Source organism: Aythya marila (genome assembly GCF_965140915.1).
Source record: "Aythya marila genome assembly, chromosome: 20".
Lineage (NCBI taxonomy): Eukaryota > Metazoa > Chordata > Aves > Anseriformes > Anatidae > Aythya > Aythya marila.
This window is the reverse complement of record NC_139061.1, coordinates 9,989,442-10,210,289: the sequence shown is the minus strand read 5'-3', so window position 1 is coordinate 10,210,289 and position 220,848 is coordinate 9,989,442. Positions and strand designations below refer to the sequence as shown.

At 47.6% G+C, this 220,848-nt stretch overlaps 4 protein-coding genes across 16 annotated transcripts; 1 reads left to right on the top strand and 3 right to left on the bottom strand.

Moving 5' to 3' along the window:
• Positions 1–4,464: 4,464 nt before the first annotated feature.
• TADA2A (transcriptional adaptor 2A) lies at positions 4,465–28,384 on the bottom strand. Of its 2 annotated transcripts, none has more exons than XM_082776224.1 (16): positions 28,322–28,384; positions 27,407–27,601; positions 26,625–26,731; positions 25,648–25,707; positions 24,915–25,006; positions 23,303–23,460; positions 21,972–22,060; positions 21,146–21,218; positions 16,570–16,633; positions 14,539–14,582; positions 13,458–13,568; positions 11,987–12,058; positions 11,268–11,400; positions 10,535–10,578; positions 7,991–8,064; positions 4,465–6,077 (listed from the first exon to the last, which is right to left on the bottom strand). In XM_082776224.1, exons 2-16 carry the CDS (start codon positions 27,429–27,431, stop codon positions 5,892–5,894), a joined length of 1,332 nt encoding a protein of 443 aa, XP_082632350.1. In that variant the 5' UTR covers positions 27,432–27,601; positions 28,322–28,384; the 3' UTR covers positions 4,465–5,891. The 2 variants fall into 2 exon arrangements, with proteins under 2 accessions (XP_082632350.1, XP_082632349.1); XM_082776223.1 differs by having other exon boundaries at positions 27,407–27,541; positions 28,322–28,359.
• Positions 28,385–29,787: 1,403 nt separating this feature from the next.
• On the top strand, positions 29,788–154,255 carry ACACA (acetyl-CoA carboxylase alpha). 11 transcript variants are annotated; one of them, XM_082776218.1, is made up of 57 exons: positions 29,788–29,906; positions 35,874–36,004; positions 41,439–41,485; positions 42,419–42,671; positions 53,507–53,639; positions 54,281–54,419; positions 55,071–55,180; positions 55,631–55,712; positions 56,475–56,573; positions 57,139–57,245; positions 57,558–57,668; positions 58,275–58,484; positions 58,999–59,169; positions 61,673–61,834; positions 62,418–62,581; positions 63,370–63,520; positions 63,872–63,975; positions 64,827–64,908; positions 65,043–65,188; positions 66,418–66,568; positions 67,836–67,970; positions 68,438–68,584; positions 68,710–68,898; positions 69,504–69,604; positions 70,223–70,311; positions 71,563–71,687; positions 75,041–75,154; positions 76,707–76,820; positions 77,541–77,630; positions 78,202–78,320; positions 85,587–85,610; positions 88,205–88,348; positions 88,983–89,079; positions 90,410–90,517; positions 92,544–92,600; positions 92,926–92,970; positions 95,685–95,726; positions 96,248–96,463; positions 96,985–97,140; positions 98,703–98,906; positions 100,887–101,042; positions 101,659–101,805; positions 112,860–113,129; positions 113,469–113,566; positions 114,306–114,426; positions 114,870–114,980; positions 126,647–126,790; positions 127,530–127,650; positions 130,242–130,338; positions 132,109–132,205; positions 132,869–133,004; positions 137,863–138,040; positions 139,132–139,244; positions 145,838–145,992; positions 146,271–146,441; positions 149,668–149,804; positions 150,759–154,255. In XM_082776218.1, exons 4-57 carry the CDS (start codon positions 42,445–42,447, stop codon positions 150,883–150,885), a joined length of 7,044 nt encoding a protein of 2,347 aa, XP_082632344.1. In that variant the 5' UTR covers positions 29,788–29,906; positions 35,874–36,004; positions 41,439–41,485; positions 42,419–42,444; the 3' UTR covers positions 150,886–154,255. The 11 variants fall into 11 exon arrangements, with proteins under 11 accessions (XP_082632344.1, XP_082632348.1, XP_082632339.1 ...); XM_082776222.1 differs by lacking the exon at positions 42,419–42,671; XM_082776214.1 differs by lacking the exons at positions 29,788–29,906; positions 35,874–36,004 and adding an exon at positions 37,675–37,762.
• Positions 154,256–157,160: 2,905 nt separating this feature from the next.
• AATF (apoptosis antagonizing transcription factor) lies at positions 157,161–206,969 on the bottom strand. Its single transcript, XM_082776343.1, has 12 exons — positions 206,872–206,969; positions 204,672–204,860; positions 203,793–204,209; positions 203,144–203,281; positions 189,849–189,963; positions 189,369–189,573; positions 188,774–188,938; positions 186,919–187,002; positions 176,923–176,990; positions 175,045–175,125; positions 171,679–171,750; positions 157,161–158,291 (listed from the first exon to the last, which is right to left on the bottom strand). The coding sequence occupies exons 1-12, from the start codon at positions 206,954–206,956 to the stop codon at positions 158,228–158,230; spliced, it is 1,683 nt and encodes a 560-aa protein (XP_082632469.1). The 5' UTR covers positions 206,957–206,969; the 3' UTR covers positions 157,161–158,227.
• A 2,415-nt stretch (positions 206,970–209,384) lies between these two features.
• Positions 209,385–220,145, bottom strand: LHX1 (LIM homeobox 1). Of its 2 annotated transcripts, XR_014318893.1 has the most exons (8): positions 219,016–220,145; positions 217,953–218,179; positions 217,518–217,795; positions 217,212–217,377; positions 216,121–217,038; positions 211,191–211,366; positions 210,271–210,380; positions 209,385–209,506 (listed from the first exon to the last, which is right to left on the bottom strand). XR_014318893.1 is itself a non-coding variant. In XM_082776633.1 (5 exons), exons 1-5 carry the CDS (start codon positions 219,183–219,185, stop codon positions 216,659–216,661), a joined length of 1,221 nt encoding a protein of 406 aa, XP_082632759.1. In that variant the 5' UTR covers positions 219,186–220,145; the 3' UTR covers positions 213,776–216,658. The 2 variants fall into 2 exon arrangements, 1 of the variants encoding a protein (XP_082632759.1); XM_082776633.1 differs by lacking the exons at positions 209,385–209,506; positions 210,271–210,380; positions 211,191–211,366 and having other exon boundaries at positions 213,776–217,038.
• Positions 220,146–220,848: the final 703 nt, after the last annotated feature.

The following is a 220,848-nucleotide window of genomic DNA, read 5'->3' as shown; positions in this document are numbered from 1 at the left end:
GGTTGTGCGTTATGAGTGGTTGGGCCAGGTGATCTTGGAGATCTTTTCCAACCTTAAAGATTCTGATTCTCTTCCCTTGGAAGAGAAACAAAAATGGTGCTGGGGCAAGAGAGGTGCAGCAGGACCAGGCCCCCTCCACGAGGCCCCGTGTTTGGGGTCAGTGGTGCCTCAAAGAGGATCCTCGAGCCCAGGAAGGGCTCAGTCATCCCCGGGGTGAGCGTGGCGCAGCGCAGTCCTGGGTGCATTCCCGAAGGGTGCGTCTGGCCCACAGTTCATCAGCCGGTCATTAGGGTCATTAGCTTAATCACCGGGGTGTTTTCCTGCCCTGCTCTGTGATCAGCGGTGGCCACGCGGCCGCCCAAGTGGGGAGCAGATCGCCGGTTTCCGCAGCGGCCCCAGCGCCGCGCGCAGGAATCCAGCGCCCGCCGCCAGCCATCCTCTCCAGTTTCCATGGTTACACGAGAGTTTACCCAGCCCTGGAAGGGCGCAGGGACCCCGCCTGATGTGAGAGGCCTGGGGCCGCGGGACCTCCTGCCTTATTGACAGCAGGGCAGGGCGGTCAAACCGCTCAGCACGGGCATTCGCTGTCCTTGCGGCGTGCGTGCCCCTGCTGAGCGGCACCCTCGGGGCACCCAGGGGGCTGTGGTGTGGTTTTGGGGTGCTGCCTTCCCCTCCTTGCTCCCCAGCCCGCCAGTGACAGCCTCGGGGACCCATGGGGATGCAGGGAGTGATCTCCTGCAGAAAAATCCAGCTGAGGAGCCGTCGGCTGCCTCTCGTTAGATGCGAGGTGACAGCGCGGAGCAGAGGGAACCCTGAGCAGGCGTTCAGGCTACGGCTTGTTAATGGGGGAAAACAGAACCTGAGCTTTAGGTCACCGCTGATGATTTAAGTGGCCAAATGTAGGTCACCAGAGGCCTCTCTGGGGAGGCAGGAGAATGTCAAAACACAGCAGGATTTTTGCTCGCTTTCAAGCGATGAAGGAAGCAGAGAGGTTGTGTATCCAACCCATGGGGTGAGTCCTCGGTGCTCCCTGACCCCTGGCAGGGGACAGCTCAGCTCCCCTGCCCACGGAGCCCAGGAGGTGGCCGCGGTGCCACCTCGGCAGTCAGCTGCGAAGGCACGTGAATGCTGCGGAGCCCGCACGGTGCTCTGATTCATGAGGCCGATGCTGGAAGGGCTTCCGCAGCCCAGGCGTGGTGCACCCGGCCGCGGGGAGCCGCGTGTGCCAAGGCTGAGTCACCACGGGTACAGCCTTGTGCCTCGCCCTGGCAGCCCGGGCATCCCTGCACGGGAAAGCACCACGCGCTGGGGCCAATTCTCCCTCTGCTCTTCCTCCTGTGGGGGACGGCGGGGTCTGTGGGGTCATAGGAAGCAGCTCTGCCACGGCTGGTGGCTGGAGGAGTGCCCTTGTTGCACTGCTGGCTGCTCAGATGGGCGAGCGGAGATGGGAATCTTGCAGGGCCCCCTAACGCGGGATGTTTTGGCAGCTCCCTCAGCAAGAAGCTGGGTGCAGAGGGGTGCCGGGGTGCCGGGAGGGTGGGGTGAGCTTCATCCGGGTGCTGGCCCACTGAGTCACGGGGCTGAGCAGCCACGCGAGCCGCAGCGTGTGTGCATGGCCTGGCTGGGGGTGGTGGTGCCTCGTGCCGTGGGGAGGTGAGGGCTGAGGGGCTGACGTGGCCGGCAGCTCAGCCTCCCGAGGCGCTCATCCCTCCTTGCACCTCTCCCACCACGGCTCCCTCCTGTCCCAGCCTGCTCACCACCCACCTCCGGGGCAGCCAAGCTGGGGTCTCTGCCTCTCTGCAGGGGCCTCAAACATCTCCTGGATCTCCAGCCTCGCTCATGCTTTTGCCTGCACGTGGTGATGCTCTCAAACCCCGCTTGGTGTTTAGCAAACAGCACCCATGCAGCCGACGCAGTCCTGCTCGCCCCTGTTGGGGACACGGTGGAGACTGTCCCCAGAGCACTGCCCCGCTGTGCTGCGAGGACACGACCTGTGCAGACCAGGCAGTTCCTGAGATTTCCCAAGCCACAAATCGCTGGGCCACCCTGAGTGCTCCCCCGTATTCGGGTTTCCCCTGCTCTTTCCTACCCCCTCTGATGCTTGTTGGGTTCCCGTGCTGCTCCGACCCGGCACCGCTGCGGTGTGCTGACGTGCTTGGGGCGTGTGGCTTGGCCCGTGGTGGTTTAGGTTTCACCGGCCCCACCTGAGAGAACTTGAGCAGGCACGAGAACTGGGGCTTTTTGTGACTCTGTTATCAGTGTTATCTGCTCCGCCACAGCCTGCCGCGTCCGTCGGGAGCTGGGGAGCCCGGGGTTGTGCTGGGGGCTGCACGAGCCCCCGGGACCCGGTCCGGGCAGCCCAAAGCTCCCGGCTCTGAGCCACTGAAGGGCTGAGGGTGTTTGCTGCTGCTGTGGCTGCAGCTGTCAGAGGAAAAAAAGGACTGATGCTTTTAATGACAGGCAAATAACAGCGCCAAAGATTCGTGCATGCACCCCGTGTGACGGCTGCTAGAGGTGCCCAAGAAGGTGCAGGGACCGAACAGCTCCAGCCTCTCCCTATCGCCGGAGCTCCGCTGTAATTAATGCTGCCGGTATCCAGATAGGCACGTGAACCCGAACTGGCCGCCTTCCCATCCTTCCCCAGCCTTGTTCCATATTTAATCTTTCATGTTCACCTGAGTCTCTAATTAAACCAACTGTAATCCTTAGCAGAGAGCCCGCAGCGTGCCAACGAGCTCTGGCATTCCCGAGCGCCGTGCGGGAGAGCCCCGCGCACAGAACAAACCCACGGGCAGGCTCTTTTTTATTTTCCTCCTCTGAAGTAACACTGACCCCAAAGCAGGGTCTGGAACGAGGGCCTGCCAGCAGCAAAGCTCTCAAGTGGTGCGTGGGGACCGTCTTTTGTTATTATTATTTACAAAAAACCATTGTGACTGGTTAGTTTGGGGTGGCTGACAATATTTTGCTGGGTTTCTCCGTGCCGTTGGCAGCTGCCCAGGGGTCTCGGTGAGGAGGGGCAGCGCTGGAGCCCCGCGTGCTGCTCCCCATGCTGCGGCCCTGCTGCAGAGCTCCAGTTAAAAATAAAAAGCACGCGGCGGGGCTGTGAATGGGCTCCTGATTTCCTGGGGCTGCTGCGCGGGTCCGGGTGCTGGGCGAGATGCGCGTTGTAAATAGAACACCATATCCATGGCAACCCCAACTTTTCATTATTGTTAATTACTCGTACGGTGCCAGCGCCACACATGGCGCTTCCCAGCGCGGATAAAGATAGATCCCCCCCGCCTCAAAGCCTCTCCCAGCCACACCGCCGCGCCAGCCAGCTCCGGGGAGCCTGGAGCCGGGTCTGGCAGGCAGCGGCGGAGACATTTTGTGAGGAGCTGGGGCTTGAAGCAGGAGGGACTGGCATGGCAGCGAGGCAGCCGGGAGCTCGGGGGTGGCTTTGTCCCCAAGGCCGCCTTTCCTGCGTGTTGGGAAAGGGCTCGGGGGGCGGCAGCAGCTCGGAGGAGGTGGGCAGCAAGAAGGGGAAGGGGCCTCCCCGCTGCCTGCCCTCCTCTCTGCACAGCGGTGCCGGGGAGGGCACAGAGGGGGGAACGCGCAGCGTTTGACACCAAAGGGATTCTTGGTGCTGGCTTGAGCGATCGTGCCCTGGAGAAACTTGCCCCAGGAAGCCCAACCTGCTGCGAAATCCGTCCAGCTGAGCTTAGTGCCCAGCTGGGGAGCTCAGCCCGGCGCAGCGAGGAGGTGCTGAGCCTGGCACAGGCGCGCTGGAAGCCTGCTGCCTTCCCTGCTTTGGAGATGCCCTGTGAAAGGAGAAAAACCTGTTGTTTCTCTGCTTTGATGCTCTGCGAGGGAAACATCCCAGCCCTGCTTCCCCAGGAAAAGAAAACTTTTCTGGTTCCCCTCCTGTCCAGCTGAAGGAACGCAGCGCTCCCCTCTCTGAGATCCTTTCTCCCTGACACTTTCCAGATGGCCGAATTATTTAGCGCTACCCAAAGCACAGAGCTCGGCAGCGTTTGGTCAAAGCAGGGCATGTTTGCAGTCCTGTTCCTGTTACTCACGTGTGCCGGGTGGGGATGCAGCCAATTTTGGGGTGTTTGGAGCAGGTACAGAGCCAGTGACTTTGTCTCACGCACTCCTTTGTTGTAGAAGTCATCGCATAGGAGGCTGGGCAGGAGCAAAGGCAGTTTTTTTTTTTTTTTTTTTTTTTTTGGTTTAGTGTAAAAAGACAACAGGGGAAAGCATTTACAGCTTTGTCCCTTCCCTTGGCCCTTCTGGTCTATGCAATCTCAATTTCTGCAGGCTTCGTGTCAGTCACCAGTAGGTCGTTTATTGCTGCTGCTTTCCTTTAAATAGGAGCACTTACTAGGTAGCTTGGTGCCGCGTCCACGCAGCCACTGTTGTGCATTTATCTCCTCTCTCCTGGTGAGAAGCTGATGGGTACAGACGCAGGCAGTTGCGTGACCTTCACAGTCTCACAGTCCAGGAATGTAGACTTGAGCATTTTGGATCGTTTTGATTTTATTACAAACCAAAATACTTCACATTCAGTGGCACCTCAGGTACACAGGGTAGTTACTCTTGGGGAAGGGGGGCAGAAACAAACAAACAAACAAAATCTAAAGCCAAACTTCTTCAATAGGCATTGGTATAGTTACAGGCTGGGCTTTTCAACACGATCCCCAACTGGAGAGCAGGCAGCACCCTGCCTGCTTTGGCCATTAGGTTGCTCACGGAATGTTGTTTCAGTCAGAGCCCGCTAACGAATTGCACCGTGCATTAGCAGTGGAAGCTGATAAACGATTTACTGTCTGGTAAACCTTGCCAAGCGGCATCTGGAAAGGACCATCCTCATCACCCAACTGCATTTTCAAACACACATGGTTCGTACTGAGGTCTCAAGGAGGATGCTCTGATGCAGCCGGGTGCTCTGTGGCTGCGCAGCGACTCGCTGCACCTTGCCCTGGCTTTGTCGGCCAGCTGGGCACACGCTCAGGCTGGCAGCAAGGGCTGAAAGCGCACGCCCTGGGCGGTTTGTGGTTTTCTTCACTTTTTATCTTTTGTGAGAGAGTACGTCAGGGTATGGAGTGGCTTTTTATTTATGTTCTGAAGGCTGCTCCGCTCCGCTTGTAACATCCAGCCTTTCCAATGAGCTGGGGCAACCAAATCAGAAGACTGAAAGCGAAGGATTATATAGGACGTGGCAATCGCAGATCAAGTAGGGAGCAGATGAAGCTTATTGGTTTGTACAGCACTCTCATGCTGTGATATGTGCTAGTATCACATAAAAGTAATAACTGCTGAGGAGCTTCCCTGGAATGTCCTCTCCCATCCTTTATCATAATTAAGTTAAAAAGACCGGACTATTGCAAGCTCTATTTTTACAGCCTCCAGCATGTGCTATCTCCTTTGGAAGCTGAGGCTGTTTTAAGAAGGAGTACAAGAAGGGAGGGGACCCATTTCTATGCCCTGTACTCACACAAAGTAAAAGCGTGACTCCTTACGTGCTGCCCTTCTGTCCTTATTCCGTGTCACTGTCAGAGTAAAAGTACCGTGATTCCCTTTTTAGTTACACGAGGTGTTAGAAGTGAATGCCCATTCACATTTAAGATTAACTTATTTGACATACGATCCTTTCCAGTGCTACTTGGTGTTGTAATTCTGACAACAGCAGTGTTAAACAGCAGAATTAAAAGGAAACCAGACAAGGAAATGTCAGTATTCACACAACTCAACAAAGCTTCCTACTTCTTTTTACAAAAAGAAGCTCCTAAATATTTCAGACAATGGGAAATGTCCTTCATTCAACTCTGTTAAAATGTTTCAGCGCTGTCCAAGTGACTTCAAACCTTCTTCACATCTGTCTGCTCCAGCCAAAGCTCTTCTGCCTGTCCTCAGGCTTTCGTGATGTACCCTTCTCTGATAAGGAAGTCATAGATTTTCCTGGTCTTGTTCACATCGATCTTGATGAGCGCTCTAGCTTGTGCAAGTCTCAGGCCTCCTTGTTTGTTACACTCGTTCACTAAAGCAGCTTTATATTCTAAATAGGCTCCAGGGACCAGCCTCACCATCTGACAGAGCTGGAAGACAAAAGGCGAAGTTAATAAACACAAACGCTTGTCACGCTTTGCCATTCTGTGATCTCTGCTGGGGGAGTAACATTGTGAATATTTTTCTGAAAACATTCCCAGTGTATTTTTTTGTGTGGGGGAGGCACAGGGTAATTGCCTTACGAGCTGTTTCGATCCACAGGTAGGGAGAGGAGGAGCTTGCTGGCTGCTACATTCAAAAACATTCCTGACTGAAAAATAAACTAGGAGGATGAAAGCAGGCTCTCAGCTCACAGGAGCGTAACTATGAGTGTGTCCTGTGTGGGCGTTGTTCTTTGCAGACCAAGGGAAGTACGCATGCCAAAGAGACTTGCAACCGGCAATTCAGCTCTCTGGACAGGAGCCAGGGAGGGCATCTGTCTATTAATCCCCTGCAGACTAAGTCTTTAATATCTTTCTACAAAAGCAGCAACGCACACAACGCTTGCCCCCTCCAGAAATCCAGGAGGGAAACCATGCAGGGGAAACTGTGCAGGGAAACTGCACTTTGTGTTTGGAAGTTTGGCAAAAAGCACCACGAGGCGCTCCTGCAGGCTTCAGAGAGCTGCTTTCAGGGGCTCCTGTGCTCCCATTTAGCTTCCAAATACCAGCTGCCTTCTAGATGGTGAGCTGTATTGCTCCCAGTGGAGAAACCGGCTGTCTCCTCCTTTTAATAAGGAAATGCTTAATGATTGCTCCTCATTGATAGGAAATTGTGGAATTCAGAGGAACTCAGACTCTATGTCTCAGCTGACAAGGAAATCAGATTCCCCATACACGCTAATGTCCTAGTCACAATTATTTATGCACTTAATGGAGCCAGAAATGCCATGGTCCATGGTCAACCTGTGATCTGATTTTCAGTGCCTCCATCCCCACTGAAGGGGAAACCGTTTGCACACAGAGGGAGATCTCTGAAATGTTTCGCAAACACTGAAACCTGCCTTGTGGACAAACTAAGATTATGACTTCTATTTAAAAACAAACAAACCAACTAACCGAGCAAACAAGAAGAATAACAAACAACCCCAAACCTTTTATTTCAGTAGCTTTTCAGAGCTGTCTTTCACCAAACAGCTGTATTGAAGGATAGGCCTGGAATGGGCTGCAAAAGAAACCGAGCCACAAACGCACGGCAGGCCCCTTGCTGCTTCATTTCCCTCTCCTGGGGGCTGTGGTCCCGTTTCTGGATGTTTTGTTCATCTTCCCCCTGCCTCTGAGTACTTGAAGTGACTACAAGAGTGCTCTGTGTGGCTCTGCAAGCTCCAACACCAGGCCAAGCTTAATAAGTCGTAGCTTAAAGAAAGCCAAATTCCCCGCTCTGCCGTGGGTATACAAAGAGCTTGATATACACATTAAAGGGCAGAAATATGGAAAAAACAAGAACGCACTTATCACCTCTGTGATTCACAGCAGTGCTAAATAAAAACAAAGCAAAACAAACAACCACAACTGGTTGAGGTTTGGCTTTGAGACACCTGGAGCACAAGAGGAGCTGCATTATTCAGGCTCCGTGATCTGTCCAGTGAAGGCCTTAATGAAATCCTCTACCACTTTTAAATAGATGTTCATTAAGAAAATATAACCCTTCTGCTCACCCTGGAGCATAATGGAGGAAGACAGTGTCATTTCTGGACGTTATAATGGCATGTAATGACACCTTGGCTCTCTCCACCTTTCTTTGCTAAATAAGGTAATTTGCTGCAGCCGTGTTGTACATATTCACTAACTGCAATTAAGCTGACTGGAAGGAATGAGTGGCTATTGTGAGCAGGAAAAAGTTGTCAGGGCCTACAGCTGCTGTGATGTTCACAGCACCTGGCACAGATGGTGCGAGTACACCTGCGCCGTGGGGATAATGTTTGATATAAATTACCTTTTCCTTTTTTCCTTCCCTTCCTTACCTCCTTCTCCTTCTCGTTGAGCTTCTCTGTGCCTGGCAGACCCGTGAGGTTCAGTGGTGGGGCGCTCCGTCTACCTGCGGAGACAAGAACCAGGAACCTTGACAAACTCTGGCAGCAGTTTGGACGTGTCAGGGTTAGGCGTGTTTTCAGAGGCAATTAAATCCCCATGATGTTAACCTGCTGTGATCCACGGGTTTATACAGAGACTTATTTAGGGCTTAACATAAAAACGACACTGTTTTGATAAGGCATGGTTTTGCAACTGATGTAATTAAGCACTGTGAATGCTTGTGTGAGGGCTCCCGTGCTGCTAACGATGCCTCAGCGGCTTTTGGGAGGAACAGGAGGACAATGGCTTTCTGTCAGAGGGGAACTGGCCGTGTGTGAGCTGGGCTGAACCTTCTGACGAAACTCCTTCAGCCGGGGTCGGGGAGTTCAGGGCTGCGTGGAGGTGCTGGAGCGAGGGTGTGCCCTGGGTGTGCTCAGCGTGCAGGGCTGGCCCCCAGCAGCTGTGCACCACGTACCTGGTGAGGATGGGAGACTGCTTATTGCTGAGGATAGCAGGTGATTTCTCTGGCTACACTGGTGACTTCCTGAAGCAGAGTTCTCTTTAAATGCCTTTAAACATGATGTGGATATTGCAAAAGCCAAATGCAGTTAATGGATTTATTTTTGTCTGTGATGATAAGCAGCCCTGAAAGAAGTATCTGTCACAAGGTGGTCTGATAGTTCTCCATTTCACAACTGTTTATAACTTTGCGGAACTTTAACTGTGTAGCTTAAAATGTCACAAGGGCTACCTGCAGGTTTTTGTTGTTGTTTTTTTTTTTTTTTTTCCTCTCCCCTGCCAAGTTCCAGAGCTCAGAACAAATCTGGGGGTATTTACTGGCATTTTTAGAAACTCTGCTGACCCTGTGCGGTGGGCTGCAGAGCTGGCACCGTCAGAGAGAGCCCTCTGACCCAGGACAGACGTCCCAAATTTGGCAAAGTGTGAGATCTTGGAGAATCTGCAGCTCCGTTTTCCCAGGGCCTGTTGGTTGCTGCTCCCAACCCTGTCTCTGGGGCTGAAGTCTCTCTCCCCGTGCCCCCACAGGAAAGGCTGGGTGAGGAATCTGGTCAGGGAAAGAAGCCCTTAAGAACTAAGAACTGGAGCAGTGAGGCTCTGCAGGTGCAGAGGAAGCAATTTCCCAGCAGTGCTCCCTTCCTACAAGGCCTGTACCTCGCATGCAGCGATGAGACAGTGCAGAATTTGGTTTTGCTTTTTTAAGGACCTAGGAAATGACACACACATACAAACTGCACTAAACAAAATATATTAAGGCTGCAAATCTGAGATCTCAAAATCTAGAATTAAAGTTAAGCAACGTTAATTTGCCCTCTTGTATATTCAGTATGATGCAGCCTTTAATTATACAGACACGTGGCAGTTTTTCCACGGTATCCCTGCCTTATTCAGTATGCAGGATGTTCACTTAATTAGCAACTATTTGGTATTTTGTTTGGGTTTTGTTCAACATGTGATATTGGTTGTAAATACTGCGTGCTATCTGAGTTCCATAAGCAAAACAATTCATTTTCTCTGGGGCTCTTCTCCCTTACTGGCCACAAAATTAATAGTTCACAACCGATCGGTTTCGTTCGTACTGGCCCTTCAGCTGAGGGGAGGCTATCTCTACTTCACGGTACCCAGTCTGAGCTGCACAATGCTACATTCTCCTCAAAACAGCAGATTTCAGCTATCATTGAATAGGTTTAAAACAATGTGTATACTGATTTCTGCAGTGACTAATTGCTTGGTATTTTGACCCAAATTTCCAGGGCTTCTGTGGCAGAAATGAGGTAGAACATGTAGGCTTAGTGGCCACCTAGAAGTTTGGTTCAAGTGGTTTATGAACATCCACATAAAAACTATAGAGGCAGAACTAGAAGCTGGTTTTCCCCAGCAACACTGGATAGCCTTGTACTAAAACTTTATCCTCGTCTCACTGCGTGCCATCTGGTGACCTCGACAAATGAGGCTACGAGCGTACAGAGGTCTTGTTCACAAGGGCCTCGACTGATCCCTGAATCTGTCCTTACTGGGCACTGAAAGAAGCAGGGCTCCTCTTGCTGCTTTATTGCCTGCTTCTTTGGTAACTCTTTTTTGACATCCTTTCCTCCTAAATCTAAGTTCTGTTGGGTTCATATTGCTATGATGTGTCGTATATAGCTCTATTAAAAACTGGATTAGCTTTATCTTTTAAAGGTACAATTTTGTTCCCATGTGAAAAATGTGGTCTATTCTGCCTTGTTAATGTAGCTTTACGATGGGTTTTCAGTCTGTAAATAGAAAAATCCAGAAATTCAGAAAAAAAATATAGGCTTTGCACGTGGAATGAGTTGCAGGTTGAGGCAACATTGACTAAATCAGTGCTTAACCGTAAGACTTGAGGACTGACACTTCTGTACTCAAGAAAAGGAGTCACTCTTCAGCTGGTTGTCCGAACAGTATTACTGATGTATGGCTGGCTGGCTTTTTATCACACACCATCATCTAACAGTTACCTGAATTCGAAGGAACCGGTGCTGCGGGAGTCAGGCCAGAATCACTGAAAAGAAAGGAAAATTTCAATTTGTCGTCATGTGTCGTAAGAATAACTGTGTGTGTTGGCTCTGAGACTACTTTTTTCCAACTTCTGATTCAACTTGCATAACCCAGGCCCTGATCTGAAGTCAACAGGATTTCTAAATATTTACCACTCCCAGACTGAAGACCATGTCTGAAACCTGTTATTATTATTTTTTTGTTTTTTAAAGAATGAAAGATCCAGTGGAGACTGACTGGGGAAATTACAAATCATCTTCTCGGATCACGTAGCACACAGGACGCACTTCCTTTGCATCGCAGCTTGTTCCCTCAATCAAAGCGCTTGTGCAGGGTGACTAGACATTAATAATGCTGCTACATCTAAAATCATCTGAAACATTTTTAAGTGTCATCTCTGCTCTCATTACTATCCTAAAAGACCTCATTTCCCTCCATGACTTTATTAACAGCAGGTAAGTTCCTGAAGCATAATATGCAGAAAGCAGAGACTTTGAGCCCACAGTAGTCACTTCCTTGCCTGAACTTCAGCAAGTGTTATTGCTCCTACCCAGTTTCTCGCCCTCCTGAATTTTGCAGACTGTTCCTACTGGAATAAATTGGGAATGCATTCATTATTACCAGACAGAGAAGTGTTTCTGTACCTCTCTGACTACAGCTCGTGTGTGAAAGGCAGTCTTACTGTAACCGTACATATCGGCTTGTCGACTGAGCCACTGCTGGCAGGCGCTGCTGTCCTGGATGTACTGCAGGACTTCCGACAGCATCGTGCGCTTCAGGCGTTCCTCGTCTCTTGTCTTCTTCAGGTGATCGTACGTTCTCGCACCTGGGGGTAACAGATAGCACATTCTCTCCAGCTGCTTTGGTCAGAACTGCTGTTTTTTTCTGCTTTACGCAATTAGGGAGAAACTGTTCTCTAGCTCTGGACCAGACTCTGCTATTCTCCCTCATGACAACTACTTGGCATAAGGAGGTATTGGACTGAACCCCACACCCCTCCCTGCCGTCAGTTTCAGGCCAAAAACAAACAAAAAGGAATTCCAGGACAGAACAGGCCATTTTTTTAATTTAGAGGTATTAGCCTTCTCTCCAGATATCACACTTATTGACAGTCAAAATGCCCAGAGGTGCAGCACTAGCACTGTGCAATGCTGTACGTTTCTTCTGGAACTTTTGTGGAAGGGTCACTAAAGCAGAGCTTGGCTAGGCAGCGCGTTCTCCTAGCTGATGGCTCAAAGCAACTCGAAAAAGCACAGCTGAACAGATAGATTACTGCTAAAGCCTTGCTCACTTAGAGCTAGGTAAACACATTTTTAAAGTATCTTTGATTCCAACGCTTCCTAAATGCTGCAAATTCATCCTTCCACACCGTGATGAATGGGAACGGGCTGAATAACCCCTCAGGTACTTACTACAGAAATTGGTGATTCCTGCTGCTCTGTATTCCTGCAGTCGTTTTATTTCCCTTCGCAGCTCAAATTCCACTGGTTTACCCCAACAGGAAGCAGAAGGAAAATCCAAAAAAAACAATATACCAAATGTGGGTCAGTGGGGATGGCAGTGAATGGTGGTGTACTGGGAATATTCCAATTTCTTATTTGTCTAGGCAGCTGAGGTATGAAGTGTACAGAACCACAGACAGGGTTAACCCCTCTGCACAAGCCCATATCAGATCTCAAACTCATTGTCTGTGTCATAACACACTTTGATCACAGATTTAAGCTGTTTTCTAGCATTTGAGTGCTCAGAAAAGTTATTTTATCTTCATGCTTTGACAGTTTCTTTGCCATACCCTGGACAAAGCAAGTAGCAATAATGTAGGATTTCTGGAAGGCACTTCAGTAGGGCTGAAAAACTACTCATCCAGGCTCCCTTATGGCATCCAGTGCTGTCTTTGAACTATGATTTTTGTAACTGGACCTTCTAAAATTTTTCCTTGTAGACAATTTTTTCTGCAGTTGGTAAGATTAAATACCCATGTTTCTTTTGCTCAGAGTTATTTACTGCGTGTAGCTGTTATTAGCTGGCTTCAATGCTTTGCTTGGCTTCACAGTGAGCGACACAGATTGTCTCAAATTTGTTTAGTCATAGTACTCAGGAGACCTGTGTAATGTGCGTGTGCACTTGACTCTCAGGTTAACGTGAGGACTTTGCTGTCACTACCACAACAAAACTAAGCTCAGGACTAGCGCTCACATGTTGGACTCATGATTTGCAGGATCATGCGTTTGGTATTCAACACAGTGTCCTGAAAACACAGTCACAACTGTTGAAATGCTTTGTTCTTTCTAATGAGCAATGATTTTCCCAGTTTAAGTCACAGAATTAAGCAGGATGTAATGACTTGTATTGGAATTTGACTAAATGCATGCTGTGATTATGCATAAAGACTCGAGATGATTTGGTGATGGAACAATGCCTCTTCCTTTAAGGTAAGGAACGTAATGACAGCCGCACTATATAATTATGTACACACATAATAGTTTAACGCATATCTTTCAAAGAATTCACAGTTTGCTGCCAGCTCCCTATCTCAATCCAGGCATCAGTTTTAGGGACTTTGTGCTTTCATTGATGCGCAGTGCCAGTAAAGGAACAATAGCGTTTTGATAAGAAAATACTACTTCTAACATGTGACTGGAAGGTTTCCCAACTGGGAAATGAAACACAGAACCGGGACACAGTTTAGTGGAAAGAAACACTTGCTACATGTGTAATGTATCAACCCACAAACACATTTGTTTTTCTGAGGCAGGCAGACCAGGGAGGAGAAGAAAACAACCTCCTTCCAGGAGTGGTATATATTTAGGAAAGGCTGTAGATGATGCAACCCCTTATTATACCCGTTGAAGAATGTATATGCTAAAATCTTCAAATACCCACATGCATGGCTTTCAATGAACTTATCATGCTCTACTGGTCCAAGAATTCGTGCAAATCGTCGCATTGTTTCGTAAAGGTCTTGAACCTCCTTCGGGTATCGTCTTTCCAAAACTACAGGGGGGAAAAGTGATAACTTTGTCAGCAGTGTCTTTGGACTTGTGAGATTATGTTGAAAAGACAGGGGTACTTTCATGGTAACTACTAATAGTTCCCTACACTTGGGTGTGATTTGCACCAAAATGGTAAAACAAACAAGCAAAAAACAGTGGCTAAGTTCACAGATATGCCCAAATTCCATTAGTTGCAACAGATACTGAGATACTGACGGGCAAAGTACTTAGGAAAAATGCCTCTACCATTAGTACTAGTAAACTAAATTAGTGGTTGTATTCTTTTCCTTTATGCTGGTAAGGCCTGGATTCATAAACAGTAGCTTGAATAGTGGAGCCAGAGTGGACTGACGTCCCAAGAAATTGTTGGAATGTTACCAAATTTTCCACAAATTGCTTTCAGCTATTATAATAAAACATCAACCAAAAAAAAAAAAAAACAAAACACGTAAAATTATACATAAATTATTTGTATCCTATATTACTCCTACTATAAAAACATAAATTGAGGGGAACTTGAAAGGACTATACCAGCCCCCAATGAACTGCCCAAATATCAAGATTTGGTACATCTCTTTGCCATTTTGGTATCACAACTACAAATTTATTAGTAAGAAGCAACAAAATTATACAGCCCTCACAATTAGAGCCAAAAAGGACGATATTTAAATAACGTTTGATAATTTCTTAGACTAGTGAGATGCACTTGAAAGACCTAGATTTCACCTCCAGCCCTCTCCCTACTCAGTGAGGAGACTGAAATGCTCTTGAAGAGCAATTCAGAAGCACTAACTATACCACTGAGCTGGGAGCAGTCAGAGCCAGCCAGCTGGAAATGGCTGAGCAGGAGGAAATCTGGTGGAATTCAGAACATCTGAGTATGGCCCAGTATGTATAAACCACACTGGTGAACATACAAAGTTTTGTCTCCCGAGCAGAGGCCACTTTAAACAGTTACACTTGGTACTCACTCTGAAATTTTCTGAGGTTGATTAGGCCGTGATCTCTTATAATTCTGTAATTAAGAGCAAAATGGTATTAACAAAAGGCATTTATTCACGTGTTACCTCGTAGATGCAAAGTCTTCAGTTTGATTTAAACATTTTGATTTAAACTATCACAGGGGCCTAAAACTAATCACACATTAACGTTCTATAACTCTGGCCAGCTGAGGAACATGACGCAGTGATGCAGCGAAGTTTTAATCAGGGTAGGCTTTGGATAGTGGTGTGCATTAGTCCAGCTCTGGCAGCACTAAGCACAGAGGGAGCTACAGTTGCTTTAAAGGGTTTGAAAATTCTTTTTTAGACACAGATTTCGTATCTGCAGTGTCTCATAACTTGTCTTTCCAAAATTGGAAGCACAGCGAATGTCTCCTGAAGCATGATTTCCAGCTTCAGCAAGACACAAATGTCCTTCCACTAGAGCAAGGGTGAGAGATGGAGGGTAAATGTTGTCATGGGGAGCAGGATGGAGGAGATTTCCGTGACAGCTTGGATTTTAAAAAGAAAATGCTTTAGATAACTCATGAGTTTGAAATGTTCATGACAGGATTGGGGAAATGAGCAGTGTAATAAGGCAGGTAAGATATTTACAAGGGGATGACAAATACATTTGTCACAGGTTTCTGGAAATGTCATGTGGCCATTGCTATGTGGCAACTCGCTCAACACCCAACTTGATTCTTGCAAATGACACGAGATACCGCACAGCTAGGCTCATCAGGGTCAGCTTGGACTTTGCTCTATAAAACCCATTCCATTTTCTTCACTATGTATAAAAGAATGTTCCTGTCCCATGTAGAGACGACTTTCTGTGAGTGACATCAGCATTTTTACATCCTCTTCCAGATTTTTGTCCCGTCCAGCTGGAGAAACCTTACAAAAACTGACACTGGTATGAGTTATACCACTTTCTTTTATTAAGACATGATGCACCAAACTGAAAATTATACCACATAAATATTTTTAATTTATGAATTATAAAGAACCGCGTCAATAGATATGAGCTCCTAACCTGTCCTTCACTAGAATTATGATGTATTATAGGAAGGAGTGGAGGAGTCTTACTACAAATTACTAATTCTTCCAGCAGGCAATAATACACGAAGATATAATTTTAAATATTGAACAAAGTATTTGAAAGTTATAATAAAATTGAATTTGATGAATAGATTGAGTCATTTGAAAAAGCTGTCAAATGAACTGAATAAATTATTCAAACTCATGCCAGCAGTATAGTTATCGTCATTATACATTGTGAAAAAAACTAACTTCTGGACCACTAACAGTCAAAAAATAAATGATGCAAGCATTTCTATGGAGAAAGTATGTTGAGGGGGGGGGCTAGCAATTAGTCACAGACTGACAGCTTTTTTTCCCCTTAAGTAGCAAATAAATTATAGGCAGTCCATCGATATTACATAGGGAACAAAAAGAACAGAGATTTGTCTTATTTTCTGGTTCCTACCTCTGGATCTGCCACCATTTTCCCAGATATTATTTCAGTTCTCACTCTGCAGAATGACCATGCCATCTCATAAGGTGTCCTAGAAACTTTTTTTTTTTTTTAAATATAACTGGATTGGGGATAGTAATGTGAAGAGCACTGTGACTGTGATTTTCCTGCAATAAGGAGCATTGGAAAATAGGCTTTTCAAAATTAATGACTTGTTTTGAGTGTTCAAAGGAGAATTAAGGTGTGTAGAGGTCCTTTGTTACCCACGTGTACAAAAAAGGGATCAAGGCCTGTTAATCTGTGTTTTCTGGCTTGGTACCATAGCTAAAGCCATGTGCTTGATCTGAATCTATGCAGAGAAGAACTACACATCCAGAATGAAGCCTGTCACGCAGATCTCATAGCAGAAGGTCTCCATACCTGGCAATTGTCTGGAAGGGTGCTACAGGAAATTAATTATCCTTAGTATTAGGACAGCACTGGGGGATAAAACATGGTAACGAAGCAAAGGAACGTAGTTATTGCTTTATTGCTTGAAAACTTACTTTTTTCTTCTCTGTCTTTCCTTTAACCTGGAATGATAGATATCTACAACTGCGATCTTCAGAGCTGCAAAATAGAAAAACACAGATTAGAAAATATGTAATGAATCACTGTGTTAACGCTAAGTTTCAAGCCCTTATGATCATGGCAGGCTGAAGTTGTCACTTTGATGTTTGAAAAATCCCATGGCAATTTTATAGGGGCATAAAACCACCAGAAATTAATATTCTTCAGACTGTATATGTTATATGTAGGACGTTTCTTTTGCTGCTTGCAAACACGTTACTGCCTGTATATAGGAACTTGGGTAGATTCTGAGAACTCTTTTCCTTTATATGATCTTGGACTGTTTTACCATTAGCACGTATTTGTTCCTTCATATGTTGCCATTGTTAAATATTCTTTCTCCTGAAAAGTAAGTTTATCAGATTTAAGGATCTGAGGTACCGCTTTTGGACAAAGGCTTCTTTGCACATAATGAGGAACTCCAAAAAATAGAAAGGCAAAGTTCTGAACTGAGAAGATTCAAAGTAGCCTTTGCTACCGTTCTTGAAAACATCTACAAGATTTTAGCTCGTTAACGTCTAAACTTATCTATCTGCTAGAAGAACAAAGAGAATAGTTCACGGCAATGTGGAAAAGTACAGGAAAAAGCCATGCTCATTAGAAATCATATCCTTTTCAAAATGAAATCTGTCTGCAGCCCTGGCTGATCCACTCAGAGATCCTTCAGCTTCTTTTTCCTGTGACCATCAGGTTAATAAACTTCTTTGGTAAATTCTCAGCAGAAAAGATAAGGAGACACCTATCACCTTCCCTTCCCTCATTTTGTTAAATAATACACAAATTCTAGGTCATTAAATGAGCGTAGAGTTGGTTGGATTTTTTTTCCTTTACTTTAAGCATTTCAGTATGCTCCCTGAAGGAGCAGTCTTAAGACTTGCCTTTGGGTTTACAGTCTGAAAAGACAACATGCAACTGCTTGAAACTAGGCAAGAACATGTCCCCTTTCAGCCCCCGCTGCTGCATAAGCAAAGGTGGACAGAATGTGTCAGAATCCAGAATCCACCCCTGCTCCTGTAGTTACAAGAAAAGAGCAAAACCGATACTGGCTGTTTATTGATTGGACTCTCCAATAAATAATGAATAAGGCAATTAAGAAAGAAGTGTGGTTATGCGGTTACGTGTCTATTCTAAAATATGTGTTCATGTGTAAACACCAAGAAGCCCTTAGCCTCTAGGCAATTCATCTGAGCAGTCTGCTGGGTAGAATTTCTTATAACCAGGGCGAAAGCCCAAGGGCTGTGCACATCAGCTCAGGTGCCATTGCTTTTGAGTTACACTTGCTGATCCTATATTAACAAAAAAGTCTTGAATTTATGCAAAACTGATTTGATGTTAACCTAGGAGAAAAAATATGTACGAAGGCAGGAGGGGTAGTACAAACGTTCTCACTTCTTTTTGGAAGTCTCTTTCAAAAGCAGTGTTCAAGAACCACCGTGTATTTTCATAAAGGGGTATTTAAGTTTCCTAATTTAAGAGCAGGCAAGGGTAGTGAATTCTCCTTCTTGCTTAAATGTGGGGATAAAAGAACGGGAAATGCAGTAAGTTAAACATGAATGAAATATATTACTAAGTGTTGGAATCAGTGCCAATTTATGGAAAATATTTTTGTATTTTTAAACCCTGTGCAAGCTAAGCTAGCATGTTATTTTCTGGGGTTTGTGTGGGCAGAATTTAATGAGTACATGCACAAATTGCACTGGAGAGCCTCTATAAATATCACAAGCAATTGTGCACCAATAACCATTGCATTTTGATGCTTTCACCTAAGTGCACAATATTCTAAAAGAAATTACGATCAACTGGGGAGGGGAAGGAACATTCATGAGAATAAATTAAGGGAAAAAGGGAACTTCTATGTACAGAAAAAAACAGTATTTACTGCCACATGTACTTTTGGAGGGCCTTTTGTTTTTGATAAACATATTCACAAAGAGACAACTGATTATAAGCTCTGGAATACAGGAATAACTCTGACTATTATACTGTTACCTGCTGCACTGAAATGAGAAAAGAGACGCTGTACGAATGAAAATTATTTGATTGCTCTTTCCCCCATGAATTATACTAGGGAGTTACTTGTTTGTACTGGTAACTGAAGATAAGTTGCCATTCTGTGAGATGGTCAGAGTGGCTTTGCAGGCTCCAGCGATAGGCAGGAATTCAAGGCTTCTTTCTCCGTTCCAAAAAATCAAAATATTTTGGTTTCTTAAGACAGTGTCCAAAACAGTTTCTTTGCTTTTCATTCCTCTTCAGCCTCATTTGGTCTGCAAAAACTTTTGAATGCTAATGAGTGAGAGCTTTGTTTTGTGCTAACTAACCTCTGCTTGGCATGCAAGGCCCAAATAATGGGAAGAATGCAAACTAATCAAAGCAAACAGGCTGCGTATCCAGTGTGTGCCTGGCTGGGACAAACTTAATGGCTACAACCCAAATTTACTCCCCCTGGAGGAAAGCAGGACCCTAAGCAAACATGGTATCTACTTGCAGAGTGTGTCAGAACCTTACATAAAAGAATAAATACCATGGAGTATTTCGGCCATTGTCTTGTATCTTATGGAAGGAAAAAAGTTTGCTATTTGGCCAGCAAAGAATTTGTCTCAAGCAGGTGTAGTGGAAGGCAGCCACAGGGCTGCTTTTCAAGGACACTTCTGCGAGATGCAGTGTAAGAAGTTTGCCAGTGGGCAGGGCTGGGGTAGTGAGGCACGTGAGAGACAGGACAGGCATCCTTGGGAGCGACTGCCAGAACTTGTGCCTCCAGGGCTGCCTTGCAACCTCCTCTGCCTGCAACTAGAAAGTGCAAAGATTTCCTAAGCAGTCCGAGCGCTCGCCCCTTCCTTCAAATCTAAATGGTGAACCATTTTGTAGGGTATTATTCATGCAATTAAGTTGCAAAATATTCCCAGTGAATCAAGCAAAGTCAGCATCTGAGATCTTTAAAACTGCAGGACAGGAAGAGATGTGGCTCCCTCCTTTTTTCTTCTAGCTTGGAGAAAGCAAAGATCTAATCCCAAAGTTTCTTTTAGAAAAGCATTCTTTCCTTCCCTGAGATGCCTCATATAAGAGAAAAACAGCTGGCTAGACCCTGCGACTTCATTCTTGTAGAGGCATTCTCTCTCACGTAGGCAGATCCAGAACAGCTGTGGGAAGGAAGCTGCCAAAGTCCCTGAGCTAAGGGATCGAAAATGTAGTTGGTCACGCTGCCTAACCTCTGCCAAATGGAGTTTTCACATGGCAAAAGCCTGATGTTCTGTACTAAATATGCAAGACAACTAAAGAATGGACTAAAGAACACCCAATGTAATTATCAGGCAAAATATTTGACAGACAGAAGGAAGTATTTTTTCACACACTATGTAATTAAATTACCGAACTCCTAACTCAATTGTGCAACTCAGGGCTACAGGATGTTATGGGGGCAAAAATACAAATATAGATATAGTTCCAACAGTAGTTAGCTAAGTTCATGCAGGACAGATTCTTTGGCCAAAATGGTCTGAACACAACCTGTGGCTCAAGAATTTGCTAAATTTATGACTGCAGGAAACTTGGAAGACACACCAGGAAAAGTATCAGCTTGTACTTGTCTTTTCTTACATTCTTCTGTGTGTCTGCTATGAGATACTAGCAGGTTACTGACCTAGAGAGACCTTTGGTCTGGCCCTGCATAGCTTTATGGTATTCTGAACAGAAAAGGAAAGCTGATTTTTGCAGTCAGATTTACAACTTAAACCAGGAGGCTGGTGGGAGATAACTTAATTGGCTGAATTGTGCAGGGGGAGGAAGAAATGTGTGAGGGGTATGGAAGAAGGTGCTGATAAACCAGCTTGAATGAACATTAAACTAACAATTAATGAATAGACCTAGGAAAGTATTTTGCTTTTCCAGTTTACTAGGGCTCCCTATAGGACATGGAAGCAATAAAATATGTTTTAATAATAATAAAACAGTGGAGAGATGGCACGATGCATCTGTGACAAGTCCAAAAGCCAGCTCCCCTTTCAATAAAAGTTAAAAGGGATGAGAGGCTGATGTATGATTCTCATAACCTTTTTTGTGCCAAGGGAGTTTGCATTCCTTAAAACTATGTGTACGCTGCTAAATTTCAAACTGATTTTGTAAGTTTGGAAGGACTGTCTGTACATAACAGGATTTGTCTGTCTCCAAAGGGTGGTAAGACTTTAGCTGAGAACAGCCTGACATAGATGGAAGAATTCTGAAGCATAAGCACGGTACTTTTAAACATTATGTGTACTTATAAACGTGGGAAAAAAAGTACGATCTTTACTTCTCTATGGATTAAAACCTAATTTTAATACTTTCCGTTATTTGGTACCACAGAAACTCAGCAGAAGTAAGCGAACTCACACAACAACCCTCGTCAGGTACAACTAATGCTGCTCTAACTGTAGAGGAAAATGCTGCTCTAATGTAGAGGAAAAAAGACCCAATGAAACACTGTGTATGCACCGTGAAACATTGCTTTCAAACAATGTATGAAAACAGGGGACTTACCATGCAGAATGTCTGAATCATCTTCTACAAAATCAATATCTCTTAAATCCCACTCAGCATAGTTGTCAAACTCCTGTTCAGAAGTGATTAATAAACTGTCACTAGCTAGCACTAAAAAACTGGTATCAAGTTTCAGTACACATATAAGTACTGAAAACACAGATATGTACACGTGCATGGCTGTACAAGGCTCCATCCTTGGGCAATGTACATCACAGGGGAACTTAAATGATTTCCGGCAGTAACCAGAACAGGATATGGTGATAGGATAATGAGAATTAATCAGGTTCTCCCCATAGCTCCCACACTGTGGTAAAAATTCTGCTCAAACATATAAAAACAACACACCCCTCTATGGTGGAATTCATCCCTCTATGTATAGGAGCTTGTTTTGCAACAGGAATCGGGGCCCTGGGCCCACAGCTAAAAACACTGAAAACAATGCAGCCTTTCAAGAGACCTTTGGATCAGGCTCCTGTCTGCTTCTCCAAGGCAAATGAAATAGAAGCATACTGAATCTGACCCCTTCTGCCAAGCATCCGATTCATGACATCGAGTCTGTTTGAGTAAGAGCCGTTCACAGTGGACATCTGGTGGCAGCAGCAGCCTTACAGCCCGGGGACACTCGGGTTGCCTGCTCGCTGCTTTGCAGGCCTGCAGCGCCACCTCTGCAATTAAATCCATGGTTTAATCAGTCTGCCCTGTCATTCTGCCAAAGACTTCTTAATGAAGAATAAAGACCTATGGGCAGAGGCATGCAAGCACGTGTTTGCTGATCTCACATTCAGTAGCAAATATAAAATTACGAGAGAAGGAAGAGTCTTACCTCAACAAAGTCAGCTCTTGCTGGCATATACCCAGCCATGTCTCTGGAGAGCAAGGAATCGAAAGTAGGCCGTGGGGGGTCATCAGCAGCTGAAAAAATAAAGGTTTTCAGTTGTTGTGTAGGGCTTGGGGTCTTTTCTAACGCAAAAAGATTGTAAATAAGTGTTTCTTTTGAACAAAAGTGGGGATAATTAGTTGAAGAAAAACACCCTGATTGGGGTTTTATGCAGGGTTACGTTCAGAAATCTATTGGGAGAAAAATACTGTAATCTCAGATCTTTGCAGTATTCTTGAAAGTCAAACACAGAAATTCAAGGTAATAAACAGGCTATAAAACATAAACTCTGCATTTCAGAACTCAGCATCCCCCTGGTAAACCTCTGCCGAGACTTGCTCTCAGCGTGCAGGTTCTTTTAGTTAATAGCAACAGGGGTGTTAAATCTGCCACCTTCTGGGTGCCATTTACAGAGAGCTGCAATTAAAGCTCTACAGCTCTGAAGTTTTACAGCGCTTCCCAGCTGAGGATCTCAGTGTTTTACAGACAATAATGGACCAAGGCTCACAACACACTTGTGAAGGAGCTGAGCGTTATAAGTCCCATGCTACAGATAAAGAAAGCTGAGGCACGGAGAATTTCTCTTGGCCCATGTCACATAAAAAAATCAATGACAGCCAGGAATAGAACCAAAATTGTCCAGTTCCTACTGCTTTAGCTCTAAACACTTTATAATGAAATTTAAACCTCCAGATATCAGGCAATCTTTTCACCCAGCTATTCTGGGGAGCCTTACACTGGAACAGCTGACAGACTGGGGGAATTGTAAAGATGTTCAATTTAAACAAACCTGATCATTTGTTAAATTGCTGAAATTCAACACATACTTTTTAAAGGCAGTTCTGAAGAGAGAGGTATGAAATCAGCATTGCTTAAAGGGAGTGACTTTATGACAAATTTCACCAGCTAGGCCTGTAGAAAATAGATAATCAGATGAAATATTTTAGAGGTAGAAACACCTTTTCAGTTAAAATTGCTACACAGGGTCTGGAAAAGATAAGCAATCACCTCAACATTGGGGTGAGAACTCACACTGGTAATTACAAGAAGCACATGCTGTTATTTTGAGCCAAATGTGAGGTAGCTTTGAGGTAGCTTGTCTTTTGAATTAATGTGTATATCCAGACTTTTGCTATGGTGATTTCTGCAAACGACCATTTCTACTGGTTTGGCAGAAACCAGTAGAAACCAGTCTTTCTCCAAAGGTTGTTCACTCCAATTCTGAGGAGTGGAGACCTTGCAAGGAAGCTCCCTGTCAGCAGGCAGGTGGTACTCACGGTGGAATGGGATGGCCGTTTCGCTGTGCTGTGCCTCTTCCACCTGCTTCAGGTTCAGTAATGTAGATGCAAACAAGGGGTTGTTGATAAAGTGTTTCATATAATGTTTCTCACACTCCTCCTTGGATTTTGTACACATCTGGTTGGCTACGTCCTGCCTGAAGTGGGGAGAGGGGGAGGCTTAATAGGAATTACACAGAAATATTGAGTTCTTTTCAAAATATTGGTCTCAGATCTGTATTGAATGTGCTGTGCGATCTAGTCAAAAGGGTCTAGATACTTCCAGGAGATTCCCTCTTTCCATCATACTAACACCAAGCCAATACTTAGATGTTTGATTGAAGTTACTGGGCTTGGGAGCACTTCTTTGGTGATGTCATGGGCAATACAGCTGACTGTTTCCATATGAGAAACTCCCTGGCAGGCAGAACATCAAATCTTTTACAGGTTTGAAAACTTAGTATTGTTATTTGAGGGCTTTTTATACATTTTACTAACTAATGGTAAATCCTAAGTCAGCAATTGTATTCTGCTTCTCAAATTGCTCTTGTGATTTTAACTGGACAGTGGTTTTCCTTTTTGCATAGGGATGTTCAAGTTTTTTCAAACACTGACGTGGTTGTACAAAAGACATTCTAGAAACCCTTGCTGAACTTTCCTGGAAAAGTGGTTGAGTAGAAATATGACGTATTTTATCTTAATAGAATGGCTGTACGGATGTGTGAGTTGAGGACTTAAAATATCAGAACACCAGCAGCAATTGTTTTAATTTGTTAAACTACACTGAATGCGAGGGATTTCAGGAAGAAATGTCAGTTTTCTCCTTTATTTGGAAAAGGCTGAAAAAAGCCAAGTGTTTAAGGAAAATATTACTTGTATTGCAAAGTATGGCAAAATATACTGGACGGCAAACTTGCCGAACATAACCAGAAACAGTTTTCAGCCTTAATTATGACCGTACACATAATTAGCACTGTACACATAAGAACTCACAGTTCTCTTTCTATATATTTTGGAGTTCTGTACTTTTAATATAGCAATCTTTCCATGAAGGAGAAGAGGGATAACTCATGACTACAGATCTTCTTTCCTTATAGATGCATAAAAATCCTGTAGCAACTACAGAAATTAACAGAACATAATCTAAAAATATTAAATATTTCCAATGGTCTGTTCTAAATGTGACAGAAAAGCAGGATACAAACAAACAAACAAACAATACCTGGCTAGCCAACTGTAAGCAAACTGAAATCACACGGGATAAGAAACTTTGCAGTTGCTTTTTACACAGGTGTAAAATGAAGCACAGAAAATCTTATGCAATAGTTGAGTTTCTTCAAAAACGGGTTACTTTACTGTGAATGGAGGGAGCTTTGTACTTTGCTGGAGGTGCCCTGCGTCACACAAGAGGCCTTTAGCAATTTCTTTGTGTATCTAATAGATGAAAACTGAATCTGCTACCCCAGTCTTCTGCTCTAGCTGCTAAATTAGTGTCTCACCCATGATGAGTCACTGAACATTCATCGTGCACTGATGCATTCAACAGTACAATCCAGTGAAATGAAACTCTACCCATCATTCGCTGAAATTGGCTGAGCCACGAAATTCTCACCAGTTTCCAAATCCACAGTCCATCACAGCTTCTAGCAGTGCCATTTCCTCTTGAGCTGTCCAGTTAGGATCCAAGACAGGGAAATCTGAAGTCTGGAGGAAAAAAGAAGACAAATCAAACTGCTGTGATTCTCTGTTATAATCCATCAGATGAAAAGCAAAAAAGCTCTAGACTACAGGGCAACACAGTGTATAGTACTGGCAGTTTTTTACCATCTCATGAATCTTGATAACTGTTGAATTATTTAGGCTATTGAGTCATCACCTACGGTAAGAATTTGTTTGTTCTTACTAGTTTATTCTCCTGAATACACTGTTACATGTTCTACCTACCAGCTGTAATTTGACAGTTATGTGATGAAACACAGTAAAAATTACCAAAGACTTTTAAAGCGATTCATTTTTGGGGGAGAAAAAAAAAACAACAAACAAGAATAAAGAAACAGAAGTTGATTCATCACGGTTAAAGAACTGGAAAGTCTAGTGAGATGCATTGTGCTATCTAGGCAGAATAAAAAATGTACCTTTAAATGTCTCCACTATTCCATTACGTTCCGGGGGGACGTTTTTCTTTACTCTCAAGGAAGACTTTCGTTTTTAAATAGTTCTAAACCTCTGAATCAAATAACTGTATTAGTTAACATTTTCACATAATATTATTAAGCAAGATTCTAACTCCTGGGAAGTTAGGAGAGTTCAAGATTGAGTAGGTATAACCTTAAGGGAGTATTTACCATTATCTCGTAAGTATGATCACTTTGATGTTTCTTGTATTCAAATCCTCGCGTGAAACACTGTGGAACAAAAGATTAGCATTATTGTTACTCTCTCACTTCTGTCCTGAAAACATTTTAACCAGCTTCTTTTTTCCTTTTATTCTCTGACCACTGCGCATACAAAATATCAAACATATCCAACCCGATATGCTAAAAATGTTATTTAATTTTTCTGATTTCACTTTAGAAAAAAATTATAATGGTAGAACAATATGTGTTAAAATAATTTTGAAGCTTTGTAGTGTTCCTGTCTCCTGCACCAGCACAGTTTGGAGGTATTTTCACCACTTACATTTCTGTTTTTTTTTAAGGACAGGTAAAAGAAAAAAATACATCCAGTGTACAAAATATGGTTTTGTTGTACATACTTGAGCATAAGGCTAAGCTCCTTTTTCAGTATTAGAGGTTATTTCCATTTTTTAATCATAAATAATGCAAACTTATTTAATAAATAAAACCAGTAGTACCTTCTGTGGTTATCTGATCACACACAAAATTTTTAAATAACAATATCTGGCCACAGTTATTGTAAATATTGCGAATTTCCCCCTAATTTCCTTTTCCATTTGAAAGGAAAAAAAAAGTTGTGAGGACAGGGAATGGGTGTTGATGGGTTTTCTTTTCTATGCCATAAAAAATGTCAGCAACAATACCTCTCTAGACATGCAGCAGCATGCTCTGTTACAGTCAGGCTGACTGCGTGTATTTAGGTAGCTTTGGCTGCCTCCACAAACATCTCCTCTGGCTGCTCATGCCTCAGTTCTTCAGCCTCCCATATTTTCTTTGTCATTTCCCTGTCCCTGAGCAAATAAGTGTGTTGATACAAGTTTACAGAGACCAGTTATTAATGTGCTTATGGAACAGCCTGGCACCGGGCAGGCCTTTGATGACTTTCTCAAAGAAATGAAGGTCTTTGCTTTTATCCTTGCGCTCACCTGCAAGCAGAGGAGGAAGGGAGGAGGCCCGCACTCCGCACACTTCACGTAGGGCTCTGTGAGGTACGAAGAGCAGCCTCGGCACGGAGGCTTATCAAAGGGGTCATCTGCGAAGCCAAAAGTAAATCTCATGGGACAAACATGGCACTGGTTTTGCAATCGCACACACTCACTCGTGTCCAGCAATTTAAAATGAATCTCTTTCCTCCTGCAGCTTCTCCAAAGATCTGTAAGACGGATTTTGGCACTTTCACCTCTGCTATAGACCCGGTGCACTGAGGGCCAAACCCAAACTTGTGCAATTGAGTTGGAATCAAAGAATTTCTCCACAGCAGCCTCCTGGTACAAGCCAGCAGCTGCTGAGCAGACTCACGGCCCTGTGCATGGAGCACAGTGCACAGAGAGCTGCCGTCCGTCTGCCTCGCAAAGCACAGTGCTGCGGTTGGGAGGGCATCGCCTCAACGGTCCTGTCACCCGTCCAAGCCTCAGACTCTGCTCAGATTGCTGAGCAAGGAGGGAAATGCTGCCCTGCCAGTTCCTATTCTGCCCGTTGCAAAGCAGTCAAAACACCGTCATGAGCAATATTTTTCCCTCAAAGAAAATGGATTTCAACTAGCCCAACTACGAAAAGTAGAGAGAAACAAAGACCCGACTCATTCATGTAGTCACGCTGCCGGGGATGTGATCAAAGCAGTGACCCCGTGGATCACACATTGCTCCTTTTCTGCCAACAGCTTCAAACCACTCCAGACGCTTTCTGGACGCCACCTCGGGGCACTTACTGCTGAAGGAGGCCAGGCGCTCCATCCCTCTCCCCGGCTGCTATCCTTGCTCCTGAGTCCAGCTGTTTCACCCCAAAACCCGCAGCGTACGTCCCACAGGGCTGTCCCCTGCCTGCAGGAGTCTTGGGGGAAGTCCTGAAGAGAAAAGCAGGGGGCTGTCAGCAGCCTGCTGGGCACGGCTGTTGTGTTTTCTGCCTGTGAGGAGAAACCAGAGGCGGAGGGACGGGGTGTGTGGCGAGAAGGGACGCGGGGCGCTGGGGATGGTGACAGAAGTGACGGCAGTGCCACGGCTCTGGCCTGCACCACACCACCAGGGATGGTGTGGGTTTATAGCCGGGTTTGGAGCTTCCCTGCTGTGTGTGTGCCAGGGACCGACGTGGGGGTCTGTGGAGCCCAATTTCGGGACCGCAGGAGCTCTGAGCGTTCCCTAGGAGCAGGGCGGCGGTGGCTGAGCCGTGTGTGAGGGCTCCCCAAGCACCCGGCCAGCCCCACGCAGGGGCCGTGAGGGGCTGAGGTGTCCTGCCCGAGCTGTGTGCGTGCCCCCTCCCCTTGGTGTTAATGACAGGAGTAACTCATTAAATGCTTTGCACAATTAGCGGCCCCCCCCGGGCGCTCGGCCCCGCTGAGGGGAGCGGGATGGGCGCGGGGACCCACAGCGCGGCCACACCCTCCGAGGCCCCTCCCCCTCCATGAGGCCCCTCCCCCTCTCCAACAGACCACGCCCCCTCCTCAGGCCACGCCCCTCCCGCCGAGGCCCCGCCCCCAGGCCCACGAGGTACGTCACGTTGCGGCGGTGCCGCCGCGCGCCCCGCGTTCCCCCCCCCCCTCCCCGCCCGTTCCCGCTCCCCCCTCCCCGCTCCCCCCCCCCCCCCGCTCCGGGCCCCGCCGCCCCCTCTCCCCCCCCCCCCCCCTCACCTCGCGCCCGCCGGGCCCCGCGCGCCGCGGCCTCCCGCGGCCCCGCCACGGCCGTGCGCGTGCGCGGGGCGGGCGGGCGGCCGTGCGTGCGCGCCCCCGCCCCGCCCCGCCCCCGCCCGCCTCGGGCTGAGGGAGCGCGGCGCGGGCACGGCCGTGAGGGGAGCTCGGGGCTGAGGGGGCGCCTGCCGCTGGGGGCCGGTGTCTGTACAGGAGATAGGTGTACAGAGCGCCCCGTAGGGATGTGCAGTCCTGTCATGTGTGCGCATATCGCCCCGTATTTACATTTATTTCTGTTATATGTGCATATATTGCCCCATATTTATATATATTTCTGTTATATGTGCGCATATTGCTCTGCATTTATATACATTTCTGTTATATGTACATGCATTGCCTCATATTTTTATATATTTCCGTTATATGTACATATATTGCCTCATATTTATATATATTTCTGTTATATGTACATATATTGCCTCATATTTTTATATATTTCCGTTATATGTACATATACTGCCTCATATTTATATATATTTCTGTAATACGTGCGTATATTGCCTCATATTTATATACATTCCTGTTATATGTGCACATATTGCCCTGTATTTATGTACATTTCTGTTATATGCACATATATCGCCCTATATTTATACACACTTCTGTTATATGAGCGCATATCGCTTCATATTTATGTACATTTCTGTTATATTTACATATATTGCCCCATATTTATATACATTTCTGTTATATGCGCGTATATCGCCCTGTATTTATGTACATTTCTGTTATATGTATATATACATATACATGTAAGTACTTACATGTATATATTGCCCCGTATTTATACATATATGATATCTATATGTATTTTGCCCTGTATTTTGATATATCTAATCTATATATCGTCCCATATTTATTTATATATGATATCTATATGTATTTTGCCCTGTATTTAAATATATATATGTATATCACCCTGTATTTATATATATACATAGAAGTTATATATATGTAAATGCTACAGACACATCAAGGTGTGTGTCAGGGGCTGTCCCCGCCTGTTGCTGCAGGGTTTGCAGCGTTCAGCGCCTCGCGGGGAGCTCAGGAGCTGCTCTTGCAGAGCTACAGGGCAGCCCTTGGCAGCTCATACCTGAGGGTCAGAGCCTCGTTTCGTGTTGCTCAGGGGGCCGTTTCATGTCAAAATGCCAACAGCTCAGGCTAGAGCCCGGCAGTCGGTGTGGGCACCGCTCCCCCGAGGCTGCAGGAGGAGGCCGGGTGCTCCCCAGGAGTCTGCCACGTGTGTGCTCCGTGTCGGAGCTGTGTAATGGCACAACTGGAAGCACTGGAAATTATTTTTTCCCTTTGTCTAGGCCCTAAATGCCTTCCCTAAATTATGGGAAAAATAAAGTAGTTGAGGGAGGCAGAGTTTGGAACGTCGGTGAAATTTTTATTGCTTATGCTGACAGGTTTTTCCAGTATCTGGGAATTAAAATAGGAATCCGGGCACTTAATGGAAGGGATCAGCATATGGGTGTCTTCGCAGCAGCTCTTTTCCCAGTGAATTGGTGTGACTGCCCCTAACCAGGTAAGTGTTTCCTCTGATGTTAAGTCTGGTTTCAGTCTGCAGCGGTTGGGTTGTGGTTGTTTAAGCTGCTGGTGTTCAATCTGCTGCTTCCAGGAGGTGGTGAGGAGAAAGGTGAGGTGGCTGAGGGAAAAGGGTGTTCCAGTAAGGCCTGTGGCATTTCTCGGGTGGGTTTCATGGACAACAGGGATTTGGGATCTCTTCATTTAAGGGTCTTGCTATTATGCTTCTGTCTGGCAAGGGAAGAAAAAAAATACCATGAGGAATAGTAAAGAACCGTATTGCTGGAATGTTACCCCAGTGCTCCGCTCTGGTGGTTTTCAAACCAGTAATTACCAGTGCGACATCTCCTGGCTGAACTGAGCTCAAGAAGTTATGGCAAGCCTGATATCTCCTGGAGCTAGCAGTGACATGAAGAGCCTTTTGCCTTAACTCTGTTCAAATGGAGAGGCCCAAAGGTGTTACCACCTGAGGGCTGGTCAATGGCTTGCGTGAAATGGCTCTTAGAGGTCTCAGTTTAATTTCCTCACCTCTCGCTGTAGCCCGTTTCTCACTGCACAGTTTCACTCCAGGAGGGTCAAAGTGGATAATTTGCAATGAGCAACGTGCTCACCTTCTGCCTTTTTCTACTCAGAAGTTTTAACAAATGGGGTAATTTTCATTTCTATTTGAAATTGTTTACTGATCGTTTCTGCAAGTTAAATGCCCTCAGGCGGTTTGTTCTGCATGTGCAATATCTGGAGGGTTTCTGGTGTGTTCCCCAGTCTCACCGCGGGGCAGTTAGAGCCTGGTGACAGACAAGCAGCTGGACAAACCAAATTGAAGTGACTTGACCCCCCGTCACGGTGCGAGGTGGGAGTAGAGCGTAACTGCTCTACCTCAGCAGCTCACTGAATGGGGTAGGAAGCACAAGATTAAATCATTTCTTCATGAAAGGGCACCTTAGCCATTCATCTTCAGGGCCACGGGGATATTTAATCTTTTGAAGTGGAAGGTCTATCTATTTCCCTTGGAGGCTTGCTCACAGTGGGGCCCGCTATCCCTCGCTCAACATTCGGCTGCCGCTGCCTGGTCATACCTGGGGAAGGGAGCCTGAGAGTCAGGCAAAAGATTGCAGCGATTTCTCCTTCGTGTCCGTAAGTAGCTGGGTTAGAAGCGTGCCCGTTTGGTGACCCACGGGCTCGGAGGCTGTGTACACGCTTCTGCTGCTGCTCTGCCTGCCGGCCATCCAGTCCAAGCACAAGCACTTGGGAAAGAAGCAGAAGCGGTCAGGGTGGGGAATACCAGCTGCCCAAAGGCTGTTTGTTTCTGGAGGGACAGTGGTGGGTGTCTGGGCACCAAAGCGATGTGATTTCACAGAGGTAACTCGGTGTATCGCAGCCCCTGGGGTGTTTGGTTCCCAGCACTGGCCCCTTGCATTGGTGTGTTCTCACCCGCCTGCTAAAATGCTGCATCCTGCAGCCTGCAAGGCGAGAGAGGGGCACTTCTCCTGAGTCAGGGCCTTTTCTTTTCCACCCCTAAACCATTCTTCCTCTGGCATCAGGAGGATGCCATCTCTGCTAGGAGGAGCAGCGTCCCAGCACAGCGGGAGGTTTGTGACGGGTCAGCACAGGGCAGTGCCTGCAGAGCTCAGCACGTGCCCTTCCCTGGGCCCTCCAGACTGAGCACCCAGGCTCTGCCCATGCCTGGGAAGACAATTCTCCCTTCCCGAGAACTCTGTGAGTGTGCTTTAACTCGCCAGTCGTGCTCACAGGGCTGGCCTGGCTGAGCGTGGGGAAGGAGGTGGGAAGCTGTCCTGGTCTGGAACTCACCGAGCAGGGAAATTCGCATATGACGGTCACGATGCAGCATATGGCAGAGACTAACAGGACGCAAACGATGAGCAGTTTAATGACGATGCTTATTTTTTTTCTGATCATAAAACCTCTATCATTTCTGGGTGTAATTCCCTCTGAAATGAGATACATAAGAATATTTCAGGTGTCCTTACAAGTCTTTGACAGTTCAAGATTTGCTTCATTTTTGTTAAGTTGGGCTAAGTGAGGCGGGCAGAGGAACAATTTGGAGGCTCCTGAAGGCTTTCACTGGAAGCTGTAAATCTCTGGAACCTCAGGATATTTTTATGTTAAAATACTTCAGATATCTTACAGTTCCTGCCTGCTCCCAAGAAGAAACAGGTGGGTAAGCCCCAGCACAGCAGTGTGGTAAGGCTTGGAACTTCCCAGTGAAGTCCTGTGAGGTTTTTAAAGGAAGCTGGGAGCTGTTAGGGGAGCTCAGGGCATGCATGAGCACTGGTAACTTCCTTTGAAAGCCAGCACTTAAATGCTGCTTTCTCCTTACGGCCGTGGGTTCACAAACTACCTGGGCCAACGTATTTATTGGTAAATCCAACACCATTGTTCAGAGAAATTACTGCCTGGGAGAACTTGGGCCAAGAGGTGTGTGAAAGCCGGTATCCTTCCCATCCCTACATCTACTGCTCTGCTACCCTGTGGCTCAGCAGGGAGAGCTGGAACCTACCCTGCGAAGTCTGGTTTCTTTGGTACACAGGTGGCATAGTCGGAGCCTCAGAAAAAACTTTCCGCTTGAGCAGCATTGCTTTTACAGCATGGCTGGATACCCCTGGCAGAAACACTGGAAGGGACAGGTTTTACATCTGGTTATTTGTTTCTGTTTGGATTGAAGAGCCAGAAGCATTTTCTAGAATAACTTGCACGCTGAAACAGTTGACCAGAAATGGTAGAGTACTGGCAGTTTGCAGCACAGTTCCAGGACAGGTAGTTGTTTCTGCTTGTGTGCAGTTTTCCAACGTACAGAATTATCCGTCAGTATTAATACTGGAAACTGCCAAAACCTCATGATCCTCCCAAAAGAAGGGAAAGCAACAGCATGGAATTGTTCCAAAACTTGAACATTTCCATAGCTTCAACTCTGTTACTCCCTCCTAATTTTGTTTTGTTTTCTTTTTTCTTTTTTTTTTTTTTCTTACAGAAAGGCACAAGGCCGCTGTGCTTTCATATACTTAAAGAGCTATTTGCTACATCGAACTCCTTACCTTTTCCTCTCAGAACTAATTTTCTATGAAACTTCCTTCTCTTGGGTGTCAGTAGAACACAGCTGTGGTTGCGAGCGGGTGCTCGGACCGCAGTGGTGATGACTTCGATGCTCTGCAGGGTGCACTTCTCTACAGCCCGCTCTGCCAAATCTCCGTGCAGCTTCTCCAAGTGCAGCAGATTGACTTGCACGGAGCTTCGATGACTAAAGCATTCCAGCGTGCTGACTTTTTGGCGTCTGCTTAACTTCCCTTCGGTGGCTGCTATCCCAGGGGCTGGAAAAGGATAAGGACCTCATGCTAGGAATGGCTTCTCTTAAATTATTCCTGTGGGAGGTTCGAGGCAGCAGTTAGCTGTGAGGGATGCACTGCTGCAAGGAAACTTCAGGGGCAGCTTGGGGTTAATGTTACAATGAGGAAAACTCAAGCGAGTTCTCTGTGCATCATCCCTTTGTTGTCCCTTTTTGTCAAACTAGCTTTACTCAATGCTCGAGCACCGCAAGCTGTTGCCCTCTCCAGGGCAGCAGTCACACCACCTCAGTTCATAGCCACCTAACCATGCTGGGCAGCTGCCCAGGAGCCTCTCTTTGGGGTCCCTGTTGCCCTCGGGGACCCTGAAAGCCATGTGGGACCCGAGGCCCTTAACAGAGGCACTTGGATGCCAAAAGCTGGCGGGTGCAGATCCCGGGGGGACGAGGAAGGGGCAGTTCTACCAAGTGCAACTCTGCCGTTAGTCCTGGGGGAAGTCTGCTTCCCTTGCCGCAGCAGTTGGCTGAAAGTTTCAGATTTTGTGTGTAATTATCGATGGCAAATGACAGCAGCCATCAGGGGTTACAGGAACAGTCTCTTGGGTTTCCAGCAAAATGGAAAAAAACTCTGTGGGACCTTTTGTGTCCTTTTTGGCTGAGGCATAGCTGAGACCACTGAAAATGCCAGGCATGCCGTGAGCAGCCCTGGCAGCTTCCCTCTTCCAGCAGCTCCTTACCTTGCAGAAAGACGTTCAGGCTTCTTATGTGGCCAGCTGTTTCTGAGGCATTTTCCACGTGGCATTTGTAGTCTCCAAAGTCTGAGGGGAACGGAGTGAAGGCTGAGCAACTTTTAATTGCAATGTGCAGTTAAGTCAGCACTACCTGCTTTTTGGTAACTAATTTTAAATGCCAGTGTTTTGCTGACAGCAAAGGTGTGAGGATTTGGGGTGAGGGCGTATGGATTAGAGACTTACGTCAGTGTATGGGAAAGAGACAGTTAACACATAAACGGATTTATTACTAACATTTTTTAAGTTAGTCTCCTACAAAATCTTCATTCAGTTAGAGCTTGCAGCTATGTGAGCAACTCACCTCTTCTGATGAGCCTGGTGTGTGCAAACACTAAGCTAAATATTAATATCGTGACCATGATTGCATCTGCTCCTCACAGTCTCGAAGCCCTTTTTTATCTTTACTGCTTCCTCCGAGTGTCGCCGCAGAGGTGTTCAGGCAGATACCGTGCTGATTAGAAGAGCTCCCGGAACAGCTCTGGGATCGTAGGCTCCTGCTGAAAGCTCCTGCACCTGCACGATGGTCAGTGTATGGAGAGGTTAAAGTCAGTGTCAACTCACTGCAGGCCGTGCTACTTCCCAGCTCTGCTCCAAGCAGCAGAGGTGTGCAGTTTGGTAAGAAACGGGCCTGGAGAAAGCCTTATCTGCCAGCTGAATGTCCTTCTGATAGGCGTGTCCCAAACAAAGCCTGGTCCCAGCGGTGAGTCCCAGAGCCGAGAGGGCTCAGGGTGCTTGGGGCTGCTGAGCGCTGGGCGCTCGGCTGCTTCTAGAACCGGACGCGCCCTGCCCGGGGCAACCAGAACCCCCCGGGGCTCTTCAGGTCAATTCTGGAGCCCCAAAGTGCCAAGGACAGGGCAAGGATGGCAGGAGGAGGGCTGCCCCCGGAGCTAGGGGTGCTGCTGGGTGACACGGTCCGGTGTGTGGGTTGGTTTGGGGAGCTGGCGTTTTCTGAGTTAGACGCAAGGTGGCGATGGAAATCATTTTTTCCTCCAGAGCCTCTGACTTTGAAATGCTGAGTAGCCACAGGTTAACGTCCCGCTCACAGAAGGAAGGATAGAATATTTTTGTTGAATCTTAAGCAACGCCCTGAGTTTTCAAACGGCTCGTAGTCCAGAGGTTCAACACAACCTGCCTCTAAGCGCTACAGAGTCACAGAATCAGTAAGGTTGGAGAAGACCAGTCATAAAGAATCAATATAGAAGGATGCAATTCACCATTTTCCAGTGTAAAAGTAACACTTTGAATCTTCCTGGGAAGTATAAACCCGCTGCCTCCCCTCCAAGTGCAGTGTGAAGAATAACCACGTAGCTGCAAATCAGGATTGAAATGATTTCCCAGTTGAACGAATCTGTTATTATTCTTGAGATAGAAACCATCAGGAATCCCAAATTTGCCAGCCTGGTAAATAAAAACTCAAAAATACTAAAGAGAGAACTAGATTTTAAGCAATTTCAAACAACTAAATGTTCATTTTGAATGTGTTTGACCAGTACCATCATTCTCTGTTCACCTCCCAGCCCCAGCACTCGCTTTCGCTGTGTGACCCGGTCTGCTGCTTCTCTTTTGGGCTGGGAATGCCAAGAGAAGCCGAACTTTGCAGTCTGACGAGATGAGTTAGGGCACTGTCTGAAGCTGTAAGAAAGCTTAGGACTAACAGCAGCACATCTTGCGGACGGAGTTAGCAGTGGCTGTTCACCTGCTGACTGGAGAGAAGGAGATTTATTTTGTGATTATCCTGGTAAACAGGCAGCTGTTGTCAGCGTTGCGAGCGTTACCATTTCTTTTCCGATGTTTCAAATCTTCCGTGATGTTTCCTAAATGAAAGATGATTTTGGGTTTAAAAGCCATCTGACCCTTCTCTCTTTTTCTTGCCTGCCAGGACAGGAGTCGTGCCAGGACGCATGGTGTCACTAACCCCCCTAACCTAGGATGATCTGTCCCGTGTTTGCACTAGTGACGTTATCAGAGCCTGGGGAAGAGACATGGAGCCCAGACTTGGCGTCATAAAAGGTAATAACATTTCCCCTGCTTTTTTCTGATATGACTGGTTTGCGTTATTGAGGCTGTGCTTGCTTTTTTGAGAAACCGTGTGTGTGGGGAGGGGTTCCACATGTAAACAGCGTGTGTGCTGTAAGTCGCGTGACAGTAAGTAACGTATTGTGTCCAGTTCCCAAACGCAGTGGGAAGGGGACATGGATTTAAGCAACATCCCCTGCCCCTCAAGAAGCAGAATCGTGGTTACAGTTGTAAATCTCCTGCCATTGCAAAGTAGTCTGAGCTTTGTGAAGCAGGATGCTCAGATTGAAGCACACATTCCTGCTGTCCACAATTTGAAGCTCGAGCACTGTCCTTTTTAACTACTTCAGTCTGGAACTGAAAGAAATGAGAACCCGTTTCTGTTCCCATGTAAGTCACAGCAACATTCAGCAGCTGTCCCAAGTGCAGGATTTGAGTCAGCATGGCTAATAATGGTTGTTGGGGGCACCTTACCCTGCAGTATACCACGTCTAAATCCCTTTCTGTAATTCCTCCCAAACTGCACTTCCTTGTAAAACATCGCCCACCGATGCCCATTCACAACGAAGGGATTTTGTTGCTGGTTCGGTAGGGAAGCGCAGCTGCGAAACGCACCAAATCCAAAGCTTTTATTTGCTTGTGTCAAACTCAGATAATGCTTTGGGAAGGGCTCTGTGCTGCGTGTCTGTGCATAAACTGCCCTCCTGTGTGCTGTGCGCTGGGACTCTGTGCAAAGGCCGCAGCGTTAGTGTTACGGGGATAACCGAGGTGCTGCTTTACGGCCCTCCGAGCTGCTGTTAGTGTTCCATTTCAAAAGCACCTTCCCAATCCGCCCGTAACGTTGATGGATTTCGTTTGCCGTCTCCTGGCATTCTTTCCCCCGGCCGCGTTGCTACACCCCGCGCCGTGTGGCAATCCCTCCCGCAACCCTGGCTGGTTGGATGGCCGCGGCGGGCAGGTTTGGGCATGATTTGGGGTGCCGAGAGCCCTGGGCACCAAGAACCTGTCGCAATCCCCGCTTTGCTAAGCTGTGTGTGGGGTTTGGGGCACGGCGCCTCAGCGGGGTTGGCGCTGCGTGTGGCGAGCTGCCCTTCACAGCCACCTTTTACAGCCCTCTGCCGCCTTCACATGCACCTTTTACAGCCCCTTGTGTAAAATGGGGGGTCCTGAGGCACAAATAAAGGCGTTTATGCCCCGAGCAGCCTTCCAGGGGCACAAATAAAGCCGTTTATGCCCTGGGAGGCAGCGGCGCTGAGGGCGCTGACCCCGCCGCCTCACAACCCCCCCCCCGCCTCAGGCCCGCTCCCGGCGCCCCCCGCGGCCGGCAGTGGTTGGCTCCGGGCCGCCCGCGGCTCCCCCCATCTCTCCCCCCCCCCCCTCCCCAAACAGTGGGCGCGCCCAGCCGGCCGCTCAGGCCATGGGCGTCTCCTCGTTAGCCCCGCCCCTCGGCGCCCCGCGCCGCTCTCATTGGTCACGCCCCCCCGCTGCGCGCCCGCGGCCAACCAATGAGAGCGGCGCGGGAGGGGAGGGGGGCTTCGAGGCGCTTGACCCCAGGTAACCCCCGGCGCATCACACCACCGCGCGGGCGGGGCGTGGCCGGTGGGCGTGGCCTCGCTAGGAGGGGGCGTGTCCGGGGGCGTGGCCTGGCCGGAGGTGGCGGGAGGGGGCTCCGCGCCGCGCCCCCAGCAGCGCCGCTGCCCAGCGCCAGGCCGGGGGGGGCCGCGGAGCCTCCGCGGGGGTCGGCACCCTGAGGTGAGCGGGGAGGGGGGCACCGGGACCGGCACCGAGACCCCCCTCCGGGACCAGCACCGCTGAACGGCGCCGGGGGCCGCGGCAGGGCCGGGGCTCGCTGGGCGCCGCCCCAGGGCCCGGCACGGAGCCCCTCTGCTGGGGCTGCACCGGGCTCGGAGCGGATCCGGAGTGGATCCGGAGCGGATCCGGAGCGGCCCAGGCTCCCCCTGAGGGTCAGCCGGGCTCGGGGCTGCTGGAAGCAGGGGCCCTGCGCTGTGCCTCCGGGGCAGGGCAGGTGAGGGCTGTGGCCTCAGCACGCCTGGGCAGCGTGTGTGCCCCTGGGCTGAGCGGCTCTGCCCGCGTTGGGGGGCGTGCGGTGGTTTAAAAGCAGGCGAGGAGGTCCCAGCCCAGGGGTGGATGCGTGCAGAGCCTGGCGGAGCGCCCCTGGGTGAAGGAGCGGTGAGAGAAGTTGAGCCGGGTGCTGTGGCTGCTGCTGCAGAGAGAAGATTTAGGCCAGGGAGCGGAGCAGCGCTGGGTTCGGAGCCAGGCGGCAGCTTCAGGTGGAGCAGCGGCCGTGCTGCCCGCAGGTACGGGCTGCTGGGGCTCGGGGCTGTCCGCAGGGCTGGCAGCGTGGCAGGAGGACACGCGGGCTCTGCAGTGAGTTGGGTGCTCGCTGCCCGTCCCGCTGCCAGGAGCCCTCCTTGTCCTGTGCATTCAGAGACTTCCAGCCGAGGTGATGTGTGTTCCTGAAGGCAACTGAGTCGGCAGGCTGGTAGATACGCGGTGAAAACAAAGTTAAAATAAAAGGTTTTGTTGTTTGGTGCTACCTGTGTTCCTTCAGTTAGGGCAGTGGAAGTGCACCTGGCTGTTGTTTGCTTGGTTAACTATGCAGACCCCTGGGTTTTGCATAGCGGGCCTTTAAATAAACCCATTTCTGTTTGAATTCCTTTTTCTATGGCTTATGACCATCATAGAGGTACTATTGTGTGCCTTTGAAGGAACCTACAACTAATTTTCATGGGAGTGATGCTGTTCTTTTCAGTAGTGTAGTCCCCTTTAAAACAGGGTCGTTTGGAAAAGAAAAATAAACTCAAAATTAAAACTAATTAAACTTAAAATTACACATAATTTTAATTAAAACTTAATTTCTCTCCTACGTTAAGTATGTTTTGTGTCCAGGTATGGTTTACAGTAATAAGAATGATCTTGAAGTGAGATTGCAGTAAGAACTCCTAAGGCCTGGTGTCTTCACACGTGCGTTTCGTCGGTGAGCCGAAAACGTTTCGTGTGGCAGTGGAGTGGTGGAGAAGTGAACTGAGATTTGTTCTACCTCAGGCAAAAACAGACGTGTTACTTCTTAAATTTGGATTGCAGAGTTTTCATTGCTCGTAGCACAAGGCGTACAAAGGCCGTGATTTGGGTTTTAAATAACCCCCCAGCTCCGCAGACATTAAGGTATGGAAATGCTGCGTGTCTTCTGACTTCCAATGTGAGCTGCCTTCTTTGGGAGGGAGGAGCGTGGCTGTGATTCCATAAAGATAAAACCCTGATTTAACATGTGTTTGTGGAACTGAGCAAGCTCCGGCTGCGTGATGTTACATGTCCTTCCCTCCCTGCGAGCTGCAGCTCTCGGGACGTGTCCCTCCGTAATTCACGGGGCTTCTTCAGCAGCTCCGCAGCCTGGGGTGTGTGTGTAGTGGAGGAGCCAGGCAATTTTGGTTTTGGGGCCTCGTTCAACGCTATTAAAGCAACGGTACGTGTGCTGGTGGTGGGTAGCTGACTTCCAGGTGCCGCCTTCCCGACCTGTGGCCGTTGTTTGCTGCAGCTTCGGCCCTCTGTTCGGGGCACAGGGGGGCAAAAGGCTTCCGCGAGGAGGTCTCTGAGAAATCATACCTTGTATTTGGCCCCAGAGAACGCTGAAATTAAATTAAATGTGAATAATGGATTTCAGCACACCGAGGACAAGCCGAGCTCATGTCTGATTCGGCGCCAGTTCGTTAGCAGCTGATCGCGGAGCTTCAGCAGAGCTCCTGACTTCGGGCCTGGGCTGCGCGGGGTCAGCAGTGCGCTGGTGAATGCACTTGAATGGGGCTTGGTGGATAGCTGCCTGCTTTTGGAAGGAGTTGTACAAACACGCCGTTCAGTCAAGTCGTCTGAGCCTGGCACTGGGATCGGGGCCCTGGCGCTGCTTCGGTGCTTTCTCAGGGAGCGTTTGTGTGAAATGCTGCGCCTCCGCTGCTCTTTTTCCTTTACCTAGAGGGGTTAAAAGAAAAGCCTCGATACTTAGTTACTAAAACATAAGTGTTTCAAATAAGAAAAGTATTCCAATTAAGAAAGGGTCGGGGTCCGTGTGGCTGTATCCCGTGTTCCTCAGTGCTGATGGTTTTGCCACCGGTAAATCCATCTGGATGAAATTCTCCAGGAGTGACCTGATGCCAGAATAAATAGACACATAAACATTGTCTTCGTGCTTATACGCACAAAGAGAACTTGATTAAACTCTGAGCAATGGGAAAAAATGCATAAAAAAATCCTCTTGCAGGGATTCATTCCTGCACTTCATGGGTAGGGGGGCAGGCTTTACAGTCCTGCTGCCCAGTCTTTTCCTCGTCCGCCCTCGAAAAGGGGCAGCCAGATCCACCATCTGAATGCCTTCACGGGACGGGTGTTTGTGGCTTTCCAGCCACGAAGTGGTTAAGTGCATCTCCCTGTAAAATGAACTGCCTGTGGCCCCAGTGAAACTGGAGGTTGTGGGAGTAGTGATGTCAACACCGGGTTTGATCTAAATAATTCAGTCAAGTACGGTCGCGGTAAAAGCGCAGGAGCCAGTTGGATCTGTTTTTAATTCTCAGTTACTGATGAAAAGAAAGAGCACGGTGTTTAAGGATTGCAGTGCCTATAAATTCCTCGTCTGTGCTCTAATTAAAGCTATGATCACGTCCTGTTTGTGTTATAACGTGGGCTAGTTTTGCTTGTGTACCAGATGAAGGCTGTCCTGTACGTACCGAGCCTATCACGCTGCTGGAGCTAGCAGGGCTGGCGAGGCTTTCTCCTGCGTTTGGGGTGGTGTTAAAGGTCCCAAACCACCCCTTCTGCGGGACAGTGAACGGCAGCAGTGGAGTGCCTATTGAGAGACTGGGGCCCTGAGGCCATGGTTCCTCATCTGTCTGGTCCGTATTGCTGTGTCACAGCTGCTAGAGTTTATTTCACAGGTAAATATTGGGTTTTCGCATGTAAAAATGCAGTGTGTCAGCTGCGTTTTCTAGCCCCTGATTTCTCATGAGGTCTCTGATTATCATTGGGTTTTGCTCTTGACCATCAAATTCAGCCGAAATCGGACACCAGATTCAGAAGCTCAGAGATGACAGGGGAAGAAATTTGAATCAAGCAGGCAGCACTGGCACAAAACAGCATTTCTTTTAAAAACAGTGCTAAACCACAAGATCAGGGGTCCGTATCTTGTGTGCACCAGCACAGAGCTCAGAAGTTGCCGGAGCGATGGGCTAGCAGGAGGTGCCACGGCTTGACTTGGGCATCGTGGGTCTGGCTCCTGGTCTAATGGGTGATCTGTCTGACCTGCGTGGGCCTCTTCCACCCTGTAACAGTTCTGTATTCACTGGCTCATACAGCCGAGTAAAAACATGCGGAGTATTCTTCATAACAGTGATATTTACTTGTTAATTCTTTTGTTTTCCAGTTCATTTTGGAAGTGGATAACTGCCCAGATTGCAAGAATAACAAGAGGTTAGTGCACAAGCATTTCTAATTTTTGTTTGATTTCCAGCTGTGTGTAGATAAGTGTACTGAAATTGGGCAGAGCACATCAAACGATAATTCACCATCCCACCTTTGTGCTCCAGAGTATTCCTTTGTTCTCTGTCTCTCACGTTCCTTTATTTCCAGTTATACTTTTTATTTTATTTAAATAAAAGACATTCATTCTTTGTGGAAACAACGCTGATTTTGTGATACTCACACTTCTCCATGTTAAGAGAGTCTTTTTACTATGTAATGGTTTTTAATGGTAAACGGAGACCTGAACTTTCATATTTTCCTATTGACAAGTGTAAAACGTGCCGCTAAGTTTCGGTGTATTACCATGAAGTAGGAGCTATCCCCTACCTGGCGTGGATGATCTGAGACTGGGTTAAAGTCCGTGTGATGTTGCAGGAGATGGCTGAGCCAGTCTGACAGCTTGCTGCTGCCAGGAAGGGGAGGTTTGCCTTCTCCATCGTTCCTTACCTGGATCCTCCTGTCCCCTCCCTCCGGCTTGTCAGACCCATTGCTGCTCTGATCCCGCTTGCTAACCTTGCAGGGAAGGATCCTATTTTACTGGTTCGTTATGGTGCTTTTATAGAATCGGGGCAGAAGGTGGGCTGGAAAGCACCTGAGCTGCTGCGAGCAGGTGGTGTGAGCCAGCAGGTTTTGAGCTAGCAGGTTTTGCAGTGGATCAGACACCCAGCTGCTTGCATCTCCTCGTCCTTGTAGAAGCAGAGAAGCCAGTGAGTGGAGCAGAGGTGACTCTCCTTGGTCCTGGCCGCCCGTCCAGGTTCAGCCTTGGTGTTTGAACGTTGCACTTCCAGCTGGAAGCGAGCTTTGCTTTGTCGTTGTCTTTGTTCTGCAAGAGCAGACATTAACCTCAGGTTTTGTTTTTGTTCTTTCTTCTGCCACATAAAGTGCTGAGAGCACAATTTGGAGCAGCCATGGAAGAGTCTTCCCAACCCGCTAAACCCCTGGAGATCAACCCTCACTCGCGCTTTATTATTGGTTCTGTGTCAGAGGATAACTCAGAGGATGAGACAAGCTCCTTGGTGAAACTTGACCTGCTAGAGGAGAAGGAGAGGTCTTTGTCGCCTGTGTCTGTCTGCTCGGATTCCCTTTCAGACCTGGGACTCTCTAGTACTCAGGATGGCCTGGCAAGCCATATGAGGTATGGATAAAATAATAATTGGTTTCAGCTGTCAGTCCTTTGATCCCATTCATTCCAAAGATAATCCAAAGCTACTCCTTGCAAACTGAGTACTAATTACTCTCACCTTTATATCCAGGTTCTGGTTTTGGCTTCAAATGTTTTTGCTGTGCCAAGAGATCTTCTGGCACTGTTTCAAAATGCCTTCTGTGTTTATCTGTAAGAATAACTTCAGTTTTCCGTTGCTTTTAACGAAACATCTGTGCCTGAATTCCGTAAGCACCTTTCGGAAATCTCAGCTGTTGAGTGTTAGGGAGGGCTTCCCTTATACTGTCTGCCTCTCGTCCCAGCTTTCAGAAAACTGAAATGTGTTGACTGAGATCTTTGAGGTTCTCATGTGTGGATGTCTTCTGGACGGGCCACCTTTGTCGAGAGCAAAGACAGTATTTGTGTATTTTGTCTTTGCGTGGAATTTGGTGCTTTCTGTGTAGCCAAAGCATTGGCAGTACCTCTGAGTAATGTCAGTGATGCCACGTTGATTGGAATGAATGCCTTTTGGTTTGGACAGAGGAAATTGTTTCTGCTTAAAGAAAAGATTGTCAGTGTGTGAAGAGGTGGTAACGTGGTAGGTGCCGCCTGCAGCTCGGGGAGGTGTTGGCCTCACATGGGAGAAGGGCTCTTCCACTCCTGCTCCTAATTCCTTGTGGCTCTGATAATCTATGAAGTTGGTCTTCTGAGGTCATGGTGTTAATATGGCCTCGTTAAGAGGCTCCTTTGTTTCACTGTGGTGCTGATTTGCATACTATTAGTGGGAGGCACCCACCATTCTGTTACAGGCACGGTATCTTGGCCTTCTCAGTGTGCTACAGCTCAGATTCCTGGCAGAACGAAGGAAGAGTCACCAGATACCAGGTCCCCTTTATCCCTTTCCTATATTCCAGCAGGGGCATGGGGAGCTGCGCTCACCGCACTGGCTGTGAGGTTGAGGTGCACTGGGTGTGATGTTCTGCACGTGTTGCTATGAAAATGCAATCCTGGACAGCGTCAAAAGCAGTCTTAACATCCAAATTTACTGGAGCAATTGATTGTCCCCTGTTTGCAAGTCTTTTCAGCACGTAAGGGAAGGAAATGTGGTTTTGCTTTGGGAAGGTTTATCCACAACATCTCGCAGTTGGATGTAACTTACCTTTTTGTCTGCCAGTTGCTTACAAATAGAGCTGTGGATGGTTGTTCTGGTGCTTTTCAGCCTCAGGTTCTCCCAACAATTCCTCCTGGTGGTCAGAACCAAACCTAGAAAAGCATCCCTGCTCTTGACCTGCTCTTTCTGCTGCCTTTTAGCTTGTTCTCCTGTTTTGTTGGTTTACTATTGCAGATTCAGGAGTTTCAATCTGTCCTCTTGTTGGTGGCATCCTTGCCACTCTGTGGAGACAGACTGAAACCAGATGGCCCCAGCGCAGAGCCTGTAACTAAAGGACAGCAGCCCAGAGTCTGCAGAGCTGTTACGGTCAAGCTGATGGATGGGTTTCACCAGCTGGCAGCAATATAACAGATACAAAACCTTAAAGCAAATTTAAAGGGGATTACTCTTCCAGTGCCTGTCACTTGTTGGCAGCACAGAAGGTAATTTTGAGGCAGGAGGAGCTCTGCTCCTGTAACTATATACGTTTTAGGAACAGGAGCGGGATGAAGACAACCACTGGTGTGGAAACAGACAATGGGAGAGCAAGAAAATCAAGCAGTGTCTGTGTAACTTCGAGGACACTGCCTGGCCTCAGAGGGCTCTAATGCAATAGGTGCGCAACCTTGAGCGCCTCTGTTGTAACCTGCTTACTTTGGCACCCTCTTTGAAGGGTGCTTGACTTTTAGTTAACTTGGAGAGAAAAGCCAAGGCAAATAACCAAGTTACAGCACCGGGCTGTTTTTCTAAGATAAAGTTAGGTGAATTGAAAGAGTTTTCCAGGATGGCACCTAGGCCCTTTCACCAAACGATTTCCAAATAATGTTTACACATGGGCAAACGGAGACAAAGACAAGTTAAACAGAATTCGCCCTGTGACGGTGAATTAATGGGACGTGGCAATTCCTACAGCTTCCTGTTGGACACCATGAAAGTGAGACTGCTTCTGGACTGGTAAAGGCAAATTCATGGGGAGTTGAGTGCAGCGTTGGTGAAACAAGGTGCAGGTCCAAGGGAGCGTGTCTTTTTGAAGAGATTGCCAAAAAAATCTTTGCTGGTTTGTCTCCCGGCTCCCCACAGGACACGTTGGTTAGCTAACCACGGACAGAGTGTGTATTCGAGGTGAGTGACTGCTGCAGAGGCGTTCTCAGGGAACATTATCTTTAAAATACAGGATTGAGATAGCTGAAGAAGGGTTGCATGAGCGTACCCACGCAGTCCTGCCTCTTCATAAAGCATGTCAGGCACTAAACCTGTTGCTCTGTTGGCTGAAGAGAAGAGATTTCTTCTTACAGCACAGGAGAGCTGGAAAGCAGGCTCCTCAGCCGTCTGATTGAGTTGGATTTCCCCTCTCATACCCCGTCAGTCCCAGAATGACTTTGCTAATGAGAAATGCTCTTCCTCCCTCATCAGCTCTCACGATCTGTCATTTTACAGCAAAGAAACTCATTCCAATACAGGTCAAGTGAACGATCTTTGTGGACGATGCTTGGTGCCGGGATGGAGGCTCGGGGTGGTGGTGCCTCCCGTCAGATCTGGTGAGCTGGGAGCCTCCCGTGCTGGAGCACCAGGCGCTGCTCCTCTTCCTCCTGCCCTTAGACCCCCCAAAAAAACAACATCACAGCGACTCCTCGTGAAGCATACGTGGTTCACCAGGCTGCTTGGCGTCTGCTTAGCACCTGAGACTTTGCAGGTCTCCTGTCTGAGCTGGAAAACATGGCCAAGAGCCCTATCAGCTGCCGGGGCTGTGGTGCTAATCAATAGCTCCTGGCCCAGCTCTGGGCAGCCTGTGCCAGCCCGTGTTTCTTCACTTGGGCATGCAGAGCGTGCGTGCTGATCCATCTAGCCCCTCATTGATCTGGCCAAGTGTTTGTGCTGTTGCTAAAGCCACTCTTGCCGGGACAGGCTGTACAACACTGGCTTCCGTGGCACTGCGTAGCTGTAAGACCTTTGGTTGTGCTGCTTGATGGCTGTGTTAGGGGATTGGGAAAGCCGTGGTCTGATGATGAACTCCAAATCAGTGCGTGTGTTGCAGCAGAGTTAGGAGAATTGTGGGTTGGGAGAGTAACTGCAGATTGAAATGTCCTGAGTCTTTCTTGCAGCTGTGCTGTATTTGAGGAGTATCAGTGATAGAAACTGTGTAAATTCCTTCCTGGCTGGGTTATGGCATTGAAGGTGGAAAAGATTCCTGAAAGAAAGTACTTGTAGATGGTTTACATTAACAACATTTACTCTGTTGCATTTTGCACCTGTAGCTAATTACACTAAACACACTTTTTATTTTTGTCTTTTGGATTCCAGGCATAACTGTGTTGTGTTTGAGCTCAGCAATGCCCCTCGGCTGGAGGCAGCAGTCCTGTTGGGACAGGGCACGGTGCCGTGCAGAGAGCCACTGGGCAGTCGTTAGGTTCCTTCTGAAGCTTTCAGTGGGGGATTAGGTAACTTCTCCGTAAATGCCACTGGGAAGATACTTTGGGTCTGTTTATTTTGTTTTGTAAATCGTTCTCACCTGTTGCTATATTTAATTCCTGTTTTTAAAGAGAGCATCCCCTATTGAATTCTTTTTAAGAATAGAACAAATCCTGCGTGTCTCCTGGTACTTGTACTGCAGGGCTCTCGTTTCATAACCAAACCTGGGTGTACAAAGTCACCTGGCAATCCCCTTGCAGCAACTGAAAGCCAAATTTTTGGAAGTAGCGCAGCTAACACCACCCCCACAGAGACTTAATGCCTTACGTTATTTGGACTTCTCAGTAAATAGTCTCAGTAAGTTACTGAGATGTGTAAGAAGAGCTAATCGGCTGTGAAAGTCATCTGGAAAGAAGGCCTCGATTTAGGGCTGGAGAGGAGCACATTGAGTGCGCCCAGCCTGGCACAGGGAGAGGGTGCCAGCTTCGAGACCGGGCTTAGAATAATTGCAGAGTACCGAGGGAAATAAAGGAGCCTTTTGAACTTGTTTTGAATTTAAAAAATGCCTTTGCAGTCCAAAGGTTTGTGGTTAGGACTTCGTAGAGCGCTGATCTTGTAGGGCCCTTGGTGTGGCTGTGTCTGTATGTCCAGATGTGCGTAAGTGCCCGTGTGCTGTGGGGTCTGCGAGGCTGCTGCTTTCACTGCTGCTTCCAAGACTGGCCTGGCTGCGTGGAGAAGGACTTCTGTGCTGAACGGGGACCTTTGGTGCCAGGTTTTCTGCAGACTCCTGGTGTGGCTCGCTGCTCGCCCAGCCCTCCTCTTTGCTGGGGATCGGTCACTGGAGGCTGTTGCTGGAGCCAGTTACTGCTTTAGGCTTCTCACCTGCCCTGACTGCTGGTCAGAATCTGCGTTGGTGTGAATGTGGGGTTATTAGCCAAGAGGCAGGGAGAGGGCTGTCGTGTTTCGGGCTGTATCCTTTATTGAAATTCCTGAAATCATTAGGCTCAGCCTTGTGTCAGAGCTGCGGTGAGTCTCGTGTTCAGATTTACAGGTCGAAGCACTGATTTCTGGCACCATCTGTATTCGAGTTCTGTCTCTTTAAGGCTGCAGGAAAAAATAAAATGGCTTTGAATCAGTGCAGATTGCTGCCTCCCAGTGTCTGTTGCCCAAGACGTAGCCAGCAGTTTACTGTGGCCGCGGAGGTCCGTGTTGCTTGCAGGATTACATGTACGCCTGCTTGTTCTCTGGGCTTTTTTGTGAAACAGGTTGCAAAGGCAGCCCTAAAAGCAGAGCAGATCTCGTGGACGCATCGAGAGCGTTAAAGTCCCACCACCCAGATCAGATGCAGGCACACATCAGCCCGCACGTATTTCCAAAACATAAAGCCTGCACTGCCGAGAGGAGCTGCCCTCCCTCCGAGCCCTTCGCAGGCCCGAGCAGGGGGAGAAGCAGAGCAATCCCGTCTCAGTGTGCGTGTGTGTGTGTGCTGCAGTCTCCTTAAGGCTGCCGTTCAAACCAGCCGGCTAATGCCTCACCGCCCGTGGAATAAACTGCTACGTCACCGGGAGCACTTGGCATGTTCCAGTGCTGGGATCAGTGCGGGCTCCTGGCTGCGATGTGCGTCAGGTATGTGTCCTTCCGAGCGCTGCTTTTCTAGGAGAGCAGGGGAGGGCCGCGCAGGCTCTCCTTTTGTCTGACAGCAGGCCCCGGCTCTCAAGAGGGGGAGACGTTTCCCGGCGTTATTTACCAGTTGGTGCTGATGGTTTTGGGTTAGGAAGGGAGCCCTGTGGTGTGTGGTTGGTGGTAAGTATGGGTGCAGGAGGGCACAGCCTCGTGCGGCGTGTTCCTGTAGGGGTGCTGCGGCAAATCACGTCCATTGGTGTCGTAGCAGGGAATTCAGCTGCTAGAAGGCAAAAGGAATATTTTTAACCACTGCTGGAGCTGTTTCTCTAGCGTGGAGCTGTGTGGAGCTGTAGGGTCTGTTTCCTTGCAGCTACAGTGGTCAGAAACTGTTTGGGCTGGGAGCTGTGGGCAGGCTTTTTTGGAGCACAGGCAGATATTGGGGAAGCAGTCATCACAAAAACTGAGAAATAAAATGTCAATGACAGTGACCGTAAATTTTATTCTCGAGTCAGAATCAGAACCAGGAAACTTAATGGAGCCATAGATCACGCAAGAATTTCCCTCAGAAAATGATGGAGCTGTGTTCTGCGTGCAGCATGTGGCCAGTGGGGTCACTGCCTGCCTGCTGGGCTTTGCTGGTCCTGTTCAGCGGTGTCTGTGAAGAGAAAGCGACACAGATCTTATGAAGCTGAGTCTGAAACTTAAGTCTCCACCACTGTGGTGGCTTGTTTGGAGCTGGGAAGGCGGTGAGTTTGTGGCAGCCACCCTGCAGGAGCCTGACAGCCTGGGGAAGGTGCCTGGCCAAGGCACTGCGCCGTGCTGCAGGGCCTGGGAGCAGGATCTGTGCGTGGTGTGCAGGAGGCCTGTCAGGATGGAAGCAGTGGGCAGTGCTGAAACAAGTTGCTTTTCTGGCTTGCTTCTGTTTTACGCTGGATTTAACAAGAGATTTCTGACACACTTCATAGCTGGGTGGCCTGAGCAGCTCCTCAAAGAGGGAACAAAGACTTGACGGGTGAGAGAGGCGTTTAGGAACCAGGCAGATACATCCTGTGTTCAAACACAGCCCCTTCTTTTTATCTGGGCACAAATAAAGTGTGCAGCTGGAAGGGATCCCACGAGTCATCTGGGCTGTGCTTTTGCCCCAAGGTAGGGTCACCTGCACGCTAAGCCAGTCTTGATCAGGTACTACTCAAACCTGTTGTGAAACCTTGCTTTTCCCACAGCACAGCCTGTGCAATCACTTCGCTCGCTGCTTTAATCCACAGTACTATTAGAAGGTTTTTGTAATACGTGTTCTCTTTGGTGTAAGGTAAGTTCGTTGTTTCCCATTGATGGGACACAAAGAAAATGCCAGTCCTGTCCCGGCAGTGGCAGGACCCGTGGTCTGCCTGGGTCCGGGGGTTTTTGGTTGTTCAAACTGTTCTTTGACCAGCCTCATTTCTATCTGCTGGCTGAGATTTGTTTCCACTGTGACTTCCTCCACTGCCACAGCGTGTCGCTGTCCTGCTGCGCCCTTCTGCTGACAATGCTTGGAGAAATTGGATCCGTGCAGAATTGTTTGTCTGCACTTTATCAGACACGTGGTGCTTGCCGTCGGTCATCGCTCATACCGCTGGCTATTCTTAGTGTCCCATCTCCTGCAGTGACCTCACCTTGCTCTTCAGGGCTCAGGGTTGCACGCTGTCTCATTAACGTGCCTTTTCCTCTGGGCACACACTCCTCTTTTTATTATTTTTATTTTTGAGGGATCCTGGATGATTGCATGGCTTCTGCTCAGACTCCTGGAATACGTGTGCATCAAGTAAGAGCTGAGCTCCCTGGGTATGGCCCCGCACTAGCACAGACACGAATGCTGTGAAATTTAAAAATGTCATCCAGTTGCTGCCAATCCAGGTTTGATCACCTGTGTGTTAGAGCTGCAGTCACTGCCCTTGCTCATCCCTCACCCACCCACCAAATTTACAGTTTGTTTCTGCATGTGCTCGATACTGAGTAAATGTTCCTCCTCTCTGGTGATGCTACAGACCTGGTGGTACTGCAGCACCTTTGCTTGTGAGGATGTTTAATCTTACAGCACTCAGAATAAGCTGGTCTCCATTTTATGGGTGGAGAAACTGAGGCACAACAAACCGGGGTGTCTTGTCCAAGCCCTCCCAGGCTGGTGTCCGTGTGCTCTTTGTCTCGTGTTCGGATCACCGACGTGCTCTGTGCCTCTGCAGACTGTGCGTCTGACTTTCCTCTCTGCTTTCCTCCTCCACTGTGAAAATCTGATTTTAAATCCTGTGCCTTGATTGAATTCTTCGGGCTAATTTCCCCCAGTGGCCGTTCCTCAGCAGCTACCTTTGTGACAGCACAGGAGGTGCTGGCTGGTCCGCGGCTCCCGTGGGTGCCGGCAGGGGAAGCTCTGCGGTCTCCTACCAGACTCCGGTGTGGGGAGCACGGACGGGGCCAGCCGTGGCTCTGGGAAGCAGCTTCTCAGCGTGTGCTGCGGCAGCGGGGCTGCGTGCTGAGCCCGGTTACGTAACCTGTGGATCGTTTTCTCTTTTCCTGATCAGCTGCTTTCCTCTGAACGCAGAGCAGGGGAGCTGCTACCCTCTGAATGTGCATGCTGCGTCACAGGAAGAAAGAGTGGCAGAGGGGTGGCAGAAGGCAGGGGACAAAGGTTAACAGGCTGGAGCAATCCGGGAAGTGCCACTGCTTCAAGGAGAACCGTATGAGTGGCAGAGGCTCTCGGCAGCTTTGCCCTGCTGGGTTTTGAGCTGCAACATTGAAGAGAATAAACCAGCAGCAGTTACACTAGAGGAGTCATTAGCAAGCTTGCAGTCTGTTCATTCCTTCACTGAGACAGCATGGAGGAGTCTGCAGATCAGAGTCAGGAAATGAGATATCACATGCTGCAGAGGTAAGAATTGCAGATATGATTGTCTCCTCATAGCAGCACCCATCTTGGATGGAAGCAGTTGGGCACTGTACTGGAATCTGTACTGCTATTTTTCTGTGTTAATTTTATCCCTCAGAAACACTCGCCATTTTCTGTAAGGTGTTTGTGCATGCAGTCTGTAGAAAGATGCTGACCTGCACTGTAGTTGGGGAATCAGGGCTTGTAAAGTTTGAGATTCTGCATAACTTCTGACCTCTATAAGCAGAAGGGTAGGTGAGCGTTTCGGAAGTTCTGATGTAGTAAAACACTGCAGCTGTGACCTGGTGAGTAGCAGGGATAACTATAACTAACTCACCATTTATTCTATTTTATTTAGAGCTCAGTCTTCTTTCTTCCTTACTGCCCAACTTCTCCACCACCTTACCCTGAAAAAGAAGAAAATCTTTCCTGTTTTGTTTATAATGTGCCACCTGTGATTATTAGTGAACAAACGTAATATTCTTGGCATGCATCCCATCACAAATTAAATGGAACCATACTTGTTTATAAACAAGTGTTTGTATTTTGTTTTGGATGACAAACTTCAGATTTAACTGTCATTTTATCTGTAATATCTATTTGTATAATAATTTGAATTTGGCAAGTTAGTCCACATTCATACACGTTCACAGATTCTGACCTCAAGATTTTTGTCTGTGGTTTTTTTTTTTTTGTTTGTTTTTGTTAAGACTGCTCTGAATAAACGTGCAATGGATACACCTGTGTGACTTATTCCATGGGCTGTGCTCCTTCCTTGCCATGCCAAAGATTCTGGTCTTCTTTAAAGACAAATTTAATGACAGTTCAGCCTTACCAACACTTTACTCTTTTTCTTGGCCATTGGCCTCTGTCCTTAAAGTCCCAGGCAGAGATTTGCACAGTGTGGTTAGTCAACTCCTGCTGATAGCAGCCGGTGGTAAGTGCAGAGACATAGCTTATCTCTGACACGCAGCTCGCTGGAAGAAGGGAAAGTTTTCTGGGGAAGTACCTCCGCGCACTTAACTTCGTCATACGCCCTTCTTCAGCTATCAGCTGTTTGGTCTGACCTGGTACAGCCCCTCGTATGGCCTAGAATGTCTCTGGGACATGGACATTTTTTATTTATATTTAAGCATCTGTTAAAATCATCCTATTGATCTCCTGTCTGTTACCTTTTATTTTTCCCCTTCTGTCTGTACTAGTACCAAAAGTATAGGAAAGGCTGCTAAGAGGAAAAATCTGGGTTCAGACTGGGTAATAGCTGTGGTTCGTTCAGGATTTCTTTCATCAGCAATTATTTTTAGTCAGAGTTCTGGCCTGGGGTGTTAGTGTGCTCCTGCAGAAGAGCTGAGGGGGGTCTGCCCTCCAGCAAGGTAGACCCCCATGGCACCTGCAGGCCATGGTGTGTTTCTGGGGGGGCTGTGCCTGCTCTGGGGCTAAACCCCAGCACCTCCAGCAGCCGCAGCTCACTCGAGCCCTGACCTTAGCACGGCCGCAAACCTCACAGCTCGCAGGCTGCTTCGCCTCCGGGGCTTGTCCTTGGCTTTGTTTTCCCTTCATGCTCTCCCCCAGTGATTCCGCTCGCTTTCTGCCCCGTCTCATCCTATTTCCTAGTGGGGTTGCTCAATGCATCAGTGCTTCAGCAGCTGATTAGGTCAGAGGCCCCTGATGGCTTCCACAGGCACAGGGCCTGTGGGGCCACCAGGCACCGAGCTGCATGGCTGCGCCCTGGGCCTGCAGCTTGGGCCTTCCCCGCACCTCGAGCAGCCCCTGAAATACCTCCCCTGTGCTCCTCTGTGCTCCCTACAGAAATGTTCTGCCGCCTACATTGTAGCTGGGGGGGGATTTTCTGTCAGGGTGTTCGTGGAGAAGGAAAGGAGCCTGTTAAAAGCACGCCAAATGTAGGACCAAAATTCTGGTAAACTGTGAAGGGCCCTGAAGGGGTGAAGCTCAGGTGCTTTAAAGTGAGAAGTAACTTGTTGCTGCCCGGTTCTGCTGCACTACAGTGAACTCACGAGGAGTTGAGTCTTCTCTCATGATTTCAGCTTTGTAAACTTTAGCAAAGAGTGATTTATCCATTTTTTTCCTGAGGAAGCTTAAGCATAAGAAAGGGACGCGACATTCCTCTTTCCACACCAAAAGAGCAGCAGAGCACAGGGTTGATCGGACACAGAACTGGCTTTGTCATGTTAGCAGTAACATAATGAATTTGTCCTCCAGAACTTTTCATAAAGATATGAAAGACTGGATAGTGGAAAATCCTTGGAAAAGGATTTTAAGTTACCAGTCACAGAGACGTCAGAGCCTCGCCTTTACACCTGGAGGGTTACTTGCGGTGGTTCTCAAATAGGGTTTCCTGATGGAGTCTGATTTACTACATTGTTTTACCAAAGCCAGAAAACAGTTGTCACTTGTCAGCTTTCCCAGAGGATTTGGAAGTGGTGGAGCATAGTTAACACAGCTCTTCTGTGATGGGCAGCTATGTTCAGCAAACACGTTTCTATGTGCTTGTAGATCAGCATAACCAGAATTTCTCAGGTAACCTGGCATTTGCAGAGGTACAACGGATGATTACAAAACAAATTAATCCTCGTAAAAGCTCAGAGCCAGGCCATGGTGGGCTGGAAGCAGGGAATAATTCTAGGGGAATATAGTCAAGGGGACCTTTAAAAATCATTGACATATATTCTATTCATGAGCATCTGCACTGCCAAGTTCCTTTTTTCTGTCCCCCTCACATTGCCTTAGGCCCAGCATGTCTGGCTTACACCTTGTAAAGCAAGGCCGGGACAGGAAGAAAGTTGACGTGCAGCGGGATTTCACTGTGGCTTCTCCAGCAGAATTTGTTACTCGTTTCGGAGGGAATAAAGTTATAGAGAAGGTAAGTTGCTGACCTTTCTGACTTCAGAATGTTGCGTTCTTGTTCCCTTCCCTTGAGCAGTGACTTCTCTACATAGAAGGCTGTACATTGCAGATATCAAAATATTTATATTCCTGCACTTGAAAATTGTATTTCTGCCTGTAATTATTCTGTTTCAGTTTTATTTTAAATGTGATAAGTAAACATCCCATTGTTTTTGTTTGGTGTGACAGGAAAAAAAAAAAAAAAAGAGTGAGCTAGAGCGCTTCTGCTGGTACAGGAGCATATTTTATAGATATGTAACAAGTGTTGACTGGATAAAACACTAAGAAATGTATTTAAAAATACATAGTCATTTAATGGATGAGGTCTTCTCCATTCAGGTATCAAAAATTTTAGGAACTCATTATGCCTGTTCTCACGTGTCCTCCTGCTCTTTAATCCAAACAAAACAAGACATTAAAATCTTTATTGTCAAGCAGGAGCTGATTTCTGGTTTGCTTGATGGGGCATTGAATGGTTTTGGTGAATTGAAAACTGTCTGAGGAAACTCAGAACCAAAAAATTGGATGAAAGATTGCAGAGAAAACGGCCAGATTCATTCTTGCTTAGTGCTTTGTGCTATTTAGACTCTATCTCATCCCTGCATCTGATATACCTAGGTCCTGATAGCCAATAATGGGATCGCAGCAGTGAAATGCATGAGATCGATCCGACGCTGGTCCTATGAGATGTTTCGAAATGAGCGGGCGATCAGATTTGTTGTCATGGTGACTCCTGAGGATCTGAAAGCAAATGCAGGTGAGTGAAGGTGCACAACCATCTCCACACAGACCTCTGTGCCCACAGGAGTGCAAGAAGTTGAATGTATTGTCTGCTGTAACACATGCTGTTCTGTAAAGTAACAGGCTTTTCTGGGAGGAGATTAAACATGTTTATTTGAAATTGGAAGGAACACAAACCACCAGGCAGGTAATCTTGTGTTACCTATTCATTCAAAACCATATCCAGATCTGACTGGAATATTAAACCTTAAACATGGTTTTAGGTTTATATTTTTAAGTTTGATTCCACATATTTACTGACAATCTGTAAGCATTTTTATACTTTAGCAAGTACCTGCTTCCTGGAGGCTTCTGGGATAACCTGAATTTACCTTAGATCCAGAGTGTTAGGCACTTATGCATACATCAAAACTTTTAAAGAGTTTTGAAGGCTTTTTTTTTTTTTTTTTTTTGTTAAATGCTTTCAGACAGAAAGTGTTTAATGTTTGCTATAGGTATTTTATTATGTAGAAAATACTCTTGGATCATTGTTATGAATTTCCAGAGTCAGTGAGAAAGAAAAGTGGATGAGATTTTAGGATTTGCTCATACTGTAGATTTAGGGAGTTTTAGACCAAACACCATTAATTAGATTTGCGGTCTAATGCAACCTTTGTTGTCTTTGCAGAGTATATTAAAATGGCAGATCACTATGTCCCAGTTCCAGGAGGACCAAACAACAACAACTATGCAAATGTGGAACTCATTCTTGATATTGCTAAACGGATTCCAGTGCAGGTGAGAAGTGTCACAGCTTTTAAATCATGAACTAACACTAAGGAATTTTCTCTTAAATAATGAGTTGTACCTGGTGAAAAAGATAGGTCAAAGAAGTAGAAATGACAACCTTGTACTAGCAGTAAAAGAATATTAGAAAGCAGTCAGATTCTCAGTATGAGTATCTGCAGGAGATAGAAGCTTCCCTTCACCCTTGCACTTCCCTAAGCTTACTTCATCTTCCACAACTTCTTTGCCTTCTTCGACTCAGCTGCAAGATGCAATATGCTGGTCCTTTAAACTAAACATACTGCGTACTTCAGGAGTCTTGTCTGGCTTATGAATCTTGTGAGGATCTTTTCTGTTCAGTGGAGAAAAGAAAGACTTGGAAGTATCTGCATGCTTTGTATTTCTGCTTACTTGCCAGTTTACTAAAACAAAGAGTGAATTATGTGTTATGTTCTTCTGCAGGCTGTATGGGCTGGCTGGGGCCATGCCTCCGAGAACCCTAAACTACCAGAACTTCTCCACAAAAATGGGATTGCTTTCATGGGTGAGGATGTGTACTTCTGACCAGAAACGTCATCTCCATATCTGAATATAGGATAAGTTTTTGGACATGCTGTGTTTAAATCCAAAAATGGACCTAATGTGATAGAAGTTACGGTCTGAACATAGCCTTTAGCTTGGGAGACAGTTGTGTTGTGTTCTGACTTCTAGCAGATCTTCAGTGACTTAAGCCATCACTGCAGAAATACTCTGAGCCTTTGAAGAGGAGTGAATTTAAAAGCTGCATTTTGATTCCAGTTTAAATCTGTTACCAGTCATTAGCTACAGTCCCACACAAGCCAAATTTCTAGTGAAATTGGAGCACTGAATTATTATTCCAATAGCATGTGATGTGCACACCTAGTACCAGCTATCTCTGAGAGCAGGCCTAGCTTGAAGAGAAACACATGGGCAGGTAGTGGTGCTTGCAGGTTGGGTGTTCCAAGACTTACTTAATGTGATGGCCACTTAACAAGCTATTGTGATATGGCTGTAGTGGCATTGCTGTGGTTACAATCACCTTTTCCTTTTTCTTAGTCAAAGGTACTTTAGTCTGATTGCTTTTAGATTCCTGGCTGATAGAGTTAATGCTCTTGGTTTCAGTTCAGAAATGTTGGTTTATACCAGTTGGGATGTGGCATGCGTCAGTCCTGCTAACAGCTGTTGTTTATTGCTCTTGCATGGAACCCAGATCAGACTTGTGGGCATTTCCCTAGTGTTTGATAGCTCCTGTGTCTCTCTCATGCATTGTTTTTGCTCTTTACAGGTCCTCCAAGCCAAGCAATGTGGGCTTTAGGAGATAAAATTGCTTCATCAATAGTGGCTCAGACTGCTGGCATCCCAACTCTTCCTTGGAGTGGCAGTGGTAAGAAAGAATTTCCCTGTGTATAAAGATCATTCTAATCTTTTCTTCAACAAACCTAATCTTTAATAAGTATCTGTGCACAAAAAGGTCTAGTGGATGTGTTCCATCTGTTTAGGAATTCAAATTTGTGCTGTCCAAGGCTTTTAGGCATAGTGACTATGTCATAAATAAATATGTCAGGCAAAATTTACACATTCCCTAATATGTTGTTAGTCTAACAGCACCACTGTAGTATCTGGTGTTTCTGCAGTCTCTACTTTTTTTAGCACATAGTTAGTAATTCTTGAGCACACAGCCAACACTGCTTCCATGGAAGCTCTATACAGTTTCAAATATGATAAATAACAACCTGTTTCTCAGAATTGTGCAAAGTAAGTGAAGGAGGATAAAACTGTTGTTGGCTTCCCAGATGAAAATCTTTGTTCTGCATGCTTTTATTTTGTAAATACTTCCAGATTGGTTCCATGAGGAACTGTGACTGCTATTTGTTTCACCAATGTCTAATATATGAATTCTCACTGAGCCTTGCAGCAGAATGAGCTAGAAGATCATGCTTTTATTTCAGGTCTTCGAGTAGACTGGCAGGAAAATGATCTTCAGAAACGTATCTTGAATGTTCCTCAGGAGCTTTATGAAAAAGGCTATGTGAAAGATGCAGACGATGGACTGCGGGTAGGTGGCTAGTTATTTGGAGTCCTGCAGCATGCACACCTGGCGAGAGCCTAGAGATTTGGTGATCACTTCAAGAAGCTGTAGTTCTCTGTAGTCATAAAATCACAGCCAGAGCAGCAGATGTTCCCCATTTTTCCACCTACATGAACCCTCTTGAACTGGAATATTTGGTTTCTATCTCATTCATGTGTAGCTTGCTAAATAGAGTCAGAAGATGTGGAGGCTTGGACACAAATCATAGAGAAATAATGATCTTTTCAACTTGATACTGTTAACTTTTTGTACTTACCCATGTTTTCCTGTTATAAACAGGCTGCTGAAGAGGTTGGCTACCCTGTCATGATCAAGGCCTCTGAAGGAGGAGGAGGAAAAGGAATTAGGAAAGTTAACAATGCAGATGACTTCCCCAACCTATTTAGACAGGTGATTATTTCCACTGATTTTTACTCTCTCATTCTAGATGTCCACCTTGGAGAAGAGAAGGCTCTGGGGAGACCTTACAGCAGCCTTCCAATACCTAAAGGGGGCTACAGAAAAGCTGGGGAGGGTCGCTGTCAGGAAGTGTAGTGATAGGACAAGGGGAATGGCTTTAAACTAAAAGGGGAAAGGTTTAGGTTAGATAAAAGGGGGAAATTCTTCACTGTGAGGGCGGTAAGACTGGCACAGGCTGCGTTCTTTCTTCTCTATGTTGGTAGGATTTCAATATATCTGCATAACCAGTACGGTTGTCAAATACTCAGCGTCCTGGTAGATGCTGAATAAATCCATGTAATAGAGAGTATTTGCAGTGTAAATGTAAAATGCTGAGGGGCACAAACCTTCTTTAGCTTATGGGTTATTTAGGAAAGCTGAGATGATGGAAAGAGCACTCCAATTGCATACAAGCAAACACAAGGTATTTTCAGCTATAAGTGGCCCATGGGAAATAGTATGGATACTTGCTGCTTAAAAATGAGCTTGGGTTGATTGTGATGAAGACAGTTGTTTACAAAAAATGGTTTGTCCATTTATATGCTGTCTCTGCTATAGGTTCAAGCTGAAGTCCCAGGCTCTCCAATCTTCGTAATGAGGCTAGCCAAGCAGTCCCGCCACTTGGAGGTGCAGATCCTGGCAGATCAGTACGGCAATGCCATCTCTCTCTTTGGTCGGGACTGCTCTGTGCAGCGCAGGCACCAGAAGATTATTGAAGAAGCACCTGCTTCTATTGCGACGTCGGTGGTATTTGAGCACATGGAGCAGGTGAGAGAGGCTCTGAAAATTCTCTTTCCTTATGACGCTCCAGAAACAGCCAGGATTTTTTTTTTTTTACATTGCCAGTAATTTTACATTGTTGAATCTTTTAAAAGAGCAAAGGGTTTTGTGTCTTATAGTGCTTTTTGTGGACAACCACTGACATTTCCAAGCATGAGTCCACCATGTGCTAACAAAAAGTTTAGAGCTCTCTTGAAAACTGCTTTCACCTCAAAAATGGGATGGCAGTGTATTTTAAATACGTGTTGTCACATTAAAAACAAGCTGCAGGGATTGGATGAATTTTCTAATCCTGACTGTTACAAATACTCACTTCAAACTCTGCCCTTTGTAAACAGTGCAAATGAAATAGCCTGGAAACCTAAACTCCCATGCCATGTGCTTTTCTTTGAGTAGTTCTTGGGCTGGGTACAAGCTTTCGGATGTTTTAGAATACCACCAAGAAGACTGAAGTGGATGGCATGGCTGAACAGAACAAACACTCTTCTTTCCTGTGTCCTAGTGTGCAGTGAAGCTTGCCAAAATGGTGGGATATGTGAGCGCAGGCACCGTGGAATACCTCTACAGCCAGGATGGCAGTTTCTACTTTCTGGAGTTGAATCCCCGTCTGCAAGTGGAGCACCCCTGCACGGAGATGGTAGCTGATGTTAATCTGCCGGCAGCACAGCTCCAGGTGAGTCAGGACCCAGGTCCCGAGCTTCTGGAGGCTTTCAGAGGTACTGGAATTGTGTGGTGAAGAGGCCTGACCATGAAAAACCTGTTCTGCTGAAGCCCTAGTAAAATTAGGGGGGCGGACTCCTGTTGAGTCACTGCCAGGTTTCTGTGTTAAAACTGGATCACACACTAATGTTATGCAGATGAGTAGATCTTGGTACTGATAGAGGAGAGAATGTACGGAAAATGTTAGAGAGCGTGACCAAATATGGCCTACATCCTCAAGTGCGGGTAGGTGTTACTTGTATCCCCCACTCTTCCTTCCCAACAAAAGCACCCAACAATTAATAGACCTGTTTGGGTACTTTACCAGCTTGGGATTTATCTTCTGTGGCTGGAGCAAAACTTCTGTGTTGCAAAATATTCTTCCCCTTCTGTTAGGACTGTTCAACTAAGTTACGGTTCTACCTTTTGGTTCTTTTGGATTTGGAAAGCAAAAAGAGGTTATTTTCTAGTTGTTCTGGACTGCTTAGGGAGACCTTCAGTTAAAAGCAGTGTGAAGCAGCAGGGGAATAAAATGTAAAGGTAGGAAAACTGATTTAAGGAAAGGTGTGTAAAAGGCCTGTCTCAACAGGCTTTAGACATGAGTAGTTCTTAAAGCTCTAAAATTATTTTGTCAAATGAGTTGGCTTCTGAGGTTAAGAGAGCAATCAACTGCTGTGCCAGTTCTGAGCAGTGCATCACCTACTCCGCTGCCTGCAAGGGAGAACAGTATTCCCAGAATTTCTAATGACAGAGGGGAAAAACAACAGACAACTGGGATTTTCATCTTTCAGCAAGTTCAGCAGTTGTTTGGAATTCAGAAAAGTGACTTTGATCTTTTAAATTTTGATTAGCAGTTCCTGACTTCCAGGACAATTGTTTCCACCTCTCCAAGCCCCTCACTCATAGCAGATGGTTCCTCTTCATAGCTGAGGCTCATAGATGAGCTAGTTGCAGGAGTGTTGGAAACCGGTAGCTCTGCTAGCCTAACTTTTACTTTCACCTTTATTATTTTGAATTCCTGCCTTTCCTGAAATTGCAAGGTATGTCTGTACGATGGAGAGGCCAAGGTAGATGCCATCAAATTGAGTCTAGTGCTCTGCACGCTCTGTGACAGACAATCCCTCTTCAGTGTCGTCAAAGCAGGGAGCTCACAGGAACCAGGTTGTATCAGTCTCCCTGACAAAAAGGAGACTGGCTGTTGCATGGGAGATGCAGCTACTCAGACTTGCATGATGCACTTTGTCAGCCATCGCCGTGCTTCATGCAGCTGTGGCTGGATTCACTGTGCTGACTTGGCCCAAATCTCATGAATGTGAAGTTCTCTTCTTGCTAAGCCTTTGGAGCAATTTGCTTTGGGTTTGGAAAGAAGTGACTCTCTCAGCTCTGTCACCCAAGGCACTGGCAAAAGATACTAGCCTTCAAGGGTGAGCAGCTTGTTTTGAATGCCTGCAGGCATGAAAGGGTGTGTGATCTGGTAGGAACTGGAAAGCTTGAACTGAGGTGCGTTTCCAGACCAGAAGTGCTTTGGCATATAGCTAGCTCCCTCTGCTTGGCAGACACATCATGACTTCTCCTATGCTAGAGACCTCCCATCCAATTCCTAGCAGTCAAGACCATCATCATTTTATTTCAGCAAGCAGGGGGAGCAGGATCATCTTCATTTTGTCAGGAGGCCACTTGGTTTTGGCCTGAGTGTTCTCTTGGCAGATAATTCCAGTAGCTCAATGTATGTATTTGCCAGGCATTGACAGTTTTGTACTGATCAGATGCTTTCCTCATTGTTTGGGCACTGTTCTTGCATATTGCTGATGCTAGATGCAGTTTCATAGAGGGGGGCATTGGTGCAGTAACCAGTTTGGTCTTTTCTTTTATCTGTTAGTGTCTGGTTAATAGACAGCTGAAAGAAATGGTTGAACTAAAGCTCAGCCTTTTTGAACTGTAGCTGAAAAAACAAAACCAAAAAACCCAGTACCAAAACCAACCAAAAAGCAACAACAAAAAGCAAAAAACCAAACAGTTCATGACTACTGGGACTTTAGTCCGTAAGGCTGCCAGTTCTGCAGGTTACCCTCTCTGCAATTCATGGTTGTGAAATTCCACAAAGGTCTCATGCAACCAGTTAGGGGCCAACTGTCTCACTGGCACCTTAGTGTATTTTTAACAGGCCTAATGTACGCCCATCCTCAGCTGACCTAGCACTGGCCAGCTTTCTTTGAAGCCCTTTAATCAGTCCATGGAAAATACTGTCTGAAAGGCTTAAGGTGGATATTACACTCAGCTCAGCTGTCCTGAGAACCAGGAATGTTCCAAGATGTGTCCATGGAGAAGGCTCACATAAGAAAACAGGCGTGTGTATTTGCCGTACCAGAACTGCAGCGTTAGCTTCTGCAGAGAATTTGTGGAATTCCTCCAGGAAGAAGGACTCTGTGAGGAAAGCAACTTGCTTAGTGGTGGTAAATACTGTTTCTCCCCCTTAGATTGCCATGGGGATTCCGCTCCACAGGATCAAGGATATCCGAGTGATGTATGGTGTTTCTCCATGGGGAGATGGAGCTATTGATTTTGAGAACTCAGCCCATGTTCCCTGTCCGCGTGGCCATGTTATTGCTGCACGTATCACCAGCGAGAATCCTGATGAGGTGAGTGTTTTAAATTCTGTAGTTCCTAATCACACTGATAACCCCAAGCTTTCCAGCTAGGTTCAGTCCTGCTGCTGTTCCTGGAAGGTTTGGCAGCAACTTAAAAAGATTCTTCCCTTATCTGCCTTAGCTGATAGCTCTGTAGGCTGTGGTTAGACACTAGAAGAACATGAATGGGCTGACACAGGTGTGTTGTACAGTATGTTTACCTTTGTCTCCTCATCTTCCTGGGGTATAATAGATTGTGTCTATGCCTTAGCATTATGACTTCTTCCTGTTGTGACTTTATTGTTCCCCAAGCACCCTGTCAATGTTAGCTGCTTAAGGTGGTGTTGACCTCACGAAAGCTAAGGTTTTCAGTTTCCCGTGTTCTCTGAATTGCAACAGTTCCTGCATTTCTGTATTCTTGAGAACCATCCTGGTGCTTTGGCACTGAACTCTTTACAGATTCAGCCAGAACTTACCTATGTGTGTATCACATTGAAGTGCAAAGAGATGCTCTTTATAACTCTGATTACTCCCCTAATTCTGGATTATTTACTTTTTCTTTAGTGTGTATAGCAATGTCTGTCTGTCTTTACAGGGATTTAAGCCTAGTTCTGGTACAGTCCAGGAACTGAATTTCCGCAGCAATAAGAACGTCTGGGGCTATTTCAGTGTTGCTGCTGCAGGAGGGCTTCATGAGTTTGCTGATTCTCAGTTTGGTCACTGCTTCTCCTGGGGAGAGAATCGTGAAGAAGCCATCTCGTAAGTAAAGAAATATCTTGTCTTGGTTCTTTTTAATCCAAAGGGCCATGGATAAAACTAGACTTCTTTATTTTAGGAATTTTAAGAGAAGTTTCCCTTTCTTAACTTGCTTTCCATGTCATGGTCAGGCTTTTCATCCCACATGCTTTGCAGTTCCACTGTGTTACACCTACATTTTTACACTTTTTGGTTACTTCTCTTTATTTTTTTCCTTTCTGTTTCATTCCTACTTTGCATGCCTGCTGCTGGGGTAAGATTAGCTACCATTCTGTTGAAGTCCCTCTTTGAAAGCATTCATGTTGAAGGCTTCTGACTGGAACACCATTGATAACTTACTATGCCAATGCGTTGTAAGCCACTGAGCATCCTCGTGATGTGGAACATAAAAGTCCTGTCATAAGACAGAACTGTCTGACCTGTCATCCAGGCCACTTTTTATCCAGAGTCTTTCCACTGTTCCGTTCTGGGTGGGATGGTGACAGCACCTGTCATTCTGTGTATACTCCGTGTGTGTTATAGGTACTTGGATGATGATGACAGCAGGAACTCCTGATCTCATCGCTGGTGCTGGCTGAGCTTTTCTGGTTCGCACCAGCAGCAGATTGAAGAAAATCAATATTCTTTAATTCCCAAGCATGCCACATAGAATCTTGCTCCAGTGCACGTGTTCTTCTGCTCTTATTTTCTGACTAGTTTTTCCAGGCAACTCACGGGGAACCATCTAGAGTTAGCAGCTTGCACATTACCGTTAATATGGGATGGGTAATGGGTACTCTTTTCTTTTTCAGAAACATGGTGGTGGCTTTGAAGGAGCTGTCCATCCGAGGGGATTTCCGAACCACTGTTGAGTACTTGATTAAACTGTTGGAAACAGAAAGCTTCCAGCAGAACCGCATTGACACTGGCTGGTTGGACCGGCTTATTGCCGAGAAAGTACAGGTGCAGATGTTTGCTTTACATCTTGGAGATGCTTTGCTTTACAAGTTGGAGAGAGGGAGAGGAAGGGGAGAAGGTGGGGCAGAGAGAGTGAGAAACAGAGAGTAGGAAAGCTTGGCGGATGATGGTTGCAAGAAGACAAGGATTTAGGAGTGCTTAATTTCCACTCCTAAATCCTTAATTTTCCACTTTACAAATTAACATTTTCATCAGGCTTTAGGTCACTATTTTGTCTGGGGAAAGTGGTTTTAGAGTTGACCATAAAAGCATCTTAGTGTAAGTGAGAATTGAGGCTAGTATTTTGGCTTTTAGGCTAAAGGAGGTGTAACTGTTTTATGTACTCTTTTTTTCTAGGCTGAAAGGCCTGATACCATGCTAGGAGTGGTGTGTGGAGCTCTTCATGTGGCTGATGTGAGCTTACGGAACAGTGTCTCAAACTTCCTGCACTCTCTAGAAAGGTAGGCTGCAGGCTGATTGGGTAGACAGCTGACAAGCAGATTGTAATTATTTTTGACTTGCAAGTTTTGTTCAAGTAGAGTACAAGCCAGAAATACCCAGAGCTTGTTATCTGCTCTCTGTTCTCTGGTAGCTGTTTGTCTACTGGCCTAAGAAAACTGGCACGTATCTATGCATCTCCCCAGATATCCCCTGCTGTTTGAACAGATTGGTTTGATTTCTGGCTGCTTTGGCAGAAGCTTCAAGAAATGGTGCAGAAATGTGGAGTTCTTTTTCCCTTTGTGCTGCCACGCCAACATTTTAGGGAGTCTTGAATCACCATATACTGTCCTTCTGTTTTGACATTTGATTTAATTTTCTAGATTTGACATAATTTTCAAAACTGAATGTTTCCCACCGGTACTTAGAAAATCCTGTCTGTTCCTGCTGGCTTTAAAGTACAACAGGCACTGCAGGGAACCCAGTCATAACGCTCCATCAGGCTAAACCTGGTATGACCCAGGCAAATCCATTTTTAATAGTTCTTCCCTTCAGTGTCCTGTTGGTGACTCCATACTGCAGACAGGGGGAAGAGCTGCTTTATCCCAATGCGAAGTCATGCTATGAGTTCTGTAACTTGGACTGTGATGCTTCTTTGACTCAAAGGCAAAAGTTGTTGAATGGAAAGGAAAGTAGAGGTGATATGTATGGGTAGAGAGAGATGGACTGGCTTTATCAAATGGTTGTGTACCTCTTGTAAGAAGAGATGGTGTAAGAGCCTAATTCTTGCATATGTCTTTGAACTACCTTGGGCCCCTGATAGCCATTTGATGGCTTCTGGAAAACATGTTTTGTTTTGTGCTTCTTTTTCAAGGGGCCAAGTTCTGCCTGCTCATACTCTGCTAAACACCGTGGATGTGGAACTCATCTACGAAGGACGGAAGTATGTGCTGAAGGTAAGTTGCACAGCGTGGAGAACCATCCTCTTGCCACCATTAGTTGGAAATGTCCATGTGCTGCTCTGGCTTAATCTTTGTAATACCTGCCATGTCTCCTGCATGTAAGACTTCTCGTTCTTGTGGATCTGCAGGTGACCCGACAGTCTCCCAACTCCTACGTGGTCATCATGAACAGCTCCTGTGTAGAAGTGGATGTGCACCGGCTGAGCGATGGAGGACTGCTCCTGTCCTATGATGGCAGCAGCTATACTACGTACATGAAGGAAGAAGTGGACAGGTAGCAACCTGGAAAGTTTGTTGTATAACATTTCCATACAAGCCAAGATTAGGTGTACTCCTAACCTTCTGCGTCCAAGTGATCAACTGGGAATGGGAGAGCTTGCTAGGTGTATTATTATTGAGGAGTTTGCAGGGAGAAGTTGCTTTCATCTGAAGAGCATATCTAGGATACTTTTACAAGAAAGATCTGAGTGTGTACTGATGTGGTGCATATTCTCCTGCTGGCTCTTTAAAAGTGCCCTTTTTGGATTATATCTGGTCACCTGGGAGAGGAGCTTAGTGCTCTGACCAACCAGTTGATTTTGTAGGTTGTTTAGGTGAACTAGGGCTTAGACCCCCCTTTCCCTTAGACGTAGTTTGTGATTGATTTGTGTTTTCTGTGAAAGTGTGAGAAGTTGTTCTTTCCATGACCCTAAGCTGGGTAATTTGAAAGATATTGATGGAGACCTTGGTCCTCACAGAGAAAGGTTTTGTTATTGCTCGTGGGATGCTGAATGCTTTAGTATCTGAGATGAAACACACGGAGGTGAGAACTAGAATCTCAGTAAATCTCCACCTTCTTGATTTGGAACCACTTTGCCCCCTCTGCTGGTTATTTTCTATGGCAAATGTAACAAAGTGCTCAGGAGTTCAGAGAAAGTTTTGATAACTTTCTGGGTTGGCAAATGCTATAAAATTTCAACCTTAGTTTAATGTATGGATACATCCTGCTCTTTTCAGCTTTGCTGCATTTACAAGAGGATTTTGTGTGGGATTTGTTGGATGTGTTGTGTGTTAAGTATGGAGAGTGCAATCTCCACTAATACCAGTTTTTGTTTATATGAAATCCTGAACTTCACTGGTTCTGGTTCTAACAGTGAGTGATACCCACTGGTAGAGGAGAAGCATGTGTGCAGTGTTGTGACGGGGGCTGCAGGGAGGTGGGTACTGGTCTCTTCTCTCAAGTGACAAGTGATAGGACACGAGGCAATGGCCTCAAGTTGTGCCAGGGGAGGTTTAGATTGGATATCAGAAAGGATTTCTTCACGGAAGGGGTGGTTAGGCATTGGAGTGAGCTGCCCAAGTGTTGGCATCCCTGGAATTATTTCAGAGACGTGTGGATGAGGCACTTAGGGACATGGGTTAGCAGAGGACGTGGAGTGTTAGGTGGATGGTTGGACTCATGGCCTTGAAGGGCTTTTCCAACCTAAATGGTTCTTTGATTCTATTTTTCCTGTTATTTCCTAGGTATCGCATCACCATAGGTAACAAGACCTGTGTGTTTGAAAAGGAAAACGATCCCTCCATCCTGCGCTCGCCGTCAGCTGGGAAGCTTATTCAGTACGTGGTGGAGGACGGCGGACACGTGTTTGCAGGCCAATGCTTTGCAGAAATTGAGGTAAAATCTCAAAGAACTGAGTTGGTTGCAGATGCTGAATCTGTCCATGCAAAAGCTGAGGAGGAAATAAATTGAATGTTCTGGAACTGGGAATTAAGAATGAGGAGTAACTCAGAGTATTTCCTCTCCAAATTTTGTCTGTGTTTTAACTTGGACTAATGTAGGAATCAGCAAGCAGAGTGGTGTGGTAGGGAAGAAATTAACAGCTGCAATTTGAGCATTAATGACTGCACCAAGTGATAAGCAAAATTTCTCAGCCGCAAGAGTTACTATCACGGTTACTGTCTTGCTGTGATATCAAAGGAGAGTAGGATCCACGTGTACCATGTCTTCTAACTACAGTGAAGAAGGCTTTCTGTTTGTAGGCCCCTGCTTAGCACTTAAAGACTCAGAAGCAGAGGTATATGCTGGGATTAAGTAATAAATTAAGACTTCTCTGATTGCCTGATTATTTATCAGGTTGCTCAGACAAGTTAAGCTGAAAATAAACATCACTTCTCCCTTGGAAGTTACTTAACGCTTAGAGTGGAGGAGGACTAACAATTTCTGCGTCATAGTGAGGAAAGCGTGAGGGGTTGTGTAGGAGTCCATGGCTCAAGACAGATTTGAGGGAGGGAAGGGTGTGTTCGGAGAGGGGCAATTAAAACAGTTGGAGAGATTGTGTAGGAGAACACTATCAAGCCATAGATCTAGATATTTTATGTAAACTCTTTTATACACTGCAACCGAGTGATGGCTAAGAAGGCACCACCTGCTTAATTCCTGTGTTCCCCGTTGTGGTGTGTGCTACAGCAGTGGTAAAACTAGACTGCCCTCCCCCAAACCCAACACTTCTGCTCCAAAGGCAAGAGCTCCCTTGGCTGAGCTGACAGCATCTCTATTTGTGAACAGAAGGCTGAGACCTGTGACCTCTAGAAAGTAATCCTAATTTCTAAGAGTCCAGCAGCTGCAGTAATAAATTATCTCTGCAGTAGTAAATTATATCTGCAGCTATCTGTGTTGAATGTGGGACCTACCTGAGTACCCATTGGTTCAAACAGCTTCCTGCTGCACTAATCCATGGCCTAGTAGTTTGTTCTACCATTGACTTAAATTCCTGGAGTTTCATTCACCATGTTTGTACTTTTAAGCCTTTGAGAAAAGCTGAATACAAAAGGTGGTCATGCAGGTTTGTTGGTCTGCGGTAGGATATTGGCTGCTAGCTCACAAAACCAGAGCCATCTGGGGAGAACAAAAGCTGCGTGTGTAACCTGTTTCCTTGCTACAGGTGATGAAAATGGTGATGACACTAACAGTAGGAGAATCGGGCTGCATCCATTACGTCAAACGCCCTGGGGCAGTGTTGGATCCAGGCTGTGTGATTGCCAAGCTCCAACTGGATGATCCCAGCAGGGTTCAGCAGGTGAGAAGTTGCAGGAAGCACAGAAGTTTGCTGTGGTTTTAATAGGGGAGTGATGCTGAAAGTACTACAAGATGGCCCAATATACTGAACCAGTTTCAGATTTGTGCATTGTACTGGAATTGTCACTGTAACATTTGTTACATGAGGACTAGGACTCAGATTACTGTCTCATCCTCTGATTCAAGCTAAGCTTTTGTACCAGTCTTGCCGTGCTCTTATCTCACTGCTGTTGGGGATACATGGCTGTCGATGATATTGGTGGTTGGCCAGATCTTTCTATCTGCTTTATTCCTCTGCATGCTTATTCTTTTTTATCATGGACTCCTCTTTGTGACCCTCTTCTGGAGGACAGGGATAGGTATCCCAGTTCCAAGGGTGTCAGACCCTGTGAGAGCAATTGGAGGGTTAGTTGCTGAGGAGCAGTTTTGGAGGGTTAGTGACACTGTGGTGCTTGCTTGTGTTTCCAGGCTGAACTGCACACGGGTACCTTGCCACAGATCCAGAGCACAGCACTTCGAGGCGAGAAACTCCATCGCATCTTCCATTATGTCCTAGATAACCTGGTCAATGTGATGAACGGATACTGCCTGCCAGAGCCCTACTTCAGCAGCAAGGTATTGTTTACTTTTGTTTCTGAGAGCAAGAGCTGAAGAAAATCTCACTGAACAGCCTTTCCTTTTCTCCCTTCTTACTGCTTATTTTTTTCCTTATGTTTGTCTTTACACTGCCTTGTCTCTAGGTGAAGGGCTGGGTTGAGCGACTAATGAAGACCCTGAGAGATCCATCTTTGCCTCTGCTGGAACTTCAGGACATCATGACCAGTGTTTCTGGACGGATCCCACCCAATGTGGAGAAGTCCATCAAGAAGGAGATGGCCCAGTATGCCAGCAACATCACATCAGTCCTTTGCCAGTTTCCCAGCCAACAGGTGATCAACCGCACTCATACAGAGGAAAAAAATTTGTCTTTTGTTGGGGGCAAAGAGAAGTATAAAATTCCTTTAAATTAGCTGGAGGTTAGATGGACCTGAAAGGTGCTTTTGAATCCAGGATCTTCGCGATGAAAGATACTTACAGTATTACTTAAGCTTACGGGTTTGCCTTCTTTACCCATGCTGAAGGCTGTGTGTTCTCTGCTCAGTATAGCTTTAAATAGGCTAGATTGGGAATTGGAAGCAATTTAATCATGTCAGTGGCCTTGTGGGCATTTATTTACTTGCTTTTTGGCTGATACGTATGCCACAGTGCACTTTCTGGTGTCAACATAACCTTAAAAAAGAATGGTTGCGACTAAGGAAAGCCTCATCAGGTAATGAGATGTTGGAAGGTGATTTCCGTAGTATATGATGTTGTGCATCAATTTTTCTGTCATTGTCAGGCCATTAACTTCCTTAGTAGTTTAAGGCTTTGGCCTTTGCTGAAGTCTGCTGGAGCTCTGGTCTGGTTTATCTGGCAGTGCTCAGTTTCTGCCCTAGTTGTTCAGCCAGATCTCCCCATCCAGGACTGGAACTGCCATGAGACTTCTCTCTTTCAGATTGCCAATATCCTGGATAGCCATGCAGCCACTTTGAACCGCAAATCAGAGCGTGAGGTCTTCTTCATGAACACACAGAGCATTGTGCAGCTCGTACAAAGGTGAGCTGTTTTCATAGAAGCGTTAAGGTTGGAAAAGACCTCCAAGATGATCTAGTCCCCTGCCACCAATATCACCCACTAAACCGTGTCCCTAAGTACAACATCCACGCTTTCCTTAAAACACCCCCTGGGACAGTGACTCCACCACCTCCCTTGGCAACTGGTTCCAATTCCCAACCACTTTCTGGGAAGAAATTTCTCCTAATTTCCAACCTGAAGAACAGTGAGGGGACCGTGTGGGTGTGGCTTCTGGCTTTTTCCCTTTTCCTTATGAAAGAAAGATTTAACTTCTGTCCCGATGCTGATCCCATCTTAGGTATTTCATCAAGCAGCTGGTGTGTCATGCCTTTTAGCTCCTAGAGTTGTGATATTCTCGGAAGAAAAAGGATGTTTTGATGCAAAGCATGAGCCATGCTAACCCGCAACAGTAATGGTAGAATTTTCACATTCATTCTGGTTGCAGAGGTTGTCCAGTGGTTTTTGGGAGCAGGTGTGCTTCTTTCCACATGCAAGCAGACTTACTCTGCCATCCGTGTTGAGTGTTACTCACCTGCAGCTTCAGACACAGCGCACTGACAGTCTCACTCAGTGCTAGGTTTGACCTCTTTGCTTCTGCAGGTACCGGAGTGGTATTCGGGGTCACATGAAGGCTGTGGTGATGGACCTGCTCCGTCAGTACCTGAAGGTGGAGACTCAGTTTCAGCATGGTGAGTTGCTGTGCACATCAAGCACTTGATTCCTGAAAAACTTTTTTTTTCTTTTTTTATAGAGAAGCTTATGTCCAGTTTGAGCTTTCCAAGTGCTCATAATGCTTATGTATCATCAGTTTGAACCAGCAAATGACAAACTCCACCCTAAAGTTGTCTGTTCTACTCATTTCCACTGTTGCTATGTCCATCATCTTTCACATCCTGTGCCACCTTACCCATAGTTTAGATGCCATAATACGACTGGCTTCTTTTCAGACTAGGAATGCTCCTTTTCCCTGTAAATCATCAAAAGAACAATCTCCACATGAGTTTATAATCCTCTAAGTGAGGACTTCCATATGATCTGGAGTAAAGAGACAGATTGACTGAGTTATGGGTTGTAGTTATTGAGCTTGCTAAGGCTCAGCCGCTCTGTGAACTTGTTCTAGAGTAGAGATAAAGCGGTTCTCCTTCGATTTCTCTTACTCTGACTCTGTCAGCAGTAGCCTCCAGCTAGAGACCTCCACACGTTGGGTGTTCCACATGCAGAAGCTTCATACTAGAAGCTGGATTTTTATTTTCTGATTTCTGAGCATCTGCAGAAAAATTAGAATCAGAAAAACTGTTTACATTCACCATGCTGTTTAGTTCCATCTTGCCTCCTTATTAAATTCTGCAGTAAGAAAATTAAGTGCAGTAAAAATATAAAAGTCTGAGCTATTTGCACCTGCTATAAAATACCATGAAGTTTCTCAGTGTTCATAAGAATAAGCCTCAAACACTGAGAACTGAAATACATTGCACTACTGTATCCAGGCACAAGATGGCAATGAAGGACTAGCTAATTAGGAGGCTCAAGTTCTTACAGGTAGTTCAGCTTCTGCTCTACTTTTCTTTTATACTGCCCCCATTCCTGCAGTAATGGTACTGAAGAGTCCTTTGCACTTCAGTTTGCTGGTGGCAGAGGATGGTGCAAGTCTTTTTTCTATTATTTCATTCTGAATGCTCACAAGGTATTTGGTATTTCAGCTGTTCTAAGAAGAGAAATTCAACTGCTTTAATTAAAACTTGCAGTTGAGGGGTGTGGGTGTGGGGAGGAATGCTTCCAGCCCGCAACTGATTGTGTGGATCACACAAAGTAGATTCTCAAAAAATAAATGTAAAAAACAAACAAACAAACAAAAAACAACAAACAAACCACATCTTGTCACATATATTCCATGACACAGAGGTTTGGAGGCTGGCAAAAATGTGCACTTCTGATTGCAGGTCACTATGACAAGTGTGTCTTTGCCCTTCGGGAAGAGAATAAAAGCGACATGAATGCTGTACTGAACTACATCTTCTCACATGCTCAGGTCACCAAGAAGAACCTGCTTGTTACAATGCTCATTGTAAGTTGTCTGATCTGGAAATTTGCTTCTCCTTGTAGCTGTGTGTTTGATGCTTTGAAAGGTACCGAATTGACAGCTCTTATTCTTATGGATGCCAACCTCCTAGCTACAGAAGCGACCGCAGCAATGTGGAATTTCTTCCTGCTTTCTTCTTAGTGAATGGCACCAGCCAGCCTGTACTGGTGTCCTCACATGGTTTCACACGTTATTCCTCGATGAGCCATGGTTTGGTCTCATATGCTTGCAGTTGCTGTCTTAGCTTCTTCCTGGCTGTAGGCTCAGAAAGTCTCCCTGCAGGTCTGCAGCAACGCTTTCTGACCAGCTGTGTGGTGGAACCAGGCTAGGACTCGATGTCTCAGCACAAAGCTGGGCACTCTGGATCAGGTCTCTGCCCCTGGGAATGGTGTGTAGCTGTCCAGGGGGCTTGCAAAGATTGGGGAATCTCTTGGATATGGATCCCACCCTAGAAACACATACAAATCCTTGCGCTGGGACCTGTCATCATCTTCCCATGTTCTTCTGTCTTGATACTGGCTGGTGAAAATCTCAGCTCTTATTAACCTCAGCTGCTCTCTAATGAGTAACATTCCCCCAGCAAATTGCATTCTCAGGAAAAATAAATAAAAACCCAGCAACTGAGTCCTGCCTTTTTCTTTTCCCTAAAAAGCCTCAGAAAATCTTCATTCCACATAAGGCTTTGAAGCAGAGTGAATACTCACGTTCCTCAAGGCAGGATGAATTTAGCTACAACGTGATTTTCAGCACAGGCTGGAGTTAGGTGTACAGCTTGTTAAGGGGCTAATTACAATAGTATCCTTCCCCCCCCTTCTGACTTTGTCCCTCCCTCCCCCTCTTTTTTCCTTTTCTATAGAAATATAATGTGGTCTGTTAACGGCCAAAAATATTTCCGAAGTAGCCATCCACAAAATAACTCTCAAAAGCAGAAAAAGGCTCATAATTGTCCCAGGCAGAGGCTGGGTTTCTTAAATTCTAATTTGTAGGATATAAGGGCCCTGGAATTCTTTCTTTCTGGCTCTCGTTTTTTCCTTTTTTTTTTTTTTCTTTTCTCTTTTTGGTGTGTGGTGTGATTGTAAGTAACGCTTGCCTTAAGAATCTCATTATTTGAACACGGAGCCATATTTCCTCTGAGAATTCTGGAGTAGCTTTGAGCCGGGGCTGTTCATTTCTCAAGTAATCATGCTGGCGTGATGGAGAGAGAAAATGGCAGCTGTTCGCAGCTCAGGCCTTCAATTTTCTTCAGAGTCCAGTCACTCAAGTGTGTAATTACACGGGGGTGCCGGGGAGGCGTTAAGGCCTTGTCAAAGAGCTGGTTTGAGGCTTTGCTCACTGCCTTTGCCAATCAGTGCAGGCAAAAGCCAGTGTAGCGCCAGCTACCTGCTTTATTTTGTTGTTGTCATCCTGATTATTTCTTGCTAAAATGGGACTGAAAGTTTTTGTCTAGATTTTCACCTCCATGCAAGCCGTGTCTTGGAGGTAAAGTCTCGCCGTGTCTTCACGTCGGGAGGTGAAACGTCTGGCTGAGGCAGCGAGGGGCGTGCTGGGAGCCAGGAAGAACAGAAAAAAACTAAAGACTCTGAGTTTTCCTTTGTCTTTTGTCTGTGCTCCTTCTTCCCACACTGTCAGCTGCTTCATCTCAAGTTAAGGCCACCCGCTTTGAGTCCCACTTCTGCTGGGACTCACAGCCTGCTGGAGAGGCCTTCCTGCAGAGGAACCGAGGAGGAGGCTGCCCAGGGAGGCAGGTTCTGCTCGTACATCCTCTGTGAGACCCTGGCAGGAGCTGTGGGGCAGGGGCTGCTTGGCTCAAGTGGGTACCAGGGCTTAGGAAGGGCGACGGACCTCAGGTCACCGTGATGTCTGTGGCAGAGCTAGGAGCCACAGGCTGCTGAATTACAGGTCACCCCATTAGCCAAAGGCCCATCATTCCTCTTCCTTCGGAGGCGCATTACTCTTCATGTCCGAGGGCCCCCCTGGCACATTTGGTAATCATGGTGAAGGCGGTGGCATTTTATGGGTTGCCAGGCTATTTATGTGGGATGGTTACGTTTGTCCTCCAAGGGCAAATGTCATGTCAAAACACCTTGATGCTTGTGTTGCTGTTATTGATGTATCCCTAGGAATCCATTATTAACAAAGGGCTCTGAGGATGGTTTTAGTAATAGCGTTATGCTGCCATCACTCACATTTTTAGCTAGCAGGCGTTTAAGGCAGGATGGGAACTACTCCATCTTTCATGTATTTGTTGAAATATAGTGTGATTTGAAGTTGTGTATTCATTTTATGTACTTAACTCACTGTTGTATGCGCATCCTCTCCTTAACTAGATAGAATTACTTGTGTTAGATGGCGTGGCATATGTCCCGTGTCCTGCTTACTGCTGAAAGTAACAAGAATTAATAGAACAGCACCAGGCATTTGTACTCCAAACACACCAAAGGCGGTTGTTGAATTATTCCCTGTGAATTCACACACTGATGTAGAGCGGTTAGATTTACAGAACTTTCTTTGGAGGTAGTTGTTGTAGTTGTTTGCTGGTCCTGGGCTGGCTAGTGGGAGGTGACAGTCTAACAGGAGCTTAGTTTGTTGGGTTTTTAAAACGATTTAGCTTTGGTCACTCTCACTGAGAGCTTTGCACCATCACTCCTAGAGATGACATTGCACTTGTGTGGGGTCAGAGAGAAAGGGGTCAAGAACAATGTGGGGGAAAAAGCTATTTAGCTTTGCAATTGTATGTGGTGTGAGCTGTTACTAGTTAATGGACGTGGGACTTCTGTTATTTTGATTTTTGTTTTTCGCTTTGATAAACCTGCCAGGGAAAACCAACACATTTAAAATCTCTTGAAACTTCAGGCAGTTAAACTCTTTGTTGGGTCAGCTTTCATAGTGAAGGTTTGCTAATTTTTGTGTGTTACACAAAGCATTCTGCTGCAATTAGGTGCTTTTTCAATTTTACATTGTTGGGGGAACTTCTGGTAAAAGACTGGAACTGGGTAATGGGATAACGTTATACCTGAGTGTCTTTGACAAGTCAGCATTTCTGATGTGTGTGGGTGCAAAAGCACGTGCTGCTAATAAGAAAATAGGTAGTGGTGCCAGGCATTTCCTTCTGTGTATTTTTTTAGCTTTTTTTTATATGTGTAAAATTATTGGACATCTAATATTTTTACCCTTGATGGCACAGAAGTGCAGAATGATTTAGACAGGGACCTCTAAAGGTTACGTGGTCCAGCATCTGAGAGCATCTGTGTAGATATTTCACATTTAGACCCCTTTGTAAGAGGAAGAGAGGATGTTTTCCCTCTCTTTTCAACATTTTCAATTCTTTTTGTTTTTAGGACCAGCTATGTGGCCGTGACCCCACCTTGACAGATGAGCTGATTAATATTCTGACAGAGCTGACCCAGCTCAGCAAGACAACCAACGCCAAAGTGGCTCTACGAGCACGGCAGGTAAGGGAGCTTTTTCAGCCATCCAAGCCCGTTAGAGACAGACTGTGCCGTCGCTGATCAGATCAATACAAGGGCTGCTCCCACTTGGGGCTTGCTCTCTTGGAAGGTCTGTATCTCATGATGTTTATTTGATAGCTATGCAAATGTGAAGAGTAGACTACTGTGAGCAGCCCAACAATGAAGGTAATTAACCAGTGATTAACCATTGTGACAGTCTGTGAAAGATTGCAGTGGATTCTGAATCACCGTGCGTTTTTATGTTAGGGTTACGTTCCCCTGTTCCTCCAAAATGTTGTCTGGCTTAAACAGGAATTACCTGAGAGTAGACTATGGTTTGTGTGATAAAGGAAGTCGAAATACATGCTCACTGTGCTTGCTTCTGGCTTCATAATCTGTGAACCTGACAAGCACAGGCTGCCTGGAACGCACAGGCAGCTGTACAGTAAACAGGACATGCTATCTGGGTTCATCAGCTACCCTACAACTGCAAATCAGTCTGTGCAGAGAACAGGGAGAGAAATTTACATGAGAATCAGATGTTCCTAAGGAATTATTGCAAAGAATACGCTGGTCTTTTTTTTTTTTTTTTAAACGTTTCTTCTAGCTTTTGACTTACTTTATTAAATCTCTTTTGAAGCTGAAAATAATTGGAAAAACTTCTGATACTGTCATTTCCAAGAGTCTCGTTCAGATAATAATTTGAATGCCAGACATCCGCCCTTATATTATTGCGGGCTTTCTCTTTAGTGGTTAGCGTGTAGCCAAGAAGGAGTGAGAGGGCATAATCGTTTCGCGATAGTGCTAACCCTGTAGTCTGATCACTCCTCTCACTCTGCAGTCCCTATCTCCATTCTAAAAGTCTGCAGCAGGGAAGCTGACACTTTGGGGATCTCTCCTTTTATTTCAGAGCTTGACTGTTGGAAATGAATGTGGTGTTTGAAGCTGCTCAGTGACCTTATGTTTCCTTCAGGATTGTATTTGTGTCCTTGAACCATTCAGAGTTATTGAACCTCTCAGCAGCATGCTGGGGATAGTGCTGCAGTCCTTGTGTATGTCTTTATGTTGCTCTTGCACTTCATTTTCCCCTGCAAGCTGCTTCCCCTTCCTATCTCCGTATCCTTCATGTTGGGCATTTAATACTTGGCACCAGTGGCTCCTGCTCGCTCTGCTCGGAAGCTGTGAAAGGCGGTCTCCGTTGCTGGCCTCCCCACAGCTGCTGCCTGCCAGATCTGCTTTCCAATTAACAGCCGGTCAGGCAATCCCCAGGACTAGCAGCTCTGCAGTGCTAAATCCCATGCACTGATGGAACTTGATTGAAGCTGTTCCTTTTCTCCATGGGGAATTGCCAATAATACAAACCGAGCAGATACACAAATGAGGCTGGGGAGGGGAGAGAGTTTGCAGCATCACCCAGGTGCCACAGAATTCACAGGAGAAGCCAGTCACCTCTTCTGGGATGGAGCGGGCTATTGCTGCCTTGGAGGTACAGCCTCCTGCCAATGGTGCAGCAGAGCTCCTTTTGCTGACACGCTTTGTGTTTGCTGTTTACCAGGTTCTCATTGCTTCCCACTTGCCGTCCTACGAGCTGCGTCACAACCAGGTGGAGTCCATCTTCCTGTCCGCTATTGACATGTACGGACACCAGTTCTGCATTGAGAACCTGCAGGTATCTGCCACACTCTTCCTGGTTCCCTGCTTCCTCCTCAGGGAGCTTACTGTTTCTGCAGTAAAATCCCACCTGTAGTCCCCAGGTCCTCGTGGCTTTACATTCTGTCAGTCTAGTTTCTAGCTTCCCCCTCATTTTTGTTTCCATTGCGACACTAAATCCCGTGAAGAGGATCAAACCCTGGCTACCAGAGCTCTCTGTGACCTGACGTGCCATGCCACGGCATTCGTGGGTTATGAGGATGTCCCCTGAAGAGTTACCAAACTCTTTTCCTGTCCCACATTTACCCTGCTTACTGCTAGTGCTGGTTTCTACAAGTGGTTTTATTTAAGGTTGTTAGTCAGGAGTTCGGGAGAGCTGGGGTCACAAGTTGTGTTTTTCTCTGGGTAACCAAAGACTTAATTGTGATGTATATTGAATTGGTGAATGTTTTGCAGCCAGTGAATAGGCTGACTTAAAGTAGTGGGACCACGTGAAGTAGCTTCTGTTGTAATAAACAAGCAGAGAGCTTGGACAGCAGGCTTTATGCTGCACCTAGCCAGGATTTCATGTTAAAAGGTCCTAATCCTTGCTGAGCAACAGGAAAAGCAAGGCGATCAGAACTAGACAGACTTCATCTTGTGTTTTTTTGTTTTTGCTTTTCCTTTTTGCTTTTTAGCCTGATGCTATTTGCAAGATGGGGAGCTGTCTTCTAACATTGCTTTATGTAATCTCTTCTAGAAACTCATTTTGTCAGAAACATCCATCTTCGATGTGCTACCCAACTTTTTCTACCACAGTAACCAGGTGGTAAGAATGGCAGCTTTAGAGGTGAGTTTTTTCCCACTGAAAAAATAAACATATTTTATTTTATTTTATTTTATTTTATTTTATTTTATTTTATTTTATTTTATTTTATTTTATTTTATTTTATTTTATTTTATTTTATTTTATTTTATTTTATTTTATTTTATTTTATTTTATTTTATGTATCGGTGTCACCTTGCAAGATTGGGAGCTGTAGGTTGTGTGGAATCTGGCATAGCTGGAGTTTGGCATTTAACAGCATTAACATTCATAATTGGCTGAAGTTTCAGATACAAATTATCTTCTCTGCTTGAAGAAGATTTACATGGTTGAAAGGATTGGAGGTGAAGCTGCTGTCAGAGAATATGGTCGGCCCACCCGGTGCCTTGTGGTGATGGTTGTATGCTGCCAGCCTGGCCTTTCTCAAATAACAATACTTGACTTATTCTGGCTGGATTAGATTTCTATCTAGATACTCATTTGGAGGTATCTGTATTGTTTGTAATATTTTCAAGAGCTTTCCTGGTGTGTCATTTGTCTTCTTCCTCTGTGCCTCCGTAGCACGGTTAAGCTGACTGGGTTTCTCCTTAACCAGGTGTATGTTCGAAGGGCATACATTGCCTATGAATTAAACAGCGTCCAGCACCGCCAGCTGAAGGATAATACTTGTGTGGTGGAGTTCCAGTTCATGCTACCTACCTCCCATCCAAACAGGTCAGATCACATATTCAGGTGCCTTTGGGATCAGAGGTTTATAAGGAACTACGTGCTATCTTGGTGGAGAAAACTTGGAATAGAAGTGGTAGAGAAATGGTTAGTTCCTGGTGCTTCAAATAAGCACAAATTGGTTAGGATAAAACCCTACATTACCCACCTCCTTCTCTTAAATTATTTAAAGCCACAGGAGCTGTGGGTAGTAGTTCCAGCAATTTGGATTCATTTAAATATAATGCAGTTCTCATGTGTTCCAGTTTTCAGTTAAGCTTGTGTAGTAACTTTACTCTGTAACTTCAGTTCTAGCTGAATCCCGAGCTTTCTGAACGATGAGATTCCACACAGAGTAATCAGTAGTAGGAATTTTAATAAAGAACAGTCAAACAATCTCTGTCCTCTTTCTGCAGTGCTCCCCTGCCAGCTCTTTGTAACTGTTTGTGATTGGCTCTACTTTCAAACCTGGCTTTACTGGATAATGTGAATTTTTTTCATAGTGTAATAAGGACTGGCAGCCTTTGTTCGTTTGACACAAGAAACTGAGATATACATGCAAATGTGTATTATACAGAGATGTAAGAGCTGGAATGCTTTGGTTTTCAGTCAGTATTTTTCAGAATGCATTTCTCATGATTACTGAATTTCAAAGTTGCAACCAAACCCATCAGCTGTTCCCTGCCCCCTTATAGATGGGTTGCATCTCCTAGCGTGTGCAAAGAGCATTTAAAAAACCCCTTGATTTTCAGAACTTTTTTAGCATCTGTCAGGTTAGTCGGTCCCGGTGGTTCTTCATTTCCAGTGGGACTCCAGGAGGATGTTTTGTTCCAGACGATTTTTGTCCCAGGCAGGGGACTGCTGGAGCCCGGCGGCGCAGCGAGTGGCCGTGGCCGCCAGGTGCCACTGTTGGTCTGTGCTGGGTTGGCAGCATGGTTCCGTGCTATTTTCCTCCTTTGTTTCCAAGCATCTTTTTCCTTATTTTATTTTTGGTGGGGCTGGGCAATGGGGTCCAGTCTCGCTTCATTGAGAATCCATCAGTACATTTTATGAAATGGTTTTCAGAATCTGGTTTGCTAGAAATGAATGACTGTCCTCAACAAGCAGCACAAAACACTCATGATACAAATGGGACATGCATTTGGTCTCATCTGTTTTCTGCATCTCTAGAATATTTGTAAATAATTGCATACTATTTTTAGTGCCCCTTTATAATAATCTCTCTCTCTCCTTCCCATTCTTTCTCCGTTTCCTCTCTTTGCTAGTCTCAGTCACCTCTGTTGCTTGCGGGTTGTTTGGCCTGCCAGTGCTGACCACTGCTCTGTTACTGTGCACAAGCTTAATTGGACAAGGTCAGCTGGAAGATGAGAACTGTTACCTGCTTGGGGAACAGCTTCTTTGTCCTGAAATCTCCTCTCCCCTTTATGCTGAATTTGCTGTAGTAACGTCCTGAAGCTCAGTTCTGCTTCTCAACCATCGGCGGTGCTGATGGTTGAATGAAAATGCATTGCAGTCCTTGTGCAAAGGCAAGCAGACATTGGGGACAAATTCGCTGCTTGCATAGGCAGGTTTGGTTCCTTGGAGTTGCACCTCGATCTGCTGGTGATGAATTTCACTCCTGTTGCTTAATGCAGCTGTTTGCAGTGTGTACCTCTTTGTGCAGCTATTGTGTGGCTGGGAGCTAAAGCACAACAGATAGCAGGATACCAAGGGAATCAAATTAGCACCGAGTGTGCAGATTTAAGCTCCCTGTGCAGGCAGTCCACATGTTAATCCCAGGACACAGAGCACTGAAACCTCAAAACTCTGACATTGTCTTGCTTGAGTCTTCTTTGTTGTTTTCGATGATGTTCTATCGAAAGTCCATCGTATGTTTTTCTGTATCTTCTGTAGCATGAACTCTTAGCCTGAAAAGCTAAAAACGCACTCTAAGGGCAAATCCCAAAGCCAAAATATCCCAGCTAACCATGTAAAATGTCCCTGGAGGTTCTGCAGGGCTGGATCCTGGTGAACCAGAAATGGGCACCGCAGAACCCAGAGAGAGCATCCTGTTTTGGAGCTGGCGTTGTGTGATGCAGCACGTTTCTCGGCACTTGATCAGATATTTTTGAGCCCGGTTCCCTTTTTTGTCTGATTTCTGTGAATGCTCGAGAGTCTGAATTTTACTGGAGCAAATATTCATGGAGAGATAATTGCAAACTGATAGGGTTTTTGTAATTGTGGGATATTTAAATTCGGTGTCATTGGTGTTTAACCCTGATGTGGCTTCACTTAATTGTAACGGAAACAGTCCCAGTCACTACTTCTGATCCGACTAGTCACACGAGGCACTCAGACTTTGTGGTTTTGACCACTGAATGATGGCCATCAACTACCCGCAGTAAAGCTTTACATGGAAGCAGAGAGGAAAGAAAAACTGCTAAATCTAAATAAAAAAATCATGGAAATGCAACCCGCTCCTGGTGGGATTTGTGGGCAGAAACCCATTTGGGAATTATTTGTTTAAATTAATAGAAAACACCCTGTTGTAAGAATCCCCACTGATCTTGATTGCAAGGGTAAGGCATAGGGAGAAGAACTTATAATTGAAACCACAGACAGCTTTATAGATCAAACCCATCAGCCCTTATTGCCCGGTGCAACCCGATGAGGAGCGCAGGGTAACCATCTGGTGCCTCTGGCAGTCAGTGGAGTTTCCCAGCCCTCTCCAAGCAGAGGCTGTCGCAGCAACCCGACCCAGAGGAGGTGACAGAGGGGTGTCTGCAGGATGCTGATCACCAGACGCTGCACTGAGAAGCTGCAGGTATCTGCCACGCTCTGCCAGCCCTGCTGCAAACAAATGCTGACGTGCGGAGCCCCTTGCAGTGGGATAACCTCGTTGGGATGGCCTCCTTCTGTTGCCTGGAGTCCTGGTGAGAAAAGATGGGAGAAAGAACCGAGCCCTGCTCTGAGATGTTCTTCTCCTCCCTCTTGTTCTGCCTGCCCTGCTGAGATGGGAAGCCGGGGGAATATTGACTGGTGTTTGGAGAGTTCAGCTCCCTTTGTGAGAATGGCAGGCCAGGTGATGGATGCTGAAAGGCCTTTTGGAGGTGTTGGGCACATGAAACAGCGCTCGCCTATTCTTAGCTTAAAATCTCCTGTTCAAAGAAACATTGTGTGTCTGCTCGAAGAAGAGGGAGAGGGAATTACAGAGCGTTTTCAACAGAAGTTTTTTTTTTTTCTAATAATCCTACTCTCCTGCTTTCAAACAGCCTTTCTTATGGCTGAGGCTGTAAGGTTTAAATTGAACTGGGACATTGTCCACTGTGGGTCGTTTTTGGAGCCTGCTGCAGCATTGTGCTGCTGCACTGCTCCTCCTGAAGCATCCCCTTTTCTCCAGCTCGCTGCCTTCCCCCGGCCAGGCTGCGCAGCTGCTCTCTTGATCTTCCCTTCCCTAGCAGCAGCTGTGCTGGGGGACCAGGAGGGAAGAGCTCAGGAAGATTTGTTCCAGCAAAGCACGCCGCTCTGTCACACGCTGAGGCAATTGCTGACAAGGGTGACATAAAAATGCTGGATGTGTCTATTTTGGGGGATGGCAACGATAACAGAGGGCTCTGCCTCCCGCCTGTGTTCAGCCCCAAATGGAACTGAAGAGCAGCCCAGGCTCTTTTGTTCACTCCGATGCCTTACCCTTGCCTTCCCGATCCCTCTGTGCACTGAGCCCGTGCCGTGCTTTGTCCCCTGCTGCCACATTTGGCCCTGGGATGTCCGGGGCACCTCAAACCAGGGCATATCCCTGGGAGGTGGAGGTGAAGGGAAGTTTTAGCAGTGCAGGTTCTCTCTGGATACGCTCCAAGCCACCAAAGCCTTTAAAATTTGATAATCGGCTTACTTAGCTTTAAAGCAAGTTTTACTTTCACAACTTGATAGACAGGTTGTCCAGTTACCCCGAATTTGGAGCCGGGAATGCAGACGGCTCAGCTAACAGGGGCATGTGGGCAAGTGCCTTAGGTTGGTCCGGGCTGAATTCCTTCTTGGGACTGCGTTCTGCTGTCCTTGATGCGTCCAAGGGTGGAATTTAGGTCTAGTCAGTAGCTGCCTGGTATTTCCAAGGGTCTCAGTTTAAATGTCTCAACTATCTCGTGCTTGTTTTTGCCCGATCCCTCCTCTTTCTGTGCTTGTGGATGTTTGTTGACACCCTACCTGGACTTTGCTGTTGCTGATTTCAAGGCTTAAGAGTGGTGCATGACTTCTCCCTGGCTGTCTCTTGATGTTTTATCATCTATGGAGTACTTTGGTTGTTCCTTTTTGTCAGCCTCTGCCTTAGCCTTCAGCTTGAAACCATTTTGAAGGCTGAAAGCCAAATTTCGTTCTGCTGTTTCCAAACAGTGCTTTTTACAGAATAACCAGAAACCAGAACTTGATTGCGCTTAGAGCAGTGCTTGTAGGTGCCTTCCTCGTTAGGTTGCTATAACGATAGAAAATTGGGATTTCTGACCAAATGAAATAATTTCCCGTGGACTAAGAGAGATGCTACGAGAGCTTCCTGCAGCACTCGTGGGCTTCCCAGCACCGAAGCAGCCGCCCTGCTTCGGGCTCTGGCTGCAGGAGCCCGGAGACCCGAGCACACAACTGGAAGCCTGTCAGTAGGTAGCCCCAGGTCCCCTCCTTGTTGCGGGAGGCTGATATCAGAGGGAGGAGGGGAAAATGATTCCAGGCCACCTGTAAATCCCCGCAGCTCGTGCTGAGGGTTTGATGTTAATTAGACAGCAGGCAGCAGTAATGTGCTGCAGCTCCCTTGGCTTGTCTGCTTCGGAAAGGGCAAAATCTTCCAGCAGAGCAAAGAAGGGGCTGTGGAAGGGGCAGCAAACTGAATGGAACGATGATAATTTTATGCAAATTGGACTTCAGGAGCGGATTCAGCTTGGCTGAATCACAGAGGGAGCAGAAGAATAAGGAAAGAAAGAGGGAGAGGAAAAACCCAATCAAAATGAATGGTTCGAGGCACGTTTCGCAGCCTTCTGTTTAGATTCTTCTGCAGAAATGAAGGAACATAAGAGGAACGCCACTGGTCACAGCCAGTGGAATTGCTCTTTCTCCTGTGGTACCGCTGGTAATAACTACAAGTGGGTTATTCAGCCGACCTCTGCTGGTTCTGCTTTGCTGCCTGATTTCAAAGCCCTGCCCTGCGCTGCGCTCGGCCACAGCTCGCTGCGCCCGCGGTGCTTTGCATGCGCTGCCACGTCCAGAGGGGAGCTCCCTTGGTTAAGGGGAAAAAAAGTGGGGGGTGGCCAGGGGAAACGGCTGTGGGTTCAAGCAGGAGGGGCGGGAAGGAGCCGAGGGGGCTTTTGTTTGTTTGCCTGGGCACAGTGGCTGCAACCTGGAGCATGCGGTGCGGAGCGCGTTCCCAGTGAGCTCAGCTTCCCTGCTGCACGAGGGCCTTTGTAAAGAAGAGAAGGGAGCAGGATTGGGGCTGGGGTGCTGGAAAGGCTTCTGGTCCTGCCATCAGCTGTGTGTGCTGGGGGTGGGAGCGCTGCTGGGGCTTCACCGTGGGCTGTGCTTGCATCAGCCCCTTGCCTCCTAGCACATCTCGGTGGCCGGAGACACCCAGCTCCGGGGGCCGAGGAGGCTGCGTGACCCAGCCAGGGCACTGCTCTGCATCCTGCCCACACCTCTGCCCCTGCCTCGCCTCTTTTCATCACTGCAATTCTCACCAGAACCTCTTCACCTCTATCCTGAGTGGCTCGAGAGCAGTTTCTCGAGCAAGGCTGCAGGGCATTCATTTTGAGACAAAAATGCTGTTTTTTTTTTTCTTTTTTTTTTTTTTTTAGCTTTTCTGAAAGCATTCCAGGGACTGCTGCACCAGGTGTAGGAGCTGCCAGTCCTCTCCAGACTATTTTTTCCAGCTGGAGTATATCACATGCAGCTTTCCCACCCTTTACCAGGATAATAAATAAATAAATCTCCTCCCCTGAGGCCCTGTCCCTTTCAGTCTTAACAATAGGCTCTTCAGCACAGTGTCTCTCCCCCCAGCTCCAAATGAAATTAAATAATTTTGTTATTTACCATCAAATAGGTAAGTTTTCAGCCCAGTTTGTGCTTTCTCCTGTATGGCTTAAGGAAATCACGGGAACTTGTTCCCCCGTGAGCAATGCACCAAACACACAACCCCACAGTGAACACGACTCTCCCGTGACAAAACCAGGTTGTGATACAGGCAGTGTATTCAGGACCGTGACCGTGGAAATACACTGGTCACTGCACACTAGGACTTCATGCCCAGTAACTTGAGGGTTCTGCCTTTTTTAGGGGTGTTCAGAAGGTGGGAGGTTTGTTCTCTCACAGGTTTCTGCAGGGCAGGACCCATGTCCAGTTCCACGCTCCCTGAAGCTTTGCTTTCAATCCCTTCGTGTTTGCTAAGCTCTGCACAAGCCTCCCGTGTGCATGTGTGTTTTTTTTTCAGTTTAATTTTTACTAATTTGAATGCCAGATCGCAGCAATTCCTGCATCTTGCATGGAGTGACGTGCTACCTCGTGCTGCTGTGAGTGTAGCCAGCATGGCCAGCCTGCGCCGTCCTCGTGCTGTTGTGCCCCTCACCTCCTTCCCTGTGTGCATCGCTCAGCCCCCGTCTTCATGCAATCATCTGAAGGGGTTTGGACTGACCTTAAAAAAAGGAACGTGAAAATTTTCCTAAAGTTAGCCTCAAGTTCTGCTTGTTCTTTCTGGTGCTCAAGGCCTCGGACGCTGAGAATGCCAAGCGCCACGTGGTGTGTCTGTGTGCGTTTGCTTTGGTACCGTGTTGTTGTGGGGGCCAGCGTGGGGGCTGCTGCTTGATGTGGTGGTTTGGCAATGAGGATTTGGCTTCGTTTTCTGGACCTGGTGTTCCCACGGACGGCTGTCACCTCTTGCATCTGCGCTGCTCTTCTGCCAGGGGGGCCACGCTCCCCGCCTGGTCCTGCTTGGGGAGCTCGCGTGGTGTACGCACAGGGCTGGAAGGTGGTGCAACCAAAGAGATGCTGTAGAGGTGCAGGTGCCTTGCAAACCCAGTTCCTGGTATGTATTATCTGCATGTCACCTGCATGGCCTGTGCTTCTCCCCGTGGCAGGCGAGGTCAGGTGGTGGGTGCCTTCTCAGGGTCAGTGACAGGGAGTCCTGCCGAATACCTGCTGGTTGATGACAAATTTGGGTTCAGTAAACTGTAAACTTGTTGCTGGGCTGTGTATCAGCTCGATGATAGTTCTTGATGATGGCTTTCACTAACCAATCTGTAACTAACTGTGGTTGTTTGATTACAGAGGGAACATCCCCACGCTAAACAGGTATGGTACTCGTCATCTTTTAAAATTTGAAAAGAAAGACTAGAACAAATAGCCTAATACTTACTGTTTTAACATGTGTTGTTTTAGTACCCTTCTCTTCACTTGGGAAGCTCTCAAACATAACTCCTTTTTCCTTCCCTTTTCCTCTCCCTTTGTTTAAAACATGTTTTCAGCTTTCCTTTACCCTTTAAAAGCAGCTTTGCATGCAGCAATCTTTCCAATTAAATTTGCCAGGTGACTCGGTTCACCTGCAGTACGATACACAGCTCTTTTTTGGGTCTCTCCTGTTTGGAAGTGGATTCCCAGCTGCTGACCCTCTGGTAGGGTGTCCCAGTGAAAGAGGGGTTTGCTTCTAGCTGGTAGCATACCTGTTGCTGCTCTGGTTTCTTGCAACTAGCTTAGAATTTGTCGAGGCTGTCTCACCTCTCTCATGCCATAGATGAATCTACATCTCAAACAGCTGACAGCATGTTTTGTTGTGTTTTGGATGCTAATTTTTCCTCCCATGTCTCAGTTGGAAAGTATTTCTTGTTTTAAATAATACATGAAAAATGTCTGCTGTCTTTCTGTTTAGTTACTGTTCTGTGATATTTTTTGTATTAGTTGTAAGAAATGTACACCAAGGCATGTCCTGAAAAATGTTTCTCTTTCAAAACATGAATACCTATTATTTATTACAGCTTACAAGCCTATTTAGGGTAAAATAGTAAAAATGGGCTTGAAAGTCTCATGGGTCTTAATCAGAGATAAATTACGAAAACACGGAGTGACTTTAACCACCGAGAGCCATTAATCACACCGGTGATACTTTAGACTGCTAACAGTATACTGAGGGCCATGTCACAATGCTTTGCTCTATATGAAAGGAAAAAAGACTTAATAAAGGCAGGAAAAGCAGTGTCAGCAGTCCAAACAGAAGTTTGGTGCTGGGTCTGGGCTGACCGCAGTGCCACAACCAGCACGAGCTCAGCACAGCAGATGAGCACCTTGTGTCTTCAGGAGCTGTAAATCAAGCAGGTGCTGTGCCGAATCAGTGCCCTGATGCCTTCCCGTTACCTTCTGCCTACTGTGGCACCAGCTGGGGAGGCTGAAGGCTGACTTTGGTGACATCTTCCTGCGCCCTGGGGAGAAGGCAGCAAGGGCAGGAGCAGCTCTGTGCCGCACAGTGCTGACGTGAGCCAGCTCGGCTCTCCTCTCACAGCAAGCCTGGAAGTCTCACCGTGCTGCAGGGAGCTTTTGAAGTAGGCCCCTCCGTGAATGCAGATGAGTCTGGAGAGCCCAGTTCAGAAATTAGAAATAATTATTGCCCCTTACTACAGAGAAGGCAAAACTCAGCTCCGGTAGGTAGAGGAAGGGAGCCCGGTTAGCTGCAGCACGCCTTGTGCAGGCTGCGTGAGGAGCTGCCTCTGCTCGTCTAGACCACGTTGTTGTGGGTCTGTAAGAAAACAAATAAAAATACCCGGAACAGCACAAACTATTTCACAGCAGGTGTTTACTGCCAGAGCCACTGAAGTGTAGGAGAGGTCGGCGATTCTTCAATCCGCCCAGGACCTTGCCCTCTCCCAGCTGACCGTGGCAGGGAGCTGTGCTCCTGCTGTAAAGAGCAGGAAGCCACTCTCACTTCGTGCCCTCCTCTGCCTTTGTGTAGGTTGTCCCAGTCCTCACTTAGCTAAGGAACAGGTCCTGTGCGAGCAGGGTGGTAGCTGTGGTGCATCGCAGTGCTTGGGTAGCAGCCCTACAGGCACGAGTACCAGAATAGGAAGAGACTTACCTGGAGGGCACTGGGTTTGGAGCTCTGCCTTGCTCCATAAAATAGATGTGTTCTGTGGCCAACTGCTGGTATTTAAAAGCTGCTACCTTTTAGCCATCAAAACTAAGCAAAATAAAAGGGTTGCAGTATTTTCAAAGTCTGTGTTAAACCAGATGGAAGAGCACGTTACTTTGGAAACTGGAAAACACCCTTATAGGACCTTATTTAGGGTAGGAGTACCAGGGTGAGACTAGAAAATCCTGCTTCAAGTATAGGATTTTAGAGAGGATTTTTAAAATTTTTTAAAATAGGATTTTAGTGCGCCACCCTGCATCTGAGGAGCATAAATTGTAGCATGGCTAGAAAAATTGTGGAAGGAATAAGCAAATATGGCTTAGTGCACTTCGACCTAATTTGTAAAGATGCACTAAAGCTTTGAAGTGTCAAAAATCTTTCTTGCTTAGTTCAGTATTCCACACGTAAAGCAAAATCTGCACATACAGGAGGAAAAATGCATTCAGCTTTGCAGTCGTAATTCACCTGTCATCAGTAAACTCCCTTAAGAAGCACTTGTTCCGAAGGTTTGTAACATTATTTCCCACCTTTTCCTGTTCCTGTACGTCTGGGAGGACGTCCAGGTAAGAGCATCCATGGCACCAGACACACGCCAGCACTGCAGGGCCGCAGGAGAAGGCAGCCCAGCAGGTCTGGCGTGCTGGCAATCTGACAAACCGTGCCACAGCTACACGGGATAAGCAGCCACAATTCAGTGGCCAAAGCAAACGAACGTGCTCAGATGTTTTTCCTCTGCCACTGACTGTCACCTTCTTGCATTGCCGTTTAGAATGTCCTTCTCTTCCAACCTCAACCACTACGGGATGGTCCACGTCGCCAGCGTGAGTGACGTGCTGCTGGACAACTCCTTCACCCCGCCGTGCCAGCGGATGGGTGGAATGGTCTCCTTCCGCACCTTCGAAGATTTTGTCAGGTACTTGGGGAAGGGGGACGGCTCTTTGTGTCACCAGCTTCCTAGGTGGGCCCAAAGGGAACCAAGCAAAACCTTTGCCACTGTCTAGAGTCGGGTTTGGAGTGGTCCCAAGCTCGTTTGTTAAGCTTTTGGAGTGTCGGGTGGTTGTTTGGATGCCCTTGTCTGTCTCCATGAGATAACTCAAAGTTTCAGGCTGCTGGGAGAGCACTTTGCAGCCGGAGGGATCAGCATCTTGAATTTCTGCTGACTGGAGATCATTTGCAAGCATGCTGATTTCCAGGGCTTTTGGTCATGCATATATATGTGGGAGGATGGTTCCTTTATGCTTTCAACTTCTTAGGGGTAGGCAAAAAAACAAAACCAACCGAACAGCAGAGCTCCTAGCAGTCAGGAGTGCCTGCAACCACACGATCTGTGGCGATGTGACGAGTGTTTGAAGATCTAGGCTCTGCTTTTGTTTGAGGGGTGGAGGAGGTACTGCCTCCTCATCTTTTGAGTTTCAGTCCTGCAAAGAGAAGGAGTACTTTTCCCTCCCTCCCCCCTTACCGGTGTGATTTGTGGATTTTAGTGCCGTATGCTTGCAGTGAGCCAGCAGCAGTGTGTTTGTGACTAATACTTCTCTGGTGTATTTCAGAATCTTTGATGAAGTGATGAGTTGTTTCTGCGACTCTCCTCCCCAGAGCCCAACCTTCCCTGAAGCTGGCCATGCTTCCTTGTATGATGAAGACAAGGTACTGTAATTTTTTTCTCTTGAGGTTGATCTCAGTTTGGAAATGGACGGCGTGCAGAATGCTGCAATGACTGCAGGCTAGATACTTTTCACTTGTTGGAGTGCTGGAAGCAGGAGTTAAGAGCTTTATGTATTTATGTATGTGATTTGTTTGCTTGTTCACAGCAGGTGAATAAAAGTAGGTGGCCATTTCCTGACTCTGTTCTAAAGCTACATCCACATTTCTTATTCTCCATGTAAATTCAGAGTGTTGCTTTTAACCTCAGCAGAATTCCTGGCTCTCTGGCAGCGTTACTGAGAGTTTAGGCCACGAGTAGGTCTCCAGGCCTTCTGTGTGCCTTGCTGTACTGAACTACGTGTGCTGCAGCCTTTACTTTAAGTCTGACTTGCTGTGTTTTCTGTCTTACACTCTTCCTAGTCACTTTACATTCGGATTCTTCCTACTCCTCTGCCTCTTAGAACTGTTTTTAGGAGGAAAAAGAGAGTGAACCCCCTACAATTTCTGCACTGATGCGGAGAGCAGGTGCAGAGGAAGCAGATGTTTTTAAATCCTTGGTGACAGAAGAAGTGCTGTCCTTAGTGACACAGGTAGCTGCTCCACTGCTCCGTCCTGCCTCCCAGCAGCTGCAAGCTCTGCTGGAATGCCGTCTGTGTTCAGAACAGGGCTCAGTTTAAAACTTACCCATTGCTCTTGATGTGTATAAATACTGTAGCCTTATTTGAGAATATTACCATCAGCTGCAATGTCTGTCTCTACCTCCCCCTCACCTCACCAAGGAAAATTTCCTGTTCGTATTCAGTTTTTCAGAGTTAACTGCAAGATCTTGAATACTGAATTTGTCATTTCTTGAAGCTTGAATGTAATTGATGCTTCCACATTATTTCATTTTATAGTAGATAGGAAAACACACAATGTTTTGCTCTTACACTTTGAATTTGCCTAATTTCATTACCTTTCGAGATGCCGAAGTCCTCTTATGCCCTGCCTGTACTGCATCTCATAAAGAGAGGCCCTGACCCTGCATTCTTTTTGCATCCAAATGAAGCACACTTGAGTTTGCCAAGTCAGATGTGACCATCAGAATTGGATCCTCTGAAGCTGCTGTTTGTGGACGTTAACACTTACTGCTGTGAAATTATAAATCCGTGAGGCTGCTTGGTCAAGGATGTTCCCTCGTATTTTTCCTGACTTTAGAGCAAGCTCTGCTGAAGTCGTTCCTTTCCTATGGGACCCATGTTTTAGAGTTGTGTTTAAGGAGCCTCTTTTGACAATGCCTACTTGTTATGCTGTTAACAATTTATTTATGGAGGGTATTTTCTTTAAATCGCAGGCCGCCCGTGAGGAGCCCATTCACATTCTTAATGTTGCTATTAAAACTGACAGCGATGTTGATGATGATGGGCTGGCAGCCATGTTCAGGGAGTTCACACAGAGCAAGGTAAGTCACCTCAATTCTCTCTCTCCTGAACACCTAACTGCACAGGACAGCTCGCTCTGCTTTGGGAAAAGTCAGCATTCTCCTCAGATACTTTTTTCCGAAGTAAATAAATAAATACAGCAGTTACTTTCTTAATTTATCCCATCTAAAATCTTACCACTTATTTGACTGGATGTACTTATTTGACCCATCTGAAGCCTCCAGGGTAGGCCATGAAAAAAAACACACAACAAGCTTTGTTTCTCCTTGCTGTTCTTAATGGTCCGTTCTAATCCGTCAGCTCAGGACTTTTTCCCTTTTAATTTGTGATAGGCTAAGAGACCTTAAAGGATTTAAATGCATCTGGTGGTGTTTCTGTCACAAGGTGGAGTTGATTTGTGTGTTTTGTTGCTCCTTCATAAAAGCATGGGGTTCCCTTCCGAGTACCAGGAGTTAGTCCTGTGGTCACTTGTGAGGAAGCCTGTGCTGGGGACAGCCTCTGTGTCCACTCTGCCCTCTAGTGCCTGCCTTCCCTTGCTTTTCCTCACTGGTACAAAGAACTCAGAGCTTGTTGGTATGAAGAGCACACCAGGCAGTGGGACCTGCTGCACCCACGGCACCTGAAACGGCTCTGGGAGCACTGAGAGGCTTTTTTCTAACTTCACTTCCCATTGTGGGATGGGGTAATACATCTGCAGGAAGGAGGGGTTCCAAAATGGGACTTGTTTCTACTCGGCTTCAGCAGCTTCCTGTCTCTTTAAGCAAAGAAAATAATCAAATATAAAAATTAAAACTAGTTCTGCTTTTCATCTGCTTGATCATGCTCCAGGCGTTTTATGGGAGGGGATAAAAGGAAAGGAATAAAAAAAAAAATCCAAAACACATTAAACTATCAAATAGGTTGATCCAAATTGTCCAAATAATCTTCTAGTCCCAGCATGTTGTGTGTGTTTTTTTTAATAGAAATTAGGATCATATACTTGTAAATGACTTGTGGAGGAGATTGAGGCAGTCAGTGTAAATGGAGTTTCTCCAGGTGCTGATGGCTAATCGCTCTGTAATAGCTGTGGACTTGCTGTGAGACCCACATTATTACGATGTAATCAGAATCCTGTTGCTATGCTGTTATTGTCTGCCACTTGTGGAATTTTAAAAGCAATAACAATTTTTGCTTTTTAAATCATGGCATTATTAAAGTTATTTTCTTCCTCTTGCCATGAATATCGGCACTGATGCTCATTTTCAAAGGGCTTAACCTTAGTAAAACATTTCAGTCTGTGCCGAAAGGGGTTGTTTTGTTCCTGGTCTGGCTGAGCTCTTGCTTCTTTTTTGTTCTTCTTCTTTTCTATTTCTTTTGGTTTTCAATTGCAAAAAGGAGGAGAAAGGAAAAAGTTTTACAAAGAGGGGCAAAACTACCATTTTTAACATTTAGAAAAGAGCAGTGATGTGGCAAATACTGATGGCACCATTCATGGCCGTATGGGATTTGTTCAAGAAGTAACCAGAATGGGCATTCTCTGGTAGATCTGTAAACTACATAAAACTTACAGTTCGTCACCTTTGTAATGCTGACACATCCGTCCTTTGGTCAGGGTTGTTGGTGTGTTGTTTGTGCCAAAGTCAAGTATGTGGTACGTGCTTTCTTGGGTCAGTTCCTATCATTTCCCATGGCCTTACCTTGTCTCTCTTCAGAAAGTAATCTTTGCAGAAAAAAAGCAACAGCTTTGGCAAATGAATGAAAGGATGTCCTGCAAGACTTGCAACTAACTCTTCTGCATAACTTGTTAGCAAGGATCAGCTGGAAGACTTTGTCCTTGTAATTTGGTTACTTAGCTCTTCAGCTTTGATATATTTACTTGTGTGTGCTGCCACGCAATCATCAGGTGAGGAATTGTAGCTATGAGTAGACCAAAATGGACTCAAAACTCAACAGCAGAGATGCAGAAGGATCTGTAGAGCTTCTGTAGTTTACAGAAAACTTTCATGTGTTTTTGCTATGTTCCTTTCTGTTGATCTCAGTCTCCCTTCCTTCTTTGCCCTTTTGCAGAAGTCGGTCCTGATTGAACACGGGATTCGGAGACTGACTTTCCTTGTAGCACAAAAGGTATTGTCGTATCCCTCATGCTGCTCAGCACTCTTTGGTTACTGGCTCATAATGGCACCAACGTTTGTTGTATTTTTCATAAATTAAATACTTTGTTAACTATACTTAGTTCTGACTTCACTGGTTTTGTTCTCTAAAATTTGAAATTGTTTTGATGAATTTGCTTAAGAAAATTAATTTACAATTGTAAACAATCTTGGCACCTCTTGTATTCTTGAATTAATTCATTTTTGATTTTCATTCTAATTGCTAGCTTTCTTCTGCTTTTTTTTTTTCTTTTTTTTTTTTTTTTTTTCTTCCTGTGTTTGTGTGTTTCGCTTGTAAGGACTTCAGGAAACAGGTCAACTGTGAGGTGGATCAGAGATTTCATGTAAGTAAAAAAAGGGTCTAGAACATGGTGGTATTCTTGATCTGAGGCCAAGAGACACGTAAGTGACTCTGGGCTTCTCGTTTGTTTCTTAGTCAGGCATTTGATGGCAACACTGGTGTCAGAGTTAAGTGAAGTGTTTAAATGCAGGAGTGGGCCTCTTGCATTCAGTGGGCCACTCACATGCTGGAGTGTCTCTCATTATCTGACTAACCCCATGACTGACACATTGGTAAAGATCTTCATTGTTTCAATATTGTTCTGTATTCGAAAATGTAATTAGAAAAATTTGTATTTCGTACCTAGCATGGTGATTTCCTTAGTCTTCTTACTGATTTTAAAATCGCTCAGAGGAGTGATTGAAGTGACTTGCTAAATTTTGCATAATGACTTGGTGCAGGGGAATACATCTGGTGCTTTTGCTGCTATGAATTACTTCTTTCCCCTGGGTTTGGCATCGATGGGGGTTAGTTTGGCCCTGTTTTCAAGGTGGCAGTGTAAAGCATAAACAGGGTTTTCATCCCCTCTGTATCTGTTTTACAACTCTGGAGGTTGTAAGGAGTCTTGAAAGTGCAAGAAATTTGTCCTGTACTTAACAAACCTGGTTTAGCCAGCATGTCACTGTGTGGGAGTCCCTGGCCATGGTGCAGATGCAGATGGGTATTGATGAGCAGCTTGGGTAGGAAACTGGCCTCCTTGGAGAAGTGGTGGGACCCTAAGCCAGAAATGCCAACCTGAGATGGGAAAAAAGGAAGTTTCAGAGAACTGAATTGATATGTGGGTAATACAAACCAAAAGCTTGTGAAGAAGCTCTGTAGCACGTATCAGCCATCAGACTTTACCCGACTCAGATCTCTTTGCCCTGAGCTGCTGCGTGGTGCCAGGCGCTGTCAGGATGCTCCTGGCTCCTCAGGCAGAGGACACGCCGTGGTGTGTCGGCTGTTTGCAAAGTTCCTGGAGTACCTCTGGGGTCCTTAGTGAGTGTCAGTCTTTATTACTATCTCCTATTCTATTCCACTTATTACTGGACCAACTATTAACTTAGCTAGGGCCTGGGCTAGGGTTTGTTTTTGTTTTAATTACAGTCTATATAATTAGTTCCCAGCATGTTGAGGTAATAGAGAGTTGCTCCAGCAAGCTTCCAATTTCCTCATCTCATTAGGTTTTTAACGTGATTATTAGTATAATAATCAACTATGATGATTTCTGTTGTAGCTTTTCACATTCTGCGATTTGCAGGGTGTCTTGATTGGCTAATTTAGGCAAATTATTTTGATTGTCTTGATGATGGTTGGTTGATTAGAACACAGCAGGGGTATAATTCTTCTGCCTAGGAAATGGAGCACTCTTTTGGATTTTGGTACCAGAGCACCGAGAATTTTTGTGTGTGTGTGCACATCTAATTATTATATTTGCCCACAACACCAGTCAAAAGCCTTGAAAGCAATTACATTAGGGATACAATGAGCATGGACGACGTTAGGAGAAATTGGCAGCATGCAGGGGGCGTACAGGTAGGAGGGATTTGGAAGAGAGAGGAGGAACATGAAGTGTCCTCTGCGTGCTGGTTCGGTCAGAGTACAGCCGATCCTCGCGGCCTCACCTCTGTGCCTGTTGCCTGAACTTTCAGGCAGGTTTTCCTGAACTGCTGGACAGTCTGAAAGGCACACTGCAGTCAAACACAGGTTGTTTTGTTCAGCTGAGAGCTATCAGGTGACTTTCTGGGGACTGCTTTTTATTGGAGGTAAAGATGATTTACTAGGTGGTCACTTCCAGCCTTAAAAGCTGTGTTGCTCAGTGGAGCCTTATATTCTGTCATTATTCACTGGTTGCACTGAGTCCAGCCGGGGTTGCTGTCCTTCATTGGCAGTGAAAATGTGACATCAGGTCAGATGCCTTCCTCTTCAGGTCAGATACCTTCTCAATAAGTTCTGGCCAGTTGTGTGCGCTCTCTCCTATCACCTTTAGCACAGATGGCTGGTATTCTTGTGTCGGTACAAAGCATTCGTAAAAGTTCCTCCACTCAGTGAAAGTTAATTCCACAGAACTGAGTGGCTTTGCTTGGATGGAACTGGAGGGGATAGGTAGAAGGATGCTGTGTAGTCTTGTTATCTTCTAAGACATGCAGTGCACCACAGAAGGATGTAAACCCTTTGCAATTTGGTAGGATTTTATCTGTGCAATAGAACGGCAGAGAAACCTAATCATATTTGTGGGGTTTTTGTAGATTGCTGTTTAATACACGAGTATAAAGTTATTTTATTACAATTCATTATTTTCCTTGGGAAGATAATATTTCTAGCAGTAAAGATATAAAGAGAGCTATTGAATACAGATCATTGTTTTGTGTACATCAGCTTACATTATAGGGTGTTAATACCGTTGTGCATCTCCCAAACATTTCCACAATAACTGTAATAATCACAGAACTAAAAGTTTCCCACTACTGTGTCTGGACAGCTCCATCTTACTGTCTGTTGGCAATTGACGAGAATAATCAAAAGCCAGTCAGGTAGCATCTATTGTACTGGCAGCAAAGACGGGTCTAAACTACCTCTGCTGCCTTGTTGAGGGTAACCTGATTTTCCACCACTCGGTGATGTTGAAAAAGTAGCTTGGAACAACTTCTGTTATCTCCTCTGCTGTGGTGCTACTGCAGATCTGATCAAGTGGCTTGCTTTGGGGGGACTAACATCATTATTTTTATTTTCAAACAGAGAGAATTTCCAAAGTTCTTCACGTTCCGTGCCCGGGATAAGGTAGGTTGGACATCCTAAAACTTTTTCTCTAAGCATTCGCTCTGTCCTTCCCTCCCGTGGCTGTTCAGTGCCAGTCTAAGAGGGGGCTACTTCAGCCCAGCCTCAGTGTGTGGTGTGGTATCATCTCCTTCCCACACACAGCAAGAGGTGTCGGTAACAATGAGGAGTCTCTGGTAATGTAGGATAAAAATTCACACATTTGGAAGCCTGACTTGAAGCTTCCGTTTTGTGGATTTTATTGGCAGCGTAACAAGGGAGGTTAAGAAGCTGGTTCAATACCAAAATTACTGCCTTCTGTGAGAAAGGAGTTCTTGGGAGAATGAGCTGGAGAATTTGCTGTCTTGCCGTTTGTGTTCTACTCCCAGCATTTCAACAATTTCTTTTGAATTTTTAGCCTTTTGGTTAAATATGAAATTTTATTATTGTTATTGTCTAGGTTTCCCCATCCTCAGCATTCCACCTTGTTAACCCACCCTCCTCTTTTACATCCTTTCTTTCCTGTATGTGCTGGGGGCCTCCAGTTTGAAGAAGATAGGATCTACCGGCATCTGGAGCCAGCTCTGGCTTTCCAGCTGGAGCTGAACAGGATGCGAAACTTCGACCTCACTGCCATCCCCTGTGCCAACCATAAGATGCACCTCTACCTGGGAGCAGCGAAAGTGGAAGTAGGAACAGAGGTGACAGACTACCGGTTCTTCGTGAGGGCTATCATAAGGCATTCCGACCTGGTTACCAAGGTGAGTTTTGTCACCCCACGCAATTTTTCTTTCCAAGACAGCCTATGAAACTCTGTAAATTGGTGCAGAAATCTGCCTGAAAACACGTTGTGTGCACAGAGCACTGCAGATGGGTGCCCTCTCTTTGCTCATGCTGGCTCTACAGGAGCATGTCTTCAGAGACCTGCTATTCCTGTGCCTCAGGGAGATATTTATTTGGCCCAAGTGGGCAGTCAGCAATCCTTGCGTTTTGAGGCAGTAGTTGTTTCCTTGTGTTCCTCCTGCCCTACTGCAGTAAGAATTTGCCCTGCCCTGGTTCGTATTGATGCTGACCTGAGCAGGTCGGCTGGGTCTGTGCATCCAGGGGGTGGGAGAGAGACCGGCTCTGCGCCTGCCATTGCTCTGATTGAGGGTTGCACATCCTGCTGAAACTGATGTCGCCTATTTTCTCAGTCAGGTCCTTCTGCAGTTTTTTAAATGTTGTTTACTTGGGCTGTGATTTTTGAGTAGAAAGTAAATTATTTGTTGACAATGTCTGGCAGGAAGCCTCCTTTGAGTATCTGCAAAATGAGGGAGAGCGATTGCTTTTGGAAGCCATGGATGAGCTGGAGGTGGCATTTAATAACACCAACGTGCGCACTGACTGCAATCACATCTTCTTAAATTTTGTGCCAACTGTCATCATGGACCCATCAAAGGTATGGCCTCTTCTCCAGCCCTGAAGTGTTTGTTCTTCTTGGGCTTAACTCACCAGAATGAAATGGCTGTTTGTTGTCTTCTTATGCTAGCCTCTGGGTAGAGCTAGTAGTTTGTGTTACTACTGGAAAGAAACAGAGTAATGCCACGGGTTAACCTTGAGTCTGTTGGGATAGTTTTGCAAGCCTTTTAGGTAAAAAGAGCTTTTAATACCTGTAGTGTTTGCAAGAACTACTTCTGTTGTTTTTTGTTTTTTGTTTTTCTTTTTTAGATGTGATGGATTGAAATAGATACCTTAGGTGGATTTATTTTTTTTTTTATAATGGAATTTAAATTAAAATTTAGAACGTTAGAAATATATTTTTGTAGTTCAGCATTTAATTGTAATACATACTGGTAACAAATACATTCCAGTGTATGATAGACTGAAGTTAAGTTTAAAAATCCATTTGCTGCTGAAAATATAAAGAAAGTAGAGTCACATAATTAATGGATGTCTCTAACTAAAAATAGTCTTGATGTTGAACTGCTAAACCAACTTTTTTCAAAAGCAGAGAGAATAGTTTTTGTTTTAGCTAGTTAAGGCAAACAATTAGCTTATTTCGAGTGAGAAACCTCTTTAAAAGTGAAGAAGCAGGAAAGCTTTTCTACCAATCTATGAATGACTATTAAGTGTGAGATTGTAGAACTAGCAGTAATATTCCTATAAAAAGGAATTGTCCTTTGGACAATGTAGCTCACTTCCTCTGTTTAAATTAAGAACCAGTTTATCAAAAACATTTTTTTTGTGTTTGAAACTATACTTATTTTTTCATAGCATTTTAAAAACTGCTCTGTCAGGGCATCCAGAGCCTTCAGTTCTCAGGCATTTCAGAGAAACCTGGGATATGCAGCCCCTGCAAGCCAGGAAGCCTGCAAATGTATACCGTGGCTTTTTCCTGAGCAGCTGTGGAAAAAGGACTTTTTTTGGAAAGAATGTTAAAAGCAGACTATAAATTGCCTTCTTTTAATATGCACTATTTGCCAACAGTACTATATTATGAAGTTTAATAGAACACCAGAAGGCCAAGCTCCAAGTAGTAATTACTTTGTTGATTTAAAGCACAGTACCGCATGTGCCATGAAACATGATTATTGTGCGTATAAGTGCTACATAACTGTTTGTCAGGGATTTCACTTTCTGCATTTTGTAGTTCTTAGCTGTGAGCTATACTTGCAGGAAGAAAGGTCAATGAAGGGGAAGCAGCGGGCATGCTGTGCTTGGCTGGGGTATGAGGTGCCAGGAGGCAGAAAGGATGGGAATCCAGTGCTGGCCCTGTACCTCGGTGGTCCCTGGAATTTGAGTTGAGCTCCTGTCTGTCTCAGGGGTTGTTAGGGTGAGAATGGACGGGCCACTGGGGTTCAGGAACAGCCCGGGACACGTGCTGTGGCTTGGAGCTTTGATCTCCTTTGCTCTGGTGCCCCTCCTGTGTGCTGCGTGCCCCGTGGAGCAGCAGGATGGAGGAGGGACAGAAGTGGTGGATGTGTCCTGAAAATGAGGGACGTTCTCCTTGTGTGTTTTAAGATTGAAGAATCTGTGCGGAGCATGGTGATGCGCTACGGGAGTCGCCTGTGGAAACTCCGCGTCCTCCAAGCCGAGCTGAAGATCAACATTCGGTTGACGCCGACCGGGAAGGCAATTCCCATTCGTCTCTTCCTGACCAACGAGTCAGGCTACTACTTGGACATCAGTCTGTACAAAGAAGTGACGGACTCCAGAACAGCACAGGTGTGCTTCCATATGGCTCCATTGTTTCGGGAACAAAGTATTTGGGGGGGGGCATGGTATACCTGAAAAAGCTCTTCTGTGATTTGCTGTTTCCAGGTAATAGAAAATTGCCATTCAACTTTGCCATAGAAAGGAGAATGTATCCTGAAGATAATCTTGCAAGAGGCATGTAGATGTGCAAAACGTACTAATTTTGTAAAAGTGCATGTCCTCTAATTGTTTTGCGTATACCTTGCGGTATTTGCATATCTGTTTCCCTCTGTGGCAGAGTGCTCAAAAAAGTAATAGAAAAGTAATCACCGTTGATGCTCATCGTGCAGGTCATAATCCAAAATACTATTTATTATATGTTTCCCTGAATAAGTAGAGAAAAACTGTGAACTTTATTCTAAATTCTGAAGGTATAGGAAATGGCTTGGGTAGGATGCTATAAAACCATTGAAGGTGCCTTTATGTCATTTCTATTAAGCATAATAGGCTCTTTTGTAACCGTTGTGGCTATTCAGGTCTTTGTGCTTTTCATGGCACAGGAATATTGTGGATAACTCAAATACTTGCATATGCTAAAATGCATGGACCATAGGATATGTGAAAAATATTTAAATACAGAAATGTTTACATCTCCCTCTCTAATAATCTCCCTGCCATGCAGTACTAGCAACAGAATAAATCACTTGGGCAGTGTTCGTGTGGAAAGCAGAGTGCTGAGTCACCTTTTCTCCCCCTCTTCTCCATTTAAATTTTGCCAGCAAGCTGCCTGGCTGCACAGCCTGTCCAGTTCTGGAGATCCTAGAACAGATAGTGTCCGTATGCTTTGCTTCATTTCTGCTTTTGAGTGGAGATGAGGAAAGAAAAGGACATTTTAATAATCTCTAGTAGCTGATCTTGACCCTCAAGTTCCATTAGTCACTTGTGAAGGTCACCTTTTCTCTTAAACTCTGCCTCTGATGAGCTCTCTGCTTTTTTAAGGGTAGAAGATTGTGCTTGTGTGTGTACAGCTTTTAGCAACTTTTCCAATATTTGATTTTTTGGGGGGGATATTAAACCACTTCTGTTTAAACATTCTACTGATAGGAATTACTTCAATTAACTGTTTGAGTAATTGAGAGGAAGGTTTGTCTTTAAAAAAAAAAAAAAAAAAGACACTTTCAAGCTTTCTGAGCAACTTTGACAGATTTCCCCTTTATGACTGAGGTTTATTAGGAGCAGTTTTTATCTGTATATATTTTCCTGTTTTTTCCTGATCACCATTCTGTTAAAAACAAAACAAGAACACAACCCCAGCAAACTAATCGTGTTGCCTCCATCAGACGTGTTTCAGTTAAGCAGCATTTGTACAGTGGTGTCCCAGTTAAGCAGTGCTCTTCGTGTTTATTTCTCAGTCGAAATAGATTTCCTTCTGAGTCCTGGCTGAGTGGAATATATAGTGCCATGAAGCATGGCAGCTGATAATTCATGTTGCTACTCTGGGAAAATCTTTTAAACTTATAATATCAAAACTTCAAGCCAAATGACATATGCAAGTCTTGACCTAGCTTCCATGATCAGTCAGTGGAGATACGGATGCAGTGCTGTTCGACTCCATAAATAACAGAGTTCTCCTCTCTGCTCCCAGCTATCACAATCCATCGGCACAGATATGGTGTCAGGGGAAATACTGGTGAATGTGAAGTCATCTAAGTCACAGGCTTGTTTCTGTGGGGATGTGGCTCTGCTCACTTTGCTTTCTGCTGTGATTCAGTAATAAGTCAGTGATGCTCAGATCCATGCCGTTATGGTCCAGCACTGTCTCCAAAGGGTAGTAATGCATGATGAAGCACGGCGTTTCAGGGTATGTGAGCATTAACATATTATATTTGTAGAGAACAGAAGCAAGCCTGATCAGTCTGGAATATCCAGATGATTTTTGTTAAAATACGGATGGGATAGGTCTAAGGAACCAGCGGGTTAAATCGTAACTGGTTGTGTTTTGTGCTGCAGATTATGTTCCAGGCCTATGGGGATAAACAGGGGCCACTTCATGGGATGCTGATCAATACCCCGTACGTGACCAAGGACCTGCTTCAGTCCAAGAGATTCCAAGCACAGTCTTTAGGGACATCCTACGTCTATGACATTCCTGAGATGTTTCGGCAGGTAAGTGCCCTTTGTTAAGGCCTCCTGGTTTGTGCTAAAGTTTTGAACCTGCAGAGTGCTTCTGTCTGTTGCCATCCTTGCTTGTCAGGGAAATGAGTGGCCTTGAATGGCTATCAGTGGTTCCCCAGGGTATGTGCAACCACGGATTGATTCTGCTTTGAAAAAAAATCAGGATTCCTTATATGCTGTTGCTGTAGATCCATTAATAAATCTAACAGCAGAAGTTGAAATGTAAACCATCTTGCATTTCTTGTTTGTTCCTTTGTTTTACTACCCTGTTATCCAGCCTTTGTAGGAGGTTGGACAGTGCAGGAGTGATAGTGCCTAGGATAGGAGTCATACATTATTAAATGAGTTAATGAGTTTCAGAATTGATTGTGTATCTGATTTGCTGGGTCCTGTCCTGAATCGCGTAATTTGAATTATGCTAATCTGTGTGAAACTGTGTTTCATAGTTTAAGTTCCAAAATAAGCGATGTCCGCTGAATACTGCCAGTCAAACTGGGTGATGGGGGATTCAGAGTGTTTTGTCCTGAATACTAATTCACAGTAGATTGAATAATAAAAATGTTTGCAGATGATACTCTCAACAAAAACTTATCTTTTCATCCTGTAGTCTTTGATTAAACTCTGGGATTCGATGAATGAACATGCATTCCTGCCAACACCACCGCTGCCGTCTGACATACTAACGTACACCGAGTTGGTGTTGGATGATCAGGGCCAGCTCGTGCACATGAACAGGCTGCCAGGAGGAAATGAGGCAAGTTGCACTTTCTTTATGACTACTTTTCTTTCCATGTCCTGCAGTATATTGTGTCTTGGGCTGGGTTTGACAATTGTAATGAAAATTTACCAGGCCAGCCACAAAATCTATTCATTCGGTCTTTCATAGATGAAGTCTCACTCTTGAAAATGGGATTTTTGTTTCATTAAAAATTAATACCTTCCATACAATGGGTATTTTAAACTCTGTAGTAAATGATGATTCCATTTCAAACCTGTTCCTATGCTATTTTTTCCTTCATAATTAAAAAGTGCTCGTTCAGCTATTCCAGGTAACTGGGGTTTATATTTGAACAAAATATGTTTTACAAAACTAAATGGAAATGTTTTCATTTGCTTAAAAAATGAAAAACCAATTTTATGCTTTCCATTTGAATACTCACCTTGCAGTATTTGTGTAGCACACTAGCAAGGTGTGTGCAACATCCCCCTCTAGTGAATGATTTCCTTGGGACTAACAAGCTGCTAATGCTGTCAGAGTAATAGAGTTACTCCTTCGGCTCAAGCTGGACGAGGCTGTACTGTGGTCGTGGGCTTTTCCTGGTGTGTCTTTACATTAGCAAGACAAAGATTGCAGCCTTAAAATGGCTGGAAAATAAAGAAAACTAGTAGAAGATATGTTTATTTTTTTGTGTCCAGGCTAGGTGGGATTCCATAAGTGAACGTTTCTACAGTAATCTAACTTGGAACAGTTCTAAGTGATGGAATTGTATTTTTCTTTTTCTTTTTCTTTTTCTTTTTTTTTTTTCCATTGTTGAACAGTACCTTTAACTAGATATATAAGACTTGCAAAGTTCTATTCTTACATCAAAAACATCAAGTTTAGTGATGAGAGGAAACAGGGTTTTTTATTTATATTTACTATATGTCTCTTGTCAGGGGAAGGTTTTGAAAATAATGTTTTCAGATTGAACCTAATCAGTAAATGGTGACTATGGGAACACTACTTCCTTGTCTTTTGCTGGCCTATAGAAAAAAATGTTTTAACTAGTATAATTATACATGAAATGAACGATTCCCTGCATTGTTAGTGAAAGCTGAGGCTGCGGTGCTGTGGAGGCTTATGCCATCATCTTTCTCTCTTTCTGTGCTCTCATTCAGCGTTTGAGTGGATGGTGGCTAGGGAAATAGCAAAGTCCCTCAGGGATGTAGCTCTGTTCTTGCTGAAATTACAAGCACAGAGCTGCCTGGGCATGAACATGTAGTGTTTACTCTGCCAGTATGAATACAAATAGTCTTATTATAAGAGATTCTGTACCCAAAGACCACCAAAAAAAAATTAGGAGTTTTTTTAACCCCTTGATAGACTTAGTTGTGCTCAATCCGAAAACAAATGACCTGTCTGTTGTGGTATGCATGGTGTTGCTATCTTGGGCACGGGTGCAGGCCCTTTGCAGGCCCTTCTGTGGCGGTTAGGCCGAGGGGTTGAGTGACTGGAAAGTAAGACAAAAGATTGTAAAACACAATGTTTTTTGGTCTGCTGAAGATCGTTTCTCGTGGAGGTATGTGGCAAATTGCAACCTGCTGTTGAATAACTTCCCAGAAACGAGGTGAGGGGCTGGCTGGGGGTGAAGTCCCAGCCCCGGGTTCTGTCACGGGGAAGCCCAGCAAGGTCGAACCGTCCCCGAGAGCCGCTAAAAGCTGCTCGTGCTCAGCTGTCAGCCTGGCCTGTCGGCACCTAGACGAGTTACTGTAGGACCATGTGCAGCTGGAATGAGGTTTGAGGCGTTAGTATTGAATTCTGTTACCAATAGCCACTGCACACAATAGCGCTCATTCACACATGAGAGTGGTCAATCTGAGGAAGAGGTTCCAGCAGCAGGCTGAAGGACAGGTGACATTCAAGGGGTGACGAGCTGCCGAACAGATTCATTCCTCCCTGCTGCACTTCCTTTATCAGGATGAGCCGACTCTAGGCTTTTATGGTTTAATTTCGTTTGGCTGAGGAAACAAATTTTCACAAACGTGCACTCGAGTTTCTCTTCCCCATGAAGATGGCTGCAGCGGTGGAGGAAGGGACAGGATGCTAGCTGAATGCAGGGCATGAGCCTGTCCTTTGTTAGGGCTGTAAGTGGATTCATTCTGCTTTTCTGTGATCAGTCTGCACGGCAGCAGGGCAGAGAAACACGGCATCTTATCCACCAGGGAGCGAGGATCCTCGCAGTAATCCATCTGTGTGGCAGTAGCTGGAGGTATTGCACAGGGAGAGGAGACATGCTGTGAGGAGCTGGAGAAACATTGTTGGTTCTGCACATCTTCCACGCAATACAATGGTGAACCATTCTCAACACATGGCACGTTTCGTTGGCTCTCTAAAATGGAATTAATTTGTTAGGGAGAGGTTTTGTCCTCAGGTAAATGTATTTGACTTGGAAATGCTAAAAGCCCCTACACACTGAGCTGGGGAGGTGATTCCCAGGGAAGGATGATCCCTACCGAGGGGAAGTTGAGGTGGCCAAGCTTTGCAGTGGCTTGCTTGGTAGCCTCAGTCGAAGTTTTCACTGCCTCAGCTTGGTCATACCCTAATACAACGGCAGTACTTTGGGGTGTTGTGAGGATAATTTAGACAAACATGTCTTAAGAGTCTTTGAATGTGTACTTGCTAAATAGGTGTTACTGTGTTACACAGCGTTTGTTCCCCCAGTTGTGGTTAGTAACACGTAATGAGCAGTGCCAATGGAGCCCATGGCCCGGAGCTCTCACCAGAGCAGGCCCCAGTGAGCTGCCAAGTGGGAGTCTTGTTAGGAACTTTCCAAGTAAATGTAATTTTTTTCGAGCAAAAGTTGCTGATTTTCTGAATCCAAAAACTTTTGAGAGGTACATTGTGTATTTCTTACTAAAGAGGAAATTTCTGACTGTCATAAATAGAGCTGCTGTTTAGTGCATTCGGGCTCCTATTACTGTTCTGCGTGGTTTAGATCAGAGACTCAAGCACATTCCCCCCACTCAGACTATTCCCCCGTGCAAGCGAGAGCCTTACCACTGCGGCATCAGCTGTGCTGAGGTAGGGCTTGTCTTTTCTGTTGGGGCTGTGCTACACGGTCTGAACAATTACATTTTCTCTATGTGAAAAGGGGTCAAGGCACTCTTCCTCTTAAAGCATTCAGCTCAGCTGAGTGCCCTAATTGTTTTAGCTAGCTGGCGAAATTGAGAAGCCGGCATAAAATCCCGGAGATTTGTGGTCAGCGTGTTCAGCTGGATGTCAACAACCGGAGTTGCAATCCCTGCTCTAATGCGGGGCGCAGAGCGAGAGCTCGAAGCTGGGATCTCCCATCCTCGCAGAGTTTGCAAGCAGTGCTCTGGGCTAACCTGGCTGACGCTGTTTGTCTGTGTTTTCAGGAAAATCTGTGAAATGGGAAGTACCAAGAACTTTCACAATACAAGAGGTTTTTCTCCGCTTAGCTTGTGACCACTTCATGTAACCCACCACCTCATTTGGCAGTAATTATCTCTTTGCTAGTAGTCTCAACAAAGAAGCCAAGGACTTAATGGACCATGAAAATACAACTTGCTATTTATTCCTAGACAGTGCTTGCTCCTGAGCAGAGGATCCCGTGTCTTGTCACGGCCACGCGGGGGAGCTTGCAGTGCTGCTGGCCGGGCCGGCTGCCCTCGTAGCCCAGAAGACATCGCTAATGTGGGGCCTTTTTCCAGCCCCTTGCCCACGCAGCGCAGCCAGAGTTCTTGCTGAAACGCATCTGCTGTGTCTTTGGACTGCAGACAGAATCCTGGATGTTGCCTGGAGCTTTCTGCTAGATGGTGTTGGTTCTGGATCCTTCACGCTAAGCTCATGAACTGTCTCCTGGTCTCTGGTTACCCTTTCTTGTGTGCCCTCTATTACTGTTCTGGCTGCTTTGGCACCTCTGCTTACATGTGAGATTGTTCCAATAAGCTCTGCCTGCTACCATAAAGCGTCAGTAAGCCAGCACGCTTGACAAGACTGAATTCGCAGCCCTAAAAAGTTAAGAACAGTTTGTAAATAATTTTCAGAGCTGGTGGGTGTAGAAGAGAGCTGAAGGAGACAGTATTTTATCAGCAAAATCAAACAGCAGTCAATAGCTCCCTTGTAATGCTCTGGAGTGCATTACTGAATAAAGACTGTGGGACAATCGGGCTGTAATTTAATGCACGACTGTGAGCACACCAAGAACTAAGCACCAGAGGATGCTCAGCCTGTCTCCAGTCTAGGACAGACTTGGACCATTGAAATATGCAGAGAAAACAAAATTGCGTAAGATTACAAACAACTACATTTACTCTAAAATGCTTTTAAGGGGAGAGTTTTACGTTCATACCATTGCCTGGATGCTTATCTAGATTACGCCACAAGACCTCTATCATTCCTGCTTAACCCAAATAAATAAATAATCTGGAAGCCTTTCTGTTTAGTGGCACAATCTTCCATGATTCTGGCTAAGATCTTTGTTGTAGGGGTGTGTGACTGGGGCTTTCTGCTCTGCTGTTGGGAGGGATGGGTTTGGAAGGATGCAGCACGGAGTCCTGTTGGCTCTGCCCTGTCTTCGACACCTCTGATGGTGCTGTGCAGCTACGTGGCTGTGCTAGAATAGGGAAAACTCGGAGAGTCTGAAATTGTGGGAATGCAGACAGGCACACAGCGCTAGATTTCAGGAGTGTGTAACTCACGTGGGATTTAAAACCCTGTCCCTTGCAGTAGTTCTGCTGCAGGCACAACCTGGAGCGTAGTGACCCCCTCCTCAAATGCCCCTTGAGGATGGCTTTGTGCAGAAGATGAAAAGAGCTGAAATCTTAGCGTAAGAAGGCAATTCCCTCAGCGTGATGGAGAACCCAGTACGTTAGTTGTCATTCCTGAGCTGGGCGTTGATGTTTTCCTGTAGCCCTCCATGTGTTTTGGTGACACTTTACGGTGATCCTTTGGCACCGGGACCACACCATCCACTGAGAAGACCCAACAAATCTTCAAGGACGAGGAGAAAGCGAGCGCCTGCAGCAACACCCCGCGTTACCCTTCATCGCCGGCTCACGCGGTGTCCCTGCACAGCGTGCCGTTTTCCCTGTTGGCACTAGATGTCACAGTTTTTCCTTCTCAGTAGCGTGAGGTTCAGAAATGGTCCTCAGTAGGAGCCGTGAGCTGGAGCAGCAGCAGGCACCCGGTCCTGTGAGCGGGGAAGATCTGGGATCTGGCCAAGGTGAAGCTCGGGGTGGCGGTGGGCAGAGGGCTGCTCAAACACCGCTTCGCCAGCTCCCCGCGCCGCCCGCGGCTGCCAGGTGGAGCTAATGAATTTTACACAAGCAGAGCTTAATAGTTGAACCGCATGTTCTGCTTTGTCACCCCGTGCTCCTGCGTTTTACGCCAGGCACAGGGTGTTAAAGCATCAGCCGGGCTGCCTCCAGCAGGTGGATCAGGTAGGAAAGGCGGGGAGTGCGTGGTGGCAAAGCCAGTGGATCCCCAGGAAGGGGGATGGAAACCAACCAGGCAGCTGCTTCCCCTACTCCCAGCCCACCGCTGCTTTCCCCAGAAATTCCCGTCAAAATAGTTGTTTCTCTTTGTATTTCCCAGCCCTTTTCTCGATGAGTTTTGGGAGCAGTCCTGACCCGAAGGCTCCGGTGGCGGTGGGAATGGGTTTAAACAGCAGGGACAGCTCTCCGTGGTGTCTCCTCCTCTCCAACGCTCGTGGTGTGATTTCAGACAGTGAATCCTCCTGGGGCAGAACCGTTTTAGCCCCTTTCAATGAGACGCTCGGGTGTCACAGGGAGACGTGGGGGTAGGGAGCAGAGCACGTCTTTGTTATTTTTGGTAAAGGAGGGAGTGTCTGGTGACAAGCGGAATGCAACACAAATTAACAGAGGGTCCCCCAGCATCACTGAGAGCTGTTTTTTCCCCACTTCTGTGCCGAGATCGTTTGATACAACCTTAAGAGTAGGAGGTGTGGGGGGAGGATGGGACTGGTGGGGGGTTATTTCAAGTCCTGTTAGGGTGGATGCGTGTCGTATCGGTCCGTGGAGCCTCTGGTAGTGAGCAGGAGCTGTGGAGCTAGGCACGGGTACTCTGTGCTGCCTCGAGTTGTTGAGGGGTCGATATTCCTGCAGGTTGGTACCCTCAGCGTGCTGCTTCTCACACTGCTGTAGACACAGAAAAAAGGACTGAGTTTTTGAAAAGCTCTGTGCATGTCGGAGCAATACTACAAGGCTGAGCTTTGAAAAGGCTTTTCTTAACAACTGGAGGTTGTGAGCCTCTGATACGCATCTCTGAGCTAGAATTTATAACTATTTAAATGATACATTTCTAGAAGTTTATAAGAACGTAACCCAATTTTCTCGAAGTGTTTTGAAATCCTCAAATACCTACAGTACCAGAGCACAGCTTTTGTATTTGGATGTAAATGTTTGAAGACCTGTGTGCAGAAAGCTCCTCATAAGGGTTTGCCATTGGTCTCTGTAACCCACAACTTCACGAGATGCAAACTATTCCAGCTCGAGTTGTCCAGCTTTACACCCTGCCTCAGGAGAAGTTATTTATTGCTTCATTTCGAGAATTTCATCAGAACTGCTTCTGTTTTGGTGCAGAAGCTGGCAGTGCTGCTCCCAATTAATTCTGAGGGCTTGGACGGGAACGTGAATTTGATGGGGAATTTGGTCGGGGTTCAACAAGATGCCCTTGGCTATCCCCAAGAGACGTGGTTCCAGCTTCAGACCTTGCAGCACACAAATGTATGCCGCAAAAACGAATTCTGCAGTCTTCAGTGGCTTTTTTGAGCTTTCCTTGTGGTGCTGTGCATGCCCGTCCTTTGTCACCGATCCTCAGCCAGCCCGTTGCTGTCACACCATCCTCAGCCTCCCAGGCAGGAGGAATTCCCGTCTCGTTCCTTTCCAGCAGCCTTTCAGAGCCGGTACCTCACAGCTCCCTTTACCGAGCGGGTCCCCTCTCTAGCAAGGCACCAAGTCTGAAGGCCTCCAGCAGCCCGTCGTGCCCTCCTTGTTGAAAACAAAATTTTGCAGCTTTTGGGCACGTGTAAGTGCAGAGAGGCTTTCTTCCAGGCCTGAAATTCTGAAAAAGGCAACGTGTTGCTGTGCCAGGGTCACGGTGTGGGTGCACGGCAGCAGAAATGGGGTTTTGGGCATCTTCAGCTACAGAACTCCCAGTGCTCACGGGCCAGCCCCTGCAGATGTTGTGTCTCTTCTCTTGTTGTAATTTAGCACATCACACATACTGGCACGCAGCTGTACTTCCACTGCATGTGTATTTCTAACAGGTAGAGCATAGGGCACAGCTGTGGCAGAACAGCAAGACCGCGTTTTGTGCTCTTTAGGTTCAGCTGTCCAACTCCGAGGCTCTTCGAGACCCACGTCCAGCTCTCTAGATCCGGAGGTGAACAAATAAAACCAAGCATGCCATGAAGTACCTCGGCTCAAACATTTTCCTAGCTGTGAGAGAGGAAAAAAAACAACACACCTGGCACGGCTCGAGCACAGATGCTGACACAGCCCGAGCTGTTCTGCTTTCCAGCGGGTTTTTTGTCCCCAGGAGGTCCAGGTCCTGCAGGGAGGAGGCTGGGGGGCTCCTGCTGCCTGCAGAGCAGCCCCGTGGCCCCGGCCTCCCTTTGCTCAGCACCAATCCTGCTCTGCACAGGGAGCCTGCAGCCGGTCTCTTCCCCATTCCCCTCGCTGCCTGCTGTCACCAGCCCCGGCTGCCACTGGCAGTCAATTTGTAACTGCATCAGCGTGTGTATTACCGGTCACATCGATAGCGCAATTAATGTTGAAGTCAATTTTGGTGTTAATTTTAGGCCATGATTAGTGTTGACACTGTGTGTCAAACTAACGGCGTTTATGAGCGCCATGAAAACGAACCTTCGTTAATATCATGTTTTTACTGTCCCTTAATGGCTGCATTAAGGCAAAGAGCTGGTGGGAGAAGGTGTGTGTAAAATTATATATATAAAACTTGGGCGTAATGTATGTGTGTCAGGCCGTCCTGCCTTGCCGGTGCTATTCAGGGAGCAAATGACATCTGAGCACTGAATCCTAATCACAGTTCGGGACATCAGAAATAATGATCACTTCTGATCGGGGGCTGTGAATAATTCATCCGCTTTGATTTCCACGTTCTGTCCAGTGATACTTTTCAAACCAAATGTGTTCCTACAGGAGAATAATGGGCCCACTTCTTATGGAAATACCGTGGCACAAATCATTTTGCCAACATAAAAACAGTTAAATAAGACGGGTCCTGCTTTTATTTTCTCCTCCCTCTCTTCTTCATTCCCGGGCGTGCTGGGAATCGAGCTGTGGCAGGAGGAGCACTTCCAAACTGTGCTGGCTCTTGAAAGCGCCCGGTTCGAAGCCCCCGCCGCTTACCCTCACCCTGTATTGTTCCGACCACGCTCTTAGGTGATTAGCTCAGCCTGTCTAATTAACCCGGGAACTCTCCAGTTTTCGGTGTGCTGCCGTTAACTTAAGAATCTCATATTATTATTTTTTTTCCTGCAATAGGAAGCTGTCCTTCGCTTCCCATAAATTGAAACAGAATCTAAACTGGTCGTACCAAAAACCCCGAGTTGTGCCCTGTGGTTTTAGTGACTGGGTAAAAATGGCACAAAGCAAGCTCTGGACAAAAAGACACGCGGGTTAATTGAGTGATGGGCTTTGAGTTTTACTTTTCTGAAGCAGGCTGAGGTTGTTCCATATTTATCAGTCATAAACTATTTTCAGGAGTTTGCGGTTGCCGTGCCCTGGATGGGTAGTTTTTCTTAGTCTGCTAATGAGAATTAACAAAAAGGATTTTATTTATGAGGGGACGCATAATCTCAGTCTAGGGAGCTATTGCAAAGCCTCCGCTATGATTTTTCCAAATAGGAAATGCTTTTAATTTGGCTGTTTTCTGTACTAATGTCAAAAATCACCAGGCTGGTGAAAGTGAAGAAAATCTCTTCCATCAGGACGGGCAGAGGCAGCGGTGAGGCCGGCCCTGGACACTCACTGAGCTTGGTCACGAGTCCCCTAGGAGCTGGGGCCGGCGTTAATTCAGCTGCCTCGTGTGAGCAGAGGACGCTGGCATTTCCCCCGCGCTACGCTGCGGTCATTGTGCAGGTTCCTGGCAATGTCTTTGTGCCTTCCTCTCTTCGCTGCACTAAGTATTTAGCGACTACAAAGCCCGAGCAGTTCCCTTGTTGCTCGTGGTTTGTGTTCGGCCCCTGGTGCTTGAAGCTTCCCGGCGTGCTCCTGGCTGGTGGCCTCGGCGTGGCCGTACGGAGGTGGCTGCGTGGACAAAATCCTGGAAATCAGCGCTCTGCGCGAGGTCACGGTGCGGTTTTCAAGAGGATATTGCCCCCGTGGGTTCCCGTCAATAACTAAAACTGTTTTCTGAGGAGCCATCAGAAAGATTTCATTAGTGCCCACTTTGGGGTTTTAGTTATGGTACGATGGCAGATTCAAAATCAACCTGCAAAGCGGCGATGAGACGAGCTGCGGTAGGCGGCAGGGGCTAGGTGGGCACCCTCTGTCTCTCCGAGGCTAATCCTGAAACCTTTGACTTGGGAGCTGCAGACTTCCCTAACCTGCTGTGTCTAATTGCGAGCTTGCCCCTAGTTGAGAGTCAGGTCAGAGACACGGCGTGCAGCCCCCAGCATCTCTTTTCCCGCAGCAGTTAGGTCGGAAGGACAAAGCTTCTGTTTCTTCTCCCTTTTTCACCTCTGGTCTTTCTTTTTCTGCTATGAAAGCCCAATAATAGAGGAGCAGAAGTCCAAGAAACCCCCCTGGCTATGTAAGGTTATTTGGGATGAATTGGGCTGCTCTCCCAGACTCTGGCCCAGTTGTCCGCATGCCCTTGGTCTCTGTACTGAGTAACTTCTGGTCTGTGTGCCTGACCACAGCTGCGTCCAGTTGTTTTACAACATTAAAACTTTTCCCTTTAATTTTGCAATGATCCTGGAATTTCAGCAAGGCATCCTCTGACCTGTGGGGATTTACGCTCTGCGTATCTCTCTCTTCCAAGCACTGCAGTTGGTTGCGAGGATGTAAGGGTAAATCTGCAAATATTCAGAAGCAAACAAACAAATTAATCCCATGTGACATCTCAGAATAGCAGGGGATGGAGCTGAGACCAAGGAGAAGGGAAGCACTGTCTTGCTGCTCACCGGCAATCTCAGCTCTCAAACGGGGAGGAGGAAGGGAGGGATCTGTCGGTAGCCGGCTGTGGTATTTTTGGATTGCTGCCTGCTTTACTTCCAATGACCCTTTGATTAATTCCCCCGTCTTTTTATTTTTTTTAATGAGCCTATTATGGCATATCTTATTGCAGATGCTGATTGGATCTCGACTGTGTATCGTGCCATTTTGATTTGGATTAAATGGCACATATCTGTCTGCTGCTTCTCCCCGCTCCCCCTCCCGATTTAGTTCATCATGTGCAGAATTCAGAGGCCCCGCAATGAGAGCTTCAGCCGTCCTGATTGCAGAGGCTGTGCAATCGGCTTGAGGAATGTGTACTCAGAGCTTATGATCCTTGGGCGAGCGGGGACTGGGTGATGCATGTGGCTTTCAGGGGACGCTGCGATTTCCATCCCTTAATGGCTTCCAGGGTGGCCAGCTCCCCAGCACGGCGACACGCGGCCGCTCGGAGATGGGGACGCGGGGTGCAGATGCTGCTCGTCGCCATAAGATGGGCCAGAAGAGATGATCCGGTGGTTTTAAAGAGAAAAAAAAAAAAAAGAAAAATGCAGCTAAAAGCATTGCTTACCCTGGCTGGTTTGGGAAGAAACTGCTGCAGAATCTGGGAGGGAAAAGGGAAAGAGGCAAAGGAACGAAAGAAAGACAAATAAATAAAGGGGGGTAGCTATGAAATAAAAGGGTTATTAACAGTGCCCCTGAGAGGCTCGAGCCCTGCCAGCTGTGCTCTGTGCGGGCAGCGCGTTGGAGCCGCTGGTAGCACAGCTCCCCAGGACAATTCAGAAACACAGCGTCCATGAGGGACATGGGCCTCGTGTCAGTCCCTGCTTCCACGTCCTGAACGTACGTAATGACTTCTTGTTGTCCTCTGCTCCTTGATTGCAGATTGGGATGGTAGCTTGGAAAATGACCCTCAAGACCCCCGAGTATCCAGAAGGCCGCGATATCATTGTCATTGGCAATGACATTACCTACCGGATCGGTTCGTTTGGGCCCCAAGAAGACATGCTGTTCCTGAGGGCTTCAGAGCTTGCCCGAAGCCATGGCATACCCCGTATCTACGTGGCTGCCAACAGCGGAGCCAGGATCGGCTTGGCCGAGGAGATTCGGCACATGTTCCACGTGGCGTGGGAAGACCCGGATGACCCATACAAAGTAAGGAGGCACAGGAGTAAGAGGATCAGCCCAGAACATAACCTTTCTTATACACAGCCTCTTCTAACAGAAGTGAGCTGCGTGCTTGCTGGGCTGTTAGCTCCAAAGTTGGTATGGGGTCTCTCAGGCAGCAGGGCTGGCATCCAGAATGAATTAGTGCTAAGTGTTGAAAGCAGCCCTGGCTTTCACTGACCTCAGCTGGAGCTCTGAGGTTGAGACAGGATGTCTCTATCACTCTCAGTATCTGTTCCCTTGAAACTCTCTTTTTGGGTGGGTTACTGGGGATTGGGAAGGGCCTACCATTGGGAATGAGATGAATGAGCTGTTTTTTCCCTACAGGGATACAAATACTTGTACCTGACGCCTCAGGACTACAAAAAAGTCAGTGCTCTGAACTCAGTTCACTGTGAACACGTGGAGGACAACGGAGAGTCCAGGTAGGCACAGACACGTCAGAATGAAAAGCTTTCTGCTCATCCTCGGGTGCATGAGAAGGCGATGCGTGTCCTGTCCTTGTCTTCAGCTGGAAAGCTGTGGCTCTGTGTTATCAGGACATGGAGCAGCAGAGTACAAAGTCGTGTCGTGCGCTGCCCTGCTGGAGGTAGCGCTGTGCTGGCACTGTGCTGGGGTCCAGGCTGTCCCCAAGGATCCTGCAGTGCTAAAAGCTCTAACAGCAGGATGATGATTCCTACCCAGGAATGAATTTTGAAAACTACTTTTCTGGTAGACCCCAGAGTAAGGACAGAAGGATCCGTGACTGAGGCCAAGGCCTCCATGCGTTCTGGAGGGGAAGAAAAAAAGTAAAGAAAAGAGACGCGTTGTAATCTCTTGTCCTATTTTTTTGTTCCTTTCGGCTACGTTCTCTTCCTTTCCTGCCCTTTTTTCTATAATCAGACTGCTCCTCACGTCCTGTGGGAATGACAGAGTGCTTTTCATGGGATTCCTCTCCCCTGGCATTTGTTCTTCGCAGCGCTGCTCTGACTGCGCATACATCGGGCTGTTCGTGGTGCTCAGCGAGGCTGCAGAATGAGCTCGTGTACTGGTCCTGGATGGGTTTTATGCACATTATTCTTCTGAGCCTTAATGATATTTAGTCACTTTTCATTTTCGTTGTAGCAAACCGGTTCAGCAAATCACTGGACCTTGTGACTCAAAGGCTGTATGTGTCTCCCTCAGGTATAAGATAACAGATATTATCGGGAAGGAAGACGGACTTGGAATAGAGAACCTCAGAGGATCTGGCATGATTGCTGGAGAATCATCTTTAGCCTATGACAGTATTATCACCATCAACTTGGTAATCCCCCACTGCTTTCTGTTCTTCAAACTGTATCATCTATTTCAGCTAAAAATCCTGTAGTGCTATCCAGAGATACATCTGGGATCAGACTTTTGGTTGATGTAAATTGGCTCCTGTAGGCTTTGAGCAACACTATTTGCACCATTGCGAGGCTGGATCCATCTCAAACTAAATGTAGAGCACTTCTAGAAACAGCCATTTGGCGTCATGTCTGCTCAGTCTCTAAGTTACTGCTTTTCCTTGTTTTTAAATAAAATACACACGTGTTCAGCTAATGTGTTTTTACAAAACAATAGGTCTGGAGTTTTGCAATGTAGATTTTATAACCTTGTAATACAAACACAACTAGTTTTATCTAGACATCTGAATCAATAGGTTTTGGCTGTGTGGTAGGACAGAAATCAATGTGATTTTTTTTCTTTCTTTTTTTTTTTTTTAAGGTTACATGTCGGGCCATTGGAATTGGAGCTTACCTTGTTCGGCTCGGGCAGAGGACTATCCAGGTTGAGAACTCTCATATAATCCTGACCGGCTGCGGAGCCCTGAACAAGGTAAGTTTTTTTACATTTCAGTCTTCAGAGCCATCTGAAGTGAGTGGCTGTTTCTCTGAGTTCTGCCTGAGACTTAAGGAGCTGCCAGCACTGTTGTTCTGGCGGGTTCCTTTTGCTGTTAGCTTCTGGAAGGGCTGTGAAGGGGAATCCCAGAGGCTGAACCTACCCTGGTTAGGCTCCTGATCAAAACGAGAGATGACACAGGGCAGATCTGGGAAACTTTAATGACTTTTTCCTTTATTTATTTATTTTTTTTCTGGTGAGAAAGCAGTCCTCTCATGCGCCAGTTTCTCTTGACAAGAGCCACTATTCCAGGCATCCTGGTAGGAGATTGGCAGGGGATGCAGGCAGGACTGCAGAATAAGGGCTTGAGCATGAACCAGGTGAAGGAGAAGGAGAAAAAGCTTTTAACATGGGCTGTGTGCAGTGACTGAATGACACAAGTAGAGAAGCCCACCGACCGGGCAGCGTCTTCTCCTACCCACTGTGTACTGTGATAGGGGAAACAGGGTTGTTGCCAGTGTCTGGAAGAACGTGTTTTGAAATACGTGGGCCAGAATCACCATGAACTTTGCGTTAACACTGAGGAAGCACCGGAGCCTGGGGAAGAGTGTGTGAACGGTGATTTTCAAGGGGTCAAACCTGCTGGAAATCTCAGCTGTGCAGGGCAGGGGGGAATAACTCAGGCTGGAAGCAAACTCACAGCTTTCCCTACTAAAGTGGCTCTTTTTTTTTTTTTTTCCTTTCTTCTTTTTTTTTTTCCCCCCACCAGAGGCGATTTTTCTCCCTTGCTGCCCCAAGCCTATTAATATCACAGCCCCTGGCTCCTTGTCTGTCGCAGACACGGCTCGCAGCCGACTCCGCTCTCGTCCCTCTCAGCGAGGGCTTTGTTTACGGGAGAGTTGGGATTGTGCGGGCGCGAGTGCCCTTCCCCATTGTGCAGCTTTGTTCTCAGGCACTCTCCAGCACCTGGGGTGGTTGTGCTTCATCGCAAGCTGCGTTTCAAGGAGTGCCTGCCCGACAATGGGAGATAAAAGGAAAATAGTCTCTCGTTGAATTATTCCCCTGAATAAAGGGGGCTCTGCAGAGAATGAAGCATTGATCCTATCAACTCCAGGATGCAGTACCCTCAGTTAGATCTCTTACACACATCACACACACCTGCATCAATGGAAGGAAAAGAGGCATTTGAAGATCCATCCTTTAAAAAGAGATTGAGTCAGTTTAGTGCTTGCTGAAGTGGAGTATGTTGCCTGATTCCAGCTGTCATTTGTTGGGGATCGGGGTCCTGCAGAGTTTCCCAGATGGCACAGGCAGTCTGTTCAGTCCTCCGCTCCCGCTCCCTTTCGAGGTTTAACTGCACTCTCTGCCCATGGAGAGAATGTTGGTTTCTCTAGGACTAGTGTAATCTCACTAAATTTTTGGCACTTAAAAATTAAGGATTTAGGCTAAATTAAGCACCTGACATCTGTCAGAAGGCAGAGGCAGAAGGAGAAGCTTTCTGGGGCTGACTTAGCCCATCCTATGCCGAGGACTCCAGCGGGCTGAATCGCTCCGTGTGCCCTTTTCTCTCCCTCCCTGCTCTGCTGGAAAGGCATGGACTGTTGTGTAGGCACTGAACCCCTTCCTGCTGAGAGGTCAGGCAAAGGAGGAACCTACTGCACCTTATCCAGCTCTCCCAGTGAGAGGACTAAAGCCCAGAGCCACCAGCAAGTTGACCTGTCCATGAACAGCAGGAGACTGGGAGCCCCCCTCAGGGCTGGGTGCTGTGGGGTGTCCTGGTGCACATGATCTCTGTTTTTAAATCCCTGCAGTTCTGGTGAGAGTTTCCTGAATGGATCCAGCTGTAACTGTGTCCCAGAGGTACGACAGAGCGAGGTGACCTGGTGCTAGCCTGAAATACCCAAGCTCGTCCCAGCTGAGATCTTACGCGGGGTGTGAAGCACACGGTGCACGCTAACAGCTTGCATCAGCCTGCGATGGAGGCACAATCCGCTTTGGATTGCACTCCCTCTCCCTGTCCTTATATCTAACCCGTTAAACGCTTTTCCTGTGGATATAGGAGGACATTGGTTTGAATTTTCTGTTGGCTGGAAGTCAGGTCTCTCTCAGGCAGGGGCCAATTAAGCCGTCCTCCCTTGGAGGGATGCAGAGGTCCTTCGGGCACGAGGCGTGATGCGTCTTGTTCTGTTCTGCCAGTGCATGAATAAGGCTCCAGAAGGGTCTCGTGCTGGAAAGCTGTTGTGGTTTTTCTCTGTGGAGCAGCTGAGCCTCGCTTCTTGCTCCCTTGGATGAGGTGCTGGGAAGGGCCCTGCGCAGGAAGGCAGCGCTCCTGGGTGGCAGTGGGAGGTCACCCACCCGAGGGGCAGGGTCTCAAGGAAAGATCGTGCCTGAGACAAAGATTTGGGCTTTTTCATCGCTGACTTTAATTACTGCCTTCAAAGGTGTTGTATAAAACTCATCCGTGGCCTCGTGCCTGCACACGTACCTTCAAAATGTCTTCTCTCTGTAAGAAGAGAGCGTGCCATGCCAAAATGTTTCTGCAGCAGTGGAGACAATAAGGCTTGCAGAAAGCAGTGAGGTGTTGTTTTATTTTTTCCGGAAAGTTGTTTGATTTTTTTTATTTTCCTGTGCAATATTGGGTTCTTTCCAGTTCACAAGGGGAGCAGAGGAGGACTGTGAGAAACATTCCGTGCCGGCAGATCCCTTGCCGGTCTCCTTCATTATGTAAAAACCAGCCTGAGGGTTTGGGTGCAGAGGGAAAGGTCCAGCTGCCAGCCCCAGCCTGCAGCCTGTAACTCAGCGATGAGCTCAAGGTCACGATGGTTTCCAGCCGGAGCTGGTGCCTGGCTCTGCAGCCCGGTGCTGCCGTGCGGGCTGCGTGCCGTGCCCGTGTCACCGCTGCGTCAGGAGAGAGGCACAGCCCCGCTGAGCTGCCTGCTGCCAGGTGGATTTAGGGATTCGCAGCCCCTCTGCCTGTCTGGGTGACGGGGGAACTCCGGGAGGTTCCCGGTGCTCTCGATTAAGCCGTCTTTGTTTGCAGTCCGGACCTAGGAGCAAGGGAGGGAGCGGAGGGAAAGGTGTGATGCCCCGCGGCGGGGCCGGCGCTCGGCGTGCGGGGCACTGGGGCTGCATTTCATCCGTACCCCTTTTGTCTTCCCCGTTGCATTTCAGCAGGGGGTGGAGAGGTGGAAATGACATTTCATTCCTCTCCTGCGAGCGTGTGCGCGCGCCTGTGCTGAGCCCGCTGACCCCCCTGAAAATTGAAATAATGATAATGCGCGTCTCCTGACTGCATCAAAGTATCAGCACATCAAAAGCCAGGAGGCATGAAATGCAAATGATAAAGTGAAAGCAGATGGATTGTGCATGATCGCCTGATGCCCAATGAATTTTAAAAGGTGCTGGTTCACATGGGGAGAGGGGCTGAAATAAACACGTTATCCCTGCAATTTTTTTTTGTTCTTGCCGCTCACTCCTGACAATATTTTTTCACACTTCAGCGAGCAGCCACTCCATCTCCCTCCCTCCCTCTCCCTCTCTTTCTCTCCCTCTCTCTCTCTCGCTGTCTACCTCACACACGTCTCGGGTCATGTCGCCGCAGCTCCGGTGGAAATAATAAGATATAAACCACGAGGTTGTTATTTGCATAGAAATAGCATGGAGCCCCAGGCAGCATGGGAGAAGGACACAGAGATCATTTGTCTAAAATTTTAATGAAAACTTTTGCTGAGGCAGAGATTTTTTTATTTTTTTTTTTAACTTTCACTGCCTCCCCCTTTTTCCACCCCCGTACCTGCCTCCACCTCCCTCGACTCCCGTTCCTCGTCACCAGCTCAGCGCGGTTTCCTGCGAGGCGGGTGACGTGGTGCCGCCGTGCCCTACCCACCAGCTAATTTCCAGATTTCCAGCAGTTTCCTTCCTAGCAGAAGCAGGCTGCAGAGCCCAGCGCTCCCCATTTATGCTCTGCTCCCACGGTTCAAGCTTCCAGGCCTGCCTTTCCTTTCCGCCCTCACTGGGATGTTCCCAAGGCTGTTGCTGACCTGCTTTTGATTGCTTTGCTCCTCCTCGTCTGTCGTGTTTGAAAGAAGTCCCATCTTTAAGGCTGTTTCCTTAATGCAAACAAAGAGTGGCTGTCGGTCACACCCATGCCCATCCCATAAAGTGTTTCATGCCCCAAATGTGTCCCCATGGCACCTGGGGGCTGTCAAGGGACAAGATCTACCTCTGGTTCAAGCCAAGATCTGTCACACTCTGCCTGCTGTCCCCAAAGATCTTCTGTACCTTTCTCAAGTTCTTCCCTTGCCGTGGTGTGCTCTGTACTCTGACCGTGCGGGTGAGTGAGAGCAGCAAAAGGACTTCTTTCCTAAAAAAACAAAGTTCTTCCTTTTATCGTAGTACATTTCCCCCTGAAGGAGGAGGCCGTGGATCATGGGAAGAGCGGTCAGAGATGTCAAGAGCGAGGAGCCCACGTAGCAGAGGGGTGGGAGATGCACGGGTGAAGTGGTCAAAGCTATGGACACCGACTGGCAAGGAGCCATCGCAGCCTCTTGGGCTGCTTGAGCCCTCCTGAGATGTTGGATCAGTTCATAGAGAAGAATTGATGAACTTGAAGTAAACTGTGATGCTGTAGGAGACATCCGAGGGAGCTGCCGAGCACCTCAGCTCCCTGGTGTTTGCAATGAGTTTGGGAAGGTGCCGGCCAGCAGCGGTGCGGTGTCTCCATCCTCAGGGCTGTGGGAAGTTTGTCCTCAAAATGCTCTTAATTTAAACCGTATTTCTGCTTGTATGACCAGTTGTAGACCTGACAGAGCTCAGGAGCCAATTGACCAGCTGAATGGTGCAGTTTCTGGCGATGCAAAGTGCGGGGTTTTGGAGGAGGAGGCATTGCTGGGGAACAGCTTTAGAAGGGACGTGTCGGTGAGGGGAACCGATCAGTGGAGCTGCGAGGTTTGGTTTGACAATCAGCATTGAAAACCCAGCACCCCAACAACCACTTCGAGAATCTCCTTGTCTAATCCTGCTGGCTTGGGTCTGAGGCTGGTGGTGTGAGGAGCAGGAAGCTCCCACAGCCCACTTGTCTCGGGCAAGCGATCAGTCCTCAGCATCGCAGGCAGCAATATTTACCCTTCGGTTTCACAATCTGGAAAAATAAATAAAAGCCCGGTGAGATTGATGCTGTTCGGGGGTTTTGCTGTAAAATACAGAACGTGAAAGGCTCTGGTTTTGAGATTCGAGGCAGGGACAGCTCAGTATCTGCTCAAGATGACTCCCAAGTCTTGGGATTAGATCAAAGCAATCATGTGAGAGCAATCATGTGAGTTAGAACAGCAAGTGCCATCCCTGTCATTCAAAGAGGCATTATAATTATTAATGCATGATATGAATCTTTCTGTAGTGGCACAGCAAGACTATTAGGAAGATACGTGTGGGCGCGGGGTGCTGGGGAATGCTAATCAAAGAGGGCCTAAGCAGTGCCAGCCAGGGACTGGTGCTGCAGCAGTGCTGGACGCCAGGTCCTTGCTCTTCCCCTTGCTCCGAGGCTGCTCTGCTCTCGGACTGAGCTCCTGGCAGGGGCAGGCTCAGCCCCGCGGTGAATTCGTCCCTGCTGCTGCCCCTGGGTGTCAGCGGGCACATGGCTCTGGCTGGGGGCAGTCCTGGGGACACGAAGGTCTTCGCTCCATGTGGAGAAGGTAATGCGAGCAGGGTGGATGCCCGGGCTTCAGACGAGTGCAAGGAAACAAACACCAGCCTCCATTTCTACATTTTATTTTTAATTGCCTTTCTTTAAGTGGTGATATTTGTGTATCGTTCCCATTAGAGACAATTTACGTTCCAGACATCGCATTATTGGTCCCTTTATGTTTGCTTAGGGAAGAAGGTCTAATAGATTTCTGTTGACTTTTTTTTTCTCCCTCCTTCTATCATTTTTAATACAGATCCTGATCAGTTTATCTACGTGGATGGGGCTTGTGCAGTGTGGGCGGGCTGTATTTATTCCCACTACATAGGAGCTTAGCGTATCGGCACGTATTCTGCTTGCACTTTCCAGAGAAACACCTGTGTATTTAAAACCTTATTTCTATTTCATGGAACAGAAATTATATCCCGGTTTCTGGTGATTCTGTAGGATGTGTTTTTACTGGTGTGCTGGGTCCAGACATCTCACTGGAGCTGAGTGGAAGAAGGCATCTTCCAAATGTGCCCCAGCACACCCGGTCCTGCCCTCCCCTCTCTCAGGCTGTCCCGAGGAGGTATCAGGATCTGCCTCTGGCTCTTTTCTACCGTGACTTGCAGATAAATTTTCTGCCATTCTGGATGCTTGGGTGGGAACTCTAGGAACTGCACTGGGAAATTGTCAGATATTTTATGATTAAGCCCCAAACCGTGCCGCAAAGTGAACAAAAAGTCTCGTTGTGCTGGTGAAAGAGGAGCCTGTGCTGGAGGCTGTCCCCTTGGCTGGGGTCTGACTGAAAGGCTGCTCTTGGGGCTCAGAAGGTGACCAAGGGAATGACCAAACCCAAAATCTTCAGCATCACGGAGACGATCATTAATGGCGTTTATAGGGCTGGTGCCTGGAGCAGGGAACCCCTAACTGAGACAGATGGGATTTACGAGCGGTCGGACCATGTAGAATAGGGGGCAGTAATTTGAGTTTGCAAAGTATATTGAGTCCTTTTGATTTACCACAGACTGATGGAGTGACCTTGAACAAAACATGCGGTCTCCCTACACCGTGAAAGGAGAGCTAGGCAGGAATTTTTCGACAAGACATTTTTCATTTGAGAATGCCAGTTCGCTGAAACGGGAACTCTTTGGGAAAAAAGTATCGGTTTTGATGAATTTCTCATTTGAATTTTTTCATTTTGTCAAATGAAAAGCTCTTTTTTCTTTCCAACTGATTTTTCATTCCGAATTAACTTTTATTTCTAATACCTACAATAAACACTTCAGAAGTCAGAAGCAAACGTCCTGGCCCTGCCTGATACTTGCTCAGATCTCGAGATCGCAAATTTTGATTTTCTGTTCCAGAAGAGGAAGCTTGCAAAAATCCCCGTAAATTCTTGCAAGATGGAACAAGCTGCTTCCTCCCACTCCCATTTCATGTTGCCAGCTGCCTTAGTAAGGGGCTTTGGGATCTTCAGGCACAAGGTGCCTCCGAAGGCAGCTGGATGTGCCTTCCCCTGCTGCCTCCGAGGTGCCGTGCAGGTGCTTCTTCCCCTTCCCCCTCCGTCCTCACCGAATTAAAGCAAGGAAAGGAGCCCACCGGCCAGACCTGCTTCTGGATTTGCAGTCAGTAGCCATCTCCAATAACCATCAGGCTGTCAGCTTCCCCCCCACCTCCCCCTACCTCCCACCTCCCCCATCACTCACCAAAGGAAAAAAAGAGCCGGAGCCACAGCTCGAAATATATCATGCAATAGTGTATCATGAATTTCTTGTGAATCACATTGGTGAAGCAGGTTTATTTATTTCTGAGACTTTAAATCAATACAAAGTAGGTCTCTTAGTTCTGAAGCTGGGATGGAGTGTGAAAAAATGAGCCCATTGTACTCTTAAAACTTTGGGGAAAGGAGATGACAGCTATATAATTCCATTTACCAGGCACTAGGGGCTTTAATGTGAAGGTGACAGGGAGCTCTTTGTGCATTTAGAGCACCATATCTTCTAAATAAAAGATCTGTAGACTTGATAGTGGAGTATAGCTCTGACTTTAATAATCTCCAAGCATTAGACCGAGCCAATATGTTCCCAAGTCAGAAGGGTCCCCCACCGAACGCTCGTAAATTAAAAGTGCAGGAGCTGCACACGGTCCTGGATTAGAAATGCAAGAACTGCAGCCCCTGCCTTCCCAGGCAGAGGAGGTGTCTGTGCTCACGCACCTTGTCTGCAGGATAAAGGCACAGCAGCAGCTCTGCCCCGGGCACGGCTCCGGCTGGCACCCGTCCTCGCTGGGCTCCCCTGCTCGCTGCTGCTGCTCCTCTGCCTCTGAGGACGTGATTCGGGGGGAGGACGGAGCCGAGAAATGAACGCCCGAAGATCTGTTGAGGCTTGGCTGCACATAACAGCAGTCAGGTTTTAAGTTCCTGCATTGTGTTTTCTGATGAGACATTCGTTCTGATCATTTCTGCCTGTTTATGAAAAATAGGCTATTTATAGTACGTGCGTGCGCCTTTTCTGCTTCAGGTTTCTGGCAGATAATATAAATTGTGGGCTGGGAATTGCAATTATTGAAATTATTTGGATAAAAATCTGGCACTTATATTCGATATAAACACATGATATGCTCTGAATAATAACGGCACTTATGTTACATAATGATTCCCATTCAAGCCCTCTGCTGTCATTTTTGCAGATCTTTCATCTCTGATGAAACGTGCCAGCCCAGCCAGCCCCGCAGTGGCTGTGTCCACTAACCAGCAGCTCGGTCGCTAAAAAGGAGCACCCCAAAAGCAGCTGCTCATCGCAGCCCAGAGTGCTCAGAGATGGTTAAGGTGCCTATGAGGTGCCTACAGACCTGTTGAGGATGGTCTTTAGCGGCTGAACGGGCTGCTGGAATGCTGGCTCCCCTTTGTACTCTCCAAAACATCCTCTAAAGTAAAACGGGGTGGCCCACTGCAGCGCTGAGAATGGCTTTTGGAGGACCTGCTGAAATAGATGTTGGCAGTGCTGCGTGTGGTTTGTAAGCACGTGGCATCAAAGGTTGTGTTACCTGCAAATGGTGTGTGTCCTACAGCCCGAGCTGAGCTCTGACACGTGCGGTGCTGCATCTAGCCTCTCCTCCTGCCCAATTCATTGCTGTCCTCATCCTTCTGCTGAGATGGAGGCACAGGGGAGGCGCTTTGTCTTGTGCACCTCTTAAATGCACGGCTTTCTGCTCTCCTGAGAGATTTGTCTTCGGGAGCACAGGAGGGGGAAGCAGAGTGGCTCACCTGAATCCCTCCTGGGGCTGGAGCGAGCCCACCCCTTCCGCACACGCGTTCGGTTGCTAAATCGAAGCCTTGGGTAAGCCTTGTGCTCACGCTGCTCCCAGCTCGGCACCTCCGTGGCTCCGCGTACCTCCCCGGCCAGCCCACGCTCAAGGGCTTGAAGTTTCCCCTTCGGACAGCTCAGATCCTGGTTGTAGCCGATGTAACCCTCTGCTGCCTTTCCTCCCGTGAGTTCACTTTAGCATTCCCTCTCTAACTGAGGTGGTGACGTTTCTAGAGCCACTCGTGGCTCCGCTGGCCACGTGTCTCACTGGGGGCGTCCGAATCCTCTGAGTGCAGCAGCAGCTCGGGGCCTCTCCGGCAGATGTGTTCTCTTTCACCCTTGGATATTTTCCTGCAGAAACATTTATACAGCAATATGCATTGCACCATTTAAAATTGTTAATTGGAGATTGAATTACTTGTCAGCCTTTAAAAATGTAGTCCTCGGAGGTCAGCGGGGAGGTGGTTAGCGGGGCTGGATGGATGAGCCATCGCGCTCATTTTTTTCTCAAGCCCAACCATCAGTGCCTGCAAGCTGCCTTAGCCCTTCGGTGCCTTTTAACCTCTGGCACCCGATTCGGGCTGAAGCTGGCGGGGCAAAACAAGCCGGCAGGGTCTCCGATCACCCCGGAGAGGAGAAGACACGGGGACAGCGCCAGCCGGTGGCATCCCTGGAAGAGCCCCGCTGTGCCTGGCCCGGCACCGGGATGGAAGCAGCTGGCTTGGCGTTGGGGCTGTGAGTAATCCGGCTCTGTTTTAGGGCTGTGCTCGTCCCTCCTGCTGCACACGGGAGCAGCACACACACGTCCAGATGCAGACGGAGGCGGCACAACTTCCCAGGGCGGCTCGGGAGCTCGCAGCCTCGGCTGCCGAGTAAATTCTCGCCCGCGCGGCGCTGCGGAGGGATTTCGTTCGCGCAGCCCCTCACAATGCTCTGCCACTTCACTGAAATGTCTGGAGCACTCGGGAAAAGGAGCTGCATATTTATCTTGATCTCCAAAAGGGGATTTAAGGGCGAGAGCAGGCGGTATATTAGGCTGTTTTCATTGCCTGTCAGCGGTGGTAAACCTGAGCTGTCTGCGGTGTCTCCAGATAAGCAGCGGCAGAGGCCCATTTTGCATGTACATACGTTTGCATTAGTTCATAGATGGGGAGTTTAAATCCTCTTTATTTTTATTTTCCTCTGTGGAAAGCATTTAGCTAGACTTGTGTCTGGCATCTGCTTTCCTTTTCTTTGAGCCTAGATCTGTGCTGCTGTCTTTCTGCCCTGCCTCTTCGTGGTGCTGACTGAGTTCGAGGAAGAGGAGGGTGTTGGAGCTTGGGAGGCAGCACCAGGGACTGCTCCGTGCAGGGCCACGGTGCTTGAATTGCCTTCCAAATCGCTGGGCGAGTGCCACAGCTTCTGTATCTAAGCCTCGGCTGCCATCTGTCTCGCAGGGACTGTTGTGAGGATCGCCCGGTGCCTGGGAAATGCTGAGTCCTGTGAAACGTCAGATCACGAGGCTTTTTTTCTTCCAAAGAGGAAAAAAATAGGGACTTGGCAAATGCTAGCATTAGGCGATGCTTTTGGAGGACACAGAGCCGTGACCCAAACCGCGATGACCTGGTGTGCAGGAAGGGAGCTCACGGGTCCAGCAGCGTTTTGCAGCCAGCTCAGCATCCTCATTTCCCATCCCGTTAGCACCTTCCTGCTTTCTGCCCCAAAAGCTGAGTCCTGAGAACTGTGGCCTTCCCCTGCTCCCGTGGGTGAGATCGGTCAGGTCCTGAGCACTCAGAGCAGGAACTCGCTCGGGCACCGCTCCTACGGGGTCGGGGCTGCCCCCATCTCGGGGCTGCTCCTCTCCCAGCCCCTTTTCCTAAAACGAGCTGCGCTGGTTGCTCGCTGGGGGAGGACAGGTTGTTTGCGTGTGTTTGAGGGGTTTTTAAGATCTAAATGAAGCAGGTATGTAATGCCCTCTGTCTGTTGGAAAGACTCAACCCATAAAAATAACAAACGGCATGTATTTGCTAGAATGTCAAAGTTATGAGTTTATTTTGTAATGATGTGCTCCTGCCTTCATGAGGTAAACTGGCCGTGGCAGAGGTGTTATTAGTAATATGGACTCAGTGGAGCAGAAAGCCGAGTGACCGAGAGATCAGTGTATCAGTCAGGGAGAGGGCAAATGGAAAGAGACAGCGGGAGAATGAGAAAAGAGCTGCGCTGCCTGGGCTCAGATTAGAGATGGAGCCGTGCGAGAGAATTGCAAGTCCAGCACTCGGCCTCATTCCTCCTGCTCTCTCCGAGGAGCCGGTGGGGCTTTGTCTCTGCCGTACCCATCCCCGTGCAGCACGGTGGTTTTCTCCCCGGGTGGAGGTTTGAGCGGGTCCCGTCCACCAGGCCCCATAGCGGGAACAATTTTGGATCAGAGAGCTGAGCTCGGGTCAGCCCTCAGGAGACTTGTTCATGTGTCAGCTCACTGCTGGCTGGGAAGGGTAAGAGATAGAGCTGCCTGCTGCCTTCCCACGTGTTGTTTCCCTTGGAAATCCAAACCTGAAGATCTTACCCACGTGCAGGGCTTGGGAACAGTTTGCTCTGCCCTTTGGTGTCAACGTGTTCGTGACGTGCTGCAGGGACGGGCTTGTGTGCCATCTCCTTACTCAACACCTCCTTGCCACGTCTCCTCCTCTGATGTTTTCCCATTTTTCTTTTGAAAGGTGCTTGGACGGGAAGTTTACACCTCCAACAACCAGCTGGGTGGCATCCAGATAATGCACAACAACGGGGTGACGCATGGCACCGTGTGCGACGACTTCGAAGGAGTCTACACCATTCTGCTGTGGCTTTCCTACATGCCAAAGGTAATTCCTGGCCCTGCAGGAGTGTGGTGGGGCACCACCTCTTTATTCCCTGTCTTCACAGGGTTTTGGGGGTAGGGGAGGGTCTCTGAATCTATGCTTTTTTTTTCTGTGCTTGTAGCAAAATGGCTTAGGGTCATGGTTGATGCTGTTGGGCATTATGGTACTGAAATCTACAAAGCCATTTTTGACCTACGGTGCTGCCAAAACCTGAATGAGGGGCAGCGTGGCACTGCCACATGTATCGTCACATCCCCCCCCCAGTGTGCTGTCTTTAGTGCTCTGGGTAGCGGGATTTGGTGTCAGCGGTGCATTGCCTCTTACTGAAAAGGCTCTAAAAGCTCCTCTCGGAGGCAGTAATTTGAGGGAGCTGATGGATGTTTTAGGCTGCTCTGCAGCCAGGAAGGAGCAACAAGAACACGCGGGTCACCTTCCTGCAGGACAGAGCGCACAGATTGAGTCAGGTGGCCTGGGTGCTTTTAAAAATTAAATCGCAACCCCTTGCTAATGCTGGCAATCCTGAGGTTCAAGAGCAAGGAAAGCACAACGCATGCAAGATGATGCTGAAGGAGGGGCTGTGAGAGGCTGTGGAGCACCCTGGACGTTCCTTCAGGCTCTTGCCAAGGCCGAGATCCCATGTGGCCAGGCTGTACCATGGGGGGGAAGGAGGACTGATGAGCTGCTTTACGGTCAGTGCTTGGTTGGAGAATGACTTCCTTCAATATTTTTCTTTTTCCCTTAGAGTGTATACAGCCCTGTTCCTATCCTCAAAGTCAAAGATCCTATAGACAGAACCATAGACTATATGCCTACCAAGACTCCCTACGATCCTCGCTGGTTGCTGGCTGGCCGCCCAAATCCAAGTGAGTGCAGCTGTGGTGGTGGGGACGTGTCGTGAAGTGACTTGTGTCAAGGCTTCGTGTCTCTTACTGCTTTGTCAGTGGTCCAATTTCGGCATTAAATCGTTGATATTACTCATGGTAGCCTATGGCATCATTGGAATTACAAAGCCTGGAGAATTAAAGTACATCAGCAAATGAGGCAGGAGGCCCCGAGTGCTAACCCTGCAGATCTGGGTTTTTCTTCGACTCAAGCCAAGTGCATTTTGAAGCTTGAACCTCTCTGCTGTGTCTTGAGATGCTCTAGATCTGCTTCCAGACTTGAAGTATTCCTTTCTTCTTCCTGTCAGCAGCCAGGTAGCCCATCCAGGGCAGCTAGTCCTAAAGGACAAAGCTGGCTGGGATGAGGCCTACAGACCGAATATATTTCAGAACTTATAAACTACTTAGTTCTGAGAGATTTAAATGTAATATATAAAAATAACATGTAAATAATGAGTGCTTGAGAACATTTACAGGTAGTAGTTAATTTTATAGACTTTCTTTTTTATGGTTCAGTGGAAAGTGCATGTAGGAAGGTCTTTCTGGTAGAGGAATCACAGAGCATTCCTGCAGAGCTCGGTGAGTAATTACATCGGGAACACTGCAAACCACTGAGCCCCCACACATGCTCTTGGGGTTGTGCAGCCTGTGTACGTACAAGCTGCAAACTGGATGACCATTATGCCTGCCATTATTAACGAGTTTGGGGGGCTAAAATGAGATTTGTGATAAACTAAGTTTTCTGGTTTTGGATAATATTTTTTCATCATCTCTCATGTAATTCATCCAGCTGTCTGAGTGCAGCAAACGCTGGCTTCCAAATCGAGTGACTTCAGATTTTAATTTAGTGGAAGCGTTAAGGAAAGCAGATGATTCCCTGTGATAAGTTAAAGCAGATATCTCCTAGGTGAAAAGTTAAAGCCATTTATTAGAGGAGATATTGCCGTGATATTCTTCAAACTGACGCCCGACACGAGGCCAGAATCTAAACGATCAGCTTTGGGCTCACGATAAAGAGATAATTTTGAAATGGATGGTCACATTTTACAGTGGGGCCACAGAGGCAAGGAATGTAGAACACAGTAATTACAAGTTTGGTCTTGATAAAACACTCTCCATCCTGTTTAAGTCAGCAGAGGTTAGCTTGCTTGGATCTCCACTTTTAATTGGTTTTGGACTTGGGTTTGCAGAAGCAGAGGTGCTTGTTCAGATTAAAGCATTCCTCAGAAGCTGCTTGCCAAGGGGGAAAGCTGGGAGATTTTTTTTTTTTATTTTTTGGCAGAATCTTCATGAAGTCCCAGAGAAAAGCAGGTGCCCAAAAGAAAGTTGTGATTTCTGTAGCTGTCTGGGTGGGCAGCACACCTCGGTGCCTCGTCTGTGGGATGTATGGCTCAGGCTGCCAGGAGGACTGCAGAGAGCTGCCTGCAGGTCCCCTTTTTATTCGTCATGCCCCAAATCAGCGTCAGCATCCAGTCCAGGTGGAAGAGAAGTACAGCGTAATCTGCCCTCCTGCTCCCTGGGGGGATCATTGTCACCCCAGAGTTTAATTTGAAGAAACGTGTGCGGATTGTTAGTCAACAGAGCTGGTGGCTGGGTGTCAGCGCCTCTGCTGGGGCAGGAGGAACCCCAAGGCTGACACCAGTGCTTTATAAAGGGCAAATAATGCTAGGTCGTAGTATGACCAGGGTGACCAGTTCATAGTTAGTATGATCAGGGTATATAATTCACAGTTTTTATGACCAGGGTAACCAAGCCGTCATGCTTCAGGAAGGAAGTCGATTGTCTGCAAGAGTCAGGAGAAGTTTATTCCCCTTTGGGCTGCCCAGCCACCTCGGTGAGTGCTGTTCAGGAGAGGTTTGCTCTCCTGGAAGTGCTGCGAAGTCGCTGCCTTCCTTGGGCAAGTGCAAGGTGTGAGAGCATGGCCTGAGCTGGCACCGTGATGCCTACAGCATCGGCTGGTGGCTTGCGCAGAGCAGGCTCCCAGTACCAACTGTTTCTGTTTAATTTTTGTCAGAGGCTGTGTGAAACCCTCTCAGAGGGGGGTGTCTAATTTTCAAGTGTCGCAGACTTTTTTACATTTAGGTCCTGATTTTCTTCTGCACTCTTTTGTTAAAAGAAATACGAGGCAGAATCGGGAGAAAAACGCGAGCCAAGTTTTAGGACAGAAATAGGCATTTTGCAAAACATCTTTAATGACTTTGCTGCCTTTTGACAAATGTTTGTTGCGTCTTGAAAAAAGCAGCTATTTATTTAAAAGCATGCGAAGTCCCTCTGCTATCCGAACCCCATCGTTTAACAATAAATGATGCTTTTGCTGATAAATGACTGTCTTTATGTAGACTAGCAAATGAAACAAGACATGATGGCTGAAGGCAGACAAATGCTCAGCTGTCTAATGTTCCCTTGTATTATAATCTGTTTAAAACTAACTAAATAAATAAAAAGACATTTCCATGTGCTCCAGTTGGCATTTTAAACAAGTTTTGGTTGGTCCTTTTATGTTCCCTCTTCTTCCTTCCTTCCTTCCTTCCTTCCTCCCTCTTCTGATATTGCCTTTTTTCCCTCCCTTTCAGGTCAAAAAGGACAGTGGCTGAGTGGTTTCTTTGACAATGGCTCCTTCCTGGAGATCATGCAGCCCTGGGCCCAGACAGTTGTGGTTGGCAGAGCAAGGTAAATGCTGAGACATTTTAGATGCTTGTAGGAAGCGTGTTTTCATCGTGCTTTGCATTTTTTTTAGAACCTCATTTCAAAACTGCTAGTAAAAATAAGTTGTTGGGTGAATCGGATGCCTTAGTTTTACTTCTTTGCCACGTGAAGCATAGACTGATCATTTCTTCTGTGTTGCTTGGAAGTGACAGCTCTAATGTGCACAAAAGCCAAAAAGAGAGAGATTGTTAAAAATTATTTAACTTTATTTTTTATTTAACTAACAGCACTGCTGGTCCCAGGGGCCTGAGAGCTGTTACCCCTGGAGATCCTTTCCTCTCAGAATATTGTCTGCCTTTATACATTGTCGAACGGAGCCTAAAATACCTGCTGGCTCCCCTCCTAATTACAGCGGGTAACCTTGGGTGTTCCTGTGCCCTTTTGATACACTTCAGTATTTTTATCTGCCATCTGTACCACACCAAGTGTTATCTCACAAGGTACTCCAACCATTTAAAGGCTTTTAGGTGAAGAAGTACACCGGGTAAAAAAATAATCAGTGATTTGGCAAAGCTAGAAGGTCTCTGCCCAGGCCTGTGCTCGGCTTCACTTGCAGTTCCTTTCTTCTGACAAATTCCAAGTTGCTCTGGACTCTCACACACAAGTACATAGAATACAAATGAAACTGACTTCTTTCAAAAGCAGTGGCACTTGGAAAAAACAAATATGAATGTATTCTTCTGGGATTGTTACTGTAAGTGCTGCCAAAACTCATCTTTTGTATGTATGTTTGGAATATGTGTGCTGTTGGCTGTAAATTGTCTTTTATTATTCTATGGCAACTTGTCCAGGGACACACTATAAAACAAGATGTAGCATCTTCATGTGCTAGCCTGATAAAATTTATATGAAGTATAATGGAAAACAGAAGTTGTTTTGAGCTGTTTTCAAGTTCAATAAATAACTGTAATACTTGGATAAAGATGTTCTTTATTAGGTCACATGGGCCCTAATACACAAGTTATAAGTTACCGATTTAAGACGGCTTCTGCAATTACGGGGTTCTGGGCAGACCCTTAATCATAGCGAATGGGAATATTTCCAAGCCCCTGGTGCACGCGGGCCGTGTCGTGCTGCCTGCCTGCAGCGTGTCACCAGCCCGGGGTGGCTGCTGAGAGCTCCTCAGCCCTGCTGGGACTGCCTGGGACAAGGGCTGTCACTGGGGCCGGGTGAAATCTGCTTGGGTTTTGTGGGAAGCGCTCCGGAGCTCCCCAGTGCTGACATCCCCTCCTCACCTCGTGGCATCCAGCAGCCGAGGGGCAGCAGGGAGGTGGACAGGCAAACCCAAAGCTTGTCCCTTTTCCCCATCCTTCAGCCAAGCCACCCGGGAGTTCTGTAAGGAGGAGAGAAATGCAGAGCTGAAACATCTGCAGGGCTTGGGAAGCCTTGGGGCTTCACTTCTGTCCTGGGTAAGACCACCAGCATCAACATCTGTGTGATGCTGGGGGAGGAGAGGTGCATTTGTAGCTGTTTCATTCAGAGCTTAGGCTTCGGTTTACTCTATTTAAGAGGTGTGTGTTAGTGTTCAGAGCTAGGTTTTGCTTTGAGAACTATACACTGAGCTCCGAAACCATCCAGCCACACGTCTAAACTGTTCAAAAAGGCCACAGTGCTTCTCCCTCCCCCGTTAGCATGCATTATTTGTCTCTTTTGGGTATTTTGATGCAAATTGGAAAAATGGCCTAGTTGTGTAACAGTAAAAGTATGAATTTTGATTTGTTTCGGTGCTGGCAGGCTGGGAGGAATACCTGTAGGAGTGGTTGCCGTAGAAACGAGGACAGTGGAGCTGAGCATCCCCGCCGACCCCGCAAACCTGGACTCGGAGGCCAAGGTAGGTTGAACGCCTGCTCACTTGGTTGTTTGTCCTCTGAAAACATGAGAAGAGCATTTGTTTTGGTGGGATTTTTTGGTCTTGGTGGTGGCACAAAAAATAAATGTGTTCCTCGCGTGGGTGCTGGTACCTGGCAGTGGCTGGAGGCTCTTGGCTCGGGGGGCGCCTTCCCCAGCAGTCCTGCCTCTGCTGTGAGCCTGCTGCGATGCAGGACGTAGGGCCTGGGAGATCTGGCAAGGAAAAATCATTTCCCTGTTCTCTTGCTGTGACCGGATTGTTTCATGCTCTTGCTGCTTTGACATTTTGCTTTTCTCCTGCCTGATTTCACAGCTGTGGCCCTACCTCCTACATCGTCTCTTCTGGGTCTTGTCCTGTGCATGTCCTTTTCTCTCTCTCCTCCCCATTCTTGCAGCAGTCACAGCGTCAGGCTTCCCGTATCATTTCTTCCTAGGTAAATCAGTGACAACACTCCTGTTAATGTTGGTGACAAAAGGATTGTCCCAGTTTTTCCTTGGGCAAGCAGATCCTAAGCATTTCACGTGCTGCACTCCCCATTGTTGATTCCACATTGCAGCCCTTTCTGCAACCATTTCTATATTTTTGTGCTAACTCTTATGCTAACAGAATTGTTTCAAGGCTTAACGATCCTTTTCGTCCCCACAGATAATCCAGCAGGCTGGCCAGGTGTGGTTCCCTGACTCAGCCTTTAAGACAGCCCAGGCTATCAACGACTTCAACAGAGAGGGGCTGCCTCTGATGGTCTTTGCCAACTGGAGAGGCTTCTCCGGTGGGATGAAAGGTAACAGCAGTTGGGGTACCCTCGTCCTGTACCGTGCCTTGTCTCCTGCTCCTCAGAGCACTGCTGCTCTTCCCAGCCATGGTTTAGCATCCCAAAATGCTTCTCTGGGCACTGACCAGCCTCCAGGAGGGCAGTGGTAGCACGCAGTGAGGGACAGAAGCAGGTGGAAATCCGGTCTTATTGGTAACACTGCGCCCTGTGATATTGGTGTATCACGGGCTGTCTCCCAGTTGATGCCTCTGGTGGTGGTAGAAGCTGTTCATCTGAACAGAACCGTTATAAAACTGCTCGGTTAATACACAGGCAGCTCGATTTTTGTACTGTATATTTCTGCTTTAAATGGTGTGAAGTGCCGAGAACGTGAGATTGATACTATAAAATTTAAATAAGTAAAAGATTACAGCCTTTTACCTGCATGTGGCTTAACAAACACAACGAGAAGTTATGGGTCCTCTAACACAATAAAAGTTCCTGCTCTGGGGAGGCTGGCTTTGTGATAAAGGCCAGATTGCTCTGCCTCATGAGCAGGGCAAGAAGAAACGCAGAATGCAGGGGCAGAAAGTGGCAAAAGATGGCAAAATTCTTTCCTCTGTTACCTGTCAGGGTGGTTTCTGCTCCATGTCCTGCTACTGTACTGTCTTCGTGACTTGCTTTCCATGCCACGCTTACTGGGAAAGTAGTTAATTAATGAATTCTTGGTGGTTACACAATTATTTTGCCTTACTGTGTAGCGAGATCTGTTGGCTTTGCCAGTGCCTTTGCTGGGAGCATTGCTCAAAAACTGAATTCAGCTTTGGAGTTGGAACTAGGATCCTGGCGTGGAAAAGAAGATGCAAAGATGCTAATTTTTGTGAAGATGCTAATAGCTGCGCTGCACATCCCACTTAACTCCACGCCAGCTCATGGCTGGAGGAGGAGGAGAGAGGCATCGCAGAGCAAGGAGAGAGCAGGGCACTGCAGGCTGTGTGCTGGCCGGGGCATTTTCTGCATCTTGGTTTCTGCTGAAGGGCCTCCAGAGCGAGCGTCGGTCTCTCCTGACACTCTCCACGTTCCTTGGGGAGTTGTTTGCAGTTTTGGTTTCAGTGCTGGCTGGGGATTATGCAGGGAGGGAAAATAAACAATTATGCCACCCCTCAGTGCACACAAACACACTGCCAGGAGCCGACTGCACTGTGGGTAAAATGACTCCAAAATTGTGTGTAATGAGTAGGAAAAGATTAGAGACAGCTCTTGCTATGCTGAAAATTGACATTAGCGGAGGGGGGAAAAAAAAAAAAGAAAGCAAAAAAAAAAACCACCCTCTTTACTAGTCGGCCTAGGAGGTCTAATTCAAGCGGTAAAATAAATAAATAACTAACATAAATAAAGGCGTATCACAATGGTGCTGGTGGTTTCCCCAATGAGCTCTATCTGGCCGGAAGGCTATTCAGCATAATGCAAAATTAAATTATAAAAACTGGCTTGAATATTTAGATGGAGGAGCCATTTGGAAGTGGTTTATTTAGGCGAACCGGCAGTGACCCACAACGGGGAGACATCAAGCGTGAAATTTACTGGAAATTAGCACCAGGGTCTTGGACTCGGCATGAATAGTTTGATAGCATGCAAATCCCCGCGACATTAAACTGCAGCGCTGCTTGTGCTACAGGGTCACTCGCAGTTGGTTTTTCATGTTTTACTTATTATTTTTTCCCGGGACAGGTTATAAATAACAATAAAAAAAAAAAATAAGCAGAATGAAAAAGGCTGTTTTAAATCTCTGATTACCTGGACGGTGAGTGACGGTATTGCTGGTCCGTAATGGGTTTACGAGGGCCATTATGTGTCTGCAGCCAGTGTGTGCCTGGTGTTTACCTTCAGGTCCTAGCTGATAATCCAGCCAAGCTGATGAGATCCGTTCCAGCTTCAGAGGTTCAGGGCACGCTGCCCGACGCGATGGAAATGCAGAAAGCTGTCTGCAGCCTTTCTAGCATGCTTGATGCATCTGACTGCCAATATTTACACACCCGGTGTAATGATAACAGCTTCCAGCAGCTTTCATGTCTCCGTGTAGCAGGCGCTGATGCACGCTGCAGCTGAGCAGGCAGACCCAGAGCAGGAACGTGTGCTGCAAACAGCAAGCACCGGCCTTCCTGGAGCATCTCGGCAGCATTTCTGTCTTACGAGCATTTCATTAGGCTCAGGTTTAAATTAGTACGGGACTGAAATTTGGCTCAGAAATACGGTAAATTTAAATTTTTCCAATCTCAACATCGGCAACTTCTTTGCAAGAAGAGCTGTGCAGCCAGCCTGCTCTTCAAACATGTGTAGTTCTCTGCTGCAAAAAAAAAGATGATGGAGAGGTTAGTTTTTGGTTTAAACACAGCAAGCGTGTTAGTTACAGCAAGAATACTTTGTAAAGCTGCACCTACCGAGGCAGCAGGCTGCCCAGGCACAGAGCACTGAGCTCCTCTGGCACCAGTCCCCACCTGCAGCAGTTGTGGTCACTGACCACACTGAAGAGGTCAGCGTGGGCAAACTGAGGAGCTGAGGTGGCAGGAGGGAAAAACCTGCAAGAGAGCAGCCTGGGGTTAATGCTAGAGACAGGTCATGGGCCCTGCTGTAGATGCTCTGCCGCTGCCCTCAGCTCGTCTCTGCAGCTCAGCACCTTCCGCTGCGTGGGGCTGTGCGAGGCACCACGGGGACCAGGGTGTGCTCTCCTCATCGTTTGGGCAAAAGGTGTTTTACCTTAAGGAAAGGGGAGATCCCCAAGGGGAGAGCAGTTCCCAGCCGTGCCCGAAACGAGGAAGGTGCCTCTGTAGCCCAGGAACGCCAGAGCAGGTCTGTTGGCCTCGGTGGAAACCTGAGCAAGTGAGCAAAGCCAGGCGGTGGTGTAAATCCACGTATCAAACACTAAGCACAGCCTGCTGGGACGGTCCCAACCCTGCTCATGCCAGGCCTGGTAAACCCGAAGGGGATTTGGAGCTGCGCACAGGAAGCATTCAGTTTCTCCCAGTTCCTCTGCTCCCCCACCTCTGCCTTGTTCAAACAAGTAACACTTCTTTTTTCGAGACTTAACCTGAGTAAAATATATACCCTTGGCAGGAGTGAAAAATGTATTGCTAATTACACAATTATTTTATTATGTAGCACTAGTAAAAAATGTCTAGTAAAGAATTAATTCAGTTAAAATAATTTGAATCAAGCAATTATTTTCTTAACACTAGAATTAGCTGAAAGTACTTCAAGTGGTTTATTACTAGCACTACATAATAAAATAATTGTGTAATTAGTAATAAATTTGTCACCCCTTTTGAGGTCTTTTTCTTTGCTCAGGACAAATGAAGAGGTTGGAGTTTTGTTTGGTGCTCAGCCCCCGCTGTCTCTGCCAGAATTTGCTTTTATTCACAAGGAGAGGAAGGAGGGTGCCCTTCTCATCAGCATTTGGCATTCCTTAAATAACCTGGGTTTCCTTTTCTTGGGTGCTTGGACAATGACCTTGCAAATGAACTGGAGAGAGCACAGCAGTGCCTGTGGTACTGATAGATAAATGTATATAATGTGTACAATGCACTTTACATATACCCCGTCCCCTTACTGCATGTGTAAGTGTGTTTGTGTATTTTCCCAAGAGTTCGGTGCTGAGCTATGTTCATGCTTAACGTTAAACTGGGGGTTAAATGATACGGGGACCTTGGTTGGAGTCCCTCTTTTCCCCAGCAGTGGCTTTCTCAGGAGGTGGAAGGGTTTTAGATGAATCAAAGTGTCCACCTTTCCAGGATGGTTACTGCAAGCCAGCTTCTGTGCATGGAGCGTGCATGCAATGTGCAACCCACGTAGTTTGCTCTGTGCGTGGCTGTTTCAATGAGTAGGAAACGTTAGACAAGTTGGGAAGTGCTAAGCAAGGGACATCAGGTGTGGCAAAGGGGTTAGAAGGTGCTGCACTGGGAGATGTGGGAGAAATGAATACCTACAGTGTGTCTAGGAAGGGAAAAAAAGAAAAAACAAAACAAAACAAACAAAACAAAACCAAAAACCATTAAAAAAAAAAAAAAAGAAAGAAAAAAAGAAAAACACACTAAAAGGCTACTGCTATTTATAGCAAGCCCAGAGGAGTGGAGAAATTATGTAGGGTGATGCAAGGAGTAACAATATGAAATGAAATGGGATGGGAAAGGGGGGGAAATTATCTGAACGCTGGGGAAAATGTCTTCTGTTTGGCTGTGCAAATGCCCCAGGAGTAGTAGGAAAGTTGGTCCTTTGGGATTTCTAAACCAAGGCCTTAAAAAGCACTGGAAAGGAACATAGGATGCAGTCCTGGGAGGACAAAGAGATAGACGAGATAATCCTAATAAGTATTTTTCATTTCTTATACATTTGATTCGATACTTCTAAATATAATTATGTGTAACAAAATATATGTATTGGAGGCTGCCTGTTTCCATTACAAACCACATCCATTACAAACTATATCATCTCATATAAATTCTCTTTGCCTTCATTTTTTTTCTCTTTTATGTAAATCACCTTTGGGGCTGGTATTTCCAACGTACTGTCTGTACGCGGTGGAGTTGTTCTTATTAATTTTGAGCAAAAAGCTTTAGATAAATTTTCGTGCCAGCAGAGGAGAGGAGCTCTGTCTCACACCCAAACCCTCCCCACGCTGGTTTTTCTGAAGGTGTGTGCAAGGTGTGCCGTGCCGTGCCGTGCTGCAGGTCCCACGGAAAAGCCAAGCTCGGGGAGTTACACATCCCTTAAGGCCAGCAGCAGCAGGAGGTGGTTAGGAGAGCTGAGCAGTTGCAGTTTTTCCCCCAGCCTGACCACGCCTGGCCTAAAGCAGCGCCGTGCCCTGACCCCTGTGCTGTCCCTCGTCCCGCAGACATGTACGACCAAGTGCTGAAGTTTGGTGCCTACATCGTGGACGGCCTGCGGGAGTATCGGCAGCCCGTGCTCATCTACATCCCGCCGCAGGGAGAGCTGAGAGGGGGATCCTGGGCTGTGATGGACCCCACCATCAACCCCCGACACATGGAGATGTACGCCGACCGGGAGAGCAGGTAGGGACACTTTGTCTGCAACCAGCTGCTTCGAGGCAGTTACCTGGCTGAGCAGGAGCACTCAGTGAAGGCTGCTCAGAAACGTGCTCTTCAGCACCCCTCAGCAGTGTCCTATCTAAGTGGCACTTTTTGAAGGAATAAAACTTCCCTGAGTGAAGTTCTCGGTACCAGTGGTTCGGGATGTGGAGCTGCAAGCAAACCCTGGGAAGGATGCTTTTAAAATACTTGAGAGAATCTCTAAAATACAGAGATACAGAACCATTTGGGGGAAAAAGCCAGCCCTGCCTGGTGTAGCTGTAGCAGCCAGGAGCAGGTTGAACCAGGATGGTGTGAATATTGCCAGTTCTACCTGGAGCAGTCCGGAGGAGGAGCAGGTGGGCATGGGCTTGTTGCAGAAGTGAGCAGTGAAGCACCACGAGTGCTACAGAAAACAGAAGCAATGTTAGATTTTTGCTTTAAATGAATTTAATTTGGGCAGCCATAGGATATGGAGATAACCAGGCAAATGGGAAATGAACTAACACCTGACAGTGCACTCTGCCATCCTGGCCCTACACGCCGTTGCATTTGCAGTAATTCCCATCGCGGATGCTGCTCCACAACCTCAACACTGACCTTCCTCCTCCTTGTCCCTCCTTGTCCTCCTCCCGTCCTCATGGTTGAAGGCTGAAGGGACTTTATTTACCAAACCCAAGTTTCAAATCATGTGCTCCTCTGTCTGTGACCCACGAGGCGGGCAGATCTCTGATGGAGGTGCTTGGTTCGTTGCTTTGTTTCTCAGAGCTCACCTACCTTTCCAAAGAGCTTCCGGGTCACAGCTTGAAAGAAACTGCCAAAAGCATTGCTTGTACTGGGCTGCAGGACGTGCTGATGGACAGCCACGGCTCTGTGAAGCCTCACATGCATCTGTGGCCCTGGATAAATACTAGCTAAGATGCTTTCTCTCTTCTTCTTTCTCTTTGTTTTGTCTCCCTCCTCCCTTTCTTTTCCCTGCATACCCTCTAGACAACATTGACCCATTCCGTTTTGTGTTTCCCCTTGTCTGATGACCTGAAAGTGCCTTTCTTTTCTCTTTTCCCGTCACTGACCAGAGGAGGAATCCTGGAACCGGAGGGGACGGTGGAAATCAAATTCCGCAGGAAAGACCTGGTGAAGACAATGAGGCGAGTGGACCCCGTCTACATCCACCTGGCCGAGCGCCTCGGTACGTCTGCGCGGGGCTGGGGGCTGATGGGTGTGTTTGTGGACCTTAAAAAGGGGCGCTGAGGCATTTTATCAAATTCATGATAATTTTTATTTACTGTCATCTAACTTGGGCAGAAAACCAGATGAGACAAGCTGCATGGATGGACGTGAGAGAGAGAGGGGGTTTGTGTGCGTATAGCATACCCAGGGCGTGTGCAATTACAGAGTGTCTTTGTCAACTGAATTTTATTTTATTTTTTTAATTGATTGGGTCTTACAACAGACGCGTAGTACAGTTGCTTGGCTCTAGTTTCCATCTCAGGAATTTTTGGCCAAACCCTCAGCTGGCGTCACTTGGCGCATTTAAGAATTTGGCCAAAGACATTTTTGGGCTGCTGGACTGTCACCGTGTGTCTGAGGTAGCTCTGGATAATAATGTGTGCTGCTTTTCGGTCTCAGGAAAAGAAATACAAATATTCTTCACCTCGTCAGTAAAACGGGGTGAATTGCAGTGCTCAGCAGCCAGCGTGTCGCTGCGTGTGTTGTGTTATTGCTCTGCCTTTCATTCCGAGCAATCCCAACACCCAGTATGGACCCAACAGCCCAAATACAGAGCGTTCAGCAAAACGCACTTAATATCAGATGTGTACTCTCCCAAGGGAATAGGCTCTTTAAATAGGTCTTTACTAGCTCTTACTATAAGAGTATCATCTTACAGAGCCTCTTTTTACTTCCAAAATTGACTACATTTTAGTGGTGGAGGAAGCACGCTACGTGGGTATGGTTTGAATTTATAAAGCCTTTTGGGATCCTTCAGGAGGAAAAGTGTTCTGCAAATGACTGATAAATCGTCTCTATTGCTGCAGTTACATTTTATTATTTGGCTTTTTTTAATTTATGGCAGTGCAACAATTTAGACACAAAACAAGCGTTCTGATATGCCTTGGGAGGAGAATGGTAATTGTGAAGGGTGCTTGGAGTGGCGAGGAGCAGCGTGCTGCTGAAAGCCAGGTTCTTCTTGATGCCTTTGATAGCATCAAAGACATTTTTTTTCTTTTTGGTGGTATTTTATAAATCTCTTTGTTTTCCCTCACCGTGCTGATGGCTTTCTGGGCAAGAAGCAGGCCGGCAGCTGTTTGGGTTTTGCAGAGCAGCACGGGGCAGTGGTTTTATCCGAGTTCAAATCTTGCTTGTGTGGGTTACGCGTTACGGCGCTGGGGAGAGGGGGCACAAGTCCCCAGGTGGCTGTGGTGGTCTTCCCGTGTCTGTCTGCTGGAATGGAAAAAAAACATTGTAGTGCTTGTAGTTGTAGCAAGGAAGTTGTTTTCCCAAAAACTCACTTTTGGCCCACTTGGCAGAGGCTGTTGGGAAGCAAACGGACGGTGCGGTGGCACCAGAGCATGGTGCAGGTCCCGGTGGGCGTGCTGCTGGGCACTTCCCTGCCGGGTCTGGGGCTGTCACCCAACTCCTCCACGTCAGGTTTCCCCTCTCCACCTCCTGGGGTGTCCTCCTGGACCTCGGCACCACGCAGAGGAGCTGCTGCTGAGGTGTGACGTCCTGGGGGGCAGGAGAAACCTGCCTCCAGCCACCCCGTGAGGGACCACAAAAAACAAGGATGGGGAGAAGGAAGGGAAACAGTTTTGTGCCAGGAGTCTCAAAAATGCAAAGCCGGGCGAGGTGAGGAGGCAGGAGCCTGTTCAAGGCTTTTTTCCTCTCCTCCTCTACAGAGTAATTACTCCCAGCAAACTCCATACACTTTAATTAAAATGACTGCAACACAAGAGCAAGTCACTTACAACTGTACATACAGAGAGCTCTAAAAGCTTCAGTCACTGATAAGCATCTCACTTAGATGGCTCGTAATTGCTCCCAACATCGGGCGATCATTGCTGTTGTTTTGCCACTAATTCCGTACCATAGCAGGAAAGCCAAGATTGCAGGACACAGTGAATTGCATAATTTTTTTTTTTTTTTTTTTTTTTTTGCTGGTTTTCTTTCTGGCCAATTTAAAATTTGTCAAAGTCGGTCTTCTTCTGGATCACTGCCCTTTGATATTTCGCGCACTCCATTTGCCACAAACAAGCCGCAGGGCCGCAGTTCATGCTGACTCCAGCAGAAGCAGAGAAAGCTCCATTTATCTTACACTGCCTGCTGAATTCTTACTCATTAGCTGGGGGTTCACTGCCTCTCTTTAACCCCTGAGTGGCTGTCATCCCTCCCCGGAGCTGCTGAATCGTGGGGAAGAGGGGGCCGCTCGCCAGCATGTGCCTGGTGCGGAGGGGTGGGGAAGCGGCGAGCGCTCATTCGAGGCGTCCTCAGCCACTGGCTTCCGACTCCAGCGGGGGAGTGGGAGAGCAGGGAAGGCTGGCAGATATCGAATCATTTGACATAAATCTGTTCATTATCAATTCCCTGGCACGAGCGCCGAAATGTTTATTAGCCCCGTGTTTTATTAAAATGTCACTCAGAGCCGGGCGAGGACGGCACAGCGAGCCGTGCCGAGCAAAGGGCAGGGGGAGAGGATGGCCCCGTCCTGCCCAGCACGCCGAGGAGGTGAGCGGCGATCCACGGGGACCACGTGAGCTGCAGGCCGTCGTTGAGAAATGGAGATTTGGCTTTATTTTGCTTATTTGTTACAATTAGAGCCAAGCAGGTAGGAGTGGAACAGGAGTTCAGTTATCTGCGGGTGTGTAACGGAGCAGTTGTGTGGTTGAAGAGGAATAAAAGGAATGGAAAAATGGATCCAGGCAGAGCAGGGCTGGATAGCACATCACCACGCTTCTCCTGTCAGGTATTTAGCGTGGTAAAAGGGAATTATTTGTTCACCTGGCCGACGGGATGCCAGTGTGCACATCCCCTGCAGCTGACGCCAGGAGAAGGTTGGCCGTGTGCTAGCACACAGCAATAATTTTATTTGAAATGCCCCTTTGGTGAGCACCCGGCTGCGTTGTACGGGGCGTGTGGAGGGAGCACGCAGCTCCACGCCAGCAGCAGCTCTCCCAGTTTTCCTGCACAAACACCAGTGCTGCAGGCAGCCCTCACCTTCCCCGCGAGGGCACAGGACCAGAGGTGAGCCTGCACGGCGAGGACGTGGCTGTCGGTGCCCTGGGCTCAGCCCCGATTCCCAAGGGGCTGAGAGCTTCCATCCCGTGGCCCGTTTGGCTCCCAGCTTTAGCTCGGCAAGGTAGATTACAGTTCAAAAGTCCAGTAATTATTTTCTGAGGGGTGGGTTGCTGGCTCGGTGTTGCAATTAATCAAAGCGCTGCTTGTTTTCTTGAGCAGCGACTAAGAAAAATGCTGCTGCTGCGGTGCCATCTCTCATGGAGCCCTGGACGAATGCAGTCAGCACGGCTGGAACTTTTTGTCTTTTAGGCGATGCTGATTTTCAGGAACTGCTTCTGTGTGCAAGTGCTGCTGCATTTAAATTGTTGTTAATTCACAGTCGTGAGTCTAGAAGAGCAAGCGCTGATCTCTGCCAGCTCCTCCATGACAATTGGCATCTTCAGCGTCCTCCCAGGAGGCTTGGCGATGATTCTCCCAAAATACAAATTTTTGGGAATTACTTACTGCCACACTTTGACCCTTTGCTCTGTTGCTAATTAGAGGCTTTAGGAGCAAAGGGCTGGGAGGGACCATGGCAGAACATCGCACGGTGCAGCTCAACGAGGATATTTCAAGCCCGTGCCACGAGCGTGTGTGACCTTCACTGCTCTTTCCTAGTGCACCTCCATAACATAAATCCTCCTGAATATTTAGTGAAGCAATTACAAGCAGCCTCATTTAAAGAAACAAGCCACAATCCAAAAATGCCCGTCTCTCTGGGACGTGAGTGGCTCTCGGTGACCTTCCCTCTCCCCTCGAGCGCTGCCCGGCTGGGAGCCGTGCTGGCCAGGCACCCTGGGGCCAGCACCTTCCTGCTGCCTTCGCTGATTTTGTCAGCAGGAGCTGTGTTAAGGGCGGAGGGAAGGAAGGTGAGATACCAGTGATATTTGTACCCCTGCACTAACCAGTCGCTGTTAATGCCCCTTTGTAGGCTGCAGAGCCAGCGGTGTTTATATTGCCCGGCTCTCGGCGTGAGGACCGCTGCGGATCGGCCGGGTCAGGGAGCTCAGTGCTGGGCCCAGATCCTCGAGGGTGTGTTCGAGGAAGAGGCAGGAAAAGGGCCGAGTAAATGCTTTGCCATGCTGAGGCTGCGTGCCGAGGGTGAGGGAGAAAATCCCACCTTCTAACGGCTTCGAAACCATAAACCATCAAATTGATTCAGAAGCCGCCTGGCTTTCTGCAATCAGAGGGAACCTACAATAACATTTCTTGAAGTCATTTTGTCTAACCTGTTAAACTGGTCATATTTAAAAAAAGCACTTTGCTGCTAAATGTTATGGGAAGCCGTGATTCATGGGGCTGCTGAGCCATTTCCCTCTGGCAGGGACTTTATTAAAGCCCCTCGCAGCGCTGCAGCCGCCGCCGTGCGCGGGGCGGGCAGGAGGGCGGTTACCCCGATGAGGTTTTTGGATTAATGGGGCACAAATCAAAATAGTTTAGGTGGTGCTTTCTCCGCCGCGATGCTTGCCCTTAACTTTTGGAGAGGAGCATAAATTGACTGGGGACGGTCACGGGCTGCAGGAGCGGGAGGAAAATGTTTGGGAGCCGGGAGGTTGGATCGCACCGGCTGGGGACGGGGACACCTCGGTGTCACGCCTGGCAGACAGCAGAGGCTGGCAGCTGGGGAAAGTTTGAGGTTAAATAATCCATACGGGTGGGTTTGCACCGGGTTTTGTTGGTTTACCCAGCTGTGTTTGAGCAGAGGGCATCAGCAAGGACGGATCCCTCACCTGTTGCTCATGAGGAGCTTGTGGAGGGTGAAGGGCATTTCGGCACGGCCCCTTTTCCCAGCAGGGTCCTGGCCTTGGCTCCTCAGACCTCAGAAGGGGCTCGAAAAGACACAGTAGAATGAAGAGGTCTTGGCGTGCTCCCCGTGGAGGTTGGGCTTTGCAGGTGCTCGGGACGAGGCCGTTCCCTGCCCCCTTCTGCCCATGCCGGTGGCTGCGATCCGCCCGGCGCCCTGCAGGCAACCTGGCGACTGCAGCGCAAAGCGCAACCCCAGACACATGGGATATTTTCTGGCACTCACAGAGCCGTCTTAGAAGCGTCCTGCGTTGCCTGCCAAGTTCGGAAGGTCACACGTGTCCTTCCTTGCTTTGGATTGCCGTCACGTCTCACCTGCTGGCCCCACCCGCGTGCCGGAGCCCGCGTCTGCGCTGCGCGGTGGTCGCTGCAGCGCGCTGCTCCCTTTGTCTCCCTATCGACCGGCGGCCGATCCATACCCGGAGGTCTATAATGTTCCTATGATTTAAACTTTAACAGTTTCATTAACTGTCCGGTACCTTTAGAGCAAAGGAATCCCATATTTTAACTGCCCTCATCTTGCCAGGGTAAGATTTGTGGAAGGAGACTTCTTTTCCCCAGAAATAAATAAATAAAGCCCGAGCTTTCTGAAAAACCCTGAGGCCTCAAGATCTGACTAGAAAAGAAAGAAAACCATTCCAAGATATTTAATTGTACAGGGGGCTTACAGGATTGATCGAGAGCTTAGCTTTTTACAATAGTCCAGTGAATAAGAAATGCTCCTGACAAACGATCGATGATGGGATAATCACTCTTTATCCCCCCTCCTCATTGTTACCTTCTTTCTTTCAGGAGAACAGGGTTCAGAAGTCAAAAATCTTTATAGACGCTGCTTTTAAATTAAGCAGAAAATAGACATTGACATATTTGTTAATCTCACCTAAATCATTACTGGGCCTGGCTGCTTTGCCTGTACACCGTGCGCGTGGCGGAGAGGCCACAACACACGAGCGGTGCTGGCTTGGAGTGGGGGGATGTAGGAACTCGTGGCTTTAACGGGGATAAATACCGATAATTCTTTATTCTGAAGGCTGTAAGAGTAGCTGCTCTTAATTAAAACCTTCTTACTAGCACCTGAAAGGTGAGGCAACATTTGTATTGGTAGGTTCGCAAAAGCATTGCTTGGCCTGGAAGCTGCGCTGTGCGGCTGGGCTGGGGCTTGGGAGTGTGTTGGTGTCTGTGTGTCCATGTGTCTGTCTGTGTGTCTGTCTGTGTGTCTGCCTGCTGTTCCCATCTCCTCTGACATGGAAGAGGAGCTCGGGGAGGACACGAGGTCCTGCTGTGTTTGTGGGCTGGGCAGTGAGCAGCCTGCTGGGCAGCGCTCCGCTGTGTGCGTGGCTTCACCGTGTCCGTGCTCAAACGAGCAGTGTGTGGGACATCATTCATTTTTAGGAGTGAGTCCAGCAAATCTGTCACTTAATTGATGGCTCAACTCATTGGCATTTAAATGGAGTGAGTTTCCACGGAGCTTTCCTTTGGAGCTCTTGCCTGAACGTTGCTGGCAGGGGAGCTGGGCTGGAGCACTTGGGTTTAACTCGAGGCTGCTTGGCACGGCTTCCAGCCGATGGGCTGGCGTTCGTCATGGCCAGAGCAGCCTGGGTTTGGCTTGAGAAACCTCCCTTCTCCCTCTGGACTGGCAGCAGCTGTTCGTACAGCCCTGGCTCTGACCTGCTGAAGGTTCCTGACATGTGGCTGTGCCTGTTGCAGGTACCCCTGAGCTGAGCCCTGCCGACCGAAAAGAGCTGGAGACGAAGCTGAAGGAGCGGGAGGAGTTCCTGATCCCCATTTACCACCAGGTGGCCATGCAGTTTGCCGACTTGCACGACACACCCGGCCGGATGCAAGAGAAGGGGGCCATCACTGTGAGTGCCACGGAGCTCGCCCCGGGTCAGGGCAAGCTGCTGGGGGAGGCAGGCTCAAAGGGTCTGGGTGTCCCGTGGGGCTGCAAACAAACCTCGGCCCCAGTGAGCTGGCTCAGACACAGGGGCTGTGTATTCCTTGTATATTCCTCCTGTGCGAGTGACATAACTGAACGTGTCCTGAGCGCACACCTTTCCCTCCTGTGGGGAGCAAGGCGTCTGTATTTCTCCGTGTAAATGTCCCTCGCTCATTTCTCCTTCTCCACCTGTGTCTCGGGCAGGACATTCTAGACTGGAAAACTTCCCGTACCTTCTTCTACTGGAGGCTGAGACGTCTTCTTCTGGAGGACGTGGTCAAAAAGAAGATCCACGCTGCCAACCCTGAGCTGACCGATGGGCAGATCCAGGCTATGCTGAGACGCTGGTTTGTGGAAGTCGAAGGGACAGTAAAGGTAAGAGAAAACGCAGCTTCACCACGGCAGCAGTCTGTCTTGGGTGTGAGTTCAGTGAAGTGCTCCCAGGTGGAGTTGGACTTCTGGTTTTTAAATGCAATGTCCAAAAACATTTTAGGTGATAAAAGAGAACCTGGAGAATGTTCCCAGTCACGAGCTGCTGTATGGGAACACTTCATATCAGGCCAGAAAAGCAACACGCTCAGTTCAGTCGGTTTTTCACAAGCACCACTGGTGTGAAAACCTGAGCATCCTGAAAAGACAAGCAGCTGTCTCAGCAAAGCCAGGAAGGAGGCCCTAGGAAGGAGGCTGCGCAGAGGTGCTGCTGCCTGGCAGAACTGGCAGCAGGAGTCCCAGCAGCCCCAGGACACGCTGTGCACCCCCCCTGAACGTCTCCAGCCCCCCGTGTCTGCGTGCCTGAAATACCGCTGCGGAGCTGCGAGCGCTCGCAGAGGCGGGGGGAAGGAGCTCCCCCAGCTGTGGGGACCAGTCCCTGTGTCCCTCCAATCCTCCGTGATGTGAAAGCAGGATTGTTGCTATTTTTTAATCATTCTTTTATACTGAATAATATCCTAAATCCTGCGCTACCCACTGATGCTGAAGGGAGGAGGGGTTCCTGTGCTGCAGTTCTGCCGGGCAGATGTTCCGTGCCTGCAGGGGGCATTTCGGTCAGGTCTGGGGGCAGCAGCAAGGAGCCAAACCACGGAGCCGTCCTGTCCTGCTGCTTGCTGAGCGGGCTGTGTCCCCGCTGTCCCCCTTCCTCGGGGCTGCCCTCCCCTTCCTCCCCTTTCCCTGGGCCCTGAACTCAGCTCACACATGCCCAGCAGTCGGTGCCCGTCCCCACGTCCCAGCCCACAGGAGCCCCTGAGTCCCCCGGGCTGCGCAGGGCTTTAAGGCCACGTGGAGCCGTGTGCCATCAAAGGCAGGGGCACAGATTCGCTGCCAGATGTAACTGCTGAGGTTTGGGGGGGTTTGGGGTTGCCTCGGCACCGTCCTCATCTGATGGTTGTGTGCAGGATTTCTTTTTTAATTGTGCTCCAACTCTGAAGCTGGCAATCTCTGAAGAGCAATCTCTGTCGTGGCTCTTAGGTTGTTTTTGTCACAATCCTCCAATCTGAGTTCTTTCTTTCATTTTATTTTATTTTATTTTTAAAGTCACAAACACTCAGGGGTTCCAGAAAAGGGGGGGAAGTGCTCTCTGGAGGGCAGCAGGCTTTCCAAGGTAGTGTCTGAGCGTCTTTAAAAGCGGGCATCTCGTTAGCTAATACATTACACCAATCAAGGAGAGTTATCTTAAGCCACAATTAATCTGCTCCCTGGCATATGTTGATAGGAAAGCATCATGCTGTTTCTTAATTAAAAGCAAACGGATTAAAAATGATTAATAAGAGTATTAAATATTCTCCTAAAGTAAAAGCTTTGGGATTCTTGGGTAAATCTAGCTTTACGCAGGTCTGCAACCGTAAGGCAGCTTCTTGGTGTTTTTTTTTTCCCTTCCCTGAAATCTTCCTAAGTGCCCTACTTTGTATGCAGGGAGCATTGCTGGCATGTCTGGGGGCAGAAGCAAGGAGGAAAAACTAAGGAGTTTAAAATAATAATAAGAAAAAAACAATGAAATAAGCAAAATCTCGAGCCTGACATGACATCACTGCTTTAAGACAGTCATACACATAATTTGTAAGGAAAAAAAAAGCCAAAACACCTGGTGGGAGCGCTGGGCTGCAGTCTGGTACCCGAGTAGCATCTTCCTGCTGAAAGGGATGCACCCTGCCCACGGGGGGCAGCCTGCGGGACCGCGGCATCTCCCTGCCGGGCCACGAGGCTGCTGCTGCTGCTGCTGCTGCATCGCTGCGAGCACCGGGCTCGGCCTCTGCTTCAGCCGGCACCTCTGCAGCACGTCGGGCAGGACCCGTGCTGGGTGTGCGCGAAGGGCCCTCGCCACGGCACAGCAGCTCCCCGCGGGTGGAGCAGCAGCTTTGTCAGCACGGGGCGAGCATTTCTTGTGAGAGTCCTAGGAAAGAGGGGAAAAAAGTTCCTCGACTTTGGGAACTGGTAATTAAGTACATAGATGAAAGGTCAGCAGTGAGGGGGTGATAATTAAATAATGGGTCGTTAGTGCCAGTGCCGTCTTTGCGCTCCTCTCCAGTATTGGCTGTGGGGTGCCAGGCGGGATGGCCGTGGGATTTCCTGCAGTGAAAGCGTTTTGCTGGCTTGCTGCTGCCGCCCCAAGGGTGCCCCAGGACTACACTGGTACCCTGGCCTCGTGTGCTGAGCCTTCAGCTCTGGGTGCAGACGTCCATCGCGTGCCCCCACCTCGGCAGGACCGAGCGCGGTGCGGGGCGGCTCAGCCAGGCCCAGAGCCACCTCCTGAATTACCGCCCCGAGCTCATTGTCATTCTGACTTTGACTTCGTTAGTGATAACAGAGAAGGATAGTGCACCTTTAAATGACGAGCTTTGTGTTTAATTACCCAAATAAAATGACATAAATATGAATGAGTGCTAATGGTGGTACTTGCTTTTCCGGAAACCATTAACAAAACGATTCTTAAATGATTTGTAAAGAAAATGAGAGGAGAAGAGAGGAGCGAGAAGGCTATTAGGCATCTAACACACTCCTGAATTATTATGTAGTCAGCTACCTAGCAAATACCAGGTGAAATGATCTTGCAAAATTAAAAATGGGTTTTGTTGCCAAGGCCTCTCGGGGCTGCAGACACAGCGACCTCCTTCAGCAAGGGCCGTGGGTGTCCGGGCTGGGTCCTGCCGTGCGCCGACACCGCCTCAGCCTCCCAGCAGCAGGGACGTGGGTCCTGGGAGGGCTCAGCACCAGAAGCCCCGCTCAGCTGTGCCCCCGGCCCACCCTGCCCTCCCCATGGGGCTGTGGCCTTTTGGGATCTGGCTTCTTGGCAGGGGCAGCTCAGGGGCATCCCTCGCGGCTCAGTGGTAGCCCCTGGAAGCTGTGCTGCCTCCGTGGCTTGTGTGTAACCACACCTACAGGAGGAGATATGGAAGAAATGAATCGTCTTGTGACCTGCTAGTTGTTGGTTGTGTTTATAAAAGCCAAGCACAGTGGAAAAACCACCGAGGGCTGCCCCAAGGCTGCCAGTAATTGGGTTAACTTCCAGGAGCGGCACATGGGGAGCGGGTGCCTGCAGTCAGCGGTGGGCCCATGGGACTTGGGGCGGGTGCTGGGACCCGCAGTGACACTTGTGGTTTGCTCACAGGCCTACCTGTGGGACAGCAACAAGGACCTGGTGGAGTGGCTGGAAAAGCAGCTAACGGAAGAGGAAGGCGTTCGCTCCGTTGTGGATGAAAACATCAAGTACATCTCCAGGGACTACATCCTCAAGCAGATCCGGAGGTAAGCCATCCGTGCGGCCCGGCACCGCTGCGGGAGCTAATGAGAAATAGGGAATTGTCCAAAATCTGCATCTTGTGGACTCTGCCTGGTCCGGAGAGCTCCTGTGAGGGGGGGTGCCTTGAGCAAAACGAGCAGAGCAAATGAACAAAAAGACACCAGGGCGGGGCTCTTCTCCAGCAGCATCCAAACCTCCCTGGCTATGCTCTGCCCTTCCCTAAAATGAGAGCCGTGAAGATCCAGGGCACAGAAATTCCATTGCTAATGTGTCTTTCTCCATTTGAGACAGATAATGGAAAATTATTAGTTGGTAGGAGGTCACGTATTTTGGAGGAGCGCATGCTGTGTGAAGCAAGGAGAGAGCAAATCTCTGAGCTGTGCTCCTGCCGTCAGTGGGGTGTTGACCACACACGGCCAGAGAACCCTCAGTTTTCATCCCTTTATTTCTTCCAGCCCTAGTCTTTGCAGACCAGCTAGCTGCTTCTGCGCTCAGTGTCATAAAATGCCCGGTTCCTTTTGATTATTGCTCAGAACTACAGCAAATAAACCCCCTGATACTAACACATCGGCAGACAATCCAACCCTCCTGCCTGTCTGAGGTACTGTTGGTGTTTGCAGACATCCTGCAGAACCCGTTCAGCCTCGTGAGCCAAACACTGTGAGACCAGTGGCACCAGGGCTCGCTCCTGCCCTCCCCACACCTCCCCTGCTGCCCTGGGTGGGCCCGGCCCAGCCCCGTGGGGATTTCAGCCTCCGCACGTCTGAGCTCTGCCACCATTGATCGGCGCGAAGGCCCTCGGAGCCCGCATGGCTCGCAGTCAGTTAACACAAGTGCCTGCTGCCGCGGCCGCTCTCTCTTAAAGACCCCATATTTCAGTCCTCCCTGACGGGGAGCTGTCGGACGCGCTCCGGTGCGAGGGCCGGGGCTGCCGTCACTTAACTCTCGCCTCTTTCCAGCCTGGTCCAGGCCAATCCGGAGGTTGCCATGGATTCGATCGTGCACATGACCCAGCATATATCACCCACCCAGCGAGCGGAGATCGTGCGGATCCTCTCCACAATGGACTCGCCTTCTTCAACGTAAGAGCATCGATTTCCCGTACTCCCCCCTGCCCGGTACAGTGGAGGAAAAAAAAAAAAAAGAAAAAAAAAAAAAGCTCAGAATTGCCCTTTGTCTGCTCGACTGCGACCACTGTACCGAGACGGGGAGGCTCAGGGAAATGCTGGAAGAGTGACATTTTTATTTTTTCAAATCAGACTGACCAGAGGAAGTGTGTTCTTTGGCCACAGACACGAGGAAAATGTATAAACACAAGCGCCTGCGGAATTGAGTTACAGCTGTCTAACTGTACCTTATTTATTTAACAAAGCGTGACTGGACCAACGCATCAGTTAGCTGTTCGACAAAACCACAGCCAGGCAATGACGGGTACGCTGGTACCGTGAGGTCTTGGCATAGCCCAGCGGGGGCTGAGTCCGCCCCTGCGCCCCTGCCCGCTCCTCTCCCCACGCCCGGCCCCGCAGCGGCCTCGCGGTGCTGCCACGTGCCAACGTTACAGCCCTGACACCCTGCGGGGGCGTCCGCTGCGGGCCGAGGCCGGGCAGGACCCTGGGGAGCGGGTGGGAGCCCCCCCTTGTCCCTGCAGCTGGGAAATCCTCCTGTGTGGGGTCGTGTGGGCGAGTGGCGTCCGCCACCGTGTCAGCCCTCTTGTCTCTGTCAGCCAGTGCGATTTTTATTCCAGATGTCTGTCTTGTTACTCGGTAGCAGAAGAAGATCAGCATTTACAGCCAGCGCCGTGCCCGTGCCCCAGCAGCCGGGGAGGCTCCCGGGCTTCCCGGGGCTGCTCCCTACCAGGGGGAGCGGCAGGGCAGGGCTTCACAGGCTCCAACCCTTTGCCTTTGTGCCCAGTTCCCTTAGAATGGGTCACTGAGGCGTGTGAGAAGCCCTTCTAGGAGGAGATAAAAGATGAGACCAAAATGCAGCTGTTCAGCCGTTTCTGCTCTGCCTTCCCTACTCATTGTGAGGGGTAACACACATGGGGCAGCCCCACTTCTGCATACACATCCTCTAAGTGCTAATTCCTTTCATGTGAGTAGGCAGCCAAAGCAAAAAGCAGATACGTAAGGGAGTGGAAGGGACAGAGTCGAACACACAGATGGGGTTAGAACTGCAAAATTGGGTTTAAGGCACCTGAGCAGCTTTTCTCCTGTGCCCCTCCCTGCCCCAGAGCTGGCTTGAGCGCCGCCCCCACCACCTGGGTCACCCTCATGGGCAGCTGGGGAAGGGACCCAGATGGTTCCCACAAGACAGAAATATTAAAAAGCAGTTACTTTTTGGTCATCACGTTCTTTAGCACCAGCTGGCACATTCACCTGCTCCAGTGGTTGCTGTGCAGCCAGGACGGTCCGCAGTGGGTCCGCAGTCAGCGCTGGGCAGGGGCCAGGCTGCCCGCAGCGCAGGCTGAGGCAGCTCCCTGCTGACACTGCCCCCGGGGCCTTTGCCAATCTCGACACTTTTTTTATTTTCAGGGGCCTCCTGACCATAATAAAAGATCAGGGTACGCAGGAAGTCTGTAAAATGTAATGTTGGAGAGCTTACACCAATGATTGTCTTAAAAGTATTTCAGATTTTACAAATCCGCTTTTAGTATTGCACGAATCAGAAGGGATGTTTTTATGAGTTAATTACAATGCCAGTGCCTCACACCTGTGCTCTTTCCTTCCGAGCTGCAGCGCACCCCTTCTGCGTGTGGGGTGCGAGAGCTCTTACAAAGCCAAGGTGCGGCACCGTGGGCAGCTGCTCTCCTCCCCAGGGAGCACAGCGCCACGGCCCACGGTGCCTGGAGTCATCCGAAGGACTAGCCTCGTCCTAATAGCTTAGAACCCTAATTTGATTTCAAAGACTCTTTTTTTTTTTCCACTAGAGCCCCCCGAACAAGCCCCTAAAGATGCTTTTACTTAGGCCACTCTGGGCTGCAGCAGGACACAAAGGACAGACAGAGAATGTCTCAGCCAGGCAGGACTGCTCGGGGTGGGCGAGCGCAGCGCACGGCCCGCTGGGCTCCTCTCCTGTCCCCAGCGTTTCCTTCGTGGTGGTGCCTCAGACCCGGCCATCACCGTGGTGCCTGCAGGTGTCAGCAGGAAATGTCCTGGTGCCCACAGCTCGGTTCCTGTGCTTGGGGGGAGCTGCAGCTGCCAAAGTCTGGGCAAGAGCAGAGCCCCTCTAGCTCAGCGTTACAGGCACCGGGGCAGGCTCGACTTAATTTTGGGGTAAAGTAGCTCCAAAAAAAACAAAACAGCCAGTAGTTAGCATTGGAGCTGGTTGGAGGTTGAAGCCTGGCTCTGGCCGTGGGAGCACTGCGGATGCCGTGGGTGCTGCAGGCGGGGGCAGTGCCCGAACCGAGCCAGGCGGGGGGCAGGCGCTGCGGGGAAACCACCCTCGGTACATACAGTTCTTGCTGGTGCTGAAGTATTTCACTTACCTCAATTTCTTTTAATAAAAAGAATGAATTACATCTCTCTCTGTTGCCAGGAGTGAAAAGTCTGTCACCCCTCATCCCGAGCACCTCCGGGGAGCTCTGCTTTGCCTCAGGGAAGGAGCTGAGGCACTGCGTGGTCTCGGCTGTGCCCCTGCCTGCACGAGCTCCTCATGAGACTGCCCGGCAGGCCCCTGTTGCCCCTTGTTCCCTCCCGTTGTCACCCCTCTGGAGGTGTTTGGAATAAACCTTTTGGGACATAAGAACACAGGTGCCAGCGGGAGGAGCAGCTCCTCTCCGAGGGCTCCGCTCTCTGCCCCGCGCTGGGCCTGGCTCCCAGCCCGCAGCTGCTGCCCCAGCGAGCTGTTAGCATCGTGCCCCTTCCCCAGCTTCATTTTCCCCTTTAATGTTCAGCTGAAACAAGCAAGCAGGGAAAGCCCAGCGGCAGCGAGCCTCTGAGGGTGTCACAGAAGAACCCTGAGACCTGAAGGTGTCACAGGGGCAGGGCCGTGCTCAGCAGGAGCCCCGTGGAAATTTCACCGCCAGGACCTGGGCTGTAGGGCTGTCCCCGGCTGACCCCGGAGCAGTGCACCAGCTCCTTTCCCAAGTTCCCTGCAGTGAAGGTTAGTTTTGGGGTGTGACGTGTGTCAAACCAGACGATGTTAGCCAGGAAAACCCCAGCATTGTTCTCAAAGCAGAGTCCTGATGAGCAAAAGCATAAATCACCTTAACAAACATCATACGGTTTGGATGGGGGGGACCCTAGTGAACTCTAGAAATGCATTTAAAACTCTTTAGCCTAAAATATCTACATATTAAAATGCCAAGAAAAGTACCAAAGCTGTAAGCTCTCAAAAGCCCGAGATCAAAGTGCCATCATCTTTTAATGTAAACCTTTTGTTGCATCAACAGTCTTAAGAGGGATGAGAGACATCAAAATAAAAACTGAGACAAACTGTGGCTTTGTAGCTGTTTTTTGTTTTAGTCTCTTCTCTCAATTTGGGCCATGAAATAGGTCAGCTCCATTACTGATCAGCCTTCCCACAAATATTTAAAACAAATTGAATTGCACACCCAATACCCATCACAATTACGCCAGGCACAATAACTAAATTAGCAATTCAACAAAATAATTGGAAATGCGATTCTCTCTATTCCACAGCCTCCCTCAGGGGTTTGGCCGATCTATGGGGGGAAAACTCTGCTTTACTAATTCTGCAGCTAATTAGAGACACACTTGTAAATGAAGTTGTTTGTCTGAAAGTTGAAATTCTTTGCTGTTGTGGGGTTTGGGGGAGGTGGGGGGGGTCACAGAGCCCCTCCATCCGTCCCCCCGCCGGTCACACGTGCAATTCCCACGTACAGCCCGTTGCTGTGCAATGTTTTGCAAAGGTGTAATGCCCGTTTGTGTAGGTACTAATTAGCAGATGTAGCATGAATTAATATAGAATTAATATTCTGCGGGGGGGGGCAGGTCTCGCCCGCTGTTAAATGGTGGCACTGAGCTTTAGGAAAACTTGGTGGAGAGCACCCCGGCCTTCTGCGCCCCCGCGACCCAGTGCACGAAGCTCTGGTCCATGCTGCAGCCCCGAGGTCCCATCAGGCGTGATCAGGACCAGCAGCACCTGCCCCAGTTCCGGGGTTACTGGGGTTACTGGGGGCAGAAGGCGCTGCTGCTCCGAGCCCTGCGCTGCTTTAGCGGCAAGGTCAGCGGGGAAGCGGGGCCCTGGCAGGCTGGAGCTGCCAGCCCAGGTTCTCCCCACGTCTCACACTGCCCAGGTTGGGGGGGAGCGGGGAGAAAAGCCTGCTTAAACACTGATAAGTGAATTCAAAAGCATGCTTAGCAGGGCTTTGACTCTTATCTCTTCAAACAATATGAATGGGAAGTTATCACATTTAAAGTGTTTCGTATTACCCTTTTACCATTACATCCAGCTCTCCAAAAATAAAAAATAATTAAAAAAAATATGAAGTGCCCTGGTGCTACAACGTTAAAGGACACAGAAGTCAAACTGGAAAGGTGTTACAGCCTGCAGAATGTGCAGTCAGCGCCCCAAGCCTAAGCCACAAATAGAGGCCAGACAAGTTGCCAGCACAGCAAACCCCAAAGTAGGGTAGGGGCACGGCGCTTTCTGTTAACCATCCTTAATGCTTGCTCTGACAGTGCGAGCAGCATGAAACCATTCCACCGACACAAACTTTGGAAGCAGCCAATTTACTCCCCTTGATGCCTTTCAGAATTGCGGTTATTAAACCATGAGATTTTAATGATGTTAGACGACCACACAGCTTTGCTGCTGCTCGGAAAATAAGTGCAGGTACCGTTAACGGGTGGGGAGACGGAGCCGTGTGCGGGTTGTGCCAGGCTGGGAAGGGGAAGCGGCGCACGCAGCCAGGCTGCTTTCCACCTTCTGCCAGGGAATTGATGGGGGGATGCTTCCAGGAATGGCCTTGGGGTGGTCACACCCCGAGGACGGTAACAGCTGGGAGCACCAACCCCATGATGGGCTTCGTGTGAAACTAAACGACCTTGCTCACTAACGAGCGTGGGACTGCTCAGCACAGGCTGAGCCAAATCTGCTGCTCCCTGCACCTTTGGGTGGCTCTCACGGCAGTAACTATGGGGAGTTGTGCTGCTGTGGGGCTCTTTGCTGGAGGTGAGGCCATCAGGGGCATCCCGAAATAGGAAGGGCAGCAGAAAGGAGCAAGTGGTGGCACTCAGTGAGCTGCTGCCTGGCACATTTTGAGCAGGGAGCTGCGAGATGGAGATGGGGGCTGGAGAAATCAATGAGCTTCCCTGAGAGCTGCACCTACTGCCTCGCTGCAAGTGAACATAAAGATTTATCCACCCGTGATACATATGTTTGCCACACCAAGTCAATACTCACCTTGCACTTATTTTCTAAATCCAAGAAAAATGGTACATTTACCGGGCGGGGAGCCCAGCCTCCGCCGCCTCCTCAGCCCCCATTGATCCGGGCCCAGGACTGGCAGTGGGGAGTGGAAAAGCAGCGCAAAGCCCCGGGGGCTTCCTGGAGCTGGGGGGCACAGGCACGAGGCCACACAGCGCCCTCGGAGCCTCCTTTTAGAGGAGGGGAGCTGGGTTTAACTCCGGCATGGCACTTTTTTGAAAAGGTCACAAAACCCTCAGCTTAACGCCCCCCTCCCAAAGGAAATGTTTCTGTTCCTGGTCACTCGCCTCTCGCAGCACCCCGCGTGGGGTTGGTCACGGGCTACTTTTCGTGCAGGGTGGTGGCATTTAGCCAAACTGCAGCCGTACAGACGTGCACCTTGCTCCTGCTTTTAGACAGTCCCACGGCGAGCACTGCTCAAGCCACGTCCCTGCAGGTGTTGGTTCTCCCCCGGTGCGGCAGGCGCTGCTCCGTCCAGCACGTAAGGGGTCAGGCAGCTGTTGACGGGAAACAGGTGAGTAGAAAGCAGACTTAAATCTGTAATGAAGAAGTGTAAAAGTGATTAATTAATTTCAGGTGTGCAGACAGCTCTAGGGACGCAATGAAGAGCAACAATGCAGCTACCGAGAAAGTGTTTCAATGGGGAAAAAAAAAGGGCTACAGGCACATTGCCACAGGCCTGGGTTCGAGCAAAGGCAGGCGCTGGGAGCAGAGGGAGCTCCCCTGGCCGGCCGGCACCACGGGGGGTGTTAAATTTTAATTTAAAAATTAATTTAGCCAGGGCAGCAGCTCAGCACCACAGTGACATGCCCACAGACACGAGGCCATGCGGCTTTCCTGTGTCACCACCGGGCCCTGGGGAGAGGCAGTGACACCAACGCCTCTGGGTAAATAACGCCCTGCTGCTGGGCCCAAGAGGACCCGCAGCTGCCGGTGCCTTTTCTGCACGGATCAGACGTGGACAATCAGTTTACAAAGCGTTTTAATTAGAGCACAGAAAACACCAAACAAAGACAGTAGAGTTCATGTGGTCACCAGCAGTGGCCAGCTCATTATACAGAGATATGCACAGATTATTTACGCAAGATAACCTCCATTGCAGATTGATCACAGCAGGCTAATAAATTCCCCTTACGGGGATTAATTTCCAGCTTCTGACCTTTGGATATAAAAACCCCACAAAAAGCCCCACGTGAGCGAGCTCCTCTGGCCAGCTTTACATTTGTGCTGGCATCTTTCAAAAGTGTGTCACGGCGATGGTGAGGACAGGAGGGCTCAGAGTCATGATCAGCAGAAATAATTAAGCGTACAGGATCAATGATGGACTGAAAAATCCACCAATATGTTCTAATGGCAGAAACATCCCCAGATGTGTCCCCATGTTGCACTCTGAGTCAGCCCATGTCCACGTCTGCAGCACGTTCGGTCAGGAATCGGCGTGTGGACGGGGAGCGCTGGCTGTCTGCAAGGAGAGCACCTTTTCTCTGTTTTAAGGCCACGTTAATTATGTAAATGACATTTAAATCCTCTTGACTCGGTGAAAATAAAGTCACACATTGCAGATAGGCAGCCAACGAACAGAACTGAACGCTTCAATAAAAAACCCACCAATCCCCAAAATAAAATCTCGGCGGATTTAATACGAACGTGGGTGACCTGATTGCAGGAGGGGCTGGCGAGCCCTGCTGGGCTGTGCAGTGTGTCCCTCCCCCCGGCAGAACAAGCTGCCTGTGCCGAGCAGATTGCAAAATCAAGGTCAGGAATTTAAAAGGAATAGTGGAAAACCGATCGTCTTTGGGAGGAGGCAGAGTTCCTTTTAAAGGTGGGGGGGAGGCATTTAGCCAAGCCAAACGTCTGCCCCGCACTCTTCTTTCTGAACCAGTGTGGTTCGGCAGTGACCATGTTTGGTGTTCCCTCGGTGAGGTTTTTAGGAACAAACCAGCAGCTGGAGACACCCCGCTCCGGGTGCTCTTGGGGCAGGGGGTGCGGAGCCTGGAGGTGTGCTTGGTCCTGATGCGAAGGCCGGGTGCTAATTCTGCTAATTCTGCTCGGGTTCTTCAGGACGCGTGATTTTTCCAAACAGCGACCGATAGAGCTCCGTCCTGGGGAAAGGAGGGAGGAGGAGGGGGAAAAATTACTTCCCAAGGTCAAACTGGAAGCAAGAGGCTGCCACCAAACCCACCTGCTCCTTAAAACGAAAAGGCCTCGTATAATTAAAAATGCATTCAACAATCGTTATTAATACATGCAAGCAAAGGGAAGAACTTGCCTGAGCCCAATCACACGCGGTACAGAAATATGTAAATATTTCAGTGTGGCTGGATACCGTATCTCTGGAGAATGAGGGCTTCTATAAGTTTGCCCTTTACAGACAGGCTCTTCAAGTAAGAAAACAAGATTGAATATTTTAATAGGATGTATGAGACCGCAGAGCCATAAGGAGGATTCAATCAGACAGTCTTCGTGGGACTATAATTTAGTTTTCATACATTTTCTTGGACTTGACGGTACTTGAAAAACAATGAAAATGACCCAGCAACAAGAGTCCAATTAATATCACACATGCAGCAATTGTGATAACAGGAGCAAGTTTAAAAAAATAAAAAATAAAATAAAATAAAGTGGGCTGGGGTTATTTATTTATTTTTAATTTAAAACCAAAGTAACCTGAGAAGAGAGCTGGGAAAAGGAGAGAGCGTTTTTATAACTCGCACATTTCAGGAAATCAAGGCAGACCCCAGGAGAGCACGATTTCCTACGGCGGCTCTGTCTGCAGGCACAGCCCCGTTGTGCGATGCCATGCAGTGCTGCGGGGGGGATTTCTTCCCTCCTGAGCTCTGCAATGACCACGGGGTTATTGCGGCCACAAGCCCAGCCATCCGCTCGCTGCGGGCCCCAGCTCTGTGGTTTGTCAGGGCCAGCACCCAGGAAAGCTGCTGCAAGAGGAGGCCGAGCTGCCAGCACTCCCCTGGGACAGGCAGAGCAGGGCGACGTCTCCTCTGCTCAGCAAGGATTGCGGCGTGGCCTCGAAGGATGAACCTCAGCCCTGCCAGAGACGCCGTGGTTTTGGCTGCCTCCTCAATTCAGATCACAACAGGGCTCACTGGCCTCAAGCTGGGAGCTGTTTTGCTGCCCGGCTCCTTCAGAAATCAAGGAGAGGTGGCAACTGGCTTGAAAAGTGCCTGCTTCTTGCGGACACTTCCACTGCAGAGAGCCCCCTGTGAAGGACGGAGCTCCTCCGTGGCAGTGAGAGGCCAGCCACTGATCCCAGGGGCATGGAGCAAAGTGCCAGGGCCAGCAGCAAAACCAGCCTAATTCACTGGGCCACATCTCTTAAATTAATTTTCATTTCGAACCTAATTAACCAATCAGCAGCTCTACCCCCAGACAATGATGTGGTGAGGGATGTGGTGAGGGATGAGGGCTCCTCACCTACCGATACGGGTGGCTCCGTGCTCTGTGTGCGGACCTCAGCCCCGACCAGGGAGCTGTAAGTGGAGTTTCTGTGCTAAATCGAGGGTGTGCAGGCCATTTTGGCAAGTTCAACTCGAAAGCAAAAGCAAACCCCTTCTAGAAAACAGAGCTGATGTTTGAAAAGCTGCTCTGAGCTCAGGAGAGGAAGGTGGTAGGGGTCAGGCGTTGTAAGTGGCAGCTGAATTGCACCGAGTGCCCCAAATTGAAGGCTCGGGGACAAACGATGTCCCCACCCTCTGGAGCTGCCAGAAACCGTGCTTAGGTGTGACAGCCCCGTGCTGCTGTGCGGTCCCTTGGAGGCTTCAGCTCCAAGATGTCCTGGGCTCTGTGTCCTCTGCTCCAAGCTCTCCTGGGACGCCCACGAGCCAGCAGGAAGGGGACACGCAGGCAGGGAGCAAACACCTTCCAGCTGCCCCCCGCCTGCAGAAAGCACTGCCCGCACCAGACAGGAAAGGGAGGGGGGAGAGGAAAGCCTTCCCCAAGCCTCCAACATTTTCTATCTTTCCTGACTATTAACTGATAAATGTGACTCGCTTTTGCTGTTTCAACTGAGAAATCAGATGGCAACCAGCAAGCAAGCGGCGCTCCTGATAAAAAAAAAAAAAAGATGTTGTGGCTTTAAGGCTCCGTCAAGTGATTGGAAGGAAAACACAGAGCGATGCCATTTGGTCCTCCGACAATCACAGCCCTCCCGCCCTGCTTTGCTGCCTCAGACCCCATCATTACCCCGAGCCAACGTTCCCACTTGTGCTGCAATCTCGGTGCAGTCCCTGGGCAGCTCCCGGCCGCAGCGGGGTTCCCGTGTCGGGAGCAGCGAGGGAACTGCTGGAACCGGCGGCTGGCAGAGCACTGCAGGTGGGCAAAGCCCACGAACACGCAGGGGATGCTCGTGTCAGAGGAGGCTGAGCAGCCTGGGGACCTCTGGGCAAACATCACCGGCTCAGTCCTTCTCCCCTCTCCCTGGCCTACAGCTCATTTTAATACTGAAGTTGAGTTAATTGCACGGAGGAAAACAGCCTAAGTGAGACAAATCTCAATACCAAAGGCACCCCTCCAGCTGGCTCCCCACCCCAGGCCCCCGGTAGGCTGACAGCCCCACGACTGGCTTCAGCCCCTTCGCTCTCCTGCCCAAAGCCTGCCCAAAAACGAGGAGCCCTTCCAGCAGCCAGCCCGAGACAGCAGCAGAGGAGCTGCTGCCTTTTCCCAGCGAGCCTGAGAAAGCCAGAGGTGGCATTTGTTCTCTGCAGCCTGCCTTTGCCTTCCCCCCCCGGTGGAGAAGCAGGCTCCCGAGGTTCCTGTCCACGTTTTTGGCTTTTGACGGGTGCAGGAGCTCAGGGAGGAACCAAACCTGGCAGAGCCCAGCCCAGCGCCCCGCACAGCCTCAGGGCACGGCCCCAGCAGCATCTCCTGAAGCCTGAATTGAGGTGGGACTGCCTGGAGAACAGCACAGACACCCTGGCCTGACACAAAACAAACGTCTCACCCTGCTAAAAAATAATAATAATAATAGCCCAACCTTATTTTTTTCCCCCCTCCTTTCATCGTCTCAGCTACCTTTCTTCTACAGCATCTCCCCTCAGCAGGATTTAACCATGCAGAGAGTAAAACTCATCAATCCTCCAGGTTTAACCTTGTCTCTGTTTCAATTCACCAGGGTAAGTGTGGATTTTAATACTTTCAGCCCCCTTAAGGCTATGCATAATGAACTTGGATTTTGGTTAAAAACATAAAATTCCTCTCCTCCACCCACATGTATTCAGCATCAGACTTGAGCCACTGAGTTGAAACAACCCAGCCCACCACCAGGAGCTGCCTTCAGACGGAGGAAAGGTGACTTTAGCACCGAGGGGCAGGGGTACGAACGGTGTGCCGAGGAGTAACCTGTGCGGAGTAATTAACAGCACTTACACCTCAGGTAGGGAGCGTGCAGGAGGCAGGTCGATACCGGGGTCTTCCTTGAATTAAAATTTAACTTACCCTTTATTGCAACCTACAAAAGCAAGTAATGAGCACTAACATTTTTATTTCTTTTAAACTGTCATTTAGGCTGTAGAGGGGATAATTACCTATTTCCACTGTAGTAAGGTTTTATCACCCTTAGTGAGGCATTTTCTAATTTAATATTTTTACTATATTATCATAAAACCTGTTTCTGGAAAAAATGATCACGAACCACACAGCCATTTGCCATAAAACATGTGTGTGTAAGTACCTTGGCTTATTATTTATGCATTTCTCCCGAGCTCTCTCCCAAGGCAGCGGCCAGCAGAGCTCAACGCCGGGCACCCACCGCTCCGGGTTTGCACTTTCTTTCCATGTGGCAGCAGGGCTGAGACAAAAGGGGGTGTGAGGGGGCTTCCCCTCTGCCCCTGGTGCCCCCAGGCAGTCAGGACCCCGGCTCTTGGCTGCAGTTTGGCCTCGTGGAGCAGCCAGGACGGGATGCTCCGTGCCGCTCACCGCCCCCAGCCACGTGGCATGGACCCAGCGAGGGCATTTCCCCCGCTAGCCCCAAGCTAGGAGCCCGACCACCTTCCCCTTCACGATTTAACACTTTTACAGCTCTCGGGGGGTCTCTGCAACCCCCCCGGCTGTGGGCAGCCCCCAGCACGTGCAGACACTGCAGACAGCGGGGTGCCAGGGCAGCAGGGCCGATGGTGAGGCTCCCCACCTTGTGCCTTGCTCCCGCCAGCGGTGCTGTTTCCATAACTAAATAAAAGCCCAACTCCTTCACGGTGCTAATTCAGCAGCGGACTTTATCACCCTCCAAATCCCACAGACCTACTTACTGCCGGGGTTTTGTAGGCAAAAGCCTTGCGACGGAGAGCAGGTAAACACACACAGAGGGCAGGACTGCCCTGAGTGAATATTAAGAGCAAAAGCACATTTTATAAATATATAAATCATTAAAATACCGATCGCAGAAACTGTTAGCAGTTCCCCAGGAAACTCCTTTGCACTAGGCCACCAAACATACAAAGGGGAAAGCGAACACACACCCTCACACGGGAGAGAGCAGCGAATGCGGTGCTGTTTGGTATAATTACATTCTCCTTATTTCTTTTTTTTTTAAAAAACACGGTCCTGTAGATTCGTAGAAGAGCAAAATTAAGGGGGAATATTCAGTTTCTGGTGTTGTTTTTTTTTTTTTTCAGAGTGCTATTAATACAGCAATGCTGCGTGAGTCACTGCTGCTCTGCCGTTATAAAAATACCCTCCAACAAATCTCCGTGCCTTTTCCCATGTACCTTTTCTTTCCTCTCTTCTTCCAGGACAGAAAAAAAAAAGAAAAAAAAAAAAAAGAAGATAATTTAGACTATGCCCCAAGCAGTACTGAAATAACTACAACCACCCCATTCCTGGTGACATCCTCCGCTGGGAACAATGCATTTCTAATTCACAAAAACCGGTGGAAGATGCAGCACGAACACCCATGAAGAAAAGCAGATGAAAACCACGCAGCTCCTGATGAAAACAGGCTGGCTGCGGAGCAGATGGCTCGCCGCTTTCTTGGGAAACTTTCTGCCTGCATCCTAAGAGATCTTTTGTCCAGCAGTGTGAAATTCAGATTACGAGGTGCCTAGCGAGCAGAGCAGGTACCTGGGGAGATAAAACAAGCTGGCGTCCTTCAGTTCTCTGTTCCTACTCCAACGCATTACCCAACACCAGCGTGTGGGGTTGGGGGGGGTTTGCTCTGCACTCGCACCCCCCGGGTGCATTTCGCACCCTGGGATTTCCGCAGGGACAAACCCACGCCACGGCTGGTGATGGGGAGCAGCGGAGAGCAGGCAAGCAGCATTAAAACCCCATGGCACCAGCAGCGAGGGGTGCTGTGGGGCAGGGGGGGCAGCTCTTGGGGCCGGCAGCCCCACGAGATGGCAGTCTCTCCTCTCCCTCGCTTCCCCGCCGCGGTGCCGAGCGCGGCGCGCACGACTCCGGCCATAAATCCCGCGGCCAGACGGCTCTCATCACCGTGCCCGGCGCTTGAAGGAGATTCAGAAAGGTTCTGCCGCAATTCCCTCTCGCTCCGGCGGGTCAGGATTGGGTCCTTCGAGTCCGTGCGAATGCTTTTAAGCCCCACGGCTTTAAATTATGAGAGGCGACGTGTGACCTCTGGCTCGTCTCAGGAGACCAGGCGCAAGATTTATAAGTATTTCAGGACGCCGGTTCCTGCCCTAAACAAAGGGACTCTGCACGTTGTGTGAGGCTGGAGGTGGCGATGGGGTGGGGAGCGGGCTGCCTCCCTGCAGACCCGGGGTTCAAACCTGCCCTCTCCATCACCGGTCCCCAACGTTTTGTCCTTACGCCAGCACAGCCCCCTGCCTCTTCTCCAGCCTTACAGGTGACAGAATCAGCAGAGGGACCTCTCGCACCCTTTTTGGCCCCACCGGTGCCCACGTTTTCCCAGGAGCTGTTCCAGCACCGAGATCAAAGACGCAGAAGCGGCTGGAGAAGGAGCAAAAACGCAGGGAGGTTCACAAACCTCCAGCATGCTCCGCTGGCGTGCTCTCTAGCAGCTTTAATTTCCCCCTGAAATTCATAAAACGTTGCCTTCTCGGGCTCTGTTTGAAGACGGGTATTTGAGCGGAGCAGCCGCTGTCATGCTGCCTGTGCAGCGCCCCGTGCAGGCACCCGCACGGAGGGGCCCATTCTTTGTGTACCTTAACATCCCATATTCCTAGGATGATTTCCCTCTTTCACAGCTTGACTGTTTTATAACAGATTTGATGCAGGAGAAGACAAATTGTCTCACAAAGGAAGGACGACAAATCATCGTGCAGCTCTTAACAGGTTATTTTTTTTCCCTTTAAAAAGGAAATTTCCATAGCGGAGGAGTCTGTCTTCTTACCAGGGATGTCAAACACCCAGCGCCAGGACACGATGATTTCAGCCCATTGGCACTAGCCGGGGTCACGTATTGCACCTCGCTGCTGCCAGCTAAGGACACACAAAGCTCCCTGCTCACACACCAAGCCCTGCACAACCTCAATCTGAAGCCACGCGGATGCCTTAAAGCATCAACGGGGGTCAAGTGCTGAGGGTGAGGCACAGGCTGGGGGTAAAACCCCACCAAACAGAGCGAAACACAAAGGGCAGAAGGACACCGAAGTCACAGTGCCTCGGGCCCAGGGGCCACGCCGGGTGGGTTTCATGTCACAGGACAGCTCATGCTGCGTGCTGTGTGCTTTTCGGATCCCAGCTCAGCTCAGCTGAGGCTCCCGGCTCCCAGGCTCGATGCTTGATGTCACAAGGCGGTGTGGGCCACGCTGTGGGACACGTCTCCTCCCCAGGGTGCACACCTCTTCACTGGGGGACCCTGGAGGGGCTCTGCCGGAGCAGGGGGCTCCTCCCAAAGCCACGCAGCCCTCCCAGCCCCACCCCAAAACTCCAGGTATCTCTGAAACGTCAGCACTGCATGCTCGAGAGACTGCCCCAGGTGTGAGAGCTACCCAATTTGTTTCACAAAGCAAAGCCAACACAAAGCCGGACAAACTTTTGTCCAGGCCGTGTCTATAAAAACCCAGAAGGGTTTTTCTCACACTGCCAGGCACCTGACGTTTGTGCCGCATGGCACAGAAGCAGGAAGAAGAGCTTTGCTTTCTGTGAGGGACTGGTGGCACGGTGGTGATCAGGACTGGATTGACAATCCCAGAGCCCAGATTCCTCCCCTAATCCAGTCTCATAGTGCTTTAATACCCAAAGTACAAAGTGAGCTAAGTGAAAGGCTGCTATCTCACCAACTTTTTCATTTTTTTAAAGTTTTTATATTAAACTCTTATGTCATATAAGTAAATTAATCTTTTAATACCAGGATTTCCTACCACGCACCCCCCTCCGCTTGCTGCAAGACCCACAGCAACAGAGCAACCGCACGAAGTGCAGGAGTCAGGCTGCTGATGGGGAAAACACAGCGTCCGGGCTGAATCTGAGGAAAATGCTCTAATCCAAACCCCGCTGGCAGAGGGATAAGCTGTGTCTTAACCCAGCACCCCAGCAGGCACTGTTGTGCTGTGCAACCAGAGCCGGGCTGTAAGGAGTGGGCTGGGGGCTCCGCTGCCAAGCACGAGGTGGGGCCAACACAGGCAGCCCCTGAGCCTGTGGCTCCTAAAAACCAGGGATGTGTCAACCAGGTTAACTCCCAGCACAGGCAGGCAGGTTGTCTGCCCAAAACAAGGCCCCGTGCCTCAGACTGCGTGGTTTGGCACAGTCCCATCATCGCCAGCTTCTTCCCGGTCATTTGGGAACAAGCTGCTGCGTTATCCCCCACCTTCAGGCAGGTAAAAACCCCTGCCCTGAATTTCAGCCTGCACTGGAGCACGTCTCTTTTGTCCTGCCTGACTTTACTGCAGAGAAGCCTTCTCCTGCCTCCCGTCCCTGCTCCGGGTGCCATCTTTAATGATGATGTATGGGCGTCCTTCTCCTCGGCGGTGCTGTGGGGAGGGGGTCACACATGCGACACCGCCAGCATGTGTATCAACAGCAAATTATAAACCGTGTCAATCCCAGTTAATGCAAAGCTGTAATCCTCTTTAACAAGAGATCAAATCAGTGCCATGAGTTATGTTCATTCTGTAATCTGATAAGAAATAGACTGAGACTCTAATAAAAGAGTAATGAGAGCCCTTAATGATGCTGTTAAAAGGTAGCGCCAGTTAAAATATTGCTGTTGTTCCAGCTGATTAGATCACTGGTGCATATTTGCACAATCTTGTTTTACCTGTCAGAATAACCTCAGTCGTCGTGGGAGATAAAGGTGCTTGGGCCAAACATCTGCTCCTTAAAGAACATCTCTCCTGCCAGTTACCCGTCCTCCAGAGGTGACACAGTGATGTTCCTCAAACTTGGCAGGAACTTGATACCAGACCTTTTCTGAAGTGTCTGTGTTTAGTCTCTGTGCCACACACATGTACAGTGCGAAGAGCTGAAGAGCTGTATATCAAAGCTGACAGCGAGCTATAACAAAACCAAAATCTGCACAGACATCTCCCCAGGAACACAGACTTTACCTGACCTTGCCACGACTAGGTGGTTTACAGGACCCACACCTGCAGATACGGCACCTCTGCACACAGTGAAAATACACACACGTGTTTATGGACAGGCGCACCTTTAGTGGGAACCTCCAGGCTCAGCTGGTCATTTTCTTGTGCCTCATTTCCCAAAGTATGGAACAGGGAAGGCAGGCATCTTCCCAGCTCTGTTGAACACGCTGGTACCAAAGGATGATTCATTAAAGTTTACACTGTGCTAGATCCTGGAGCGATGGGATCACTGCAGTGAGGATGGGCAAAGCATCCTGCAAGGGACGTCCAAGAAATGGCACCCCCATGATGCCACCCTCAAGCCCAGGCAAATCACAGCTTGAGACAGATCAATCCTGATCTAATCCTGGGAAATTCCTGCCTGAGTCTGCTACTCCCCTCTGAACACCTCAGCACACTCACATCAAGCTCTCGCCTTCAGCTTCCTTGTCACAGGGCCGGCCCATTTACATAGCGATGACCTTGGACCGATTAGAAAAACCTTGGCCCAAGAGTCCTATAAATGTATTTAAGTCTATAAACATATACCCCAAGACAACCATAAAAATCACTTTCCAGTGTATGTTTTAAAATACTACCAAAGAGGGGTTAAAACAGAGGAGGGCTCGAGGCCACCCGTGTCCCACACATTACAGCATAATATATGTGAGCACAAGGTTAAACAGCCATGCCCATGCGTAGGGTGCAGGAAAAACTGGCAAGTGGAAGATTAATTGCCTGCACGAATGCTATTACTCCAACTAGCAGCAAGAATAAGAAAGAACGTGGCAGTGATGTTGACAAAGGCAGTATTGTACTTGCGTGTTTCTTCTCTCAAATTCCGGCCGTAAAACAATTCTGGAGGGACCGTCCATCCCTTTCCCCACGCAGAGCTCAGACTCCTTCTCCTCACATGCATTTGCTCTTTATTTCTGCAGCCAGCAGCAGTGGCAGGTGATAAACTTGACGTGACGGATCCCCACAAGCCCTGGGCATCCCACAGCCACGCTACCAAATCACAGGAGCCTTCGAGTGAGTGCCAGCAGCCCCTGGCACTGTTTTAGGGGCTCTTTGCACAGCCAGAGCATTTAAGATGGCTTAAACGTACAGAAGAATCAGGCTCTGGATTTATTCCTAGGTTGCATTGGCTATTAAAATATACCAGAAGTGACCGGGCATTACAGTGCGACGTGCCTTCAAAGCACTTAGAACAAACAAAGCCAGGGAACAGTCACAGAGAACTCCGTCTGCTCCTGCTGAAGGGCTTGCCCAGCTCCTCCCGGGGAGTGAGGTCTTGGCACAGGCACAGGAGAGCCAGAACTTCCCCACCAGCCAGCCTCCAGCCTCTGCCCACCCACACCTGCCCATCCATATTTATTTCCTGGCATTTTCCACGCAGCTAGCTGACACCGTGGTCACCGGCAGAACTTGAGGAGGAATATTCAGGCAGCTCTGTCTCCACAACCCTTTGTTATATACAGCTCACTGACACTTTAAAATGTCTCGTACTACAATACCGAGCACCCTGTTGTTCAGATGTGTATTTACTTTGGGGTCATGCCTTTTAAGTGCCTGAGCAGGAAAAAAATGGCTCGGAGCATGATCACATCACTGTGAAGTGTATACTTGCATTTTCAATATAGTAATTCACACTTGCAAACAATAAAATTACCTTCTTCTGTCACAAAGGAAAGCTGTTATCATTACTGCTTCCCTCTCATGCGTACAGGCTTGGTCTCTTGTTTTTAATTCACCTGCAGTTTAACGCAGGCGTGGAATTCTTCTCGTCTTGTCCAGGATGGCTGTGTGCTGCTGGAGAGGTATGACAGCCCGTGGCAAGCGCAGGGACATTTTAAGCAGGGATGTGAAATGATCCCTAGGGGGTGGCCACGGTTTAAAAAATAAATAAAAAAGTCACAGACAGCAGCAGATGTCTTCATCTTGGGAGAGCTGAACCAGAGCATTGGGAGAGTTCTGATTTTCAGACACCGGCCACTCCGATACTTTCAGTGTTTTATGGTTGGATGCAAACACAAAAGGTGTGAGACCAGGGAGGAAAGGAAGGAAGCTGGGCTAAATAACTCCCAGGTTCGCAGAGCAGAAAGCAGGAATGCCCACCTCTGCTGTCCCAACGAAGAAGGCCTGCTGCAAAGAGGAAGCAAGAATCTGTTCCTAGTGAACAGGACAGGAAATAATAGGCCCACCTGCCAGCTAAATGAAATTTAGCTGTGGAGAAACTGCTTAAGAAAAACTGTAAGAAGGCCTGCAACAGTCTGCAATGCGTATTCGTTGTGTTGCAGGTAACTAGCAGTGATTTTGGTGAACGCTGAGGAAAAGTGAGGCTGCTATTTGTGTGTGTCTCATCTGAAACAAAAGCTTTGCTCTGCTTGTTAAAAAAGGAAATAACAATGCTATTACTAACCCACTGCTTTTTACACCTCCTCAAGAGCAGACCTCAAAGCCTGCCCGATTCTTTCCACCGCAGAGAAGGGGAATCAGCCAGGGAAGCACACGAACTGCTCAAGGTCATCCACGAAGCCATCTGCTGAACTCGGACCTGAGCCTGCCCAGCCTGAGCCCCGCAGCGCCCCATCCATCCGCAGGGTTTGCTCGCAAGCCTCATCTGGGCAGAGTGGGACGCAGCTGCCCGCGCGATGCAAGCCTCAGGCACGCTCGCTGGTGTGTGAACGCATCAGCCGACAGCTCCACGCTGGATGGCTGAGCCAACGTCGAGAGCTAAGCGACCGAAATGCCATTAACTGGAAGCATGGCGGGCCTCCAACGCCACTAATAAACCTCATGTAAGGAGCAAGTTCCCGCAGTCAGACAATAAGCAGCAGCAGCTGCTGCCACGCTGCTGCCACCGAAGAATCTGTAACGCATGCAAGCGGTGTAATAACCCACTCGGAGTGGAGAACGCCCCCAGGAGACATTTTCAGTAAACCAAATGTCAAACGCTATGTCCCTACCACGATGATAGCTATGCAGACGCAGCGTAACACCGAGAGCATCCTATTAGCTCTAACAGCTTCGGAGGGTCAGCCGGGCTCCTTGCAGCTTGTGGTGGACTCAAGGTGCCTGCTGAGAAGGGAGGGGAGCGAGGGTTATGACGGCGGCAGCCAGATGAAGGGTAGCTGAGGCCCAAGCAGGCTATTGGCAAAATGACTCGGCTGTCCCAGCTGCTTTGATGCACTTCATGCTTGCGCTGACTTGCTGGAGAATTTTGGCTTCCAGAAGGCATTTTCTGTGCAACTTTTGGAACGCAAGTGAGTGCAGTGGACTGCGAAGGAGGAGGCAATGTCACCTCTGGGGCCAGCAAGCATGATAACCCGTGGATTATTAGGGTCTCATTATTATTTTTCATCTCCCTCTCCCTCTCATACAGACCTTGCAAGCTGAGTTTCCCTTATTCTGGGGATGGAGCAGGGGGCTGTATGCCTGCCTAGCCTGTAGGACACTGCAATATGTATTATATGCAAAAGTGGCCTCTCCAACCTTATTTGATCTCCTCAAAGTATAAAAAATAATCAGTCAACTGGATAGGACAGAGAAATACGAGAGGCATGCACACTACTAATGGATATGGTATGAAGGGGTTCTTCCTGCACACACACGTGCCACTTGCTAATTACCCTCAGACAAAAAGCTGTGGGGAACGAGCAGCACATGCAGAACAATGCCTACAGGATGGTACAGCTCTGTTAGGAGTGCGTGTCCACCCCACCCCGTGTTTTATTTGGCACTACCCAAAACACAGAGCCTGGTTCCATACAGGTACAGGTTCCTTGCCAGCTGGGACGCACAAAGAGCAGCTAGCTCAGGCCCTGCACAGTAGAAACAAAAATGCACTTGATTATTTGCCAAATAGGCAAAAGTGTTCGCATCTAACCTCAAAAGGTCAAAGTCACTTCTGCCCCTCTCTTCCTACCCAGGGGGTGGAAGATCTGATCTCCTGACATGGCTGGAGGAATAGCTCCCACTTTGCCTATCCAACACATTTATTGTTGTGGTGAGAGGATCTAGACAATATTCAGTACTCAGAGCAGTTTTCTCATTTGAAAAAAAAAAAAGGGAAAAAAAGAAAAAAACATGAGAAAGATGCATGATGAAACAGCCCAAGTCTTATTATGCACGCAAAATGTCTTAGTGCCAGCTTTCTGAAGAGCTTTCATCCAGAAGTCTGTGCAATATCCCAAAAGGCAGCAGTCTGAGAACAGCAGGTATTTGGTTTCCATTTCCCAAACAGACAAATGACATCTCTCTCTCACAAAGCACAAACATGTTCCACAACCCAGGGGAAAGATGTTTCTCAAGCCTTCTACATCCATTCATTGGAAAAATTATACCACCTCCTTCCCACAAAAAGCCCAGCATTTCCAGACTTAGTTAAAAAATGTACTACGTAAGAAATACAGCTGTAGAACAGCTGCCTAGCAACTGTGTACAAAAATTAACTTGTATCTTCTTTTATAATTAGCAAGTTAAAACATTATAGTCTTCTAATAAAATCTGTCAGTCTTTAAATAGAAATACACACAAGCAGCATTTAGGTCTTGGCTGAATCTTGACTGAACTATTCCAGTTGTTACCTGAAGTAAGAAAATGCGTGCTGAGCAGAGTTTAAATCAGTTGTCATTTCTGCTGAAAGACAAATTCTTTGTAAGTTTTGATTACACCTGGAGATACTAGGTAACTTGGCTCACTATTTCTAGAATAACTATAAAACTAGAAGATTTCAAAATCGGAGCAATTTTAAAGCAGAAGTAAAAACGCAGGTACCGAGATTTATGAAAATTTCTTGTTTGGTGTCACAGTAATTACAGAGTGAAAGCTCAGCCAGACTGCCTGGACAGATGTGACCAAGACATCCAGGCTATGATGCCAGTGACAAATGGTTAACTGATAAGAAGAAATGGAGAGGGCGACAGGCTGAAGAACAGGTCAATATCACGCTGTCATGAAGCCATTTGAGAAACATAATTAATCTATTACTCACCTGGCATCATCATTCATTGTGCAGTGGTCAATAGGTGCCATGAAGCTCACCAGCTTGCTGTGGACATGATACCTGGATAGTGCAGGAAATGAGAGGCAGCACATTAGTAACTATTAATGAAAGGAAAATGTTGCTGCTTGAATAGAAATACACCAGTCCCTGAAAGGGAAAGTGCTGGCTTTCTTGGTGGCTGATACCTGATGAGTTACTAGTCATAGCATGAAATTCCCTTCCCTTTCCTCCTCCTCCTTTCTTATAACATGGAGAGAAGAATAATCAGATGATACAATGAACTGAATAGCTGACTAACAAGCAAATCCTTTTTTTTAACACAGCTAGAAAGAGAGCATATAGCTTCCCTTCATTGTGTGCAGTACCTAATCAGATTCCCAAACTGACAACCCTGAAAAGTCAGAGAAACAGGAACTAACTCTTGTTTTCGGCCTGCCTTTCAGCTGGCATCTCAATCACCTTCAGGAATCTGTGCCCAAAGAGTGCACTGCAGGCAGCAGCAGTGTCAGAGCATCAGACCTTCTCAAGCATCCATCTGCTATCACTTTTTCCTTGCTCTGTGGTAGCTAGGGCCCTAAAGGATCTCAAAATCCCACTCTGCTAGCCATACCCATAGCTGGAAAGTGCCATCCCAAATAACTTAGAAGTACAGCATGTAAAATGAGGCAGAGAAGACGGGAAAAAGACCTGCACAGAGAAGAGGCATGTCCAAGGTAATAAAATGCTGTATCTGTCCCTGCTTCTGATCCACCAAAATATTTCTGCACGCTGTGATGCACCTACAGATATGGGGTTGCCCTCCTGCCTTCCACCCTGAGCTCAGAACTTGCAGTGGCTTTTCATGACTTACAGCCCAGGATCTGACATACACAATTTCACAGCGTACTGAAAAACTGTGAATGTGAAGGTGCCTTTAAACGCGAGTGTGTAAGGGCAGGAGATTCCAAACCAGTAGCTTTGATGTGCACTACCATGCTGCCCACCCAAGTCTGAAATGTTTTATCCAAGTTGCTGCTATTTTTAGAGCTTGACAAATAGCAGGCAAAAGGATTCACAAGCATTTGCCCAGAATCACCTTTTCTCTCTGTCACCTCTGCACTCCCTTTTGTTTGCTTATGCAGGAACATTCCCTTGAGGGGATTTTTAGCTCACAAGAATATTTCAGAATGGCTCTTCAGGCGCAGCACACACTCACCCTTACACAAGGGCTTCTCTACACAATCAAGTCTTTGTCACTCGTAATGGAAGGAACTGCCCTGGTCTAACGCTGTAATGATCAAATCAGGGAACAGACACGGCACCGCGTGGCTAGCACTGCACCAAGCAGCAGGTCAACAGGCTGAGCTATGGAATAGTTCACTTGCATTAAAAACTGATGGATTCGTACAGATCAAAGCTTACACGGAGATGGACTGCTAAGTAGTAAGGGGACTTGGCAATTCTGATAAATCCTCTGATGCAAGTTGTTTGTCCAGAACTAATTACCGTCGTGCTTTTAAAATCAGGACCTTCAAAATCCCAGTCTAGCAGATATTGAGTATTTAACTTCGTTCACAGAAAGCTGCCCCCTGTTGCAGCACAGGCAGCACTGACGAGAACAGCAGGAGCGCACACATCGCTCCTCCACATCCGCCTCAAGACAAGGCCTGTCCTAGCAAGGGCTAGCAGAGGCCTGGGCACCTGGTTTCTTAAGCTCAACTCTACAGTTTTTGGAAGGGCTCACTGCTCCTCTTCATGCCTCAGCTTCTCCATCTGTGCAGGGAACAGGGCCTCATGTCAAGCACAAGGTCGACTGCTTCTGAAAGCACTTGGAGATCCTCAGCCCCTGTAAGGAACTAGCACATTTCACCCAAATACGCTGTCACACTGAAGGTGTGCTAAAGGATTGCTAAAAAGAATGAATTATTGAGACAGGTAAAATTAACATTTGATACTTTGCTCTCCTGGATGTCAAAGTTCTCCACGAAAACAAACCTAAGCACTGCTAATTTTAGGGGAAAAAAAGAACAGGGGACAGGCAAGTTGCTTGGGGTGACACACGATCTTTCAGTAGAAGAACCAACTATTTAAAAACACCAGTTTGGGCTCTTTTGGACGATTCTGAAAAGATCCCGGAGCTTAACTGCATGTTAATCCTAAAACCACACAATGGCACATTTTTTTCTTTTATTGATATTTTTTCCTGAGGGGTCAGTGCAACTTTTATTTAGCGAAGAAAAAAAAGGGCACCTAAGATCTAAGAGGCAATTGACTTGGCAAGATAGCTGATCTCTCAGGAATGCTGAAGCGCACAGATTGCACACAATGAGAGACTTCCCCATTATTCCTAGAGGTTTATGAGTCTGACTCAGTTGTGTGATGTTGTCAGTAGTTTTGACTGAATCATGAATATATCCAATTATGTGTGATGCTGACAGAAAAGAATATTGATAGTCAATAATTATAGGCTTTTCAGGCCAACAAAGTAGCTCTTCCCTCTTTTAATAAATTATCTTATGACATCTATCTTAAAAATTGCTATGCCAGGCCTGACCCAGACTGACTCCACTGACTTTCTATCAGATGCCATCTAAACTCACGATTTATAGTTTACTCACAAAAGGATGGTTAATGTTGCGGATTTTTTCAGGAAGCGGTGCAGCTTTTCAGCATGCCTCCCTGCCACAAACACCTCCCCCACTACAAATCATGCAGTCATGCTAAACTCAGGGAGGCTAATAGATCTGCTCTGCAAAGGGGGAAAAAAACCCACAACTATCTTCTCCAGACTGCTTCCTTTTGCACCTTACAGCGTGGACAGTTCTTCCACTGGAAAGACAGTCGGAGAGATCAACCCAAATTAGTAGCCCAGGAATCAGAATGTGAAATGCTGTGATGCTAAAGAAAGCTCTGATGTGTCTTAAAAACAGAGATTAGACACCAAATTGCAAATGACAATCCGTGGGAAAGAGGTATGTGCCTCACTTGGGCATTTCTACAAATCTTCCCCTGAAGCTTCTCTCTGTACTTCAGTCAGCCACACGTGTATTGCCCAGTTGGTGCTTACTGGCTTTCACCAGAAATCATGACCCCAAATCACTCAGGGGCATTTGCACACCAGTCTCCAGTGCCCGCTGAGACCACGGAACACTCTTGCTAAGACTGATCTGGGCAGCACTCAGAGGTTGCACCCAAGCGTCTCCTTATTCTAGGCTCCAGGAACATTAAGATTCCACAGTGGATGCCCCAGAGCGAGGCAGCTTGCCCTGAAGGGGACAAATAAGCCTGCCAATGCACCCTGGAGCCAAACCAAGGCAGTCCCATTTGATCTGGCAAAAGCACAACTTTTGGTTGCTTGCAGAAGCTGTCACCCACCGGATTTTCCTTCCTTTACTGGCTTTTCTGTCCACTTTCTTCTTTATTTTGCTTCGTAACTTCTGGATGGCCAGCCATTGCCTGAGGGATGCAAAATGACAGTTACAGCATTTTTAGAACCACAAGGCAAATAAGGGGTCTGAACCCCGTTCCAGCCCTTTTGCCTACTGCATATACAGAAGTGAAGGAGATCAGAACCTCAGGAAAAGAAATATGAGACTTCAAATGCCTGTGCTACGGCTTCACTCCAAGAACACAGATTTTAAACAAGAAGCATTTCTCCTCGTGCCAGCCACAAAAGGACTCACAGGCCAGACCTGATGATCCCAATGAGATGAGCACTGTTTGGTGAGAATTCTTCATCTGCAGGGAAATCCATGGAGACCATATGGCTGGCTCCATTTTTTATTCTTTCTTGATTACTGATTTTTTTTTAAGAATCTTTAGGATTTAAAAGAAAATCTTTACCAAATATAAATGTTAAAATCTGTGAAAATTACCTTTAAAAGTACTTTTTGGTTTTGGCATTGATTCTTAGAAAGATTTCTATTTTGCACATAGAAAGCCCAGAACAGTACAGACCGTCTGACACACTCTGAACTGATTCTTTAAGTGAGCCAGGCTATGCTACCTTCATGAACAGAAGTGCTACAGTGCAGTAGATGTTCTGAATTTATTTCTTCCCTCAGTTCTGCAAAGCATATAAAAAATTACAAGCATTCTCCCCACCATCTCTGCATATTAAACCTGGCAAATCTAGCAAGAAGTCCTCTATAATGCTCCACCTATGACTAAGCAGAACTACAGAAGAAAGGCAAACCCCACTTCCAGAACGCGCTGTCTGATCCCCAGCAGGATTTAGAAGGGAAGGCTCAAGTCCTCAAACAGAATCTCATCAAGTCCAAGAAGTTTTCAGCAGGGAAAAACTTCTACAAGTTATAAATATTTTTTTACGAAAACGAGCATCATCTCACCTAATTTATACAATGAAAACTTGACATCAGGGAAAAAAATCTAGCAAAATCCAATTACTGCAATCTTAATATAATCTTAATTACTGTAATCTATTTTATTGTAAAGTCAGATAAATGTACAATGTAATCACCACTTAAATGTAATTTTGTCTATATCATGTTAAATTATAGTGAATAGCTTTCCATAATATTCCAGACATACACAAAATATATTTGACATGTTGCACTAAAATTTGGATAGTATTTTACGCGGACAAAAGTTATTTTACTTACACAAAATTTCCTAATGAATTTTCTTCCCCTCCCCATACTCACACCCCCTTAACTCCTTTCTCAGCGGAGAGCCCTATTCCAGCATCTCCAACCTCCCTGTGCTTTTACATTACTTTCAGTGTTAGCCCAGGGCTATTTAAACGTAGACTGTTTACTAAGCACTATTTGAAATGTTCCCTGTTTTCTGAGCATAGAATTAAGCCGAAGAATACAAACTTCCTTGCACGGAATTATATTTTACTTCTGGCATGCAGGCAACATTCCCTGACACTGTTCTAATCACACGGTGTCTTTTCTTACAGCAGAATGCCCAACTTCAGCAGAGGACCGTTGCTTCATCTAGTTCCCTCTTGTCAGGCAGGACAGGACAAGACACTCCTCTACGCATGCTCTGTGCTATATATGTACGAACCACTGTGACAGAGGTATCCAAGGTCTGCTACTAGCCTTTTTTAGTGCAAAGTACCTTAGGGGCAATGCACTGTACTAAACCCAGGAGCTTTCTCCAGTCATTCACAATTTTGCCCTCTACAACGGGCAGGACTGGAAGCTCACAAGTAGTTCTGCACTCCTGGACTGTGCTGCAGCACTGGGGAGAAGGCAGTGATGCTGCAGACGGCTGCTCACTCACCTGCCCATCGCTACTTGATCGTTGGGGTCCAGCGAACTGGTTTTACGCTCTATAAGTTCTCGAAGAAGCTACAAGAAAGACAAAAATTCCATTTAAAAGCACAATAAAGACAAGTTAATGCAAACAGGTTCACACGTTTCTCGGAAAAATGAAGAAATTAGGCGCCAAGTTCCCAAGAGAATCCGCATGCCTCATTTCTTGAAACTGTCTAGAAGATGGCATGCCAAGAACTAAAGCCTTTCAACATTCCCTCTCCACAAAAGAGTTTTCCAAGGGCTAAAGCAGTTATCGTCCAAAACACTGGAGGAAAACAGAAGAGTTTCTGTATAAAGCTCATTTCAGATGGATCTAGGACTAGAAGAGTCTTCCTATCACCACATTATGGTTTATTTAGGTGGCGTTTAGCATCAGATCATTCATCTGAAGAGAATCTAAAAGGTTCTGCCAAGCCAGAGGGGCACAATTTAGGAGCAAGATGGCTAAGCACAAGGAGCCCCACGTGGCAAAGCACACTGATGTCCTAAAGGTCATCGAGCAAGGGCAAAGGACGGGAATACTTCCACGGGCTGCTGTGTACCCGACTCTTCTGACGACAAGTGTGGCACTGGCGGATCTGCAGGAAGAGCTCTGCCCCACGAGCCTCCCCAAAACAGACGCCAAGCAGTGCTAGGCAGTAATGCTGACTACGAGGAACAGCACAGAAATATGATTTTTACAACCAGAGCAGGAATGCTCAAGCAGGTTTTTCTATTTCTTTTCATGTCCTGAGGGTTAGGTTTTGTTCTTTGTGCTTCCTGCAGCCGAAGACCCTCGTGAACAGCCTGTCTGGCTACTTGACCAGGGCTGTGTATTTATCACCACTCCCTGGAGGTTGACCACGCCGTGCCGTGGGTATCACAGGTTACTGCAGGGAACAGCAACAAACCCTCCAAAACTGAGGGACACGGACTTCTTTCTGGATACCCTGACAAGTGAAGTTACTGCCTCGGCTCAGACCTGGAAACGAGGGAGTCCAGTCAACTCTACAAACGTGTTGGCCAAGAAAGGATGAACAAAGCTTTTCTTCTACCCTGTATTTTTGCTCAAGGAGGAGAGCTGGTGTGCAACCAGGGCACAGCAACGTGAGGCTGGGGGAGCAGCCGGCTCCAGGCTGTTGCCTTCACATGGCCGAAGAACACACAGCCAAGGCAAGAGGACAAGGAAGAAGCGAGCAGCAGGGGATGTGGAGGAGACACCCGCTCAGTGAGAGCAGCATTTCTGAGCAGAGCTCACCTCGGGGCAGCCTTCAGGTGGCCTCCAGGACACCGCTGGGTGGGCACAGCTGGTCCCTGGGCTGCCCCAGGCACTGCGCGGCCAGAGGAGCTCGCACACTGCTCTGGCTGCTGTACACTGCTGGACTGAGGGGGAAAGGCCAAAAAAATGGCCATTTAAAGGCAAACTGTGATTGTTTTATGACCTTTTTTTGTTTTTAAATGGAAGACAATCAAGCAACAGAGTAAATGTTTATTCCTGTCCACATCTTCCCCTGCCTTCAAGGCATACATTGTATTAAAAAAAAGAACAATTCAAGCACAATTAAAATCCTGCCACTACTTTTTTTCCCCCTCTATTTGCCTATTTTTGGAGATTATTACTACAGAAATTACATTTAAGAATTCCAGGAACAGAGGCCTCTGGTTTATTATCACTAGAAAACAGCAAGCTATTTCTCTGCCCTGTTTATCTGATTGATTCCCAACATCTTTCTGGCACACAATCTATCAGTTTATCTCTCCCACTTCATCACAGTCACTTCTGGCAGCTAAATACAAGATCCAAATCCAGTGTTACACAGACATACGACACAGTAAACCTATGTAACACTGCTACTCTGTAAACAGCTGCCCTTAAGGCTAAGCAGAAATGGGATCTTGGTTTCTAGTCAATATGCTGTCAAAAGCAAGGTGGGAGGGAGGGTTTTAACAGCAGCCAGCAATGGTGCTGCTACATTTTAGTGTTTCTTCCTGTACCAGCAGTAAGATGTGTTTACTGGTGTGTCCTGGTGGCCCACCAAGTCACGGGCTGGTGGCACCCGGGTCTTCCAGCTCTGCCCACAGCTCTGCGAGGTGCTGGGCTGAGTGCTGCTGGGCAGGGCAACAGCACAGCCCGTTACTTGCTAGGGGCACATCCCCTGAGCTCAGAGCATCCTCTCCCCAGAGCTAGCAGGGGAGAGCTTTGTGCAGCAGCAGGAGGCGAAGCCCTGCACACCGTTGTCTCCTTGGCACCAAGCAGGCCAGCAGCTCAGCAGCCACAGCCGGGGCAGACGCTGCCTCGTTGACCTTGGGGTGGCAGCGAAATGTTCGTTCGGTGCGGCGTCACCTGCGGGACTGGGGACACTGCTGGGGGGAGGGAAGGGAGAGAGGGATGAGGGGGAATTAAAAAAAGAGCAGGGACAAGAGGGAAATTAGGGAAGAGAAATAAAAGCTGCGAAGCATCTTACTACATCTAAATAGCGGACGTCTTAAAGCTAAAGTTATAAATCATGCTAACAATGGTTACTAAAATAAAAGTGGATGTAGCCAGAGGCTACCGCTGAAAAAGTCAGTCTAGACCTGCCTCGCTGCCTTTGGTCTTTAAGGATTTGATTAGTTTTTCCGCTTTCTAGCTCAGAGTCTTGCATTCAGCCCATGCTCCAGAGCCAGCCAGGGCTCGGGATACAGAATGAATGATAAATTCATTTACTGAATAAAGTAACACTGTTTTCACAGCACAAGACTTAAAACACTTCCAAAGCTGTAATATTTCATTAAGCTTGGCGATTCTGGCTTAAATTTATTAGTCAAAACAGAAAACTCTCATCAGACCCCATATATTCCATTAGGAGTGATATATGGTGTCTCCCAATGTCTAATTATTAACTAGGAAGTGTAAGTAAATCACTATCAGAATTAAGCCCTGATGTGTGAAGACAGAGTTTGGAGTTAGGCAATTTCAGCATCAAAAGGCTGTGATTTGAAACATATCCTTCTTTGCTTTCCCTCCTTCACCTCTTCACACCTCCCCTGACCTTCAGAAACCCCAGCTCACTCTCCCATGCAAACAAACACAACTGCCTACCTGCACACCCAGAGGTCTGCAGCTCCACTGCCGGCTCCAAACCGCTCCTACCAAAAGCAGGAACCAGGAGGATAAACGATGGGCAGAGTGGGCAAGGGGCAGCAGTAAGTGGAAGAAAGCAAAGACAGCTGCTGTGTGTTTTGTTTGGCACTGGGATGATGGAGCGATGCTTGCCATGAGTGCGTGCTTGTGTTTCTGAACTCAAGAAAGCTTCACATCAGAGAAAATTTCTATTCAGGTATCAGCAAGCACTCACAAATCCTATGAAACCCAATCAAATCAGACTCCCTGGTCAAAACCAGGGACCTGTCACGTAAAGAAAAGCACACACGTTGCATGGCTTGCCAAAGGCAGCGCTAGCTACTTCGCCCTCCTGTGTTCGGAGCACCCGAGAGGAATTAACTTCTGCAACCACTAACAAAGAGCAAAGCAAGGCACCCACAGGATGTGACCGAAGGCAAAAGCCTCCAAAGCAGCTTGTATTCACCTACCTGCACTGACACCAAAGCCATTGTTAAAATTTACACTGGAGTCACTGATGTGTGCTTGCTGAAGAATTCACCTTACAGGGACTCCCCTTCTCTGCTAGCTCAGAGATGCAGCACATCGTGCAAAATTAGAGGGATTTAGAAATGCCATGAGGGTGTTGTTCAAGGGTAATAGAGATTCATTTCTCATTTTAGAGGTCAATTTTCATTTTAGAGGTTAGGTCTCATTTTCATGCACTATCTATCAGTGTTTCTAACACTCCAGTTGCTGACCTTTCTGATTTGCAGACCCCTACGAATTTCCAGTTGAGACAAAGAGCTAAGTATAGCTGAAATAAGCCTCGTGACAAAAGAGACTTTTTTTTGCCCTCACAGACCAGTTCAAATTAATATTTTGCAGAAGCTGATCTATATTTCTAAGGTTTGTAAACTAAATATAACTGGAACAAAAGAAACACTTCTTCTCTGATGTTATTAAAGTCTTCAAAGAAGCCAGTAAAGGCACAGGTCATTTCTGCTACCGTGCATCAAAGTCACCTGCTGTGTCTCACGAGTGGCACCGCTGGCTTTGAATTCACCAAGTCAGGTATGAGGGGAGGTGAGACGTGGGCTCAGCCCGCTCGTTGTGCTTGCTGCTGTACGAGGCAGTCACAGCAGTCCTGCTGGGCTCCCCGCACCAGTAATGTCAAATAAGGGGCCAACAACGCTCATTTTAAAACAACTGTGCAGAGCAATGGGAAAGCAGAACCTTGTAAAGTTTCTGCCAGCTTAGTCGTTTGTTGAAAGCAACGGGAACAACAACAACAAAAAAAGATGCAGCTGTATGTGGATTTAGAAACAATGAGAAAAACGTGAGAAACCCAGCCTACAGGTTTACCAGCAGCTGCTCACCTTTATTACAGCACTGTCACTCCCCTGGCTAAAAAAAACACTCTGCTTATTAGTGAGGAACTCTAAAACATTTGCAAATTACCTCTGTGGGCTTTTCTAGCTAAGTGTGCATCTGTAACTGGAGACAATAAACAAACAATTATTGTGGCATGAAGGTCTACTCACAGCACCCTGACGTCTTAACACAAAATCCTTTCAAAAGCTCAAGCAAATTACCTTCAGCATGTCTCAGAGAGCTGTAACATTACATGTCACATTAAAAAAATGTGTTATCATTAAGTTATCTTCCGATCAGTTTTAAAAAGCAGTTGTTTTTTTGCTTTTTTTTTTTTTATAACAAAATCACTGTAGGAAATCAAAAGAGAGAAGCTGAGCACAGGTTGCCAAGTCCAAGTGAAGAAGTAAGACTACAAACACCAACTGCTTTTCCTCCTCAGTGGTAAAAGTGCAAAGTCACTCCACTTCTGAACAGAAAGTTGTCAGAGCTGCATTTTACCAACATAATTTCAATACTTTATATTTTTTCTCTTCTTTATTCTTTGGACAGACATGATAAATCACATCGTTTTTGCCTTCTTTTTCATATATGTACACTGTACAGTTATTGTAAACAGCATAAATAATAAAAAGGTTGCTTCTGTTTCACGTCTCTTTTTACATTTTACACTGTATTCTGCTTTGACACAGAAACAAGACATTTCTTTTCCTCTTTCGAGCTGCCACACATTAACAGCTTAGCACCATTTGGATTTCTTGCAGTGCCAGAGGAAATTTGTACTGCATCTCAAACTGCATTTTTAAATCCTCCCCAAAACACTTTTTGATATATAATTTCCTGTAATCGATTCATAATGTAAAAATCTAACCTGCGAGGTGAAATCTCTGGACAGTCACTTTTTAAAAAATATTGTATTGAAATTCAGTTTTGTATAAAATAGGCATTGACTTGCGTATTTTCTGATATCCCATTAAGAGACGTTTCAAATCAAGCTTTAAAACGTGTTATTAACCATCTACCCAGCCATTTGAAAGATACATGCCTGTGATAAGAGTATTGTATTGCCATTAACCTGTGGGATGGTTCGAGACATCTCTTACTCACACAAAACTCTAAATGCATCTAATTAAAGACACAAGATCAGCTGTCCATATTAATCACTCACCAGTTTAATTAAGGTAAACCAGCTTGTCAGAAAGCCAGTCTTCTCTCTATTCTTCACCAGGATCGACTTTTAATAGTTCACTAGATTAGTAATTACTTGTTTATGGCATTATCAAATACCTGAGAGAGGAAAACACACTATGTGCCCAGGAACTGCTTTAGGCCTACTCTTGGTTGGGACTCAAGGATGTAAAGAATGTTAAAAAGCTGTGACTTGGGAAGATGTACAGCCCAGCAGAGAAACAAATTGAGCTACAAGTATCTTAACAAGAGTCAGAAATGCATTTTGTGGTCACGCAGATGAAAGGAGGAATTCTGAAGGCTAAATTGGGAAAAAGAACATTAGCAAGATCTCCTCCTCACTTTGAAACACCCCATCTTTCACCCAGAGTGTGAGAAGAGGGCAGGCACATGCAGTGCCACCCTACAAGGAACAACAATGAAGTTACAAGGCCTCAAATCAGTTTTCTACAACATCAACTCTTTTCCTAAATAATTATGGTATAAACAAGGAGTGGAGCACGACTTCTCACTACATAAGCTCACCTAGCCTGGGAGCAAATCCCAGACAGAAGACTTGGAAGACTCCAATTCCCCATCCCCTGCAGCTCTGCTTAGCTTCTGGAAGTTGTGGTGATCACAAACATGACTGATGGCGTTATAAAAAGCAGGGACATACAACAAAACCAGGGGAGGAGGGAGCAGGAGAGTAAAGGGAGCAAGGATTATGCAGATTCCTAATTCTCTGCAGGCACACCTGCTGCCATCGGTGATGAACTTTTTTTCTGGGAAGAGCTGCGACCGGCGGAACGCTTAGCACATGAGCACTAACCTAATTCCTGTTGGAAATAAACCAATTTCCACTCTCCTTTACTAGAGTATTTCAAACTAATAATAAAATCTCCACTGTAGCATGGCAGACCAGCAGCTCTCGGGTAGCAGGCTGGAATTTTAAGTCTTAATGCTGCAATATCAGCTGTAATGAATTCTACATAAATGTGACTTCTGAAAATTTAGCCTTTTTTCTTCCTGAAGACCATGTATGCACGAGAGTTTAGAAGAAATGGGGTCTAGCCTCTCACTGCTGTCACTAATGAGGATGTTTTTGGAACAACTTAGCCACGCTCACCCAGTGCAACCTAAATAAAAACGCTGCACTTGCAGCATTCAGTTTGGCCATGTATTACCTTTCAACACGGGCCACCACAAGAACACTTGTAACTGCTTCTAAAACAAGTGAGGAACGTGGGGAAAGGTGAAGTGGGATGAGCAGTGAGAGCAGAGTTAAATCCTGGATCACTGTAAAATTCCACCAGCCCCACATGGTGAATTCCAGCAAATACCAGACCAAGTCAAGAAATTCGGCTTTCCTCTCATTATAGAGCTCTGGATTATAATCTATAACACAACAGCAGAGCTACTTTAATTAATTTGTGCACACTTATCAGAACTCGTTCATTTTTAATTACTTAATTTCACACTGAAATATACAGAAAGTTGGTATCTCATGTCCTTCTTATCCAAGTTTTTAATAAATCATACTATTTGATACTAAATAATAATCAAAATAAATGATCATAAAGCGTTTTTCAGAAAAATTAAAGCAATACTAAAAAAGTCTGTACCTAAATTTAAATACAAAGAAAAAAGCACCCACTGAAAGGGACACAGTCTTTGCAATAAGTGTTATGCAGAGGTCAGTTTCTGAGCACCTCAGCTCCAGCAATCAGAGCCGTTGCTGCTGATTGCTCCTGAAGACCGAGTTCCCTTTCTACATTTTATTTGTACGTGTACACACATGCATGCACACACAGCCGCGCACACAAAAGCACTGCACAGTTATGACCCATCTGAAAGAAAACACATTCTCCGTATTGTCAGCGCTCCATTGTAATGCACTCTACCCTCTCTGAATGCAATGTTCAGCTTCAGCTTACCACCCTGACAAATAAAGGAAAGCACTTTATGAAACCAATTTAATTGGGAGGTGACAGAAAACATACAGCCATTTTCTTTAGCCTTATCACTGAATTGGCTTCAGCTCCAATCTCTGCCAAATCCCACTCAACAGAAGAAATTAACCAGGTCAGTGGAACAGGTGCTGCGCGGTGTCTGTCAAGGGGCTGGCATCCCCACAATTACTTGCACACAATGAAGCAGTAATCTTTACAGATCATCTCTCCCAGGAAGCATATTGGGGACGGGAGGAGAGGAGAAGGGTGGAAGGGAGGGAGGGAGGGACGGGAAAAAAAAAAAAAAAAGGCAAGAAAGGAAAATGAATGTGTAGCTGCCTCGCAGCTCAGCAGATGTCTGTGCGTGATGTACGAGGCTAGGATAAGCTGTCGTAGCCCGCTGCCAAAGTGTAGTAAGTGATTAAAGCCTCCACCAGGCTAAGCACCATATTTAGAGTCTATGGGGTTTCGAAAGTTGCACCCATTCCTTGCTGTGCTGCCAGATGTTGTTGGCTGGTCCTGCTCCTATTCGGCGCGCGCGGGAGGCAGCAGTTGGTACAGCAAGGAATGCAATCTGGAATGTTTCCGGGGGTGCCGTACATTAAACCGGTGTCACCCATCCTTCACCTCTCCCGAATGCTGAAACAACTCCAATTTGCTGCCACTTCCCTCTTGGGAAATGGCCAAGACACAGTTGTGCCTGGCAGACCCATTTGTTTTACTCAGGTGATTCTCTTCCCTCAATGACCTCTATTAGTTTAAGTTTTAATTTAGATTAACCCCAGCACCCCAATTAACCAGTGAGGGGAAAAGCTAAGCTGTGACTAGTCATAATTCTGAAGTGAGGATTTATCGAAGTTAAAGTTATTAAAAAGGAAGATGGACCATTCATCTATTGCTATTTTCTTTAAAAAATTTAACATTGCGTGGCCAATAAGCACAGGTCCAAGGACCGCCAATCGCAGCTATTTCTCCTTGACCACTTCACTGTTTTATTACACTTCCTTAATGAGTTCTGTGTTCTTATGGTCCACTTGAACCTCAAAGCTGGGCTTCAGGTCCACTTGGCCCCCACATTCTAGGTCAGTGTTATCCCTCTGCATAACAAACTGGGGCTCTTCAACCCCTGCTGCCAACACCACACACTTGCCAATCTCCATTTTAAAGCTCATGCAGATGAAGCCAACATCTTCACTCACCTGTGAAACTCGACACTGGTGAGCGTGGAACACCCTCCTGGCCCTGAGGCAGTCTGCCCCGAGCAGGTCCCTCACAATCATGAAACACGCAACAGGTTTTTAGAATTGCCCTCATTCTAGGCTAGTTGAAGTCTAGTGCAAAATGTTCTCACACTTCAGCAACAGCAGTAGTTGGAAGCGTGCTGAAAACTTTCTTGGAGGGGGAAAAAAAGGCTGCATTGAATTTCCTTGTAATTCCTACCCATAAAACACAGACAAGAATCACCAACTTAACGTGTCATTTTGTCCTCTTTAGTCCTGGCTCTGAACATGAAATCCCAAATTTTGAAAGTATTTGCATGTTCCTGGGCAGATCAGTTATCAGAGCACAGCCACATGGCAACAGCTCTTTTCCACCGCCTGAACACTTTGCTAGCCACTTTAATAACTATTGAGATCAGAAATTTCTGCCTTTCTAATGATATAATTGTATTTGTTTAGTCCTGAAGTTAAAATGTTCTGTAGATCATCAGAGCAAAACTAGTTTTTCATGCACTGGAGTACGACTTACAGTGAATCATAGTCCTCAATATATGGCAGTTTCAGTACTTTATAAAGCTGGCACTGTCATTTATTAAATAAATTACAAACACAAGGTTTCCCTAAGCTTCAGCCTCCACACGCTTGGTGCAGATTGCTCATTTCTAAGAATTCTGCAAATAAAAAGAATAGCTGGCCCCAATCCAACCTGGCACAACTCCAAGAGAAGTGCTATAGAAGCCCCGCAGTTTTTTTCATCCTGTAGGTAGATGAGATGATTTAGGTCGAGATGAGAGTAACTGAGGTGCTTTTGAGAATCTACTCGAATCATTTTTCATAACTGGACTCTACCCACAGCAACACGGTCACCTTTGGAGAATTCAGTGATTTTTTTTCTTGCGTAGCAATGCTCACCAGTGAGAACTACAGACACAGGCCTTCTCCTGCAGCCCTGACTTGAGCACAGCAGTTCCAGTAATGGCAGTCAGTTTACGTCCACGACACCAGTTTGAGCTCCCACAGCCCTACACTGAAAGTGGAGAGTGAAATCCTTGGGGGAATCTCCAGAGACTTCAGATGTTACAATAGATGACTGATCAGAGAAATGCAGACCACAGAACTGACTGCCTCGGTTTGGTAAATGTTAAAAAGTGGAGCCATAACACCACCACGGATTTACTGCCACTTACCTGGTGGTAGAAGTCATCATCATCAAAGATTTCCTCATCTATGTCCTTCAGGTGCCTGTTGGAATCAGTCTGGGGAAGGACTTCCTAGAAGCACAAAGGAAATACTGAAGGCTCGCACGTGCATGTTTCTGTCCCCAACTCTGATGAGTTCATGTGTGGCAGCTTGTAAACACTTGAAGATCCGAAAAACTGGAGAAAAGCTCCCATCATAACAAGCTTTTAAGGACTAGGAATACATTTAAAGGCAAGGCAGAAACGCTGCCAATGTCAAAACAGATTTATGATACCTTTACTGGGAAATAAATAGGACTATACAAAGTCTTTCTGGCAAAATACTACAGATATTTTTAATGTAATGGCAAAAATATATCTTGCAAGTGCAGTAACTCTACATGATCTCTCGGAATTGAGTATTTATTCATTCTTAAATACTAAATTAATAACAGACTTACCACTACCATACTCCGTAGGTTACATGCAGTATGATTTTCTGGGTTAAAGACTCTAAACTCCAGAGTAAAAACAAAGTTTTGCAGTTGCTGCCTCAAGAAGCTGATCAAGAAGCAACTGAGTCCAGTTGGAGGCCAGTCACTAGTGGCGTCCCCCAGGGCTCGGTGCTGGGGCCGGTCCTCTTTAATATCTTCATCGATGATCTGGACGAGGGCATCGAGTGCACCCTCAGTAAGTTCGCAGATGACACCAAGTTAGGTGCGTGTGTCGATCTGCTTGAGGGTAGGAAAGCTCTGCAGGAGGATCTGGATAGGCTGCATCGATGGGCTGAGGTCAACTGCATGAAGTTTAACAAGGCCAAGTGCCGGGTCCTGCACCTGGGGCGCAATAACCCCAAGCAGAGCTACAGGCTGGGAGAGGAATGGTTGGAAAGCTGCCAGGCAGAGAAGGACCTGGGAGTGATGGTGGACAGTCGGCTGAATATGAGCCAGCAGTGTGCTCAGGTGGCCAAGAAGGCCAACGGCATCCTGGCTTGTATTAGGAACAGCGTGACCAGCAGGGCTAGGGAGGTGATCGTCCCCCTGTACTCAGCTCTGGTGAGGCCGCACCTCGAGTACTGTGTTCAGTTTTGGGCCCCTCGCTACAAGAAGGACATCGAGGTGCTTGAGCGGGTGCAGAGAAGGGCGACGAAGCTGGTGAGGGGCCTGGAGAACAAGTCCTACGAGGAGCGGCTGAGGGAGCTGGGCTTGTTCAGCCTGGAGAAGAGGAGGCTCAGGGGCGACCTTATCGCTCTTTTTAGGTACCTCAAGGGAGGCTGTAGCGAGGTGGGGGTTGGCCTGTTCTCCCACGTGCCTGGTGACAGGACGAGGGGGAATGGGTTTAAGTTGAGCCAGGGGAGTTTTAGGCTAGATGTTAGGAAGAACTTCTTCACTGAAAGGGTTGTGAGGCACTGGAACAGGCTGCCCAGGGAAGTGGTAGAGTCACCATCCTTGGAAGTCTTCAAAAGACGTTTAGATGTAGAGCTTAGGGATATGGTTTAGTGTAGGGCTGTTAGCGTTAGGTTGGAGGTTGGACTCGATGACCTTGAGGTCTCTTCCAACCTAGAAAATTCTGTGATTCTGTGATTCTGTGATTTAGTGACCATCAGTTCCTACAGCACAATCACAGCCCAAACATTGTTTTCCCCTGTCAGGAGCTGGCACAGGAGATAATGCAAACGCCATAAAAATGGAATTGAAATGTCTACATCTTTTTGTTAGCCATTACATTACACGAATCAACACTCAGATAGGTCCTCCATAAATCTCTCCCAAACAGGGATATTACCTGCTAAAGGCTCGAGCTAATTGTTTTGCAGAGTTTCACTGTTTCCACAGGATGGGTTACATAAACAAAACACCCTTACCGAATTTTCAGGCAGAGATTCAGGGACCGGAGGAGATTCCTGCTCCTTCTTTCCCAGCACTTTATACACTGATCGCTTGGTCTGTGTCCGCCGTAGCAATCTCTCTTTGTCCATCATAATATGATCAATCTGAGTCAAGATTGAACGCTCAAAGGCACCGAAACCCTGCAACAACATTAACTAGTGTCAGATAATGCAGAAAGCTTTTCCTCAAGGCAGCAGTGTTCCTCTATCTTTCCATGTCAGTGGATAAGCAGAGAGCATTCCAGGAGGAGGGGGTTTGGGCTTTGTTGCAGGATTTTTGCTAGGATTTTTTTTATTTGTTTCTCTCTCTCCTTCCCTTCCCAACCTGAGGCAATCCGAGGCCTGGCTTAATAAAATGCTTTTGCTGTTCTGGTTCAGATGAACTTCTCGATGATTAATACTAACTCACAGACGCTAGGAGACCCGGGACATTAGGGTGAAATAATTACCCATTGTATTAAAGTATACACTTTGTGGAGGAGGAGGGCCACAGAAACCCCTACCAGTTCCTTGACTGCTGTGCCACAGCCCTCTGCTAACAGCAAGCACGTCAGCACACACAGAGCCTTGCCTTGCCCATTTTGCCAGACGCCAGCTTGGTCTTCTCGTGCCACTTCTGCAGGACGCTGTTCCGGTACGTCCTGAAGTCAGCGTACCGCTTGGCGAGGAAGTCTGGGTAGTCCTCCATCGTCAGCTTTCGCTTGGGGAGGCGCCTCCTCTTCTCCTGAGCTTCCACCACTTGCTCTTCATCGCTACTGCTGGGAATTTCGTCATCGCTAGAAGAAAAATACAGACTAAACACCCGGCGTAAAGCAACGTGTGAATCCTTAACAGCCCCTCCACTACAACCCATGCTCATTCCACTCTGTGGTGATACTTGTGGGAAGGAAGCACGGTGTAACCCCTTCTCCACTGTCAGAGATTACAAAACAGGCTAGGGAATGTAAATGGTCATGTGTCCAGCGTGCCTGTCACCCAACAAAGTTGTGCATTTTCCTGCTTAGCTGGACAGCAAAGGATTCAGAAAGGTCTCATCTCGTTTTGTACTCACCTCTCATGTTTGGATTGTTTTCCATCTACCAGGTGCCTCGTGCCTGGGTACTGATAAAGGAGCTCATCCTGAATGTCCACCAGAACCCTCAGCAGCGCCTCCACAGCTTTACAACCTGCAGAGCAAGAGACACAAGCAAGGATTTTCCACAGATCCTTGCTTTTGGTGAAGACCTAGCTTCATCTCAAATCTGAATTTCTGCCGCAGCTATTGTGCATAAAACTGAATGTTTTTCTCTAAGTAGCTGTGAATTTGACTTTAAGCTGATTTATAACTGTTAATGTCAAACAACACCACACTAAGAAAGAGCACTTCTTTTCTGGAAAAGGAGGGAGGGAGGGAGGGAGAGAGGGAGGGAGGGAGGGGGGACTGCCTTCTGAACTTCTGCCTGGCTGCACAGCGGGAGTACACGGATCTAATGTTTCATTGACAAACATTCAGCCTGCAGAGCCTAAAGGATTAACACATTGAAGAAACACAGAAATGTGTGCAGAAGGGTTTCACGACACACACACGACAACCTTTTTGCTGACTAACTCTTTTCTGTCCTGTGTTTTGTGATAGATGCCAGCTCCGGTCAAATATTATGACGCAGCACAAGGGAAAATGTGTATACACACGTCCCATCTAGGCTTGACCTCTCCCCTTTCTTTCTTGTACGTAATGCGCATGGTATAGGGAGCAGAAGGAGGGAGAGCAAGAAGAAAAAATGAACTCCTGCAGGGCTGTGACTATTGCTGGTTTCTATGCCGCTGTGCTCGCCACGCAGGAGGTATAAAAATTAGATTGTAAGTAAAATTAAATGTAGCAAGATCTGATCTACGAGGCAAAATTAAACAATGGCCTGGCAAGTTTGATGAGAGGATTCTGATCAGAAAAGCAGAAACACAGGCCACAAATCCTGACGGCAGTTCTGATGTTGCCTACCCAACATATCTGGCAATTTTCCTGTGTCTGTGTAGGTGCAGAGCAAACAATCTCTGTTCAGTGATCTCATGTTCTCCGTGGACACGCAGCGAGCTGTCGGGAAGGGTTACCTGCACACCGCTGCAGCATCTGTTCTGCAAAAATAGATCTTTTGTGGCAACCAACAAGCCTCCCTGCAGAATGCTGATCTAAAACAAGTGTTTGTCCAGGCCTGCACCACCTCTCTGTACGTTGCCCAGGAGGAGCCCTGCAGGCTGGGGGGACGCACCCCGGAGCTTCCCAGCAGCTCCTCTGCCAGTTCCTACGCTGACGTGAAGCCAATGGGGCTGTTCTGCTCAGCTCCCAGAGCTGCTTCTTGCTTTGTAGCCGGCATAACGGGATGGAGGGAACTTTGCACCACTTGATTTTTGCTTTTTTTTTGGTTTTGTTTTCCCGGAGGACACAGAGATCATGGGCAGAACGAACAGCAAATCTTCATCAGCTACAAACACACGGTGCAAGAAGAAACCAGCGCAGACATTCGGAGGTCTCAATCTCCCTCGTGTTACCACTGTGATATTGCCTACTTGTCACTGTCCTCAGATAAATCACAGCCTGGCCTCCGTAACAGGACTGTCAAGGAGGAGACGCTCTCAGATTTTTGTTGCAGATCAGCAGCTGGACTCAGCCTCCCCCGGCCCGCGGTTCCTTACAGATACGTCCCGACAGCTCTTCCTGTAACCCATTAACAGATCGGGTTTGCTGTACTTGTACAACAGCCGCGTGCCAGCACCAAACAATTCCACGAGACAGACAAAAGCCCTTAAAGCTGCATTTGTTGTACGTGGCTGAGCTAAAGCAGCATTTGCAGAGAGAAGTGCCCCCACCCCACCCTGACTGCACAGCTTACAGCAGCAAAACCTTTCCGACCGCCTGCGCCACAGCTAAATGTCCCCAGAGCTTCCCAAACTGTTTATTTTCTACCCGCTGCCTACCCTCCAGCAGCAGTGCTAATGCACCCCAGGCGGCTTTGATCCTGTCAATTACAACTGGAGTAGCACTCCAGCTCTTCTGGGGTATATCAGGGCCACGGCGAGCAGGCAAGGAATAAAGACAGGCTCAAGCTCCCCCAGGCTCTGAGATACGGACCCCAAGAGAAGCGGGGATGGGAAGCAATTTTATTTGGAGTGAAGGGGATGGAGAGGGCAGGGAAGACAATGGCCATGTGTCTAACCAGGTGGGAGGGCTAATTATTGCAGACAGTGGCTTCATCATGAGCCTCTTACAGCTGGGTAATTTCCTGCTTTCAGTTCTTGGGTATTTAACAGCGTTACCGGATGGCGTTGCTGTTACTGTTGGGTGCTTAAGTGTGCTGGAAACCCAACGTCGAAGCCAAGTGTCGCCCTCCCTGCCTTCCTCCCCCCCAGCCCAGCCCTCCCCATCTCGCAGTTAATTCCTGGAGGGACTCTTTGCTTCCCCATCTCCTCGCCTTCGTTTCCCTCTAATGCCCTCGTCTGCTTTTACACCGCCTGCGCTGGGGAGAAGCCCGAACCCTCTTGTGAACGAAGGCAGCGTCAGAGCGAACCGTTCCATGGCTGCACGCTGTCATCTTGAAGGAAAGCCAGGCACTAACCCTCCTGCTCTCCTCCTCCCCCCAGCACATAATTTCTTTTAACGCTGCTCCTCATCTGAAACAGACAATTAAACAGAAAAGTCACAAACACGGAGCTGCCGAGCACACCGGCGCGTTACGGCAGCCACCAGGCCTCTGCCTCCTGCTCCGCTCACAGAACAAAGCCCACAGCGCCTCGGCACAACTCACACCTTCCCCACCCGTCCTTTTTTTTGGGCAAGGAGCAGGGATGCTGAGCGGATCCCCCTGCAGGCTGCTCCCCCAGCACAGCACGCGGGGCTTGGCTGCAACTTCCAGAGCCGCTGCGGCAAGACGCTCACTTGGAGGAGTCACTTTGAAGAGTCCACGGGAGCCCCTTCGTTTTGTGTAGAGGAGTGAAAAAGTTGTTCCAGACCCAGCAGACAGCATATCAATCCAGCACAAAAGCTGGGAGCCGGTATCAGTAAATCAAAGTGTGCCTTTCTCTTAATACTCCCTCATACGTTCTCATTTTATACATCCCCTCACCCAGCCAGAGAGTAGCCCTGGAGTATTTCGCTCCGTTCAGGGATAGCGGTGCCATGTATCAAAGTGTCAGGAGACCCACCAGAGATGAAATCTGTCCTGCTGCTCTCAACCCACAAAAATCAATTCTGTCAATGCCAGTGCTTACAGACAACCCCGCTCTGCTGCTGGCACCCCCCTGGTACGGGGCTGGCTGCAGGGACCCGGCCCCACCACACACGGAGGGCACCTACGCTGCTGCCAAAACCCCAGCGGCGGGGAATTGTGACTGTGATGGCCTCTGGACCCCCCCCTGTGGCTGTAAATCCAGCCCTTCAACAGCAAGGCAGCTTCCTGGGCAGAAAAATCCCGGCGCTCCTTTCCGTGACCTCTAAAAACGGGGTCTTGGTGCACCTCGCCAAGCAGCTGGCGGGGAGCAGTGGGGAGCGGCCTCACGCTGAGACACTTCGAGTCGGTGGAAAAAAGCAGGTGGGTGCCTCGAGGGCACGTTTTCCAAGGTATTCACGGAGAGCCAACCAGTGGGATTCCCAAAAGTGCTCTGCCAGGCAAGCTCCTCCCTGCCTGGCTGCGTGCCTCCACCCAGCACGCTTGGACGGTCAGGGTTGGGGGTGCAGAGTGCGGCACTCAGGGATGCAATCCTGAAAATTGGGGCAAAACTCCCGGGGTTTCGCTCCGCTGAGCGCAGGAGGAGAAGTGCTGGGAAAGGCAGCTGGGAACGAGCAGCATTTGGAAGCTCATGGGTAAAGGAGAGCACCGAGCCAGAGAAACTTTGCTTTTTTTTTTTGAGGTTTACTCTCCCCAACCCACAGGGAAGGGTGGGAAACACTGCCTTTGGTAATGACAGCACCGCCACGCCGAAGAACCGGGCACTGGAAGCACTGGGCACTGCTCGCTGTGCCTCCTGTCCCTGCACACCAGTACGGGGCACTGGGCCCTGCTGGGCCATCCCCCCACAGACCAGCACGGAGCACGGGACACGGCAGAAATTCAGAGCCCGACCAAAGCTGGCAATTCACGACTTTTTCCCCTCGATTAAATCCGAGGACCTGGCACCACAGGAATACTGTCGGCACACGAGCTTTTAGTTTTCCACAGACCTCCTCAGACCAGACGAAAGGCTGGACCAAGGCTTGACCAGGGAGTTCCCCCTTCCCGCGGGCACGGTGCCGGCACGCAGCCGCGTTGTGCAGACGTAAACAGGGAGGCGAAGGCAACCCGCTTTATTTTAACAGCTGCACGTAACGAGAAGCGTCGTTATCGGGCACACGTATTTATCCCGACGCTCAGATGAAGAGGGGAAATTCTCCCTGCTTGCAGACGACCGGGGGACAGGAGTTAAACTCCAGGTCAGAACGGCACTCGATACGCTGGCCTGAGAACAATACTTCTCATTCAAATCCACAAGTCAGCCACTTGCACTAGTCATCCCCAGCAATTAATCCCCCAAGAAACACGTTTGATTAAATCTTTTCAAGCAAATCCTTTGCTTTGCTTTTGTTAGTTCACTTCTTGTCAACATCTATTAAAATATGCCTTTAATTCTCCCACAATCTTAAAAAACACCGATTCCACTGTCTTCAACTTTAATCAACTGTATGGCCGGCATTTTTCATTTCATAATAATGTGCTGTTTGGAATTCAAGAGGCAGGCTCAACATCAATCATTCGGCAAGAATTTTTCCACTGCAATAAATATGCAAATGAGGAAAGCCAGTCAGTCGTATTTCAGGCCCGACTTGCTAGTGTTTTAAAAAAGACACAAATTTATTAATTGCCGTTGGCCAGCGGAATCCTATTACTTTGGGCATTGATTACAAAGCTGTGTGAGTGATTATTGTGCAACTCGCAGGCTATCCAGGCATGAGGAAAAATTATTAAAGCAAGGCAGAGATTATCAACTCAGAATAACAATAAGCCTTAACATTTTAGGCCTCTAACTTCTCCAACAAAGAATTACACCAGAGCTCCACTGTATCATAATTCTGAAGTCTGTCAGTAGCACTTTTGGAGCTGGCTCCGTATTCCCAGCAGCACAGCAGCGGTGGGAGCCTGGGAGAGGCGGGGGGATTCCCGCAGGTACCGCACCCCGAGCGCGGGGCTCTGGACAACGGCCCTGCTGGTATTCCCACCGCAGAACCGACTGCCAGGAACACCACGGACCAGCAGGACTGTCGCTGCCACCAGGCAGTCTTCAGATTTGCACCCTCGTGTGTCTTGGTGCCCCAGAAGCTTAAGAGACAGGAGCTACGAGGCCAGCCCAGACGGATTCGTAGGCTGGCTCCTGTGGCCGCAGAGCGCTATCAGATTTTTTCCAAGGCGACGTCGCTACGTGTACGTTTCTCATCGACTTGAGCTGAAGCCGAGCACAAAGCGCTTGTAAATCTGTCCAGGTTGTTTTGGGAAATAATGGGAGTACCTCTCCCTTCGCCCTTCCCAAAACACCGAGCTCCTGGCTTCTTATCAATTGAGGGTAGGAAAAAGGCCGGCTTCGCTGCTGATTGCGATAAAAAGCCCTGCTCCACACCAAAGGCCCAATTTGCTGCTTCCATTGGAATGCAAATGATGCAAAAGTTTCTGCAGAGGGGAAAATTTTATTCCTTCAGCACAAAGGAGCCAATCCTGCACACCGCTTTCACAGGCTCCCAGAGCTGCAGAAGGTACTCAATTGCTCCCTTTCACTCCGATCTGACTGCATTTGACAGTAAGAACAACAGGATCAGACACAGATGAGTTTGCTAAAAGTAAAGAAAATAACTGGATGCTACAATGGAAGAAAAGGGCTGGTATTCAGGGATTTTATTAGCAGGGGCTGGGGGAGGGGGAGAGCTGAGAAAGCAGAGACAGAAACCCCTCCACGAAGTTCATGCTCTACTGACTCGCCTCAACCGTCATCTTTTGCTATCAGCCCAAGGAGGGAGGGACGGGGCGTGCAGAAATGAGATTTATAAGAACTGATGTTTTACATTACTGTAAATGCAAAGAGGCTGACACCACGCATCCCAGTCTCTGCCAGGCAGGAGTCCCCAAGAACACACACGAGAATGGGAACGGAAGAGGAAACGTGAAATTTCAGTTATCTAGATATCACGGCCAGAAGGGAACATTAGCCCATCCAGACTGACCTCCCCACGTAACGCCAGGCCATTAATTACATTTATCATGACAAGCAGTGAGGTTCCATCTCAAGGCAACCAATTGCCAATTAATTCGAGTTAGCTGACATTTGCACACGCTCGTCTGGATGCTCCACGAGCCTTTGTTTCCCCGCACCGTGTTTGTGCAGTACACAGACCAACATGCACAAGTATTTAGCTGAACTCAATGTAATTAGCTATTAATTATCTAGAGAAACTCAAGTGTAGGCAAACCCGTTTGATGTTCTTGAAGTGTGTAATCCCATGGTCTGGAGTTCGGGTGTCTCAGGCCAACACCTACACACCTTCCTACCAGCTCTTGCAGGAGAATTTAAGACAGCTTTAAAATAAACCTCGCACGCTCCCAGTGCCCAACACATATGGCTCTGGAGATAACCTATAAAACGGGAGCCTTTCAATTTTAGCCCATCTGTGCAAGGGAAGCGCACACAAATTCTGCTCAAAAAGACGAAATACCACAGGCTAACAGCCTTGACAATCAGTGGAGAAGGGCAAGTGTTTTTTCCTCTGAAAAAAGCCCCAAACTCCGTGTTCAATAAACAGCCTGTGCTTCTCCGCTACCTCCCACACAGAATTGCTGAGCGATTCACAGGCAGCAAGGACAGGCCATAAAATACCTTCCTGGTATCTCGCACAGCCCAAATTCTGCACTGGGACTGCCACACACAGCACCTCACCCCCCACTGCCCGACTGAGCCCTACAAGTGCAACCCGTGCCTTTGTCTAAAGTTTGGCACTTCGTATCTCTTCCCTCTTCCTTCTTGGCACACATGCAGAATGTAAGAGCTCTCCAGAGCATGGGATCATCACAACAGAAAGTAAAAAAATATATATATAGCCTGATTCATTCATTTATTTCACTTGAGAGTAAAGTCTTCATTAACGTCAACAGGCTTTGGTTCAGTCTCACAAAGAGCTGAATAGATTCTTCATTAGATCAGAGAGGAAAGGTGAAATTTGGGGACACCTGCATCCACATCCATTTAAATCAAATTCAGCCCTGCATGAATTGACAAGCACAATGCTTTTGTATTCATAAAGTGTCTAGCCTAATACAATTCAATTAAAATGAGCTACCAGTTTTAAGTGGGCTAGATCTGATCATGATAATTTACACTCAGGCTTGAAACCCAGTTCTGCTCTCACACGTTTGTGCAGGCTCCCCGTAAAATCTTCAAAGCAGGAATATATTTAAGTCCATGATCTTGCCTAGCACCAATTAATCCTGTAACTGCTCTGTGCCTCTGGAAACTCTGTGTGATCTGTGTGTGCCTCAGCTCCTCCCCACAGCCCAGTGACACCCACCCTGCCCCGTGTTACGGCGTTATCCTCTCCAGATGTCCACACGGCTGCACCTCCCTGTTAGAAGCGATCCATTGAGATGACAACAAAATTATGACAAAATTATTGGCAGCTGATTCCCACGAGCTTCTCCAAAAAATCCCAAGCCTACATCGATAAAGCACATTTCCCACGATGCCCTGTCTCCAACTAGACATGAAAATGACATCCAACGGGGAGCAGGGCAGAGGGCGAGCCCCCCAGAGCACGCAGCACAGCTGGAGGAGGACGTTCCATCAAACACAGCCTCTCCTACAGGACGTGCACCAGGCTCTCTCTCCAGTATCTAAAGTAGACTTGATCTTATTCTAAGTTAGTCAATGCTTAGTCAGCTTCTTGGAGATGACTTCCACGGATGCTGTAGAGAATACATCCGTGTGTGTAAATATATTTTTAAAAAGATGAGAATCGGAGTAACAGAATAGAGCAAAAGTCCTCCATTAAAGACACTGAGAACATAAAAAAACACCAGATAAACCAGACAGATAACAAACAAAATCTCTATTTCGAGTCCCTTTTCAGCAAAACATTACAGAACTAACACAGAAGAAAGTAAAGACACTCAGTGTAAAGCAGTCATAGAGAAACGTTACAGAAGTTGAAGCATTTGGACCGGAGCGCACTGCTCAGAACAAGAGGTCAGCTTCTCCCAGGTGCCAAACACCCAGCCCCTTACAGGCAAGTCCTGCAAATTTTTTTAGGTGCACCTCTTAGCTCCACTTTTCAACAAAATGTAATTAAAGAGCAACCGTTGGCTTGCGGCACCTGATACATTTAATGCCTTCATTCAGGGAATAACAAATCAATGTGCAACCTGGGTTCTCCAGCAACTGGCTCCAGTTGCAGGAACTGGCTGCAGTAAGGGGATGGAGAGTGAGCTGCCTCCTGCAAACTTCACGTGGAGTTCACATTCGCTTCCTTCTCTCAGCAGAGAACGTCCCTGGATGAACAACCCAGAGAAACATCCCAGCCGTCAGGAAAAGAAGGTACACGCCTGACCACAGAGAGTACAGATTAAAGCCCAACATCACTGCGACCCGAGAAAAGGTGCACAATTTTCAGCAGAATGCTAAGAGCTGTGCACAGTTTTGTGACTCTTTGCAGCAGACAAGGCGCTGTGCTGAAAAGTTGAGGCTGCTGCCAGGCAGAGCTGCGGCTCCGTGAACACATTAATAACCCAAGCAGGTTTGGGGATAATGGCCTTGCAAGCACGCAGAGCATTTCATTTGATTTTTTTTTTTTTTTTTTTTTTTATCTGATTCACTTTATTCAGGTTTATTTTCTTATTGATCACAAACCTTTGCATAACTTCTCCACAGCTCTACAAAGTGTAAATAACAGTTAATATTTGTTGTCACCACCTTTGTTCCTCTCATGAGTGAATTCATTCTTACAGACTCTGCCCATCTACCTTTTACCACACCTGGTATTTTTTTTCCATTGCTTCAAATGGATTCATCTTGAGCTTACACTGGAGAAACCTGGGACTCCAGGATTTCCTCTTAGACCACTGAGAGACAACTCAAAGACAAAAAATAGTAATTCAACTGGTAGTTTACATTTCAGGGACCTATTTAACTCTTGGGAAGTGAAAGGACATATATGATAAAATATACAACTACTTATCACTTTAAAGTCTGGCCATGCCCATCAGCATCTTGCCTTCCGCAAGACTCACGTGGGTTTCCATATGCTTTTATTTACTCACCCCTCCAACTAAAACTGAAAATAACACTTTATTCCAATTTCATTTTTATTTTTGTGAAGTATAAAGCATCGCTGTCAAAATACTCGTCACTGAAACATCCCCAGCCAAGTGTTTTTAACCACAACTGTAAAGAGACAGCAATTGAAGTAGCTAGAACAGAGCTACACAGCCCTTTGAGGAACCACAGCTATCCAGGGCATATACATGTACAACAGCTTCCAGTCTTTGTTGATTGAGAGAGATCATTTCTTAAAGCTCTGGCTGTCCCCCCTCCCCTCAACTAGCTGTGTTGTGTTTTTTTTTTTTTTTGTTACTGAATCAAGATTTAACATAACAAGCCCCAGACCTAGAGCTGTTTAATTCCTGACACTGGACATGGCTTCACCAACGTTGCTTCCACCCCTGCTTTGACTCTCTCTTACCCTTGAGGTAATTTTTTGTGGCATTTTCATGAGATCTACTTCTGACCTTCTTCCCCTCTGAAAACAGACACGGAAATATGAATGGCAGGCATGCAATCTGTGCAGAGACACAGCGCAGAAACTTGCACCTTGCACTCTTTTTCTATGTAAATAATGCAAGGATCCTGCGGGAACATGCCAGGGATTGGAATTTTTAATTAATGGGTCTCTTTAATGTGCAAATCAGGAGCAGATTGCAAATTCTGACTTGCATTGATTATGAAAAACATTAATTGAACGTGCAAGACCCCAAACAGAGGCAACATCTCAAGCCCTGGACTAGACTAGAAGATATGGTGCAAAAGAATACAAATATATCTTGGAGAAACAGACCACTCCAGGCAGCAGCACCTCAGGAACGTAAGCTGTGGGAGTTCACGTGTGCAGTGCATTAAAAATTTGCGCTGCATTCAGAGCGCAGCCGCTGTGATTTCAGTATTAAAGGACCACTCAGACTTTCTCCATGGATGCAAAGCAGGAATAAGCATGAGCTCCAAGAACACAGTTTGGTCTCCAATTTGTATGTAAAAACGACACCGGAAAAAAAAATCTGGAATATAATTAAAGATTAAAAAAAAAAAAGGAATGAAAGAAAAAGTAAGACAGTGCAAACAAAGCAATGCTGTCTCTTTAAACAGAAATTCATCCTATATAAATTATGGCCATAAACTTTTCCTGCAGTGCAGCCTAATTAATTCTTGTTCTATACACAAAGGGAAATGCTGGGTGACAAATGGGTGTGAAGCCTGAAAGCTGCCAGGTCTGCAAAACATTTTCTACTTCAATTTATAAGCAATTTTGCAGTAAATCATCCACCAGAACCTGAGATCTCAGGAATCCAACACTGTCCAAGGCACATTGTTATCATTTTTTTTTTTTTAATAAAAGATTACAAAAATAAATTAAACACTTGAGTTTTTGCAACCTCCAATTTCAGAATTTGGCAAACACGCACGACCTTACCATTTTTGCTCAGATTTGGCTGTAAACCTGCACAGATCATTGCTGTCTACTCCTTTACACCATTCCACTCAGTCCTTTAGGAAATCTCACTGCTGCTGCCACTAGCTGCATGGAGAGTTGTCACAAGTGGGAGATACCAAAGAGGGAAATACCTGGAAGTCTGTTTTCCATTTCAAACCCCTCATTTCAAACCCCTGTGAGCACTGAGTAGAAATTTCATGAGGAATGAAATAAAATGGGATAAACTACTGAAAGCATTCTGGGGCTACTTTTAAAGAGACTCAAGGGACTTGTACAGGCCCTCAGACAGAGCAGGGTGCTGAGAGCTCTCTGTGCCCTCTGGCCTTCAGCAGACTACAATTTAAACTGAGAGTCTGAATTTTTGGCACCAAGCACTTTCTGCGACTTTACACACCAAAATATTTCCTCCTGTTCAATGAAGAGCAGGAAAGCATGCCAACTTTATTTTGTGGATTTGGAAAAAAGTGCTGAGGCTCCCCTGAAAGAACAGGATCATCCAGTCCAAGACAGTGTCAATGCCACAATTAACCTAAATCTTGCCCAGGACTGAAGCACGTTATGTGCCCTACAACCACCTCAACATGCAGTGTTTACAAAGTCTTGCCTTCAGCTCACACTCAAATGGCTGATCTTCAAACCTTCTTGCACACAATTTCCATTTTTTCCTGTCTGGAGAAAGGGATCCTACCCAGAAGCTGGTAACACAAGTGGGAGAACTCAGAGTCCAGAAACATACACCTTGCCCACTACATCGCCGTTTAGAATTGAGTAAAAAAAAAAAAAAGAAAAAAAGAAAAAAAAAAAGATTATTTTATAGAACCCACCAAGCTCCTTGATCAGCTAAAAAATAGAACTTTCATTGGAAGCTGATTTACGAAAAGTGAGATTGCCCTCAGAAATTGAGGTCCATCAATTCAAGAAAGGGTTTAAATAAATAACAACGCATCTTTTTGAAAAGAGCTTAGTTTCACTGACTGAATGGGCAGGTCACACCCACAACAGTACTATTCAATAAAAGCAACTATTGTGACCGACTTTACTGCACAGTTATATACAGACTGCATTTAAAAAAAAATAAAAACATAAATGGAATGTAAACGTGGTCCCTTACAGAATATCTGCAAACACTAAAGAAGTGCAGTAGCACCAGAATGTTCCTAAATTCATTACTTCCCATCTGTCAGTCCAAGTGTTTTCTCTGTGAACTTTGCCCAGATCACTCCAGCTCTATTTTCTTGCTGTCTTCACACCTTAAACACATACCCTGAACGCAGGTCATCAGGAATATCAGAGCAAACTACTGCTACTTCCTGTCCAGATTATGAAAATAGGTGGGCAGGGAATCACAGAGCAGTTATTAACAGTGGATTTTCCTTTAACATACTGAGCACCTGAAAGATTAACCTCTCTGCTGTACTGGGTACAATATTATACACCATGTTCGTGGACGTATTTTGCTTATGGGAAATATCAAAATGTCAACCATTGTTTCTGTTAAAGGTCTTTAATGATATTGCATTTTAGACCTGTAATGAAACATGGTGCTCGGTGCAGTTTGTAATGCATCTCATTAAATACATTAATAACATGCATTTCACTGAAAGGTCAGCTTAGTATTGCTGGGAGTTCGCCTTTTTTTCCTTAATCACTTCATTTAAAGCAGCAGAGCTAACTTTAAAATAGAAAGTGTCTCACCTGCTCTAACTCCAGATAAGCTGATTAGCCACTACGTTCAGATCAGGTATCAGCTGTACGATGATAGTCAAAACTTGGTGTAGGGGCAAGATTCGGGGTCAGGTTTGATCGTGGCAGAAGTTCCTAATCCAGTTTTATGATAACTGGTGCCATCCTAGGTCAAAACTTATCAAATGCACACCACAGCACATACAAACTGGAGCGTTAATAAATTAAATAGATCCATAACACAATGAAGCCGAGCACTTTGTGTTTATCAGCTGGAGTGCGCAGATTTTTTTGGCCATATTGGAGAACCAACAAGTCAGATCAGTATCATTAATAGTGATCCTAAAAAATAAACAGACGAAGGAGCTCCAAACTGAAAAGATACTTGCTGTTGGTTTGACAGCTCAGGCCCTCTCCTTTATGCTGCATTACTCCTGGTTAGGGCAAATCTTTGCAGTCACTGACCCAGCACAAAACCGGTACGCACACGGCACCTCAGGAGAAAGAAGAATCCCAACTCTGCACCAAGCAGCGACAACCACAGCAATTATTTCTCAGCCCCAATATCAAACTTAAATTTGATAAGCAAACTTCAGTCTCCACATGAAGTAGAAATAGCAGCAGGACCCGAGCTGAGGCTTACCAACGTTGTGTAAGCGACAAGACAGGCCGCCGACACAGATCAACGAGACTCACATATCTACACAGGTGATAGGAGACATTTTCTTTGCCAGGGGTAGGAAACACTTCATGTTTTATGTTTCCATAGTACCCAATTAATGATTAAGGCAACACAAACCAACAGCTAATACTACAGACACGTGCAGCTCAAAGCCCCCACTTTCCCATTAACGTTTTTGCTCACAGAACGTGGTGGCTACAGCAGTCTACCCAAAGCAAAAAGTTCGAAGAATACTTACAGCTCTCAACAGCGTTGTCAAATTCCTGTCCCCCTTCCTTCCTGAAGGCTGGGAAAGTATCTGGCTGTGGAAGACGGTTGACTGTTACGAGCGCCTTCTGCATCTTGATTCTCCCTTCCAGTAGTTGATCCCACAGGGCTTCATAAGAGAGAGAACACAAAATTATTTAGTGAGCCACAGCACTTGCTCCTTCACCATTCTACAATCCTGCAACTCTGGGAATCACAGAAAATCATCTCTTTGCTTCCCCAGTTAAAAGGTCAACCTGCAAATGGAGGTTGGTGGTCTGATAAAATCTATCAGCAGAAACTGCATCCTGCATTACGCTCCAAAGAGAAAGAGCAGCAGTATCTGCAGCACAGCACTAACAGTGCAGGAAGTCCCCGTCCGTACCACAAGTGTATTCAGTTCTGTCTCAATTAAGCCAGCAGATAAATACACTTCACAACATTAGATTTTGTATGAGCAGTGACACCAGTTTGCACAGCACATTTGGCGGAACATTCGCAAATGCCTGGGGCTGCTGTAGCATGCACGTGCAGTACGCCAACAGCATGTTAACGTGCTGAAGTGGCTCCTAACATGGACAGCTGCTACAGCGTCAGCAAGGTGAAAGTTGTGCCACAACACACAGCAAACATGCACAAACCTAGCTGATTCTTCACCGCTTTTCCTTTTTCTACGTCTTCAGTCTCTCGTCCTTTTGAGAACGTCATCACGCCCCCATCATCCTCGTTGTCTTTGGTGTCTTCTATATCGCTGTGGTTTTCATCCTCATGTTCCTCCTCATCACTTCCTTCTTCCATGCTGGCATCATCCTCATCTTCCTCTTCACTGCTTCCTACATCATCCATCCCCTCTGTAAATTTCTCAAAGTCAGTGATATTCTGGAAACTGAACTTTGGTGCCTTGACCTGTGCAGATGGGTCACTCTCTTCATCATCTTCCAAGTCATCCTCCTGGTCACTGCCAGCACTGCTGAGCTTCTCCTTTGTTTTACTGCCTAAGCTGCCATCGTCTTCTGCATCTTCACTGCCACTGTACCATTCATCTAATGTTTCTTCAGCTGTTAATTAAAAGAAAAAAAAAAGTTATTTACCTAACAGCAAAATGTGTCACTTTGCAGTATGCACCATCAGTGGCTACTGCTTTGAGCTCTCCGAGCTCCAAGCTCCGTTCTACTTCCTGCTTTGACTAGTTAATGGAAGCACAAGGCCATATCCACAAAGAGGTCTTAGCTCTCATTTTCTGTAGCAGTGATTAGTATACACTTGCTCACAGTCCTCCCTCAGTCTGAGGAAGTGGACCTTTTTTTCTGGGATCTCCCCTTCCCTCAGGCCCAAAAATACGGCCTGAATTTCAGGAAAGCACTTCAAGAAGGTCCTCAACTTAATTGTACCCGCTTATTGCCCTGTAACGGGGATCTGAAGTTCATCATTTTGGTTCAGACAGCACTAACTCAGTGTAACATGCTAGCATCAAATTCTGAGCAGTCCAGTGAAAAGGGGAAAGAAATGAGATTTCTTACCAGGTTCTTCTTCAGACAGAGCATCTCCCCAGAGTTCCTCTTGCAAGGCTTTCCGAGACGTAGCTTTTCCACTATACCTTTTATCAGCTTCTAAGAGAGAGGCTGAAGCTTTTTTCCGTATATTACCAACAGGTAGAATGTCATCTGCAGTTTCATCCTCAAATTTGTCAATCACTTTAGCAACTGTAGCTGTAGGGAAAAAAAAAAAAAAAAAAGGAGGATGTCTAAACTGAACTGAATTTCAAACTGGAAAAAGTAGTTGCAGAAAGAAGCCATCCTCTGCAGAAAGTACAGAGATTTGTTAATAAATGCCTTTTTAAAAAAAAAATAAAAATAAAAAATAAGTATTGCCTATACTCACACCTTCTTCCCTGCCTCTCTTCATTTCAGAGAACCCGCAAGAAGCACTAGACCAGCAAAGCCTACCCAAGCCCCTCCATGGGCCCCTGAACTTAATGGGGGTCTCATGAAAAGCGTGGTCCTCCAGGTGGAGATCTCAGCGAAGCTGGAATGCCTTCGTCCACCCCACGCTTACAGATTCAAAGAGGAAAACTGCAATTCTGATGCACTTTGGCCTCTTGTTACATATCTGAGTCACATAAATATGTAAACACTTCAGAATGGCTAAGCACAGAAAATAATCTCACTGTGATTATTGTTCTCTTTCATACCCATCTTCCCTCGGACACAGGAATGGAGCAGTCCAGCAAAAAGAACTCATCACACCATATTCCTTTCTTATTTTCACTCATGTGCAAGACACCCTGTATGCAAAATTACAGGGTTAGCTTTGTTCAACCAATTGAGTGATCCAAGTGGCTGAACATCGCTAAGTGCTCTATTAATGCCTGTTTGCAAATGTTAATGCCTCCCATATAGTGCTTGCTTGGGGCAGGGGAGGGGGGCAAAAAAATCTGCTCATAATCAAAGCAACAAGCTGTGGCCTCAACAGTCACTCCAACTACCAGAGGATGGCAAGACGCTCAGCACCAAGGAACATCTGGGCAAGAGGGGCAGATGCAGTCTGTCCTGTGGCACTCTGCAGACTGTTCCGGAGGTCTCGGACTATGCTAAAGTCTGAAAATAAGTCATAATTGTTAAAAACAGGAAGACGTCTCAGCTGGCTACATCCATTCCCTCAACAGTAACTGCGCTGTGGCTTATCTTAGCAGACACTAGTGCTACCTCCTACACCTGTGCAGAAGAACGAGGCCAGCTGGCACAACGCTTACCAGGACTGGTGCCTAGTACCTCCTAAAGCCAATGTCTGTCAGTGTGTGATGGTGAACTTGTTACTTCCAGCAGTGAATTTTGCTACTTCCATCACTCACAGCAGCGCCTCGTACCCACAGCACCAGCAAAGCCCCGGGCTGTGTCATGCTGCCCACGCCTGCCTCCAGCCACAGATGTTTATGGTGGACTACCAGGAAGAAGATCGGCCCCAGTGTGACTCCTTTTTGTCCCTTATCCTGGAAATTTCCAGCTGGATCCACTCCCTGGCCTGTCGCAGCCCATGGCAGGAGCCCACGCTGTCGCTGCCCTGAGGTGACTGGGGTGACCCTGGTCCCTGAGGTGATCCCAGGCTCGATCCTTGAGGTAAACTTGATTCCTGAGGTAACCCCAAACCCTGAGGTAATCCTAGTCCTTTGGGGTGACCCCGGGCCCAATCCCTGAAGTAAACTTGATTCCTGAGTCAAACTTGATCCATGAGGTAACCCTGATCCCTTGGGGAGACCCCAGGCCTGATCCTTGAGGTAAACTTGATTCCTGAGGTAATCCCGATCCCTGAGGTAATTCTAGTCCCTTGGGGTGACCCCTGGGCCCGATCCCTGAGGTAAACTTGATCCCTGAGGTAATCCCAGTTCCCTGAGGTGATCCCGTGCCCGCTCCCCGAGGTGCCCCCCGGTGCCGCCGGGTGGCGCCGCCCGAGCCCCGCATGCTGGGGGCCGCCCCGCTCCGGGGGGGCGCAGGGGGAGCTCCGACCTCCCCCGCCGCTACCGGAGGGCACCGCGGGGCACAACGGAGACCGCGGGGCAGCTCCGGGACCGAGCCCCGAGCCCCGGGCTCACCCCCCGCACCCCATAGACCGGCTGAGGCGCCACGTGCGGCCCCGTGCCGTGCCGTGCCAGCCCGTTGCGGCCCGTTCCCACCCCGCCGCATCCCCGCAGGTACCGAACCGTCCCCCCCAGCCCTCGCACACCTTCCTCCGCGTCGTCCTCGGGGTCGCGGAGGCTGGGGCGGGGGTTGAGCAGCTCCTCCAGCTGCTGCGCCAAGGGCGCCGCCATCTTCTGGAGGAGGGCGGGAGGGAGGGAGGGAGGGAGGCGGGCGGGGCTGAGGCGGGGCCGGGGGCACCGTGAGGCGGCGGGGCCGGGCCGGGACCCCCCCCCCTCCTTCAACCTCCCCTCACGGAGACCGAGGCTCGTTCCTGTGCCCCCGTCCCAACCCCTCATCTGGCAAATGTCCGCGTTAGGAGACGCGGGGTGGTTTGGGAAGAAATTATCAGCACAAAAAATAAACGCGTCTGGTGCTGAGCTCCCCCAAGCAAGCCCAGGGGTGCTGGGGGTGTGTGTGGGGGTGTATGGGGGTGCTGTGCCACACAGCAAGCCCCTCTCCCCTTCTGCCCGTCGCTAAAATGGGAATAATGATGGTCGATGTACCGCTCTGAGGCGTGAGGAGTAATATTTGCCCGGTGCTCTGGAGCCCAGAGGCACAATAATGGTGATTAGCTGCTTAAAAGCACAGTCGTGTTACGTAATGCAAAGCATTCCTTTATTTATTTATTTTCAATCAACGTTGCACTTCTTGTTTTAGTACTGCCAACTGCACAGGGTGAATTAATCCAGTTCTTGTCCCATGTGGTAAATACGCCGTGGTCTGTGTTTAAGCCACTGCTCCTGTCACAAACGCGGCACCTGAAAGGCGCTGGCGCTCGGCCCAGCTCTGCCGGCTGATCCCTGCACCAGACCAACACCAGGCCCAGGCCCTCAGGGTTTTGCCTGCTTCCAGTTTCTCCTGGTGGCTTTGCGGGGTTTGGTGGCCTCAAAACACAAGATTAGGGGTGAGATTCGTGAATGGTTATGTGTGAGGTTGGCACAGCCCCAAATCAACATCTCACATTGGGAGATGTAGATGTGGGACTGAATTTCACATCCCCAAATGAACAACCAGCCTGAGGCGGGCAGGGTGGGCTCCAGTATTTGGGCACCGCACAACCAGCACTTGGGCTTTGCCTGCGTGACAGCAGCAAGCTGCAAACTTCAGCCGGGGACTGGCTCGAGCCCTGGCTCCGAGCTGAATTGAGTAGGCTGCTTTGCTTGCTCATCCCCTTCTTGTCAACACAAGGCTCTTCCCCGCTGCTTATCTGCTTTTGAATGCTATAAAAATTAATCCAGACATGCATTCTAATTAGAATGCAGAAACCTACGAGCCAGGCAGCGGTGGCAGTGGCGCACGTTTCCCCGTTACTCCAGGACCCAGCTTTATTTCCCCGAAGCAGGAGCGTTCAGTGCAGCCGGTTGTCCTACAGAGGGCAGAGGAATATCATTAATTACCACTGCCTCCTGCAGCCCCGGCAGTGCTCTGCTACCTGCCAACTTCAGCTGGGGCTGGGAGCCCCGAGAGGCACCAAGGTGGAGGGAGGCTGGGGGAAATCAAAACAAAACGACAACAACAAAAAAGCACACGCCTCTTTCCCCCTCTCAAGGATCCTCCGATTGTGTAAGCTGTGAAGATGCGGCAGTTCAATTTATATAAAAAATTAGCGTTCACTGAAAATGCACATTTTTATTGCAAACAAAACCCTTTGGATGTTATGTGGTCAAGTATTTCATTTTATTTCAACTTTGTTTGCATTTATTTTGTCATGGTGTGACTGACAGGTATAATGCTCTGTGTTATATATTGTGTGGGTTTGCCATTGCTTCAGCGATGTGAAATTAAGTGCTGCTATCACATTTGTTACTGACAGTTTTCCAAAACAGAAGTACATGGTGCATCTTTGCTGGCTTTGCTTCTAGTTTTTTCTTCACATTCACAGATATTTTGTTTCCAGAGTAAAAGGTGCCATTATAAACAAAGGGAGGAGTCTGGAGAAATAAATCTATAGAAAACTAAGTAGCAGAAACAAGTGCTTACCTGAACAGTTACTTGGAAGTATCCACTTTTGATACTGGATATATTGGGTGGAAGTATCCACCCAAAGAATGTCTTTAAATAGCCCCACGCATAATTTCATTTTCAAACCTCTACACTTTACAGAGAAAGGGGGATGTTTTCTACCCTAACCCAACAAATAATAGATAGCCCCATCAATAAAGGGATAGAGGCTTTTAGTGGTGGTTAAACAGAACATGCCCAGTATAATTCATAAAAAATATGTAGTGAGTCACATGAGTCCTTTTAAGTAAAAAAGCAAAAATTTGGTTTCTTGAAGTCAACAGAATTTTTATTGCTCATTTTGGTGAAATCAGGATTTTACCCATTGAGATTAATGGGACAATTGTTCAGAATAAATCCCCAACCCAGCAAAATTTGCATATGACTGTAAACACGAGGGATCCTGTCAAAGCTCATGGACCTGCTTTTCTGCCGTGCATCAGCCATTCACCCTGGTGCAAAATGAGCGTGAAGAGGGGAAAAATCACGCTGTGCTCAGCAGCGGGCATCGCCTGCACCTTCCCCTGCGCTGCTGCGGAGCGGGGAGGACCGGAGGAGGCTCTGACCCTCGGGCCTATTCGCATGCTGGCGCTCGCTCACGTTACCCAAGAGCTCCATTCATCAGCAGTCAAAAGGCTGCAGGAGCTGTTCATCTAAAATTTCTGATAAGGAGATTCGCTCTGTATAAAACAACATCAAACAAAATCCACTGTATTAAAGTCATGGATTGTTAAAATATTTCCCCAACACAGGCTCCTTCTTTACAGTTTATTCTCTCCCTTTTGCCTTTCACTTAGCAGGGTAATTAAATCAGACTCTCAGACTCGGTTTTAATTTCTGGTTCACATGCCCTCAAACCATGCTGCTGTGGTTTGGATTCATAACCGTGTGGGAGAGTATTTGTACAAAAATGATATCAATACATTTTAATTTAAGACAATCATGAAAGCCTTTTTATGCATGACAGTACTTTCTGTAAAACCCTCTGCCTGTTTATAAACTATAAGCAGAAGCCATCAAATTAACTGACATAATTTCTTTGGCATTTTTCCTCTTAATTTTACTTTTTATTTACATGCTTATTTGCTAAAATGGAAATAACACCCTAAACACATAACAGATAAACAAGGGAATTTTGAATAGTCCGTGCTACAAAAAAGTATTTTTCATTTCTCACACTCAGCTCCTTTTGCTCCTTGGATTTGTGGCGCTTGTCATCTTTTAGGAAATTGTCAGATTAGATGGTAGCTTTGGAAGTGAAAGACCATATCATACTTGCGTGTCTGTATAATTACAGGTTATTAATACAAATCCATCTTTTCAGAGCATTTCTTAAATATAGAAATAAGGAAACGTGTTGGACACACAGAGCCGTTCAGGCAACAAACGCTGACTAATTTACTGCGTAACCTGCACTCGGTAGCACTCGGCGTTTGGTTCTTACCTTGGCGAGCAGAGCGGTGGGAGCAAGTTGGGCTGCAGTCTGCAGGCAGCAATCTGTGGCAGGATTCCCATAGAGAGCCACGAGAATTACATGCACCAGAGTCGCGCCTACTGAATTTAATTGAATTGCATTATCAACAGCAGAATTTGACCCACATACAGAGGACTGCATACTGTCCAAAAATAGCTACCAGCCAGAGCTGAGCTTATCTTTCCCACATTTTGGCAAGCAAATGTAATTTTCCAAGCTGACCTTTTTCATTTTAGCCATACTAGTTCATTTTAAGATTTTCTTTTTAAATCAGCAACACAATTTGTCAGTGAAAAAAAGAAAAAAAAAAAAAAGAAGAAGATGAGTGGGAGCAGGAAAGAACACACACAAAACCTAACAAGTAAAAGAAATTAGATTACAGGAAGCGTAGATGTTTATAAAAAATTTGTCTCGCTATATTTATCTATATTTATAATTAATGTATTAATGTTGTTTATATTTACTTTGGTATTTCTGATATTCCTAACCTGTCACTCATTCAAAAAACACAATTATTTTTAAGATTTAATCAATTCCTAATTGTTCTTACATCCAAAAATGTAATGAATATAGTTTATCTGAATAACAGATGACGAAAGATGCTTCTAGCAAATAGGAATTTTGAAGGCCACACAGAGACAATTGAAAAACTGGAAGCAAACCTTTTCAGACAGAGCAAAAATCCATTTTTCCTCCACAAAAACCTCACAGAGCAAACCACATGTGCAGTGCACAAAAAAGAGAGCGCACCAGCTCTTCCCGACATGCTAAGCTCAATCACACAAGGTAGTTTTTTATCACAAGGTTCACTCTCAACAATTCACTGAAACACCTCGGCATGTGTTAGGCTGCGTTTCTATAGAAGTCAGTGGGGATGTTTTCCAGCTTACATTTCCAGTCTGTGTTGCATGACGATCCTCACGCCACATGCAGACCTTCCAACAAAATCACAGTAGACCTGTCCTGCAAGCCCAGGCTTCTGGGATGAACAGAGCCAAGCAGTCACTCCTCACAAGGTGAGATACCATCAGCCTCTCTAAAGGCTCCCATTCTGCAGGAAGCACGCCTGTACTGAAACCAATCAGGAAAAATCTAATTCTTAGGGCTGCCAAAAACACTGCCCAAACTGCGCTCCAAACGTGATCAAAACAGAGATATTCCTGAATTTCAAGGCAGCCCGTAACAGGAGACTTGAGAGACACCAACTGCGCCCCTTATCCCCAAGGAGCATCAAGTGGAGGGCCAAGGGGTATTCTCTGAGAAACAGAAAGTGAGAACACGAGAACAGCCACATGCATCCAGCCCCGCGATTCCATGCGCAAATGGTAAACACCCCGCAGAAAATCAGTCATCCTCAGAGTACCCTTACGATGCCAGTCACAGTAATTTCAAGGATAAATATTTACCAATGTGAAGGCCGGATAACTGTAAGGCCACATTTACTCTTCCGTTTCTGCATTATACTACTGGGCTTACTGGGATTAATGAATGAAAAACTCTCCTGACAACGAGCAGCTCAGCTTTGTAAGCCTGACTTCATGGTCCATAACTAAAAGCAACACAAATGCTGTTTAAAAAGCAACAGAAGAAGAACAGCAATTGCAGATGGATTCATAACCAAAACATATTTTTAGCGGTCCCACTAATTTCAGTTAGAACTTCAGGAATGGTTTGTTGCCATCAGGATCGTGGAGCCCCGCAGCACAATGGCAGACACAGATAAAAGACCTTCCAGAACCTGCTCCAGCTTCACCAGCACTGCTCCCTGCTAACTCCCCGTCCCTGGCTCAGCAGCGCAGGCAGAGCTCAAGGATACGGATCAATTGTTTAAGCTTAACGTATGTGAACATAAATACTAGCCTCTACACTGGCTTAGGAACAGAAAGCAACACTGCAGTTGCTTATATTTAATATTGCAAGAACATGCAAGGCTTAAATACAACATTCTTGTTCGAGGAAAAACTCCTGACCACGGCAAAAGGAATTTTTCCTGAGAGGACACTACGTTATTTGCCACTTCCTAGAATAGCAGAAGTATGTAAATCACCACTGATATTTTAAAATTATATTTATTTATAGATTTGTATCATGTACCCATCACTCAGCATCTGGGTACACACACATATATTAAAATAATATACATCATTTGTCTACAAATCACAATTTAAGTACATTCTGACTCTTGGGATACAGATCTTTACAAATCCCCTACCATTCCCCAAGCAACGGCCTGAGTAAATAGATAATGGAAATGACTGAAGAAGAAAGGAAGCGGCAGAGGAGTGCCACACAATGAGAGCACAGTGGAACGCAGCACGCAGCCGACGTGAGCCAAAAGCAGAGTTGTTCAAATGCTGCAAACTCGCAGCATCGTGAAGACCCTTTCATTATCCTTAAAATATCTCCCCTGCACAGATTAGCTCGATATGAATAATACTTACAATATCTCCTGTGTACCCTTTTTCCTAGTAAACGGCCTTACACATGGGATTGGCAAAATCTTCAGTCTTGCACATTTAAAAACAGAGCTCCCTTGTCCGCACCAGGAGGGCAGGCACCGCTCCCCCCACTAACTCCATCGAGGCCACCGAAAAGCGGGCGAGCAGAGCGGGGCTGCGCGGGGCTTAACGTCATCCGACTGCACTTTCTGCTGGGAGACAGCACCAAGGCGAAGGTCACCGAGACCAGCAGCAGCCCAGGAAGAAAAGATCAGAAGAGAGTAATTCTAAAAACACTTTGGAAAATACGTTGCACATAGGCACAGTTACATACATGTCCCGGCCGTGTTTCTGTGGTTATAGAATTAGCACACGCATGTAAAACCCATCCAAGCAGCACATGCTTTCAGAGGGCCTTCTCCTGCAGGCCGCTATTCACCCGAGTAATGCTACTGAAGTCAATGGAAATGCTCTTGTAAACAAGGACTTACAAGAACCCAAGGCGACAATGATTTCAAAAGGAGTTTTGACTGTGCAATTGTTGCTGGATTAGGGTCTTCAGAAACACCGAGCTTGCTCTGAAGAGCACAGAATTCAAATCTGCAAAGTGCTGGGGCCTCCAGATTGGATCCCGCTTGGCTTTAAGCATGGGAACGGCTCCTGTGCTTACTCCTTACGGTGGGCAAAATTCCTAGGAAAGGCAGCAGGAGCTTTGGGAAAAAGCAGGCTCTCCTCAGCCCCTTTTATAAACCAGTGACCTACACTGAACCATAGGGAAAGGGAAAGGGAAAGGGAAAGGGAAAGGGAAAGGGAAAGGGAAAGGGAAAGGGAAAGGGAAAGGGAAAGGGAAAGGGAAAGGGAAAGGGAAAGGGAAAGGGAAAGGGAAAGGGAAAGGGAAAGGGAAAGGGAAAGGGAAAGGGAAAGGGAAAGGGAGTTATTTGGCAGACATGATTTCTACAAAATAAGCCTATTCAGTGAAATTCTCATTTAAAATAATTGATTCAACAATAAAACAGCAGCATAGAGCAGAAGCGCAAATAGCAGTATTTATAAATAGCATTTGCCCAGATAAGTAAAAGTTTGTAATAAACAGATCGCCCATTACTTTGCTCATATAAATGCAAAACAGAGGAAAAAAATAGCAACAGTATAAAAGACAAATAAATGAGTTAGACACAGAGCCCACGGGTTTAAGAAGTCTCCCCTGTATTTAATAAAGCATGATTTTTTTTTTTTTTTTTTTAGAAACACTAACAGATCCCTTGCAGATAGTTTTTATCTTTATATTATTATATAAGACATTTTGTGTTTAAAGTGAACTATTGCTTTGTCCAGATGGCCCCTCTGCTGGGCACAGAAACCAAGTTGTGAACAAAAATTTAAAAATCACCATTGAAAAATACAAATTGTACAACTTTAAAGCATTTTGATTTTTTCCCCCTCAGTCCAAAGAGATAAATAATTGAATTGCTCAGAATGTAGAAGCCTGCATTTTAGAGTAAATTTCCGTGTCTACATAAAATAAAAAAGAAGCCAGACAGAATCACAACTAGTCAAGAGACGAAGGAAAATATGCAATTATGGTTCATCCCATTCTATTATCTCAGCAGGTGGAAAACATTTAAACAACTAGTGACTTTTCAGAACTGAGCCCAACCCTCTGCTTCTAACACAACTCACAGTCCTCTCAGAATCAGTGAGACTTTAGAGGAGCTGAATATTTGGGACTTTGCAAAAATTTGTAATAAAAACATTAAATCTGTCATTTCACAATGTTTCAGATTTTTTTTTTCCTTTTTTTTCTCCCAGAAAAGTAGCACATACCCAGTGCAAAGCAAAATATTTTCCCCCACTGCCCTGTAGAGAACTTTACACATAACAAACACTATCAAACAATTGACTCAGCTCAGAGAGAAAAAAAAAAAAAAAAAAAAAAAGATTAAAATTACTTTCAGGACATTGAGGTTATGCTACTTTCCATATCATCTAATTAGGAAAAAAAAAAAACAAAACAAAACAAACAAAAAAAAAAACCACAGAACAACAACAAACAAAACAATACAAAAAAACACTACCTTTGGAGAATTAATTTAACCAAAAATAGGTCAGGTAAAAAACACATATTTGCAAGTTTTTGACATTCAGAAAACATTTTTGTTTATGCATAAAAATGCACATTATGAGTACATTTTCTTAGCATAAACCAAGAATAAGCTGATGTATTTAACAATTTGATTAGTTTCCAATTTTACAATTTAACGTATAGTGTTTTATTTGTACTTTACCAACTGAGCCTGCAGATGTAAGGAAAGGCTGTAACTACCGATACCTGCGATCTGCATTGGCAGCAGGGTTTAGACTCCTACCAAAACAAAACAGCTGGACAGGATTATCAGTATAGCAGATCACTCTCTTTTCAGGGCTATTTTACTCAAAAAGAATCCACTTAAAAATGCTTAAAACATCAAATGAAACACGAGTTATCTAAACATCAGATTTTCTAATTTTATTAAAAACGCACAAATTTTATCCAACATGTTTTCTTTCATACAGTGAATGGTCTAATATGCACTGGAGGTCACACAAGCTTAGGTTTATTAGAACAATAAAAGACATATGAGAAATTTAATATATAAAGAAAAAAGTAGCAGCTGTTGACTGCATATTTGACCATAAAATTTAAATATTTTGGACTTTTATTTTAAAGACACAAAAATAAAACCTGTGTGGGTCTATATAAGTCATATTAACAATTCCATGAATGTTCAACAGGACTAAAAATTAGCAAAGATGTTTGTTTGTTTTTTTTTTTAACCTTGTAACACTTTTTAAACACCTTCTCGGGTTGCTGGTGCAAAGCACCTTACAGTATTTGTGCTATATATTTACTTTATTTGGCAACTGTCTGGGTTTCGTGGGTTTTTTCTTTGCCTTCTGTAAACAACACCTTTTACAAACTAGCACAGTGAACCACAAGCCCTGCAATCTGTTATAACATCTACAGAAAAGAAAATGAACTATTTTGGTTGGTTGCTCAAAATATTTTGCTTTTGAACAAGAGGTTCTAAAACAGGATTTATTAGTAAAACATTGAACTCCTGAATTTAACATTAGACGTAAACAGTTGACTGTTTTTTAGTTCAATAGAGTCTTTTTGTTTAGCTTTTCTCTCTCTGTGAAGGTAGAATACTTTTTGTTTGTTTGTTTTTCAAGTCATTTTCGTTAGAGGTCTGGTTGGTGACCTTTGCTATGATGAGGAGGTTTTGTATGTGTAGCTTTGTGAAGGTAGAAGAGTTGGTGCTGAGGGCTTAACATTTAGCATTTGTTATTTTGGAAAACAAAAACAAAACAAAAAGAAAAGGAAAAAAGAAAGTTGTCCCACCTGATATTCAGCAGGCTGAAATGGCTGAAGCTAAAAAGAGTTTCTTGCTGTCGAACTTTCTGAGAGACAAAAATTAACAAACAAATTCATAACGCCAGAACCATCCTTAACCGGGAACGCTAGAGTTCTTGAAGCTTTTTTTTTTTCCCCTTTTCTTTGACCTTTCCTTCATTCAATTAGTGTTTTTTTTTTTTTAAACGAGAAGTTTCTAAGGATTGTGGCTCTTAGGATGACATCCAACAGGGTAATCAAACTTACGCCATCCTACGGGTATGGCAGCACTTTACTGTACAGCTTCACCAGTTTCTTTGTCAATGGTACAAAAAAGTCCCCTCGTCTGTTTGTCTGTTACAACCGTAAAGAGGAAGATTGTCCTGGTCTAGAGCAAAGCTTGCCTTGGAGCCGTTCGCATTCAGTTCGTTCCCAAGGTCACATTGTCTTAGGGCGGGAGAGGCGGTATATTTATTCATTTCTGTACACCGAAACAATAAGCAGACTAGATGACCATCACTTACTTAGACCCAAGTCCGTTTTAAAGCTACCACACGGCCGCCTCGTTCATTTCGGGTGGATGTGACAAGTGATTGCCGTAGTTAGCACCACCGTTGACGGATAGCGATGAAAACGGAGGACTGGGGCCAAAAACTTCCGCGGACATGGAGTGCAAGGACCCGGGCAGGTTGGGTTCGGGGCTGGGCGAGTCTCCGGGCGGGTGGGCCATGATGTCGGGGAAGCGCTGCGCCTCGCTGGACGGGTGGTGGCCGGGCAGGGGGTGCTCCAGGGCGCCCAGCGGCGTGCCCGGCGGCCCCGAGGAGGGCACGAACGGCAGCTCCACCGGCGTCTGAGCTTGCGAGGAGGGAGGTCCTTGCGGGAAGAAATCGTAATTGCTTCCAGGGCCGTAGTACTCGCTCTGGTAATCTAGCGGGCAAGCGGACACGGAGGGAAGGTGACGCCCGGGCGCGCAGCGCTTCCCCCACCTCGTTCGGGGCCGTGCCCGGGGACCTCCCCCCCCCAGGTCCTGCGGAGCCCCCGGGCTCGGGGGGGGGGGGTCCGGCCCCGGGGAGGGGGGCTCGAAGGGCGGCGCTACCCACCTCCGTAGAAGGAGAAGGGCCCGTTGGGGATGAGCTCCCCGGGCTCCAGCCGGTCCACCAGCGGCCGCATCCTGCGCGGGCTGCGGAAGAAGGCGTGCCGGCGGGCACCCAGCGCGCTCAGCTGCTTCATGCGCCTCTCCTTGGAGCGCCGGTTCTGGAACCACACCTGCCCGGGCGGCGGACACGGGCCGGTCACCGGCTGCCCCCGGGCCCGCCGAGCCCCGACGGGGCGGGCCGCGAGCGCTGCCCACCCGCCTCCGCCTCCCCCTCGCCCTGCGGCCACCCGCAGCCCCCCCCCCCCGGTACCTGGATGACCCGCATGTTGAGGCCGGTCTCCTGCGCCAGCTGCTCCCTGATGTGCCGCGTGGGTTTTGGGGTGGCCGCGAAGGCGGCTTTCAGAGTCTCTAGCTGTTTGGCTTTGATGGTGGTGCGGGGGCCCCGCCGCTTGGCCCCCAGGTTCTGGTCGTCGTTTTCGTTGCTGCCCGTCTCCTTGTCGGAGACGTTGGCGCTCTCCGAGTCCTTGGCGTCGTCCTGGGAAGGGTCTTGGGAGTCCGGGGACAGGCTGGGGTCACTGCCGGTGGTGGCTGCGCGACAGCGAACGGGGGTCACGCTCGGCCCCGGCCGGAGCTCCCCCCATCCGGCGGCGGAGAGGGAGAGGAGGAAAAGGAGGAGAAGGAAAAGGAGGGGAGGAGAAAGAAAGCAGAGCCCCGGCTCCCGGCCCCGCCGCCCGCGCTCCCTCACCTGAATGCAGGCTGTTTTCTTTGGCAGTATTGCTGTTATTTAGGTAATCTTCTTTGCAGACAAACTTGTTTTCGTCTATGATATAAAGCTCCTCGCCGGTGGAGAGCTGCTTGTTACACATCATACACGTAAAACAGTTCAAGTGGAACACTTTGCTCCGCGCCCTGCGGACCAGGTCGCTGGGGGAGATGCCCTGGGCACAGCCCGCGCACTTGGTCCCGAAACACCTGCGGGGAGAGCGGCGGCGGTGGGCGAGGGGGCACCGAAACAAAACAAAAACAAAACAAAAACAAAACAAAAACAAAACAAAAACAAAACAAAAACAAAACAAAAACAAAACAAAAACAAAACAAAAACAAAACCCCATCCCTTTCCACCGTTCTCCCTTCCTAACGAATACCTCCCGGAATTATATCTCAAATAAAAATAATAATTATAGTTTTAAAAAAAAATCACTAAAACACAAACAAAAAAAAAAGACAAACGGATCCAAAACAAAAGAGCTGATGCGGCCGGAGCACAAGCTGCTGGAGGAGTCGTTGGGCGCTGTGGCCGCGCTGCCCGCGTCCCGCACCCCAAGAACACGGCGCCGAAACCCGGGCCCGGCCCGGCCGGGGCGCGGGGCCGCGGGCGCTGCTCGAGGGCGCGCCCGGGGCCGATTTCGGCGTTCCGGCGGCCGGGCCCGGCCGTTCCCGGCAGCCGGCCTCGACCCCGGCCCCGCCGGCCCCGAGCCCTGCGCGGAGCCGCCGCAGCCGGGACCCGCGGCCGGGCGAGAGGGCCCCGAGCCGGGGCTCCGGGAGCCGCGCTCCGGCCCCGGGCAGCCGCGCTCACGGCCGCGGCCCCGTCGTGGAGCCCCGGGAACGCGCTGCCGGGGTCGCCCCGCTCCGCGCTGCCGGGCCCGGCTCGGAACGGCCGAAGCAGCCGCGGGCATCCCGAGGCGCGGCCGGGCCTCGCCCCGCGGTCCCCGACGGGCCCGAGCCCCCCGAGCGGCACCGGCGGGAGGAAGGTGATGGAAGATGGGCTGGGAAGGAGCTGCGGCCCCGGGCCGGGGGCCGGTACTTACCGAAAGAAGTCGTTTTTGCAGTAAAGCTTGCCTTCTCGCGAAAAGCATTTCTCTGTCAAATTGCATTTACATTCACAGCACTGAACACACTTCACATGCCAAGCCCTGTCCAGTACATTCAACAAAAACCGGTCCAAGATTGGCCTTTTGCAGCCCGCACAGTGAACCATTGTCTTTGGTTATTTCTGAGAGTGGGGGGTATTGGTTTCCCAGGTGTCAGGCAAAAAAATTCAAAATTAAAAAAAAAAAAATGTAAAAGGCGACAACACCGGCGTAGGTTTGCTTTGTGTGTGTGCGTGCGTTTGTTTTAAAAGCCTTGGAGAAGTGGAGGAGGAAAAATTGAAAGGGAGGAAGAAAAAAAAAAATCTTCTTTCGGGTGTCCTAGGAGGGAGACACTGGAGAAACCACCCACTGCCCGAGGAGAGAGACCAGCGCTTCGACGCAACCGCAGAATCCCGGCCGCTACCAACAGCGGCAGAGCGACAATAAGTGACAGTAGAACAACAACGGCTAGAGAGGTCGGCGCTCACAAAAAAAGATAAAAATTAAAAAAGAATAATTAAAAAAAAAAAAAAAACGCCGAAAAGGGAGTGATGAGTTTTTCTCAGGTCTGAGGTAGAGCAGTCAGGAGTCAAAGTGCATCTGCTTTTCCCAACGAGAAATCAAAGGAGGCGAAAAAAAAAAATAAAAATAGAAGGAAAAAAAAAAAAAAAAGGCAAAACCGAAAAACAAAAGCAGGACATCGGGACCCGACAGCGGTCAGACGGACGCCGGCTGCCGCCGCGGCGACATGGCCCGGGGAGGGGCTGGGGGGGGGGGCGGGAGGGAGGCCCGGGCTGCTGCCGTGGGTGCGCTGCGAGCGCGGCTCCTCGCCCTCCGCCGCGCTCCCTCGACGTGGCGGCGGCACCGGCACCGTCCGCGGCGGCTGCTCGGCTCCTACCTGCCCCCGCGCTACCCGCGGCGTCCCCGCCGAGCCGGCATCTCCCGGCGCCGCCGGCTGAGGGGCGCCTCCCGGCGGGGCGGGGCGGGCCGGGGCGGGGGGCGGCGGCGGCGGCGAGGCCGGAGCCGGGGCCGGGGCCGGGGCCGGGAGCGGCGGGGCGCGGAGGGGAGGGCGCTGCCCGCTGCCCGCTGCCCGCGCCGTCCGGCCGCGCAGGGCGCTCTGCATGTTCCCGGCAGCCCCCGGCCGCGCCTTATGCACCGCGCGCAGACGTCACCGCGCGTCGCGGCCAATCGCCGCCTCCCGCCGCCGCCCCCCCCCCGCCCCGCGCCGCCGCCGCCACCGGACGGGGCGTCCGCGGCCCTTTATAGAGCCGCGAGGGCGCGGGGGGCTGCGCCGACACCGACACCGCCCGGCCCCGGGCCCGGTCCGGTATGGCACGGCCCGGCCCGGCCCGGCCCGGCCCGCGCGGAGGTCCGGGACGCGCTGCGTGGGGTATGTGGGGTGTGGCGGGGGCGCGGGAGGGCGGGGACGGGGCGGCTCGCTCGGTACCGGCGCCCCGTCTCCTCCGCTGCGCTCCGTCGGTGGGGCCGGAGCCCGCCCGGTGCGCGGAGCCGGGCGTGGAGGGTGCGGGGCGGCACCGGGAGCCGCCCGTCCCGGGAGGGGGATGAGGATGGGGATGGGGATGGACGGGACGGGACGGGCCGCGGCGCCCCGACGTGCCCCAAGGGCTCGGGGGGGGGCCCGGTACCGGCCGCCCGCCGCGGGCAGTGCTCGCTCTGTTCCGCCGCCCGGAGCCCCTCGCCCGTTGCCGCCGCTCCCGGGGCAGCCGCCGGGAGGGACGCGATCGCTGCCGCCGCGCGTTGCTGCCGCCCCCCGGGGGGGTCACCGCAACC

Excerpts from the sequence above, each read along its gene's own strand:
- LHX1 (XM_082776633.1), bottom strand. The coding sequence starts at position 219,185 with ATGGTTCACTGTGCGGGCTGCAAAAGGCCAATCTTGGACCGGTTTTTG. Across the intron at positions 217,378-217,517 it reads TCAACATGCGGGTCATCCAG|GTGTGGTTCCAGAACCGGCG; the intron begins GTACCGGGGGGG and ends CCGCCCGGGCAG. Across the intron at positions 217,039-217,211 it reads GCCCTTCTCCTTCTACGGAG|ATTACCAGAGCGAGTACTAC; the intron begins GTGGGTAGCGCC and ends CTTGCCCGCTAG.
- ACACA (XM_082776218.1), top strand. The coding sequence starts at position 42,445 with ATGGAAGAGTCTTCCCAACCCGCTAAACCCCTGGAGATCAACCCTCAC. Across the intron at positions 69,605-70,222 it reads ATTGTGCAGCTCGTACAAAG|GTACCGGAGTGGTATTCGGG; the intron begins GTGAGCTGTTTT and ends TTGCTTCTGCAG. Across the intron at positions 127,651-130,241 it reads GGCTGGCCGCCCAAATCCAA|GTCAAAAAGGACAGTGGCTG; the intron begins GTGAGTGCAGCT and ends CCTCCCTTTCAG.
- TADA2A (XM_082776224.1), bottom strand. The coding sequence starts at position 27,431 with ATGGAGCGCCTGGCCTCCTTCAGCA. Across the intron at positions 22,061-23,302 it reads AACGGCCATCCCATTCCACC|CTGCTGATGACCCCCCACGG; the intron begins GTGAGTACCACC and ends TTATTTTTTCAG. Across the intron at positions 6,078-7,990 it reads TCAACGAGAAGGAGAAGGAG|CTCTGTCAGATGGTGAGGCT; the intron begins GTAAGGAAGGGA and ends TTTGTCTTCCAG.
- AATF (XM_082776343.1), bottom strand. The coding sequence starts at position 206,956 with ATGGCGGCGCCCTTGGCGCAGCAGCTGGAGGAGCTGCTCAACCCCCGC. Across the intron at positions 187,003-188,773 it reads AATCTCTGCCTGAAAATTCG|GAAGTCCTTCCCCAGACTGA; the intron begins GTAAGGGTGTTT and ends TTGTGCTTCTAG. Across the intron at positions 171,751-175,044 it reads AGTAAAGGAAGGAAAATCCG|GTATCATGTCCACAGCAAGC; the intron begins GTGGGTGACAGC and ends TGCACTATCCAG.